Here is a 264489-nt window from a genome sequence, read left to right as displayed (position 1 = left end):
ATTAGTATCTGAACAGTAGGAAGAAAGAAGGTGAAAACAAAGGATAAATCCCCCCAAGTACAATGAGGCTGTGCTGCTGTGGGACAAAATACAAAAATAAATTCCACATTTCTGTTATGAGATTTCCAGAAGGAGCTTAAAGCTGAAACCTACATATTCAAAATGCTGAGTAAATCCCCAGTAGCATAAATGTCCCAAAACTGGTGCTAAATTAGTAGTCTAGCCTCTGAAAACCAATGTCAAGGAAATCTTGAAAATATTTTGAGACAAAATAACACACTAACTATAGGAGAACAGTAGTTTAAAAAAAAAAGTCTGAGGATTCCTCGTGGAGACCAGAAAGAAGAACGCTAGCATCTTCAAGGAAAGAATAAGAATTGGCGCTGCAACTTTTATACCCAGCAAAAGTATCTCTCAGGCAGCAAAGTAAAATAGCTATGTTCCTCCAAAAAGAGAAATGAAAAGAGTATGTTGTAGACCTTCTGAAATCATTAACTACGATAATAAAATGTTAAAAAAAAAAAAACTTAAAAAACAAGTTCTTCAATCAGAAAGTCAATGATAAAAAAAAAAAAAAAACAAATGTTGGAACACAGGAAAGAAGAAACAAAGGAAAAACAAGAAATACAGGTGATTATAATAGAATATCTTTTTCTCTGTGAACTTCATAAATATATTTTTTGAGACAGGGTCTCACTATGTGGCCCTGGCTGCCCTGGACTTTACCACGTAGACCAGGGTAGCTTCAGACTCACAGATTTCCACCTGCCTTGGCCTCCCCAGTTCTGGGATTAAAGGTATGCATGACCACACCTGACCATAAATTCATTTTTATTTAAAAAAATGAATCATCATCTGGTCCCAAAGCAAAATTTTTAATTGGGAATGTAATGGTTTGAAATAGAAGTGGCCGGGCGGTGGTGGCGCACGCCTTTAATCCCAGCACTCGGGAGGCAGAGGCAGGCGGATCTTTGTGAGTTCGAGGCCAGCCTGGGCTACCAAGTGAGTTCCAGGAAAGGCGCAAAGCTACACAGAGAAACCCTGTCTCGAAAAAACCAAAAAAAAAAAAAAAAAAAAAAAAAAAAAAGAAATAGAAGTGATGGTCTATATTACATTCAATTTGGATGATACTGATACCAGTAGACTATATTAAGTCACATACATAAACATAAAAATACACATAAACATGACACAGAAGAGAACCATTACTTTAAAACAACAATACAAGTACATAGTCAGGCCGGGCGATGGTGGTGCACACCTTTAATCCAGCACTCAGAAGGCAGAAGCAGGCAGATCTCTGTGAGTTCAAGGCCAGCCTGGTCTACAGAGCAAGATCCAGGACAGGCACCAAAACTACATGGAGAAACCCTGTCTCGAAAACAAACAAACAAACAAACAAACAAACAAACAAGACATAGTCAACATAAATAAATAAATAAATAAATAAATAAATAAATAAATAAATAAATAAATAAATAAATAAATAAATAAATTTAGGGGATTACAAAAATACACTTAGATAACTCACTAGAATCCAAGAAAGTAGAAGGGAAAAAATAAACCAAAGAGAACGGATAATAAAATAGCAGACTTAGGCATTGACATATTAATCACTACTTTATTGGCAAGTGTGATCTAAATATTCCAATCAATAGTGATTGGAAGAACACATAAATCTACAACCTAATAATTATGTGCTGTTTGTAAGAAACTGACTTCAAATTCAATGACCTGGGTAGGTAGGAAGGAAAAAGATTTTTTTTAAAAAAAGATATACTTAGAAAAATCAATGATAGAAAAAGAATGTCTGTATTAATTAGATGACAGAGGAGCCAAGGAGTATCATTTTACCCCTATCATGAGCATAATACTAAAAAGATCACCTCGGCAGAGAGAGGGGGCCATCCTAACACATCCTAGCATGTCCTACCACACAACAGAACTCAAGACCCTTCAAGCAAAAATTGACAGACATGAAAAGATACAAATAATTCCACAATTATAACTGAGGACTTCTCCAACCACCTCACCGAAGCTGAGAGAACCACTAGACAGAGTCATCAGAGGGGCTGGGAAGATGGCCCAGTGGGTTAGACATTTACTATGCGAGTATAAGGACCCAAGTTCAAATCTCAACATCCACATAAATGCCAGGTGGTCACAATTAGTATACCACTGTTGATATTCCCAGAACACCTTGTGGTTTCTGTTTCTTTCTACTTAACACAGACCACACTGGCTCATTCCTTATCCACATACTCCTCCAGGCTGTAAGCTGGTGAGGGCACACTCTGCCTGTCTTGCTCATTATTGGCACACCCAGCCACTTGCATAGCACTAGGCTAAAGTAGCTGCAGCACACATTTCTGATGGGTGACTAGATGATTTCTAGTGGCCCCTCTCCTGTTTGGTATCAGAGACAGCCCATCTCTTCTGACCCATAAAACCATGGGAAGGTAGTTACAGGTGACTTCTGTTCCACACAGCAGTGAACACCTCATCAGAGCTCAGGGCCAAGCCCAGGGCAGCATCTCTGAAGGCAGAAGGCAGGGCCACTGAGGAGAGACTTGTAAAATCAGGAAGAAGAGGCTGGAAAGATGCCTCAGTGGTTAAGAGCATATTTTGCTGTTTCAGCTCACAACTCCAGGGGATCTGATGCCTCTGATCTCTATTGGCACGTGCACAGACACACAACTTAAAATGGGCCTGGCAAGCTTCCCAATGGCGCAACAGTGGCACTCGTATCTTGGCAGTAACCAACAGCTCTCTGGTTGGACCTAAATTCCACTCAATACCTGGTACTAAAACCTTAGTCAAGAACCTTTGGCTAGAGAGGTCAGAGGCTCTGGAGGAGATGTCTCTTGAGGCTGGGTATCTCACAGCTCCAAATGGCACATCTATAACAAAACCTAAGGCTCAGGAAACTTCCTGGAAGAGGGGCCAGAAAGATGGTAAGAACCTGGGGATCAGGATGACTGTTTGGTGATAATGTCATTTAACAAGACAGGGATGCTGCACCCATGAATTCTCAACAATATGGCTGCCTGCACAAGACCCACAAAGACCACACCAGGTGACATGCCAACACAGATGGAGGAAAATTTAACAAGGTCGTTTCTAGATGAACAATGGTAGTGATGGAGAAAGAGGCAGCTTTCCCCCCAGGGATGGGACTCCTCCATTCTTAAGTGATCAGCCTTCAACACTTGCATAGATTTTATATATATACATACATACATATATGTATATATATGTATATAAATGTATACATACATCTGATAGAATAGATAGACAGATATATAGATAGATGATAGATAGACAGATAGATCCAGATATAAGAATATAAAAATGAAAATAAATATAGATGAGAGATCAATGCGAGACAGGGTGGTTAGGGTCGTGGCAGGAATTGGGGGGTAGAACCATGCAATTATAGTGAATTTACGTGTGAAATCAGCCTGCGCTTACATTTCCTTCCTTCTTAAGGCTGGATGACATTCCTCCTGGGCACACTGTGTTTTTCTTATCCATTCTTCCTTCAGTGGACAACAGACCTTCTCTACCTCGTGGGGATAATGCCCCAGTTACCGTGGTTCTCGGTATCAGATGTCTAAGAACCTCCTTTCCATCTCTTGGCTACAGGCCTAGAAGTGGGTCTCCTGGGTCCCATGGCAGATTCCATTTCCATTTTTTGAGCAGTCTCCATCCCACCTTCCATGGTGGCCATGCCATTTTACATCCACAGCAACTTGGTTCTTATATATTCATAAATTTTAATATGTCTGACAGTAATTGTCTGTATAGTATGGACATTTTCTTTAAGCCTTTCCTGGTTTTTGTAACTTTCCTTATAATGTCTATGTCACATAACAGCACATCGCTTTGACCTAGTCTGTCATATCCTTTCTTTCTCCTCCAAACCCAAGGACATCAAAGCATTGTGTTTTAAACTTTTAAGTATATCTAAAATACTTAGATACTTATCAGTAATTTGTTTCTGAATGTGCTGCTAAGAGGAAATTGTCTTCTTTCTAGGTAATTAGAAGTTTTCTCTGGTTTGGGAATGTCATTTCTGTCCTATGGAATTCTTACACGGAGCAGATGCTTTCGCTGCAGTTCCGTGGACTTCTGACTTCTGAGCTTGAGTGGGAATAACCACATAATCTTCTGCAATCCTTCAGCAAGCATATAATTGAATGCTTTGGAGTGGGCAAAGTCAGTCATGATCCCAATTACACCCAAGAAGGGATTTGAAATAAATGAGAACACAGAGGCTTCCTCAGAAGAGATTAAGATCGACTTGGGAGCTATAAAACAGGCAGATAATTACTTAATGGTAATAAGGAACACCACCAGCATCAACCCAGGCTGCACACATGCGCAGAAGTGCTGAGTCACCCACGGTGGGCAGAGGTAGCTTCCTGGGAAAGGAAATCCTGAGTGATGTTCAGAATGTAGGGAAGGGTACGGCTTGGCTAGGAAGTGTAAACGCTTGGGAAGGGAGAGCAGCGGAGGGAAGGAAAGGGGAAGCCAGAGGAGGGAAGGGAAGAAAAAGGATTGAGGGGTGGAGAGGGAGGGCTGGAGAGATGGGGAGAGAGCGAGAATCCCATAAAGCGATTGCTCCAATGAGCACATCAGATTGTCTGGATGAGAAGCGTGGCTGAGCATGAGGACTACAAGCCTTGCAGACAGAAGCTGCCCGGGTTCAAACACCTCTTGCCTTTATGAGCTTAGAAAACTTCCCTGACTTGTCTGTGCCTCAACCTCCATATTCAAACTACTGTGAGTCAGTGTATATAAGGCAGTCAGCATGGTGCCCACCCCCTCCTGAAAGTCCTCACTTTCAGCAATTGCATGATCTGGAGGCAGGATGCGGAAGGAGGCTCAGATCTCTGAGGGTGATTGCACATTCTCAACCATCACATCCTGATGTTTGCAATGCCCTCACGGAAAAGCATCCATCACACTCACTGTACCCAAGTCTTTCCGTGATGGGCATGAAAGCCCATAAGTGATCTGTGGTCGGTCAAGGATTCAGCCATTGTCGGACCCAACAGAACTCCATCTAGTACCAGTATAAGCCTCAGCTGACTGCCTCATGGACTCCATCTAGTACCTGTGTGGGCCTCAGCTGACTGCCTTATGGGCAGCAGACCATACATCCCCACTTTCTAGGACAGCCCAGTTTGTGTATCAGCTGTACCTGTATCCATGTCTAGAGTTAGAAGACAAATTTGACAGCCAGCATGATGGTGAGTTTTAATTGTCAACTTGGCACTCTCTAGAATCACCAGGGAAGATAGTTTTAGTGATGGGTTGTAGATCAGGTTGGCCTGTGGGGGACTGTCTTAAACTTTAATTGAGATAAGAAGACCTTCCCATTGAGGGCAGCGTCATCCCCTGGTTTGGGGCCCTGGCCTGAAAGAGTAAAGAAAAACTGAGAAGTAAGCATGTTACCTTCATTCTCTCTGTGGGTTTTTTTGTGGGGGTGGGGGGGTGTTGTTTGGTTGGCTTGGTTTTTTTTTTTTTTTTTTTTTTTTTGGTTTTTCGAGACAGGGTTTCTCTGTGTAGCTTTGCGCCTTTCCTGGAGCTCACTTGGTAGCCCAGGTTGGCCTCGAACTCACAGAGATCCGCCTGGCTCTGCCTCCCAAGTGCTGGGATTAAAGGCGTGCGCCACCACCGCCCGGCTTGGCTTGGTTTTTTTGAGGTAGGGTTTCACTATGTAGCTCTGGCTGTCCTACAACTCACTCTGTAGACCAGGCTCGCCTCTAACTCACAGAGATCCACCTGCTCTGTCTCTCCGAGTGTTGGGATTAAAGGCGTGCGCCACAGCACTTGGCTTTCTCTCTCAGCTCTTAAGTGCGAATGTGACTAGCTGGCATCGTCAAGCTTTGCCTCAACTTCTCTGCAGTGATGGACTGTAACTGGAATTCTGAGCAAAGATAACATTGCTGTCTCAGAGTCTGAGAGTTCTCTACACTGTGTCCATCACATGGGCCAGTCCCCACAGAGGGAAAAATGGTGATTCCTGTATAGACAGAAAGACCACAAAACAGCCTATTAAACCAACGTACTTGAAGTACAGGAAAAGACAGTAGCTGATAATCTATGAAGACCACAGACGAACCCCTCAGATTCAGGGGTTCCTGCTCAGAATCCTGGGCCTGCACACTCCAAATGTGCAAGGACAGCTTTGGGGGTGAGTTTCCCAGAGCATGAGCAGGCAGGCTCTGTCACGGCTGCTCAGAGCTGCTGGTACTCATCTCGGCCACCGTGCCCTCTGCTCTCTTCTTATCTGTGTTACCTGCTTTCGGATAGCTACAACTAACTTGCTCGACAGAAACAACTCAAGAGAGGAAATACTGATTTCGGCTCATGGTTCCAGAAGGTTCAGCCTATCGTCGTCGTCGTCACCGTGGGGAAGGCATGGTTAAGCAGATTGGTTCACAGAGGTGGGGGATGGGGGATGCCAACACCTAGCTACCTTCCTTTTCTTACTCTTTTGATTCTGTCCCATGGGAGGCGCCACTCACTTTCAGGGTAATCCTATTCCTTCTCAGTTACACCTGCTTATAAATGTCCCCACAGACGCATGTCACCAGTTTCCTAATTGACTCTAAATCCCATCAGGCTGACAACGAAGACTATCCGAAAGGCACTCTTCAAGGTCTAAAAAACACCTTGCGTTTATATTCTGTTTTAAAATGTCCAAGTAAAAATGTGTGGGTGACGAATAGTTGTGAGTTCAGTTTCAGTATATTCTTGGTGTTTTCTCGTGAATCCAGACCCACTCTTGTTAAGCAGAGGCGCAGGCAAGTATAAAATAAGGTACTTAAAACAGTGCAGAAGGAAACCTTTAGAAGAATGGAGTGTTTTTATTTACAATGTTTACATTTAATTACATGAAATTAGACCCGATAATCCACACTGATTGGTTTCCTCGTAATACGTTATCTACTATAATAATAGGATTTAGACTCTCTGTCCTAAAGCCAAGATCCCCTGCAGTGCTTTTCACTCAGGGGCAAGATGGAGAAGAAATAAGTCCTTCTTGGATAACATCCAAGGTAGTTTAATCCCTGAAATGCTAAAAGAAAATCACTACAGGGCAGGAAGGGCCCAGAGTGTGGCTGAAGTATGTCAACTGGAAAGAAGTAGACACAAGAGAAGCTTCAGACAGTGCCCAGATTGTGTCTGGAAATACTTAGCATGCTTTGCAAATTTAACTCATAGTGAAGTCAAAGAGAGTAACATCAAATGTTTCTAGAAATTCCCACTCTTAAGACAGGAAAGAAAGCCAAGGAAGAGAAGAAGGGGCTGGGGGTGGGGGTCGGGCGTCCACCAGAGAGCTGAGAGAAAGAAACTAAGTTGCCGAGCAGAATGAGGCGTTCAGGGAAAGTGTGGCTCAGGAGGGGGGACCAGGCAGCCACCCATCGGAAGCCAAGCCCTCTCAGCACCGGCACCCTGGGAAGCATGTCCTAAGACCTTCCCGGGCTCATGAGAAGATGAGAGTGGACCACGGCTGCCCAGGGCCTGCTTTTTCCCACTGACAAGCAGGGCTGGCTAGCAACGATGAAATAATAAACCAACGTGGATGAGCATTGCCTCTTCCACCCATGTTGCCTTATGCTAAACATATTTCAGCCACGTGCCACAACAAAACAAAAAAACAACCCTTGCTGGACTCTCATCCCTTACAGATGACACACCCATGCTGCTGAGCCCCAGGCAGACTTTACGCAGTCAGGAAATAGATGGGAAACAGACGAGAGACTATGTTCCCGTTTCCATGTACTTCGAATAGTCACAAAGCTTGGGCCAAATGGACATGTGCAGGTGTGATTTGGAAGGTTGAAAGGCGTGGAGGGAGGTAAAAAGCTGTTTCCATAGAACGCAGCGTCACAGAGGTGTTTGTGTATCGGCTCTGGGAGAAGCTGGTCACTTAGGACCATGCCAGCCTCTGTGGGTGTGGAGAGGGCCAGGGCATGGTTTCCCTGGCCAGCCTCACGGCAGAGGCTGGGAAGGAGGAGCTGGACACCAGCAGCGGATGTGGTACTGCCTGTTCCCGAGACACAAGCTCCCTGGTGTCAGAGGACCTGTTCGCTGTCCATCACGCTTCAGCGTCTATTCCTGCAAGCTCAGCTCAGCTGCATATTGAGCCTCCACTGCTGCTGAGTGCTCTGTTCTCAAGACCATCCAACTCTCTACCAAGATGGCCTGAAGGCTGCTGCTGCTACTGAATCTGCACCATGCTGCCTTGCCTGACTGGTGATCAAAACTTGCCAGGTTGGAGGATGGTGGAGACCCAACCACCACTATTGAATAGAACATTTAAAATTCAAAACAGGTAGCATCAGAATAGCTCACTAAACTGCTACCTAGATGAAGAAAGCACCTACTTTGTTTGTTTGTTTTGTTTTTCTGAGACAGGGTTTTTCTGTGTTATTTTAGAGCCTGTCCTGGATCTCGCTCTGTAGACCAGATTGGCCTCAAACTCACAAAGATCTGCCTGCCTCTGCCTCCTGAGTGCTAGGATTAAAGGCATGTACCACCAAAACTGAAAAGCACCTTTTAGCTAGAGTTTTCCTGCCTTGCCCACAGTCAGGACAAATCTTTGTCACCCACCAGTCCCACAGCCGCTCAGACCCAACCAAGAAACACAGAGACTTATATTGCATACAAACTGTATGGCCGTGGCAGGCTTCTTGCTAACTGTTCTTATAGCTTAAATTAATCCATTTCTATAAATCTATACCTTGCCACGTGGCTCGTGGCTTACCGGCATCTTCACATGTCCTGGCGGCGGCTGGCAGTGACTCCTTCTGCCTTCCTGTTCTTTCTTTTCTCCTCTCTGTTAGTCCCACCTATACTTCCTGCCTAACCACTGGCCAATCAGTATTTTATTTATTGACCAATCAGAACAACCCACAGCAGCACCTACTTCTTTTTGTTTTTTCTTGGTTTTTAGAGACAGGGTTTCTCTGTGTAGTTGTGGTGCCTATGCTAGATCTTGCTCTGTAGACCAGGCTGGCCTCGAACTCACAGAGATCTGCCTGGCTCTGCCTCCATTTTCTGGATCCAGCAATGATAGAATGGAGCCCAAGCCTTTCCTTCCTTCCTTCCTTCCTTCCTTCCTTCCTTCCTTCCTTCCTTCCTTCCTTCCTTCCTTCTGTTGAAATTAAGTTTTTTTTTAAATAATTTATTTATTTTTATTTTATTTGCACTGATGTTTTCCTGCACATATGTCTGTGTGAGGGTGTCAGATCTTGGAATTACAGACAGTTGTGAGCTGCCCTGTGGGTGCTAGGACTTGAACCCAGATCCTCTGGAAGAGCAGTTAGTGCTCTTAACTACGCTCTTAACCACTGAGCCATCTCTCCAGCCCCCAAAATAAATTTCTTTCACACAATCTCTTCTGATTATGGTTTCCCCTCCCCCTACTCCTCCCAGACCCTTCCCGCCTCCCTTCCCATCTGGATACAAACCTTTATGTCTCATTCGGAAAACAATCGGGCTTCTAAGGAATAATGAAATACAGTAAGATCAATAAAAAACAAACCAGTCGCAATATGACACAACAGCTAAACAAGAAAAAGAGCCGAAGAAAAAGCACAAGAAACACCTAGACTCAGAGACACACACTTTGCACACACAGGCATGCCGTAAAGACCCCCAAACCCAGAAGCCATAATTTATATGCAAAGTACCTGTAAGATTAAAAACAAAAACAAACAACTAACTTAACCTTATGAGGCAAAGATTTCCAAAGATGCTGTAGAGTTCATTTGTGTTGGCCATCATATTCATCATACGTGCACCAGCCCTGGGGTGTCAAGAAGGTGACTCTGGTGTCCTCCATCCCTTCTGGCTCTTACACTCTTTCTTCTTCCTCTTCCCCACAATCCCCTGCGTACTGACGGGGAGGTATTTGTAGAGACCTCCTGCATAGGCTGAGTGTTCCAAGGTCTCTCTCTCACTCCCTGCATATTGACTGGCTATACGAGTGCCCATCTGCTGCAAGAGGAAGCCTCTCTGATGATGACTGGGCAAGGCATGGATTTTATTCCATTTGGGGGGATGGAGAGTCAGGATTTCATGTCTCGCAGACTGGTCTTGAACTTGCAATATAGCCAAGGATGACCTCGAACTTCTGTTCCTCCTGTGTGAGCGTCTGGAATGCTGGGATACCAGGCATGTGTTACCATGCCCCATGTGCTCTTTATCTACGTACTTATCCAGTAGGTGCAGTGTAAACGAGGCTAATTAACAGACACATTCAAGGAAAACATGGCATACGATAAGAGAGAGTTACTAAGCAAATTACTTTCTTCTGCAGGAACCATGTCAAATTCAAGTTAAATTTTTTTTAATGCATTGACACCTCTGGGTGAGGATGTCTCTTTGCTTACAAGCCTGTCTGCACATGCCTGTGCAGGAGCAGACTGTGCTAGATGCATGCTGTTGGAGTTAACACAACATACTTGATGGGCTTGTCATGTCTGGAAGCAGGAGCTTCCTTTTCTGGTGCTCAAGGCACGTAGCTGCTTGTTTCCGTTCATTTCTTCCTTCCCAAAAGGCTTAGCGCATCAAGGAAACTGACAGCTCATTTTTCAAGAACTTGGACGTGTCAGAGTTGGCAAGAATGAGCCTGTCTCCTTCACGAAGGCTGTCTCCCTGGTCCTTGATTCAGCTCTATTTAACCGTACAGATAGTCATCATTTGACGCAGGTGTAAAGGACCAGACAGGATGCCCTAGGGAAGGACCGTGACAAAATTCCTGCTATCAGAAGCAGTAGTACGGAGATATATTACACAAATGCCTACAATACAAAGTACCGTGAAGTATCGCGAAGGATGCTTGAAGTGCTAAGTGGGCGTGTCTTGGACGAGGACACTCCGGCTGCTGCTGGAAGATACGGTGGCACACCTGTGCACATGCTGCAGACAGAGCACCTGCACCAAAGTGTCCTTTGGATGAGCAGGGCACTCAGCCTGAAGCTGGTTCTCAGCTGGAAAAATGGGCAGATCGATCCTATGTCAAAGAGTGAGGCTGAGGATTACATCAAACATTCAGTGTGAGTTTCCTCAGCGCAGTCCCCGGCAGGCAACATGGGCTTGGCAAACATCAATTTCTCTGACTTTGGCGATAGCTTTGCGTTGGCCCCCAAAGGTAGAGGATACAGAGACAGAGAATGGACGGACAGTGGGTGTAGATGCTTTGGGCAGGGAGAGCTCAAGAAGGCACACAGTTGGGAAAAACATTTTTCACAGGAAAGAGATAATAGTCAAAATTTATGGTAGGGAAGAAAAGAGAGGGGCAAGGAAGAAGGGTGTGCTGGGGCCACCCCAAAGGGATGTGGTGTCTGAAGGAGCAGAATGGGTCAGTAAGCCTGGGATCTGGAGCCATGTCTCTTGGGTCCAAACCATTTCCACCATAAAGTAATGGTGGTGTTGAGTCTACACTCAGATGCCTCATTATCAGAGAGGGCTGAGAGACAGAGAGAGAGAGAGAGAGAGAGAGAGAGAGAGAGAGAGAGAGAGAGAGAGAGAGAGAGAGAGAGAGAGAGAGAGCCGTGGCCATAGTCCCTCCCTGCAGGCTCAAAGGTTTTAGCTTTTATGAAGCAAGAACTGTGCCTGGCACACAGTGAACACCCAATAAACACTAACTGGCTCTATTCAGCCTGCCGAAGTATTCATCACGAAGGGCCATGGCCAGAGGGCGTGTCACGAATGTCCCAAACACAGGAAACTAAGCCTGCCTTCACAGGTTGAGCAAATGCTAGAGATTCAGAACGCTCCAAAAATCTGTGCACATTGACACAGCGTCCTCAGCGGAAAATTCCACAGCAGGGAACTTTGTTTATGCACAGAATTATTTTTAAATTTTGTAAAGTTATCTCTGACCAGCGTGTAAAGGTATATGATACTTACATGAATTTCATATTTGGTTTGGTTGCATCCCTAAAAATGTTTCATAATGGATATGCAAATATGCCAGAATCCAAACTATGCAAATTCTAGAACATTTTAGATGAAGATACCCAAACCACAATAAGGTAAATGGGTCTTCCAGGTCTGAGAAACAGACCAAATTATTCAGCTGAGTGTCCTAGTCTGTAATTTCTTAGCAAAAGATGAAGAGAGGTGGCCTGTACCCTTCGACTTCCTGTTCTTCAGCTGATGGTCAGAGGCTGTTTGAATCCCAGCCAACTTGCTAATGCACAGATCCCTCCAGGACCATTCCATCCATGAGCTTCTTCTTTGGGGCTTTCACAGTGGAGAACCACGTATTCTGATCTTGAGCGAGAGTGTCTGAGCTGTGCTCCTACTCCAACAACCAAAAGAAGTGTAGACGACAAAGAGGAACCAAGGCGGCCACACAAGTCTCTGACGATTGACAGAAACCTCAGCCATTTCCCTCTGAATGCTCAAGATGGTGATGGCACAAAAATCACATTCTGTGGCCCTTCAGAAGGTTTGGCATAACGGAACCAGGCTGGTATTTAATGACCATCCATGTATAATTCTAGAGAATGCAGATTTGATAAGGAGAAAACTTTACCTTAACAGAAAAGCCAATGCAAACAGGCCAGGAATGGAATGTATGCTACCATCCGAAAGTCTGGGCTATCACTGGAGATACGGAAACAGGGACTGGAGGACATTTGTCAACTATTTTGCAGGTGGGATTTCTGCACTGGGAGATGGTGGAATAGACAGAGGGTTTGCCCTCAACTAACACCCACCAAGGTTGCTTCTGTTCTTCCAATGGCCCAAACTCTTAAATATTTTCATTTTATTTCATAGAAACCCAGAGAGTTAAACAGTTCTGTTTCTAAGATTCTGCAAAGCGTCTTGGGAATCATACAGCTCAAACTCACTATTTTTTCCCCTTTTGTTTTTTGAGATAGAGACTGGGACACAGTTGCTAGTTGCTTTTAAGGTCACCTGGGTTAGCAAGAGGCAGTGCCGTAACACAAGCCCACGACCTGGAACTCCAGCACAAGCTCCTCTCATCTGTTCTCCCCCATCCTATCCACCCTACACATACACCATGTTGATGATACTCCTAAGCCACGGCTCTGATATGTTGGGAGCATGAAGGTCCTTACCCACATCTCTCTAGGGAACCCGGTGATGTTAAGCACACAGGACTGTCTTCTCAAAGGACGTAAAACCTATTCTTCCACACAGAAGAATTGGAAGTCATTAACAGCCTGGCGATCTGCGTTATCTGTTAGGCCACATCAAGCTCTCTCAACCAGGACCAGAGGTGGCTGGGAATCTAAATGACCCTTATATAATCTGTATGGCCACCAGGGGCTCCCTAAAGTCTAAATGACCCTTATATTATCTGGATAGCCAGAGTCTCCCCCAAGCTCCCACAACCAATACCAGAGGTGGCTCATAGCCCAAATGACCTTGACACTATCTATATGGTGGAGACCAGCCTGTCTCTAGAAGCCATCTTCTTGGAAGAAGTGACATGTACTTTCAGATGTGTTTTGATGTAATTGTGTCTCCTTGTGCACTGGTGATTGTATTACACCAGAATACTCCCACCCCACCCCCCCAAAAAAATTGTACTGTGTTTAAGTATGCTGGCAAAAAAATCGCCTGGCATCAGATTCCCGAAGTTTGATCCAGGCTAAGTCAGGCTGAACTGAGTTTCCATCCTCACCTCTTCACAGATCATTTCACTGTTGGCTGTGATGCCTGAAGGAACACCCCCCCCCCCCGCCGCCCCCCCCCCACACTGATTATGTCATTGCAGCATTTAAGCATGCGCAAAAGCTGCCTGTGTTCTTTGAACACATACTGGAGATTCTCTACAGTACTGAAGACTCGACCTTGGGGCCAGAGGAATGGCTCAGTAAGAGCACCGGCTGCTCTTGAAGAGGACTCGCTTTCATTCCCAGCACCCACACAGGAGCTCATAATCACCTGGAACCCCAGTTCTAGGGCATCTGATGCCCTCTTCTGGCCTCCTCAGGAACCTGGCACACCCATGCAGGCAAAACACTCATACACATAAAAATCAATAAATCGATTTTTTAAAAACATTAGGTCTTGATTTTTTTTCTCCCATTATAACCTCAGTACTAGCTATTTCTATATCCTACATATTCTCGTTTAAAGCTACAGGTATGCTAAACATGGCAGGTTTGATGAAAAAGAATTGCAATTCTCAGAGTATTCCTTGCTGCCTTCTTCCTTGGCAGGGTTTCCTGACCGGCTGGTGTTGAGCAGCGCGTGACAAACCTCAGAATTACAAGCTGGTTTTTGGGGAACTTCCTGCTACCTCTAGAGAAAGCCAGGGTTTTTCTAGGTGTGTGTAGTCAGCTTCGGAGATCGATCCCTGCCCTCTGTTGCCATGGCCCTGTGTGCTCCCCCCACCCCGCCCCCTGCTCAGGGGCTGGGCTCCCTGACCCGCTTCTAACAGCTTCCGGGGAAACAAGGAGGTGACCCTTCTAAGTCAGTTATAAAAAGACTGCAACTTTTGACTACAGGAATGCCCCTGGTCACTTGTGCTCTGGGAAGCATGCCACCATGTTATAAGACACTTCTGGAGAGAGGTTATGTGGCAAGAAAAATGACACCTCCGACAGACAGACAGACAGACGACAGTGGGGACCTGAGGTCTGCCCAAAGTGTGGAGATGACTGTAATGTCAGCCACCTTGACTTCAGCCTTATGGGACCTTGAGCCTAACGCACCATCCGTGCTTAGATTCCTATACGCCCAAAGGGGGAAACAGTGTTGGTTGTTGTGAGCTTGGGAGGGGTGATTATTACTCAGGGATAGATGAGCAGCACAGTGGGAGGACCCTGCATTTCAGTCCTCACGACAGTTCACGGTTCCACAAGTCCACTGTGTTGTTGTTTTGGCATGGGCAAGTTTTATCTGATCCTTCCTGAACTCTTTAGGGCTCTGTGGCAAGCTCGCGATTTTGATGGTGACTTCATGGTTCTGAATGGCCCTATCCACATCTAATGGCTAGTACTCAGTGGCTAGGAACACCACACCTCACTCCAGTCATCTGAGACAAAAACTCAGAGGAAAGCCCCACCAGAAGAATACAAAATATGTAAGAGGGGGACAAGATAGAAGAAAGGGAAACCTCAATCAAAGAAAATGTTAAATCTAAAAAAAAAAAAAAAGAAAGAAAGAAAAGAAAGACTTCAGACACAAAACATCCAGGAAATCTGGGACTCTATGAAAAGATCAGACCTATGAATACTTAGGAATAGAGGAAGGAGAAGAAATCCAGGTCAAAGGCACAGAAAATATTTTCAATAAAATCATAGAAAGGAAATTCTCTAACCTAAAAAAGGAGGCACTTTGTATATCAAAGTTCAAGAAGCAGACAGAACACCAAATAGACCGGGAAAGAAAGTGCCCCCCCCATCAAATAATAATCAAAATGGTAAATGTACAGAACAAATAAAGAATATTAAAAGCTTCAGGGGGAAAAGACCAAGCAACAATTACAGGCAGACCCACTAGAATAACACCTGACTTCTCAGTGGAGACGAAAACCAGAAGGGCCTGGATGGATAACTCTACAAACTCTAGAGACCACAGATGCCAGCCCAGTCCATTATACCCAGAAAAACTATCAGTCACATAGATGGAGAAAGAAAAATATCCCACAATAAAACCAAATTTAAGCAGTACCTATCTACAAATCCAGCTCTACAGAAAGCACTGAAAAACTTCAATCGAAATGCTTTATCATACCCAAGAAACACACAAGAAATAAATAACCCCAGACCAGCAAATTGAAAGGATAGAGGAAACCCACAACATAACAACAAAATAACAGGAATCAGCAAACACTGCTCATGGATGTCTCTCAACACCAGTGGTCTCAATTCCCCAATAAAAAGATGCAGACTAACAGAATGATGCAAAACCAGGTTCCATCCTGCAGCATCCAAGAAACACACCTCAACATCAAGGATAGACATCACCTCAGGGTAAGAAGATGGAATGAGATATGCTTTGTCTGAACATTTTTTTTCTTACAGATCTTTTGCTTATACATTTATTGTTTTTGATTTTGTTTTATGGGTTTTCTGTGTGTGCAAGTGTGTGTGTGTGTGTGTGCATCTGTAAGTGTTTTTATGTTTTTCTTTTGGCTTTTTCTTTTTGTTTTTGTTAGTTTGTTTTGTCCTGTTCTGGTTTGTTTTTATTTTATCTACTTTATTATTATTATTATTATTATTATTATTATTATTATTATTAGATGCTCATTTGTGTTCTACTGAGAGAGAAAGAAAGGATGTGGATTTAGGTGGGTGGAGAAGTGGGGGAGGATCTGGGGAAAGAGAAACCTTAATCAGAATATACTGTATGAAAAAAAATCTATTTACAATTTTTAAAAAGCCGTGAGCTAATACTGTATAACAAAACAGCATCACAGAGAATTGTTCTCCTTGTTTTCTGTAACTGTACAAGGTTTTGTCCCAAATTTCGTTTTCCAGAGGAGGAATCTGGTTCTCTTGAGTACGGCTTATGCAGGCTCACTCAGTCAGCAAATGACATAATCAGAACCATGCAATCTTCTCTCTCCAAGTCACATTCCTTGCATTTCATCACATTCCCTCCAGGCCCTCACAGCTGCTTTACATCTCATGTAGGGGAAGCACTGAATCTATCCCATGAGAACAGCACAGGAGAAACACAATCTCCGTGACTGTTCTCTGTCCCTTGCAAAATTGAAGAGGCCAGCTTAAAAATCTGTTCATGAGTTAGACCACAAGGCATTTTGAGTATATGGAAACTCACAAATACAAATACATCATGGTAATTAAAAATTAACCCTGAAGAGCAATCAGGAAGTCCCCTCAATGTAGGAGAAATGCTACTCACCCCTTTTGCTGGTATAAATTCGTTTGTGCGTTTGTGGTTATCTTAGGGTGTTTATTGCTGTGAAGAGACACCATGACCATGGCAACTCTTTATAAAGAAAACATTTAATTGGCGTGGCTCACTTACTGTTCAGAGGTCCAGTCCCTTACCATCAAGATGGGGATCATAGGGGCTGGAGAGATGGGTCAGAGGTTAAGAGCACTGACTGCTCTTTCAGAGGTCCTGAGTTCAATTCCCGGCACCCACATGGTGGTTCACAGCCATCTATAATGAGACCTGGTGCCCTCTTCTGGCGTGCAAAGTTACATGGTGGCAGAATGTTGTATACATAATAAATAAATTTTTAAAAAAAGATGGGGAGCATAGGGGAATGCAGGCAGACACGATATTGCAGCTGAGAGTGCTACACCTTACAGACAACAGGAAGTCAACTAACTGTCACAATGAGTGAAGCTTGAGAAAAGACCTCAAAGCCCGCCACCCCCACAGTGACACACCTACTCCGACAAGACCACACCTCCTCCAACAAGGCCACACCTACTCTGACAAGACCACACCTACTCTGACAAGACCACACCTACTCCGACAAGACCACACCTACTCTGACAAGACCACACCTCCTCCAACAAGGCCACACCTCCTCCAACAAGGCCACACCTACTCCGACAAGGCCACACCTCCTCGTAGTACCACTGCCTTTGGGGGGCCATTTTCTTTCAAACCACCAGAGTGGTCTATCTTGTCTTAATTTTCTTAGCAAACTTTCCTGTGTTGTCTTGAGACAGAGTAGGGTTGTGCAGCTCAGACTGGCTGTGCACAACTAATCCCCCTGCCTCAGTCTGCTAAGAGCTAGGACTGCAGGTGTGTAGCACCACACTTGGTCAGCTCTTCCTTACTTTACAGGTGGCCTTTGCAGTTACACATAGCTTTGGGCTTGCTGCTTCAGCCATATTCTGTAAGGTTTGGTACGTTATGCTGTTATTTTCTACAGCTAACTCTACACTTGTGGGTGTATAACACGTAAAGTGTGGGAGGAAAGGACGGAGCATAATGGAAGAAATATTTATACATTCTAAGAACTGTATTATTGCTTTATGCTTTTGCTCTTTATATCGATACTTATGATTCTTTATATTTTTCCTTGTGTGGTTATGTTTAACAACGTTGCTTATTTCCTCATATGGTTCAGCTTATGACCTTTCATTCCAGTTTGAAGGGACCCCCTCAACATTTCTCTGAGGTAGGTCTGCTGCTGAAAAAAAAAAATCAGTTTTAAATTTGTGTATCTGAGAAGCCAGCTGGACCATCAATTTTTTCTGACCTTCATCTTTTCTGTGTAGTTGGCTTTAGTGTCAACTTGCCACAGACTAGAGTCAGCCGGGTAGGGAGTCTCACCTGAAGACCTGTCCTGCCTGCCTTGGTTGGTATGGGAAGACCTACCTTGGTTGTGGGTGGTACCCTCTGCTAAGGGTGTGGTAGAAGGTCTTCTCTCTGACCCTCTTATCTTCTTGCTACTGCTGCTGCTGCCTCCACTTAGAGCACACGCAGCTCCTCCAAGCACGCAATGGGGACTGGAGACCAGTAGCTCTCCAGGAAGCTTCTGGGCTTCCAGCACCAGATTAGGAGAACTGAAATATGCCACCTGTAGATGAGCTGTTGTCATCCCCCCCGTCCCCCCCACCCCCAGTTAGAAACAGCTACTGTGGGATTACTCTTGTCCTGCAAGCCGCAGGAAAATGTAATGGAATTCAGCTACTATCACAAAAGCTATTACTTGGAAAGGTCAAGGACTTTTCCAAAGGTCAAGCCATGGCTTAAGAAGTCTTGGTGATATCTGAGCTTTTGTATATATATTAGCTGGTTCCTACAATGATTTTCTTGTGTGCTTCCAAGAACTCCTAACAGTGTATTTATCTAAAATACTTACCAAGCATCCAAGGCCAAACAATCTCCTGAACTAAGGTGATAAATATCCTTATGGAAACACCACCTGTCTCCTAGGTCAGGCGGATAGCTTTATTTCTTGTGCAATTTACATTTATATCAGGGAAATGAGGCCCAAGAACTTACTAGACACACCAGACCAAGAAGAATTGTAACACTTTCACCTAGACTCCATACAGTGATGGACATGTAACCCTGAGATGGCAGAGCCCCTATGGATCTGTCATTGACCCCCTGCTGTGTGCTTCAGGCCCAGAACTCTGGACCATACCTTGCTTGGTTGGATCCCCACTGTTGATACAGTCTACTCAACTGCCATCTACTTGTCCTCCTGTCCATCCCTCTGGACCTGCTGTCCATCCACCCACCCATCCCTTCCTCTGGTTCCAGTCTTGCCCTTGCAGCTCTGCATCTGGGCTCAATACCACAGCTTCCCTCACAATCTGACATGCAATGGCTCGTCTCACTCACAGCCACACAGCTTCTCCAGCTTCCGGTCCTCATCAGGACAGGTTCCATTTGTGTCCCTATCAGCTCACCCGTTTCTCAGGACTTCTGCAACCTCTTGAGCTCTTTTGTGGCCTCTCAACCCTTTCCAGTGTATGTGTGTGCGTGTGTGTGTGTGTGTGTGTATGTGTGTGCGTGTGTGTGCGTGTGTGTGTGTGTGTGTGTATGTGTGTGCGTGTGTGTGTGTGTGTGTGTGTGTGTGTGGTGTGTGTACACATTTATTAAATATATATCTATATATTTATTAAATATAAATATATTTATGTAGCATTTAAATATATATATTTACTCTGTGATTAGCAGTATGCCATCTGAGGGTAAATATTAATAATCAAGATTAAAATAAAAACGTGTTTACTTCCTCCACGGTTACTATGGGAAATGGAAATATCTGGCAAATTTCTACCATTAAAACTCCTCTATCTCGGGGCTGTCAAGAGAGCTCAACAGCTAAGAGCACTTGCTGTTCCAGGTACCCTCATGGTGGCTCACAACATCTGTAACTCCAGTCCCAGGGGATCTAACGCCCTCTGCTGGCCTTCTGAGGACATCAGGCATATATTTGGTGCACAGACTTAACATTCAGGCAAAAACATTCATGCTGCATCGGTGCAGAGGCCTATGGGATGCAAAAACTTACCACTTAGCACTTGATTTTGTCATTTGTCACAATTGTTTACACATACACCATATCCCATCTCTGTCTTTTCCTGTCTCCCTCCCAAATGTTTACTTCGGGATATACTGTCTAAAACACCGGCCAATCAGATTTAACAAGACATGCTGTTAGTTCTCTATCTTCAATTCTTACTTGAATCTCTCCAACTTTCTCAACAGTATCATCTGGAGAACTCTTTTGTAATTCCAGGTCTATTCTAGAATTCTTCTGGAACTTAGTTTTCATGTATTCTTAGCTTCCTTTAATGTAAAATGAATCTTTAGTATTTGTCTCTCATTACAATTAGAATTTTACATTTTGTTTTGTTTTTTGGAGAAGTGGGAAAGATGAAAATATGTAGCTACACTCAATGAATTTTTAACATTGTTGATTCAATACTAAAGTGTTTTAACTCAATATTATTAAGATTATTAAGTATTTTATACACTAAGATCTCAGATATAGAACACAAAGCAGAATCAAACAAAAAAAATGTTTAGAAGCTTGCTGTATGTCTGTAAGTCCAGAGCTTGCTGTATGTCTCTAAGTCCAGAGCTTGCTGTATGTCTCTAAGTCCAGAGCTTGCTGTATGTCTGTAAGTCCAGAGCTTGTTGTATGTCTGTAAGTCCAGAGCTTGCTGTATGTCTGTAAGAAGTCCAGAGCTTGCTGTATGTCTGTAAGTCCAGAGGTTTATTTTTGAAGAATTGGAGTTACAAAGGCCTCTGTTTAAGATGAGATTGATTGGTGTTTTCTCTGTTGCCTGGAGACCAGACTTATTGATCTAGGCTTCATTACTTTATAACTAATGTGGAAGGAAAGGAAACAAAGCAAACAGGAATGGGAAACTACACAAGCTGATGCAGATTTCAAGGTCATTTGCTCCCTCAAATGTTCAGAGGGAAATGCACCAGGCTAAGAAAAGTGGAAATGTCACCTTGCCTTATTAAAATATTCTAAAGAAGTCAAAATCAGGTTAAAGTATTGATCCATCTACTTGGTTTAATAAACGTCTAACGGATGAGTGAAATAACAACAAAACGTTAGAGAGTGAGACAAAGCTTGGTGCTCAAAACAAAAGCCCAGGCTTTGCATCAGACATCATCAGTGTGCTAATCTGCACCCTGCCCTAGAGGTCATGTGACTGTGGGAGGCAGTTTCTAGACACAAGTGACTTTCTCTTCAGGTTCTGATGCTCATGTGGGTAGAAAGGGCAGAGATAGCTGGGCGGTGGTGGTGCACGCCTTTAATCCCAGCACTTGGGAGGCAGAGCCAGGCGGATCTCTGTGAGTTCGAGGCCAGCCTTCCAGGAAAGGCGCAAAGCTACACAGAGAAACCCTGTCTCGAAAAACCAAAAAAAAAAAAAAAAAAGGGCAGAGATGGCAGAAGTCAACACCCCAGGAGTGAATCCCAACCAGTGAAGGACAGGAGCCGGAGGAGACCAGAGCCAGTGTTAGGGAGTTCCGTGTGTTCTATGGAAGTCTCACACAGTTCCTGGCACAAGCTAACAACTCAGTTGCTAATTTTTTTCCACTGGGCAAAGCCTCACCAGTGCTATGGTTCAGGCATTGAATCAATTTTTAAACTATGGAAAATGTATACAGAGGGTTTATGACAAGTGTAGAAAGGTTAACAGACCACATATCGAGGTAGATGATAGATATTCAATAGACTGGCAGGCAGGCAGACAGACAGATAGACAGATGATAGATGATAGATGGGTGATAGATGATGATAGATAGATGATAGATGGATAGGTAGATAATAGAGATAGATAGATAGATAGATAGATAGATAGATAGATAGATAGATAGATAGATAGATAGATAGATAGATAGAGATAGATAATATATCCATACATATGCCAGGGGACTCTCTGGATACTTACAGAGATACTCTTATCTGAGACAGAGAGACAGAGAGAGAGAGAGAATAGCTGAAGACTAAAATCAAGACGTGATGGGGTTGCAAAGCCTCAAAGGAAACAGAAGGCGTGGACAGTGCAGGTGCACTAAAACAGCCTTCTTAGGGTCCGTTGGGGGAACCATTAGGACAGAACTGTATTGAAATGGAAAACTAAGAACTTTACTACCTCTTGATCTTGACTTGCTCTGGCTAATAGCCAGCATCATGACTTTTCTTTTTTTAATTCCCCTTTTCTGCTTTCTTTCTCTTACACCGTACTGCATGTGTGTTTACACACCTTATCTACGTTTACTATTTTATATGGCATTAGCATAAGAATATTATCAGGTGAGTCCCCCATCAGCCCTTACTGGATGCCGTCAGTTGAGAACATGGTTGAGCAGAAGCCCCTGTCTCGTGATTTTATGGCTTCTGGACAGGCTTTGCAAGTCCAGACCTAAAGAATCCAAACAGCGCCGGGCGTTGGTGGCGCACGCCTTTAATCCCAGCACTCGGGAGGCAGAGCCAGGCGGATCTCTGTGAGTTCGAGGCCAGCCTGGGCTACCAAGTGAGCTCCAGGAAAGGCGCAAAGCTACACAGAGAAACCCTGTCTCGAAAAACCAAAAAAAAAAAAAAAAAAAAAAAAAAAAGAATCCAAACAGCAATCATGAGATTCTTCCCCCAGAACACTGACGTTTAATTAAATATGCTTGGGGAGGGGGATTCTGACTACTGTTTTAAATTAACATTCACTTACAAGATCAAGAAATTCTCCTGCCAGGCAGTGATGACATACACCTTTAATTCCATCACTCAGGAGGCAGAGGCAGGTGGATCTCTGTGAGTTCAAGGTCAGCCTGGTCTACAGAGCGAGTTCCAGGACAAGCTCCAAAGCTACACAGAGAAACCCTGTTAGGTACATGCACAGAGAGATGTGCCCAAGACTGCTCATCACCCCATCCCTTATAATTCAATAACATGGAAACAAAAGGTCAATTGCCCATTGACTAGATAATGGATTAATAAAATGATGAATAGTCACATAAGAAAATTTTATATAGCAATAAGAATGAACACACTATGTTTCATATGACTAAGATATGTCTTAAAACATAATGTTGGACAAAGAAGCTCAACGAAAAAACGTACATTGTATTATTTAATTTACATAGACACCATGAAGAGGCAACCTAGTTGACGAATATCAATCTGCAGTGTGGCATTAAGGGCGGGGATGGTGAAAGACCCAGGACAGTGCCTGGGAGGAGGTGCACGGGGCTGCTGGGGTATTTGACCAGATTTTCCTTTTTGAAAATCTGGGCAGTCGTTTGATGGGTAACCCAACAAGATGTAAAATTGTGTAGGATGCTGCATATTTTCAAAAAAGTTTAAAGAAGTAATGGGGCCAGTGAGGCGACTCAGTAGGTGAAGGAAGACTCGTTCCGCCAAGCCCGATGACCTCCGGAACTTACACGGTGGGAGAGGAGAACCAAGTCCTATAGACTGTCCTCTGATGCCCCCACACACCATGGTGCACACCTACCCAAGCACACACACATGTAAGTAAATATGTAAGTGTTAAAAATTAGGAAACACTATGCTAATCCTTATGCAGAGAGTGGGTACCATTTAGAAAATTCCTGACACTTCCAAGTTAAAAATCAACTTCAAAGAGTCGGACTTGGAGTGAAGAAGTTTCAGAGACAGTGTAGCGTATATGCTTCCTTTCATGTGTGGGCAAGGGTCATTTTATTAAATTGTTGGCATAAATAAGCTTAAGTGCACGTTGAAAATTCTAGGCATCGAGAAAGCATAACTTAGTTGGTAGATTTTTGTCTTAGTTGTACCTAAACTAATAGTGCATTTTTCAATAAATGCCTCCTTAGACGAGATGGATATAATGCGATTCAAGCTGTTGTTTATAAATCAAACATATCTAACCACAGGGTTTTGAAGGCGGATGCTGAGGAGTTAGAACAAGCATGCTGATATGTCAGAGCAGTGGCTGTATCAATGGGAAGTTGAGTCAGAGCTCACAGTAGACGTTTCAAAGCCCAGCAAGCCTTCACTTGTGTGGTGAGTAAGCAAGGGAGATGGATTTTAAAAGCCAAGCAAAGGGAGACAGAGTTTAGAGATGAGTTGAAGAGAGAGCTGCGCCCGCTCTCTTCAAGTTAGCCTATGGCCATCGTTCACCACAGTTCTACCTGTTTGGGCTAATTCCATGTGCTGGTTATGACCGTCGACCCAGCAGCTGGGAGTGTCCACCTCCCACGTTGTTTCTACATCATCAGTGTGCTTGTGTTCTCACGACTTCACACCATAAACCCGCAAGCCAAGGCGAGCCACATCCCTGTGTCCTCTACAGCACCAACAAATGCTAAAACTGTGATAGTCAACAAGGAGACAGCCCTCTACCGTGACCACCAAATTTAGTTACGCAGGGCTCTGCCTGCCTTTGCCAAAGACGCCAAGGAGCCTCAAGACCTCCTAAACTCAATTTGCCTTTGGAGAAACACTGAGCTGAGACCCGTCTTCCAGGATATACCCATGGCTGGGGTTCTGGTATCTTCCACAGGCTTCCAGTCTGCTTCAGATCCGTTCAACGCCCACAAGCACTTCTGGGCGTCCCCAGCAGGTGGCTCAGCTATGCTTAGTAACACATCCCTTCTGTGTGCCTCCTACCTGTGCATCCTCAGCCAAGGCCATCCTCTTTGGCCTCATCCTCCCATCAGATCCCTGGCATCTCAAGGAGTCTCCTGAGAAAGGAGCTTTGTCTCTTCCAGGGCTGTATCTGTTCAAGAACTACGCAGGCCAAACTGCTGACACACGAATGTCTCAGAACTGAAAGAAATGTCTCTTTCTGGCTTTAGTCTGCCTCCCCCACCCCCATCCCGCACCCCCCTCCCGCACCTCACCCATCCCCACCCCACTCCCACCCCCACCCACCCCCCACCAGCCCGCCCTGCCCCGCTGCCGCCGCCCATTTTTAGTCATCTACCCTATGGTGGCTTGAAATTGTCTTTCTCTTTTGACTCAAATGGGGCTCTGAAAAAAATGTCCCCCACTCCCCAGCTTTGGAAGTTTGTAAGCAAGACGGTCCTTGGTGTCACCAACTGTCTCCTAAACCACTTGTACAAATGTCCTTTAAGTACACAGCCGGATGGAACACTTGATTTTAAATCTACCATTTCAATTTGGATACTATATTATGTTTGGATAATGTTGTCAAGAATACACACGTCTATGTGTGTTTCAAGGTTAGGTTGGTTGCTGGTGCCAGGGTGGCCCAGCCTATGAATGCCTGGCTACTCTAGGAAATCAGGACTGGCCCTAGAGAGGAGTGGGTTCCATGGTCATTTTCCTGGTGAACTAAAAGCGTGCGAACACACCTATGGGCTCGCTCAGCCACTCTGGAAGTAACATTATCCAATTGGCTCAGGTTTTGTTACATCTTCCATGTCTAGGCTTTCCGAGTAAAAGCTGCTAGTTTTCTTCTTAAGCCAAGACATTATTATTTATCAGGCCAATATTATTAATTATTGCATCTGCCATTATGCCCGACCCTCCTGGGACCCTCCACAGTCCCACAGCCACAGGCCTCTATAGAGCTCAGCGGGCATGCCCAGACATGCTCTGAAATCGGGAGTGTACACTAAGCAAGGCACTGTCCTCAGCGAGGGAAAGGCAGGGTAGCAGACTTTTCCTTGGCTTTTGACAATCAGTTGTTCCCCTCAACTGTTACATTTAAAAAGGCATCGTTCTGTGTTGGAAATGCATTAAAAAGTCTAAGACAACTGCAAGAAAGACTGCATAAGACATGCAGCTTATCTAATGTTCGCAGGGTCGGCCTGTGAGAATGAAGGTTTTCACCTCATTTCGGAGACGCGCATTTTCCAGGTAAGGCGATGAATTCCTGCTCTGGGCACTCTCTCACGGTGGAGACTTGTAATGAATAAAACAATAGCATTTATGTGGTTTGGAAATCGCTCAGACGCGCACTTATTTACTTTGTGAGTTAAACACTGCCTCTGGATTGAGGCATGCGGTGGCTTCCATGAGAGCCAGGCTTGTGTCAAAAGGCTTTTGTGGGAGGGCGGATGCAAAGGGCCCTCCCTGTCCTCGGGTGGAACCCTGCTCGGCGTTCTGGGACAGCTGATCACCGCTTGCTTCCACGGGCAAGACTAGGACAGCAAATGACACAGATCAGCCCACCAAACCCATTAAGTCAAGAAATTAAATCAGAATTAGGTAAGGGAGAAAGGAAAGCTTATTTTAAACTGAATTTTCCAGCGGCTCGTGGTCAAGTCAGCTGACTCTCTGACCCCCTCTGCTGGGAACTGGTGGTATTGTGTGGTTTGAAAATAGATTTTTAAAACTGGCCTAGCAGAAATGTTATGTGTTATTTTGAGAATTCCAATATTTTTCCTTTCAATTTCAGCCATAGTTTTTATGTGATTATCTTGATTTCATAATCTCTTCTTAGCCTCTGGAAAAGTAATGAATTATTCATCTCCAACTTATAATTCTTGAGACTAATTACTGAAGAAAAAGCTAAGACTTTCAGAGAGATTCATGTAGGCAGATACTGATAAATCGCTTAGGGTTTCCCTTCCGTTTTGTTTTGTTTTGATAACCAGGCTTGCTCAGCTAAATAACATTCAGTGATTTGTTAATTTAGACAACATTCACCTGGGGAAATCAAAAGCATTTACATGGCCCTCACCCAACACACCACTTCCCTTCCCTTGTTCCCCCCTCGGCTTCCCACTTTCCCCTGTGCCCCCCGCCCGTCCATCCCCTCTGCCCCCCTGCCCATCCCTTCTCCTGTGCCCCCGTACATCCATCCTCTGTGCCCCCATGCCCATCCGTTCCCCTCTAGAGAGACACTCTACATTCCTTTCCAGCCAGTCAGCACCCCTCTCCCCCGAGTCTACAGCTGAGCATCTTAAATTGTCTTAGTGAGTGAGTTAAGCCTTGACACCAAGCCATAAACAGGTTGCCAACTGTAACCTTCTTGGGACATGGCAGATAATTCCACGAACATGCTGTACATTTCAAAGGCTGGGACGAACGCTTCCATCCATGATTTCATGTCAAACCGTCCCGTGTCATCAACAGCCCATGGCCTGCAATTGCCATACCAGACCTGTGAGTAGCAACTGACTCACTTCACAGCGGCCCCAGGCTCCCGGGGCCCCTGGCATTTCCTTGACTTTGTGCAGCATGCAGCCAGCCTCCTCTGCTTCATATGACCGAGAGGACACAAACAAGGCCGTCCATTCAATAGCCCAAACCTCAGTGTCACCGCAAACCAGCATGCCCGGCAGGGCGTCCACTCAGCAAGATTCCTCTTGGAAACCTCTCCCTGCCCTTGCCTTATATTCCAGCTTTGAACTTCTGCTACGGGGGGGGGGGGGGGGGGGGGGGAGGCAGGGCTTAGCTTCAAAACCCTCGCGAGATTAGTTTTTATGATACAGCTTTACACTAAGAGAGATTGTTTTCCTAGGAGGATTATGGGAACTAGTTTTTTCCTGTTCTCAAATCACAGTTGAAACGTGTGTGTGTGTGTACACATGTATGTGCATATGTGTGGAAACAGAACACAACCTAAAATGTCATCTACCTTTTTTTTTTAAGACAAGGTTTTTCACTGGCCTCAACTCACCAAGAAAGCTTGTGTGACTGGTGTGCTTGGCTAATGTCTTAGGGTTTCCATTGCTGAGAAGAGACACCAGGACCGCGGCAACTCTTACAAGGAAAACATTGAACTGATGGGTTCACTTACAGTTTCAGAGGTTCAGTCCATTATCGTCATGGCGGGAAACATGAGGACACGCAGGCAGACGTGGCGCGGGAAGAAGAGGAGCTGAAAGTCCTACATCTTGCAGGCAACAGGAAGTCGATTGAGACAATGGGCGGTATCCTGAGCATAGGGAACCCCAAAGCCCGTCCCCACAGTGACACACTTCCTCCAGCAAGGCCATACTGACTCCAACAAAGCCACACCTCCAAATAATGCTACTTCCTATGAGATTATGGGGGCCGATTACACTCAAACTACCGCAGCTAGTGAGCAGCCAAGATCCACCTGTCTCTGCCTCCCTGGCACTGGGATTCCACCTGGCTTGTTTTGTTTACGCGAGTTCCAGGGTTCCCCATGCTCCCCCGTGGCTAGTATTTCACTGCCTGGGCTATCTCCGAAGCCAGATTGTATTTGAAACCTTTATGCTTAGGATGCAGGCTGCCTGGCTCTGAGTCTTTAAAGAATTTCTGTACAACAGACAGTTGGATTCTGGAAAGGTGTGTGAATGCTGCTAGTATTTAAAGGAATAAATCGGTCAGTGCTGAGGTTCAACTTAAGAGAATTCAGGAACTTAAAAGCTTATAGCTGTTGCTTCCTCTAGTTAGAAATGTGCTTGTTTCTAGTGTCTTTGTGTGTCTCTCTCTGTGTGTGTGTGTGTGTGTGTGTGTGTGTGTGTGTGTGTGTGTGTGTGTGTTTAATTAGAAGACAAGATAAGACTCTGCGGTCTTCAAAAACTGGTTTTTTATTCTAATCCCAGGCCAGCCCCAGCCCCACTCCATCTCAGTACCCCCTAACATGACTCCCGCTCACACACGTCCTCTGAACACCTGCTCCGAAACTCCAGTTGGCTTGGTTGCAACTTTCACCATCCACACTGTAGTCTGAACATAAAGAAAGAAAAGTATGGACGCTTAGAGCGCCACACACTACTGTTTGAAAGTATCTAATTATGTCCAGGGGGGAAAGTGCCTGGCTTTTACCTCTTGACAGCTTTAGACTTTATCTCATGGAGAAATCCCTACCTGAGACCAAGCAAACATAAATAGACCAAGTGTTCAGCTTAAGCTTGGAGGGTGGATGGCAGGGAAGGGAGTTAAAAGACTCCATAAAGATAAAAGATCTTGAGAACCCCGCACAAACCGGGAGGCTACATAAGCATTACACTAAGAAATCCATGAGCTGGTTCTCAAAAAGACAATAAAATACTTTCACCTTTAATGATACATCATGGGTCTGGAAAGAAATCAAATGTCCATCAATAACACAGTAAATGGTGTTCTATTCACACCACTCAACACTACTAATAGAGGATGAAAAATCTACACCTCCATGTGCTAATATACACACTAAAGCCAAGGATGCCATTAAAAAGAAATGTGTGTGTGTGTGTGTGTGTGTGTGTGTGTGTGTGTGTGTGTGTGTGTGTAGCTTAGATTTATTAATATGTCAGGCACAAACAAAGTAACCTATAGTATTAGAAATGCAGGTAATGAGTGCTCTTGGGGAGAATGATGACTTTTAAGGTGGTATGTGATATTGGGTATTCTTGAGATGCAGACGGCAGTCTACATCCTCAATTGGTGCTTACATGGGTGTGTTGAATGTTTTAGTCTATCAAGTGATACATTTCTAAAATAATTTTAGTTACTTTTTATCTTATGTATATGAATGCTTTGTTAGCATGTATGTATGTACGTATGTACATAAACCAGGTGCATACCTGGTGCCCAAGGATACCTGAAGAGGAGGTCAGATCCCCTGGAGCTGTAGGAGTGGTTGTGAGCCACCGTGTGGGTGTTGGGAATCGAACCCTCATCCTGTGCAAAAGCAATCGCTCAGTCATCTCTTGAGCCCTGTGTTTCAGTTATATGTTTTTAAATGTATCTATTCCAGTCAATATTTTAAAAAATTAAATCAAGGACAGAAAACAGAATGCATTAATAAAGAGAAAAGTGTCAAAACGTTGGTAACACAATAGTTAATATTTGCTGATACTTATTGTGCACACAATCTTGTGCTATACACACTGCAACATATAACTTCACAGTAAACCCAAGGAGTCTACTTATTAACCCACCCTATGAGTGAGGGGTGCAACTGCGTGGCCAAAGGGTAGAAAAAGCCACTCAGCTCAAAGCTCATCTGGACCACAATTTTACCCTGTTTGGAATGACTCCAAATCTGAAAACACACCCCACTGTCTGTTCACTACAAGACACCCAGCTTGTTCTAGAGCAGAGTTGGAAAAACTGACATGCAATTGCCAGCTTTTAGTTTGTATTTTTGTAGAAACATTCTTTATTATTAATGCTTTATCAGCACAATCATTTGATAATCTAACATTGAAAACACAGCATCCAATCCCAGGGAAGAACGATCCCTTAAGTTATATCAAGTTAGACTCTCAAGCCCATTATACACTTTCTGTATTTTTCTCATTGTGTGAAGGACACTGAGAGCTTTGTTTATGGCCAATATGCTTTATCATGAATGTATGGCTCTAATATCCTAACCTAGCAAAGTAAAAGTAGCCCACGGGATCACTGAATGTAAACCTCCAAATTCTGAAGGAACAATTAAGTAAAGAGATTCCAGCCAAATTTAAAAATAATGACCAACATTTATTATTTTACAAATTTAGGTTTATTGCAGGAGTGAAGTTCAGCGTCAAAATCCAGTCAGTCAACCACGTATTTCCATCCGCTAATGGTTGCTAGAAAGGCGTAGGTCAATAGACGATTGAGAAATCTCAGCAACATGCAACGCTAAGCTCTTGGCCAAGCTCAGGTGGGTCGGATGGTGGCTGATCGAGACTAGTTTCATCTGGATAACTGGTTTCATCTGGAAGGCTCCACTCTGCATGTGTCTCAGCTTCTTTGGACCAGTGAGCTAAAGATGTTCTCATGTCGGTGGCAGGTGTGCCCGAGAGAAACACCTTGGGGTGTGGCTTCTGAACGGGCACACTAGCCTCACTGCCTCACTCGATGGTCCTTACTTGATTGGATCCAAAGTCAAGGAATGGAGACAGTAGTACTCTTCCCTCTCAGAGTACTGGGGGAAGCTGAAGGTCACACCAGGAGGGGAACTCTGTGAACCACAACGCAGGGTGGTAGGATGTCAGAGTAGATAGAGGTGTGCTGGAGCATGTGCTGGGTCAACATCTGAAAGAAAAATACGTTTCTGTTTACAGACTAATTTTAGAAAAGTGTTATTCTTTTCATCCTGGGGGTGAATCTTGATTTTCACCATTAATATACCCAATTTTAAGATGCGTGGGCATTATATTTGCATTTTTAAAAAGCACAAGCTATCACTTATTCAACACTGAAAATTCTAGCCAACTGGATAAGGAAAGATGAAGGACAGGGAGGTGTGTGTATAGTCCACATCCCTAATTGGAGTCTGGAGTTGGATGTTTTTAGAGTCTGGAAGTTTTAGGTTTCAGGAATGTTAATTTACTATATATTATGTGATAACAGAAACTTGAACCACATTCTGTATATCAACAATATTTCTACATTAAAATACATAAAGTCACACAAAGTGCAACTATTAGGATTATAAACAGCTTCATACCCATTCACATTTATTCACAGAGTCTGCAGAACCCACCGACTTTGCATTTACTAACTGATTTGCAGATGAGAAACTATGGCCTATGAGCAAGAAGGAGATGATACCTAACTGCAGTTACTAAAAAGTGACTATAAAGTACCAGGAAAATAGCTAAAAATTATATTGTATATAGTTATTGTATTTTTGTATATAGTTTTTCTTTTGTTAGTTTAACCTTTTGCTTTTTTTCTTTTTATTAAAATAGAAAAGGGGAAATGTGGTGGTAATCTAATTGTACTGAAATGTGATTTTGATTGTATGTTAATAAATAAAGTTGTCCGGGGGTCAGAGCTATTAGAGCCATAGCAAGAGTGTGGCGGTGGTGGCACACGCCTTTAATCCCATAGATCTCTGTGTGTTCAGGGATACAGCCAGCATTGGAGACATATGCCTTTAAGACCTAGGGGGCTGTACATTCAGACAGTGACGAGGCCGTCACATGTTTGGGTTTACAACCAATGAGAAGGCAGAACAATAATACTATAAAAAAGGCGTACAGACAGGAAGTAGCCCTCTTTCGCGAAGCTGGGACAGCAGGAGGAAGGGTAAGATTTTAGCTCTGAGCTCTGACCTCTCGGCTTTCTCTTTTACATTGTTTCTGTGTTTCTTATTTAATAAGACGGTTGGTTACATCAATATCTGGCACCCAACGTGTTGGCAAGAGTTTCTACCTAAAACCTGAGAAAAGATTCTAAAATGGAACTAAAAACAGCTTCCTAATTGTCTCTCTCAAATGAGCGGCAGCTGCCGGTTTGAGCTACTGGCGGGTTCCTAGCGTGCAAGCTCGGTCTGCAGTATGGCGGAAATGAGGCCTCTGCAAGTGGCACATTAAGCTGTGTGGTGGATTTAGCCTTTGCTAGTACAAAACAAAAAAAAAGAGGTTTCTAGGCTACATGCTGCCTTGATAGAAGCATAGACCCACTATTTCTGAGAATTGATGGCTCCCAAAACTGGCGTACCATGGCAATGTTGGGAAGCTGAAGTGAGCGGAGCCAGCAGCCACAGCGCCGTTTCAGGCTTAAAAGGCTGCAGTTTAAAGCAATAGGCTCAAGGTAATATAAAAAATAAGCCACGTAAAGATGGCTACCACACAGAGAATCTGGATTATGTTCTCTTTGATATTTGTAACTAAAGAAAAACATTTGATTACAAAAGCTATTGAGTTATGCCAAAATGTATATTTTAAAGGTACCTTGACTTCAAAATTTGGATTTAAGAATATGTTACTTTGGAAAAGAGGCTCTGCTTTTGTTTCTACAGAAAGCCAGAGGCTATGGATTTGTTCCAGATTAAGATACATCAGGTTTGACCAGCCAAGACCACCTGAAAGGTCTCTGATGACACCATGGCCCAGATGATCCAACATCCAGAATCGTTTCAAGGCAACTGGCTCAGATGATACAGCCTCATGGACTACTCCATGATCCTAAAATTTTCTTTGTGTCCCCATAAGATACAGCGCCCCCCGCCAGCAGGAAGTAGTAAGAGAAGCTACGCCCAAATTCCCAAATATACCAAGCTGGCTTTGGAGATGTGTAAAAGTTAAAACCTTCTTTTTTAAAAAAAGAAAAGGGGAAGTACTGTGGGATGGTCTGTATGTCAAATTGCTCTGATTGGTCAATAAATAAAACACTGATTGGCCAGTGGCCAGGCAGGAAGTAGGTGGGACAAGGAGAGAGGAGAATTCTGGGAAGCGGAAGGCTGAGGCAGAGAGACACTGCAGCCACCGCCATGACCAGCAGCATGTGAAGACGCCGGTAAGCCACCAGCCACGTGGCAAGGTATAGATTTATGGAAATGGATTAATTTAAGATAAAAGAACAGTTAACAAGAAGCCTGCCACGGCCATACAGTTTGTATGCAATATAAGTCTCTGTGTTTACTTGGTTGGGTCTGAGCGGCTGTGGGACTGGTGGGTGACAAAGATTTGTCCTGACTGTGGGCAAGGCAGGAAAACTCTAGCTACAGTCCACCAAGGCAGGAGGGGGCAGGCCACAATGCTGTCACAGTCAGGAAGCAGAGCGAAGACAGGAAGTGGGACCAGACTATAAAACCATAAAGCCCTCCCCCAGTGGCCCCACCTTCATGAGATAGGCTCCACCTCCTAAAGGTTTCAACAGTCTTTCTTTCAAAACAGGTAGGACCAAGCGTTCGAGCGTGAGAACCCACTCAGGACATTCACACTCAGACCACAACCATGTGTCTTGAAAATGTTGCTGATATGAGGAAGACTGAGAGGAAGGCTCCTCAAGCCAGCTGTGGTGGTCGTACACCTTTAATCCCAGCACTCTGGGGGCAGAGGCAGGAAGATCTCTGAGTTCAAGGGCAGCCTGGTCTATACAGAGAGTTCCAGGGAAGCCAAGACTATATAGACAGAGAAAATTTCCCTGTCTCGAGAAAATAAAAAATAAAAAATAAGAAAAGAAGGTGTCTACCTTATATGAGATTTGTTTTGTGACATAGTTCCTTCTTAAATAAATAAAAGTACATGCCCATGTCCAATTGTATTCAGAAATATAAGTTGGATAAACCAGTCACCATGAACTTACCCTGGGGCTTCAGTCCTTCCTCCATTGCCCAGCTTCACATACCAGATGTAACACTTACTACATACTCTCAGAGCGGCCTTTGCAAGATTTCTGTCTTGGTGACATGTCACAGTTTAGTTGCTCTAAGAACTCACTAATTCTGCTCACATCTTGATTTTCATCTTTGTTCCAAACACTAGAAAATTAGGAAAAATAAAAGCAAAATGTGCATTGACAAAGCCTTTAAGAATCTGAGAACCCACATTTTGTTGTGTTGTGCCTGTGTCTCGAGACCCCTCGAGCAAGACCACCACGGAGCCGATACCCGATACAAAACACACAGGGGTTTATTGATAACAAACAAGCCCTGGCTTGGTCCATGTCCAACACGCCGACCCAGCGGGTGGAGGAGGACGGCCCTGAGCTCTCAGGGTGAGGGGTTTTTAAAGGGAAAAACCGAAAGCAGGGTGATACAAGCCTTTGCGTCATATGATTGGTGAGGGTGTGTGACCTTTGAATTTACTGGTTGGGGGTTACAGTTAACATTTTTGAGCAGGCCTGGACAAGTCCCAGGCTCTGTTCTTGAGCTGCCATGGAAGCTCGCTAGCCTAGCACATACTGACTGTGGAGGTTGACTCAGTGGCCCAGGCTCTGTCCTTGACTCATACACATAGCTCTAAGTTGGTGAGGGGTCCCAGACAGTAAACAACTGGCTGAACCTTGAGCAGTCAGAGTACGTGCAGAAAGGGAGCTACTGCAAGAACTATGTCATAGTCCTCCCAGAAACTGCTTGCTTAAGTCTCAGGAAACTGAAATTGAGGCCTGATCTCTGAGAGAAGACTGAGCAGGCTGTTACGGCGTCTGCTTGGTCCTTTCAATTGCAATATATTTGTACACCGTGTGAAGATGTGTCATTGTGATTGGTTTAATAAAAAGCTGAACAGCCAATAGCAAGGCAGGAGAGGTTAGGCAAGACTTCCCCCGACAGAGAGAAGAACTCAAGGGATGAATTTGAGGTGGGCAGATTTCTCCAGTGAAATGCAGAGCAAGTCAGACACATGGTACTGAGGAGAGATAAAGAGCCATGTAGCAAAAGGTAGATTAATAGAAATGGGTTAAAGTTATAAGAGCTAGTTGGAAACAAGCCTAAGCTAAGGCCAAGCTTTCATAATTAAAATAAGTCTCTATGACATTATTGGGGGGCTGGCAGTCCAAAAAAAAAAGTCCAACAAGGAAGACCTACACATATCCCTCCCTGGGCATCTCTTGCTGCAAGCCAAGATCCGGGTAACAAGCTGAGAGGGTCTCTTTGGGTCCATGTTTGGCACTAATCCACTGCAGGGACGGCTCAGCCTTTCTCATGACATGAAGACGAAGGCACACGGTTTTGTCTATGATGCAAAGTATCCTCTTGGAACATAGGCTAGTTGTCTTGCTGGGGTCAAACCACACACCTGCTCCTGAGTATAGATCACGGTAACTGCTGACCTACTGTGTGGCTTGCAGTGACTCAAGCCCTGGGCTCTGCCCTCCCTTTACTGCTAAGGAAACTCATTTCCCCGCATCTTGTCCTGGTCCAATCTGTTTTGTACTATTTGCCAGGATTTACCTTTAGTGCACCTCCTGTAAAGATATTGGGAAAGATTTCATTCTTGACTCAAGATTGTCAAAATACTTTGAATTCTCTTTGTGGTCATTTGAATGAAATTGGCCCCCATAATCTCATAGGATGTGGCACTTTTAGGAGGCTGGGCTTTGTTGGAGTCGGTATGGCCTTGCTGAAGTAAGTGTGTCACTGTGGAGGTGGGCTTTGAAGTTTCCTGTGCTCAGGATAGTGCCCAGTGTCTCAGTTGACTTCCTGTTGCCTGCAAGATGTAGCACTCTCAGCTTCAGCACCAAGTCTGCCTGCAGGCTGCCATGCTCCCTGTCATGATGACGATGGACTGAACCCCTGAAGCTGTAATCGAGCCACTCCAATTAAATGTTTTATTTATGAGAGTTGCCGTGGTCACGGTGTCTCTTCATAGCAATAGAAACCCTAACTAAGACACCATCTTCAAAGTCAACAAGCCTCATTTATAAAGACAAAACCCGCTTTGCTTCTCAAACAGTTTGTGTGTTTGTGTCTCTCATATTCTTTTCATCACCAAGTCAAACAAAGAAATGAAAAGGAGGCGGTCTCACATTCAGGAGTCTTCACAAGCGCGGCATCCTTCTGAGCCTGTGCCCATTTAAAAACTGTTTAAACGCCTGTTTGTTTGAATCACATGGAAACAGAGAATCAATCGATCATCACTGGCTGGAAATAAACACAAGTTGGCTAGGAAGGAACAGAAAGCCTGCTGAGGGCTGAGAATAGACTGGCTTTCTCCCAGGGAGCTCTTTCTCAGCTCGCTGAAATCCCAAGCAGTTTTATGTTCCACGCAGATCTGAGAGGTGAGGGCGGGGAGAGCATCAGTGGAGAAAGACGTGTACAAAGATCGAAAGTTGCCACTGGGGACAAGGGAGGGAAAAGACGGGACTATAATGTCTATCATTCAGGGTTTACTGCACTCAGGTCGAAAATATCAGTCTTGGTGATAGTTACAATACATCGATTTACCGAGCTCCCCAAGATCTTCTTTTGAGCTTGAGCTGCCTTTTCAGCGTGGGCTCTACCTAACCTGACCCAGCTTATGGACTGAACTTGCTCACTCACCAGGCTTTTAAAGCAGTGGTTCTCAACCCCTGTGGGGTCGCATATCAGATATTTACATTACAATTCACAACAGTAGCAAAATTACAGTTATGAAGTAGCCACGAAATAATTTTATGGTTGGGGGTCACCACAACATGAAGAACTGTATTAAAGGGTCGCAGTGTTAGGAAGGTTGAGAACCCCTGCTTTAAAGCATATACCAGATGCTCTCTGTCCTTTGTTCAAATGTCTCAAAGCTGACCACACCTACTGGGCTCTCTGCTCCTCTTCACTGCTCTGAGATCTGACCCTGCCTCTCTCTAGCTACATGTTCTCATCACCTTGACCTTGAAGTGTCAGTCAACCTCAGGGCCTTTGCATCTGCTCTTTCCCCAGATAGCTGGATCCACCTCCTCCTCTCACTGGGGACTTGCTTTGCTTAGCATCCGGTCTAAAGGAGTGCTCCCCTCTCCAGCTCATCCCTACTTGCCTTACGTTTTTCTAGCATTGACCATGTGTGTTTGATTTGTGTGATAGCTCTTTCCCTCTAGAATCTATGAAAAGAGCAGCCATGTCAGTTTTACTGTGACCCCCAGCATGGACAGTGAGCACCCCATGACAGGCACACAGCAAACATTTGCTGAATGAATAAATCCAAGGATAACCTTGGTCAAGACATACATTTTCTTTTGTTTTTCTGTCAAATGTCAGAGCATCTTCATCTTCTTCTGGCATCCTAACACTTGGTAATATGTTTGCTTCCGGAGTTTCTGATCATTATATATATTTTAAAGTAGATGAAAAGTTTCTCAAGGAAGAAACCATCCATGCTAAGGGAATACATTATCACTTGTGCAGCAAGCTGGAGCTAACCAAAGCCCCTTTTCAATTCTTCTACATACATTCCCTTGACGATGTCATCTCAAATACTAGACACCAGTCTTCTGTGGGGAAGGAGATCAAATGTTTCCATTGTCCACATGACACTCTCTGACCTCCAGTTCTACAGTGATGAACCACAGCCACTGCTGAAGACTACAGCTTGAAGTGGGTGAAGACCAGCTAATTCTTTTGATGTTACAGAACTCACAGCCTGGCCAATTAAAACACATGAGGACCCACATGCTTCCTTTTATCTCCAGGTAACTGACCCAAAGAAGGTTGCACCAATGCTGGACCCACGGGCTGCTTGCTCAGCTGACCCAGACTGTGCACAAGGCCAACATCACCTCCATTTTGTCCTGCCTCGCTGAGTGTTGTTTTCATAGACAACACTCTGGATAGCTTTAAGTATTTACCCCCCACGGGTATTCAGTTGTATTCCCACCCCTATTTTACACATGGAAAAAGCCTAGGGATATGCAAGAATTAGAAACTTGACCAAGAATATTTCCTGTCTCTACGTCATCACTGTATTTTTAGGGTCAAGAGCACAGTAGCAACTCCAGCAGCTTCACAGCAGACAGTGGAAGCGTGGTGGTGTTAGGATCAGAGGGCAGAACCATCCTGTTCTTTCTTCACTCTGCCCTGTGGTCTCTTAGTTTCCCACTCAGAAAGCCAGAGGTGACCAAGGCGAGGCACAGGCCTGGTCTTCCTGAGGCTCCTTTCCCAACATACTACTTCTGTGTCCCCTTGGCACCTGGAAAATGTCTCTCACCTTGGGATCAGAACAGTAAAAGGAAACAAGACAGAGCTTAGGCATTCTCCTTCAAACTCTGGCTCTCTTACAACACACCACACTTAGGCTAAAGCTCCAGGAGCCTTGGCTTTCTGGCCTACGTGACAGGTCACCAACACAGAAAAGTATTCAGGTACCTCACACCTGGTATGTCAGAATTTGTCTGCGCTATAAAACACTAACAAAAGACACTGTTCTGTATGGGGGTCAGTCTACTTCCTGTAACCAACTCTAAGATGAGTTACCACTAGGAGACACTGAACTAGGAGACTGGAGAGGACCACACCAGCAAGGTGGCTTCTCCCTGCTGGGCAGAGCGTGGAACTGCCTTTGTTGTCTTGCTGGAGTGGCTGTATGAAGAGCATCCTCGGAGAGTGGCCAGGTGGTGCAGGGCTGGGCAGGAGACCTGCGCCCACGCTGCGGGTGGGGCGCACATCTCATCACTGGCTCCACAGCCACAGAAAGCTAATGGTCTTCCCCTGAATTTTCAAGTGATGTTATGGTCTGGGCTGATCGGCTCCAAGATGCCCTGTGTGCTCACTTTCCTGACACGTAAGCTGTGTTTCCTTTACCTACAGCTGGAAGACTGCTTCTGCACGTCTGTCAGGTAACGGCTTTTCACCTCTCCCTTCCCTGACCCTGCTGGAGGAAAGATGAGCTCTCTCAGAGACTCCAGTGAGGTCACCCCTGTATTTTTCCTTAACGTGACACAGAAGCATTTTATTCTCCTCCCTCCACACTGAGTGCTCTTCCTCAAGTCCTGCTTCAGATTACAAAAGTCTTCCACAGCAAATACAGGAGACTATTCCACAACATTTAAGCCAATAAAGGTCACATTCCCGGAGGCTGATCTTGATTAGTATGTCCTCATCATTAATTATACAAACCAAGGCATTTTGAGCATAAAATTGGATGCTAATAATACTTAAGACAGGCACCAAGCATGAACCAAGTTTGTGATCATTTGACCAATCTCTGTGTTCAGGAACTATTGAGACGTCTGTCTTAGGGTTTTGTTTGCAGGGGAGAGGGAGGCACCTTGGAAATGTCCTTATCATGAAAGTGTTCACCCTTATTCTGCACAAACAAGAGTGTCCTGGTCCCCAGAGCAAGCAGCCTCTGCCTCTGAGGAGATGGATACAGTTCGTTCTTTTTCTCTCTTCTATCCTATTTCTCACCCCCCCCACACACACACACCTTTCTCTAAGCCTTTTTCTGTGAGAAGCGACATGTCTGGAAGCTACATTTTGAAAGACCCTGTCCCAGGCTGGAGAGAGAGGGCCCTGTGGTTAATGACAGGTACTGCTCTCAGGAAGAACCAAGCTTAGTTCCCAGCACTTGCATTAGGCATCTCACAACTGCCCGTAAAGGCAGCTCCAGGAAGATCTGATGCTTCTGGCCTTGATGAGTCCCTGCATTCATGTGCGTGTACACACACTTGCACACACACACACACACACACACACACACACACACACACACACACACGCACTTAAAATGATAAAAAATAAATCTCGTTTTTTAAAAGGGCCTCTCCCCTGGCACCCATCTCATAGGCAGCCTCTAGGCAATCCTGCTTGTATTTTCTCTGTGATGTTTGAAATCATTTCTTTCTGCTGTTTTATATGTATGTGTTACCAATGTCCTTTTCTAAGCAATGGTTATGATCTGTTTCATAACAACAAAACAATGCCACTGCGGTTATTTAGCTGACATCCCCTCAGAAGAATGAAACCTTGCCTCTGCATGTCTGAGGCGAGTAGAGAGAGTACTGCTCCAGCTGCTGGAAGCAGTGTATTGTCACAGGTGAGCAAAAGCCACGCAGACACACGCCACTGCTGTCACAGGGGAACAGAAGCCACGCAGACACACACCGCGGTCACAGGTGAACAGAAGCCACACAGACACACACCGCTGTCACAGGTGAACAGAAGCCACGCAGACACACACCGCGGTCACAGGTGAACAGAAGCCACGCAGACACACACCGCTGTCACAGGTGAACAGAAGCCACGCAGACACACACACCGCTGTCACAGGTGAGCAGAAGCCACGCAGACACACACAACGCTGTCACAGGTGAACAGAAGCCACGCAGACACACGCACCGCTGTCACAGGTGAACAGAAGCCACGCAGACACACACACCGCTGTCACAGGTGAACAGAAGCCACGCAGACACACACACCGCTGTCACAGGTGAACAGAAGCCACGCAGACACACACAACGCTGTCACAGGTGAACAGAAGCCACGCAGACACACGCACCGCTGTCACAGGGGAACAGAAGCCACGCAGGCACACACACCGCTGTCACAGGTGAACAGAAGCCACGCAGACACACACCGCTGTCACAGGGGAACAGAAGCCACGCAGACACACACCGCTGTCACAGGGGAACAGAAGCCACGCAGACACACACCGCTGTCACAGGTGAGCAGAAGCCACGCAGACACACACACCGCTGTCACAGGTGAACAGAAGCCATGCAGACACATGCCACCGCTGTCACAGGGGAACAGAAGCCACACAGACACACACCGCTGTCACAGGGGAACAGAAGCCACGCAGACACACACCGCTGTCACAGGTGAACAGAAGCCACGCAGACACACACCGCGGTCACAGGTGAACAGAAGCCACGCAGACACACACCGCTGTCACAGGTGAGCAGAAGCCACGCAGACACACACCGCTGTCACAGGTGAGCAGAAGCCACGCAGACACACGCCACTGCTGTCACAGGGGAACAGAAGCCACGCAGGCACACACACCGCTGTCACAGGTGAACAGAAGCCACGCAGACACACACCGCTGTCACAGGGGAACAGAAGCCACGCAGACACACACCGCTGTCACAGGTGAGCAGAAGCCACGCAGACACACACACCGCTGTCACAGGTGAACAGAAGCCATGCAGACACATGCCACCGCTGTCACAGGGGAACAGAAGCCACACAGACACACACCGCTGTCACAGGGGAACAGAAGCCACACAGACACACACCGCTGTCACAGGTGAACAGAAGCCACGCAGACACACACCGCTGTCACAGGTGAACAGAAGCCAGGCAGACACACACCGCTGTCACAGGTGAACAGAAGCCAGGCAGACACACACCGCTGTCACAGGTGAGCAGAAGCCACGCAGACACACACCGCTGTCACAGGTGAACAGAAGCCACGCAGACACACACCGCTGTCACAGGTGAACAGAAGCCACGCAGACACACACCACTGTCACAGATGAGCAGAAGCCACGCAGACACAAGCCACTGTCACAGGGGAACAGAAGCCACGAAGACACAAGCCACTGTCACAGGTGAACAGAAGCCACGTAGACCCACACCGCTGTCACAGGTGAACAGAAGCCACACAGACACACACCGCTGTCACAGGTGAGCAGAAGCCACGCAGACACACGCCACCGCAGTCACAGGTGAGCAGAAGCCACGCAGACACATATTGCTGTCACAGGTGAACAGAAGCCACGCAGACACACACCACCGCTGTCACAGGGGAACAGAAGCCACGCAGACACAAGCCACTGTCACAGGGGAACAGAAGCCACGCAGACACACACCGCTGTCACAGGTGAACAGAAGCCACGCAGACACACACCGCTGTCACAGGTGAACAGAAGCCACGTAGGCACACACCGCTGTCACAAGTGAACAGAAGCCACGCAGACACACGCCACCAAGGGGCTTCGCCCAATAGTCGGCATGCTCAATGGGAAGTTCCACTGGAAGGAGATGGGTTTCGTGAGCCCATTTGAATATTGCATTTGCATATGCAAATGAAGACCAGATAAGGAAGGAGAGAGGAATGAATAAAGGAAAGGGTCTTATAAAGACAAAAGGCAAAGAAATGGCTTGTTGGCCTTCTTGGACATGCAAACAGAAATTAGGGTGCTTTCAACTTTAAAAATTGCCTTGATCACTTTGGGTATGAGGTACAAGAGATGATGATAGATATAGATAGATGATTGATAGATAAATAGATAGATGATGGATTGGTAGATAGATAAATAGATGATAACGTGTGCATACATATACAAAACAGAAAAGTACAAAACAAAACCTCTTCATCAAGACACTGTGCTCCAATTTTCTAAGCCATGACTTTCCTTTCTTGAACAAGAAACACTGGCAGTCTGGCTTGGTTCGCCTGCTCATTCAAAATAGAAGATCCTAAGATCCACCATTTTTAAAAGTCATCTGGGGTGCTCAGCGTGGTGACGCATGTCATGGTGGCGCACGCCTTTAATCCCAGCCCTCGGGAAGCAGAGGCAGGTGGATCTCTGTGAGTTCGAGGCCAGCCTGGTCTACAGAGTGAGTTCCAGGACAGGCTCCAAAGCTACACAGAGAAACTCTGTCTCGAAAAACCAAAAAAAAAAAAAAAAAGTCATCTGGGGCCACCAGTTCAGAGCTACAAAGGGTTCTCCAATTAGAAGCCAGCTCTTGGGAACAACTTGCCCCCTGCCTTCCACACCAAGGCCCCTGGTGGGCAACGGAAATTGAAAGCCAGCTCTGGCTGTCCTCACTCGCCCACCACAGTCACCCAGACGTATATTAGTGAGATGATTTCATCAGTTGTCTTAAATTACAACTTGCATCTATCATGGTAAAAATCTGCACTGCACGATTGGATTGGTCTAAACACCAGCCCAAATTAGACACAAGAGGTGGCTTTCCCTCCCTGTCTCCTGCCTGGCTGGTCCCGCAGCACAGAGTGTTCAGTGGACGGGAGCCATTGGGAGTCCTCTAGGGACCCCGAACACAGAACCTCTGTTTATAATTTCGGTGCCCAAACATTGCCTCGGAACACTCAATCCACAGTGAAACTCCATCAGTTAAATTAGTCGCCTCCAATATATCGTATTCGACCCCATACTCTCTGGCAAAGGTTGAGATGAAGGCAGACAAAAAAAAGACGGCAAACGTTTTTTCTCACGAATGGAGGTGTTATCCTCTTGTCAGAGGCACAGAGGGCTCAAGCAGCAGCAGCAAAACAAAAACCAGAATCTTCCTGAGAGCCGAAATCCAGCTCGGCTTCCCAGAGAGTAGGACGTGTGTTGGGCCTCCAGGCACTTGGACAGGGCAGCGACTGTGGATTAGCAGGTTCTCCAGGGTCCTCCTGGGATCAGGAATATTTGGCTGCCTTTTGCCCATTTACCTGAAGTCATGACTCAGGAAGCAGGCTTGGGTTCCTCACTTAACACGTTCTTTTTAAAGCGCTGGAACTGACTCACTAAGGGGCCTTTTGTAAAGTCGTGAGCGCTGGTTGGTACGAATGTTGCCCTCCTCGTCCCTGAAGTCCTCTCTCGGTGGGTAGGATTTCCTCCACATGAAATGCTCTCATTCAGTGACTTCGCACAAAGGACATACCGCGTGAAGTTCCCCATAAAATCTAATAAATTGAGGAGGGAGGTAAAATCCATCACTGAGTCTTTTCTTCCAGACAAGGTGAGAGGAAATGACTCCCTTTTCCTGCAGTGCATTAACCCTTGGCATGCCGGGCTCCTTTCACCTTGAAGTACCTAGGTGGGCAAGCATGTCCAGAAGGGCGCTAAGGGTTCCGTGTCCACTGCCTAATAAACTGTAATCATTAAAACTGATTTTATCTTCTCACCAAACACATCCTATCTCAAAACACAGCCCTGAACTTGGGTGGCTTGTCTCGTGACAAGCCCTCCTGTGCCAACAGCCGCCTGACCTGAGGTCGCCCCTTGTTGAAGGGGGTGGCATTCAGCCACTTTAACTGTAGTGTCCAGGCAGAAACAAAGGACAATGAGAGTCTGTAGGTAAACCTAAATTCCAGCTAATGGAAAATCCCAGACAGACAGACAGACAGACAATTCCAACGGCTTCACCATTCAGCCATTGTGAGACTTCCCCTTTAATGACGGACAGGCAAAGCACGAGAATGCTCCAGAACTGTATCAATTTTTTGTCTTTTCTGCAGTTATCAGCCAATACACTATACTGCTATCTGCCTCTCACTGCCCTGGGACAGCACAGGAAGCTGTGTGGCCACGGCTTGACAGGCCTCTCCACAAAGGCCAGCTCTGTGTATGAGGTAAGGCATATTAGAAATGACGTTTTATGACAGGTAGGCCCTAAAATGGGTTCTTCTCTAGAGCATGTCCTGGTGGGGCCTTCTTCCCATTAGGTCGTGTTGTATACCCTTCTGAAAGAGAGTAACTCAGATGCGGGCCCCTCCAAACTTCCGTAAGAAAAAGGAAATGTGTGAACACCTAGTTTGTCTCCTACATAGAATTCCTGTTGAGCCCAAGAGCAATATATGTATTGGCTCATTGGACATTGAGCTTTCCCGGAGGAGAAGGTACCCCAGCTCCAATGACAGTATCAGCTTCCCTCATGAGAACTCACTGAGCTGAAAAACAATACCTCTGTCCGAGGCCAACACCCTCCACCAAGCATATTATTATCTTAAAAACCTATCTGATAAAACACAACATTTGATCAAAATTCAGTTAAGGGTTGATAAGCAGGGACCTTCACAACTCGGTTTAGTTTTTCACATGTCCAAGTTTGACCCAAAGTTCTAAGACGTGAATGTCAGCTACCCGCTCGAACAAAAACAGATATCATTACTGATTTGGCCAAGCTTTTTCAGCTCCACAGACTTGGGAATTTGCTCACAGGATTATACAGAGCCTGAAAGATTATCTAGTCTGTGGGGCAACTGAGGCCAAGACAGGTCAAGTGTCAAAGGTCATAAGAAGGCTACTCTAAAGCTCATTCTCCTGCCTGGAGTCCCAGGCTTCTGCTGTTACACTGTGGTGTATTTACATCAGCACTCTCCTTGGGAGCCATGCCAGTGTGTAGCTACACTGGTTTCACAAATAGTCCAGCATTCAGCAGTTATCAAAACAAAACAACAACAACAACAACAAAAAAGCATCCAGGAAATAGCTCCTTCTAAAGAAATATCATCTTGTAAAAATTAATATTTTATAAATCAAATCACCCAATTTTCTGCCATATTAAACACCTTCCACTAGCAGATGGGACCCATTAAACATGGCACTACCCATGGGGTGGCTCCAAGGGGTGGCTACCAAAGCAGCCAATCAGGGGCATCCACAGGCGAGACAACAGAAGAACAGGGCAGAGGTGAGAGAAGCCGAGCCAGAGACCCACCCTGGGCTCAAGCTGACTGCCTGGACTCGGAGAGGCTGAAAGCGGCAAACACAGCGGCGGCCTGAGAACATCGGTGTTTTGAATGTCTTCAAATTACTAGAAACTTCTGAGTAAGATCCCCTCTCTTGCCCTGACCCTCGGGTGTTACATAACACTATTAAGTAACCTCTCTGTGACATTTCAATGGCCTTTTTGTAGTCTACGAAAACTTATTTTGATTTGTTTTCTAGGTGAATTAGGAAAACATCTAAACTAAAGGCGTATGATGATTAAGCATTAAAAGTCACATCTACTTGAAGACATCCCCCAAACCAACTCTTTTCCCCCCACTGAACGTCTGTAAGCTTAGGCGTGGGCACACACGCACACTCTAGACCGTCTTAGGAAAGATGTGGGGATCTAACCTACAGCCAAGCAAACCAAACGAGCAAAACTTGGGGAAGACAGTTGTGTCCATCCAGGGTAGACCATCAGGTAGAAGAGTCCACACAAGGGCACCGCCAAGTGTCTATGGTGTGAGGGTTCAAAGACACCCCCATTCCTCCAGCTGACCTTCTCCAAGCCCAGACCTGGCCTGGCGATTTCACCCGCACCTTCCCGCCTCATTCCTCCCTCCCACTGTGCGTCTGAATCCTCTCAAGCGCTGGTTCTAAAACACCAAGCCTAAGACTGAAGACGATCAGAGGCCGCAGGTGCAGCTGCGCATCCTGTTAGATGGGTGTATGGTCTTGGAGACTAACAGAGCAAGTGAGAGGTGAAGGGGTGAAGGGTCCCCCACTGGATAAGGAGGTGGGGGAAAGCTACTGCAGTGAGGCCACTTTGGCATGGCCTGTGCAAAGTAGAGTGCTGTGACAGTCTCGGAAGGTGACCATGGCCAGCAGAGACAAGGAATATCACACAGGAAGAGCAAGAAGGACATTGGTGGCACTGGAAAGAGCAACTGAGGAGGTTGGGAGGGATGTGGTCATGAGTTTCTGGCTAGCTGTGGGTTTTTTTTTTGGGGGGGGGGGTTGAGACAGGGTTTCTCTGCGTAGCTTTGCGCCTTTCCTGGAGCTCACTTGGTAGCCCAGGCTGGCCTCGAACTCACAGAGATCCGCCTGGCTCTGCCTCCCAAGTGCTGGGATTAAAGGCGTGAGCCACCACCGCCCGGCTTAGCTGTGGGTTTTTATAAGAAGGATTTTTACAACAGGGATTTTTTCCCCCCTGATACAAAGCCACCAATGTTCCAGAAAAGCAAGAGCTGGAAGAGACTATGAAAAACTACCTCATAAAGACTGACTCTTGGGGCTGGCGACATGGTTGGCTGAATAAGGGGCTTGCCAAGTAAGCGTGAAAGCTTGAGTTTAGATCTCAGCACCCACATGAAAAAAGGGCTGTGGTGGGATACATACCTGTAATATCAGGACTGGACAGAGAGAGAAGGAGTGTCCCTGTGGACGGCTGACCAACTAGGCTAGAAGAATTGGTGAGCTCCAGATTCAGTGAAAGACCCGGTCTTTAAAAAAGGGGGAGGGGGGGCGGCGGTAGTGGCCCACGCCTTTAATCCCAGCACTTGGGAGGCAGAGGCAGGCGGATCTCGGTGAGTTCGAGGCCAGCCTGGTCTACAGAGTTAGTTCCAGGACAGGCACCAAAACTGCACAGAGAAACGCTGTCTCAAAAACAAACAAACAAACAAACAAACAAACAAACAAACAAAACAAACAAACAAAAAACCCTCAGACCTCCGCATGCACACACAGGAATACCATACATATATATACAACTTTAAAAAGACCAAGTCTCCTACAGAGATAGAAATGGTCTATGTGAATGGCACAATTATATTTATATAGTTGTATGTGTGTAAATTGTATAGTTACCTAGCGAAGGTACAAACTACATGTTGTAGTAGAGGTAAACCAAGGAGAACGGCAGGAGAGCTCACTGGTCCCTGTCTGTCTTTTTCACGGGGGCGTTTCCCTCTTCTTTTATGCTTACCCTCCTCTCTATGTTCATCCTAACCTGGCAGATAGTGACAAAACCCATCAGCTTTGTTCCCGAGGAAGTCGGGTAGGTGAGGCAGCTCAGTGTGGAGGACCCATGGGCTTCTAGCAGCTAAACCTCAGCCTATGCCATGCTGATCCTCCCAGGCACCGACGGTTCCAGGAAGAACACAGCCCTCTGCTCAGCATGGAGGGCCTCGGAGGAGGGAGCGAGGGGCTGAGGCAGGGCAGGGTGAACAGCCCTTATCTCAGCATTGTGAAGTGGAGAACAGGTGGAGATTGATACCACACCTCTTATCTCAGGAAGCCCACAGGGAGGAGGGAGTAGCTGCCTCCGCTAGTCTGGGTTCCTGGAGTTCAGTGTTCTTGAATTAACTGGGTAGAAGGGAAAAGATAAAGTCGAGTTTTACAGCTAGTTATGCAATGTAACACTTATTAACTAGGCTCTGAATGACACGAATCTCACTCCAAAGCAGGCTGGGGAGGAGACATTGGTTTCCTTAATTCCCATATCAAGTGGATAATCTGCTGGCACACAGGAGAACCACACGCCTCTATTTAGGCTTTTATATAAGACTGAGCCAGGTGATTAGGTGGGCAGGACAGCCTGGTATGCCTCCTGATGCTCGAGGAGAGATACAAATGTTAAATCCCAGGGAGCAGGGAAGGGCTCTCTGAGAAGTCCCACATGAGATCTAGAATGTGCACACGGGTCATTTCAGGGGCAGTGGGCAGAGGTGTATCCTGAGGTCTCAAACAAAGGGAATAAAAATGTACTAACCTAAAGCCCTCTGCTAGCCTCCCAGAATGCTTCACTTTCCCATAGCTCCTCCCCCAAACAGCAGGATGTGATCAGAATCTACTCAATCGCACCCCACCCCGTCCTCTTCCCTCTTCAGCTCATTGAATTCATTTGTGTCAATATTTTACATCGGAGAGCAGAGAAAATACCAGCACCTACAAGCCAGCCAGCCAAAACAATAGCATAGCCATGAACAGAATCGGAGTCTTCTTGGACAACCCATATTCAAGGAAAACATTCTTTGTGCGCCAGTTGTCTAAATTGGCTCTTCATCCTCCACCCAAAATATATTAAATTTTGACCTTCCAAATGATTGTGGTTCTGTTGTACCAATGGGATTGTTTTTTATTAGCAAATTAGAAGTGGAGGTGGGGGTGGGGATGAACACAATCTCCATAATGAGAAGGCGGGGACCCAATGGCATGGCCTGTTGCAGCCTTGTCCTTAGATGTTGCTGATGTCTGCTTGAAAGGCCCAACCTTGACTGTTTTTATCAGTTGCCTATTTTTTTTAGACAGGGCTTTGGAGATTGTATACCATACCATCCAAATGGTGCTGGTGCTAACCATGCAATGGGGACCGGAGGAGAATGCCACCAACAGCTCTGGCCCTGTGTGTACAACAATTGTCCTCACAGCCCAAACCTCGACTCCGTGTGGCACAGTCTTGCACCGTGGTGAGGAACTTCTGTCGGTCACTTTCTCTCTCTGTTATGATTTGCTTTGCACAGATGAAATCAGTAGCTAAGAATCAGAGATTTCACTGTGGCCCCTGCTCTGTCACAAATAACCCAGAGGGGGATTAGGAAAGACACAATCCAGAGGGAGTGACACAGTAGGACCCCTAGTCTGTGGAAGAATTGGCAGGGTCAGCCCAGATGACAGTAACTTTCATTTAGGATGAGATCTATCCACTGAAATCTCTGGAGCTCAACTATCCAAACAGAGAGATACAGATCTCGAAATGATGGCTCAACTGATGTGATCTGCTGTGGCAGGTTCCAACCCGTCTGTTACACCACCCAAGGCCAAGTTAAACCCGGCACCGTGGGAACGATGCTATCTCCAGCCCTGGTTCTGACTAGATAAACAGAAATGGCTGCAGCAGCACCAGGGCTCGGGCCCACTGTCAGCCAGAGACGGTCCCTGAAAGGAGGGACGCTAGCCAGCTGCTTCTCAAACACCTTCCAAGCACTTGAAAAATGTCAGACGAGTGTGTGTGTGTGCGTGTGTGCGTGTGCGTGTGCGTGTGCGTGCGCGCCATGGGATTAAATTCCGGTGACTCAACAGGGTTCTGATTTGGTTTTTTGTTGTTTTTTTTTTTAAATAGTTAATCTAATTTATTTTCTTCAGATAAAACTGTTGAAGCTGGGTTGTTTTTATTTTGAGGACAACGAGAACTGATATAAAGCCGAGTACTAGTTAACTAGAGAACAGCTCGACAGTAGAAAATAGTTCCACACTTCTGCTTCACCAGACCCTTCCTTACTGACCGTCTCCCGATCACTGAGCAAAGTTCTTTTTGGAATTATGATGTCATCAGAATCATTCAGCTGTCAAAAATAGTTTTCCATCCAGCAAAGAGATAAATAATGTTGACGAACTTTGGTTTGTGAGCATTTGTGCTAATTAACCATGGATGGAAACCAAAGTTTCATGCATGAAAAAATGCCAGAGAACTGAATGTTTTCTTCAGGAATAGTTGTGTAAAAATAACCTGCCTTGGTTGAAATAAAATCAATGTTAAAAAACCCAACAGTGACTTCCAGTTCCTGGTCCAGGGATAGGAGGTCAGAAGTGACCGCTTCAGTCTACGGCCAGGTGAAGGACTAGACGGCTACATTTCTATATCCATTAGAATCAGTGCGTGATGCCAACTGCCTCCCCCAAACTGAAGAGACACACGGGGGTGCACAGAGGCTCACACGAGCTAAGCGGATCAACAGACACCTCATCTGGGGAAAGAGCTAACTCCGGAAAGCCTGATTTCTGAATGTTCAGTGTGGACTAGTCTGAGAGTTAAAAAATCCAGAGCGACTGTCAGTGAGTGAGAGAACCTCCTCTGTAGTTCTGAATTGCTGGAGTTCTGCCATGTCCTCAAAGTGAATATTGACAGAAAAGTCTCCTCTTGCTTAAGGGTAGGGTAATATACATCCAGCCTATTTGTACCCAACTCTGGCTCATTCTAGCCTTCCACTTGAGAGGAGGGAAAAAAAAAAATACTCAAATTGAGTTTCTTCAAGGCATCCTATCATACCCTAAGTGGTGGGGATGAGAGACTCACAACATTTTCGAAGTTCACAGTCCAGGGGAACAGGCTCACTAAAGTCAGACCTAACTGCTGAACAAGAAAACGTGTCTCCCACATCATACCACGTATCCTCAAGGCCTACCTGCAGTGGTTCCCCTGGCCCAGACTTCACATCTGGTAATGGAGAATGACTGCATGGTGCACTAAAAGATGGAGCGCCATTTGAAGAGTCAGGATAAGCTGGCTGGGACGTCCACAGAACTGGTGGACTCACCAGACTGAGGATTAAAACGACTCGGACTGAAATGGTCAGGGCTCTCATAGCTGCAAGAGCAGATGAGCCGTGTGAGCAGACAAAAGAGTTCTAACAAAGAATTCAGGAAATGCTCTGCATCAAAAACTACAACAGGAGTGGAAACTGCTTTTTTTTTCTGTGTAACTTCTTTTTTTAAATTTGTATCCGCATACTCTCATCGATACACTCATCGTATCTAGTGATAGATTTCATAAAGAGATTTTCATTAAGTATGTCTCGCATTTTGTCAGACTCACCCCCCCACACACATACCTCAGACAGGCTCATTTCTGCTTTTGTCTTTATAGAAACACACATATGACCATATATAATTGATTTTCACATCCATATAAAATCCAGGACCCATATATGAGAGAAGGTGTGGTATTTGTCTTTTCTGAGTTGAGCTTATGTTGCTTAATATGATCTCCACCTCCCTGAAAATGACATCATTTCATTCTTCATTAGGGAAAAAACAATCCAATTTGTATATATACCACATTTCTTTATCCATTCATGTGTGGATGGACAGCAGGTCTGGTTCCATAACTTTGCTCTTGTGACATCTGACAGAGCATGAATATCTGGCATGTATGAAGAACTCAAAAATCTAAATACTCCCCGCCCCCAAAAAAATCAATCCAATCAACAAATTGGCTAATGAAAATGACCAACAGTTCTTAAAAGATGACCAACAAACATGAAAAAAAAAAAAAACTTCAACATCCCTACCCATCAGAGAAATTCAAATTCAGTCTACACTGAGATTCTAGTTCACTCCAGTTAGAACTGCTAGTATGAAGAATGGACCCGTTAGCAGCTGAATACCATGGAGAGGAGATGCTGAGCTTAAGGATATCTCAACAGAAACTCACAAAACTGGAAAGCAAATGGAGAGAGAGAGAGAGAGAGAGAGAGAGAGAGAGAGAGAGAGAGAGAGAGAGAGAGAGAGAGAGAGAGAGAAGGGAGGGAGAAAGGGAGGGAGGGACCTGTCCAGTAGTGCTAGCATCTGTAGGACAACCCCAAAGGGGCATCACGTGCAGGATATTCCCACTAACACCAACAGAAGAAAACAGAGAAACGAGGAAAGAGAAATGTTTGAAGCAGTCACGATGAGACCATCTCAGAAATTAACATCAGACCCAAAGCATAGATTCAAGAAGCTCAAAGAGCACCAAGACGGAATGAAATAATAATATGAAAGGAAATTAAATCGGGAGAAAAGGGAGGGAAAACGCCCCATAAATGTGCTGTATTCAAGCTACAGAGTATCAAAGATGAAGGGGAGGCATCTGGGAGAAGCAAGAGGAAGAAAATGTCTTGCCTATTAAAGAGCAAAGGCAAGGGCCTGAGAGCGGGCAGGATGGCTCAGTGGGTAACAGAGCTTGCCTTCAAGCCCGAAGACCCGAGTTCGATTTCCAATATTCACATGGTGGAACTGATAGCCAAAAGTTGTCCCCTGTCACGCCCTGTCATACATACATTTCCCAAACACAGAATAGGTGAAAATGTGATTTTAAAATTATTACTTATGATATCTTAGCAACCTGAAGAAGTTATAAAGAGAGACAGGGATCCTGTGAACCTGGACTTCTTCCCTTGCATAATTTTTCTTCAAAATAAAAGAAGAAACTCAATATTTTGGGAGGGTGTGGCCAGTAGATCTGTATCATAAGAATTATTTTTAAAAATCCTTCAAAGAAGGGGGAAATGAAACATAAGAAACTCTAATCTACAAGAAGTAAAAACACAGAAAATGAAAAAGGAGAAGAAAAGGCAGAACTCTTATTTTTCTTATTTTTGTTGATCCAGCACATAAACATTTGTTCAGACTCCTAACAACAGTGCATTTGGTTGATTCTGCCTGTACACACACACACACACACACACACACACACACACACACACACACACACACACGGGCAAACAGTAGCAAACATGGCAGACACAATAAACACCAACAGCACCAGTTACATGTATCAGTTAAAGCCCAGATTGCTGGTGGGTAAAAGAAATCGGGGGAAATGTAAGTCACCAACAGGAAGTGCACTGGGAAGAGCGCATATAGATCAAAGGTCAGTGGACAAAGACAGGCTTTTGTCAGATCAAGCAGCAGAGAGGGTCAGGTTAACTTCAGACACGGGAGATTTCACGGTGAGGAAACGGTCTGGCATGGAGGGGACATTATGTCAGGATAGCGTGATTCTCCAAGAAGACCTGGCAGAGCCACACAAGGCAGAAGCAAAAACTGACAGAACTTCAAGGAAAGGAATGTGCTCAGGTCAGAAATGGACAGGTCCTCACCCACCAGGGAAGCAAGTCACAGGGACAGACATGGACTCAGCTGTGCTCTTAATCAACTACACATTTGTTATGTGCAGATGACTTAATCCAGTATCAGCAAAATACAAATATTCAAGCTCACCTGAAACATTCATATAGGCTACATATTGTGTGACAAAATAGAACTTAATGTTAGAAATGATAGAAATCTCATGCAAGATATTCTTTCTTTTCTTTTTTTTTTTCCTTTTTTTTTTTTTTTCCCCCAGAGCTGAGGACCAAACCCAGGGCCTTGTGCTTGCTAGGCAAGTGCTCTACCACTGAGCTAAATCCCCACAAGATATTATTTCAAAACAAAGTAAAATTAGATTAGAAATATAACAGAAAGCAGTTAGAATAACAAAAAAGTTGGAGGTTAAACAATGTACCTTTAAATAACATTCAGGTCAAAAAAAGATAAAAGGTTGTAAAATATCTTGAACTAAATAAAAATTAAAACATAACTTATCCAAGTGTGAGGGATTCAGCAAAAGTAATATTTAGAGAGAAGCTTACGGCATTTAATGCATATAATAGAAAAGAAGAAAAATCTAATGCCAATTAAGCTCTTCACCTTAGGAAACTAGAAAAAGAAAAAAAAAATTCCAAAGCAGAAAGAAGAAAACCAATAATAAAAATTACATCAAAGGTCAATGAAATTGAACATAGGACATTGATTTTTTTTTTTAATCAATGAAATAAAAAGCTGAAAAAGATTTAAAAAAGACATTAGGAAGAAAACATCAATTACTATCAGAAATAAAAGGGACATCACTATAGATCCCACTGGTGTCAAGATAAGAAATGAACACTATGAATGACTCTAAGCCCACATCAACCTGGATTAAATGGCCCATTTCCTTCAAGGCAAAAGCTCCTAGAACTCACACAAGATGACATGAATAATCTAAAGAGCTTATATCAGTTAGGAAATTAAACCTGTTTAAGATCCTTTCAAAACAGCATTAGGCACAGATGGTTTTGCTGGTGAATGCTACCAATCATTTAAGGAAGACATGGTATTCCCAACCATCTCTTTGGAAACCAGTAGCAGACAGATCCCTGTTTTGTTTCTGATATCAACATTTTGTGTTTTCAATAATTTTTTTTTTAGCCTGGAAAGAGGCTATTGATTTTACTGATACGTTTTAAAGAAATGACTTTGGGATTTATTGATTTTGTGTATTGGTTTCCTCTTTGCAAATTTCATGGGCCTGTGCAACCATTTTGATCACTCCCTTTCTTCTGTTCACTTGTTAATTTCCCTTTCTTTTTCTAGTTTCTTAAGGTGGAATCTGAGAAGGTCTGTGGTAAATCTTTATTCCTTTGTAATATATGCATTCTACTTTATTCTGTGGGACCACCATTGCCTTACTATCAAAACCACAGCTGAGCTCTACAGTGTTCTGCTCCATGGCCCTCTCCTGGTCAAATAATTATGGTTGTTTGTTGTAGAATATTATTTTAAGATGTGTTACATTTGTTTATGCTGTGGGACATTTGTTTAATGATGCAAAGATGTATTGCATTCTTTTATGTTGCATTTGTTTAATTCTGTGAAGCTGTGTTACTGTGCCTGTCTAAAATACCTGATTAGTCTAATAAAGAGCTGAATGGCCAATAGCTAGACAGAAGAAAGGATAGACAGGGCTGGCAGGCAGAGAGAATAAATAGGAAGAGAAGAAGAAGGAGGAGAAGCAAGAAAAGAAGAAGGTGAGGAGGACATCAGAGGCCAAGCACCCAGCTACACAGCAAGCCACGGAGTAAGAAGTAAAGAAAGTTGTACAGGATAGAGAAAGATAAAAGCCCAGAGGCAAAAGGTAGACAAGACAATTTAAGAAAAGCTGGCTAGAAATAAGCCAAACTAAGGCTGGGCATTCATAAGAAAGAGTAAGTCTTTGTGTATGTGATTGTTTGGGAGCTGGGTGGCGGGCCCCCAAAGAGCAAAGAACAAAGAATAAAAACAACCAACTACAAGTGACCTCACACCTTCACTGGTACCGAAAACCTGTTCCTGAACTGTAACTCAGGTAGCAAGGACGGGTGGGGGTGGGGGCACGCAGGTCATGCACAGGGTGCTTCCCACTCACCACTCCCACTCCCAGGGGACACAAGTCATTTCTCCACTGAAGCACTGGGACCCTTGGCCCGCATTCCTTTGTTACTCCTGGCCTTGCTCTGAGCGGTCAGTGTCGTGCCCATCCTCGCTGCAAAGATGTCCTGGCCGTGTACTCACCACTTCAGCTGGCCCTCACTGTGTGAGACGGCAGGAGCCAAGCAGCCCCAGCTTTATTACAGCCTACAGGGTCAAAGAGGTCATAGCCGGTTTGTCTAGGCTACCAAGTGACAGGTCAGTTCCTCACCAAATATCAGCTTTGAACTTTGAGTTTAGGATAAGTAAGGCATAAGAGAATGGAGGAGATGGACCTATCTTGGAGCTTGGCCACCAAGACAGCTTCTGGGGCATCTTACAACTGAGTTCCGGGGCTTACCTCCCCTAACACAAGTGTCTGTCAGAGTCAGTGGCCAGGCTCTGATGGGAATGAGCAGTGTCTAAGAAGAAGCCTCCATATCTGTCCTGTGGGGACAGCCCAGAAAAAGAATGTCACCTCCAGATGGCCTTTCCCCAGGCACACCTGTCCAAACTCTATCCTGTCTCTCCTCTAGGACTCCTCCAAATCCTGCTCCCCATGAAAAGCCTTCCTCTGCTCAGACTCTGTGGTATTTGGCCCTTCTCATGCTATTATAAATATTCAGCTTGCACTATACATGGGTAATTGTTCAATCTCTATTAAACAGTGAGAAGGTAGATTGGTTTTTCACTCACACCCGCATAGCAAGCAGTGCTGGACTCTGACCCTGGAGGAATTTCATATCTGTCACTCCAAGAGGTCTGGCACCACCACAAAATGCTGCTAAGGTTCAGAATCGTCTTTGTTTTTCCAAAATGTCAAGAAGAGATATTCTAATAGGTTCCAGTCAAGAAATTATTTGCTAGAATCCTATCCTTTTCAAAAAAAAAAAAGAAAAAAGAAAAAAGAAAGATTAGTCAAAAGCCTAGTATTTAAAGATTTCTTCATGTAAGTCACAGAAGTAAGCAGGAATATGTAATCTGATAAAACAGCATTTAAGTTATTAACAATTAGCTACGGTAGAACAGGATGCCTTTCTCTTTTCTGCCACCGAAATGGACAGGCTGTCCCTTCCGAGCGCGGTTACGTAACATGCCACTGAAATCCTACCTTGTCTCACCATCGAAATGGCCTGCTGAGCCCAGGGTTGAGAGTGTCCTATTTCACCACAAGAGCTGCCCAGTCATTTCCATCAGGCGTTCATCCCAGGTACTCATCCTCCAGCCCAGTGCTGCCGACAGGTGCAGCCAGTGAGCATGCCACGTGGTCGGAGCCAGATCCTGGAGATTAAAGTTAGAGAATGACACAGAGGCCCATGATGCCCAGGCAGAGGCCCATGATGCCCAGGCAGACCACTGTTGTCAGAACCCGTGGGTTGTCAAAACACTTCATCCTGCGCTCATGAGGCAGATTAACGCATGATGGTGACAACTTAGTCTTGTGATCCTCTAAACTAGTAAACTACGGGATGGAAAGTCTAAATCACAGATGAAAATGCCCGTGAGTGCTCCCTGTCTTCTTCACAAACAGAGCTATGGACACCTCACCTAAGTGACGCCAGTGACAGACAATTGGATGACAGGCTGGCCAGGGACCAGCTTCTTTGTCCTCGTCTCTCTCACCAGGGCACAAATGGAGAATTCTGATTCAGGAGACCCAGGGATTTGGTCCAATCTCCCATTTATACAAATATAGAAAGGAGATCTGAGCAGCATCCAGGCCCTGGGAGCCTGCAGAGTGGGTGCCCATGAAAAAGGGAGGGCATCCAGACTGCTGGGCAGAGGATGTGGAAAACAGTAGGAAGTCAAGAGTCCTGGGTCTCCCTCCCCCACAGTGCTCTGAGGCAAGGGAGCAGGCAATCTCCAAGTGTGGGCTCTAGACCAGAGCATCACTCCAGAACATGTTAGAAAAGGCCGAATTGTGGACCCCTCAGCAGATTTAGCGAATCACAGATTCAGGAGTAGAACATGGCCTGTTGTAACTCCTTCGGGTGTTTCTGGTGTATGTTCTCATCTGAGAACTCATTGCAGAGAAACCCCAGCTCATCGTGGACATTGCCTTGTTCCCTTTGCTCCTGGACAGGGACATCCCTGGTGCTCTGAATACCTCATTATGAATGTGCTGTCAAGGTCACACTCAGGAGAATCTGAGATTGACTTCCCTTTCTGTCCAACTCCTCAGTCCCAGCAGTCCAGAAATGGACAGTGCCACGTCATCTCCACCTGTGCTACCTCCCTTGGGGACCCCGGTGAGTGACACATTACCTTCATCAGCGTCACTGTCACCTTGATCACTGCCAGCATTTATATAAGAGCAGCTATATGCCAAGCAGTTCTGCTAGAACTTATAAACATGAACTCACCTAATCACAATACGCATATCATAAGGTTGCTATTCTTGCTTATATTCTGCCAATTTTACAGAGAAACTGTAGCAAAGAAAAAATGAGCCCACCCATCTACCATAGTCCCACTACTCCAAAAGGTGAGTACCAAGTTTTAAAGCCAAGTAGACTGATAAATCATATGCGAGAGACGCAGCCCGGGGAGGGCTTAACGCTGCCCGTTCCACTTCGTTCTGCCTTCCGCCTACAATGTGTGTCAAACCACCACCATTCTGCACAGCTTGCTTCTCCTGAAGGAAGCCAGCCTCAGCTCCCTGGACTCCAATTCCCTGCCCTCCAGCCTTCCTTTCATTTGGAAAATTGCTTCCAGTTTTTGCTAAGCCACATCTCAGTCTACAAGGGCCTTCTTCCCTGGGATTCCCTGCACAGGTTCAAGCGGGCGTTTCTTTGCTTCTGACCGCGGGACCTCTGTTACAGCGGTTGTTCCGCTGCGCTAGACTTGCGTGCCTTTCACTCCAGGAGCCCTCAGTTTTCAAGGGTGGAGTCTGCATTTCATCTCTGTCGCGGCCCCACTGTGCATCATAGGAAAGCATAGGGCGAGTGAGTGACACACAGTGAGTGAGTCCATCACGCCGAAAAAGGCAAACAACAAATTCAAGACAAGAGAAGGAACCGAAGCCCCGTTGCAGCGATGGTAGCCGGTGTGACTCAAACGCACCCTGGGTCCTACCCAAGGCTAATCGTGCAGCCAGCATATAAACAACGCTATGACACCATCAGGAACCTTCAAGCAAGGAGTCACGTGGTCCAAAAGCCTCCAGCTCAAACCAAAGATTCCCAGCACTCTTTGCGGCGGTGGCGTGCCTGCAGTTTGGTTTTGTTTGCTTGACAAGGCTAGGAATGAACTTGTGACTTCTCTCGGGCTAGGTAAGTGCTCTACCACAGAGCTACAGCCCCAGCCCATGATAGATGTTCCGGAAAGTCCTAACAGGATCCGCGCCTCAAGGCTTTTGGAGGGGCTTCTGTTGAAGCCTTAGCTCAGAGCTGCGGTGGGTGACGTGGAGGACCCCACCTCATGAATTACATTCACAAAGGCCACAGAGCCGGTGATGCAGAGGCTGGGGTGCTTGCTCGGTGGGGAAAGTGCTCCCTGCAGCCAGTAGGAGGCCCTCGGTTTGGATTCCCTGCACTCACACACAAGTCCAGCGGCCTAGGTATACCTGTGACCCTAGCCCTGCTGGAGCAGAGACGGGTGAACCTGGAGACTCGGTAGCCAGCCGGTCCGACCAAAGCGGTGAGTTTTAAGTTGAGTGAGAGACCCTGTCTCAAAAGTGATGTGGAGAAATGACTGAAGAAGACATCCGACCGTGACCTCTCCTCCATACGCACCCACGCAGGCACCGCCACCACCACCAGTGCTGCCCCACCACACAGGCACACACGCACAGGTGCATGTGCGCATGCACAGAATAGTGATGCAGGGAGTGAAAGTCAAAAACTGATCTAAAAAAAGAAAAACGTGAAAAGCAAACCTGAGCCTTCACCAGCAAACACCTCTGCCTTAACAATGTTGTTGCTGTAAAAACAAAAACAAAAAACTCTGCTTCTTAAACCCAAACTTTCCTTCTTCCTTGAATAAAAATCAAGCTCTCTAAAATACACATGAAGTTCTGCTGTAGCAGCCCGCGTGATTTAATAGTGTCTCTATCAGTGCCTGCCTAATTCAGTCTGTCCCCCACTGATTTTGATAGACCGCTGTCTCACTAGTACACAATAACACCACAATATTACTAAATCCAAATCAAAAAGGGTCCTCGCTAAAGACTGCGATCCTCTACTGGACCCCCATATGCAAGGCTAGAAATCAAAATGGAGTCGCTGCTGCTAAAAATCCCCTCACTAAACTCAAACCAAGCTGTTTGTGTGTCCTGATAAATGATTAGGATTAGCGGGAATATAGCCAAGCTTCCCATTTCAATCCTCAGGATGGCAAAGTTCCCTGGTTAATCCTTACACCAAAAACAGCCAGGAAGAATGTATTTTTATTGTTCTGTTTCCGCCTTACCAAGAATATAATTCTTGTTGCCATTGATATGGGCTCATCTTACAGGGCCAGGAACTGAACCTGGGTCCTCACACACATGCTCTGAAATGGTCGGCATGGTTTCTGTTCTTTTCCTCCTGTTTTTCTCCACCTTTCTCTGGCCAGACCATCCAGCCTCTTCCGGTCTGCCCATTACAACGCCCACCCTCTCTACGGAGTTAAGTTGTGGCCCAATTTTAGGATCAAATAAAGCCAATGAGAAGCATTCCACTAGATTGTTTCAATGTTGACCTTTCACAGTATATATTGCTATGCTGTGTATAATATTTATACATATGAGCACATGTAAATGCATATGTATGTGTATAGAGAGATAATACCTGTAATCACTACACATGGGAAAAGTCAAATGGCATTTAGACTAGAAATATGAAACCTAGTGGCATATTGTTTTATTGAAAGCCTTGTGTATTAAAAAAATCACACCTTTTTCAGATTTCTTTAGAACATCACAGCCGCTTCAAAATTATTTAGGAGGTGAAATTTGCTAGATTTTAGCTTCCAATCATTGTTGAGTTTGCCAAATGATAATAAGGAAAAACACTTCAAAGGGAATGATCTGGGACCTTTCGATGTATTCTGGGAAACACTCAGAATCTAATTACAGCCAGCCAGCACTTCATGACAGAGACGACTCTGAGCAATGTATCATGGGATGGTTCTCTTGTCACTGTGCAAACACTAGAGTAAGCACTTACAAACAAATGACTTAGATACCATGAGGCAATGTCAGCCCACGGGATCCCACACTGCATGTGGTCCTTCACGGCCCCTGCAGTACCACGGACCCAAGACTGAGTCCAAAAGGAGCAACCCCAAGTGCGAAGAAGCCATTGCTGTGTAAGTCCGACTCCGACCAACAGGAAACAAGTCTTCTGAGAAAGAAAGACAGAATAAAAACAAGGGAGTCTGTCGAGGGGCAGAAAGGGGCAGAGCCAGGGGACCTGAGGAACATGGCAGTGTGGGGAGAACAGGACAGAGCCAGGGGACCTGAGGTACAGGGACAGTGTTCCCAGCCACTCCCTGCTCGGATGACTTGCTGAAAGACTTGATGAAAGTTTAATTTGTTTTAAGGAATATTTACTCCTATTTAATTGGTTTAAATATTATTTGATTTATAACTTATAATAAGCTGTTGCTCCAACTAGCCCAGAAACAAGCTCCCAACCGTGTGCTCTTGTTAATGAATGGATAACACTCCTAATTGGCAGTTGATATTCTGGAGGGAACTAGTCACCAAGCTTTGACAAAAGCCAAAATGAACTGAAACAGAAGATGATCTTCTCTTTTAGCTCCCTCTTGAATAAAGAAGGAAGATTTTTTTAAAATTTCCTAATGTGTCTTAACTCCTCACTCCATATAAACTACTTGCTTTCCCAATACTTGGAAATCCAATGGCGTATGTATTTGTGGAGCTCGTGCTGGTTATGGAACTGGGACGGCAGAATGATAGTCATCAGTGAGCCAAGCGGAAGGGAAAACAGGAAAAATAAGTAGAACAGACCTGGAAACGCTGCTGAGGGATACAATGGAGCGCAGGCAAGTGAGCGGCTCTGCTGTTGCCCCGGCAGGGATAAAGGCTCTGGGAGTCCACACACACTTCTGTACGCTAGCTCTCTAGTCCTCATGGACCTGAGAACTTCACTTCCCAAATTATGGGTGTTCTGATGTGATGGCTAAGGTCTACCCTCAGCACACTTTCAGGGTGTCCTGAAGAAGTGACTTGTGTCCCTTTGAAATCTGAAATACTCAAAACAAAAGGGAAGACAACACTTTAACTTTTCTCATTATAGATTTACTCAGCCATTTGACACGAAAAGCTCTCTATGTGGTCTACCCATGTAGATTTTTCTGCTATTTTAACGTACTTGACTATTGTTAATTTTCTTGTTTAAATTTTTAAATAATCTCAAATTTTGCAAACTTTATTATTTAAAAAAATCTTGCAAAAAAAAAAAAATCACACAATAAAATTAACCAGACCCAAAGACTATGTAGCTCAGTGAACTTCTCTGCAGTTAGAAGAGCCATTTGGAACCAAAGCTGTCACGCTTCATAGTGGATATTTTTTGGTGTGTGGGGCGGTTGAAGACAGGGTTTCTCTGTGTAGCTTTGGCCCCTTTCCTGGAACTCACTCTGTAACCCAGGGTGGCCTCGAACTCACAGAGATTTGTCTGCCTCTGCCACCCGAGTGCTGGGATTAAAGGTGTGTAACACCACCGCCCGGTATGTGGATTTTATACTTTCTTTATCAAATATATTTTTATGTACTTACCCACCGCCAAAACAAAACAAAAACAAACAAAAGAACAAACAAACAAACAACCAAATCTATGTCAGGGTTAGCCACAGAGGAAGAGTTCACTTCCGTGCACTCTCATAACTCATGTCCATCAACTGCCTTTGGAGCTTTCTCATCTCCCACTGACTTTTGACTCCTCTGCAAAATGTACACAGTTCACAGACAAGAGCACAGCAAACAAACAAACCAAAAAAGCCAGGCAATTGCAATGGTTTGCCAAGCCACAAGTTAAGCAAGTGGTGACTGTCCCCTTCCAATGTGACATTCAACCGTGTTAAAGAGGCACAATTACTGACGTTTAGCTGCTCACACACTCATCTTTTTAAAGCCTTTTATTTTTTTTTTCAGAAAACATCATCCATTTAAGGTGCACAAATTAATGAGATTTAACAGATGTATTCATTCTTAAAACTGACCCAGCAACCAAGACAGACAATTTCCACCAACCTTCAAGGATAATTTATTGTTGTTGTTGTTATTATTATTATTTTCATTCTATTTTTCCCTCTACCTATAGCCCAAGGCAGAATGTATTGCTTTGATCATTCCTGAGATGTTCACTCCTGATAGTTCGTATATTTCTTAACTATCTAGTTGGGTCCATAAAGCATGTACCCTTTTGTGTCTCCTTTAACATGATTCTGGAACTCATCCTTGATATTTTCTATATTAGCAGCTTATTCTTTTGTATTGCTTAGTGGTACGCCATTGAATGGATATACCACATTTTCCTCTATTATCTGCTGAAAGACGTTCATGTCATTTTTTAGTTTTTAGTTATTTTAAATAAAATTGTTGTGAACATATGTGTATAAACTTTTATACTATTATATTTTCATTTCTCCTTGGGTACATTTTTCTTGGTTGTACTGTATGTTAGGTGTGTGTGAGATTTTTTTTTTTTAAAGAAATTTACAAAGTTATCATACTATTTTATTTGGCTACCAGCAGCATTGCGTTCCAAAATTGTTCCATATCCTTGCCGATACTTAATCAACATTTTAAGTCCTTTGACTTTTTATCCATCCTGGCAAGCATGTGTGGGCTCCTCTTCACATTTCCATGGTTGCCAGTGGTAGTGAACATATTTTCACATACTTGCTAGACACTAGTGCATCGTTTTAAAGTGTGTGTTGGGTTCTCGTATTTGCTTGGAACAGAACTGTTAGTTTTCTCAGACTTGGAAGTGTTCTCTGTCGATTCTGTGCATGAATTCTTTATAAGGTATATACTGTGGTGTTAAGGATATGTCCACAAACTGATGGACAATCAAAAATATGTCAATGTCATTTCAGAGAATAAGTCATATAAAGATTATAGTTACTATCACCCTCCCCTCTGCCTGCCCTCCCTCCCTCCCTCCTTCCCTCCTTCCCTCCCTCCCTCCCCCTTCCCTCCCTCCCTCCCCCTCACCCACGCTAAGAGAAGCCCAGAAGGCAGAGTCATGAGCCCTGGGAGGCAGGAGGCCTGTGGAGAGGCCCACGTATCTAGGAGCTGGAGTGGATTTTCCAGCAGCCACATAAGAGGGCTGTGAGTGAGGCTGTCTGTGGAGCTATGACCTGGCCTCAGCCAGCAGCTCAGCTTCAACCTCTGGACCTGGGTACCTAGAAACAGACAACAGATGTTGGTTGTTTAAGTTTCTTATTTTGAGGGTAACATCACAGGGGTCGACAGCACAATACTGCTGCGAGGCTCCGTCCTCTGACCTTTTATCTGTGAACTCTTCCCCTGTCTCAAGAGTATGATGTTCTCCGAGATGCCTTGGAATCGGTGACAGGAAGAGATGGCTCAGCGGTTAAGAGCACTGACCCAGGTTCAATTCCCAGGACCCACATGGCGGCTCACAGCTGTCTGTTCCAGGGGAGTTATCTCTTCCCTGAGAGCCTCACATCTCAGGGCAGCCGCTGCCCTTTCACCGAGACGCGCCCCCCCCCCCCCCCAAGAAGGTCATGCATCTACAGATAACTGAGGAAATACTGAGCTACTAAAAATGTTGTTCTTGTTGTCTGCTCCCTTCACAACACAAACTCAACTGGAGGGGATTACAGCAATACCCATGATTTTTTCCTTCCTTCTCTCCACCCCCGTCTCTGTACCAGGAACCAAATCCAGGGCTTCCCACACACTAGGCAAGTCACTGAGCTCTGTATCCAGCCCTCTTCCTACTGCAGGCTTTAAGGCAAGGTCTCCCTGAGTTGCCTAAATTGGCCTTGAATTGACTGTTGTCCAGAAAAGCCTTGCACTTGTGACCTCTCCTGCCTCAGTTTACAGGCCTGCTCCAGGCCTGACTCCACTGTTTACATGAAGTTCTGGACACGTGGGTCTGAGGGGACAGAATGTTAGGCTAGAAACCACCTGGACTCAGGCGACTCCACCTTTGCCTCCTGGGTGCCACGATGACCTGGGACCTTGCACATAAAGAGTCTCTAGAGACCACTACATTTTTTTTTTTAAAATCCAGACATTCCCCTTTGTTTTCATTTATCATGAATATGACAGAATCCTGAAGAAACTAAGACAGCCACTATTGAAGCAGCTCTCTGAGGGTTCACAAAGCAGATTTGTTTTTCATATAGCAACATAGTTCAATCCCCAACTCTCTCTCTCTCTCTCTCTCTCTCTCTCTCTCTCTCTCTCTCTCTCTCTCCCCCTCTCCCCTCTGCCCCCTCTCCCCTCTGGGCCCCCCCCCCCCCGTGTATGTGTGTGTGTGTGTTCACGTGTATGTGTTTTAAGTTATAACATGATGTCCTTTCAAAAAACAAACTGCAAACTCTGAGTTAATTTCTAATATATGTGCTATTGTTGTTATATTAATGACCCTTACCACACCCCAGGGGTGAGAGTCACCCTGCCCTTCAGCTTCCCTGTGGCACTCTCCTGACCAGAGCCTGCCATGGCTGTCCTGGCTGTGGCTCCTCACCAGCCATGCTCACTCTTCTTCTCCTTGGTTCTGAGCATGTCTGGGTAGACTGCGGCTCCGGGTTTGACCATCAGGAGAAAGAAGTGTTCAGTGCTCTGACCACGGTTCCTGTTCAGTTCCCCACAGAACCTGACCCACGCCAAACACACCTGCCTCTTAGTTCTTCCACTGGAAGAGCAGGAGGGGCTGGGTGAAGACCAGCGACCCAAGACCAGCGACCAGGGTCCCAGTCTGCCACTCGCCCAACTGGTGGCGGTGAGTAACTCGCCCAGGGCCCAGAGCGTCCCCCGTTTCTAAATGAGGAAGGCAGGCTGCACCCTGTTAATTCTGTGAGACCTAAAATTCCATCTGTGTATCCTATCCAGCCGTTGACCCTCAGACCGTTCTCCTTAGAATGCGCACAGCACGGTGGATGTGATTGCAGTTTCTCCTCTGGCTGTGCTTCCGGCTGCTCCCACTGCAAACGTCGTGGACACCATTTTCCTTGAAAGCTGGAGTGGCTGGGATGAGGATGCCCCGCCCCCTCCCCCACGTGCGTGCATAGACGGCAGAACATTTGCTCCACAGTCAGTGGTGCCGCTTCAGGAAGTGAGAAGGTGCAACCGGGCTGGCGGAAGTGCTGGGGGCAGGCTTGGGGGAGGTAACAGCCCTACCTACTTCGCGTTCACCGGCTCTGCATCCTGCTTGTGATGCAGGATGTGATTTCTCAGCTTCCTGCTCTAGCCACCCTGCCTGCCCGCTGCCACGCCTCCCTGTGGTGATGGATTCTTATCTGTCTGGAACACAATGCTGGTGTTTTAGAACAGCCACGGGAAGGTAACTAATACACGCACCTACTGCACGGCATGCCCTAGCCAAGCCATTTCTTTGTATTGTCCCACGTAATACCCACTGAAAGAATGCCAATCAGAACTCGTGGAGGTGAGGTACGGAGACCAATATGGGCTTAAGGTAGAAAAGACCAATTATTCGATGCTGATGTATTGATTTATTTAGTGATTTACCTAAAGCACGGCTTGTACCGGCCTTTTCTAAGCATGACTTCACTCGCCACCACCCGGAACGGAACGACCTGGAGAAACAGCTCTAACAATGGGCTGGCTTGTTGCCCTTAACAACCTGCTGACTGGCACACGCTTCTCTAGAACCTTGCTTGCTTGCCCACTGCACCTTATGGTTTTAGAGTATAAAGGCAGGATGCAAACTGAACCTGATCCCGAGGCCTTCCAGGAGGTGTCCTGGCTTCAGTCCACTGGTGGCATCTCTTCTCTTCCACGCTCACTCATGCGGGGCTGCAGATTCCAGAGAGACTCACGCAAGAGGCTGAGCTGGCAATCAGCCACGGTGTTCGCAGTGAGACTGTGAAACCACTTTTGAGGCTCTCCAGGCTCTCAAGGATGGTGCATAAAATGAGACGACTGAGCCAGTGTGATGAGGCGGCCACCGCTGCTCTGGGAAGTGGCTAGGCCCAGCCTATGCCGCTAACATTCTCAATACTGGACAGTGGATGCCAGCACCGCTACCCTGAAAACGCCATCAATTCACCACTATCTCCTGTGAGAAGTCCCTTGTGACCACAAGTCTACAGAGGGTGCCTGTCCCTTTATAAGAGAGACTAGGGAGTAAATGCCTGGATGTTATAGAGAAAGCATTCCTGGAATGGGGGAGCAAGAATCCACCCACAGACAAACCAGAAAGAAAGACTGATTTCCCCGATGACTATTCCACTGTTATGATGCCTGCTTTCCAAACCAGGGACTGAAAGGGAAAGACAGAGCTGGAGCAGGCCCTTCCCTCCTGGGCGTCAGGATCCTTTGGCAGAGAAGGAAATGTGCAGGTCTAACGGACCAAGAGTCTGCCCAAGGTTGGTGGCAGGGTGAACAGAGTGGGACTCACCCACAGGCGACAGAAACCCAACAACTGGCTTCTAGGGAACCACTGCATGCTGAGGGTCTCAGCAGAAACCTTCGTGCCCTTCTGTCGAATTCTGGGCTTTCATCGATTTCTAAAAGTCACTCTGATTATTCCAAACCCATATGTATAACCTGCTCCATCTCACTGGTGCGAAGTGTGTGCTCTCACTTGTCCTTAGTCATGCGATTCTGATGGAAAACACATGTCCTGGCCTCCACCCCTAACCAAACTCTTCACTGCACTGATCCTAACAATTTGCCTCAAAGAAGCAATGGAAGGAGCCAAGCTTCCTCCTGTAGCCAGAAACCTTCCCAATGCCGAGTTCTCCCAACACAGACAGCCAATTTACCACAGTGCCTGTACTGCCACCAGCAAAAAGCCTCCTGGCCAGTTAGGGTTGCTGTCTTTGTCTGAGGAGACGGACGACAAAAAATGTGACAAAAGAGGTCTCTGAGCACAGGGACTTTTTCTATCCCATCCAAAAAGTCTCCCCATTTGGTGAGAAAGATATGGCACATTGGATAGACACTAAAAGACTTTTCATAGAAAATTATCTATCCTGGATGATTAAGAATGGAGGCTAGGTTTCTGTTGTTGGTTGATGGGTGTGTTTACTGTGTGTGGTGGCGGCTGACTGGTTGGTTTGGTTTAGAATTTAGAATTAGTTGAATTTAGAATCTTGCATGTGCTGGACAAGTGCTTTACACAAACTGCATCCCCAGAAGGATGGTGTATTTTAAAATAAAGTATCTTATATACCTATATAAAGTTGTACTTATGGAACCAGTACCATGTTCAATGAATGACCACTAATTATAATTAATTAAATAAGAACAGTTTTAGATGTAGATACTTTGGTGGTTATTTCAACATTATTATTTGCTTGTAGGTATTTTAAATAATATGATAGCCTACAAAGGTAATATTTCTTATTTGTCATCTTGATTGGCTTATTTTTTGTTTTGTTTTGGTTTGGTTTGGTTTTGGTTTTTCAAGACAGGGTTTCTCTGTGTAGTTTTGGTGCCTGTCCTGGACTCACTCTGTAGACCAGGCTGGCCTCGAACTTAGATCTGCCTAGCTCTGCCTCTTGAGTGCTGGAATTAAAGGAGTCTGCCACCGCCACCCAGCTGATTGGCTTAATTTATTTGTCCATTTTTATTATACAATGAAGTAGCTGAGGCGGGTTATTTTACAACGTAAACAGGTGTGTTTCAGCTCATATTTCTGATCTAAGATCTAGGGCTGTACTTCGGGATGGTATTCTTTCTGACAGGGTTCTGAGGAAGCAGGGAGCATCACGTGTCAAGAGGAACCTGTGCACGTCTGTCTTCCGGGCTCTCGCCTTCTTAGAAAACTGCCTGGATTCACCCATGGAGCCTCTATTCTCTAATCACTTCCCAAATGACCCACCCTTAACCTCCACAGTCAGACCAATGTTTCACCCTCTTAAGCCCTCAGTGGGGACAGAGTATCAACCTAGGAACCCTGGGAGGGGGCAAGTATACCCAAACCATATTCAAGCCACAGTAGCCTCCATGTGTTGTAATGTTTTGTTTGTGCTCTAACAAATAAAGCTTGCCTGGAGACCAGAGCGCGGAGCTAGCCACTAGTTAACCATAGAGGCCAGGCAGTGGTAGCCCACACCTTTAATCCCAGCACTAGGGAGGAGGAAACAGGAAGTGATATGGTGGAGAGAGGACTATAAGTCGGGTGGAGACAGGAGCTCAGCCCCCTTTTCAGGAGTCGGAGAGGTAAGAAGTCTCTCTGATGGCTGGTTGCTCTGCTTCTCTGATCTTTCAGCCTTCACCCTGACATCTGACTCCGGGTTTTTATTATTAAGACCAGTTAGAATTCTCGTTCCATCCATGGGCTGAAGTTGGTCAGTTTAGAGACGAGCAGCTGCAGGCAGCCAACCGGGGAACTGAGGCCTGCTGGGAACCCATCTCTCTAAGACGCAAAGGAACTGAATTTACAAGTCTCAGCTGGACATCACATGATGTTGTTCATGCAAACACCAGAGGTGTGTAGATTACCTGTCCTCAGGCTCTACTCAGAGCCCTCACGTTCCCCTCCAGGGATTTTACACGGTTTTAAATAACAGCTATATGAGTTGGGTGAACAAGAAAATATTACCACTCGTGACTGAAACAAGCCACCGAGATGGAGGAGCACCCAACCAGAAGCCATCATGGCTACTCTTCCTCGGCTTTGTTTTTAAATGCCTCAGGATCCTTCCAGGAATATACCGCCACCTGCTCCATGCTCCTCCAAATTCTGTTCAGTCTTCAAAGCTCAACGAAGCCCTCCTCCAAGAGTCCCTCCCTGGCCACCCTGGTCCTTGAAACCTCTTCATCCGAAATAGAGGCAGCACTTGTAAGCTGTGAAGAGTGAGGCCTTTAATGGGAGACAAATCCACGTCTGGGTCAGAATGTGCTCTTTGCCTGGTTTTCGGCTCTGAGCGGTACTGATCCATGAGGTGAGATGACATGGTTAGCTCATTCCATTTATTGTCTACCTCAGAGATGGCCAGATTAGGTCTTGGGTACACCCATGGCCTAATACTGGTCATAATTAATCTCTTGGCGTTCAGGGAAGCCAGGAAGAGCTTCAGGCCACTGGAGTGGACCGATCTGCCAGGCTCCCCACATTGTCACGGGACTGCTTGGCTCCCGTGGAAGATGGATGATGAGCAGTCTCCAGCACTTGCCAGCTAAGTCTGGCATGCTAAGCACAGTGGAAAAGTGTCTACCACCAAATCAGCTGTGCCAGCAACCCGTCGAGAGGGAGCCTCTGCTCACCCCCATCTGAGACCGGAAGCCCAACACGGCACAGAGTAGCTCATGGTTGACCTGTGTATAGTAGTGGATGGGGGAATTACAGCAGGCCAAACAGGAGCATCTATCAGGTATAACTTTCTGTCTTTGCCTATTTTAAACATTTTGTTCACTTAAGGTTAATGCTACCTTTTAACAATAGCCAACTGACTTACATAAGATGAAATTAAAAAACAAAAAAACATATGAAGGCGTATGCCTCCCAAAATGGCAGAGTGGGAAGCTACACGTACCCATACTTCCCCCAAAGCAGCTACTGAGCTGGCACGAACTATCAGAACCTACAGTCTGGAGTACCTCAGGCTTGTCAGACATTTACAGCATCCAGGGACATGGCTGATTAGAGAAGGACTAGTGAATTCCAATGACCTTCAGCATGTGCACACCACCTACCACCTCCCATCCGCCAGGCCAGCAGAAGGAAGACGTCCATACTCTGCCCACCATCCCAGAATAGCTTGCTGCTGCTTCCAGTAAGAAGGAAACAGGACTTGAGCAATGTGGTGAATCAGCAAAACTTAACAAGAGACTCATGGAACACTACTCCACAACAGCAGAACAGATATTCTTTTCAAATGCACATGGAACATTCTCTGGGATGCCAAAATGCAATGCCAATAACAATCGCCAGTGGATTTGTGAATTACACCATACAATTGAATCACATCACTGAAGGAAGACAGGGATCCATGACCAAAGGAAATTAGATAATGTACCACTATGCAGAAATTAATTTATTACTGCTAAATACCCAATGAGAAAAAACAGAAATCACTAGAAAAATATAAAATATGTTGAGGTGATGAAAAAAAAGACATTAGAGACCAAAACTTAGGGGAATTGCTAAAACAGTGATTACAGGAAAATGAACAGCTGTCGATATTTGCTTTGCCAAAGAATTATCACAAACCAGTGACTTGTTTTTATATTTTAAGGAGTTGACAAAAAGAATAACAAACTAAACACAGAGATAAGAAGGAAGAGAAGAAAGATCAGAGCAGAGAGAAATAAAACAGAGACCAGAAAAGCATCAGAAACCCAGTCATTTGTTTTCGATATAATCAATAAAGTGAGTGAAACTTCAGCGTATGAAAACGGAAAAAGATGCTGAAACTGGACAGTGGACCATGACTACTGACCTTCCAGAGACTGCGACCGTTACGGGGGAGCACTGTGGGCAGCTGTCCACAGCCAAGTGATGGTCACGGTAACAACACACTCAACACACACTCAACAACTCAAGACACAGACGATCTCAGCAGTCACAAAGCTCTCCAAGGGAAGCTTCTGGCATAGTCATCGAGCAAGACTTTCTGGAAATGATCCCAAAAGATAACAAGTGCTGGTGAGGATGGGAACAAAGGGGAGTGTTCGGATACTGGCGGGGAGAAGGTCCATCGGTGCAGCTACTGCAGAAAACTGGAGCCTCCTCAAAAAAGAATTAAAAATGGAGCTACCATACGACCCACCCCACGCCCACTCAGGCACAGAGAGAAACAACTCACAGTCTCATTTATATGTGGAATGTAAGAAAACCAAACTCACAGAGGCTGAGAGTAGAATGTCGGTTACCAAGAGCTGGGGGTGGTAGATGGGGGAAGATGTTGGTCCAAGGGAATAACATTTCAGTTATACAGAAAGGATTCCTTCAAGAGCTCTACAATGACCACAGTTAGTGACAACATCCATGCAGGAAATGAAATCTGATGGTTCACCTAAGCCAGCTTAGATCCAGCTACAAATGAACAACAGAAAAAAAAAGATCCCTGCGAATGCCTGCTAGTCTAGCTACCCTGCCCCCCCAAACTAGACATTTAGAATAAAAAAAAATGACTAAGCTTGCCTGATGACCTGAAGCCATGGTGGTAAGGTCATGGGCTTGATCAACTTTAAAATCCACAGAATACAGAAGGTAGAAATAAACTCATGTAAGGTTTATGCTAAGGAGAGGACGAACGTAAGAGGCAGAGGGAAGGATAAGACCTAGGTTACTGTAAGATTGGCCCTCCCATCACTTAATCAAAGAGGAACGTGGAAAGGGGTCATGTTAGGGCTTAAAAGTTGTTCTCTGTATTCAATTAGCTTGCCTGCCCTCCTGGGCTGAAGCCTGAGTTCAAAAAAATTGCACAATAAACTACTTCCCTTTCACTCTGGAGTCTCCATGCTCTAATTATGAAGAAAGTATATTTGTTTCTCACATATAAAACACTTTTAAAAATCCCTGAGAGTGATAAGTATGTGAAGGTGATAAACATGTCAATTAGCTTGATTGAGACATTCCATGATGTACACACATCTTAAAACACTATACACTGTGCACGGTTATTTAATTTATATTTACCTGAAATTTTAAATTTATATTCGATTTTTAGTAAGGATATTTAAAAACTCTCCCAATAAAATTGACTCTGGGAAAGAATGAATTCTACCAAATATTTAAAGGAGAAATGATGCTGATCCAGCTCAATTCTTTCTAACAGAAAAGGGACAAACTCCAGACACATTCTTCAAGATTAATACTACTCAATACGAAACGTAGACAAAGATACTACAAGAAAACTGAAAAGAGAAACTATTCTTTTTTTTCTTGAATCTTTAAAAATGTTTATTATTATTATTATTATTATTATTATTATTATTATTATTATTAAGTTTTACAGGCAGATGGCAGCTTCCCATCCCTCAACTCCTCCCAGTGTATCCCACCAACCTTCCCCACCATCCACTCCTCTGTTTCTATTCAGAAAATGTCAGATGTCCCAGATTTATCATCTTAGCCGTATAGATTTAAAAACAAAGTCTTCGAGAGTATGGATGGCCTCCATTCAATAGCACACTACACAGAAATCCTGTGATTAAGAAGAGACTTCTGAGGAATGCAGGGGGGGGGTAATTGATGCAACATATTTTGTAGAGGATAAGGGTAGAAACACAAGATCATCCCATAAGACACAGACACAAAACCCCACACTCAACAAAAGTCAGTAGCTCTCTATATAAAATGCACTCAGTGAGCGGGGCATGGAGTGAACTGCCCCCACAAGATGAAACTCTCAGCTTGTAGGAAAAGGCAGCTAAGCCACCCTAATGGTGAAAGGCAGAGACTGCCCCCAAAGATCAGGGATAAGATAAGGATCCCAGCTCTCAACACGACCATTCTACCATTCTGCATTGTACCGGAAGCCCTGGCCAAAATTATTAGGCAAGAAAAGAGAAGTTAAAGGCATCCAAATTGGAAAGGAACAGACAAAATGACTTCTGTCTGTAGATGGTTTGTTTCTACACATGGAAACCATCAAAGCCTAAATCCAAAAAGAACTGCCAGGGTTTGCAAATGCAGTCCGGTCACTGGGCCCTAGTCAGCTCATTAAAGACGTTTCTAAACAGCAGCAATAAAAGAACGAGAAGGAGAAATAAAGGAAATAATTCCAGGAAGGTGGGCACCAAGTCTCACCCCCAGCTGAGGAGCTATTGGCATTGGATTGCTGCTGGGGGAGAGAGAGTTGTTGTTGGATGTGAGAAGAGCTGAGAATGATGTGAGTCCTGGGACACCAACCCCACTCCAGAGCAGGCCCATACCCAGAAGTAGTGGCCTAACAGACTGGACTCAGGAGGGGACAGAGAGAGGGAGTGGGGTGGGGGTAGGGGGACCTGAAAGGAAGAACTGGGGGAGAGGTGAATGTGACTAAAAAAAGTTACAAAAGGAAACAATTGCACCTACAGTAGCACCAGGCTACTTATGAATGAATCCCATCAACGATGTCAAAGCCTTATACATTGAAAACTACAAACACTGCTGAAGGAAAGGAGAAAACCTCAACTAGCAGAAAGATATCCCATGTTCATGGATTGAGATTTAGCTCCAGGAAGGAAATCTTAGCCAAACCGTCCTGTAGACTGGGTGTGACCCCTGGTGAAATTCCAACGACCTCCTTTTCAGAATGAAAGTGTGATGCTCACATTCATGCGGAATTGCTGGGACCCTGAAGATCCAAAGCAATGTTGTAAAAGGAACACAAAGCTGGAGTGTGCACACTTCCCAGTTCCAAAGAGAACGCTGATGTCACGATTTGGGGGACAGTGAGCACCAGCCCCAGAACAAGCTCACAAGGTCAGAGGAGAGAACTGACATCCGGAACCAAGCCAGGAGCCTTCAGCATCAACAGAGAAAGCAGCAACCTCCTCCACACATGGTGCTGAGACCGCTGAAGACCGCAAACAAAAGACGACATTGGATGCCGTACTGAGGGGTACTCCAGGTTCAAAATTTAATTCAAAATAGATCAAGAGCCTAGACATAGGAGCACTTACTGCTCCTACACAGGATCTGAGTTAGATTCCAGGGGACCCAAGGCAGTCCTCTGGTCTCCACCAGCATCAGAATGCACATGGTACGCACACATACACTCAGGCACACACATAGAAACACAACCTAAATAAATCCTTCTTAAAAGTTACTGAATACTGTGTGAATTTCATTGATAAAGAAAAACAAACCACTGGGTGGTGGTGGCACATGCCTTTAATCCCAGCACTCGGGAGGCAGAGGCAGGCGGATCTCTATGAGTTCAAGGCCAGCCTGGTCTACAGAGCGAGTTCCAGGACAGCCAAGGCTATACAGAGAAACCCTGTCTTGAAAACAACAACAACAAAAAAAATAAAAACTAAATAAGAGAAAGAAAGAAAGAGAGAGACAGACCAACCCCACAACACTTCTACACATTAGAGCTTTACCATTTTTGATAAATTTTGAAGTTATATTAAAATTGTCAGGAAAAGAAAGAGCTGCCTGCATCTTTAAATACAATTTCAATGGCTGTACACATTCAATCCTGCTAGCATTCAGCTATCATTCTGTAGCACATCACTTTCCAACAGTCTTTCTCTGCAGTAGTGGCTCTCAAGACTGAAGAGGACAGAATTACAATGTCTTCCTTCGGGGTGGCAGGGAGCCACTTCAAGCGTAACTGTAAAACATTATGTTCCGAAAAGAATTTCAGATTCCTCCCTAAGATGTGTGAAAAGATTCTTTGGAATCTTCTCATATGATAATTAGACGCTGTTTAATGTTTGTTCTCGCCAATCTCACGGAGGGGTCCCTCCCACCTTCTGCCACGGTTGCCCCAAACTCTCCAAATTTATTATTCCTGTGTTTACCATGAAGGGGAAAATGCCAGGAAGCTGACCATTGTCTGTACCTTAAAGTTAATTAAATATCATAACTTTTATGTTCAAAGCTTCTCTCTCCCAAGCGAAGCAGTTTGCTCAGGTCCTTCAAGGGCTCTGGTTCTTCTGAACTTTCCCTAGCCAGCAGTGTTCTGGAACCATAATCCTTTGAGGTTAGTGAGCGCCGTCCTTGAGCTAGTCCCACAAGAGGCCACCGCCATTTAGAGAGACACAGAGTTAAAGTGTGAGAATCTGTCTAGAGAATCTCCAGAGATTTTTCTGGCGTCGATCCTTTCTACCCATGCTCTTCTTGTGCTCGGAGCTGGGAGGACTTGAGCCACAGACTGCAGAGAGATAAACGGTGCGTGCTGCCCAGAGGAATGTTACTACGAGAAACCAGAATCCCCACTCGGCGCAGACAACGTAAGCAGGGTCCCTTTCTCTGAAGTGAAAATCCAAGAGAGACAGAACACTATTCCAGCATTTAAGGTCTAATTGCAGTGGAGCCTCTCAACACTTTCTACTCACAAAGAGAGATCAACCCGCTAGGTTTATTAGCTTTTTTCTAACTATGAAATAAATGGTGATTTCCAACTTCACCAAAATTGGAGATAGTAACCCTATCAGCACGCATCACTGTGAGAAAACCCAGGTAGGAATTTCTCCTACTAACACAGGAGAGGTTGGGGGTTGGGGTCTCTGCTGAGGCAGAGGAGAAAGGAGAAAAGTAGGGTCAGATTTAAATACAGCTACAAATTCCTATGAAGTGAATCTCTGTGTGAGGTTTTAAAAGTACACTTCATTAGGCACTCTATTTACAATTTTTTTTTTTGAAAAGTACACAAAATAAGCAATAGCTCACAGAACAAGAGAAGGGGCAAACAAGGAGAACTCACGGCCAAGCCTCAGGCTATTTTAACTCGGAACCAGAGAGGAAGGAGCCAGGATGTGCTGGCTGGCTCCATCTCTCAGTTTTTAACACTTCCCCCAAGGGGCTCCCACAAACCTCAGAAGCACACACCTAGTTAGAGCTAGCCACACCCACTTATTTTTGGAAGGCTCCGATGCCTCCGTGTCGCATGTTTCTGCCCATGTGGTCAGGGGATTTGCAGGAACTCACACTATATCACGGCTACGTGGCCCTGGGATCAGGCCCCAAGAGCTGTCACTGATACCCATGCAGTGTTACACCTGACATGGAGCTGTGTCTGGGGTTTTCACAATAAAATAGCTCCTCTCTGGGTCATTAATCTAAAGGGGGCTGATAATGGAAGAGAATGGGTAATAAGCCAATACCCTGTCAGCTGACCAGGGCAGAGGATGGGAAAGGATTTCCATGAAGCTGAGAACATGACTCTTCATAGTCTCCTAACTATGCCAGTCTCGGTTTTCCAAATGAAAGAAAACTTAGAGACTAGAGAATGTCAGAAGCAATTTAAAAAACTAATTTTGAAATCCTATCTTTTTTTTTTCTTCAACAAGTGTATTTTTATCACAGACCTGCCCCCACCTCAGACACCTTGAGCATGAAGCGCTGGACAGGAACACAAATGTAATACACACTGCACTTCCCATCCCTCTGCTCGGTGGGTGGGGAAACTGAAATTCCAAACGCCATCGTTGTTCCAATGCACAGATTGAGTCAATGAGCAGACCATGCTTGTCACCTTTGCGGCTCACCGTGGTCCCCAGTCAGTGTCAAATTCCAATCCAAAGTACATCTTGTCCTGGAAAAAAAAAAAAATTTCCATTAACCAGACATTCAAGGATGGAGGGAAGATGATCTTTGGGTTAAATAACAAATCAATTTTGTTGACGAAAATGCATCCACTAAAGACCGATTCTATTTCTAGTTTGTGCATGCCTAGGAGCCTCATGTGACTATAAAAGCTTGATCATTGTTTACCAGTGTATGACAAGATCAAGATACAAACGGTCTGCATTTTCTTAACTTTAAAGTATAATGTTATGAAATGTGGACAATATTGGTAGTGATTAAGATAAAATTAGTACTGTTTGGGTATGATAACCAGGAACTGAAAAGGACACAAACCACCTTCCATCGGCCCTGTTCGTTCCCTGCATGCGCTGGAGAAACCCCACAAACAAGAACCCCCTTGCAATTAAAGGTTTGTTGAGGGTCATAGATGACAAGAAAGTTTTCCATCTTGAGACTTGGGGGTCTAAATAGAGTTCCAATTGGAAATGAAAATCACGTGTGAGCCAAGTTGCATCTACACAAAGGACCATAGCCTCACTCACAGCTCAGACCCACAACCACAGAAGCAGTAGAACACGGCACATGCATGAATATGCATCACCTTTTGGGGTAGTAATGCCCACTGGTGAGCACGTAGGAGGCATGTGCATCATGGTGAGTGACACGGGCAATATGATCATAAAATCAGTGCACACATTCAGCGTAAGACTGTGCCAGGGCCTCACCAGCAGGGGCCCAGACTGGGAAAGGCCACTGAGCACAAATCCAGGTGACTAATGTCTACCTGTCTGATTTGACTTCAAGGAGAACATGGATCTGAGTCCAGCTTGCCTGGAGTTCTGGCAGGTATGTTCTCCACTGTGGAAGAGCAGCCACAGTGAACTTGTCCCGCTAGGTGAGCGCTCAGGCTAATCAGAAACCCACTGTTCCAGTCTGGCCTCACAGTCCTCATCATGAGGGGAAATGATCAACGCAAGAGAGAAACGAGTTGAAATCACTGACACTGATGCATGAAATCAATCTCTGGGGATGCCAGTTCGTTTCTTCTTAGCTATCTGCATTTTTAAATTTGCAAAAATAAAGTATTTGCACAAATACAACCAAGCCAGTAAGATGCAGAGTGACCCAGGGTCATTTACTAACCACAAAACGGCCTTCTAAATGTCAATCAAGCAAGCATGGCCTTCTCCATGTCTTTCTTGACTGGAGCCTGCCCTGGACAGTGGGACCATCTACCAGTGTGTAGAATGGCACAGATTTTCAAATATCTCCCAGAGGTTCAGCGCCATACTGCCTGGGTAAGGGCCTGTGAAGATTCACATTTGCTAGATGATGTCTTCCATCTCTAGAAGCTGCTCTACAAGTTTAATCAACATGGTCTGTTTTCTTTGGAGGTCATCATCCTGCAGAAAGGACAAAGGCCTATGGCTCCATTCCACACTCATCTACACATTGCTTCAGGCTTCTCTGTGTTCTTCTCTGCTCTCATACAGTTTTGCAGCTTCTTCCAGAAATGGGTGGTTACCCTTGACTCAACAATGTGCCTTACTGTGTGCTAGGGAAAGTTAGATTTAAAAGATGAATTTTGGGATTACCCTGTACATAGAGATACTTGAACATGGAAGCAAAGAACACCAGAACCCATGGGATACAAAGACAATAGTCTAAAAGGGAAGATTTCAGCCCCAACATTAAAAAATTGAGAGAGTTCAAATAAATAAATTAACGATGCACCTTAGGGGTCCAGAAAAACAAAAACAAGCCAAACTCAAAATCAGTAAACAAAAAGAAATAAGAACACGGAAGAAATTAGTAAAGTGGAAATAAGAAAAACAATACAAAGAGTCAGTGAAAGAGAGTTGGATCTTTGCATATATTGCATATATATATATTTAAACACACACAGAGACACTTAACGAAACTAACCAAAAGAAAGAAAAGACTCAAATTAATAAAATTAGCGGTGGAAAAAAGTCATTTCAATTGATAACAGTAAAATTCAGAAAATCACTGTAAAAACGAAAATCCATTACATTGGAAAATCTAGAAGAAATGGATAAATCTCTAGATGCATGCAGTCTACCAAAGTTAAGCTGAGATGAGGTAAATATTTAGGCAGATCTATAATAAATAGTGAGATTGATTTGGTAATGAAAATATTCTCCAGACCAAAAAATGCTCAGTCCCAGATGGATTCACTGGTGAATTCTACCAGACTTCCAAAAAAGAATACCAATGCTTCCCAAACTAGCTCATTAAAAAGGAAAGAAAGGAATACTACTAAATTCTTTCACAAAACCAGCATTATGCTTATATCAAAACCAAATAAGGATAAAACAAGGGAAAAAAATGGACCAGTGTCCCTTGATGAATGTAGACGCAAAAATTTCCAACAAAATATTGACCAACCAAATTTAAGAAAATTTCAAAAAAAATTCATCACAATCCAATGGGCTTCATTCCAGGGAGGCAAGGATAGCTCAACATAAAAGAAATCAATAAACATACACATAAATGTGCTTAAGGATAGAAATTACGTGGTCATCTCCACAGGAGCAGGACAATTTCCAACATCCTTTGAGGATAAAAATCCTGAAGGAACTCAGGACAGAAGAAACATCATTTATTAGAATAAAGTCAATATACTACACACCTATAGCTAGCATTATATTTAATGAAGGTAAAATGCAGTGTTTCCCCTGGACCTGGGACTCAGGCAAGGGTGCCCACTTTCTCCACTCTCACTCAGTACAGCCTTCAAAGACTCAGCTAGAGCAGGAAGACAAGAAAAACAAACACGTCAGAGGGTAAAATGGGAAAGGAAGACATCAAATCTTCCTCGTTTGTTAGTGTTAATTGTCTATTAAATAATCATTGTATAAGCAATTATTTAAAGGTCATGTAGCACATTTAATTTCCTATGTTTCTGAGTAGGAATGTGCAGAACTGCATGTCTGAACTTTAGGCATCATACACAGAGTACAAGGTGTGTAAGTGTACATGCCACATGGCCAGTCTGTGCTCTCTTTCATACAAAATGTCATGATCATCAATGAAACTCTGACATTTCTGCTATTTTTAACTCATAGCATTGACAGGGGAGACCTGCCAGTTGGACAGTCCTGCTGTGTGGAGCCCTCCCTGGTCTAGCTCGGTCTTCCTTGAAGAAATGAGCAGCTTCTTACTGTGCACAAGACGTACTGGGACTTCAGCAAACAGGTGTGTATGTGGTCTGCAGTACTCGGGACTGCAAAACGTCTAACAGTGTTGTAGCCCTGCTGACCTTTTTTATGCTTCAGAAATGGGTGAATTAATAAATAAGAGATTTCTGTGTGATGGTGCAAATTGGCACTGGCTCCTTTACACTAATGCAGTTATGGTCCCGTTGTAATATATAAGCCTTAGACGATGCAAAGCAGAGAGTATTTTAGCAAGTTAGTGTCCTCCAAACTCAACTGTCAATGATACTATCTGAGACAGTACAAAATACAAGGCTATTATGGGGAGAGTGAAGGGACCCCCCTCTGAAGTCCAGATGAAGCCTCTCACCAGCTGAAGAGCGAACACTTCTAGTACAATTCACATTTGCTGTGAATGTTACTGACATGGGGATTTTGTTTACTCATACAATATTTTTATCGTTTCTTTTGGGAATTTCATAGAACATGTTTTCATCTTATTCCCCCTCCACTCTGCCCTATAACTCTTCCCAGAGCCACCCCCACCTTCCAACCTTCTCTCTCTCTCTCTCTCTCTCTCTCTCTCTCTCTCTCTCTCTCTCTCTCTATTAAAATGACCAACTGAGATCAGGGGTGGTGGTGGTGGGGTCATCTACTAGACTAGGACTGACCTTCTGGGATCTACACCTTTAACACAAGCTGACTCTCTTTCCATCAGAAGTTATTACCATCAATAGCTCCTTCATCAGGAGAGAAGGCTCATGAGCCCCTCCACACTCCATGCTTGAATGTGGACTGGCTTGATCTTGTACAAGTCTTGTGTGAGGGCAACCACAGCTGCTGTTAATCCATGAGAACAGAAGTCCAGTCATGTCTAGGAGACATTATTTCACTCCAGTTCTCCCCAACCTGGGATTCTTAAAAATCATTCCTCCCCTCTTCCAAATGGTCCCTGAGCCTTGAGTGTGGCAGTGATTACAGAGGTTCCATTTGTGCCTGAGCATTCTAGTGACGCTTATTCTCTGCACTTTGACCAGTGTTGCTTTTCTGCATTAACCGCCATCCACTGTATGTATGTATGTATGTATGTATGTATGTATGTATGTATCCGAAAGATGTATTTTGGATAAGGTCTGAGAGCTGCACCAATCTATGGGTATAGAAATATGAATTTAGAAGGTAGTCTTATACTATGTCTGTAGCTGGAGTTTTCTCTAGTCCTGTCCAGCCCCACGGACCCCACAACCGCTTATAAAATAATCACTCAGAAGCTCATATTAATTAAACTGCTCAGCCATTAGCTCAGGCCTACCACTGTCTAGCTCTTACACTTAAACTCAGCCCATTTCTATTCATCTATACCTTGCCACATGGCTCATGGCTTACTGGTAACTTATATCTTGCTATTCATCAAGGCGGCTGGCAGCATCTCCTGACTCAGCCTTCTTCTACCCAGCATTCTCCTCTCTCTTTGTCCCGCCTACACTATCCTTCCTGCCTGGCTACTGGCCAATCAGCGTTTTTATTTATCAATCAATCATAGCAACATATATTTACAGCATACAGGACATCCCACATCATATGCCCATTTAACAGAACAACAGTGAACTCCCCAACCATGTGTTCTTGGCCTGGTGTCTTTCTTTATAACTGTTGCTGCCTTTTAAGCAATGGCCGTCCTAATCAGCAACTGTAACTCTGCTGCTACCAGCAGTAGTTCGGGCCCAAGGTGTGCAGCCTGGGGGGATTCTGTTCCCGCAAGCACCGACTCTTTCAACGCTAAGAAGGGAACTTATCTAAATCTCTGTCCCTCTAAAGAACTCAAGATTCAAAGGTTGAGGTGGAATTCTGCTCCTCAGAGAGGTTGAATAGCAAGTCGCTCACCTCCTCTCCCGGCTCGCATCTCCCCAAAAGCTGGGCGTCTTTCTCCTAGCCCTCACTTAAAAGCCCTTCTCCATCTGGCTCCTCCCTACCACTTCCTGTCAGCTAGTTGCTGACTCAGCCTCTTGACAGCAGGTGAATTTTATTTCATCAAACAAATGTTCCAGATCATAGACAAAAGTAACACACCTTAAAACAATATTCTACCACATTGGCCAAATTTACAGCTTTGAGAGTGAGTTTCTTTTTGTGGATTGGAGTTTAAATCCAATCAGAAAGCAATTGGTTACCCTATAATATTTATGCTAGTGTTGCACCCATGGGCACATCTTTCCACAGTCATACTGTAGTTCAAAGCATCCACAGCTGGGTTAAACTATTGATGATAATGTTTATGTTAAGAGTGTTAAAGTAACAAAATATCAGGCTTATGGCCTATGTGTATAGGACCTCAGGGACAGCTACACTAGTCTCCTAGATGATTTCTCCTAGAGAAATCTCACAATTAGGAATAATTCTGTTTATAGGAAATATGCTAAATTCCTGCATCTCTATGGCCTACAGTTCTAGTATATCAACTATAATTTCATCAGCTGTACCTCAGGACCCAACCTGTAACTACATTGAAATTCTTTAGCATCTCTTTGAAGACAGTAACTTAAATATCTATGTATAACTATTACTCTTGGCTTTCCTTACTTTCTTCCCAAGTGCCTCTTTCCCTTAGCCCTGATGTCTAAAATATATATGAAAATCTCTTTTAATAAACTCTAACTATACCTCATACTAAAAAAAACACTCAATACATTTAATTATAATTGTTTACTAGGCGGCATATGAAAGATTATATGTACATACATGAAAATACATATAAAATCAGTGAAGGAGACTAAGCTTGGCCTTTTTGTTGATAGACATATGACAGAGGATAGACAGGTAGATAGATAGATAGATCGATAGATATTCAAATCAGCTTCTTCTCACCCTATAAACCCTAAAGACAGAATTCTTGTCCAATAAGACATTGAGTGCTTCCATGTAGTACCCCTGTTTCTTTTCCCAGCTCTCTGCCTGGGACAGAAGATTCCATCTAACTGCCCCTTGTGATAGGTGTTTCCTTATTCTTTCTTTGATCGCAACATTCTTTGAAGATTCAAAGATCAGATCCACACTGATGCAAAAGTAAACACAAAGGTCTCTTAGGTAATTTATAAAATATTGTTCTAAAATCCAACAAAATCAGTGTGCTAAAAAGGAGTGCATAATTCCCTAAAATTAAGCATTCCCAAAATTCTTCAATAGTACCAGAATAAACTGTTCTCTGGCATTTTCTACACAGGCCTAACTAGTACAAACTACCACCATGGGTTAAAACAACCATTCATTTTAGAAAATATTGACTGAGCAATTATGCCAGGTACTGTTATACAACAGGGAACAGAACCAACAAAAATTCTTACATTTATGAAATTAACGTTGGTAATAAGATATCAGTGGGTCAGCTGTGTGCTCAGATTGGCCTTCACATCACCATGGGGAACCTGGAGACAGGTACATGCTGCTCAGACACGGAGGTGGAAGGGAGGGGAGCCTCCCGTATAGGAAGTGGTCCATGGCAATGCAACCGTAAGTTGAAAGTTCAGACAATCAGTTCAAAAATCCTGAAGGTGCTTTCTTCATGCAAATGCACTTGATGAGTCAACTTTTATTGGATAAGAAAAAATGATAATCTTGTAGAAATTGAGAGGAACCCAGAAAAATAGTAGATGCTGTATAATCCTAACAGATGGCTGCTTTTAAAATTGCTTATTTGCTTACTTCAAGAAGATGCTGTAATTTACTAACATTTAGAGCAAAATGGTTCTTTGTGGCTCCTGAAATGTTACTATAACCCTATGATTTAAACTCACATTGGCAGCTACAGGTTAATATTGGTCAAAGTATTAAAATTACACAAAATTGTATTTCACACAGCCAAGTAGTTAAGTGACGTCCAAATGCACTGGACTGATGACCAGTCTCAGCCCATGACTGATCTGCAGCCTGCCTGGCACAAAGCGTCCTTGGCTTGGTTTCCAGCCTCGCTGGTTCCCAAGGCGACTTTTAAATTCCTTTATTTCATGTAGCTAAAAGAGCAATAGAGATGGTGTTCTTCGGTGGGAGGGGAGGGTGTGAGTTTTCTTTTGACGAACCCAGAACATCACTTCCAAGGTTTTCTCCTTTTAATCAGGAGGTAAAGACAAGAACCCTCACGACACAGGCCAGTCACAGAGCTGACCACCATTTTTCCATCTTTCTTAGGACCATGCCTGAATGATGGCGATGCAATCTGTTAGCAGCAAGTTCCGGAAGTGAGACATTTGGCTTCTACAATGTGCCTAGTTTGCCTCCGTTGAGTTTTCTGCTTTACCAGGATCATGGAAACCTGCTACTTTCTGAGAAACTAAAAAGTTATATAATGGACGAACTGCACTGGAGACAAAGTGGTGGAGAGACTGAACAGAGAGCAGTTGTTCACTTCCACGGAACAGGGAACAGCATAGTCCAGCGCTGGTACACACTGACGCCCCGCCACGCCCCTTCCCTCGCTGCGCACACAGTCAGTCCATCTGCAGAGACGGCTTCACTAAAGTCTGCAATCAAAGGAAGCACCAACTGCGAGACTCTGCAGCCTCTGAGGTCCTGGTCAAGATGATTTCACTCGGCATATAGTTTCCCCTGAGATTTTTCTCCACAAGACAACAAGGGGAGCCATCAGAGACCACAGAGACACAGCTGAGCCTAAAGTCTTGGTAATAAATGTCTGTAAAACCCCAGCCTGCCAGCTAATAAGACGAGAACTAGCATATCTTTCAGAAGAAGGTTCTAGTAACCCAAAGAATCTAGCCTTTGGGGGAGTGGAAGATTGATCTTTAACACAGAGAGAGAAGGGGGGGAAGGAGGGAGAGAGGGAGGGAGGGAGGGAGGGAGAGAGAGCGCTAAAGTTAACTGAGTTTGACCACAGTTCCTCATAGATTCAGTTACAGCAATCAAATACTCCGTGATCAAAGCCCCTCTTGAAGAGGTTTCTTCTCACTGAGGACTGACCCAAAAGAAGCTGAAAGGAGTCCCCCTTCCATTATAAACCGGAGCAGGTAGGGCCACGGCACAGAGCTATGTGAGGTCTGTGTGTAGCAGCAGACGGAGGGTCTTTCTGAAGTCACAAGCGCATCATGACAGTGATATTCAAAAGGCAACACCACCCCGAAGCTTTGTCAACTGTGACAAAGTCACTGAAATGTTTAAAACTTGAACAGGAGGGAGAGGGCCGGTGGCACACCCACAGGGCCAGTGAGTCTTGCCATGTCCTCCAGCATGTTCCTGTGTCGGACGGCCAGTGACACTGGATGCCGTCCAGGAAAGCGACCTCTCCACTTCAGTTGAGGCAAGCATTCTCATAAAGAGGGAGCTCTCTAAAGTCAGCTCGAGAATCCTTAGTCATACAAACCATGTACTACAGTTAGCTGCTATACATAAAACATACTCCGGACAGCTAGCAATTCCTCAAAATGATGTCACCAAATCCTCAGACAGGACCAAACCTCGGACAGAGCCTCCTCATTTCATCGGGTGGAATAAGAGGCTCTTGGAATGTCAGCAGCTGTGACCAAAATAAGAAACTATTTCGTCTAAAATTAGTGAGCTTGTGCAGGAGGCTCTTGGTGCTGCTGAGAGGCAGGGGGCCCCGGCTGTTCGGCACGTCCACGGATAGGATACTAACTTTGTTCCTGCAGTGAGTCTGCCGTGACTGACTGACTCGGAGTTCTGCCTGGGTGTATATAGAAACATCACAACTGACATGGAGTTTCAGATGTCACAATTCGAACAGACGAAGGTATGAACAACGCTTCCCCTCCTTCCCTGGTGAACTAAACAGAAAACACAGTGGTGTGGACACCAGCACTGAAAATGGTGAATGGTGAAAGAGCAATTGTCCACTTCCCGCTGAACAAGGAACAGCATATATGTGTATATATATATATATATATATATATATATATATATATATATATATATGCATAGTGAGGCTAAAAATAGGTCCCACAAATACATGTGATCTATTAGATGATATCTAATAATAAAGAGAGAGACAGAGACGAGTACCTAACCTTGATACATGTATGTATAAAGCATATCGCAGTAGCAAGTGATCTACAAAACTATTTCACACCCTTCAATATGCTTCTTAGCCAGGGTAACTTGGCACCCCAGGACACTGAGCAAAGTCTGGGGACATTCTGAGTTTCCCTAGGCAAGGAGGTGAAACTTCTACCCACAGAGCATGGGATGAATCCACAACAAAGAATTACCTGTCCCTAAATGTTAACTAAGGATGGGAACTGTACCAGAACAAAGTTTAATGTGAGTCACACCCTTCATTCCAAAATGTCTAGCAGCCCTTTAATCAGAAAAGCAATGGGAACTGGAAGGTAATTAAATAACAAATGTTTTATTTAGCCGAACATACCCGAAGTTTTACGTTTCAACACTGCATCGATATTTTCAAATGGCTGGTAAGTTTCACACATTTTTGTTTGCCCGATGTGGACCTGGTATACACAGAGCAGATCATTTCAGATTTGCTACATTTCCAATACTAAACAGTCACACTTAGGTGGTAGCTACCATTCTGAAAAGTGGCATCCTAGAATTTTGTAATGTATATAGTTCATTTTGTTGATGAAGAGTTCTGTCTCCCATTTATAAGACATAAGAGGATGGATTGTGCCAGCCTTGAAATGGGGCTTTCCGCTTTAAAACAACGCCATGACAGGTACACTCCTGATGAAGCCTTCACACAGAGCTCAGAAAGAACAGCTGTCTGCCACAGGCTGATGACAGACGTCGACCTCCTGAGCTGACTGGTAAATGAAAGACGACAGACAGATCGAGACCAAAGAGCACTTTGGAAAGCTTAGGTCTCCGAACACTGACGTTCACTGACCACTACCTCTCAAATCTTTGAAACGCATTACAACTGGTGACCTAACAGAACAACTTTTGAGTTTCGAGTAAGTTCCGTCGAGTGCCGGGTCAATCCGCCAGCTGTGTCTGCTCGGCCTGCACCGTGCACAGACCATTGTATTTTGCAATAAAGGGGGATGAAAACAGCTCTTGTGAGTTGCTTACAATCTTCTTGGGAATAAATAAATGATAACATATGAAAGTGATTTTAGGACATTCACAAAGCAACGTTTTACTGAGTGTTTCTATAAACATGACTCCATCCTCCTCCGGGGCGTTTTTTAAGGAATATGGTTCACTTTGTTGATGTAGAAATAGCTGAATATCATGGAAATGTATTAAAATTTACTGGCCCCCTGTCAGCCAGCTAAGCCGGTTTCAAACAGTTGAGTGTGGTTTTATTTGGCACACACATGGGCAGTGAGTTTAGATGGTTTACTCTTTAAAATAAGTCCGCATGTGTTATCTTTTCAGAGGAGGAGAAATTTCATGGCTAGATTTCATGAAAATATCTATGCCACCACAAAAATGTCACAAAATAGAAAATGCACATTCTTGCTCACCTCTCCTCTGGAATTAGAGTCAGATGAGCACACAGCAGCTCTTCTGTGGGGCGGTGGGTGGGAGCGAGCACACACGGCTGGGAGGGCTGGGGACTCGAGCCGCAGGCTGGAGTCTGGACCCTCCTTTGTCCTCTGTGCGTCTGTGCCAAATATAACCCGGAAAAAGGGCAAACAACTCGCATTTGTATATATTTATCTGGTATTTTCGTAAACAAGACAAGCGTCTGAGCGTCATTCTGAGAACTCTCAACCGAGGACAGAAATAGTTGTGAATGTGGACACAACCCGAGTGCACTGATTTAGTTTGTGGAAACGTTACCTCAAGCACGCAGCTAGGCAAGGAGAGCTGGAAATGTCAGAGCTGTGCCCGAGGTGGCCAGTCAGGCCTGGTTCTGCTGGATCACATTTTAATTCAGTTTTTCTCACAAGCTGGTCTCTAAAAGAAAATTGTTTGCTGTAAGTAATCAAAATAAAGAGTTCTCACTGCATAAGACATGAGAGAACACATTGCCCCAGCCTTTACAAAGGTCTCTTTGTTTTGAAGTGACATCACGTAAGGTTCATCCCGGACGACAGCTTCAAATGTAGCACATGAAAAACATGGAGGCGAGCAGAGCGGAATGGTCCCAAGTTGATGGCTCTCCGGGGGGATTTGAAAATCTTTACAATTCAACAGTGAGAGACTAGTGTCCTGACTGAAAAGCGAACTTGAAAATATTGCTTCAAGCAAGATACGCAGCTGTCTGGTGAACACATGGAAATAGGCCCAGCATCACTAACCACCTGGGGAGATTACACTGCCTGCAGATGGGGCCATCCCTGGGCTGCTGGTCCTGGATTCTGTAAGAAAGCAGGCTGAGCAAGTCAGGCGGAGCAAGCCAGTAAACAGCAGCCCTCCGTGGCCTCTGCATCAGCTCCTGCCTCCAGATTCCAGACCTGTTTGAATTCCTGTCCTGGCTTCCTTCAGTGATTAACTAGGATCTGGAGATGTCAGCCAAATAAACCCTTTCCTCCCCAGCTTGCTTTTGGTCATGGTATTTCGTTGCAGCAACAGAAACCCTAAGACACAGTGTGGGGCCTGAACTTGTAAACTGGACACACCTGGGAAGACGGAACCTCAACTGAAGAATTGCCTCAATCAGCTTGGCCTGTGGACATGGCTGTGGGGGCATTTTCCTGATTGCTAATTGATGGAGGCGGGCCTAGCCCACTGTGGGCAACAACGTCCCTATGCAGGTGAGACTGGGCTGGACCAGAAAAATGAGCATGAGCCTGGGTGTAAGCTAGTAAGCGGCGCTCCTCCACCGTGTCTGCTTCAGGTCCTACCTACCAAGGTTCCTGCTTGGGTTCCTGCCCTGACTCCCCTCAGTGATGGAGTGTGACCTGGAACAGTCAGCCAAGCCAACCCTGTCCTCCCCCAAGTTACTTCTGGTCATGGTGTTTACCATAGCAGCAGAAAGCAGACTCGGGCGAGCACATGCAAGCCCGTTCCCTGTGTTCTGTCTGTTCTTGTTATGAGCCTGTCCTTACTTTCCAGAGAAACCAACAAGCCGGACAGGAAGCCTGGTTGGCCTGGTTGGCGTTCCTAAGTGCCAGCTCCCAGATCAGTACCATCTCTTCTTGATGTCACACAGACACTTCACACACGGGTTTCCCAATCCAGTCGCTGTCCTCTACCACGTCTGCTTTTCCTCTTCTAGTCCCTACGCTGATAGGGCCACCGCGGTCCTCTTGGTCACCCAGTCCCACAGCCTGCTAGATTTCTCCCCTATTCAGCAATGACATGAATGTTAGATCATGGTCCTAGTTAGGAATATTGAATTGGGGGCGGTGGTGGTGCACGCCTTTAATTCCAGCACTCAGGAGGCAGAGGCCGGCCAATCTCTGTGAGTTCGAGGCCAGCTGGTCTACCGAGCGAGTTCCAGGACAAGCACCAAAACTACACAGAGAAACTGTGTCTCGAAAAAACAAAAAAATAACAAAAAAACAAAAACCACTTTGGGCAGTGGTGGTGCACACCTTTAGATCTCTGTGAGCTCAAGGCCAGCATGGTCTACAGAGAGAGTTCCAGGATAGCCAGGACTATTTCACAGAGAAAACCATAAAGGATATTGAGTTGGGGGTCAGTAAGATGGCTCAGCAGGTAAAGGCACTTGCCAAGAAGCCTGATGACCTGATTTCCATTCGTAAGACCCATATGGTGGAAGAGGCCCGGCTCCCACAAGTTGTCCTCACACGTGTATACACATACACAGAAAACAAACGTTAACAAACAATTTTTTTTAACATCATCAACAACAAAAGAATGCTGAATTGGAAAAGCTGATGTTTTAATGCAGTTATCATCCCAATTCTAGTAGGATTTTCTAGATAATTTAGTGAGCTGTTTCTAATATGTTTGAAAGTATAAAAATGGATACATTTTGAACAAACTGTAGAGAATTGTCTTGCTCCTGTTTATTTATTTCACTACAAATTAGAATATGACATCTGACATGGATCCCCAAATCGATAGACTGAAATAGGAACACAGCTAGGTAGTTGGGCAAATCCTTTATGTCAGTATTTGCCTTGTCTCGGCGACAAGGCCAGTTATTATTTATTCCCTTTCAAATATAGCTGAGTTATTGCCTAGGTACTTGAAAATGTTCAAGAATGTATCAAGAAGCTGAACACGGTGGCACATACCTGCAATCCCAGCATTTTGGAGGCTGAGGCAGGAGGATCATGGGTTATAGGCCAGCTTTGACTACATAGTAAGACCTTATCTCAAAAAAAAAAAAAAATTAGAATGCTTGTCTTTTTGTCCAATCAGTGTTGTTTTTCATTCGTGAACTCCCTATTGGCCCAAACTCTAAAAGGTACACTATATACATTTTTATTTCATTCATGTTTTATTTAAACTCATTTTTTAAAATTAAGTAAACCTTTATGTCAAAATATACACTTGTCAGCAAACCCAGGCAGGCTTCGAAGTAGCATTGGATTTGTGTGCCTTACTCTTACGTTCACTGGTTCAGTTCAGTCAGTCAGTGTTTCTTGAATAAATGATTTTTAAGTTGTTAAACAACTGCACCCCGGAGAGAAGGTCCCAGAAGGGCAGGAACCAGGGTCATGCTACTGCTTTCTGCACCGTTTTCCACCAGCGATTCAGTGGGTCTGTTTACATCACCATTGCTATTTTGTGGATGGCGACGGTCTGGGAGGAATAAATATATGAACTTGCAGGCACAAGAATGAATGTTCCCACAGTCTGGCAGCTGAAGGGAGGGAAGAGGAGGAGGAGAAAGAAAGGGAGGAGGGGGAGAAGGGAAGGAGGGGGTGGAGGAGGAGGAGGGGGAGGAGGAGAAGCAGCAGCAGCAGCAGCGGCTGAGTTCCGGAAGGCGAATTTTCACACAGGCTAACATGAAAAGCATGAATCCACTCCATTCCCCATCCCTCCCCCACACACAGGACAGAGGCAGACTTTTGAGAACAGACTTCAGAAACAGCACAGAGTGGCCACCTCCAAACTCTAATTTGGGGCGACTTTTATACGTGGAGTATTCTCCACATACCTTGACAATTACAAAGTTATACCATTCCAAACTGAATAACAATCTTCAGGGCTCCATGGGCTCCGCTTCGCCTGGATTAAAATTGCCCCCATGTGGCCGCCCTCTCTGAATTTCCATGGAATGGGCTGGGCTGTGTCCTCTTCTTCTTGAGCAGAAATACAATCACGTGCCATTGGACAGCGAGTTCTATGAATCATGAGAAAATGAAATTTACAGAAGCGTGTAAGGACTCGACCAGGGGTAGAACCAGCCAGGCGCTTGGCAGCCGACCTTCCCATGACTATGAGGCTGGCATCGCTGTGGCTAAATGTAGGTGGGTAGTCAGAGCACTTGTTCTGTGTGCACACTCAAAAGAGTCTTCTAGAAGGTTCTCAAATACCAAGACATACCAAATAGGAATTGTCCCCACACGTAAGTTCTCCATGAGCACCTTTTCTGACTCCTGTGTCAGCACAGGGCATGATGGTTAGAAACAGTCCAGAAAGGTTCCCAGCAAAAGGAGCCAGACAGATACTCTTCACACAGCTTAAAACAAGTCTGCCTCCCCTCATCTCTGTCTCAGTCTCTCTCTCCCTTTATGTGAGTGTTTCACTCTATCAACACCAGGACATCTACAGAAGTAATGTCAACAAATTAAACCCCAGACTCGTTAGAAAACCAGTTCAAGCAATCGATCACTGGTAAGGTTTTTACAATATATCATGGTCATTATTCATGATGACAAGCCCCCAAATATGGCCTCTTCAAACACGTAGGTACCAGCCTACACACCTTACACGACTATACTACTTCCTATAAAGATGTCCACACACAAACAAATCCCCTTCTGGTCCATGGAGGATGCTAGAGGGAGGCATCCCTCAATTAGGCTTCAGTAAATTAAATGCAAATACACAACATGGTTTCGAAACGACTGCCACGGATTTTGGGGATCCGTTTGGCATACTAAACATACTAATTGACTAGCTTCAACTTGATTTTTAGAAATCAAAGCAAAGGCTGACTGACTGGTATGTTCATATCATAAAATGCCAACGGCACTGCATGCCACAGGTAATTAACGTTAGGATGGGAAGCAGAGCCAGGGAGCAAAATTTTCCACCTGACTTTCTCCCTTAATGAAGAAGCACACGTCCACGCCGCTTACATACAGTTCAGCATCCGCTGCCGTCTGCTTCCTCCTTGACTCAGCCATCCTTCCGTGGGCTGCCTGACCACAGCCTCCAGCAAGCTGCCTGACGTTTGGGGTCAACTAGACCAGGAGACCTGGTGGGAGGAGACGGTGTGCTCGACCAGGATCCTCAGCCCTGCAAGGGTCCCTCTAGTTGGTCATCTTAAGCTTTACCTGTTCCTGCCAACCCCGTTCCACCCTGGGAAAGAAGCCTTTCCCATAACTTTCGATCCAAAACCAAAAGGAAGTCCTTAGAGAATGAGTACTTATGGTGCCCATCAGAAACACCTTGGTTCAATATTAAACATACTTGCTCTTAAGATTCCTTCAGCCACTCGATGCCCAGGAATCTCACTCACTGCCTTTCCCTTGTAGGGCCCAGTAGGGCTTTCTCCCAGCTCTTTGTCTCCCTCCACTTTCTTGACTTTTTCTCCTCCTCTGCCCTTCCTTGACGGTCTTCCCAACTCCGACTCGGCTCCCGGCAGGTTCCGCCCCCAGTGAGTCCTCCGACGGCCTAGTGCAGTCAGATCAGCACGGCACTCAGAAGAACAATGTACATCTTCTGTCAACAAGCTTCACCTCTCTCGGGGAGCCGGTGACAGTTGGTTCGGGTCATGTCCCTCTTTTAAATGGGAGCCGTTTTTGTTCAACGCAGTTTGGGGCAGGATTTGCGAATATAGGGAAATGGTTCCGGATCCCTCTGCATGGTCATTACTTGTTTAGAATGTAAAGTTCAGATGTCCCAATACTTGAGGCAATTTATTAAGCCAAGGAGCTCTTCCTTTGGCTGTGGCTGTTCAGAACTGAGAGGACCACTGTACACACAGCCGTGGGATCCCAGCTGCTAATAAGCAGTTCTGACCTGTCTTCCTGCATGTTGAGCCAGGCTGGCACCGCTATCTGGGGCTATCTGAAATGCTAGGGAGCATGTCAGCTAGTCAGCAGTCACTCTAACGTGAGCGAGTTGTTGAGAAAAATAGCATTTTATGCCAACTTCCAAGCGAGTAGTTAGCAAGCAAATGAGTGTGAGCCCAATGGCTTCTCCTCCAGCTTGTTGGCTTTCTACCGAGGTTCTGAGCATTGACTTGTTTACAGATTTTGTGTTGACAAGCTGATTTTATACTTTGTAGCCATGTAGTAAATTCTGCCTCTAGAGGAGAGGAGAGGCTCTTCATTGCTTATCTTACAGATACTGGTATCTGAATCCCAAATATGAAGTGAATTTACAATGTATTTTTGAGGTGCATTGTTAGTCTGTTAGTTGGTTTGGGACAAGATCACTTTAAAAAAAAAAAAAAAAAGGAAGGAAGGAAGAAGTATTTTGCTAAAGAGGAAAATCATTCCCAGGCTCACTTCTTTCCCCCACATTTCCGTGCTTCTGACAAATGCCAGGAAGATTCTGGCAGGCTAAACCCAGGTTTCTGGCGAAGGGCGTCTCTTCCTCACCAAACTGCTCCGTCCTGGATTAGAGATGCCCAGGAGTCCACGACGATTGTGAGGATCCAGTCCATCAGCCTCTGAGTCACCAATCATCTGTATCCACCATCTGTGATTAGAGTATAATGGAAGATATTAGCTTATGAGAGGAGAAGCTATGACCCACCCACAATGGGATATACATTGTAGTAAATATAAGATGCGCTAGAGTTAAGTCAAAAACACAGGAATCCACTGTGACATTTCAGATAGAAAACAGATGCTAAAATTTTATTACTTGAACTGTTGGGTTTATGCCTACTAAATTAATTACCCAAAGTTATGTGTTTTTATTCCTAGGAAATCGGGCTTTTGAATAGAAAATATGTGTATACAACTTAATATTAATTAAAATTTTCTTTTTTTCTTAGTTACTTTAATTCAGAATTGTGATCTGTTTTCAATTTCCTTTAATGGCTGATATACTTCTATTTAATTAAATCAAATATGTTATTAGCGGGATATAAATACAAGCACTTTTTAAAAGCAAGCAACGTGCCAGTGTGGTGCGTGTAGCTAAATTTGAACCCCAAATACTTTGCAAACCAACTGGCTTACAGTTATTATGCTGTATTTTTCCATCACAGACAAAAGCAGTTTTGGACTATCTTATAAATTCGGAGTCCAGGGAATTCCAATGAGAGAATGTCACTGACCTCGAGTACAAATAGTCACTGGTGGATTTTATAGTATGATAATGTGAAAGTTGCAAAGGCCTCATTCTCAGACTCCATCGGGAAACCTGCTAAATCAACAAAAGGATGAGGTAGAGAGTGGACTAAGAAAGCAGAACTCTACAGCATGTCTCCTAAAACAGGAAGGGTGCTCCACAACTCCGGAGATTAAGAGGGAGCCTGTCCACTTGACGTTTGTCCAGCATGGCAGCATCTCCCATGAATTATTGTCCCCTGTACCATTTAAGGGACCAAACACAAAAGTCACCTTATAGCTCACTAGTTTTTGTCCAATTTAACATGGGTTTGTTGTTGTTTGTGTGGGGGGTTTCATTTTGTTTTTTGTTTTTTTTTTTGTTTTTTGTTTTTTTTACAATTGTATCATTTAAGTCAACTAAATTTTCCCAAAGCATGAAGCTGCATTTTTTTTTTAAAAAAAAATCAGAGTTCAGCTGGCTACTACGTCTACTGGAATGTGGACAAATGTTGACTCCTCAAAGGGGATCGGCCATGGGAGAGAAAGATTGCTCAAACCACGCTATGTGTGTTTACACCCACGGCCTTCCAAAATCTCCTGATATTTGTCAGAAACACAGTTTCAATTAGAGAGAACAGAAGGAAATCAGCTTCAGTTTGCTAACTGACCCGAGGCATCTAATTTATGTACTTGTTCATTTGTTAAAACACGCAAGTGGAGAGCTATTGGAAGCCATATGCCATTCGTTATGAAAAGCACATTCCTTTAGTCTCTGTAACAAAAACCATATGGATTTCTGCAAGTTAATTAAATCATAAATGTGCTGTAATAGTTGCGGAGGGGTGTGGGGGGGGGCTAAGGTCTACAGGAATTGGAAGAAACGTCAAGACTTCTTTTTTAACTCAGGTTTGCCTGCTGTACCTCAGTTTCCCGACGTTTAAAGTAAAGATAATAACGTGATTCCTAAATGTTATCAAAATGCCTTCCTACTTTGAGATAAAACATCATTACCAACTGTAATTCGGGTCAATATATAAATATTGAAAGAGTGAAAGCTCTTGCTTAATATTAACTGACGAGTTAATCAAAGCCATCTCTCTCTCTCCCATAGCTCTGTCCCACCTCTGCCAGAGTCAGCTTTCCAGAACACTAATCAGACTGTTTAACTGTTGCTAAATGGTATTTACAAAGGAGCACTCCCCAGCCTGCTCCAGCCTCCTCTCCAGCACAGAGATGTGCACACCAGGTCCCTGTGTATTCCCAAAGACTGCACTCTCCTGCCTATATGTCCTGGGCCACCCCCATCTTGCCGGCAGATGGCCAGGCCTTTCTCAGGACCCCCATAGCCCTCTGCTCTGAGCTCTAGTAGCACTCACTTGGTACCTTTTAATCACTTACACTGGGCAGTAACTCTATAAACCCCTCCCTCAAATACAGGCTCCTGAAGAGAAAGGTCTGTGGCCTATAAAGTAGTCAGTGATCAGTAAATACTATTTATGACCCATCTTTAAAAGTCAGGAGTAACAACTCACCCCCAGGGATCTCATTTTTAACTAGTTTCCACATCCCTGTCAACCAATCAAGCCTCTAGCTGTAATTATTTTTTTAGTAGCCAGAAAATGATCCCAAGAGACCTGTAATGTTTTTAACTATCAGAGAAACTTTTCCACTGTCCTAACCTTTTGATACAAAAAAAAAAAAAAAAAAAAAAAAAAAAGAAGAAGGAAAGAAAGAAAGAAACAACTTTAGAAAGTTTTCCATCAAGAACTCAAGCCAGTCCTCTGGTTAAACCTCAGCTAATCGAAAAATTGAATAAATGAAAGTCTTCGTTCTCAGAGTATCACAGTCTTATGGAGCCTTCCAGAATGGAGGCAGCCTGCCCAGAAGACAACCAGGCCTCCACCTTGACCCACCAGCTAGGGGGTGAATGCCACAACAATTATTACTAAAAACGCCTCATATCAAAATCCCACCTGGAGGTTTAGAACAGCACTCTGTTGACATACTTTGATTTTGTTGTTGTTTGATTGATTGATCAGTCGACTGGTTGATTGATACCTTATTGGAGACAGGAAAACCTCTCTCTGATTGCAGGGAGTTTAGATTTTGTGAAAAAAAAACGAAATGTCTAAGGCATCCTCTTTCCGTGATGAAGCCTTGTTCCCGTGAGCCAAGCTCAGCAGGAAAGCAGGACACTGGGGTCTGAGATGTGCCCTTGGGACTTAGAGAAACTCAGAGGAAGCCTGAAGGTCCAAGAGGACAGAGGATGACCACGGAGCCCGACTTAGAAATGCTTCCGAAGCACTCTTGGAGAAAGGGCTTTAGGAGCTCTGTTCAGGAGTAGGTAAGGCATCCATTTGCCAACTCGGTGAATATTCGGCAAGTTGCCGTATTCACTTCTAATCGCCATTTCTGACACCAGCCCTCTGCTGTTCAAGACCGAGGTTGTGACGAGAGAGGAGGAAGAGGGATGAGAGGGGACTGGGGTGGGACATGACAAAAGCACATACTGTGTACATGTGAAGATGATAAAAATGAAACCCATATTTTACAATTAGGAAGCATTTATTTTTTTAAAGACAATCATCTGCCTGAGGGTCAGCACACTTTGATTTGATCAGAACTCCAGGAAATGTCATAACAATCCAGCCTGTGAGAGGAGGGCTTGGTCGCAGGTGTCTCTGGATATCCACGTCTCTTCCGGAAGAGCACACGCCAACGGCCTGTTTCTCTTTCTGCATCTATAGATTCCTGAGCCACAGAATAAGAAAGGAAAAGGCTACGGAGAGAAGCAAGGTGGCATTTTAAAGACGCATATTGTGTGCATGGATATGCTGTGTGTGTGTGTGTGTGTGTGTGTGTGTGTGTGTGTGTGTGTGTGTGTGTGCATGAGTGACTGTGTATGGGAATGAACGTGTGCCTTGAGTGTACATGTGTGTCTGACACAGTGCTTCCATGAGCTGAATCATCTGCCTCCACATCACCATATGGAATGTTGAGATTACAGATTTCAGGCACCACATAATATTTTTACTCTTTAAGTCCCTTTTTATTTTATAGAAACACATCCACACTAGGACTCATAGGACTGGGACCCTTGCTCAAGCCCATCTCTTGGCTGGGTTAATGGTTTTTACCTTGGTTTTTCCATCCACCAGCTTCTTTCTTAGTAAACATGCTGAGTGTAAATAACACTATTAACTATGTGCACGCTTCTTCATGGCTAGCACCTAAACACAGTGACTTTCGGAGAATCAATATGACCAAGCCATGCATTCATCCATTCATTTAACAACTATATTTGAACAGGTACTATGTATCAGATGTCGGTCACTAGAATTTATTGCTGGACAAAACTCAATCCCCCTGCTTGTGGACTTTAAAGGCCAATAATGAGGACAAGAACTGATCATATAATCACACACAGAGAGAATTACAAATTGACATATTTAGAATTGTAGCATATTGCCATCATGGCCTGGAAAAGGCCATGTTTTCACTGTTCGATGTCCTCATTCATTCTCTCCTTTGCATGTCAGTTCCTTTTAAGCAATGACTGATTCTAGAAGGACGGTTTCCCAACACAGTGTGCCACTTGTCACTTTCAGCTTTCGATAACAAGTAGGCTTGAGATTTCCAGATGTCACTGAGTCTGCGCTGGGTGAGACAGGGGAAATGTTGACACACATTTAAAAGCAGAGAAGCAAGGCCAGGACTAAACAGCTTTCCCGGGAAGAACCTCCAGCCAGTTTACTGGCAACATTGTATGTCTAGGCCTGGAGCACACACGTTAAGCGAAACAAGCCAGAAACAAATATACATGAAATCCAGAACACAAGACTCACAGAGACGATGAGCCGAAGGGTGGCTGCCGGGACTGGGGAAGGGCGAGGAACGGAGAATTGGGAGGACAATGTGATGTGGTCAGACAGGAAAAATTCTCAGGCAAGAGGAATAATTTCAAGAGATCTGTTGTTGTCCAGGTTTGTCTCTTGGTTTGGGTTGTTGCTGGTTGTTTTGTTTTGCTTTGTTTGCAAACAGTGGCATCGGCTAAAGTTATCTGTGAAGAAGAGCCTCAGCTGAGAACAATGCCCTCATCAGGTGGCCTGTTGGCAAGTCAGGAGGGCATCATCTTGATCAATGATGATGTGGGAGGGCCCAGCACACTGTGGGCAGTGCCACCCCTGGGCAGGTGGTCCTGGGTTAGCATAAGGAAGCAGGCTGGGCGAGTCATGGTGAGCAAGTCAGGAAGCTGCTACATGGCCTCTGCTCCGAATTCCTGTATGACAGGGTATAACTGTGAGCTGAAATAAACCCTTTCTTCCTCTGGCTGCTTCCGGTTATGGTGTTTTATCACAACAATACGAAGTCACTAGAACCATGGTGACTATGATTAATAGCAATGTTTCGATTACTTGAGAGTGTAGGTTTTTTTCAATGTTCCACCACTAAAATATGTGTGAAGTAATATATATGCTAATTAGCTCAGTGTAGCCATTTCACAGCGTGTGTTTTAAAGCCTCATGTTCTACATCATAAATGCAACCTAAGTTTTTGCAAATAAAAATGTCCTTTATCTGTGGTGACAGTAGCAGCTGGCTTGTCACCTTTGCTCTGTGCCACAGGACACTTTTATAGCACTTTATAAATACTGACTTGTGTAATCATTGCATTAGCTCTCAAGAGAGGTGGTCATAGTGGTGCTATTCCCATTCTACAGATGAGAAAATTAAGGTGCAAAGGGAATACTCACAGGCAGCAAGAAGAGCCAGGATTCCAGCCCTGCAGTGCCCTGACAACCATCACTCAGGGCATCTGCTGGAACATGTCAAAAATTGCAAAGGTTTTGCTGTTGCTTGTCTCAATAACTCAATCTGTTCTCCCAGCGACATTATCCTTTTCCATATCTAAATAATAAATTCTACTTGATAAGTCCTGGCGGGAGTCCCAATCACAGCAAAACAAAATATTCGATTTTTTTTCAATGGGAAATGTGGTGTACTAAAAACACGAGGCTCAACTGTGTCAGATTTGAGAGAGATGTGTAGTTCCTTTATCATCACATGGGGAGACTGATTAGAGGTTTGATAAAAAGCTCTGCCCTGTAAGAAATGACTCTACTTACCACTGAAGTCAGTTAAACTCCGAAGGTGGAAACCCCAGTCTGAACTGGCTGGGTCCCGTGGGCTCTCAAGGCCACACCCTGTCATCTCCGGTCCTGCCTCCTTCCTGGCTTCAGTCAGGCCAGACTTCAAGAGCGGAAGAAGAGAACACTGACAAAGGAGACAAGTTTGGGCAGGCTGACATGGGGCGGGTGCCTTTTGCCATTTTCACGGTGGCAAGCTTTCCTTTTCTTGGGCTGAAGATTAAGCAACCATCATAAATAACCATCCTCGACTGATTTAGGAATTCATGCAGAAAGGTTATTTTTTTAAAGTAGTAATTCTTAAAATATCAGACGGCCGTACTGAAATAAAGAATCCCTACACAGGCTCGTACGTAGCTGAGTGGAAGAACCTTTGCCTAGCAGGTAAGAGACCTGAGGTTTGGTTTCTAGAAACGGCCCTCCTCTCCCCCCGCCACACAGCCTACATAAACAACTAATGAGTGACAAACGCAATACAGCTTATAGAGCAGTATGGTCCAGGAGAGGTAGCACACACCTTTAACCCCAGCACTTGGGAGTTAGAGGCAGAAGAATCTGAAGTTCAAAGTTATTGTCAGCCACGTAGCAAGTTCAAGACCAGCCTGGGCTATAGGAGCCCCTGTCTAAAAACACAGAGATCTCTGGGGCAACTGCTAACAGGTGTGCTAGAGAACAAGAATTTTACCACGAGACTGAAAATGGAGATGATGGACAACTGTGTGACTGTTACCGTACCTGGACTAGAAATCCTGGATGGAATTTTTTAGAATACTTTTTCCCTTACGAGATACAATCTTTGGGCCATGCAATACATGCATGCAGTCTTGTGAATAATCTTCATTTTGGAAATAAGAAAAACGGCTTAGCTCTAAAATGGCAAGTCTTAGCTTTAAAGAAAAGAGTATCCCTGAGCATGTGGGTTGACAGTCAGTCTGATTTGAATCTCCCAAACTTGGCATGAAAAATGTTAGCTGTAAGCAGGTGTGTCTCTCTCCAGAAGAACGGTCAAGTTGAACAAGAGCGATTGGCTGACACAAAGACAAGGCCAAAATTCCCAGCCCACCACATTATCATATTAAAACTAAGAGCATTTATGCAGGACACGTGACACTAAGGCCCCCTCACCATGCCCTTCATGTCAAACGTTACTCCCACAGATGAAATAATTTTAAATGCTCTGAGCTGATACTCCAGACAGTAGACATTCTTGTGTCTGACAAAGGCTATGATATTGTCCAAAGTGGCTTAGTTTGCAGAGAGAGTAGGGAGAGGCAGGGTATGGAGTTAGGGGATTTTTGTTTGTTTGTTTGTTTGGTTGGTTGGTGGGTGGGTGGGTGGGTGGGTTGGTTGGTTGGTTAGTGAGTGGGTTGGTTAGTTGGTTGGTTGGTTAGCGAGTGGGTTGGTTAGTTGGTTGGTTGGTTGGTGGGTTGTTTGGTTGGTTGGTGGGTGGGTGGGTGGATTGGTTGTTTGGTTGTTTGGTGGGTGGGTTGGTTGGTGGGTTGTTTGTTTGTTTGGTTGGTTGTTTGGTTGGTGGGTGGGTTGGTTGTTTGTTTGGTTGTTTGTTTGGTGGGTGGGTGGGTAGGTGGGTTGGTAGGTTGGTTGGTTGGTTGGTTGGTGAGTGGGTTGGTTAGTTGGTTGGTTGGTTGGTTGGTGGGTGGGTGGGTGGGTGGGTGGGTTGTTTGGTTGTTTGGTTGGTTGGTGGGTGGGTGGGTGGATTGGTTGTTTGGTTGTTTGTTTGTTTGGTGGGTAGGTTGGTTGGTTGGTTGATTGTTTGGTTGGTTGTTTGGTTGGTTGTTTGGTTGGTTGGTGGGTGGGTTGGTTGGTTGTTTGGTTGGTTGTTTGGTGGGTGGGTGAGTTGGTTGGTTGGTTGGTTGGTTGGTTTTTTGTTTGGTTGTTTGGTGGGTGGGTTGTTTGGTTGGTTGTTTGTTTGATTGGTTGTTTGGTTGGTTGGTGGGTGGGTTGGTTGGTTGTTTGGTTGGTTGGTTGGTGGGTGGATGGGTGGGTTGGTTGGTGGTTGGGTTGGGTTTTACAGTTAAGGTACTTGAGATGAGCGTGACAAAGGACTGAGTGACTCAGTTTGCTTGACGGCAGGTGAGCAGGAATCATAAAGAAAATAAGGGGATCAGGATCCATCCCTGGTGCATGGGCAGGCTTTTGGGAATCCGGTGCCTGCGGTGTGATGCCTTGGGCAGCCTTGGTGCAGTAGGGAGGATCTTGGACCTGCCTAGGCTCAGTGTGCCATACTCTGCTGACTCCTGGTGGAAGACCTTGATTTGGGGGATGTGGGGATGTGGGGTGGTTTGGGAGGGAGGGCTGGGGGGTGGGAGGAGGGAGAAGGTGGGATCTGTGGGTGGTATGTAGAGTGAGTAGAAATTTTCTTAAGAAAAAAAATGAAAAAACGAAAATAAGAGGATGTTGTTAACCCTGATTTTCCTTTCTTGGCAACTTCAATGAAGGTAACAGGTCTTGGAACATAAAAATCTTACAACCATTCAAGCTGAAACAGCCATACACATCACTGAAGACCCATGGCAGCCCATGTCTGTCTTTCAACACAAGACCTAGGAAGTGACACCAGGCAACCCAAAGGTGACAGCTGTAGTTTAGGCAAGCTGAGTGGTGTCCTGGGAATGTCTAATCAAACAATCACAGAGAAGTTTCAAAACAATAAGCCATAAAATCAAATGACTCAGACTAGGTAATAAATGAGAAGGCACGTCTGTGAAATGCCCGGCACTCTACAGTGTGCCTGATATATATTTTGTCCTCCTTCACTGGTGAAAGAAGCTGGGACTCAAAAGTTTTGTGTGGCATTCCCACAGGACTACAAATCCTCTTCTCTTTCCACCATCACCCATTTCCCAGAGATGAGAACAGAACCGCCGTACTAAAACAGAAGGCAGTAGACTGACATGGAAAACCAACTCTAAATGATGTTGAATGGAAATATCACACAAGTCACATGGGCCACAGCCATGCATGCTTTACAACACATATGGCAAAGCCTGTAAGGAAGCATGGAACATTCTCAAACATGGAGTTGTGTTAGAGCAGTAGGATGACAGCAGAGTCTAAACCTCCTATTTATGTTGTTGTGAACGTAGATACCTACACATCCCTAATATTTAAATGGTTAGGAAAAGGTATTCAACACCATCAGAGAAACATCTGGGAACATGGATAAGAGGAATTTTCATTATTGTCTAAGAAAAAAGGGGGGGAAGGGGGACCTCATGTTGACCGTGAGGAAAAAGAATTTTCTAGATCAATGACAACTGAGAACGTTCAGAGACACGTGCCGAGGAGCTTGTGCAAGCCAGGCTACTGTTAGGCAACGCGGGAGCAGCTGGAGGGAAGGGTAGCTGAGATATCTCAGTTTTGCAACTTGAAAATAACGTGTGGTACAAAGCATGTGTACGAGGGACTTCATTGTAACTGCTGTGTGGAGCGTGATTGGAGAGGGCAGGGCAGGCTGACTGGGAGCTCCTGGGGGTGGAGCCCCAGCTTCCCTGAGCACTGGAGCACAGCTCTATAAGGCAGGCCGCAGGAGAGCCTCAGGTAAATGCACTTGCTGTCCAGGTGTTCCTTGTTTAAAATAAAGACGGGCTAGCCTCGATCACAGCGAGCCCAGGAGGCTTTGTCCACATCACTCCGAGGTGAGCATGTGCACAGAGCTCCATAGGAAGAAAAGAGCACTGAGAGAGAGAACACTTGGGACATCTGAACAGGTCTTTCCCCTGATGGTGAAAATCCCAGGAAGGTTTGGATGTCTCCGGTGGGTGGGCACCCATGCCACACCCACTAAACAGAGAGAGGACAGTGAAATGATGTCCTGACTTGCCTGTCATTAGTCACCAGCTGACAAGCCAAGCGCCCAGTAGAAGGGCAAATATGGGTCTGCTGGGATGATGGACACGCTGTCAGAGGTAATACGGACATGCCTCCTTACGTACGTAATGGTTTGAAGCAACAGCTGGTTTGGGGCCACACAATATGTAGACTTGTGCATCGTTTTTGTGTGACTTCAACAGTGGACCCGGCACATATTTCAGGGAGACAGAATCTAGTTCTAATTATGGAAATGACCGAGCTGATCAAATTACCCACAGCATGTCTTGCATTACACCAAAGACACAATTCTAATAGGGAGCTTGGATTGGATGATTAAAAATCTGCCAGCCATCTCGGTAGGCCTTTGAAGAAATGGAAAGTGTGACCAATGGCAAAGGGACAGACAAGGGCAGTGGGAAGAGGCTTACCCTTAATACACTGCAGCTGCGGCTGCGGGCTCACCTTAATTACCACCGCTCGGCTTAAAAAATAACAATCATGAAGAAAAGGAGCTATAATTCTCTATAAACTTGGAACAAAAATACTGGCTTTTTTAAATTATTCTTTTTATAAGTAGATTTACTGCATACCAAAACTGTATCATTTTTGCTAGATTTTTGAATAAATATGTTCCTCAATTATAAAGGATTCGGGGCTGGCACAGTGGCACACGCCTATAATCCCAGTACTTGGGATGTGGGGGCAGGAGGATCTGGAGTTCAAGGCCATCCTGGAGTATGCCATCCTGACACTGATCATCTCATTGGCTGTGCGCTAGTCTCTAAAAATAACAACTAGAAACTTTGAACTTCACCTTTGCCTTGCTCCCGTGTGCAGGAAGAGGGGTGACTTCCTCCTGAGGGAAGGCGTGAGGAGGACAGTTAATAAAGCATCAGGAGGAGGGGACCCCAAACCTACTGGAGGCAGAAATTCTTGCCGCTTTTGCAAGGGAAGAGAATGAAATTTCTGAGGACTCCAGAGAGCAACAGAGAGTTCAGTAGCCCGATAGACATCGCAGACGTTCTTGTCGCTGCATGCTCCCGGTCATGGTAAGGACACCACACGTGATCGTGAGATTCCCCACACCACATCTACTTTGACTTTTCAGGTAGATTAAAGAGTCAGCCCACTTGCCCTGATGGGCAGTGCCCATTCCTTCTTGCCATCCTCTTATTTTGCCTCCTGCCTGTCACCCCTCTACACACATCAGCGTAGGTCAGTGAACACAACAACAAAGACAATAATTTATCCACGTAATGCTAGCACACCTTCACAGATGCCCACATCCCAATGGAAGATCTGTCATTAACCCAGATTCTCCACAAGAGGTTAACAGCCGGATGTCAGGTCAGAGGTCAGAGGTCAGAGGACAAGCTCGGGTTTCTCTGCCTTCCTCTGGCTGGCCAAATTATAACAAAGGGTAAAGAACAAACTTATGAGTTAAGTTTCTCTCTGCCTACAATTTACTAAACAACCTGAACTGACTTGCCTGAAAATGGCCTACTGGTTGACCTGCGGTCGCTTGTACGTTTCCTGCCTTTCTCTCTGATGACAGGCATTTCATTCATCCTCTGCCCTGTGCTCAAACACGTCCACAAGACCAGACCCATGACAGTGACGCTTCTTCGTGGAGAAATGACTAATGAAGCTATGCCTGAGCTTCCTCTTTGGAATAAAAAGTTACATTTTGAAAGGGGAAGAAGGATGAATTTCAGGCTTCACAAATACATAGAAGAAAGCTAAGTTCAGAAGAAAGGTCACTCATCTACAAATCCTGCCTCACCCAAGCCTTCGCACCCACACACCGCTGGTGTCTAGGAGTGGCCAGCATCCCATCACTTTCAACGGTATCACTGGTGATGATTTCTGAGTGTGTTCGTTTACTGTGGCTGCTGGAAGCTTGCGGGGATGCCGTGCCTACCCACGAGAAGTAAGCCCACACAGGGATGTGAGCCTGGACTTCCTGAGCCGCGACTTGAGACACTTCAAACGCGCTCACTACAGCTGAAAGCACCAACATGAAGAGTCTTCCCTTATGGACCTGCTTCACCCACAGAGACTCTGGAGGAGGCAGAAGAAAAACTTTACCTTGATGCCAACTAGTTGGTTGTCGGGTGCACCCACCTTCTTGGCTCTCTCTCCCATTCACCACCCACCAATACCCTCGTAAAAAAACAAGTTTGCTTCCATGCATTTCCATGCAGGCAAAACCTGGAACGGCTGTAAGAGAAACACACTTTCCCTTCCTGGGATCTCTCATCCCCGGAAGAGCTGGCACACGCCACAGTGACCGCACCATAGCCTTGGAGTCCGACACCTGGCTGTAAATCCCTCCCCCACCACTCACTGTGTCTGGGATACAGCAGGCAAGCATCTACCTTGATTATTCTGAGCTCTACCTTCCACAATGATAAAATGAGTCACCAGCCACTTGTCAAACTGATATGAGTATGAGACGGAACGATGTGGGCAAAGCATATTTCAGACTGCCATGTACATAACACAGACTTGGAAATTCTTGACTCCTAATTCATGCTCTGTACTTTTCTGTTTGTTTGTTCATTGCTTGTCCCTGTCCTGTTCACCACTGGATTTCTTGAAGTGACACAGTGTGTCTCTAATATTATCTAGTTGCTCAGAGTAGACACGTATCTTAGACGTTGTTTTTCCCTTTTCTCCAGAGTGGACCTGATCTCCAGTCTGATGACCACATGCTCTCAATCCCCCCTCCCTGTCTCTGCTATAATTACTCAACACCACATCTTTTTCTCCCTAAACTACCATTATAACCTTTTAACTCTGCTTATATATATCCATCTCTCTTGATTCCAACAGTCTTGCACATCCCCCATTGATGTGAGTTTTCTAAAACAGCAATGTGCCCTGATGCTCCCTAAATAGCGTCTTCAGGGACTGGACCATTACCTCCTGGACACCATCCAGATCCTTCAGCACAGCATTCAGGGCCTAGGACCACAGTCCCAGCGGTCCCTCCCTGCTCTCAAGCACTCCTTCCAGAACATTCCACCTTGAGAGCTGCCCTCCTGCCTGTGGGTCTTTGCCTGTAGCGCTCCCCGACACGATATTCCCCTTTCGTCTCTGGCTGACTCTCGCGTAATCTCTAAGACTCAGTCTCTAGAGGTCTTTCCTGAGAAATATCCCTCACAAGCCATGCACTACACGTACTTCCTGTTTGCCTGTCTCCTGTCTAGAGCTGGGTTTCTTGAGGAGAAGAAATGTGTGCCCCTTGCTCTCTTGCAAACCAGCAGCACAGGGCATCTGCGAGAGACCCTCTCTGGGCTGTGCCCTAGGCACGTGGTTAGAGGCGCATCGGCTCTCTGTCCCTGCTATTTTGTTATATGGGTGCCTCGGGGAAGCAGGGTCTGTCTAGCTGAGATCTCCCTTTGAAATGTCCACTTGGCCTGAATAATTGACCACCGGTAGGTACAAACACTCGTGGGGAACTGCCTTCTGAATGTATTCTCACGATAACCCTGGAACACAGATGCTATCTCAAGTTTGTGACTGCGCCGCCTCAAGCTGTGCCAGTGCCTCTGGACGGTGACTTGCCGGTGTACTCAGGAGGCGGGGTGGAGTGTGGTGAAGAGCTACCGGTGGAGGAAGAACTTGTGTCCAAATCCCTGTCTTCTCACCTGTGAGCTGTGCAGTCCTCGCGTCTTTGAGCTGGCAGTCATCCTTTTTGAACGGAGAGGAAAATACAGCTCATGGAATGATACGACGTCCAAATGAAAAGCACATGAGTCGGGAACTAGCAAGGTCCCAAGGGAACCCAAGACCATCCCAAAAGCTCAACAGCCGATTCCTTCCGCACACAGCTCTTACACTCTGAGGGCAGGGCAGCTCGGCGTGAGTTGAAGGCAGACATGATATCTGGAGTCACACCGGAAATCTAGGCTGCAGCACAGAGTTCCCTGATTCCAGCAATCAAGAACACAGAGGATTGCTGTCCGTGACATCACAGACCCTCACCTTCTAGAAAATGCAGACTTTGCCAGCCACCAACTGCTGAGGCTCTGTGTGAAATACGGAAGTATTTTCAACACCACAAAATGTGTGTGTGTGTGTGTGTGTGTGTGTGTGTGTGTGTGTTATTAGTGCACTAATAAAAACAAAGACCAAATGTCCCCTGTGACCTTAACAGGATTCTGAGGACCCACTCCCTTTTCCATCATTTATTTCAGTCATCTAACCATGGCCCTGGGTTCTCTTTGAGTGTGTGCTTCAGCTAACACATCGTTAATTCTGTGGAGTATCTTGCCTCCATTTGTTAAAACAAGGCCACCCACTCACAGGTATGAGAGGGATGAAGTTTTCCACTTATTATAATCTTGAAACTGTGGACATTTATAACAGACCATCATTAAATACTAGAAAGTAGAAATTGCATTTTATGCTCCATACTTGAGTTTTAAAAGTATATCATTCAAGCCAGAGTAGGTGGCTCAGGCCTATAATCCCAGAACTCAAAAGGATCAGACAGAAGGATTGCCGTAAATTTTAAGCCAGCCTGAACTAGGTATCGAGATCTGACCAGTCTAGGCTAAGAGTGAGGCCGTGCTTCGAAAATAATAAAAATAAATTTTCATTGTTCATTTAATGGGAGAAACTGAGACAGAGAAGGATTGAATCACTTCCTGGGGCCACATGTCTAAGTGGCAAAGCCAGAGATCTAAGTCTTCAGGAGACAGACCTCATCTGCCATTCTGACGGGCACCTGCTACCCAGAAGCCCTGGCTACTGGAAGCTACTGGCCTGTTTCAAAGGTCTTCCTATGATACACCAACTTCCACCCCGTTTTGCCCAATAGAGCGAGGAGATAAGTAAACCTGTGTGTAGATTCAGGCTAAAGCGAATATGCAAACTCACAAGGCAGAGTAAACGGATACCGGGCCCAGGAAGAAATGAAGGAGGAAAGTGAGGAAGCCGGCGATTGGGAACAGCTCTGTGACGAAGGAGCATTTGAGACAGACCACATGTTCCACTGTGGAGCCTCACTTCTGAGCTCTCAGGGTCACTCTGCTGTTCTCATTAGAATTTCTATTCTATTCATAGTATTGACCCAAGTCCCAGCACCTGTTAGGACTTTATCTTGCAGTCAAAGGAGATCTGGCCTGCCTCTCTGTCTTCATTTCTGCAAGACTGTTGCCTTTAAATATTTATCTTTTCATTATCTGCCTCTTACCCTTGACCTTGGTGGATTGCTACGGGAGCTTCCCCTCAGCACTCCCTGTTCACAGAGTCTGAGCCACAGAAACGGCCCAGATGAGGGCAAGAAAGGGGAGAAATGGTTCCCGGGTTTAACAGGACCCTTCATTCCTTCTGAGGACAATAGCATCTTTGGTCAGAATATACCTTTGGGGTTTCGATGTCAAGTCATATTTGTAAGGCGACATCTAAATGCATACATCAAGTCCAGATCTTTAGTAAAAGTGAACCCTATCGTTAGCTCTTTCGGAAACGTCCTTCAGAAACGCCTGCCTTAAATCCCAGTACTTAGGTGAGTATTTACGTTTGAGTGGGTTTAACACAATTCACTGTTACTAGCCTTGTGTTGGTGAGCTGTTCAGACGGGCTAATAATAACCTGGAAACATTTGGCATGAGTGTAGAAATAATAACACTTGTGCACAAAACTGTCACTCATCCAACTTTTAACTCACTGAACTCCCTGTCCCAAGAGGTCGTCCTGGCTTTATGAGGCTTTGAGTTACATCCTAAGACCTAAATGTATGCCTGTAATTCCATCACTCTAGCAGCGGAAACATGAGGATTTGGAGTTTAAGGCCATCCTTGCCTACACAGCAAGTTCAAGGCCAGCCTCAGTTACACAAGACCCTTTCTCAAAAAAAAAAAAAAAAAAAAAAAAAAGGGGAGAAACATCCAAAACTCAGACGCAAGCCAACGTCCTCTTGAGATCTGCATATCCTGGTGCTCAGTGTAAACACAGCCCTGTTCCACTCCATGTGAAAGGAACGGTGTGTGCTTACACATGGCCCAGTCAAGACGGTGCCCCGCTTGTCTTACAAATGAGTCTCTGTGCACCTCTCCCTCCAGCCCACCAGCCTCAAGGCGGCCAGAGCCGTTTTTCCATTGTGAGGGTCTCGTTGGCCCCTTTCCGGGTCAGAACCACCCCATGAGTCTGCAGCCTCCACTGAGGGTCAGGGTCTATCAGTGACATCATTGAGTGATTACTCGTTCCCATTCCTCCCCAGCCCCCGACCCACAAGCTTACTTAGCACTGTGTCCTTTACCCAGGCTACCCTTCGGGGGCTGCTTCTCTTTATCGCCCTCGAGGCAAATATTTCTATTCGCTTTGTACATCCCAATCAAACATCCTGGCTCTGTTACTCCTTCACAACACCCTCTTCATCTGGGATTCCTCCACTGTCCCTGTCTGCCCTGACGGTGACATTTCTGTACAGGACTGAGCTATCCGCTGGCATGGCCTCAGCTGCCCACCCCCTAGAGTCCCGGAGGCCATGATGATTTCCTTTCCATATGTGGTGGTCTGAATGAGAATGGTCCCCATAAGCTCATAGATTCAAATGCTTGGTCCCATGGAGTGGCACTATTGGAAAGGATGAGGAGGTGTGGCCTTGTTGGAGGAAGTGTGTCACTGAGGGTGGGCTTTGAGGTTTGAAAAGTCCATGCCAAGCCCAAAGTCAGTCAGACAGTCGGTCAGTCTGTCTGTCTCTCTTTCTTTCTCTCTCTCTCTCTCTCTCTCTCTCTCTCTCTCTCCTCTCTCTCTCCTTGAGAATAAGGATGTAGCTCTCAGCAATTTTCCCAGCACCATGTCTGCCTACATGCTACCATGCTCCCTGCCATGATAATAATGGACTAAACCTCTAAAACTGTAAGTAAGCTCCAGAATAATGCTTTCTTTTATAAGTGTTTCTGTGGTCATGGTGCCTTTTTACAGCAATAGAACACTGACAAAGTCACCATCCCTTAACTAAGTACTTCACACACAGGAAATTCTCTCTAAACACCTGTTGAACGAATGGATGAATGAAACCAGTCACATTCATCTTCTGCTGAAAAACCACAGACACCCCAACAGCTGCCTTTTCCCAGACGTACCCCCTCAACCACTACCCCATTCCCTCCTGCAGAGGAAAGCGATAGAGACTCTCTCTACACCCTTCTTATGGGAGTTCTCTAATGGGCGCCAAGAACTCAAGTAATCAAGTCTGATTAGCAGGAGACAAGTTGAATTCTGGAGACCTTCACAAGGGAATGGGGTCTGGAGAACTGACAAAAGAATAGTGCTCTTCTACTGTTTGAAAGAACAGTGCATCTGTGACCAACGTCAGGACCAAGGGCAGGTGAACTGGGGTCATAAATTCTAAGGATGTTACTAAGAAATAGCTGAGGGCGGGGGAGGCATGGCAGGTAAGGGTTACTTCAGTTTGCTTACTCAACTTCACTATAGCTCCAATCCCAGTCTCTTGTGACTGAAGCTACTCCCCAGGCCTGCCATGAAGAGGACACCCCTCCTGAGACAAGCTTTATGACTTGCTGTACTTAGGGAACATGGGTCAAAGGGCCTCTCTGAAGTTACCGATCCTTGGGTGGTTTCGGCTTGAAATGATCGACGTATCCAGTTGGCACATTCCGCCCTTAACTCCTTCACTGCCACAGCTGCTACCCATCCCCCAAACCTTGGTGTCCAGTCAGGAGCAACACTTGACCCAGGTTCAGCAAGAGACTCTGTCTAAAAACACAGGTGGAGAGCAATTGAGGAACAAGCCAATGTTGGTCTGTGGCCTCCACAAGCACGTACACACCCACAAACATGCAAACATACAAATCCACCCACCCCGCCCAGAATAGAACTTACTCTGGGGAAGGTTTTGATGAACTCACAAAGTGGATCCTCACAGTGCTTTCCTAATTTTCCAGGTGCGGAACATTGAGCCAGAAAGTAATAAATTTCTGACCGTGGGGCTCTTTGAGCTGGTGAGAGGTGCTTGCAAGTCCCAGCTCATACTGAGTATTCTGGAACAACTGCCAAACCTCCATCAACTCCTGGGAGAGGTTCTCAGGCCCGGAAGTCGGCGAGTCTCACACTGGACCTCGATGGGCCAGCATTTTTTTCAAACCGCTGACACCAAGACCACTTGAAAGTAGACATCTTTTCGTTTTTAGAGTGAAGACTCCAGGCAGGCCTCACAGCCATGCCTGTAATCCAAGCCCTTGGCAATCTGAGGCAGGAGGATTGCCGTGAGTTCAAGGCCAGTGTGGATCACACAGTGATTTTTCAGACAAGGTTGGGTGATAGTGTGAGATCCTGTCTAAACAGCAAAAACAAACAAGGTCCTGGAAATATATCAATTATTTAATTAAAAATAAGAACAAGGCTTCACATTTAAAAGCTAAGGCGGCTTTCAGTGCAGCTGGTCTGGTTAAGCAGGCCTGAATGCTACATTTCTTACTTACTGAACAACTTAACGTGTGATTATCTCCTAATGTGAGGAGTGGGGATTGAATCCTGAAACTTCAGTAGAGGCTGAGTGGAGAACTCTCCCCTAGGCATCTCAGCATTTCACAAGTCAGAAGGGTAGATGGGAAGAAGATGATCTCAGATAGTAGCCAAGTTCAACACACATCCGGCTCAGTCTCTCAGAAACCGTCCGAGCTCACTGAGCATGTCTGAGGCTCCTTAGGAAGACAAAACTGGACGGCATACCTCCCAGAGGGAATAATCCTTACAGAAGGGACACACGCTCCCCAGGGCCCCACACAGGACAGCATGCTAACTTCTACTTAAAACAGGTATCTAGGATTCCGCCTGCCAAGCCATCTCTATGCCAGGATGGCCCCTTGCATTTGCCAACGCAGAGAAACTGAGCAGAAACCACTGTGTCATTGGCAGTGAAACTTACCAGTTTCCTCGTCAGAGCTGAGAGTAAGCCAGGTCACCTTTCTAGCCCGTGTCCACTGCATCGTGAGAGTGCCCAGACTAAGACATGGATACAAATTCTCTTGGGGCAGTTTGAAAGAAAATGGTCCCCAAAGGGATGACACTAATGGGAGGTGTGGCCTTGTTGGAGTAGCTGTGGCCGTGTGGAGGAAGTGTGTCACTATGGGGGTGGGTTTTTAGGTCTCCTATGTTCAAGCTACTCCTAGTGAAAAAGACCACTTCCTGTTGCCTGGGAGTCAAGATGTAGAACTCTCAGCTCCTTCTCTAGCACCACATCTGCCAGCATGCTGCCTTGTTTCCTGCCATGATGATCATGGTCTAAACCTCTGAACTGTAAGCCAGCCCCAATTAAATTTTATAAGAGCTGCCGTGATCTTGGTGTCTCTTCACAGCAATAGAAACCCTAAGAAACTAAGACAGTTGTTAAGTTCATGTCTTCCAAACCCATAACAACACAAGACAATATTACAGATTAGAAATCTAATGAGATCATGACAAGATGCACCGAAAGCCACAGACACTTTTTCAAAATTAGACCACAGCATCACTCTATAAAGACACAAAACACCACTTCCTGGAAAGAGCTGATGAGCCCATTGTCACACCTAGAGTCCTACATGATGGGTGAGGAGATGCAAGCCACCTCTGGCAGACCCAGCTGCAGCCAACTGAAGTGAAAGAAAATGATGCCCTCCGTCATCAAGTGTCCTGATGCTCAAGCCGCCAGACACAGCAGCCACGTGGGGCATTTGATTATACTATACATCATCCACATCTGGGGAATAGAAAATGGCACAGCACTCCCAGGAAGGTTCCCAGGAGCGCCATCCCTTTTAGTGAGGGTGAGATTCCTATACTCCCCGACACCCCACCCCTCAGAGCTGAGCAAAGACCTTGCAGCATGGGCACAGCTCTGAGGATCGTGGCTAGTAACTCAGTACCTGGCAAGTATTGAATTATCAATAAAAAGGGCTACAACCCCACTGAGCTGACAGCAACAGCCAAGGGCTGTTCCCAGGCAGGGCTGAGACTGCAACCTCTTTCCAATTTCCTGGTGGCCTTCCACCACAGAGGAAGTCCCCGAAGTGTGGAGCTTTGAAAACTATTAGGATTGCTGATTGTTTCCAAGGAATTTGTTTGGCGGTGTTACACCTTCAAGGTTACCAATATCAACATACAAAGTCTGGTTTGCTTTAGAGTCCCCAGGTTTTTTTCCCCCCCATTTCCCTTCAGGAAAGGGGCCCAGGCATAGAAAGCAAATGCGATAAGGAAAATCCCTGAATGATTGCTTTCATTAAAATTGTGTTTGCTGCAAACGCAGACAACAAACTGCCCTATCTCGGGGCTCCAGCTGTAACGGATTGACAATAACCAGCACCCACAAATGTGTTTTAGCAAATAGGCTCCCACAGGATGTTTCAGGCTTTTCACAGAGGGCTGTGACTGTTAGAAAACAGCTGGGAAACGCCAAAGATGTATCCAAAAAATCAAAGCGAAGCCAGGGGAAACAAGACAACTCCCCCTGAGGCAGCAGCAGTAAAATACGCATTGATCTGCCACTAGAACAGTGCGTGAGGTGACCCCTGGAGCCGATCTTCCTCTCGCCTCTGAGCAGAGGTGAGTAAACTCTCCATCTTATAAAACCCAAGGACATCATCACTGCCCAGAGACATCAGGCACAGAGCACTTCAAGTTAGCTATGGACAGTAATGATGATCGTCACATGGAGGGGCCTTTTGAAAAGGGAGGCTCTGTGGTCAAAATAAGCATCAAAGACTCTTATTCAGTCAAAAGCAAAGCAAGAAAACTCATCACATTTCTTTAGTCAAGAGCCATCATCACAGGTCTGTTTCCAGCTGTGTTTGCCAAGAAAGGAAAGCGATTCCTGGGGACTGTCAGGCTGATCTCTGTGCTAGGAGCCATCAGAACTACGTGTTCAACAAAAAGGAACACTTTGGACCCCATGCCATGGAAACTACATTGTAAGAACATACTCTTCCATTAGCTCCCTAGCGAGCGCATTACGTCATCACAACCGGTGCATCTGGAGCCCTGCCTACAGGAACTGAGCTCTCGCAGGAATAGTGTTGGGGGGTGGGGGGGATCAACCACCTCTTGGCCCACCCGAGGTTGTCTATCACCTGCATTTCGTCAGCTATGAAAGCTTCAACATTTGATCAGGAAAACACGAACACCTTTTCCTTCGGAGGCCACCAGTGCTCACTGCCCTCGCCGAGCAGGCAGGACGTTCCAAGTTTTCTTACTACGAAATTCCTGCTCTCTTATTGTACGAAATTTGTAAAATACTGAAAGACTTTTAAAAGAAAATAATAAATCACTATGAATAATGACAGAACTTGGAGATAAACCTTGGCATATGTCCTTTCATGATTTTTCTCTCCTAATCTTTCAACATATTAAAAATATTCTCTTTGTGTATACATACACACAAGCAGCGGCATATTACCTGTGGTTAAACATGGTGGATTAAAATCACATGTTTATTTTCTTGGCCTCTCACTAAAAAAGCAAAAACTTAAAAAGAGAATTGAAGAGTGAGCAGCACCATTTCTTTTTTGGAAATGGAAATTAGATGAAGGCCTGGACACTGCATGGAACGAAAAAGGCTGAAAGCATCTCAGGCAGATGCCTTTGTCACGAAGGAAGCAGAGTCCCTCCAACATCCTTCCTAAGTCCCTGAGACGTTATCCAGTCATGGCAGTGAGACACAGAACTGAGTGCAAACTAGCTTCAAATCATTATCAGCAAGAGATAACCAGGCCCCAGGGTGCCTACTCTTCTTAACCCCGGAATAGAAAGGGGAGCAAGTAACCCAAAAGACTAGAATTATAGCCAGGCCAGTGGTGGTGCACGCCTTTAATCCCAGCACTCGGGAGGCAGAGCCAGGCAGATCTCTGTGAGTTCAAGGCCAGCCTGGGCTACAGAGTGAGTTCCAGGAAAGGCGCCAAAGCTACACAAAGAAACCCTGTCTCGGAAGAAAAAAAAAAAGATTAGAATTATAAAGCTGAGAAATGAAAACAAAGAACTAAGAGCCAGCAAACCCCACCACGACCATCCAAACTGCTGTCTGTAAGGTGTGGAATCATGGAATCCTTCCATGGATAAAGGACACCCAGATGCCTAAAGGTCAGAGTGACAAGTATCTGTGGGTAAACTAACAGGACTGCCAATCTCTTCCTGAGCATCCCACAATGATGTCCTCAGTTCCCGGGGGCTTTGTGGTGCTACTCTGAAATGAGAGTGGAGAGACAAAACTCCAACCCCAGGAGCCAGGCTTGCAACATAAAATCAAAGAGGCTTGGGCCGGGACACCTGCCATGTAAGCATGGGGATATCCGTTTGGATCCCCAGGACTGACCTAAAAAGCAGGAGGGCATGACCTCTAATGTCACCTTGGGCAACCTGGGGCCATTGCACATGCAAACACCCATATACATAGATGCACCACACACACATTTTTTTTAATTAGCCCTTAAGAGAACCCCATCCAATTTGGGAAACAAGGATGAATCGATAAAGTAAAACTAGAATAAAGATAAATATACTTAAGAGAAAATACTACAAACATTGAAATGAAAAATAAAATCCAGGACAGGAGGAAAGAGATGAAGGAAAATCAAAAACTCTAAAATGCTACGGAAGAAAATAAAACCAGTAAGAAAATTTGAATATATTAAAGATCTTCTAGAGAGGTGAACAGAGAGGCAAATGAAACCATGGAAAGGGGAGATGAATAGTATTAGAAGGTTAAGCCAAGAAATCTGGTATCTGACCGGGAAGGGCATGGGGGTGGGTGTCACAGATGAGTGTGTATGACACAGTGGTAGTGCACTCCTATATATGAAGATTATTCTAATGAGACTCTGTTTTTAGACCAGCTTTGGGCTCACAGCACTGACCAGAAAATGAAGATATCTATGCCATCCCCAACTGTGCTCCCATACACACTCTCCCAACAACCTCACCCTTCACCAGAGAGGTGCATTTGCTACACTCCATGAGCCCACGCTGACACTTTGTCATCCCAAACCTATAGTTATATTAGGGTTTGCTCTTTCCCTGTGCATTCTATATGGGTCTGAACAAGTGTTTAATACATATTTACTGTGAAAACATCACACAGAGTGAGTTCCCTGCAGAGAACATGCTGTCTGCCTTCTTGGACTGCTGGCTCCCAAATAATGACGTGGAGACTTCCTATTAAGTATGAAAGCTTGGCCTTAGCTTAGGCTTGTTCCCAACTAACTCTTAAAACTTAAATTAACCCATTTACTTTAATCTATATTCTACCATGTGGCTCATTACCTTTTCTTCATATTGTATGCTCCACTCCCTCATTGTTTGGCTGCTGAATTTCCCACCTCTAAGATCCCCCCACCCCCCACCCACTGCCCATCCACCACCCAAGATCCTCTCTTTCCCCAGAAGTCCCGCCCATCCTCTCCTGCCTAGCTATTGGCCATTCAGCTCTTTATTAAGCCAATCAGAAGGTGCCTTAGGCTGGTGAGGTAAAACAGAGACAGATCTTCACACATTTTGATCAAATATCCCACCACGTGATCCCTGTCATCACAGGTTTGCCTTTTGTCACAACCATTCGGCACGCAGCACGGACTTCTTCTACTTCTCAAAGGGCATCTAATATTCTGCCATTTCTCTTCACGTCTTGATGCCTTCACCAAAGCATCCCATGGTGTAGATGGATCGTCATTTATCTGTGCACGTCATGAGGGTCATTTAAAAATAAAACTGCTATTAACACGTGTGCAGGTTTCTGTGGCCATAGAAGTTTTCATCTTCTTTGAGCAAGTTGCAGACCGCAATTAGCAGATATTATGGTAAGAGTCTGTTTAGATTCTAAGAAGCTGCTAAATTGCCTTTCAGAGTTACTGTACTGTTCTCTATGCTCATCAGCAACGAGTAATAAATATCTGCCGTGGTCCTGCGTCCTTTCCAGTATTTGCAACTGTCAGTTTTCTGGAATGGACCATTCTTATAGATGTGTGGCAACATCCTACTGTTTAAAATCTCATCGCCCTGCTCCAAGTGATGTAAATCATCTTTTCACCTGTGTATCTGCCACCTGTATATGTATGTAATCTACATACAGTATATAGGCTACATACAGTATATAGTATACATTTCATTGGACTATTTTTTAAAGATGTATTTATTTATTTTATGCATATGAGTGCTCTATCTGCATGTGTGCCTGCACACCAGAAGAGAGCATCAGATCTCATTGTAGATGGTTGTGAGCCTCTATGTGGTTGCTGGGAATTGAACTCAGGACCTCTGGAAGGGCAGCCAGTGCTTTTAACTACTGAGTCATCTCTCCAGCCTCTGTTGGACTACTTTTGAGCTTTAAACATTCTATGTGATGTTTCCAGCCAGTGACTCATCTCCTCTCTTTCTTGACAGTATCTCTCACAGAAAAGGAGTATTTAGTTTTATTTACATGCAGCTTATGAATTCTTTCATCTAGGTTTGAGCCTTTGGTGTTGTAGCTAAAAAAAAAATTATTACTAAAACCCAAATTCATTCTAATTTTCTCCTATGTTATTTCCTGCGTGTCTTATGGTTTGGTATTTTCTATACATGGCTGCTGTCCACTGTAAAACTCACTCCCTGAAATCTGTGAGGTCTTTGTCTACAGTGGTGTTTTCATTTCTAAGTGGGTGTTAGTCACTGCACTACTTAGCAGGAAGGCTTTCCATTTCTAACACTGACTATGTATGATATTAGCTGCAGAAGTGTGAGGGGGTCGTGTGATGTGTGTGTGTGTATGTGTGTGTGTATGTGAGTGTATGTGTGTGTGTCTGTATACGTGTGTGTATGTGTCTGTATATGTGTGTGTTTGTGTGTGTGTGTGTGTATGTGTGTGTGTGTGTGGCTAATGAGCACCCATGTGCATGTGCACATGTGTGTACAGGCCAGAGATCAATGCTGCACTCCTTCCTCTATTATACTTGTTCTTATTTTGTGAGACAGGGTCTCTCACTGACCCTGGACTCACCAATCTGGCTAGATTGCTAGACAGCATAGTGCTTGTCTCCACCTCCCCAGTGCCAGGATTTACAGGTGCATGCCTCCTCCACACCTGGCTCATCACCTGGATGCTAGGGAGCCAAACTCAGATCCTCACTTCATGCAGCAAGCTCCCTACCCACTGAGCCATCTCTCCACTCAGATGTAGAATTTTTAATAAAGATTTTAAAACACATTTTTAAAGTTTTCTGTCTGTTCCAAGCTTTTGTCCTGAACAGGTGTTGACTTTGTTAAATGTCCTTCCTGTGCCTACTGACATAATCATGTGATGCTTTTCTTCTGGGAGATAAATTAGCTGGTGACTTTGACCAGAACAAACTCTGTATGTGATACAGCTGGGATATGAAGGGGCTCTCAGATAAGAGGCACAGAAACTGTCAAGGGGTGTTAATAGATTAAATATCTACTGAGGAAACAAAACTTTACGTTTTCAGAAGGAATACGAGAAAATACCCTTATGACTTTGGGATAAGGGTGGGTTTTTAATCAAGACACCCCAAAGTATTGCTAAGTAAGATGACATGAAAATGTAAAAGTTCTAAATATAAGACAGTAATAAATAAATAAATGAATGAATGAATGAATAAATAAATAAATAAATAAATAAATAAATAAATAAATAAATAAAAAGACAGGTACCAGACAGGGAGGAGACATTAGCAAAACATTAAACCAACAATTGATTTGTACCTACATAAGTAAAGTGTCCTTAGAAATTGGGGGGGGGGGGGTAAAATATGAATTTTAAAAAATAGAGAAAAATATATGAATGCGCAACTTCAAATGACCAAGGAATAGTAGTCAGCAGAGAAATCTTTCAGGGAGAAAAAAAAACTTAAGGAAAAAAATTAAATTCAGCAATCTGGAGGCTGGAGAGGTGACTCAGTGGTTAAGAGCCCCAGCTGTTCTTTGGGTGACTTGCACTGGATTCTCAGTCCTCAACAAGGCAGCCCCAACCATCTGTAACTACAGCTCCAGAGGACCCAATGCCCTCCTCTTCTGGCATCTGAGGGCACTGCATGTACATGGTGCACAGACATGCATGCAGACAAAACACCAATACAGGTAAAATAAAAGTAAATAGATTTAAAAAAAAAAAAAACAACAATGATTCTAAGTATTGACTAATCCCACCAGTGGAGGGATTATGTTCCTAGAGATGTCATTTACCTACAAAATTATTCTAAGTGTTGAAAATGTTAGGACGTTCTTTGAAAGAAGATAATTGTTCTTTATTATGAAAACGTCATCCCCACGTTGCCCTTACTTACTGCATTTGAATGGAGAGACATGTAGTCCATATTCTCATGCAGAATATAGATAGAAGAATTCAGGGACTTTCTCACTTAAGGAGCAGAACACAGATATGTCTCCACAATTTTTTCTCCATACAGCATAATTTTTTTTCAATAAAAATCACAAATGCCCCAAACAGAAGCCTTCACATCTCAGAATGCTCTGCATGAATGAGTGCCTGGCATGTAACATTAGATTTACCTGTCTCCACAGATCGGCTGCTAATAGGATGATGGGGGGACGGGGCCAGGAGGGGCGGGGGAGGGGAGGGGAGGGACCAGGGAGGGGCGGGGCCAGGGAGGGGTGGGGAGATGTCCAGGCAGCTTCTGCATGGGACCTTGCACCTGTGCACCTACTCAGAATATTTGACATTTAGCCTCATCCAGAATATTTCCCATTACTCGAATGTTGGTGCTGTTAATCATTAGTGCATTGCTCTTTGCCTGGGGCTGAGGACCGCATGCCCAAGGGACAATTCATTTCCCTTTCTGAATTCTATAGAATGCTCGTTTTGAATTCAGGTAATCCTGGGGAAAGTAGGTTTTTTTTTTCCTTTAGCAGAGGGGTCTAACCCTGCTCCACCTTTTCCTCCTCTGCCCAGGTCACCCAGGTGACCAGACTTTCCGTGTGGTGACTGTGTTCTAGCCACATCCCTGACTATGGCTGTCACCTTGTACCTTTCCGGTTCTAGCTGCCTTGCTGACTGTCTGTCCTTTTTCTGTCTTCCAGTCCCAAGTCAGATTTCTTTCCTTTCTTCCTATTTGTGTTCTCCATCATGTTTAGGGTCTCAGCCTAGAAGAGCCACAAATGGCACTCCCCACACTTCTACAGAGTTGGCATCAGACAGAGCTGGAGTCAGTCTAGAACTTAGGACCCTGTATGGGCTTGGACAAACGCTTTGATCTCTCCAAGCTTCGCCCCTTCGTCTCGTCCTTCCACAGCTCTTCCAATGGCTACTTTGGCTGATTTGGGGAGAAATGATGTATGCAAAGTGCCCAATGTTTAGCGAGTACTAAATAAATGTCATTTGTTATTGTTGTTTGACTTACATTATTTCTATCTGCTGGCAATCCCACCCCCTGACCTCCCCTCACCATCACCCTTTTTTAGAAGGGCAGGAGGGCTTTGACCCATAGCCCAAATGGCTTTTTCTCTTGTTCAAGGTGATGTGGGTACCGCCCAGGAAAGAAGAGAAGAACATGTCCCATCCACTCGACCCTATGAGTCACATTATTTTGTTAAAAGGCAATTACAGCTGGATGAGACTGGAGACGCATTTAATCAAGCACCCTTCCTGCCTACAATGAACATGTAGAGATGTTTGTCAAAACCTGAAGACTTGAGGTGCTGTAGCTACCCCAGGCTAGTTCTCCTTCCAGATACCGCCGCATGTCTCTTTCCGACCACAGCTGCTGTCTCCAGAGCCCAGATCCTTGCAGATGTACTTTCTGGCTAGCTGAGCTGCAAAGCCCTGTCCTTACTGGCATTGGCTCAGTTCTCTGCAGAATTCAGGGCCCTGGGGGGGGGTGAAACTTGGCTGCAGCTCACAGACATAAGTCCACCTCCTCTTCCAGAACAGAGAGGAAGACCAGGCCTGGGAGGGTCTGGGCCAAAGGAATTCAGAAAGCCTTTCTCTTGGGTCAGCCCTTTCCCTGAGCCAGGGAGCCTCCTCCCCCTGCCGGCTTGCCTCTGGCCTCCCGGAGGAACTTCATTTTCTCAGCATCTCAGGCCACATTGGCTCAGCCCCATGTTAGGATCCTACAGTGTTAATAATAAACCACCAAACCGTGATCATTGTGGAAGAAAAGATAAAAATAAATGCAGCTTGATGCTTTAATCAAGTATATATAGACCAAATCTTAGTTCTGATCAACATCTATCAATAATTATTGATGTAGAATATCATCATCTACTGGCATTACATGAAGACATTTTATTAATGAGAGCTGGGCGGTGGTGGTGCATGCCTTTAATCCCAACACTTAGAAGGCAGAGCCAGGAGGATCTCTGTGAGTTCAAGGCCAGCCTGGTCTACAGAGCAAGGTCCAGGACAGGCACCAAAAAAAAAAAAAGACATTCTATTAAAAATTGTATTGGTGTAGGGTGTCAGTATGTAAATATGATCAATCTGTGGGGAGGAAGGCAGTGGTAAAAAGAGATAGTAATAAAACATGTTATAAAACATGCTCGATCAAGAGTGTGTGCTTATGTGTGAAGATGTGTAAGAGTACAGGTGTTTGTGTGCTTGTGTTGGGTGTGTTGTGTGAGCTGCGTGTGTGTCTGTGTGTCTGTGCATGCACGTGCACAAGTGTGTGTTTAGCCAGAGCTATAATTACAGGGTTACTAAAGATCTGAGGTATATAGTTAAGATTTTCTCAGCACTTTTATTGTTAATACTTAGTGAGATTCGTCATTTTATTTGTTCCTTTTCAATGCCAAAAATGGAAGACAGCTGTTCGTGCACTAACGTTCCCTTTTAAAAGATAGTTCTTTCTGTTTATCAGGCATATTTTGCCCCTGGGGAAATGTATTTTTAAATTGCATCGTCAAATGAAGTGAGTAGGAAAGATCCCTCTCGTCATTACTTCTGAATAATAAGGAAGATTTTACATGGGGAAACACTACTGAGGGCTGACAGGAACTATCTGGGAGAGTTCGTAATTACTCAGTCCCCTCTCCTCTGGCGGGGAAGAATTCCTCGGAGTGCTCAGTCCCTAAATTCATCCTAAAGCTGAGAACAGTGGGGGGACGTTCAGTGGTGTCCACAGCGGACAAGAAAAGCATGAGACTGGTGGGTTCCATCAGATGCAGCCGCCACCAGACAGGGAGCCGCCTCCTTTAGTGAGACAGCCTTGTCAATCAAATCCAAACCCAGGACTTGTTACCACCCTGGAGTTACTCATCTTCCACAATCAACTCCCCGAATTTGCCTCCACCAGTCTGTCCAATATTTACCATCGAACAGACCAGAAGGTTAGAAGCTTACTTACATTTTAAACAAAGGCCATATTTATCGCTTGTTCTTTGTTCCAACTTGTCCGGTTTCTCCAACAGAGGTAATATTTATCTCTCCTCTGTGGATTTTTGAAGACATCATCCTTTTTATTCCAGGGGCAGCTAGTCATTTTGTTCTCCAATTCAAACAATGACCTAATAGGAAATCTACCAGGTTGCTTTGTAGAAGAGGTGTTTTCTTAATCCCATAAAATAGCCCCAACTCCTAATAGAGTTATATTGTTGTTACTGAGGTAAAACTTAGAGGCATAAAACAATTGAACCACCACAAATCAACACACCAAACATGTCTGTGGTGTGCAGTTCTGAGAAACTCTCTGCCCAGCTGTCAGCGTCTGTGGCTTCCAAGCCAAGTCAGATTCCTCTCAAGAGTCCCCCAGACAATGATGTGAGGAAGCAAAGGCACAGTACAGCCTGGTCATGGATCCAGTGAGTATTCCTTTGGCCAGCCTGTGGGGAGCAGTGGCTCCATCCTTCTGCGTGCAGTTCCATGGCCTCTGAGCCGGGTCCTGCATCAACTATTCCTCTCATCTCCATCATTCTCCACAAGCCTTGTGCAGAAGGCTGACTTCTGAACACTGTAACCCGCAACACTATCAAAATGTTAGAAGACGTTCAGATGGGATCAGGACAATGGAGACATGTTGGGAGGAATGCTGAATTTGTTGGATTCCCTAAGGAAATCGTGATGGCCAGGGAACTTTGAGTCCTCCTGCCTTAAATGACGCCTGCATTTGGAAAACTAAGGAAGATCTGGGACCAGTGAAGGAGAGCCAAAGAAGATGAACCCTGCATCGGCTAAGGAAGAAGGGACAGAGCAGAGACTGAGAGAGAGACCTGGGCAGTGACGTACTCAGAGAAGTTCAGCCGAGTCTGGGCTCTCTCCTTGACATCCAGTGGGGTCCTGGGCAGCCAGGTCACTGCACCCCCTTTGACTTCCTTTGTTCAGTTTTGCACAATTCTAATTCTCCTGCCTGCCCCACTGAGCAGGAATCCAGAGTCCAGAGAGATAATGTGTATGAGAATAGGTTACTGACCTGACCACCCAAGGGAGCCTGGAGGAGGATTGCCGCACCACATGAGAGAAGGTAGGAGGAAGGGTGTGTAAGGATGACTGAAGAAGAACACCCAACACATTCCCCAGGCACTGGGGGGTCGGGGGCTCACTCACTGGCAAGGCCAACCATCCTCACCTCCTAAGTCTGAAAGTAGATGCTGTCCAACCACTCGGTAGAACATTACCTTTCCAGGTGTCTACTAGTTATTTTCTCCTTGAAATGTATTTGTTGTGTGGAGTTAAATTGATCTTAATAATTTATTCACTCTCAATGATTTATGATAGTTTCCACAAACTGTGTTCTAAAATACTAAAATAGCTTACTCTTGGTGACTATAAAGACTGTCACTGAATGTTAAAAAAAACAAACAAACAACAACAACAAAAAAAAAAAACCCATGTCATGTCCATACAAGGAAATGACTTAGGACACATGAAAATAAGTGTCTGTGGACATCAGATCATGTTCCATGAGTTTACGCAGGAAACAATTCTTTAGTCCCTAAGGTCATGCTTGTGTGGAATCATCTTGAAAATAATTGCCTTTTAGACATGATGAACAGGGACAGCCATTGTCTCTGCTTCCTCCTGCCCAGTACACCTTCTTGATTTTTTTTTCTGATGACAATACTCCCTGGACCACCTCCCACACTTGGTTGGGGAAGAGCACTCTCCCTTTTCCTCCTATGAATTCTGAGGTAACTGCCAATCAGAATAATTACGGTTCTAGTCTCCAGGGGCCAAACCCAGGGTGGGCTCTATCTTGGCGCTCATTCTCCATACCTCACTGACTGACCTGGTAGTGTAAATACCACCCAGACCAGTTAATGGGAGTGATTTATAGATGTGCACTCGGAGCGGAGCCCTCTCGTCTTCCGGAGGATGCGGAGAGGACTGGTGGAATCTTGGAGCTCTCTGAGGTCAAACTCGCCTCTTCTCACACGTGGAAGGCTCTCAGAGGGGGGAAAATGAAATCAAACTCGAAGGAGGAGAAGACAGGCAATAAGGGGGAAGAGGAGAGAGGAAGAGGAAGAATTCTGTGGTGGGGTGACAGAGCAGGAGAGGAGAAAGATGAGGTTAGAGAGAGAGGCAGAAAGATGGATAGAAAGAAGAGAAGGGATAATAAGTGAGGAGAGAGGGTATCTGAGACAGTTAAAGAGAAAAAAGAGGGGAGGAAGGAAAGGCAGAGGTGATTGACATGGTACAGGATTGGCAATATGAAAGGTCTCAGTACTGTGTTGACGTGCTGGGTAAACTCTGAAAGAGTAGTGAGAAGACACATTTGGTCACAGAGAAAATAGATTCCTGTCTAGATGGGAAGATACAAAGACTCACAGAATAATTTTAGGATCATTAACTTGTAAAATTTTGAATTCTGCAAAATAGGAGGAGCATTACTATTTTCCACTTCATATGGTTTAAGTAAGATTCCTCTGTCAAAAACTACGTCCTTGTGGTGGTCAGCCACCCAAGTGTCTTAGACGTGGAAGGTGTCAATGAATATCTATTAAGTTAATGTATGGAGACTCTCAGGTTACTTCCCCAAGGCTACAGCTAAGGCCCCATCACAAAGCAGGAAGGGACATTTGTCTTGGCCAGCCTCCTTCTAGACACTTTTATCCCTTTGTGGTACCCCAACCCCAACATTCTTTCCCAGTTCCTGTACAATAAAACTTGCTTCAAAGAACAATTTAACATCCCTGCTGGAGTTGTAAAGTCCCTGAGAACTTAATGGTCTGCTCTCTCTGGACCCTTCTGAAGGTCATTTAAGAGGAGACCAAGGAGGTTAGGCTTGAAAACCAGGAAAAGGAATGTTTAGTTCTTGACAGAACATCTCTGTGTGCACCCTCACAAGAAACTCTGGAAGGGCGGTACGGGAGGGCAGGGTCCCAGGGACACCCGTGCAAATGGGGCACTCCATGCTCCTCCCGCAGGGAGCCTGGGTTGCCAGGCTCAGAATCCCTGAAGTCCTGACTGCGCAGCCCTGAGAAATCAGTCTGTTTATGCCAGATTCAATTTGCTTACGTTTTCCCTTTTTCTTCCAGAAAAATAAAGATGGTTTTGACCATATCGTACCCGCTGAAATCACAGAATGTTTCCGAAGCTCTTGATGGGCAACCTGAAAAGAACAAACATTACTATTCCAAAACTTCAGGGAGTTTCTCAGAACCTATAAACAACATAGCTCCTATTAATAAGCTAACACCCATGAATATGAAGTCAGGTAAAATGGTCATCGCTGATCGGTTTGGGATGTGCTATAGAATTATAGAATTACAGACTGCTTCAGCCTGGACATACCGGTAAGGACAAGCACACCTTTCTTTAAGGATTTCTGGGTATTTTCTATCTCTAGACTAATGATGTCACACAGTGTCAGTCCTGAGCACTACCCTGACAAAGTAGCAGCAGTCACGGCCAAGCGTTGCCGCAATCAAAGGTTCAGTAAGCGATTAGCAATGTCTACCACGGGTGAAGAAAGTGAAAAATGATTGCACGCCTTTTTCTTTTCTGTTTGCCATGTGGCTTTCCTTCCCCACTTCTGGACAGCGAAAGTGCACTTTCCTCTGCAAAGGCGTGGTCTCCAGGAAGCCAGCCCTGTTCTTTGCCCTCACAGTAGAGCATTTAATCCAACCATTCTCTTGACAGGTTTACAGATGGGGCCAATGAGGCATGAGTGGGGAAATGCCACCACAAAGAGTCAATTGTTTTTTGTTTTTGTTTTTGTTTTTTTACCTTGGAGTTTCAGTTTGGAGGACTTTGTAGTTTCTAGTAATTGTCTAGCCACCATGGAAGAGGGATCCACTGGAAAATGGAGACAGCAAGACGGAGTCAAAACTCAACTGATCCCGTGAACTCCCTCAGTCACACACACCTAGCGACTCAAAATCGGGTACAGAGCAGAGTTTGTGTTACTTACAAGTGGTTGGGTTAGGTAGTCTATACTTTAGCCTGCACAATGCCAACCCATCCCACCATTAATGATTTTCCTCCCCCAGCTGTGAGCTCTAATAATTTCCAAAAATCAGTTTATCCCAAGGAAGACAATAAATAAACCTGGAGGGTGATTTGCTGATAGAATTCTAGGGGTCTTTTCCACAATCCTGAGGCCCCAAATGCCGGAGAACTTGCAAGCATGCCCCACTAACACACTTGGAGCTTCAAGGTCTGTCCTTGCCTCCATCCCACCCTCTCTGCCCTCTGCCCTGAAACCCAGTATCATCAATGACCACATTCCAGAGACTCTGCCAATCACTGTCAGGCCTGGTCAAGAGCCTGAGTTTCCAGATGAAGATGATATGTAATCTCTGACATCAGTGGCTAGGTAAGTAGCTCAGAACACCAACGTTAATCTGCGGGTTAGCATTCCAGCCGTCCAGTGCCAAGTTTAAGAAGAAATGAGCATGGACCAGATGATAAACCAAGGGTCCATTTATGGAGCTAGAAATTGGCTCAAGAGGTGCCTTTTTCTTTCCAATACCTTGTTTGAGCATAAACAGTCCTTAGGAAGAAGGGAAGGAAACTTCTGCTCTGCCTTTCAAAGGAGGAAGGTTTTTTTTCCTGGGCAGATTATATGAGCTTGTCTCACCAACTAATATATTAGTGAATAATGATATTATTCACGAAGGTATCAATATCAGAACACTCCCCACAATCGCCCAGTGAAGCAACTCAAAAGACCTCTTCTTTATGGAATGCCAGGGGCAAGCCACATCAGAGCTGGGAGCCGCGATCGCTCTTAGCTTCTCTCATTGACTCTCCAATACACAGCTCCAAGCCAGATCCTTTTCCGATGACCAAACGTGCAATAACGGCTGGGTACACTCCTCTTGGGGCATCCGCCGTCATGAAAGCACCCCAGGCCATAAACTGACGTCACTGCTCCTATCCGGGTCTAGCTTCCTCTCAGTGACTGTGCAAGCCATGCTGTCCCCCGGAGTTTCCCACTCCAGTCGCCGTCATCCCCCACCCCTCATCCTTGGTTCCCATCCCCCACTTGTGTGTGTCATGCCACAGGTACTCCGACCCCGTATTGTGTCACCTCTCTTTAGTGTTGTTGTCCTAGCCGGTGTCCGGCCACCCCCAGGCTCCAGGTCAGTCTCTAGAGTAACACTGAAATGTCTGGTCATAAGTCCTCTATTGGAAACGCTTTATTTATTTAAGAAGTGGTTTTTTTTATTATGTATACAGAAGAGGGTGCCAGATCTCATTTCAGATGGTTGTGAGACACCATGTGGGTGCTGGGAATTGAACTCAGGACCTCTGGAAGAACAGTCAGTGCTCTTAAACGCTGAGCCATCTCTCCAGGCCCTGGAAATGCTTTAATAGTCCCCTCCATGTCCTGAGACCAGGAGTGCTCACTCTGCTTTCCTTACTTCACCTCTGTTTGTCCCTCCAGCTTCGCATACCGCTCTGGACTCATTTGCATTATGATGTTCCCAGAGCGTGGCAGCTCTCCAGATGAAAAACGGCCCCTGTTGCCTTGGGGTTGTTCTGTATTTTACATAAGATTTTTCGTCACTGTCATCTACCTGTCTCCTTTCCCAGTTCTATTACCCCAAACTACAATTCAGCAAAAACTTCCCAGAAAAAAAAAAAATGCCCTTTATGAGAAATCAACCAATGAAAAGGCTCAGGAACTCTGGGGTAAACAGAAAACCAGGCAAATCAAAACTTTCAGAGAGATTTGGGCCACCCTCTTGCCCACAGACATTGTCCCAAGTATACTAATATACATTAGATGTCCCATAGCTTCACCAAGGGAAAGGAAGGAATTGGTTTGCACCCCATCTTCCCCTCTCCCATAAAAACTGCCTTCTATCTGGAGGCTTGGAGCTTTGGAGAACCTGACACAAGCTAGCCATCCTGGGAGAATGTAAGTGGCAGCTTGGACTGATAAACAACACTGATCCTACCAAAAGGTTGATCGGTGAGTTCTGGATCCCAGTTCTCCAGGTTTCCCTATAACAGCAGCTTGCATTTTGCCAGTCTGAAAGCTCTGACAGGCCCGGAGAAGACAGTGCCTTGGGTTGGAAGATACCGTTAGTGTCCCCAATCTCAGACTCAACACAGAAAATGAACAAAGGCCACAGCAGCCGGCTTTTCCCTGGGGAAGGAGGACAGAGGCGCTACAGTACTGAAAAATCTGTAGCACAGCTAGTCTAGGGGACCAGGGTCTGTTCCTGTACGAAGCCACCCCATGGAGGCTGTGGTCGCTGCCAGCTCTATCCAACACACAGGAAGTAACACAAAAGTAAGGAAGTAGAAGGAATGGGCAGAGATATTCCAAACAAAGGAAGGAGATAAATCACCAGAGATTGCCCTCAATAAAATGGAATCATGTGGTTTATCTGAAAGAGAATTAAAAATAACTCTAAAAAAAAGGTTGTCATGGAGGTCAGGTAAACATACAAGAGCAAAGTGAGAATCTCAAGAAAGGGAGAGAAAATACTAAAAAGTACAAAAGAAATAGAAGAAGGCACAGCTGAATGGAAAAGTCACAAGATGCGGATGGGACACGCAGGAGACACAACCAGTGAATGGACCACGAGTCAATACTGTGAACGTAATTCACTGAGAAGAGAAAAAGAGAATGAAAAAGCCTGATGAGACCTAAGGGAGCATTGGTGGACTAACCAGGGGTATTTGAAGAAAAGAGACAAGAGAGGAAAACCCAAAAGTTTACTCAAAGAAACAACAGCTGAAAGCTCCCTGCTTCTAGGGAAGAAAGCAGACATTCAGATCTAAGAAGCCCAAATGACACCAAGTAATATGAACACAAAAGAAAGACACATCATAAATGGTTACAAGACTGGGGTGGTTTGCATAATGGCCCCCAGAGGCTCATATATTTGAATGCATAGGGAGCAGCACTATCTGCAAGGATTATGACGTGTGTCCTTGTTGGGGTAGGTGTGGCCTTGCTGGGGGAAGTGTGTCACTGGGGGTGGGCTCTGAGGTTTCAAAAGCCCAAGCCAGGACTGGCGACTCTCTCTTCCTGCTGCCTGCAGGTCCAGATGTAGAATCTCAGCTACTTCCCCAGCACCATGTCTGCCTGTCTGCTGCCATGCTTCCCACCATGATAATGGACTAAACCTCTGTAAGCTAGCCCCAATTAAATGTTTTCTAAGAGTTGTCATGGTCAGCAGGTTTTATTGCCTCTTCACAGCAATAAAACAGCAACTAAGACAAGGACTAAAGTTATTTAACTGAAGACAGGCTCAGGTTTAACCTGAAGTTTTTGCCTCAGGCTGATTCCCAACAACAGAATAGTCCACAACAATTTAAAAAAAACAAAACAAAACAAAACAAAAAAACAAAACTCAAACTGGAGACCTGGGGGGAAGAAGAAGAAGAATCAGGTTTCCAGAGATAACCTACCCTGCAAGTCAGTGAGGCAAAAGCAACAAAGCCCTATGAGAATACAAGAGCTCAAAAAACTAAGTTTCCCCACGCAACTGTGGTAACTACAGCTACTATGTCCATAAGAAGCTACATGGAGTATGTGTGCGTGTGTGTGTGTGTGTGTGTGTGTGTGTGTGTGTGTGTGTGTGTGTGTGTGTGTATACAATGTCCAGTCTCGATAGTTTTATTTATCACCTTATTTGATTCTCACTACTGCTCTGAAGTTATGAAGAACCAAGACAGGCTAGGGGGAGTGGTTTTTGGTTTAGTTTTTGGTTTCTTTGAGATAGGGTCTCTCTATGTAGCCCTGGCTGTCCTGAAGCTCCTTATGTAGACCAGGCTGGACTCCAACTGACAGAGATCCACCTGCCTCTGCCTCCCCAGGGCTGGGATTAACTATGTGCACCACCACACTCCTTGGAGTAGTTTGTTGATGTTTACATGGGAATTGCCTAGCCTGTCTGCTAAAATCCACGACCTTCCAATTGGGAACAATTCTCTTTACTAGTTCTAATTTCCCAGAAGCTACAGTCAGTGCATCTCAGTCCATGCCCCACAGAACCCACATAATAAAAGAGAGATGATTTTTTTCTTAGAATTATAAATAGGAAGAGGAATCAACTTTGTAAGAAAGCCCCATCCATCTTTTTTTAAAGGAAAACACCACACACCTTGAAGACCCACTTTAATGATCTATTGAGCATCTCTGCCGTGGAATCAAACACAACTCGAAAAGAAAACAGTGCTCAAAAGAACTACAGGACCCTTCATGCTTGTAGGGCAATCCTATTTATAGCAGGCCTGACACAGGTGGAAAGACTGCCATAGTCCTTCCAACAACAGCCAGAACCTTCTGAATACCAACACTTTCCTCAGAGCCCTTCCTGGATTGGGGTGGGGGGAGGATTTGGGGTTATGTGATTTCTCACCATTATCCTTTTATTTCCCTCTTTTCAAATATCAATTAACTCCTCTGAATCACAGCTATATTCTAGCCAGCAAGCAATCATCCATCCCTATCTATTCACTTTAAAGTGTTCAGACAATAAGGAATACAGCTAAACTCTGAAGGCATATAAAAATCTTATTTTTTATTCTCCATACATGCTGATATTTATAGTCTTATACTAGTTATGTTAAATGATCTTCTAAATATTCTTGAAATTGACCTTTTTCCAGAAATAAGCTGACCAAGAACCAAAATTGAAATATAACTTTAGCTGGGCTTGGTGGCACACACCTTTAATCCCAGCACTCTGGAGACAGAGGCATTTGGATCTCTGTGAGTTTGAGACCAGTCTGGTCTACAAAGTGAGTCTCAGGCCATCAGAGGCTACATAGTGAGACCTTGTCTCAAACAAACAAAAAAAAGACATATAATTTTAAATATTATGTTAATCCCACCAGTTGAGAATAATACCACTACCACAGTGTAAAGTCAAATTTGAAACAAGCATTAATTAAATACTGACCAGGTGGATAAGCTCTCTGGCCAGGTGCATCTCTGGGGTCTCAGAAAATGACTCCAAGTCACAGTTTGCAGGGGCTTAAAGTATTTCCCATTAGGTCCAGTCAGGGGCAAGCATACATCCTGATGTACCTCCTGCCTGTGAATCTCTCGCCCACATGTGATCAAGCACATGGGTGCAGATGGGTCAATCAAACTTGTTTAGGGGAGTGAAAACATGTGGCTTGTTATCGCCCATAAACAACGGCCTCCAGCATTTCAGGAACTCTGCCCTTGGGTAAGGGGCTTGCAGATCAGAGGCATTTTGTTTCATGGATCTCGAAGGCATAGTAATTAAAACTTAAAAGGTAACTTTGACTCTCAGAATTGATTATCTATGGACAGATGGTTCAGTGGTTAAGAGCACTCACTGGCTACTCTTCCAGAGGTCCTGTGTTCAATTCCCAGCAACTACATGGTGGCTCACAGCCATCTGTAATGAGATCTGGTGCCCTCTTCTGGCCTGCAGGGACACATGCAGTCAGAACACTGTATACATAATAAATAAATCTCTAGAAAAAAATTGCTATTAAACTTGATGATAAGGAATCTAGAGTTTTTTTCTCTCACACCTTGAGAAATTTTTATGCAAACATTTTAATCTACCCCAACCTGGTAGGCAGTTTTTCACACAAAGGGCTACTCCACTCTCAGATCAAAGTAGCTGACCTTCCTCCCTCCATTTTCTTTGCACTGATCTTTTAAGACTAAGTCAATCCTCGAAGAGCTGTGAAGTCCAACCCCAAACACTGTGGAAAAGACATAGGCACCCCCTGAGTTAGAATCACACTAAGTTCACTTCCAGTGTCTCTGTGTTCACTCTTGGGAATGTAAGGGCTACTGTTAACCCGGAAGGCCCCCTTGCCCAGAGACAGATAACTTCCTGGAATGCTGGGGGCTGTTGTTCGTGTAAGACAACAAGTCAGATGTTTTTACTTCAGTAAACAAGGCTGGTTGCCCCCACTGCACAGGATGTGCTTGATCACACATAGGCGGGAGGTAGTTGGGCAGGAACTACATTAGAATGTATGCTTGCCCCCCCCCCCCCCCCCCCCCCCCCCCCCCGCATTGGGGAAAGTTGGGAAACGCCATAGCCTTGTAGGTTTTGCTGTTAGGACCACCTAACTGACCTAATTCAGCACCATTCTCTGGGAATCCCAGCTATGGACCTGGCCAGAGTCCATTTTCCTGGCCAGTATTCAATAAAGCCTGCTTTAATTGGACAATCGTGGGGTTGATCTTTCTCCTCAAACTCTCAGGTAAAGTTTAGCCTTGTCCAGACATTTCCGCTGGAGTGGCAGCAGTCTCTTTCTTGGCCACCCTGAACTGATTTCTAACAAGAACACCAGGGTTCAGTTCCCATCACCTCCATGGCAGCTCCCAACTGTCTGTCACTCCAGTTCCAGAGGACCCAACAGCCTGTTCTCATCTACTCAGGCATGCAGAGGATACACAGACATTCACGGAGATAAAACATGCATACACATCAAAATAATTTCTTAAGTCTAAAATAAAAATTAGTAAAAAAACAAAACAACAATAACAAAACCCCTCCCAATTCCCCCCAAAGAAGTCTTCCTTTTATTTTTTTAAAAATAAATATGCAAGTAAAAAGGGTTAGGGTTTTTATTAGATACTTCCTTTGTGATTAGGTTTTTCTCAGCAATACTTCAGATGCCTAAGTTAGAAATAAGCTCAGGATCACAAAGAAACAGATCGCCATTCTAACCGACGTTAAGGCAGAACTTTAACTCTTTATCAAGAGGGAGCTGCTCACCACATGGGAAGAGCAATCAGCCAGGACCAGGCGGACCTCAAGTGTGTACTTGGACCTTCATTCTGTTGTGAGTAGTGAGTGTGTCTTTACCGGATTGGTTGGAGTCCAACTCCATGGCCTTTTGTGATTGGCTAATCTTAAAAGACTAAGCACACAGGAAGTGGGAAAGGGTTTCCTGTTCTGGGAGAAAGGGAGAGCAGCTCTGTATCAAGTGTCTGGAATGCAAAGGCACAGAAGCTTTACTGGGCAGGGAAGCATAAAATAGTTACATAAATGGTTTTTTTGAGAGAGGGAAGACTTGTAAAAGGATTTGCTTTCCTTGCCCTAAACACAGGTTTTAAAGTATTCTTGATAGAAAAGATTCAGATATCATGTTTCTTATGCCTAGAAAGTAACACATTGTGACAGACAGTAGCAAACAGTCAATGACTAAACACATCTCTGAGCGTTACCAGCCTCGCCCTCCTCACACATGACATGTCTCTGCACTTAATGAAGGACCAAAGGACACATTTATTACAGTGCCTGACATTGTCTCCGCTGTGGGAAGTCCCTCTGACTTCTGCTGCAAGTGACCCTTCACCTGTATTCCACAGCTGGTGTACACACAAGCATGAAAGCCTTTTCAGGAAGCCTAGATCTGCCTTGACCCATGGCTAGAAGTGTTCTGTACCACAGATTTTGGGGTGAGTGTCCCCTCCCCAAAAAAAGGTAGTACTCTCCAGTAAGGAAAACTTCCAGGGTCCAAGTCTCTCTTAAGATATTGCTAGTCACCTAGATTTAGATAAATGGATGGTACCAAAAAGTCTTCCAACAAATATAATCGAGTCTCCTTCTGGGAGCCCTTGATGGAGGAGGAAAGGATGCTTATACTCCATCCTCAAAGTGAGGTAATGCAAGGTTGCCAAAGAGTCAGCAGCGACCTCTCAGGTGACAATCCCTGGCTTCCTGGGAACTGAGATTTTGAGTTGTGGAATTTTCCATCCTTTTTTTTTTCCCCTTAGTTTTCATAGTCTTTGCCTTCAAGTGTCCACTCGATCCTCTCAGCCAATACAAATCATAAGGTTTTTAAAACTGGCATCGAGACATATGCATTATTTATCCATTCAGTTTCATCTTAAGGGAATAAAGAAGTACTTGTATTTTCTGATGAAATATAAATATAAATAAATTAAAATAAAATATAAACAAATTAAATATAAAGCTGACCCCACCCCACCCCCACCCTCATCCCCACCCCCAGGACTGGGCAGAAAATTCCATCCATGTTCAATGTAAATACAAGAGTTTGCCTGTCATTGTATGTGTGAATGGGGCTCTACTGGAATGTAGACCTGTGGAGTTTTTCTCCTACATCCCATAGTACTTCTGTGTAAATATGTAACAAATTCAATGTTTTTATTAAGTTTGTGAAGCCTTATGTACCGTAATAAAGCCAAGAACACCCTGTACTTTCCCTAGCCAGTATTGACTGAAAAGACACTTACTTGGTTGACATTTGTGGTACATCCTTGACTCCAAAAAAATACAGACTACAGAGTTTGGTTTGTTCTGACTGTAAATACATTGGAGCACAAACCTGAGTGCACGGTTATTGTACATGAAGTAATTACATCTGCCTCTAGGTTGTTATTGATCGAAGGCAAAGCAGGTGAAGGTCATCTGCCCCTCACCAGCAGGCTCCTCCGGAACTACACTAGCGGAAGGAGATTCGCAGAGCTCAGCACACCCTTCCTATCTGACAGAATCCAGTTGAGTCACAGAATTCCTATACGGAAAGAAGGAAGGAAATGCGGGCATGGATACTGAGGTGAGGGTCGGCTCTGCGCACTTACACAGAGTCATTCTGTGACCCTTGTCTTCCTGGAGACAGCCCACCACCCTGTCTGCCGCAGAGGATTGTGGGAGGGGCTTAGGAAATAGCGGGGGTGCGAGCATCGCCCACCTTCCACGCCCACCTCCACGCTCAATCCACTCTCTTCACCTGAAGAAGGAAGTCTTTAAATAGCAACAGCAACACGGAGCAAGAGGAGGAGGGTGTGAGAACCGTGTTCAGCTAACAAAAAAGGGCAGGCTCGGCTTTGTCAGCCAAACTCAGCTCTCACATCTGACCTCCTGAGCCAAGGCTCTCTCATCAGGAGGGCTCCTGGCTCCAAGTCAGAGGTAAACAAACTCTGAAGAGGTCTGTCTGCAGGCAAGTGGAGACAAGGCACGACGGAGAGCTAGGTGTGTGAGGAAGATGATGAAACGGACATACTTTCCCGATTAATTCATAACGAGGAAAATGCACGGACCCAAGCAAGGGTTTAACCCCTTTCTGGTTGCCAGGTCAAATACACGTGGATGCAAATGTGACAATCTCTCCCTCTGCTGACCCACTCTGTAGCGGAATACTTCTTTTATCCTAGTACTTGGATTTGTTTCAAGACTTGATAGACACACCGTGCCTTCGCATACAAAAAGCACACATGGAAGCATCTTAATTACTCTTTAAAATGTGTTGACTAAAAGTCAGGGGAGTTATAATCTGCAGCAACGCAGTCCCCAACTGCACCAAATCATATCATTGCGCTCACAGCTGGGGATCATTTCTGGGACCTGAGGGGAGATGGGTGGCCTTGTCACAGATGAAGCTGAAAAGGACTCTAAATTGCCTACAGAGCAGCAGGAATGCGCTTTCCCTGTATCACCCCTGCTGCAGATGCTGGCCCCATGTCCATGCACAGCCTTGCTGATCCCACTACCTTCCCCTGGTTTCAGAAAGCCCACTGTTCATTTCAACCTGAAATGGTTGGTCTGGAGAAACATGTTGGAGTAAAGGAAAGGACTGTGAGATTTTTGAGGAGTCTTTATGAACTTTGATGTAAGCACTTGCTAAAACAAATGTTTTAAGGACAATGGGAGGAAAGAGGAGAAAGCTGGGGTGGTTCGCTTCCTACTTTTTTCTCCAAATGAGTGCAAATGTCTTGAAGGGTCAGCACATCTTACGCTATATGCCAGAGTAATAATGATGGATGGCTTTTGCCCGTCACTAGAAAAGGGATGTAGGGAGGGGCAGAGAAAGGGCAGCCTAAGTCCTCAGCGAGCACAATGGGGCATGAAAGTTGCTAAATATGAAGAACTAGGGTGAACTCTAAAAGGCAACTGGTTTAAACTAGTTGTCTTAGATGTGTGTAGCTGAGGTCCAGAGGTGGGGGACAAAAACCCGAACACTAGAACTATTATGCAAAAAGTCACCACTAAGAACATTTTCTGTCTTTTTACGTGTACGTGTTTATGTGTACAGGCCTGTGCATGCCGCGGCACTCCAGAGGAATGTCAGAGACAGCCTGTGAGAGTCAGCTCGCCCCTTGTACCCTGTGCTTCCAGAGAGCGAGCTCAGGTCATCAGCTTGTTCGCATGCACCCTTCCCAGGGAGCCATCTCACTGCCCCCCCCCCCCCCCCGTCGTAAACATTTGAATAGGAAAAAGCAGAAATGCAAATAATGCTTAGTAGGCTTTGTTAGCTGTGTCTCCTGAAGCAAGTGACCTCAACTCCCTGCACCTCAACTCCAAGCCTGTGAACTTGAGATAACAAGAAGCTTGCTACGAAAATCAAACCGGTTAATACTTAGAAAGCACCTAGAACAGAGCCTGGAAACACGCGCTGAATAAAGATCCTCTGTGCTTCTGACTGCTGCTAAACGATCCACACAGGCCTTTGGCAAACCAGTGCCTCTCACCGATGAACTAACTGGCAGGCCACAGTGATGTCAGTGCTAGCACCCAATGGAGCCCTGGGACATAGCTTCCCTCATAGGCAGACAGAGGAGCCGGCTGGGGAAGAGTCCTGTCTCCATGGCAAAAGTCACTCATTTTCAAAAGCACTTAAGTCTCTATGTTCATGTCGTACTAACCCACTCCAAGAATGAGAAAGCCCAGCCTTCTGAGTCCCACTTTTGGTTTTTGGAAACCTTGAGTAAGTCTCTCACGTGCTCGTCGCCCTGTCTGGTGTGAACAGCAAAGTCACCAAGATTGCTGTAAAAGACAAACTGTGCTTGAGTTCACCTTTGCCTTGTGTATTTGACGGCATATCGCGCATTCCTTGAAAGCACACAGCTTTGCAATTCTGAACAATTTTCCTATCTTAAAATCACTAGGGGAAAAAAAAGGTCATTCCTGATTTCTTTCAAGAATTGACCATGGAAATAGAGCCATGTGGCCAGAATATTCATGGAAAAAAAAAAAAAAAAAACTGTGTTCAGAAGAAAGGGCCCTGAGCTTGGAGGTTTGAGTTCCAGCCTGGCTTTCGCACGGGCACTTCCCAGGGCTTGGTCTGGGCAAATCATTTCCACTTCCTGGCAGTCACAGTTCCCTTTCCGGTAAAATGCACATTTGAGGACCTCTTCCCTCGGAATCCATAATTCAAACTGCCATGCATTCGTTTGCATGAATCCATGACTCATTAAAACCTGGCAGGTTTCATAAGATTATTTAATAAGCAAAATGTCTCATAGGCATTCAAGAGATCTTGGATCCGGTTCCCCAAACACTGCAAACTGTGTTTGGGCAAAGACTTCAAACTGTTTCTTGTTTGAAGAAAAACTGTTTCTTGCTTCTACAACGGTGCGAGGCTATGAGTAGTGTTTACACTCATGACGGACACATGCTCCCTCACTCTTTTGGGGTGCTCAGCAGAGAAGAGGATCACCTCTTTCAAAAGGAAAGGAAAGCATGGGGACGAACACACTGCATTTGTGTAACACTTTCAGGATTTCATGGTGTTTTTATAACACGTTAGCGATGTCGCCCCCTCGTTTTTTTCACTTGGTCAATGTAATCAAAATAGGCCAGGCCCAGGGAGTCTTGTGTCCTATTTTATTATTGTTTCCATCTTACAAATAAAAAGAAATAAGATAACATGCTTTTACTTAGCGCTCATGTTCCTCAAATATGGATCTTCCATGCTCAGATGAAGCCTGACCGGACCTAGGGGTGGCCTTTGTACTGCAGTCCTGGGCACGGTGCCTGTCGTGGAAAGGCAGATCTGTCTCTCACGTGTTGAGAACAGAACGCTCTCCTGACAACCTCAAGCCTCTGTCTGTGGTTTTAAAGGACCTCTCTGGAAAAACCAAGTTTCTAGATAGGAACAAGTTTACTGGTAGCTAATCCACCCCTCCCTCCCAGGGCCTGAGGGTTTTTCATCATAAATGTTTCTCCCGTAACCCAGTGGCCACTTTGGGAAGGTTGTGGAGAACATGCTCGCCAGGGCTTTTTTTTTTTTTTTTTCTTCCATCCTAAGGTTTTAGTCATTACTTGGTTTATTTAAAAGGGAGGAGAGAGGAATTCATGTCCTAGGGAGAAAAATCCTGCAAGGTTCTAGACATTTTATATCCTTGAGGATCCTTAGGAGAGTTGTAGCCTTTTCATTAAGTGACTAAGGAGTCACCACGTTCAATTTGCACATGCAGGCTTCTGAAAACAAAGTGGCATTCTCTGTAACAACTTCTCAACCCCAGGCTGGGAACAAAGCCCCGTTTGTGCATAGCACGTTTTCCCTGGGCAGGGCTGGTGGCTCGGGAAGGGAAGGAAGAATCACAGAGATCACCATCACTCCTTCTCATTTGTCCTCCCTGCCGATCGCCAGAGAGAGCCACCCAGCAGTGTTGTGAAACATTAGCTGAGGATGTGCTACATTCGTTTATGCTGGGGAACATTGGTTTAATGACGCAAAGATGGGCTCCATTCTTTTGCTGCGTTTGTTGAACTCTGTGAAGCTGTGTTACTGTGCCTGCCTAAAACACCTGATGGTCTAATATAGAGCTGAGTGACCAATAGGAAGGCAGGAGAGAGGGAAAGGCGGGGCTGCTAGGAGAGAAAATAAATAGGAGAAATCTAGGCTTGAGGAAAGAAAAGAGGAAGGAGGAGAGGAGGATGCCAGGGGCCAGCCAGCCACAGAGTAAGAAAGAAAGAAAGACATATAGAATAAAGAAAGGTAAAAGCCCAGAGGCAAACTGTAGTTAAAGAGAAATGGGATAATTTAAGTTAGAGAAGCTGGCTAGAACAAGCCAAGCTAAGGCCAGGCATTCATAAGTAAGAACAAGTCTCCGTGTATTTATTTGGAAGCTGGGTGGTGGGCTCCCAGAGTCAAAAACAAAACAAAACTCTACACAGCGGTCCATATAGCTACATTGTCCCTTTTTGCCAGTTCTTTGAAATGAACACTGTCACTTCTTCTCTGGCTACTGAGATGAAATAAACACAGATCTGAATAGTGACTCATTTCCATTGAGAGTAGAAGATATCAGACATCACATTTGTCCCATGCATCATGACAAACTTTGGTCTACCAATTGGAGAACCAATCCGTTGTGCTGGATGATGTAAATCTAAGCAATCACAGCCCCAATTCCCAAAAGGGTAAGTCGAGGGAAGAGCTCTTGGGACGTGACTGTGGAGGACCAGGCACAGTGGAGTGATGGCAAGTCTTTCTTTGCATTACCATTTGGATCAGTCTTTTGTTTGTTTTCACCTAACAATTAAACACAGCAGAGGAGTAAGATTGAGGATGAAGTTTCCTTTGAAATGTCTCTACACTCCACCACAGAACTTAAAGCCATGGAGAAAGACCCTCCCTCTGCTTCCTCACACACTTCCGGTCCTCTTCCACCAGGGAGCTCCTCACATGACGCTCCCCACATGATGCTCTACCAGCCTGGCACCCCTTTCCCAGCATCCTTCTTACCTGTCAACTTCTATGACAACAGGACAGAAGACAGTATGATGAGAGGTTCTAAGCCCCCCTCTGTGCACCCACCAACTATCTGAAGGTTACGCAGCCCAACAGACAGGAACTAGAAAGAAGCTTCAAGAGAGATGCGAGAATGGCAGATCAGAGAGGGTGGGTTTTTTTTTTTTTTCTTTTTCCTTGTCTGATTTCTGCTCTCGTTGTTACAATATTATTTGTACAATAAAAGGTTGTCAGTAGATCACACACACTTTCCCTCCCCAGTCTTCAAACATGATTACTTATTCTACAAAATGAAACAGAGAACAACTTCTTGTAGAGCTCTCCAAACTGGCTGAAATGAATGTCATTTATCTCCTCAAATCTCCCTTCTTCGGTGAGAAATGGCGGACCAAAGTCATTTTGTATCTAGTTTTCTTTCTGATTATCCAGTAGACAAGAGAAGTTCCCAGGGCCGGGGGACAAGGGGGTTGCCATAAATGTGAGGAATCCTTCATGGGGGTAGTCCAGAAAATATTTGAGCATATATTCGCCTGTGGCAGCAAACACTGAAAGACGGGATGCTGGCTGGATGCAAGCAGCCAGATTGGAATCACTGAATCGCAGGTCTGCAGATTCGGCTCAGAATAGAACTGCACTGTTCCTGCTTCTTGACTGGTTATCCAGCCTTTCAGTCCGCCCCAAGACCCACACCAGCAAACAGCAGTGAACACGGGGTTCTGATAGTTACTATCCCGAAAGACATTGCCTTCACTCCAGACATTGCTTTTTAAGTTAAGTGGCTCCTACCACTTAACATAAGAACAGACTGTCGTCAGCCGGGCACACCTTTGATTTCAGCACTCCAGAGGCTGAGGCAGGAGGATCTTTGTGAATTAGACGCCAGCCTGGTCTACCTAGAGGGTTTCAGGACAGCCAAGACTGCATAGTGAGACCCCATCTCAAAACAAACAAGCAAAAAAACAAACAAAACAAAAAGGTCAGAGTGTCAGTGGCAATTAGAAACTACCTCTGTGGGATCAGATGAAAGAAAGTCATGATGAAAAGCCACCAAGAGAGAAGTAAGAAAAACAGTTACAGAAAACAGGAATAAGACTCTGTGGGATTTTCCCCACCAAGGCCAGCCAGCACTTCCAGACACATTAAGCTGCTCACACTGAGCTGGGTCCTCCCTCGAGAAGTTGTTCGAGGACTCTGAGTATGGATGGCCATAAGGCCCGGCAGGAGGAGCAGTGACTGCTACTGGAAACCCAAACTGGATAGAGAATTCAGTCTGCCTGGACAGCAGCGGGAGGCGCAGCCAACTGTGGACACAGGACCAGAGAGGAGCATGGGAGTCTGAAGCTGAGAGACATGCAAGACCCACCATTCCCTCACCAAGGGATGGGGGTGACGGGGAGCCACAGGCGAGCACAGCAGATCTTGGAACCTGATGTACCACCTCAATAACAGCAGACCCTCCACGATACAGATGGTGGAGACTGCCACAGAATTGTGTTAAGGGTCTGAAGGTGAAAGATTCTCACTAGACACCCATCCCACCCCCATGTCCACCATAACCAGGGACAAGCTACCCATCCCACCCCCATGTCCACCATAACCAGGGACAAGCTACGGAAACGGGATTGGAATCTTAGGATGTGTGTGGTGTCACTTCCTTCCTGCAGTATCCTGAGGCACCGGGAAAAGGTGATTATAGGTGGGTGGGCCCTTCGTATGACCTCAGGTAAAGAAAACCCAGCAGATCAACGGATCCCACAAAGCACCAGGAATATCAGCCTCAGGAATCAGACAGGGAAGGGGAGGATGTCTGGCAGAAAATGGATGTCCTGGTCTGCTCTCCATCGCTGTCAGAAACACCACAGGACACGACCAAAAACAACTTGGCAGGAGAAGGCTGACTTTGGTTTACACATCCAATCACAGACCATCATGGAGGGGAGTCAGGGCAGGAACTCATACAGTAGAGGCAGGAACCATGGAGGAAAGCAACCTGCTTCCCGGCTTGCTCATGGATTCATGTACAGCTCCCTTTCTTGTCCTCTGAGGACCCCCTGCCCAGGGGCTGCACCCCACACAGTGGATGGGGTTCTCGACATCAATCATTAATCAAGAAATGCCCCACAGATTTGCCTACAGGCCAATCAGGTGGACACTCTTCCTCAACGGAGGTTCCTTCTTTCAAGAGGACCCTAGCCTGGGTCAAGTTGACAGACAGAAACGAGCCAGCATAGGGGTCTTCCACCACAACATCCTTCTCTCTAGTAGGATTCACTGGCTTAACTTGAGTTACCGAGACTAGCAACACTACCCACCAGCTGTGGAGTATGGTGAGAGAGAGGGAGAGAGGAAGGAGGAAGAGGAAGAGAGAGGAGGGGGGGAGGAGGAAGGGGGGAGGAAGAGGAGGGAGGAAGGGAGGAGGAAGAGGAGGGAGGAAGGGAGAGAAGTGTTGACAGAAACCATGCAAGCATAAGAAACAGGAAAACTAAAGCCCCAGCCAGGAAGAAACACTGACTTAGGGGCACAATATCGTGTATTTATTATTTTGCTCATCTTATTACCTTACTTTGCGTGGGTTTTGTTTTGTGTTTTGTATTTACACTTTTATACTTTAATTCCACAGTTGTTGTGCTGTACCTTGAATCTCACTGGCTTTTACGTCAGTCTTCCCTTTCTCTGAACCCTGATACACTTATTTTCTCTACTTCTTCTCATAGCTCTCACACAGTTTCCTCTCATTCTTTCTCTGTGCCCTACGTCCCCCTCTCCCGCTCCCTCATGCTCACACGACTCAAACACTGATGCTCCTCCCTCTAAAACGTACTATAAGCTATACCAGGTGTGTGCCTGGTGCCCTCAGAGGCCAGGGTGGGGTGTGTGGTCCCCTGGAACTGCAGTTGTGGGCTATCATGTGGGTGCCAGTAATCAAACTCTGATTTGACACCCCAGGCAGGTGTGTAGTGTCACTGTCTCTGTGTCTTAGGGGGGCACAAGTGTCTTCTCCAGTGCTTAGCTCTGGGACTACTGTCAAAGAAAGCACTGTGTTTATTTCAGCTGGCTTCCATGACACGTGAGTCTAAGCAAAGGCAACTTACCAGGAGGATGCACATAAAATAAAACAGAAAAAGAGAGGAGAAAGAGAAAACAAACGAATAGCTGGAGGGCACACACACCCCAACAGATATGTAAACTACAACAAAGGAACCCAAACCCATCAGACAACTCTCCACTACAATCCCTACAAGCTGAAGAGATCTCAGAAAACAACAATAAAAGATAACTGGAAACCAGACGATCTCAGATCCTACTTTTTAAAGGATCAATGTCTGTATATCAAATAAGCAAATGAAGAATGGAAGGAAACTGGTTCAGAACCTATATGAGAAAATTGCCCAAAAGTAACCAAACAGAAATTCTAGAATTGAAAAAAAAAAAAATTAAGCCACCAGGAGAAAGCATCGTCAAAAAAAGATCCACTAGAAGAACAAATACAAATATAAAAGGTGGAGGCCAATCAGACAGTAACACCAATGGATAAAGAAAGAAAGAATGTAATGAGCATGGCGAACCCTCCAAAGAACTCTGAGATATGTTCAAGAGATCAAAGTTAAGAATCTATGGGGTAGGGACTGGAGAAGTGGCTCAGCAGTCAAGAGCACTGGCTGCTCTTCCAGAGGACCTGAGTTTGATTCCTAGCACCCACATGGTGTCTCATAACTCCAGTTTCAGGGGACACTCCATTCTGGCCTCTGAGAGCACCAGGCAAACACACGGTATGCAGACATACATACAGGTGAAACACTCATACACATAAAATAAAATTTAACTTTAAAAAGTTAATTTTTAAAAGAATCCCTGGGGTAGAAGGAGGAACTGAGTGAGATAAAGGATAAAGGCATAGAGAATTTAGTTAGTAAAATTATAGGCAAGAATTTCCCATCCCTAAATAAAAAGGGGGGGGCATCCAAATACAAGAGGCACATAGAATTCCAGGTAGACAGGCTCAGAGAAGACGCTCCAGCGTCCATCTCAGCCAAGGTGTCAACAGCACAAAGCCAAGAAACAAGGCTAAAAGCTTTGAAGGGAAAACAAAACTCACATACACTGGAAGAACTGAGAGGATGACATCAGATCTTCTCTTCGATAGTTCACTCATAAAAATTAGGAAAGAATATATGCCGTAAGATAAATAATTAGAAGAGAGCCCAATGGAACCAGTGATACCCAACAAGAGAATAGATCACTTAATTCTAACCAAGGAAGAAAAGAGAGCCAGCCTCAGGTCAGCCAACAGATCAACAACCAACAAAACAGAAAACAGCACATCCATCTCAGTAGTAATCCTAAATGCAAATGGGGTTAATGAACCAATTAAAATATGCAGGATGATAACTGACTAGTTTATAAAACATGATCCAGGGCCAGTGAGATGATTCAGTGTGTAAAAGTGATTGTTGCCAACCCTGACGACCTGAGTTCAATTCACAGAATCCACATTGTAGATGGGGTGAACTGATCCTGCAAGTTGTCCCATGTCACACACACACACACAGACACACCCAAAGAATGAAAAAGAAAATTTTAAATAAAACCCAATTACCTGCTATCTTCAAAAATCTCATATTACTATCAAAGACCCCCAAATGAAGAGTCAAAGGTTGGCAGCTGAGCTAAGCAGTGAGTAGAACCCATAAACAAACTGGTGTCCTGCCTCTCCTGCCTGATAAAGAAGACTTCAAGCTAAAACCGGTCAGAAGAGATAAAGAGGGTCACTTCATAATACAGAATCTAACTCATCAAAAGTTATAACCACTGTAAATATTTATTCATTGACTCTTGGGGTTGCCAGTTTTATGAAACAAATTTTAAAAGGCATAAAACACTTCATGGATCCTGACACAATAGTAGTAGTAGATGTCACTACTCACCTTCCTATTTAGCTAAGTCTTCCAAACTACAAATTAGTAAAAATGTTAGCGCTAAGTAATACTGCAGATCAATGGGCTTCCTAGACATCTAACAGACATTTCACTTAACATTCTTTTTAGCAGCACATGGAATCTTCTTCAAAATCGATCACATTATAGGCTGAAAAACAAGGCTTAGCAAATAGAGAAGTAAGTCTGGGTATCCTATCAGACCATAATATAATAAATGCATAAGTCAATACCAAGAGAAACTCAGAGACTACATAATTACCTGGAAACCGAACAATCCACTTTTGAATGAACAAGTGGGTCATTGAAGAAATCAGGGAGGAAATTTAAAAATTCCTAGAATCAAAGGAACTGGAGCGTAACCTAGCAGAGCCTCTGATAGACAGCCTTGGCAGTCCTGAGAGGAAAGTTCAAAGCTAAAAGGACTCATGTTAAAAAAAAAAAATCAGAGAGAGCTCAAAGAAATAACCTACTGATGTGCCTCAAGGTTCTACAGAATCCAGAACAAGCCAAACTCAAGAGCAGTAGACTGAAAAGAATAATAAGAGATTAGGGCATAAATTAATGAGATACAGATCCAGAACAATACACAAAGATAATCAACAAAGTGTCAGTTCCTAGAAAAGATTAGCAAGATCAACAAATGCCTGGCCAAGCTAACCAAAAGGGTCAGAAGACGCAAGTTAATTCAATTAAAGATGAAAGGGGGTTGTTAGAACGGATTCCAGCGATATCCTCAGTTGCTGAGAAGGCTTCCAATACTTATATTGGAAAAGTATATAAAAGCTGAAAACCTAGAAAGAAAATTGATCAGTTTCTGTGTATGACCTACCAAATCAAATTCAGAGAACATAAACAGTTTCATCAGATCCATAACAAGCAGTGAGATTGAAAGATTAAATTCATTAAAAATTTCCCCATAGAAAGAAAATGTCCAAGGTCAGATGACCTCGCTGCTGACCCAAACTCTGGTAGAAGATCTAATACCAATCATTCTCAAACTGTCCCCACAAAACCGAAATGAAAAACTAAACTTGTTCTGTGAAGCCAGTGGTCACACCAATACTGTCCAGGCGAATTCGGTCATCTTGACACAAACTAAAATCACCTGCAAGGAGGATACCTCAATGTTAAAAAATGCCTCCATAAGATCGGGCTGTAGGCAAGCAAGCCTGTAGAGCATTTTCTTAACTAGCGGTTAATGAGAGAGGGCCCAGCCCAATGTGTGTGAGGCGGGGGCGGGGAGGGGGTGGGGGAGACTGGGCTGGTGATCCTAAATTCTGTAAAAAAGATGAGCAAGCTGTAAGGAGCAAGCAGTAAGCAGCACCCCTCCATGGCCTTCGCGGCAGCTCCTACCTTCAGGCGCACGCCTGGTTTCAGTTTATGCCTTGGCATCCCACATCACATGTTCTGTGATGCAGAACATGGAAGCCAAATAAACCCCTCCCAGGTCTCCGCTCCCATTTGCTTTGGGTCACGGTGTTTCATCACAGGAAATGTAATCATCCTAGACGTCCATTGTTCTGGCTAGGTTTTTGTCAGCTTAGCACAAGCCAGAATTCTTCACTCCATGAGGGAAGGCAGAGGATAAAGAAAAATAAGACACAAGACTTTTCCAGCCCAGATTACTCCTGGGACCGAGGAGCGGGGCAGATTAGTCGGGACAGAGAGAAGACAGTGAGTGGGTTTGGCGGGTGTATGAGTTAGTTTTCTGTTGTTGGTGTGACAAAACACCATGACCAAAAGCAACTTATGGAAGAAAGAGTTTGTTTTTGGCTTACTATTTCCTAGAGATAAGATTCCATCATGGTGAGGAGGCGCGGCGGCAAATGGCAGGCATGGCGTCAGGAGCCGGAAGCTGAGAGCTCAGGTCCTCAACCACAGGCACAGAGCAGAGAGAGTGAACAGGAAGCTGGGCGAGGCTTTAAGCGCTCATCCTGTAAGGCCACGCCTCCTCAGCCTTCCCAGACAGTGCTACCACCAAGCATTCAAATACAAGAGCCTCCGATGGACATTCTCGTTTAAACCACCATGGGGTGTAACAGCTTGAGAGTCTCGGGGGACATCCTTGGGGAACACCCCACTAGTCTCTGAAGACACACCACAGCTCAAAAAGACAGTTCAACCCTACATTAATATAAAAGTAAATTTAATTCATTAATAAAGTTAAACCCTTCTGTCACTGAGACTGAGTAGCCCTGGGAGAGGTAGAGATTTACACTGAGCCTCTAGTCTCAACCTTTGGAAAGTGAAGGCAGTAATTATGACGTCACAGGACTCTGAGTACTAAGACACACCTATGAGACGCTCCTACAGTGTCTGACACAAGGCCGACACTCAAAAGTTCCCTCCCCTTGAACCAACACAGTAACCTCTGCCTCTTCTCCCGGTGCCATCCTGGCTCCCTCAGTCCGCCTCTGCGCCACAAACCAAGAGGTCTGGTCAAAACAAACCAGAGGTCCCCATCCCTCCTCTTTAAAGCGGTCCGTCACTTGTCCATCACTGTGACAAAACAGCTCAGATAAACAAGTCAAAGGAAGCACTATTTGGGCCCATAATTTCAAAACTTTCAATCCACTCTAGGCTGGCTTTTACTCATGTAGTGAGCCAAAACTCCACGGTAGGAGATGGTGGGTGGCTCACCTCAAGGTGGCCAGGAAACTGAAGGACAAAGGGCAGTCTCTCCCTGCCAAAGACAGGCCTGGCCCCGGTGACTTTTGAGGGAGGGACTAGCCCACTTTCTAATAGCCTGTTCATGAATGAACCATCAATGGATTAATCTGTTGGTGGAGTTAGTGCCTTCATGAGCCAGTCATTTTTAGTAACACTACCAGCCGGGAGTGTTACTTCAACATGGGAGTCTTTGAGGACATCCTTGATTAAAACCACAACATGCGCTAAGATATCCATCTTAACCATGGCCCATGTGACAGCATGCTCCTTCCCGTCTGCGCCCATTTCATGTTAGGGCCTTTTTCACTGCTGTGTCTTCTGTCTGGGGTGCTCTTCCCAAGCTCTCTAAAAGGTGGCTTTTCATCCTCTGTAACACCTCACAGGAGACGATCTTGTGGGAAGCCTTTGAGGATTCTTTCTTCATCTGTCCCAAGCATTCTTCTATCCTGTTACTCTATTGGTACTTTACCTACAGAACATTATTAGTGCAAATGCATGTAACACATATATATTTCCACGATTCCTCTGTCCCACCTCTACCATCTTGTCGGTTCCTTGACAAAGTGTTTGTCTTTTTCCCCACTACTTTACTGTTTGATATACAGTAGGTCTCCATAATAGTTGTTGAAGGGTAAATGAATATTCATGAAAGCATTACGGATCCTTAAATATCAAGTGTGCATTTCTTCCCCAGTAGGGATGAAAGAATTTGACTCAGACATAAGCCCATTGTGCTGACCGACTGTAACCCGGATGTTACAGTGAGGTAACCTAATTAACCTCCCTGACCCCTGTTGGCCTTTTCATTATGAAAGAACCAACAATTGCCACCCTCTTGCCAAAGATGGAGGTAGTAAAGAATAAGAAAAATGAAATCTGGCAAGTGTCTGGAATATTACAAATGAAAGGCCCTCATTTAACTATTCATCCCGTCATAAAGCTGACAGGCACCGGCTAACGCGGCACAATCGCATAATCAAAGCCCCTAAAGTCCTGTCAGACCTCTGGACTATGACAACAATCTGCCAGAATTTCCCCCAAGTACAATGACAATGTAAATCCGGGGATCGCAATTCAGGGTGGCAGTTCCTGAAGTAGGGTTAAAAACAAGGTCACACCCCAGACAGACTAGCAATTACGAAAAGAATGCGAAATGCAGAGAATGACCCACCCGATCTCCAGTCTTCCTTCCTCCCCCAGACACAGTCAGTTTTTCTTCCTGACATACAGGAACCCGCTCCTGGAGCGAAGCCTTCTAGGAGACTTGTTCTTGGGGAAAAAACAAAAAACAACTTTCTGAGGTTCCCTTCGACAAACTGAAGAACACAGCCTGATCTGGTGTTTCATTTCAAGCCCAGGGAACAAGCTGGCCTCTTCAGCGCAGAGACAGCGCTCAGCTCAGAACAACTCTGGTTATACACACCTTCGGTGAGGGCTCCGTTAGAACAGAGTTCTAGAGCCAGCTCACATCTGGCATAGGGATCAGGAATATGGATTTTTTTCACTTAGGCAGCCAAGGCTGTCTGAATTCTGTCACCTGAGAGTTGGGTAACCTCAGTGAGTTATTAGAAATTCTCAGGAACCTCCACCTTTAATTTGCAAAATGGAGATAAACCCTGCCTTTAGAACAAGTGGTTCTCAACCTTTCTAATGCTGGGACCCTTTAATACAGTTCCTCACGCTGTGGTGAACCCCAACCACAGAATTATGTTGCTGCTACATCATAACTGTAACTTTGCTACTTTTATGAATCATAATGTAAGTGTGTGATATGTAAACCCCAAAGGGGTTGTGACCCACAGGTTGAGAACCACTGCTTTAGAGGAGGTGGGTGGGGGAGGAAAAGAGCCACACTGTTCATGCAACACTAGCTGTGAATGGGAACCAACAGCTCATAACTGAGTGTCAACAGTGATTTACAAATCCCAGCTCTTCCTTTTTAATTCCTTTAGCATACGTGGAGTGGCCTTGAGCTTGATGCCGTCATTTTGGAGATGTAGCAACACACACGGGAGACTGACCTCTACCCTCACAACAGACAGATTTGTGTGTAGGCCATCACAGCAGAGGGGTGCCGTGAGGGGCAGAGTTCAGAGCACCCGGAGGCTCCTGGGAGGGGCAAGCGTGTGTCAGCAGGTGAGGAAGGTCTTGGGGGAGATACACTGTATACTAAAGATGCCATCTGAAGGCAGAAGAGGGCAGGACGAAGGGAATCTGATACAGAGGGACATTATTTACAGATAGGCAACAAGCATAAAGCAAGACATTCTCACGTTTCTGAAAATAGAGCCATCAGGGAACACCGTGTGCTTTTCATTTAAAAGGGTGGCGTGGTCGAATTCATATTTTACAATGGTTAATATGGTTGTAGTATGAGAACTAGGTTAGAAAAGACACCACTTTGAGTCCAGGAATTAAGGGTGGACATATTCTAGAGAAATTTAGGAAGAACAATAACAAGACTTAGCAACTAATAGGAGGTGAGCACGAGGAGGGAGGGAGGACGTGGAACAGCAGCAGGTTGAACAACCGCAGCCTCCGAGACAGGATGCGCAGAGGAGAGAGACTTTGAAGACTCAGTATGTCACGAGTCTGGGATGCCTCTAGGGCTATCTGGTGGAGCATCCAGCAGTAAGGTGATGAGGCAGGCCCTGACTTTTCTTTTCTCCATGGTCAACGTCATAGCTGCTTTCTATTCGTACCGAGCGTCCCTGGCATCCAGTCACCCAGGGCTTGTCTCCCTTGAACATGCTTATGTCTGATTCGAGGGGTTTGCTCTCACTGTTCTCATAGGAATCCTCCAAGTATAGATGGCCGAATTCTGATATCCACTTGGACATCACCTCCACAGAGGGGGTCTCTCTTCATAAGACACTCTGCAGTAGCTACTTGGTTATTACTGTGATAAAAGACCATGACCAAAAGCGACTATGAAAGAGAGAGTTTATTTGAACTTAACGTTCCAGAAGGACAAAGGTCCATTACATATCTAATACCAAGTGGTCATTCCTGACACCATATAGACACAAGTAGCATTATACAGACTAAGCAGGTTGTATTCATTAATTAATAATAATACGTGTGTGTGTGTGTGTGTGTGTGTGTGTGTGTGTGTGTGTGTGTGTGTAACAACAATTAAAGAAATAGAGGCCATGAACTTGAGAAAGGACAAGGGTACTGTATGGTTGGGGGGACTGGAAAGGGAAGGGAGAAAATTGAGTTACTTTATTTTAATTTTAAAAATTAAACATATATATGTTTAAAAAGAATCCATTCTGGGGGGGGTAGGGGTGGCAACAGACGGTGTCGTGGGATATTTTGGTCACATTCTGACACTCCCGACACTGCCAATAAAGTTTGCTTTGAATCAGAGGGTGGAGTTAGCTACTAGCTGACCAAAATTAACCATAGAGATTTTAAGGACAGATAGAGAGACACAGGAAGTGGGACAGATAGAGAGACACAGGAAGTGGGACAGATAGAGAGACACAGGAAGTAGTGGGTGGGGCTTAAAGAGAGTCTTGGCATTTTTGGATTGAGAAAGAGGGAGAAGGAGAGAGAGAGAGACAGACAGACAGACAGACAGACAGAGGAGGTCATTGGTTCCTTCTCCACCACTTCTCTGATCATTCAGGTTTTTACCCTGATATCTGACTCCTGAGTTTTTATTGATAAAGAATAATTAGGTAAATGCTTCAAGGTGGCAGGCATTGGGAGATCATATTCCCAACCACAAACATGAAGCAGAGAGAGTGGAAGTGGGGGGAGGGCTGTGAACTCTCAGAGCACCCCTCCCCACTGGCATCTTTCCCCAGCAAGGCTGTACCACCTCCCAAAATGGCATCTCACCAACTGGAGGCCAAATGTCTGAACCTAGGGGGGACATTTCATGTTCAAACCACCACAGTCACCATCCCCAGAGTCAAGAATGTTTTCCAAACTGTAGATTAGTACATTAATTCATTAGTACATTCAGAAGCCTAGTGGAGTCTAACTTGATATCAGTTTTATTGAAATACAGGAGAAAGTAACAACGTACATCATATCATATGGAAGGAAAACAAAATTTGTCAAAGAAAATCATTTTTATGTTTCCTAGGTGAGATTATAAAATGTATTTCTTACGGTATGTGATAGATGAAACAAAAGCATATATATATATATATATATATATATATATATATATATATATATTGTGTGTGTGTATATATATATTACTCAGATTATAATATGAGTTCTAATATGTTTGTTGACTCAGTAAATAACACATTTTCTAAAATATATGAGGTTTAATTTACTCCCAACTGTAGTTCTGTGAGGTGGGGATTATTATGTCTATTTTAAAGATAAGAAAGTTAATGCTATCCCTGTCAAGTGTCTGATCCAGGTAACAAAACTTCTAAGACTGGGTCAAAAGTAAAATCTCAGTCTTGCTGACTATAAACTCTATAAAAACTACAGCTGGGCTTCTTGAGAACGTGGGGGGGGGGGTGTGGCAAGCTCACATAGTGTGAGAAACAAGAAGCTTGGCCTTGGAGCACGGGTAATGGAGGAAGATTCTGGAACACTAAAGGAGCAAGCAGAATGAAGTCCCAGAAAGGAGGGAAGCGCCCGAGAAGGAAGAATGGGGAGCACTGCAGAAGGGTCCCGACTTCAAGGACAGTGAAGACTGAAATAAAGACTGGGCAAATCATGTCCATCAAGCAGGAAGTTGAGAACCAACCCAGTGACTGAAGGGGGGGGGGGAGGTAAATGAGACACAAGTGCGGACCATCTCTACTAGTGTTGGTAGTCTCTGGGAGGAAGCAAGTGTATCGCAGGCCATTTCTGCACATTCGCCTTAGCTAAAGGATGTTCTGGGCACATCTGCTTACTGATGTGTGCTGTGGGATGGTCTGTATGTCTGTATTGCTATGATTGGTCAATAAATAAAACACTGATTGGCCAGTGGCCAGGCAGGAAGTAGGTGGGACAAGGACAGAGGAGAATTCTGGGAAGCGGAAGGCTGAGGCAGAGAGACACTGCAGCCACCGCCATGACCAGCAGCATGTGAAGACGCTGGTAAGCCACCAGCCACGTGGCAAGGTATAGATTTATGGAAATGGATTAATTTAAGCTATAAGAACAGTTAGCAAGAAGCCTGCCACGGCCATACAGTTTGTATGCAATATAAGTCTCTGTGTTTACTTGGTTGGGTCTGAGCGGCTGTGGGATTGGCGGGTGACAAAGATTTGTCCTGACTGTGGGCAAGGCAGACAAACTCAAGCTACAAATGGCGCCCAACGTGTTGGCAAGAGTTTCCACCTAAAACCTGAGAAAAAAGATTCTAAAACGGAGCTAAAAACAGTTCCTAATTGTCTCTCTCAAATGAGCAGCAGCTGCCGGTTTGAGTTACTGGCGGGTTCCTGGCGTGTGCGCTTGATCTGCAGTATGGCGGCAATGAGGCCTCTGCAAGTGGCACATTAAGCTGCATGGTGGATTTAGCCTTTGCTAGTACAAAACAAAAAGAGGTTTCTGGGCTACACGCTGCTTTGATAAGAAGCATAGACCCACTATTTCTGAGAGTTGATGGCTCCCAGAGCTGACAGAAAACGTACCACCGCCATGTTGGGAAGCTGAAGTGGGTGGAGCCAGCAGCCACAGCACTGTTTCAGGCTTAAAAGGCTGCAGTTTAAAGCAATAGGCTCAAGGTAATATAAAAAATAAGCCACATAAAGATGGCTACCACAGAGAGAATCTGGATTATGTTCTCTTTGATATTCGTAACTGAAGAAAAACATTTGATTGCAAAAGCTGTTGAGTTATGCCAAAATGTATATTTTAAAGGTATCTTGACTTCAAAATTTAGCTATAAGGATATGTTGCTTTGGAAAAGAGGTTCTGCTTTTGTTTCTACAGAAAGCCAGAGCCTATGGATTTGTTCCAGATTAAGATACATCAGGTTTGACCAGCCAAGACCACCTGAAGGTCTCTGATGACACCGTGGTCCAGATATCCAGCATCCAGAATCGTTTCAAGGCAACTGGCTCAGACGATACAGCCTCATGGACTACTCCATGATCCTTAAATTTTCTTTGTGTCCCCATAAGATACAGCGCCCCCCTCCAGCAGGAAGTAGTTAAGAGAAGCTACGCCCAAATTCCCAAATATACCAAGCTGGCTTTGGAGATGTGTAAAAGTTAAAACCTTCCTTTTTAAAAAAAGAAAAGGGGAAGTGCTGTGGGACGGTCTATATGTCTGTATTGCTATGATTGGTCAATAAATAAAACACTGATTGGCCAGTGGCCAGGCAGGAAGTAGGTGGGACAAGGACAGAGGAGAATTCTGGGAAGCGGAAGGCTGAGGCAGAGAGACACTGCAGCCACCGCCATGACCAGCAGCATGTGAAGACGCTGGTAAGCCACCAGCCACGTGGCAAGGTATAGATTTATGGAAATGGATTAATTTAAGCTATAAGAACAGTTAGCAAGAAGCCTGCCACGGCCATACAGTTTGTATGCAATATAAGTCTCTGTGTTTACTTGGTTGGGTCTGAGCGGCTGTGGGATTGGCGGGTGACAAAGATTTGTCCTGACTGTGGGCAAGGCAGACAAACTCAAGCTACAGATGTGAGCGGAGAAGGTAACACAAACAGAAACGACAGGAAAGGAGCAGGCTTCCTGCAGATGTGGACGGTGAGGAAAGGCAGGTGAGAGATGGAGAGACCAGCCTTGGTGCACTCTCCGGTTAACCCAGGAGAAGGGAAAGATAATGGTGGCTCACAGCTATAACCCTAGCCCTCAGGAGCTGAGGCAGGAGGGTTGCCATGAGTTGGAGGTTAGCCTGAGCCACAGAGTAAAACCTTTCTCAGACAAACACACACCACCAAGGCTGTATTTACATTTGGGGATATACGCACCCTCAAACTTACGCATAGTCCTGAACTAGAAAACCAAAACTCCCCCCTTACAAATGAAGGAGTAGAAACGCAAAGTGCCAATAGAAGTGAACTCCAGTAAGGTGAGATTCAAGGAGGGGGGCTGCCTGGGAGAGGCGGGTCACCGAACAGCATGGAGGCTGGCGGCCATGAACTTCCAGTGACACCAACCAGCACATTTCCTGGAAACAGTGGAAAATCTGTCTGCTTTGGCTGTTGAACACATTGGACATTTCGTAACCAGAACCTGACGTCATCCTGCCTGTGAACATTTACAGATAAAGAACCAAATGCCCAGGAAAGGGCCAAAGAAAAATATTCTAAACAGCCATTCTGTGGAACTTACCAGATCTCCTGTGCATAACATCCAAAGCAAAGATGTACCCTATTTATGCCCCCTTTGAGCCTTCAATGGAAGTTCCTGGGTTGTCTGGATGAAGATGGCCCCCAGAGGCTCAAGCATTTGAACACGTGGTTCCCAGTCGGTGGTGCTATTGGGGAGAAGGAGAAGGCGTGGCCTTTCTGGAGGAAGTGCATCACTATGGGAGGGCTTTGGGAGTACACAGCCTCTCCCCTCTTCCAAATTTCCTTCTCTGGTTCGTGTTTGCCCAGAAGAAGAGGTCTGACTCCCTAGAGGTGGAATTATGTAGGTGGGAGCAGCCTGGCTAGGGTCTGAATTACCGAGGTGATTCATCTCTCCAGCCCCAAGGTGAAATATTTAAAATTTAAAATATTTAGCCTTGATTAGCAATTAACTAACAAGCATTTATATTAAAAACACACATTCTGGAATTGCTAATGGGAATGTAAATTAGCATAATTTCCTGGAAGGCAATTTGACAATAATCACTGAAACTTGTTTGAACCTGAAACTGACTCCCAGTATTTATCCTATAAATGCATTCTCATAAGTGAAATGTATCTTTGCTTATAATAGCCAAATATTGGAAACAAACTAAATGCCTTGGAGATAGGCTAAGACCATGTTATGCCTTGAGATCGGTAGACCTCCAAGATCTAGTGTAATTCGAAACAGAATAGCACATATAGCATGCCACCATCTACATAACCTATTTGTATATGTAGAGATGTGTATATATGATAGGCTTGTGAGCATATAACATATACTTAGAAGTATATACGAATGTAGGACAAGTAGTTGGGAAAGGAATTGGACGCCTGGAAAATAGAGAAGGAAGGAGGTTCACTAGTCTATGTCGACATACCGAATTTTTAACAGATGATAACAAGCTCAAAGTATCACTATCTAGCAGACCAAATAAGGATAAACCAGCCCCTATAAGCACAAACTCCCTCAGAAGTAAATGAAAGTTCAGGGAGACTGGGCAACATCTGCAGGCTTTCTCTAAGCAAATTCTAGCTAACCAATAGAGCTTAATATTCTTGCAATGGCAAAAACACCCAGTCAAGGGTCAGAGTGCCCCTGCTCCTTGGAGAACAGAACAAAACAGTTCCGGCAGCAGACATATGAACCTTAGAGCCTCCTTGCAAGCTACAATTGTGTGGCTGTGGCTGAGTTCCCATGGAAATTAAAAGGACGTGTTTGTTTTAGTTACTTGCAATACTAGCATCAGGAAAATGAAAACAAAGAGAAATGCCCCAAGGTTGTCCTGCATCAAACTTGGGGAGCATTTTTGTTTTCTGCCCCCAGTCAAGAAAAGAAAAAGCTAAAATGGCCCCTGAGGCAAAACTTCTGACCCACCGAAATCTAAGACTGGTCTTAGGCCCTTTGTACACTCTTTGTCTCCAAAGAGATCTGGCATGTTTCATAGAAGAAGGAATGAGTGTGATTCCCATGCAAACCTACAGTGATATGGACCGCAGTGACTCAGGCTGATGCGCGATCTGGAGCGCTGTCCTTGCTGCCAATGCAAGCTGCTTGAGAGACAGACGACGGGGAAGCAACTTCTTTTCTTAGATTTTCCTCCTCCAACACTTCCGAGCAGCCACACTAGGATGTGGATATTTACCCTGGCAGCCAGGCTCCCTGTCTCCATCACCAGGGACGCAGTTCCCTGGGCTACAAACATGCAGAGCCCTGCCTCATTATCAAAAAGGGAGTCCTGTTTGGTAAGAGAGAGGAGGACACACTTTAGAGCATGCGTACAAACTGTAATGTCAATCATTGCCAGAAGGACAAGAATAGAATGCCGCTGGGCTGGTAGACTCAGACCCAAATTCCTTATCAGGACCTCTGACTCTAGGTTTTATGTGAATGAGAGGGTTGTGGGCCCAGCACTAGCTTGAGTATCAAGAACTTTCCATTTCATTGTAACTGTAATAATTTTTCCTGTTGTGCTGTCTAGGACACCATTTCTCTCTGTTTCATCATATAAAAATTTAAGCCTGATTTACCAATGCTCGGGTTGTGACGAAATTTATTTTTCTGCACCCATTGCTCTATTAGCCATGATGTGGAAAACTCATAAAACAAGCATCTTTCAAAACTTATACACAAAAATGTATATAGAGAATGTAGAAAGTGCATAGTTGGCCAGGCTGTGGTGGCGCATGCCTTTAATCCCAGCACTTGGGGAAGCAGAGGCAGGCGGATCTCTGAGTTTGAGGCCAGCCTGGTCTACAGAGTAAGTTTTAGAACAGCCAGAGCTACACAGAGAAACCCTGCCTCAAAACAAACAAACAAACAAAGAGTATAGTTGTTGTTGGGGGGGGGGCAGGTGATTTGCCATTTAGCTCAGTGGTAGAGAACCGGTCTTGCATGCACAAAAGCCCTGTGCTCTGTCCCCAGCACTTCAGAAACTGGGCACGGTACTCCTCCCATAATCTGAATATTCAGAAGGCGGAAGCAGGGGGATCAGGAATGGGGTTCAAGACAATCCTCAACTACATGGTGACTTCAAGACCTGTGTGAGATATGTGAGACCCCGTGAAAGAAAGAGAGGAGGGAGGGAGGGATAGACACATGGGGGAGGGGGGAGACGCTTTATCTGTCACAAAATGATAGCTATAAACTTCTCTATTCAACTATACTCACAAATGTATAAGTAGAATTTTGTCTTAATTTGATTGTGTATTTCCTTCCTTTTCTATCATAAAAACTAAAATATAACCATCCCTGGACGCCTCTCAAAAAAGATGATTTTTTTTTTCTCCTTGCCTGGGCGTACAGCCAGTAAAGATTAAGCTGGGGAGGAACTGATAAAGCAGGAGGGTGGAGTTGGGAGTGGGGGGTGTTAACCCCTTGAATGCCATTCTCTTCCTCCCAGACCTGGGGGACTTGGGAATAGAATCTGTGTATCTGAAGATGTTCTGACACACACCCAGGTTGGGGGACTTCTAAGTTCAGTGATTCCTAAGGTCGTTGCTGACTCTGACGCTGCTGGTCCTTAAAGATGGCCTCTCTGAGTACTCAGGCAACTCTAGGTGAGTGCAAAGCTGCAATTATAGCCAGTTATAGGGGAGTGGTTTTTTTCTTCCTTTTTCTATAGCCTCCCTCTCCTAGGCCTCCTAAGAACCCCATATTAATATTCTATCAATGATCTCACTAAAAGAGAGGCCTGCCTGGTCCCTTGGTCAAGATGTGAAATGCTGATTCCTGTGGGGGTCCACAGAGGCTCCCTAGTGAGACCTTACTCAGAGTCAGAGAATCTGAGCTTGCTTTACCCAGCAAAGCTGCATAATTGGGATGCTTTGGCCATGGGTATGGTTACTAGGTGTTTTGAAGGGTCTACACTTGACTGTACATTGTCTTGAAATGGGGAGGTCTTTTGCCTCTCCCCTTGGCAGTGTATAAAAAGCTCATTAGAATAAATCTCAGGGCAGCTGGGTATTGACCCAGGGGCCTCTGGAATCTATCCTGTGTCTCTGTCTTTCTTATTGTCTCCTTCTGTCCTTCTACCTAATACCTCCTCATTCCTCTCTCCTCCCTGCCAAGAACACTTCCACAGGTTGGAGCTGGACTCGGACAGACTCCCAAGGCTCAAATACATTTTTTTTTAATTTAACAAAAATGTCAATCCTATTCAAATTCTGTAGCTTCTTTTTCTTCCTTAACCAACCTGATGATCTCAAGTGACCGGACATTGGTTCTGCAGTCACGGTGTCGGCCATGTCTCCAGGGAGAAGTCAGTGTTTGGGCACTTGGTTATTCTTTGTCAGCTGACTAGCTGACCCTGGAAAGGGGGAATTTTAGTTTCTTTACCTTTGACTCTTGGGTGTTAGAAGTCACCGTCTTTCCTGAGAGCGAGAATGCCAGAGATGAATGACAGCTGCAGAGGAACCAGACCCTGGAGACTGTGTTACCACAGGCAACGGAGACTGAAGCTGAACAATAGGTTCAAAACATAAGAAATATCAACTTCTTCCAAGGCAGGGAAATAGAATTCAAAAAGCACCATACCGTCTATATAAATATTGGATGGTACCTCGGAAAACTGGAGTGCTAGGTCTCATTCGATTGCATTTTAATTCTGTTTTCTAGACAAGGAAAAGAAATTAAATGCCTAATGAAGTTTTATTCAAATAGAAACAATAATAATATAGCTTGTAATGATGAATATTTGGCAAGAATTTAATAAATGCTTCACCAGTGGGTAGAAATCTCCATGAGACAAGACTGACGTTCCTTCAGTGACTCACTATGGCTGGGGAGAGGGGTTGAGATCCGCCGCTCTGCCCTCTTCCCAATGCTTTCCCAGGCTCCTCCACGTTTAGCTATTTGTCCATCCCAAACATCCTGATGGACAACCAGACACACTGTCCACATCCGAGGTACCCAGAGGTCGGCCAGAACCGCCAGGAGGATGAATTGTGCTGCCTCCCTCGGCAACACAAGCGACAGTGTGTTAGCCCTCGGCCAGGAAGTATCTAATTCAGAATTCAACAGGAGTATGGCCGATGATACACCCTGGAATCCATGAAGAAATCAATACTGAACACACACACACACACACACACACACACACACACACAGAGCGACCTGTCTTCCAGGTACTTCCGGTACCATCACGTGTTCTGGAGAGCTCAGCGCGGAGAAGGCTTCTGTCTTCAGAGCTGACAGGCAAACCTCCCGACTCAGGGATTGAAGTAAACATTACTCATCGTGATATGACCAAGTCAAATCTTTAAACAAGCGTGGGGCCCAATCCCACAGTCACCCTTCCACTGGTGTGAGCCACAGTGGCCGTGCCCAGGGTTGGGAGCCACAAAAGGAAATACAAGTGACTCAGCCTTTTCTAAGGTCAACTCCTGCCTCCTTTCTTGAGATCCTTCGAATCAGACGGCAGAAGCCGGTCAGGCCTTTCCTCCAGTTGCCCCGAGAGCTGGCCTCAGAGTCTGATGCCATCTATGCTCAGCTCCACTGTCTCTGGAGAGGGCAGAACTTGGTGAGAAGTGGAAATATCGGAATACGATAGAGCTGCCATGTTGAAAATAGCTGTTCCATGTTATTTAGACAACAGTGCTATGAGCTGCTAGGTTAATGTAGGAGCAATAACTAGATCCGAGACAAAATGAGTTAAGCCATCAAGCAAACAAAATCTAATCACAGGGAGATAGAGTCTATGTTAAGTGGCCTCTGTAGCAGGAGAGAAGAACATCTAATGTAAATTAATGTCTGGGAGTATTTGAAAAATCCATCGCACATGAATATCTCTGCCAGATAATATACTAATTATTATTTTAGTAAAATAAACATTGTCTCTCATATGCTCCATTAACATGGCCTCTCACTCTCTAAATCATCATCCTGTATCCAGATGCTGAAATCGGACTCTTCTCTGTGGGACACTGCTTTCTTTCCTTCAAAAAAGCATCCAACCTCCCCCAAGTTCCATCAGCACAAACGCCCCATGTCCACTCTCCTCATCCAGCGCTCCTGCTTCTACAGGTTCAACCAAGCGTTTTTATTTGTATAGAGCATGGATGAACTTTTTTCTTGTCATCATTCTCTAGGCAAACGCAATAGCTGCTGGCATGGGGTTCACCTTATATTAGGTATTATATAAGTAATGCAAAGATAATCTCAGGAAAATAGGAGGTGTTGTCAGGTATTTTGATCTTGGGTAAATATTACAAACTTTATCCAAAGGTTTTTGAGCACCTGTGGATTTTGGTATCCTTGGAGGATCTTGAAACTGCTCTCCCGAGGTCTGACAGTCTGGATACATATTAAATATCCCTGGACTGGAGAGAGATGGCTCAGCAGTTAAGAGCACTGACTGGTCTTCCAGAGGACCCGGGATCAGCTCCCAGCACCCATATGGCAGCTCACAACTGTCTGTAACTCTAAGATCTGACACCCTCACACAGACACACATATAGGCAAAACACCAATGCACTTAAAATAAAATAAAAAATAATAATTAAAAAAAACCACTTGTCCACCTCTTCGCAGCTCCCATTGCCCTGGCTTGAGCCAGAACCACCTCCCTCTAGACCACTACAACAGACAAACTTCATTCTCCCACCTTCCTTCCGGCCCTCTTCAAAGCCATTCTCCATCAGCCACCAAGATGGCCCTCACTGGGAAAGCTCGACTTTCCCATGACTCAGGATAAAACGTGGACTCCTGTACCAGGCCTGTCACAGCCAAGTTTATGCCTGGGTCTCCCACTCTGTCCCTTACCATGTCCTCTTCCTCGATACCCTTGGCCACTTTCTCACTCTGACCCCCTCAACAGACCCAGCTTCCCCCGACTTCCCCCACCACACACAGACTTCTGGTTGACTCTTTGAAGTGCTGGGTCCTGCCCTCACTTGGTTTTAATTCAGGGTCAGCACTCACAAAGGAGCATTTTTTCTTCACGACTTCTAAGGTAGCCCCAAGTTCTAAGTTCCATGGCACTTCACCCTGATTAGTTCCCCCATGGTAACCTTACATAAAAACCATGAGAAGCTTACCAGTCCTAGAGAGGGTCCAGGGCTGAGCAAACAGACCGAAGCGTTAATCCACACTAACTGTGCTTGGGTTGGTTGCAGGGTGCCCTGTAGCCAATTATCTAGTATTAACCAGTTAACTAGTTAAGCTGTAATCAGTCGGCTGGCTGTTCAAGCTGTAGCCAAATAAGTTGGTTTTTATGCCTCATTTCCACCTTTCTATAGATGAACTAACATTGTTTATTACAGTTCTGCCTCATGAATTACCCTTTATTTTCATTTGTAAAATAAGCACTAGTAAATTTAATTATCTGGAGAGACTGTCCTCTCTGGGCTTCCATACAATTAACAGACTCCTAACCAGAGCTCCAGTTTCCTGGGAGCATCGAGTAACCAGGCGGGGAGAGCTGCTGTGCTTTCTCTGCTGCAGTGAGGGATCGTGGGTCAGTCCAGCCCAGATTCTGAAATCGGATGGGTTTATTTTGTGAGACTTAAGAGTCTGTATGAACAAATCCAGACTGGGTTTGGAAGTCATGACAGGAATGGGATTGGAGCCTGAAGAGAAGGTCTCGATGCTCTGAGCTGGCCAGACGAGAAAAGACTGAATGAAGCTCCGTAGGTAGGTGTGGTGATATTTTATTTGTACTGAAATGTGATTTTAATTTTATGTTAATAAATAAAGTTGCCCTGGGGTCAGAGCTATTAGAGCCATAGCAAGAGCGTGATGGTTAGAAGAGCTAGGTAGATTTCTGTGTGTTCAGGGATACAGCCAGTATTGGAGACATACGCCTTTAAGACCTGGAGGGCGGTACTTACAGGCAGTGATGAGGCAGTCATGTGGTTGGGTTTACAACCAATGAGAAGGCAGAACAGAAAGATTATTTAAACAGAGACACAGGAAGTACCTCCCTCTCTCGGGGAAGCTAGGAGCACTGCAGGAGGTAAGATTTTATCTCTGAGCTCTGACCTCTCGGCTTTCTTTTACATTGGCTCTGTGTTTCTTATTTTAATAAGACGATTGGTTACATCTACAGGTAGGTAAGGTGGTCAACGCTTAGGGAGCCTTGCTGCTGGTTTCTGGGGAAGCTGCTTCTCCATCCTTGGAGGCCGCCATCTTGTTGAACCATGGGGCTGGCTCCCCTCTTCATGCAGGCACTGTGGGAGTGGGGGACAGCAGGGAGCCCTGGTGTGTCTTTCCACGAGGATCAAGGGCTCCACCTGATCACGTCCTTTGAACCTACCAGCTTTTGCCCTCTACTCCTCAGTCTGTAGACTTTCTCACTCAAGTGGAATGAGAGTGTGTGGTCTTTTCTTTCCAAAGTGCAGCTGCATTTAAAAAATGGAATCACTAGCAGAATCAAAGGAAGGGGTCTGAAAAGGCACCCAGCAAACAATGGTCAGTGCAGAATGTTAGGATTCTGCTCTCTCCTCCAGCTACATGACCGCACATGCGCAGCTCAGTAGTTAAGGAAGGGGGTCTTGGATCTTATTACGCAGCACGCAATCTGCGCGTGCTTGGTGTAGCTCCGGAAGCCCACCTGCGCATGTGCAGGGAAATCCTTAAAAAGCCAGTCACAGTCCCCCTGCACATGTCTTTCACAGGCCTGGTCACTCTCTTCTGTCCCATCCCACCCCCACCCCCACCCCAAATAAAGCTCTGATACTGGGTTTTGTCGTGCCTCGAGACCTTTCTCACATGGTGACAAGCACTGCATTTAAAACCAACACGGAAGTCCCAGGTGGGATTAGGAGAATGAACAGTGGGAGGCAGTGGTCTGATACCCCTATTCTCTATGCTTTATCATGGGATGGTGGGGTCAAGATCTACTATCTCCATATATGGAGAAACGAAGACATGTATTCTTTTGCAATTGAAAAATAAAGATTATAAGTCTGGGAGGGGGCAGTAATAGAGCTAGAAGGCTGACATTTAAGCAAATGTGTTGTGACTATCAAAAGTAGAATAAAAAAAACTTGAGTGCATTTTAGCATGGGCGAGGCAACTGTAAATCAGACTTGTAAATGTTCTTACTTGTCTTCTTGTATTTCTCTGTTATTTTAAAGCTAGAAATAAGTCCATAAGAATTGTAGTAAGTCACCGGGCAGTGGTGGCGCACACCTTTAATCCCAGCACTCGGGAGGCAGAGCCAGGTGGATCTCTGTGAGTTCGAGGCCAGCCTGGGCTACTAAGTGAGCTCCAGGAAAGGCGCAAAGCTACACAGAGAAACCCTGTCTCGAAAAACCAAAAAAAAAAAAAAAAAAAAAAGAATTGTAGTAAGTCATTAAGTAAGCAAAAACTTGAAATTTTTTCAAAATCAGTTTCCCTATGTTCTTCACTGTATCTATTCATTTTTGTACATCCTTTTTAAAAAGGCATTTTACTGCATTTTTCTCGTGTGTGTGTGTGTGTGTGTGTGTGTGTGTGTGTGTGTGTGTGTGTACACCGCAGTTCCAGTGTATCAGTCAGAGATCATCCTGCAGGAGTCAGTTCTCTCCTTCCTCCTGAGTCCTTCAAGACCTTACTTGGCTCATCCTCAGGCTTGGTGGTAAAGATCTTGACCCACTGGGCCACCCGGCCCACTTAGTAAATTCTTGTACAGAATCTAAGCATACCATTTCAAGACTTAGGGCAAACATAACAATATTATCATATTGATCAAGAATGTCCATTTGTAGCAGTTTTACATTTTTCTGAGTCCTGTACTTCTACATGGTTAAAAAATGACTAGAGAAGAGAGGTATGCTGGGAAACTGCAGCCGGCTCATCTGGATACGCTGGGGGCATGGGGGGCCTGCCCAGGATGTTCCTTACCTAATATGGGACAGTGACGAATGAGCAACGTGCTTAAGAAACCAGATCACTTTAGAGAGCCCACCAGGGAAGGCATCCAGTCAATGTGTGGTAAATAAAACAGATTCGTGAAATGATTAAAGTCACGGGCGTGTGACATCTTTAAAAGTTAAACTTGTGAAATTTAGCAATTCAAGATCCCTTCTGGAGCCATGTCTTCTGAAATGTAACTTTTTCAAGGACTGGAAGGCTACAAACAAACTCAGATTATCAGGATGGAAGGAAGTAGACTAAAGAACCTCTTCATAGTCACCAATCCGATTCCGGCTTATGACAGAATGGAACGGTTTGGGGCTTGTGGTATGACTGCATTTCTTTCCGTATTCTACCACTGAGCTCTGAATGAGCAAGGCCTGTCTCCTTCACACCTCTGAACTCAGGTGACTTTCTCCCCGTGTATTTTTAGCCTGCATAGGAAACAGTAAAGACAAGGAAGCTGAAATGTCACTGACCTTTTACCTGTAATGATGCCAGCAACACTGACATCTTGCCGACAGTGACGCAGAGCCAAGCTGGCAGCATTTTGGCCAGCGAACCACACAGCTTCTTTTTCCTGTGACCTGATAACCTCACCGGTGGTTTGACAATGCTCTGGAATGACTTTGGACATCATTTGCTCTTGAGACGGGTCGCAGCACGTATTCTCTTTAGAATTGACTCCTTCTGAAAGACACCGTGGGGAAGGCATCTCAGTGCCGCTTCCCTTGACTGAAGAACAGAGCCGTGAACTGGGATCCGGGAAGATTGTCTGCAGCCAAAGCAACCGGGCTGTCCACTGTGCATTGCCGCAGGCTTTTCCTGCGCTCTGCGCCGCGCCAGGACAGCTGTAGTAAAATCAGCATGTCCGGCCATGCAAAGTAAATGGATCAACATTTTGGTCACTAATATGAAACAGTGCCTTCTAGCTTGACCACTTTTCACACTCGGGATCTAATTCATAGGCAATGCTACGTAATATTTTCTTCCTTCACGGCTGCAAACCAACAGCAGATGACATCTTCCTCTCACTTAATTAGATAAATCAGAACTAATGTTTTCGTTCAGACCGGAGTCTGCCAGGGTGATATGTTTTAAATCATGGTGGAATGCAGAGGGGCAAAGCAAATAGGCACGTGCTGAACAGGGAACTGGGAGGTACAACTGTCCCCCACAGTGATTAATCCAGTCCAGTCTCTGAAGGTAAGAACGCATGTGAGGAGCACGCGGAACCATTTGTGAGGGCTCTGCCCCTCACCCTAAAGCCTCCCACTAGGTATCATCATTCGGTACCGACACACTGTACATCAAGCGTCAAGCATCATGAGTTTAGGTGAGGATGGGTGGCATTTAAATCAGAGCAAGTGGGAGGCAAGAGGGCCAATCGGAAGCAACGGCTGTGACAGCTGGCAGAAAGTCACCAAACAGATAAGAGTGAAGAGCTACGACAGGTGGAAGAAGACGAGGTGGAGGTGGCGTTTTCGCCACTAAAGGGCCACAGATGCTTCCAGCCATACCACGTGGTGCACACTGAGCTGACTAACAGGGAAGTGACTTGAGGTCTACAGACACCTGGAGTTTTGCATAGTTTATGGAGATCAGAGAACAAACTCGACCTGGTTCTTCAGCCCTTCTTTTATGAGTGGCTATTCATCATAATAAAACTCTTCTCCTATAATACAATTATTTCTCCTCCCCTGTCCTGTGCAGAGGCCTTTATATCTATAGACTCCAAGTTGAGCTGTGACCTTGCCCCCAAATTCGGCTCCTTAAAGAGCCAGGAGGTTGGCTGTCGGTTTGTTGTTTGTTCTTTCCATGTAGCAGCCCAGAGCTGGGTGCAATCACACAGGGGAAGTGGCCCTGTTGTCCTCAAGACGACACTTGTCTCTGCACTCGGAAGCAGCTCCGATGGTTGGCTGTTCCTCTGCCAGCGGGGAGGGGGGAAGTGGAGAAAACACACAGGGATTTTCACCTCCTTTCAAACCTCCCATTCACAGAGTACTGGCTGGCACTGAGTCACCCAGGACTCCCACTCACGAAGAAGACTGAGGGAATTAGTCAGGACACAGGCAACCAGATGCCCAACTTGGGAAGAGAAGGGAAGCAGTTTGTAAGAGAAAAGTGGTTTCTAGAGTAAATTATCAGTACCTGCCATGTCTGCCTCCAATACCCTTTGTTGTGAGCAGGTCGCTCAGCCCATCCTTAAGTAGGATCCTGATGTCTTCTAGTCTTCATATGACAGAAACGGCCAGAGTTTTAAGTCAAATTCCTAATTTCACTTACTGGTCTTTCTGCCTAGCTGGCCCTCTCTGTCCGCTGGGTATCACTCTGCTGATGAGATGGCCTCTCTGCCACAGACATTTGGTCCGTGTTTCGGGGGGGTTTCGGCGCACAGCTCTTTGGACCATTGTCTGAGTCATGCAACTGAACACCGCTGTGAAGTATAAGATGAGAGGGTTGCTCACTTCAGACAGCAAAGGATCAGAATGGGCCAGGGTCCTTCAAGGGCTCACCCAATGTATCACGCCAGCCTCCCCTTCCTAGAGCTGCCAGCATCCTTGAAGCACCGTTAGCTGGGGACCAAGCTTTTACCACATGGCCTTCAGGGGGCGTTTAGGATCCAAACCACCACACCGCTACCTTCAGTGGCAGCCATTTGAAACTGCTGAGAAGGCACATCTTCTGTGTGAGCTTCCGTTGTCTGGCTGAAGAGGGCCCTTCCAAAGAAGTCTTCGTCCTTCTGTTTACCTGCTACTGTTTAGATGCTAACAGATTTAACAACCGAGACTGCACAGCCCAGTATTTCAGCACCAAGTCATTAGACTGTAAAGCATGGGCAAGGTGAACCTCTCTAGTTGGAGCTGTAACCTCCTCATCTCCGCTTACTGGCTAATCTGACTTCCGTTTCCTCTTCTAACACACTGTTAGTTAGGAAGGACTCAATCACATATGCCTGTGTTCTGAGTCTTGACCCTTGAGCTAAAAATCAGTAACATATAGCCTATCTTCTAAATAAGGTCAGGTTTCTAAGATGCTACAGTATAGTAATTGTTACCAGTGTTCCTAAATATTGTATCCATGTCATGCTCTGTTTGTGCTATCCAATGAAACAAACTTAGATTTTTGTTATGGAGACACCCCACTTCTGGTACAAATTTCTGCATTTATTATGACACATGCTTAGCTCCTCTTATAAAGACCCCCCTAAAAAAATACAGTTCTTCATAGTAAGGAAGTTCATTTCTGTCTCCTCTAACAATTGAGCAAGGAGACTCTGCTACCAATCCATGACATCTATGTGCTCTTTCCAGCTGTTATTGTCATTTCCTAGCCAGTAGAAATGGTTTGATACAAGTAAGATCCAGAAGATTTGTGCTAAGGCTCCAATACCATCTGTATTCTGGTGACATGTATGCTCAAATACGCAATGTCTTTCTGTATCGCCTCATTTCATCATTTCTTTATTAATTTATTCTAGCAGCTGTCTTTACTAAATATGTGCCAGGCATTTAGTTAGCCAGTAAAAATACAAAGGTAAGACAGAATCACCTAGAATGTTTACACAAAAGTTTTTATTTGGATAATTTACTTAAAATTTTTGTCATTCTTTTCTGAACATAAAATTATGTCTAGAAATTAAATTCAAGAGAAAGCACACAAAAGAAAGCATACTTTCATTGATTTTGTATTGTTTACATCAATCAGCCTAAGTAAAAAATTATAACTTAATGTGAAATTCAGTGAATCATTTAAGATACAAAAATCTTGGCAATAAGGACACGTTTCAACCCATCCTACCTCCACGTGGACTCTTATCAATCAACTGCTATGTTGATACTAGCTTTCCATCATGAAAATGAAGCTACAATATGCAAAAGCCATTCTTCTCTGCTGGGTTCTCTCCAGTCCGGAATCCTACTTCCCACCAGTCTCCTTGTACCATCCCATATGTACATAGTCTACAAACAGCAGACTCTCATCTGTGTCATGTGAAGTGAGGATGGGGGACCAATGCCCAGGCCTTCTAAGATGCTGGGGAAGTCTGAGTATGGATGCAGCTATTGGCCACAGGTACATTTGGTTTGTAGCTCCACTTTAAGAACCTGTACTAAAGTTCTAGTAGGATTCGGTCATTCTTCCCACACTTCAGAGGGCAGGAAGAGAAACTTATGGATGTCAAGCACTGTACCAGCTGTGGTGGGGGTTTCAGACTGCACATGATATGTATTCTCTTTCCCTGGGAGAACTGTTTTCTTTTCCCCTAAAAACAAAAAAGAAAAAAAGAAAGAAATGGGGGCTGGCAACACAGTTCAATGGGCAAAGGTACTTGCTGCCAAGACTAAGGACCTGAGTTTGATCCTCAGAACCCACATGAGGGAAGGAGAGAACTGATTCCCTCAAACATTTGTCTGACCTCCACATACATACTATGGTACATTCCACCCTACACACACACACACACACACACTTTCACATATACATATACTCACACAGACACACATAGGCACACACACATACACTAAATGTAATCCATTTTTAAGGCCATTGTGATGAAGAAGATCTCAAGTGCTGGCTGGCATCATATGTCTGTATTTTCCCATCAGAGCCTGAGTTTTCTGAGCCACAGCTGAACTCTGCAGTGTTCTACTCCATGGCCCTCTCCTGGTCAAACAACTGTGGCTGTCTGTTGTAGAATATTATTTTAAGATGTGTTACATTTGTTTATGCTGTGGAACATTTGTTTAATGATGCAAGGATGTGTTGCGTTCTTTTATGTTGCGTTTGTTTAACTCTGTGAAGCTGTGTTACTTTGCCTGTCTAAAACACCTGATTGGTCTAATAAAGAGCTGAATGGCCAATAGCAAAACAGGAGAAAGGATGGGCGGGGCTGTCAGGCAGAGAGAATAAATGGAAGGAAAAAAGAGAACGAGATCCAGGAACAAGAAAAGAAGGGGCCAGGCACACAGCCAGACACGGAATAAGAAGGAAAGAAGAGATACACAGAAATTGAGAAAGGTAAAAGCCTGGAGGTAAAAGGTAGATGAGATAAGTTAAGAAAAGCTGACTAGAAATTAGCCAAGCTAAAGCCGGGCATTTATAAGAAAGAATAGACCTCCATATATGTGATTTATTTGGGAGCTGGGTGGAGGGCCCCCCAACAGCAAAGGGCCCTCAAAGAGCCAAAAGAGTAAAAAACAAAAACTACAGTTGTTCTCTCCCCGTTTGGGCCTGAAGAAGACAAAACCAGGTGGACACAAAATGATTTTATAACAAATCCATGTAGCTCTTCACCTGCAGGCAAGCTAGTACCGCCAGCCTGAAAAAGCCTGGAGCCATTGATTCCTGAACCCTTTTTCTGTCAGTAACCAGTCACAAGCTTGCTGGACAGTCTTAGAGGAAGCCCCTCACTTTCCTATACCTTAGTTTTGCCCTTTGTTATGTACAGACTAGATGAGCCCCACTCAAACCCTGCCAGTTCTAAACCTTTAAATCTGGGTGGATGAGTTTGATACCGTGAAATCATAGGTCGAAGACTCTGGATGTTTGCCATGAGCCTGATTTTCTTTCTCTAGCTGTGTATGCTAAAAACCAACCTAAAATCAGACTCTTAAACTATTGTAGCTTAGTGTATGTGTCAGGTAACCCATCTCTGATAGTCAGATGAGGGTCCAATCCTCAGACCCTTAAGGGAATTCACACTAGTATGTGTAAGCCTTCCAGGTGCAAAACAGGATCTAAAGCTTCATCCTCCCAATGCCAGAACTTCCTTCTCCTTCTGGAGGCTGGCAACATGTCCAAAATTCAACAAATATGCCTAAAATAAATCTAATCCTAAAACAAAAATAGTCTTCTTTTAGTTTCTTCTAGCTGAGAAAGAAAAATAAAAATTGTAAGTTTGTACTTTTTATACATATAAAATTTTGTGTAATTTGTTAAAATTACAAACATCAACAGTTCACATCATTTGTCCTAGTTGGGGTTACTACTGCTATGGTGAACACCATGACCAAAGGCAAGTTGGAGAGGAAAGGATTTATTTGGCTTACACTTCCATATCCTTCAATGAAGGAAGTCAGGACAGGAACTCAAGCAAGGCAGGAACCTGGAGGCAGGAATTGATGCAGAGGCCATGGAGGGGCGCTGCTTACTGGCTTGCTTCCATGGCTTGCTCAGCCTGCTTTCTTATAGAACCCAGGACCACCAGTCCAGGGATGGGACTGCCCACAATGGGCTGGGCCCTCCCCCATCAATCACTAATTTCCTACAGGCTTCCTACAGCCCAGTCATATGAGGCATTTCCTCAATTGAGGCTCCCTCCTCTCTGATGACTCTAGCTTGTTTAACGTTAGCACAAAACTAGACGGCACACCATGTCTCCAAATCTCAATTTATTTTAACACTATGTTAACACATGTCTTCACATTTTATCTATAAGATACAATTTCTTTGGTCTATAAGAGGTTTTGTGAATATGTACAGTCAAAGATCAAGAGGGATTTCCCAGTCTTTTTTACTCTGCTGAAACAGGAGGGATTACAAGGCAGTCACTCAACCTGACGTGCCATCCCTTATCAAGTGTCCTGTATGATATGAAGACTCGCCTCTACCATCTACAAGGAGCGAAGGAAAATAACTGGGCTGAAGTATCAGAACAAACTCTTGGCAAGCTTAGAAATACTTTTCATGTTGTCTCAACCTGGCTGATGATTGTTTTAGAACAAGTATCCCACTGTGGCTGGACACTTGATCTGCAGAATTCCTTAAAAGAAAGGAGGCAGGCGGCGCGAATGTATCATATGCTCCGCACAGATACAAAACGTTCTGGACATGGCCTAGCTCTCAAGGAGTTGTCGACTAGCTAGGTCACTTAAGTACTTCTAAAAATACGATGGGATAATAATGTTCCTGGCCTTGTTTTCATTAGACACCAGACCAATTAATAGACAAGAAATAGCCATCACCAAAGTTTGCTTGGAGAAAATTATGCAGTCTTTCTTGTGTGATTCTTATGCATGGAGTCTTCCATTCTGTCTCTGTCCCCAAATCAATCAGTGCTAAACTGCACACCAAGATTTTGGGTTAACATTGCGTGTAATAAGACCGTTTTCTAAATCAGGCATTTTGAGCCTTCAGATTTATTTCCTTTTTTCCCCCTGTAGTTGTAAATTTACTGTGCTCCTGCTAACCCTGTGTTCTCAAGTATCCCTGCGTCTCCCCACCCACCCACCCCCGCTCCATCCCCTACCCCAATCCCAGCATGTTGACCTTACTAAGTGCAAGAATATTCTCTTGGAAGCTGCTTCCGTCCAATAGCACTTTCTAGAATTCTATGTATCATTTGTTAAACATGCTTTTACATTCTACTGTGCCAAAGGCTAGTAGTTACAGATATAGCATTAAACAACACAGGCTTAGTCCTGCCTCCACAGAAATGACTGCCAAAACAGATTTGGACAGGAACCCAGGGGCACCAAATGGGAGAGCAATAGAGAATCCTGCTGAGGCCAAAGCAGAGGCTCCTGCAAAAGAGGACCCTCATCCCAGGAACAGGAACCAAAGCTCCCCTCAAGCTTGAGTTCTCAGCAAGTGCAGTCCCCACTGGGGTCCTGCACAGCACAGGCCTGCCCCCTCCTGTGCATGCCCGGGGGTAGGGGGTGTTCCTCATGCAGAGGGCAGCCTGGTGTATTCCTTGAATAGTATCAGTAGACCTGAGCCAAGTGCTGCCTTAAGCTTTTTATGCAGACCTGTGGGGTTTTTTTTGTTTTGTTTTTTCATTTAATCCGCGCAGCCTCTCTTTCAGTATCACACGTGATCATACAATATCATGCATGCAGTATCATACCTATGCTTTACATGAGAAAATTTAAGTATGGAGAAGGTAATTTTTCAAGGTCACATTGCTGTGATTTTTGGGACAGCGTTTGAATCTAGACAGCCTAGCTTAGCCTTAGCTCTGTGGCCCTGATCTCTGTGCCTCTGTACCCTGATGTACGAATCCTAAATGATCTTATAATAAAAACCCGGAGTCAAATATCAGGGTGAAAGCTAAAAGATCAGAGAAGCAGAGCAGCCACAGTCACCACCTCTTACCTCACCAACTCCTCAGCCTGAAAGAGACCGAGTTCCTGTCTCCTCCCGCCTTATACTCCTTTCTCTGCCCAGCCATATCACTTCCTGTCTCGACCTTCCTAGTACTGGAATTAAAGATATGTGATCCCAAGTGCTGGAATTAAAGGTGTGTGCCACCACTGCCTGGCTCTGTTTCTCTTTTAGACTGGATTAATCTTGTGTAGCCCAGTGTGGCCTCGAACTCACAGAGATCCAGAAGGCTCTCTGCCTCTGCCTCCCGAGTGCTAGAATTAAAGGTGTGTGCCATCACTGCCTGACCTTTATGGTTAACTCTGTGGCGGGCTCTGTCCTCTGATCTTCAGGCAAGCTTTATTTCTTAGATTACAAACAACATATCACCACAGTACCCCAGCATGTTGATGAGCACACCATACCCTGCTTCCTTCCAGGAGCACCCCCTACCCTGCTTTGATGTGGAGAGAAAGGGGAAGTGTTTCAATTCTTGCAGTTACTAAAGCCTGCCACAGGAAATTACAGCCTGCAATACCAAGACAGAGTGCACCCTGGCCTGGCTGCCCAGAACTCCAGCTCCAGGCAACCATCAGTAGTGCCGTCCAGCCTCCGGATGCAGAAGGCTCCATGTTGGAGTTCCCAACCACAGAGGCCAAGGGACCATGGAGGAAAGCTGTTTGGAGAGTGCTGCCCCATAATGGGGAGGATGAATGGCCAGATTCAGTGTGCTGAAGGCAAATCTTTCCACCGGGATCCACAAAGATCCACCAGTCCACGCTGCTGTTGAAAGGCAAATCCCTTTAAATCTAATAACCCCACTTAGCTTTACTTTGGACTCTGGACTCTAGGTTTCTCTAGGACTGCTGGGGGTAGAGTGGACAGACACTGGGGGAGATCAGTAGAGCCCCAGGGGCCTGTTCATCATACTCTTTCCATCAGCTTTCGCATGAAGGCTGGAGAACACTGGTCATGCTGAAAAGAAGCAGGCCATTTGAAAAAGTTGACTGTCATCTCTCTCCTGACTTCTCAAGGTGCTCATGTAGCATCTAATTTCCATTTGGTGGCACAGAACTTTAGCCTGAGTGTCTCAGTTTTCAGCCTTAGTTTTGGCTGTTTGGGTCCAGCACAGACACTTAATCTAGGGGGGAAGCATAGTTGTTTTGTTTTGTTCCCAGCTCCCAAATAAATATAAGAAGGCTTACTCTTGTTCCTAGCCAGCTTTTCTAACTTTAATTATCCTGTTTCTCTTTAACTACATTTTGCTTCTGGGCTTTTTACCCTTCTTTATTCTATATATCCTTCTTTCCTTCTTACTCCATGGCTGGCTGTGTAGCTGAGTGGCTGGCCCCTGGAGTCCTCCTCTCCTTCCTTACATGCTCCTCCCTCCTCCCTAGATTGCTCCTCTTATTGATTCTCTCTGCCTGCCAGTCCCGCCTACCCCTTCTCCTGCCTTGCTATTGGCCATTCAGCTCTTTATTAGACCAATCAGGTATTTGAAGCAGGTACAGTAACGCAGCTTCACAGAGTTAAACAAATGCAACATAAAAGAATGCAACACACTTTTACATCATTAAACAAATGTTCCACAGCATAAATGAATGTAACACATCTTAAACTGATATTCTACAACAGTGAAGGGAGGGGATCCTGTTGTGTTCATAGAATAGTGTCCTAGAAAAGTAAACTATAGTCCAAGAAAGGGAGGGTACTTTAGCCCTCAACTAAAAGGAAAATTGCTTCAGAATCAACAAGACAGCTTAGCTTGTAAAGGCACTTGCTACCAAGTCTGATGACTTGAATTCAACCTCTTGAACATACACGATAGAAGGAAAAAACATTCTCACAAGTTATCCTCATACAATAGCTAGATAAGCAAATTAAAAATATTTTAAATACAAAAGATATATTGCTTCAACAAATAGAAAGACAATGAAAACTATTGCTGTGCTTATGAACATATACTGAAGTTTTTATAATCCGTATTTCTTTTCTGCCTCTTTCACTCTGAAGACATGAGAAAAAAAATACCCATTGTACTAATTAAATCCTCCTGAAGATCTGGTTCATACTGGTTTCTATTCTTTGTGGGGAACAGACAGAGAACAGGGTATTAGAACTTCTAACAAAGCCGGGGGGGGGGGGGGGGGCGGGGGGATGTGTTATCAACAGAAGAAACAATTCAAGTGAGACCCTGCCAGAAGGAATTGTGCCTGAGTTTAAAAAGTAATGATGTGTGTGTGTGTGTATGTCTGTGTCTGTGTCTGTGTCTGTGTCTGTATGTGTGTGTCTGAGTCTGTGTGTGTCTGTGTGTTTGTCTGTGTCTGTGTCTGTGTGTGTCTTTGTGTATGTATGGGGGGACATGAATCATCCCTTTGGCCAAGGCAGATGGCAGCATTCACAGAGGAACCTCCCGACCTCCTGTCTGCTGAAGGAATCAGGTAGATAGAAACGCCTTCAAATAACCTAAGATGTGAGACATTGAAAGCATACCAGGCTGGAATTGTCACCAGATGATATTTTTAGGAGAGCTTATTTTTGCAAGCTAGAATTACAGAACAGAATGATGTAGTCAATTAAAAGTATTTAAGGATGAGTTCCTGGCACTGGGAGAGGATGGCAGGAGAGTCGTAACGGGTGACTAGGAACCAGAAGAGACTACCATTCCTGCAGAGCACTGGGTGCCACTTTAAAATGACATTTTCAAGTAAACTGACTTATCCCCCCAGAGCCAGTTCAAGTTGTCAACAAAAGGAAGTGACTTACAGAAGAATTAAGAACAAAGACCCAAAAGTATATCAAGGGAGAACATTACTTCACCGGAAAAGGTTGCTGTATTCATTATTCATTAGCAAGGCTCTGTATTCCTCAGTGAAGGTCCTAGCAGTGGGTGGGACTATAAGACCACGGTGCTGCACAATCCCCACACAAGGTTTTCATGACTATGAGGCACCACTATCTGGCTCCCGTCATACTGGGGCTTCATAATCCTATGTCCATGTAGGAGGCTCACGAGTTATCATTGGACAGATGGGAAAACTGAGATTTGGGAAGGCCAAATCCATTCATACGGACACACGGGTAAGAGTACAAAGCCCATGCTTTCCTTCCACACCACCTTTATACCACAGGTTTCAATAAAGTGAAATCTGAGAAAAAGATACCACAGAAATGACGTTCAGCTTCCTTGTCCTGCGCTGTCAAACCTGACTCTTAGGTTGCCTCGATTCTTAGTGCCTGTAGGTGTAACCGCATCTTCTATTGTACCTCCTACTTCTTGTAGCACAGTGGGGTCCCATCATCTACACAGAACCTTCTAGAAGACTCCATTACACATTGTCTATCTTGGTTCTAGTCCAGTGATTGCGTCACCTTCCAAAGCCTGACCTCTCGGTATGTATCTTTTCTCTGGACGTGACCTTCCTCATCCCCTGACACCTGGAAGAATCGCCATGGCCAGTCTCTCCCGTGCCATCGACCTTACTCTCCCCCATCCCATGATGCTGGACACCTAAGAGACGCTCACTACAACCGTAAAGAATCAGCCACTCTCTAGCCTGTTCTCCTCTATGATAAACATTATCATGATTAGGGCCTTATGAAAAGCTGTATCATCTACTGTGGGAAATGTATCCATTTCATAAAACATGATATTTCAGTTACCTGAGATTCAAATTTCTGACTTTATTTGAATCCGAGATTTTATCTCAATTTGTACTTTTACCACATTTCCCTTTTCTCATGCAGTAACAACTAATAGTATAGGTTAACATTTATGGAATGTTTATCATGTGCTAGGCATGCCAACTCATGTATATATATTATTTAATCTTCATAATCACTCTCCCCAGTGTCTGGCTGAGGAGACCAAGGCACAGAGAAGACAGACAACTTTCCCAAACCCACACAGCTAGGGGTGACATCACAATCCACAGAAACTCCGCTTTAAGTATGCCATGTGGTGTACTTACAGAAATGGTTGTAAAATGGTTTGTGCCCCCCCCACTCCCCCACCCTGGTGGCTAGTCAATTGTAAGCACTTTGCATGATTTTCTCATCCTAATCTTCTCCAAACATTTTTGAGGTTTATATTATTGTATTTCTGGCTCTAGCATCTATGAACCTAATCCTTAGAACATTACTTAAAGTGAGGCTGTCTGCCTCAGTTTCCCCTTCCCACAATGAAAGCGTAAGTAGTCATTGCAAGTATTACTCTAGTTTATGGGTGGAAAGTATGCGGACTAGCCCACAGTATACAGCAGGCTCTGTCATGGCAAACTATTATCACGTTTGACCTATCACCTCTGACCTTCCTTCCTCATCAAGGTCTCCATTCTAAGTTGCAGATGCTCACTCACTGGTGACTGCACAGAGGCATGATAATTTCTTCCTAATATTCAGGGTAAGGTTTTTTTTTTTTTTTGGTTTTTCGAGACAGGGTTTCTCTGTGTAGTTTTGCGCCTTTCCTGGAGCTCACTTGGTAGCCCAGGCTGGCCTCGAACTCACAGCGATCCGCCTGGCTCTGCCTCCCGAGTGCTGGGATTAAAGGCATGCGCCACCACCGCCCGGCTCAGGGTAAGCTTTAAAATAATTGTTTGGCCAAATAATGAAGAAATATGCAAAAATGAAAAGCTTAAACCTGTATAAACATACCTGCACCTAGCACCAGGCCTGACACATAATTTAAGGGGGACAAACACTTGGTGATTAATGTGTGAGTATGTGCATGCAGGAAAATGAAAGAACACAGCCAGGAAGAGAGTGGATAGATGGCTGGGAAGCAAGGCACCTGCCCGAGACGGGAAGGAGGGGTCCGAGGCACAGGCCGAAAAGCACATGGCGTTCCAAGTGTCATGTTTAACACTCCACCTCATTCACAGTCAACCTTGTCTATTGAAATGAAATTACTATTTCCAAAGCGCATACTATGAAATCACTTAAAAAGCAAATAGGGCCCACGTCCAAGGTAAGAGAATCTCATTGATTCTCATGTAAGGAAGGAAGTTTATAACCAGGTTTATATTTCATCCTTGGTTTCCCACGCTTTTCAAAGAGCTATGTTCTAGTTCCTACTCTAACATTTGGAAGGAAGTATGGCAATTGTGAAAATAGATGCTGCAAATATCTAACCTAAATATTTACATTCTGCTTTTTTAGTTAAACAATTGGCTTTGTTCTCTAACATTTAGGTCAAAATACTTAAATGTTTTAAAACATCAATAACAAGAGGATATGGGTGTTTTTTTTTTTTTTTTACACTCCATAGTCTAAACTTACAGCTTTTAGCAAAACTTTCACATGAAAAGAATTGGAGCTTTAAAGCATACTGCATACACACCCTGAAAGCAGGGGGGAGGGAGGCTGCTGGCCATACAAAAGCCCCGCTTCCACTCGCTTGGTTAACCCTGGCAAGCCGCTCTAGCCCTGACATCATGATGAGAGTATTCTCAACTCTCTCCCTTATGTAGACTTGACCTCAGGGGAGCCCAGGGCCTCGTGATGCATCCGCATCCTCTTCAGAGCATTCTTGTGCTTTGCAGTCACCTACACCCTGTCCTCAAGACACAGGAGTAAAACCCGGACACTGGGAGATGATACAACCTTTAGCTTGGGACACCTGGCTTACAGCGTGTGTCTTTCCCTAATGCAGGCCACTGTTCCTGTGAGGTCATCTTCTTCCCCTTCCATAAACTGAAGCTGTCACCTCGGAGAGCAGAGCCGGACTAAGCAGGAAGGACAGACTACCTGGGCAAACTGCAAGAGGACTTTGTGGAGGTTGGGTCAACCTGGCCCAAGAGGGGCTCTGAGATTTAGAAGTAAAGAACACAAAGCTGGAAGAACAATCAGGATTTGTAAGACTCAACCAGTAACATGTGCACAGCTGCTAACAAGTCAACAACATGAAACTGTGTGAGAACCGCGAGTGTGTCTTCCATTAGATCTCTTTGCTGGCTTCCTTACACTGCTCTGGCCCTGAGCTGCGTGTCGGAACCTTGGAGCAAGCCCTTGAGCTGAGCTCTCCCCTGAGTTTCCAGAACTGCTCTTGTCCATACCAGAAGCCAGCATGGGACAGGCAGGGAGCTGTGTGTGTGACCCGTTGTCCCCAACTGTCACCTTTCTTACACTGGAACTGAGCCTTGGTAATGAAGTCACCCAAAGGCCTTTGCTGCAGGACCTGAACGGAGGCCTTTGGATTCCCAGTCACCTCTATCAGACCTGACTGAAGCTCCCAGAACTGAGTCATGCACCGACCTTCCACACAGTGTCACATTACTGCTATCAGGTTCCACCTGTGCCAATACTTGGTTGATGACAACAGTCTACCCTTGAAAGCTGAGTGACAGGGGCAGCAGCTGACAGACAGCCTGCCAAGCCAATTATAGGAGAGACCGAGAAAACTAATACCCTACTAAAAGGTTAGGAAGGCAATGAGGCCAAGCGGGTATTCCAGTGAGCACCTTTGTCCAAAGATGTGTCTTGGGGTTGCCCAGGGTTGAGGGGGATGGATCAGTTTCAACAGTGGCAGAGGGTGTACGTTTGCCTTGTCACAGAAAGAGTGTAGGCCTGAAACACCAGGGATCGTCTGCACATGTCAAAGCTGGTGAAGGAGTGAAAACAGACCACATAGATCTAAGGCAGACTCAAGTTCTCTGTGGGAAAGCCAGCTTGGTCTGCCTTTGAGAAGGAAAGACACAACTCTGCTGTCTCAGAAGGCCCTCCTGCTACCGCCACACATCCCTGCCCTCCATAATCCCCATGGCTGACTATTCCGTTAACTCATTCTATATTCTTTCCGGGAACCAGTGTCTCCCAGGACAGCTTTTCCCCTCACTGCTTCAAGGGCACTGTCCCATCCCTGTAATCTCTCTTCAATGAGCAAGAGGGGAGCTCTGACCCACTGACCTCTGTTCAGTCAGCTCCCTTGTCCCAATCTTGCAAGTCTAAGAAGCCAAGGAGAGTGTCAAGGTAGATAAAGTAAACAACTACTGAAAGACCACAGGACCTGGGTTCTAGCTCACCGCTGCTGCTTGCTGTATGTGTGGTCTGGTGATGGTGGGTGTCTCCAGGACTTCTCTCCATCAACCTGCCTATGTCTCCAGCTTGATGTGCTCTAAATAATGAGTGTAGTGCTTGGCGCACAGTCTGTTTTCTTCTGTACCTGGAGCATCAATAATCAGTCTTTCCATTAGTCACACATATTCAAGATGTCACGTCATTTCTTAAGGACACTTTTGTTTCTAGACTGTGTGCATTCTGGTCGCTATGGCCCCAGAAGAAAACATGGTCAAGGTCACCAGGTTTCATTCTCAAATTGTTTGAAGTCAGGTCTTCTTAAGTGCCCACAAGGTGCTAGTTCTCTCCCTCTCCCTCTCCCTCTCCCTCTCCCTCTCCCTCTCCCTCTCCCTCTTTCTTATAGGAAAGTCTCTCACTTTATAGGAAAGAACATTTCTTCAATTTGAGTGGCTTCAATTTAGGAGTTGTCAGTGAAACTAGTTGTAGGGTAGACTTGGGGTAATTAGTTTGTGCTTGAATAATCTGATTTTATTGACATCTTCCTTTGACATTAACATGACTTTGAAACCTCTGCGGGGAGCCATATCTTCTCCCTGAGTGAGGAAAGAGTTTCCATCAGATGACATTCACAGTCTTTTCGTTACATCGTTACTGAATTTTTGTCTTCCACAAAACTTGTGGATCCTGACACACAGTAAGCAAGAAGGGGGCGGGGGGATCCTTTGCAAAGCAGAGACCAGCACAGGGAAAGAGGAGAGTTGTGTGAACCACCAAGATCGGTTCCTGCGATAAAGAGACAGGACAGCGGCCTGCTGGATGACTCACACATTCCGCGGGATCCAGTGGCTTTTCTCCTTGCCTCACGAGAGCCCAGCTGTGGAGAAATTCTACTGTGCCTTGCCCCCTTCAGCCCCCTCAAGCAACAGCCTAAGACCAAGTGGAGAAAGAGAACAGAACAAGAGCCCAGCCCCTCCCTCCTCCTCCATGGAGCCCTTTTCCAGGTACGGCTCCACACTCCATGGAGCAACTGGGCTGTAGTCCTCAGTCATTCATCAAAAATGTGCTGAGAACCTACCTCACTCGGCCCCCGGGGGACAGGCGAATTCTCATTGCCAAAGAATGTAAAGATCCCTCCTCCCTCTCACAAAGGAAAAACGATTAAAAAGTCAGTATGAACAGGTAAAGAGGTGAATGCATGCCTTAGCAAAGGTGTTTAGATTGAACAGATCCATATGCACATCCTGTCTTGACCCCCCTGGGTAAACCAGGACAGCTCCTCAGAATGTACTGAGTGTAGTGATTCAACAAGAAAGCAGTCTCTAGGCTCTTTGCTGGTTGTTGCTGGTTGTGTGTTTTATAAGGGTATCATGTCTGGACATAGCAAGGAACTCAATGATGCTCGGTAGCAGTCACCGCCACTAGAAATGAGCTCTCACCTCTACCTGGGGCTGAGGCTGACAGTGAGATCCTGGAGGCCCCTTCCTTCCCTTCCCCTCCCATCACACAGCTCAGAGCACCCGTCCTCGGGACATCTGTTCCAAGTGCATGGCAGAATTATTGATGGGCTGCAAGGGGCCTTGGGGGGCCTTATTTAGTCAGCTCTACCCACAAGAGGACCTCTTAACTCCCTCTTTCCCTCCTGACCCCCCTCTCCCTCTCCTACCTTCTCCCCGCTCTCTCTTCCTGTCCTTCTCTCTCATTTCTCAGGCTGACTTTCTTAGTGAACCACCACTTTTGAATTCCTTAAAACCAATGAGTCATGCACCAGTCCAAACTTGTGCACATTCCTGCCCCATACAGAACCCTTGCCTAATAAGTTTTTAGTTAATGATAAGACTTCAGGCCAAGAGTAGGACTAAACTCACACACACACACACACACACACACACACACACACATACACACACACACAGGAAGCTGTGCACAGAGGGCTTCCCAAGAAACACTCTTTACCCATGATCTCTGTACTTCATTTCACACACAACAGTGTGACACGCAGGAAGAACCTGGGTCCCTATCCAGAGCCCTGCTGGGGGAAATTGGATGAATCCTGGTACACACTAAGTGATGGGCATGGACACAGAGGCACGTGGGGCTAAGGTCAGGCTCATCGGTGTCAGGGAGGGAGGACACCCACAGGGCAGGACTCTGGGTAGGGAGCACCTACTTGTAAAGCTCCGAGGGAAGGAGTGTGAAGGGCCGTGGGGTAGTTAAGGGCAGGATTTCAGAGTGGACAGTGGCAGCGAGTGGAGACCCCAGAGATAACGGAGGAAGTGATGTCCTGGGAAGAGAAGGGAAGGAACGTGTAAACCCTTCCAGAACACCCTGCCACCCACCCAGGCAAAGGGGCCAGGGGCTGGACAAAGCAGACTGGGAGACGGGCTTCGTGCTGAGTGTTGGTTCGCCCGGCTTACTCACATTTATCTCAGGTGGGAAGGCCCCAAGCACAAAACAGACCCCGTCCAAGGCTGGCTGTGAGCTGCTGACCTCACATAGGCCACACGGGCAGCTAGGGGCAAAGCGGGACTTTTTTCACTATCAAGTACAAGAGCATCTAGAGAATACAGAACTACCTGGATGTTTTTTTTATTTTAAATATTTTTTCTAAATATTTTCACGGTCATGCCTTGCCAAATATTATTGTTACTTCTTAGTGACTAGAAAGTATCTGTTGTTGCTTTTTGTATGATGATTTCTAACACAGCTACTCATGTTGACAGCAGCTATTTCCATAAATACTTGGTGACTGAACTGGCCATGTTTCTGACTCAGGTCTTAAGACTCACATCCATACCGCTTTCCAGAAGCCCTGATTCACGAGTCACTCCTCCACACGGTCCTGCCGGCCCTCGGGTGACAGTTTCTACAGTAAACCAATGACCTCATCCCGAAAGCTGTTCAATATGGTGGGCACTAGGCTTCAACCTCACTAGTCATTACCACCCTGTGGTAAAAACAGATGCAAAAGCATTGAGAAAGCATCGCCTTGGGGAAAGAAGCCATTTCCTCAAGCCACGCAGTAAGTCCGGAGAGGAGGCTGCAGCCTGGCTCTACCTGACTCCAAACAAATTGCGCAGTCCTGCTCAATCAGGCAAGATAGGGCTGAGTGAGGATGAGGCAGAGTGCTTACTTAGCATACACTCGGGGATGGGTTCAGGCCCAACACGGAAACACACAGACACATACAATCTTGCTTAAGAACCAGGCAGAGGTTGGGGGGCGGGGTTGGGGTGGGGGGAGAACAGATTTTTACACATAACCCTCAACAGCCACCTCACAAGGTCAGAACCAGACTCTTCAGCCAGCCTAAACAGCTAAAGCCCTTTTCTCCATTCCCCAGGAATCAGGGCTAAATGAGGGTCAGATAGATGTCTTCGGGTTCCCAAGCACCCTCCCCGCAACCCTACCCCTGTGTACCAAGAGGTTTAAACACCTGAAGCCTGAGGTCACTGATAGCAGGGCTCATCCCACGGGGTGTACAGGGGCACCTGCCACTCAGAAAGCAGGACATGGCAGAGGCGCCGCCCTGATCACCCTCCAGCCCTGGCTCGACTCCATGGGAACCGCTGTGGCTAAGGAGCGATCCGCCAACTTCAACACCGGCCCGACTCCCACAGCACACTGGCTCCGTGTTTCTCAGGATGGGACCTGGCCGGGCCGCAGGAATAACACGAGCCCCACAGCAAGCAGCACCAGGAAGGCCAGTGTGTTCACAATGTTGTTTCTGGAAAGGTGAGCAAGTCTGTGCCGGGGAACACGAGGCCACACAGAGCTGAAAGATGCCTTTGTTGAAACGGAGCTGCTGTTGGACTTTTCCCCACGCCGCCGCTAGCATGGCGCCCACCGCTCGTGCACCCCGCCCCCCCATCTCATCGGAACTCCTGCAGCCCGAGGACCACAGCCCTGAGAAACCTCGGAGATGAAAACACCGCGGAGATAGAGTGACTCGGTCCCTCGTGAGCAAGACATGGATAAAACAGGACGGTGGATGTGAAGGGGCTAGCGGGGTCTGCGGCCATGCCCACATGGGACTGTGTGAGTTAGAGAGACGTCTCCGAGGCTGTTCAGGGGCTGCTGCACGATTAATTCAGACAAAGCCACAGCCATCGACAGACGCTCCTATCTAGAAGACACTTGGGAGGTAGATGCAAGGGGATTGCCAGTCAGAGGCGGGCCTGGGCTACACAGTGAGTTCAAGGATAGCCTGGATTAAGGTATGAAGACTCAATAAGATGAACTCTAAGAGGAAATGAACCTTTACTTTTCCTTCCTTAAACAAGATATGGGTTGGAATTCAAGTCAGCCAAATCTCCCAACCTAGAAAAGGTTTGTCAGACCTGAGGGTGAGCCAGGGTTCCAGAGTCACTCTCCAGTCCCTTTACTCTACTTCTTAACACTGATGACTCTTAATCTCTCCCTTCTTTCCCACCTTGAATCCTCCTGGAGAGGAATTAATGAATGAATGAACGAACGAACGAACGAACGAACGAACGAACGAACGAACGAACGAACGAACGAACGAACGAACGAACAGACTATGCAGGGTTTTCCATTGTTCTTCCTTGTTTTGAAGGCAGAGGGGCTGACCATCTTTCCCCTTGAAGACAGTCTTTCCACAGCGACCTTTGAACCCAGTGGCCCTGCACCTCCACAGTGACGCATCCTGGCTGTCCTGGGGACGTAAGCGTCCCCTCCTCCTCTAATCACGCTGCCCCGTTGATCCCTGGCCCTCTCCCCGTCTCTAGGCCCCTCTGCAGGTCACCTCTACACCGGTGGCCACGTAGCTGACTACTCTTAAGACTCTTGGTGACCTCTGTGTTAGTCAGCTCTCTGTCACTGTGACAGAATATAGCCGGGAGAATGAACTTAGAACAAGGAAAGGTTGGTTTGGCTCGGGCTTCAGAGCGTCAGTCCCACATTAACTGAACCTGGTGTGAGGGTCTCTGGCGAGGGCCTGCGGTGAGGCGGTACACCATGGTGAGACCGGGAAGCCAAGTCACCCGCCTACCCAGTGGCAGCAAGGTAGACAGGCAGGAGCCTGGCTCCCAATGCTTCAAGTTCACCCCCCACTAAGCAACCAACTGCTCCTTGCCAGGCCCCACCTCCTAACTGTGCCAGGGGCTGGGGACCAGTCCTTCAACACACAGGCCTCTAGACACCCTCCAGATCCAGACTAGAGCTCCAGTTCTAACAGTTTTCGTCGTGCAGTGGTTAAGAGTGCTTGCTGAGCTTCCAGAGAAGCCGCTCTCCGCTTGTGCGTCATGGTGACCTTTTCACGGGGGTCGCAAATCAGATGTCCTGCATATCAGATATTTACATTACAATTCATAACAGTAGCAAAATTACAGTTACGACACAGCAGTGAAATAATTTAAGGCTGGGGGTCACCACAACACGGGGAACTGTATTAAAGGGTCGCAGCCTTAGGAAGGTTGAGAACCAGTGATCCAGAGGAACCAGATTCAGTTCCTAGCTCCCACGTGACAGCTGACAAACATTCATAATTCCAGTTCCAGGGAGCTGACGTCCTCATCTGGCCTCTGGGGCACCAGGTACACACACTGTACACATACGTTCATGGAGGCAAAACACACATACACAGAAAAAGATTTTTAAGTATTTTTCATTGTTGACCTATACAATGATTCTTTTATTTTATTTTTTTTTCTTTTTGGTTTTTCAAGACAGGGTTTCTCTGTGTAACTGCCCTAGAAAAGATGCTTGTCTCAATGGGAAAATCTCCTCCGCTCAGCACTACTTCATGATGAATGCAATCCCACGCTCTTGAATGTTCTTCTGTCCCTCAAAGGCCTGCTGTTGACCCATCTTTAACACTCTAAATTATTTACATCAGAAGCTAAGAGGCACACCGCCAGACAGAAGTGATGACACTGTGTGTTGTTTTATGGTGTTTCATTTTTCTCATATGGCATCGTCTTAAACTCAGGCAAGTTTTAAAGATTTACAGCTGATAAACAGTCACGAACGAGGCAGGTATGGGGACGCAGGCTTGTGGTCCCAGTACTGTGGGAGCTGAGGCAGGAGGATCTCCAGTTTGAGGGCAGCATGGGCTACAGAGTGAGCGTCAGGTTGGCCTAGGCTATACACCGTGTGAGCCTCACAACCTGGATGTCCTCACTGGGACACACATGGTGGAAGGAGCCTGCCCACAAGTTGACCTTTGACCTCCAAATACTCACTGTGGCACAAACATGCACATACAGACACACGCATATGCACACAGGAACATACATCCATTCACTAAATAAGTAAATAAAAAGAAATTAAAACAATTTAAAAATAGTAACTAAGGAAAAAAGGAGAATTCAAAGCCAGCCTCAGCTAATCATGAGACTCTGTCTCTAAGCACAAACACATCAATAAACAGGCAAAGTGAGATCTGTATTTGAATAAAGAAAACCAGTCTGTCCATGTACTGACCACCTCACAGACACTGGACATACATTTTCTTGATTTTTGTTTGTTTGTTTTTTGAGACAGGGTTTCTCTATGTGTATTCCTGACTGTCCTGGAACTCACTGTGTAGACCAGGCTGACCACAAACTCACAGAGATCCTCCTGTCTCTGCCCCTCAAATGCTGGGATTAAAGGCGTGCACCACCACTTCCCTGTAGGACATACATTTTCTTAATTAGCCAGTCCAAATGCATAAGGCAAGTGTGACTGGTCCCATCTTACAGATACTTCACTTCGTCATTTGGATCCTTCCCACTAATCTCGTTGCCATGGCAATTTATAATAATCACCTATTATCATTTCCAATATTGTCACTGACATCAAATTTTACAGACATGCTTTGGTTTCTGTTGGATCATTAGCAAGTTTAGGACCTGATGTGAGCCATGGGGTAGGTTTGACCTACACCAGGCTGGCGTCGAACTCACAGAGATCCACCTGCCTCTGCCTCCCGAATGCTGGGATTACAGGCGTGTGTCACCGTGCCCAGTGGCTAGAACGATTCTTAACGTTTTCCTTTTGCTCTGATATCTGATTAGAGCTTTGGTCACTTTTATCTGTTTATTTATTTATCCGCACTGGTGTGAGGATGTCAGATCCCCTGAAACTGGATTCACAGGTAGTTGTGAGCTGCCATGTGGGTACTGGGAACTGAACCCAGGTCCTTTGTAAGAATAGTCAGTACTCGTAAATCTCTCCAGCCCCATAGCCACTTTTTTTAAACCACTGTATTTTTCGATAAATCATCCATAAGCATTACAGTCTGAGCCACCAACAACCCTGAGCCTAGAGCAGAGGTCTCCAAAGGAATATGCCATTGATCATAGCTTCTTAAACTGTGGGCTGCAACTCCACCTGAGGTCATATAACTGAATGCAGAGGTCACAACTGTAAAATGTTTCTGAAGGCACAGCCATGAAAATAAATTCACAATCAAATGTATCTCCGATATTTCTAGCAGCAGCAACCCATGATGCTGCAAACGGATTCACTGCAGCTTTGGTCCTGAAGACACAACACACATCTTTGCATGGTGCCTGCCACTGCACCATGCAAGGCCAGCCAACACTGCCCGAAACACCTCAGCTCAGAGTCGAGATGATTATACACTGTGGATCGCAGGATTGCAGACTCTTCCTGCACATACGGAATGTTCTGATCCCAGCAGAAACATGACGGGTTTATGAAAAACGAAGACTAATTTTGTGATTTGAAAATTTCATACATATGTATTATATTCTCATTACTCTCCCACCCCTCTTGTCTCTCTTCCATCTCTATCAACACTTCCCATCTCTACCAATCTCTTGCCCAGATTCCTGACTTTGGGTTTTGTTAATGTGACAGTTTTCGTTTGGCCAGGGCCGTCTGTGTGTACGGATCAGAACCATCAGAGCTGGACAGGGTCATCAGTGGGTACACGGCTGACCTGTGTCTGTCTGTGGTAAACGGTTCAGCAAGGACAGGGAAGGCCTCCTGAGTCCTCCTCCCTCCACTCCTGTTGATCAGGCATCGTCTGCAGACCCAGTGAGGGCGACCCCAGCTGCTGTGAGCTGGTGGCTGCAATCAATGGTTGTGTCTTGGATTTCGTCAAGGTGACACAGCCCCAGACATATCAGTGAAGAGGGAAGCTCAGTTGAGAAATTGCTTCTACCAGAATGCCATGTGGGCGAGTTTGTGGGGCATTTTCTTGATTAAACTGAGGTGGGCGGACCCCTATCCCTGGGGGCAGTGCCGCCCCTGGGCATGTGGTCCTGGGTTGTGTAAGAAAGCAGACTCCTGAGCAAGCATGAGAAGCCAGCCAGTAAGTGGTGTGCCTCCATAGCCTCTGCTTTGGTCCCTGCTTCTGGGATCCCGCCCCGAGTGCCCGCTTCGTCTTCCCTCAGTAACGGACCGCAACCCGCAAAAGTGAAATAAGCCTTTCCTCCCCCAGTTGCTTGCAATCATCGTTGTATCAGCAACAGAAACCAACCGAGACAGCGGCCTTTCTCCTTGTTTCCCGGCAGTGTTCCCTGAGTCTTACAGAGGATGACAGAAATGCTGATTTAGGCGGAGTACTCAGCCACCACCTTTCTCAGCAGGACTCTCTACAGTCCCCATTACCACGGCGTGGAAAGAGAAGCTTCTCTGATTCAGGGTGAGAGCGGTGTTTAGATATGAGTGACTGTTTAGAAGGCAGCTTGATGCTCTGATAATTTAGCTCAGTAGCAGTGTTCAGTTATGCCCTGGGCTTTATGACCTTCCCCACCAGGTTTTGTTTTTTGAAACCAGGTTCAAGTACCAGGAAGATACTTACTCCTTCCTGCAGGCTGGGCCTCCAATCCAAACAGAGAGCGTTTGGTCATCCCGTTACCATACTGCCGCCATTGCACATCTTACTTGTCAAGTTGGTACCGTAGATCTGGAATTAATAGCTGGCTGTCGCCACTGATGCCTCCCCTGAGCCCAGCAGCCTTGGGACTATGAGAGGACTTCCGCCAGGAAGGAGGAAGCCTCCACCACAGTTCAGCTTGGGGAAAACAAAGACTTTAATAATTTCTTATCATCACTCCTCGGCGTGCAAGTATCAAATCAGTATTCCTTTGGACTGGATTACAATGTTTGATTTCAAAACTTGCTGTCTGAGTTGCTGACTTAAGCTTCATTTTACAAAAACATTGAATGAATTTTGGCTTGGAATTATGTTAAAACGGCCAGTGGTCTCAAACATACTTCCCCATTTTGTACTATGTATTTATGTAAAGTAGCATTCTTTGCATTTGACAATTAAATCAAAATATCGATCAACTCTGAGAACATTGAAGATGCTCTATATCCTGCTGTATCAAACATTTACCCAAGACTTGATTCCTTTTGTAAGAATAAATATTAGTGTGCAAATTTGTTTTCAACTATAATATATTGTAAAATTATATGTATCCAAAATAAATGTTTTTAATAAATTTCTTTTTTTTTCTGTTTTCTTGCTTTTTGTTTTTTGTTTGTGTAGTTTTGGTTCCTGTCCTAGATCTCTCTCTCTATAGACCAGGCTGGCCTCAAACTCACAGAGATCCACCTGGCTCTGCCTCCCGAGTGCTGGGATTAAAGGTGTGCGCCACCACCACTGCCTGGCTCAATAAATTTCTTTATGATTTCTCCAAGATTAAATGCTTGATTGATATACCTATTTTATATGCCTACATACCTGAGGTCATGTAAAAATACCTCAAGCAAAGAAGGTGTAAACGGAAAAACATTGAACAAGCTCTGAATGATCCACAGCAGGTCAGCAGTTAGATTTCCACAGATCCTAATCTTGACTAATCTAAAACTCAAGTAATGAGAAAGAAGCAGAAGTGTAGTCATACGGACTACACACAGACATGACGATACAGAACGGCGCCTGCCCTGTCTGTCCTTCACCCACATATCCAACCTTCCCTGAAGACAGAGTGGGGGTTCCACCAGAAGCCCACTCATGACTTCCCTTTCCGTAGATCAGAGTGAACTTCATTCTACCTACATGGCAGCAGTTCTCAACCTGTGGGTCGTGACCCCTTGGAAGTTGAATGATTCTTTCACAGGATCTGCATATCAGATATTCTGCATGTCAGATGTTTACATTACGCTTCACAACAGTAGCAAAATTGGAGCTATGTAGTGGAAATGAAATAATCTTATGGGTGGGGATCACCACAACATGAGGAGCTGTATTAAAGGGCCGCAGGGTTAGGAAGGCTGAGAACCACTGTGCTAGAGGGTTCCATAAATGGCTAATTTCATATAATTCAGCACTTCAGAAAGTAGATTCTTCATAATTCTTCTAAGGAAGATGAAAAGGCGTATACCTCATATAAGTGGACCAGTTACATGGGTCACAAGACAAGAACTGTCAAACTGAGAAGTGACTCTCACCTTCTCTCTCTTAGGAATGCGATTCGATGACCTCTCATGGGCAAGTAGAAGCTGCCAGGGCTAGGCAAATGTCTTCATACACACAACTATGCTTAATATGTCTCTTTTAATAGTAGAACGGGAAACCAGCTACCTCTCGGAATAAATCTGTAATTTTGAAAATGGGTATGGTTGGTAGCCTCTGAGATGGTCTCCCTGGAAACATGCATTTTAGGTAATGTCCTCACCTTAAGTGTGAGCCACAGGTAGTGATCGGAACAGAGAGAACAGAGAATAAGTGCCAGACCATGAGTTCCATCCTTCTCACCCTCTCTCTTCATAGAGAGGCTGAGTAGATAATAAGTCCACGAAAACCAGGCACCTGACAGCAGACCTGTGAGTGAACATGGAAGCAGGTCCTCCCCCAGTGTTGCTGGAATCTTAAATCAGTCATAATAAAAATCCCAGTGCCAGATATTGGGGTAAATGCTGAAAGATTAGAGAGACAAAGGAACAAGTCACAGCCACTCTTACCTCATCAACTTCTCAGCCTGAAAAACCTAGTTCCTGTCTCCTCATGCCTTATATACCTTTCTCTGCCCAGCTATCACTTCCAGGGATTAAAGGCACATGTGCTTCCCAAGCAAAGGCATGAGATCAAAGGTATGTGCCACCACTGCCTGGCTCTGTTTCTCTTCTAGACTGAGCCAATCTCATGTAGTTTGGGGCGGCTTTGAACTCACAGAGATCCAGACAAAACTCTGCCTCCCGAGTGCTAGGATTAAAGGTGTGTGCCACCACTGCCTGGCCTCCATGTTTAATCTAGTGGCTTGTTCTGTTCTCTGATCTTCAGGCAAAGTTTATTAGGGTACACAATATATCACCACACCGCTAGTCTGGCTGGAGGCCTGGCATCACCCCAACTGCAACTTTAAGAGAGACTCTGAGTCAAAAGAGCGCAGCTGAGCCTCTCCTGGAATCCTGACCCACAGAAACTGCAGGCAATAAGCGTTTGCTCTTTCGAGACACTGGGGTGGGGGGTGATTTGTTACTCAGCAAGAGCTAGCTCATGCTGTAGAGAAATGTTTCCCCGTCACTGCGGTAACACTGGGAAATAATAAGAATATGTTTCTTATTTTAATTTTCTTTCTGTACACTTTAAAAAACTAGAAACAGCATTTCCTAATCTATTTAGATATTCCAAATGAAGACTATTCAAAGACTCGATACAGTAGCTAACAATATAAAACAAACGCTCTCCGAAGAATTTACAAGAGGGACGAAAAGGTGGGGAGTTGCTAATTAAACTACGAAAAGTCTGAGAAGAGTGCTTCGGAGCTAAAAGGGAAAGCCATCCCAATAGATACAGCTACAAAAGCACCCGGGTACCAAGGCTCAGGGAACACTGTGGAAGAAGTGGGGGAAGACTGTGAGAGCCGGTGGACCAGAGCATTTGCTGTGAGATTGTGTGTCCTAGGAATGTCAGAAGCTACACCCAGAAAGTCTCACCAACATGACTGCCGGAACATGAGCTGAACGAGGACAATAGTAGTAGGCATGTCAAAGTGGACAAGGGAAAGCCCACACGGCCTCAACCCTCCACAAAGAACTACAGGCAGCTAAGGATGCTGAGAGCGGGAGAAACAGTCTTCCCCAGGGGAGAGCACAGCAATTGGTTACCCACTACCAAGTGCTCAGCCCTGAAAACGTACGTGGGAGAGGGAGCAACAATATGCAGAGGGAGCAACAATATGCAGAGCGAGCAGGTTGCATTTAAGAATGTATACACATACATACACACAGGCAGGTAACAACAGCTAATGAAAAAGAGGCCATGAATTGGAAAGAGAGCAAGGAGGGGTAGCCAAGAGGGTCTGGAGGGAGGAACGAGAAGGGGGCATGATGTAATTAGAGTCCATTTTCAAAAAGAAAAGAAGCAATTCTAAAAGGAAGGAAAAAGAAAACTAGTGTCTTGTATTTAGTTAGTCTTGCCGAGAAACAGCCCTTCAGCAGGAACTGTATTTGCTTGTGAGGCATCTTATTTTGATTAAAACTAGGAATCTGAATAAACTGAACTTAGAACCAGTCCTTGGGAGTATCCTATGACAAAGCCTTAGATGAAGGTTTTCAGAAACGTGAAAACAGGGCTGGGAGATAGCTCAGTCTGTAAGTGCCTGCCTCGCACTACGAGGATCCCCAGAACCCAGGGAAAAGAAGTGGGGTATGGTGGTGTGCTTGCAGTCTAACCCTGGGGAGACACAGACACAGATCCTTGGGGCTCTCTGGCCAGCATATAGAGCCTACTTAAGGAGCTCCAGACCAGTGAGAGAGCCTGTCTCAAGACAAACAGGTGGATGGCGGCGACTGAGGAGTAATGCCTGAGGTTGCCCCTTGGCCTCCATACACATATGTACACACATGCACGCACATCCACACACGTGTGCCCTTGCACACACATGCACATACACAATACATAGACAAGAAAATGTGTAACAACATTTTCAAACACACTGCTTATTCTGTTTTTAATTTTAAAAATTTATGGGCACAAAATAAATCTATATATTTAAATATTATCTACTGACTCTCATCTTTGCATATTTCATCAGGGATATTGTAAACTAATCTGAGAAAAACATGTGGCTCATTGGTTTTTGTCAATTTGACCCAATCCTAGATGTATCTGGGAAGAAGAAATTTAGTTGAGAAAATGCCTCCATAAGCTTGGTATGCAGACACGTCTAGGGGGTAGTGTCTTGATTAGTGACTGACGTAGGAGAACCTAGCCCACAGTGGGTGGTCCCACTCCTAGGCAGGTGGCCCTGGGTTGTGTAAGAAAGTAGGCTAATCAAACTATGTGGAACAAGTCAGTAAGCAGCACACCTCCATGGTCTCTGCTTCAGTTCCTGCCTTGAGTTCCTGCCCTCACTTCCTTCCATGATGGACTATGACATGGAAGTGTAAGCCAAATAAGCCCTTCCTGGCCAAGTTGCTTTTGACTATGCTATTTCATTACATTCATAGAAACCTGTACATAAATAAATGATTAAATAATTATATATTTAAAGAGGACATGCTCAAGTTACTTTTCCCTGTTGGGTAGGTGCAAACTGAAAGAGTTTAGGCATCTCTGGCCTTGAAGGGAAGTCCCAGTACCTTCCCTTGGTTGGTACAGCCTTTTCTCCTAAGTCCTGTACTTTTAGCTACCTGAAATTTTCAGGACTCCTTGGGTGCCTTAGCAGTTTCCCATAATCCTTTCCCACACTCACCCCAGACCCTTATATTCATTGAAGAATTCCTGTTTTCCAACATTCAGTGTCCTTGTCAACCATTCAAAACACTTTCTTCTCCTCTTTTGGATGCTCTCAAGTACCCTTGGAATATTTCACAGCAGGACCTGCTTCTTTTCCAGCCTTATCAGTTAGGGGGTTTTCTGTTAGGAAAGAAAGGGGAAAAGGAGGAGGGAGGGAGAAAGGGAGGGAGAGAGAGAGGGAGAGGGAGAGGGAGAGGGAGAGGGAGAGGGAGAGGGAGAGGGAGAGGGAGAGGGAGAGGGAGAGGGAGAGGGAGAGGGAGAGGGAGAGGGAGAGAGAGAGAGAGAGAGAGAGAGAGAGAGAGAGAGAGAGAGAGAGACTTAGCCTATATTCCACCAACCATTCTGTGGAATAAATGTAACAATAGATGAATTGGGGTTTTTTTTCTCTATAGCTAAAAGTCCATATAGCAAGCTGAGAAGGGAATTCTCCATCATCTCTCCTGGCCAGCTAGCCATATACCTCACAACTAATATTTAGCCTAATAAATTTTTTCAAAAAACTATTTAATGGGGCTGGAGAGATGGCTCCCTGGTTAAAAGCACATGCTCTTACAGAGGACCTGGGTTCAATTCCAGTACCAATGTGGTGGTTCACAACCATCCATAACTCCCACGCAGGGGCTCTGATGCCTTCTTCTGATACCAGGTACATACTTGGTACACACACATACATGCAGGCTAAAATATACACATATATAAAATAAATCTTAAAAATTATTTATATGTATATATATATATAAATTTAAAAATAAAAATAAAAATTATTTATATATATATATAAATGCCAGTGGTGGTGGCGCATGCCTTTAATACCAGCACTCGGGAGACAGAGCCAGGTGGATCTCTGTGAGTTGGAGGCCAGCCTGGTCTACAGAGCGAGCTCCAGGACAGGCACCAAAACTACACAGAGAAACCCTGTCTTGAAAAATTGGTACTTAAGACACTTCTTACATATTGTACAAACAGCATTATCCAATACTGAGGGAGGGTATCAGATTTTTCTGGAGTTTATCTACCTCTGCCATCTAATGGCTCCATAATCACCTCAGTTTCTTTATCTGGTAAAATACAGGAAGCAGTAATGAATTATACTATGGAAGTGCAGAGGTGAATTTCAATAAATGTTAACTGTTACTGTGTTGCCCTTATGCAGAAACAGTTAAAGAAGTGCTAATGAATTCTAAGTCTAGATTAGCCCTGTACCTATAGTGAATGCAGGGGTGGGGCAGAACACATGGAGGTGTTGAAGGGCCACATTACTGGGCACACACTAAGGTCCCATCCACTTTTATCATCATGGGGCCCCACTGCTTACTACGTGCTCAGTTGTTTATTTTGGATTATGGAATCCACCATACATTCCCCCGTAATTCCCCATAACTCCCATATCTTCCTACCCTGTGCAGATTTGAATTCCCACTGTGGTTCAGACCATTCTTTCCAAAGCATTGTCCGGTTGACTATTGTCAGAAACAGGATATGGGGAAACAGTTAATGTGGCTGATGATGAAGGAAAAGAAAAAGGCATGAGAGGAAATGACAGTTCAATAGGGACCAAAATCCTATCAGTAATGTAATGGGAAGTGATTCATCAATACAGCATCTACCCACAGTACAAAATGTTCTAGTCCTTCAGAAAGTAAGGAATGTTTATTGAAAAAACAAACAAGTAAGAACCTTGGCAGATTCAAAGTAGAATAAGAACAGTTTTTAAAAGTGAAGACTCTACTGTCCAAACTCTTTCCATTGCAGGTAATCAGCACAATGGTAGCTAGCAAAGGAGGGACTTTAGGGGCCAGTGAGATGGCTCAGTGGGTAAGGGTGCTTGTTGCTCAAGCCTGAGGACCTGAGTTCAAATCTCAATCACCCACAAAGAGAGTTGAGCATGTGTAGATGTAACCAACCGTCTTATTAAATAAGAAACACAGAACCAATGCAAAGAAGAAAGCCAAGAGATCAGAGCTAAGAGCCTTATCGCCTGCTGCTAGCCTCTTAAGCCAAGAGACCTCTCCAAAAGAGAGCTACTTCCTGTGTGTTTGTCTTTATATAGTCTTTCTGTTCTGTCTTCTCATTGGTTGTAAACCCAAGCACATGACTGCCTTGTCACTGCCTGTCTGTAGAGACTTCCAGGTCTTCTATGGTTGGGATTGAGATTAAAGGCGTGTGTCTCCAATGCTGGCTGTATCCTTGAACACACAGAGATCTACCTAGCTCTTCTACCAAGTGCTGGGATTAAAGGCATGCACCACCACCGCCACGCTCTTGCTATGGCTCTAATAGCTCTGACCCCCAGCCAACTTTATTTATTAACATACAATTAAAATCACATTTCAGTGCAAATAAAATATCACCATATTTCCCCTTTTCTATTTTAATAAAAAGAAAAAAAAAGAAAAAGGTTATAACTAACAAAAGAAAAACTATACAAAAGTACAATAACTATATACAATATATACAAGTAATAAATACCTAAACAATGTCTAGTCCATTTGTATTTGACAAATTCAGAGAAAATAATTTCATTATCTATCCTATTTTGGTAAGTCCAAAATGTATCTAATTTATTTTTTATCCTAATTAATCTTCAATTATAACTAACTAACCTTTAACTATAACTAACTAATCTTCAACTCCCTCAAAGACCCAAGAAGGAAATAATATTAGCTAACAAAAATAAAAACAGGAAGTGCATGCAAGCAACTTCCAAAAAATTTGTGAGTTGACAGAAACAGCCAGCTGCCTGGACAGTCACCTGAGGTTTCTCCGCAGTGCTGGGGCATCATCTTTAGCCTATAGGCTTAGCGTATCTTACAGACTCATTTGTGAAGTAGGATGTACACAAGGTCAACAGTTCAACCTCACATTGGGTGAGAGCAGTCCACGTACCAGAAACACCTGAATTCCACTAGTGTCCTGTCATGATTCAGGATTTTAAATTCTGGAAATTGTTGATGGTTTTTTAATTCAGCTGTCCTTTCTTCTTGGCTGTGTCTTTATGGCTTCATCTCAGCATCCCGTTCTTCTCCACATCCCTCTTTTAAAAATGCCAGTCTTCTATTGAGAGGTGTGAGCTTAGTTACTCTTCAAGAATAACTGTTTCAGCTGCTGTTTCATTGCACATCAGAAGCCATCGGCCCACTGTCTGTTCAGCTGCCTTCGAAGAAAAGGGCACTGTACCTTTTCCAAATTGTGAAGGCCACTTCAGGGATGGTGCCATATTGTCCTGGCCTCAGAAGATGCCTTTTGATAAAGCCATAACCACACTTGTTTTGGCAAGAATCAGTAGTCCTTTGTTTCATGTCCTGTCTGTCCATTTTGTCCTGTTGATTTAAGGATACTTTGTTGTCCAGTGGCTAACTTTTGCCACAATGAAAGTTAACTCCATATGCAGTTTCTTCAATGCCCATATTTTCTCTGAAGTAGATTGGTACTGCCAGGAGCCGACATGTCTCAAAAAAGAAAATTTTTCTAAGTTATTAAAACATTTTAAATGCCATATTCTGTAGATCTCTGAAGGGTTTGAAGATGACCTGTCTAAAATATATCTGTTCAATTTTTAAAACATATCTAATATGACTACAAGTTTTATTGTAATGTCTAACTACTAACTTTCATTTTTTTATATCCTAATAGTTGGTAATAATAACTTTTTTTTTGTTTGTTTGTTTGTTTTTTTTTGTTTTTCGAGGCAGGGTTTCTCTGTGTAGCTTTGCACCTTTTCCTAGAACTCACTTGGTAGCCAGGCTGGCCTCGAACTCACAGAGATCCACCTGGCTCTGCCTCCCAAGTGCTGGGATTAAAGGCGTGCATTGCATTGTTAAATGAACCGTACAACAGGCGTGGCCACACATTCCTGTAACCCCAGCATTATGGGAGACAGAGACAGGAGGATCACTGGGGCTTGCTGGCAGCTGGTCTAGCTCTAGATTCAGTGATAGACCCTGTCTCAACAGTATAGAGTAGGGCACCCCCCATTCTCCTCTGACCTGCACACACACACACACACACACACACACACACACACACACACACACACACACACACACACACGAGGGATTTTACAGGCTCATATACATGCCCAATGAAAACATCTGTCTCAGGAACTTCAAAGCTGTCTTCAGTTCCATCTGCCACCTCCCCTCTCTGTGCACACACTTCTCTGACTCCTGAGTTTTATTGCTCCTACTGCAGCCAAGTCCTTTCCACAGACGACTAAGGACCAAAGTCTCCAGTAACTCCAGATAAACAGCATCTTAGCCCACTTACCAAACAGGAGGGATTTCTTTGTCTTAGGGATGCTGGCCAGAACAGAACCATCCCACCCCCACCTCCTCACCCCTGCTCCATGCACTGGGGAGAAGAGACTCAGAGCTCCGCTCTCCACCCCATGCCTCCTCCTGTCCTCACACCACTTCCTGCACTGGGAACAGCTACTATACAATTTCCTGGCACTGAGATTTTGTTTGACTTTTAGTCATAAGCATTTTGCCTGTTCCTAGAGCTTATGAGCAGTTTCCAATGTCAACCTTTTAATGAAGTCATTATTCAATAATCTACCTGTATGTCCTTTACAAGTATGTCATTTCTAGATGTTGCTACATATTGAAATACAATTATCCTCTTCTTCCTATGTCACTTTTTAATAAGTATTTCCTTAAGACAGTTCTCAGAAGCTGACCGAGTGAACTGGCAAGAATATGTGGCAATCAGCCACAGCATCTCTGCGTCTTCCTCAGCTTCAGGTTTCACAGTCTCTACCATGGCACCGGCTCATGGTGCCCTTTCCAGTCCTCCACTGCAGCCTGACTTCCTCACCTGGGGAGACACACCTGGCACTGCCAGGCAGAGCTCCTAGCATGCAACTGGTGCTGATTCAAATAAGGTCACGTTGCTAGAGAATGTCTCAAAATTCCAGCTTTAGATGTGTGGTGACTCATGGGGAAGCTGAGGCAGGACGACTATGAATTCACCACCAGCCTTTGTGAAAAACGAGTCACTGTCTCAACCCTCCTCCACCCAAAACACACACACACACACGCACACACGCACACGCACACGCACACACACACACACGCACACGCACACGCACACGCACACGCACACACACACACTACTGTCTTCATTATTCAACGTACAGAATTAAGAGGAGCAGCAAACACATCTCCACAGTCATTTCTGTGAAAACAGCTAACACTGGGCTACTCCACTGAGTGTCCCATTTCTGTCTTGGCACACAGGACTAAATAAACCGGAGGGACTTTTCTCTCAAAGAAGTAATCATGTGATTAGTGTTGGTCCTTTTGAAAAGTACTGTATTTTCAAAGATGAGCCAAGCCCGGAACTGCTTCCTTGATATGGGGCCCCATGGAGGGTTCGTTTGCTGTAGATGTCGGGACTCCATTCACAACCCTTCCACTTAGAATCCCCCACAAGGGGGCCAAGTATTTACACCCTTTTAAGTCTCCCCAGGTGATCCTAGCACAAAACCAGGATGCGGGCACCCAATAAACCAAACAGTAATGAGGTATTAACGCCAGCTATCTTGAGCCCCTGATGTAAATTGAAACAAACTTCACTGAGGGCCAGTTCTTCCTTCCCCCGCCTCACACTTCCTACCATCCCCTCCATGTCATCTCTGAGTTCCAGGCCACTTTCTCTGGGGCTGCCAGCTTGGCCAGGAAAGGGTGCAGACTCCCCGTCTCCTCAAAGTCACCGCTGGCTGTCTATTTCTGCATTCTGTCCCCCTCCCAAACCATACACTTATTGAGGACAAGTTTGAACATGGCCCCAGAGTTGGAAGGCACAGAGCCTGGTGCCTCCAAGACATTAGAAGGGCGTGTGCTGTGAGAAGCAGGAGGATGAAGCTGGCAAGGCCCCAGCCACTGCCACACACCCAGCGAGCTGGGTCTACATTAATGCATGTGCGTACACCACACCCCGTCTAGGGTAGGACGCAGTATCCCCAACTGGCAAGCAAGAATAGAACTTTCTCGTCAAGTGACCCGTGTTCAACCGAGGCAGCTTAGTCGGCAGATGACAAGAGGGGTGTGCTCCCAGTTTCCTCTGCTGCCAAGCTTTCTTGAACAGATGTAAGCATACTGCCAGTATGACATCTGTCACACTGCATCCCCAATGTGACAGTTACCTAGAGATAAGTTCTCTGTTGGAAATGACCACGCTGATGAGACCTGACCCAGATGGGAGCTCTTTCTCTCTCCATGTTGCTCAGAATCATAAGATCTTTGTGTTTCAAATGAGATTATGCCATTTAGGCTGGGCATGCAAGATTTCCCTCAAGGCCAAGGCTGAGTCGTCTTCTGGTAATGAGCAGTAACATCCTCCACGGAAAGAGACATTCTGAGTCACCTGAACCTGCACCACGGGTCCTCGGAGGGCTGGGAGTAGAGCTAGCACCTCCTATAACTGAGCTTGGGACTTGAAACTGATTCATCATCGCCTAGGCTGGTTCCAGAGCCGTCCTCCTGTCCCGTGCTGTGCTGGAACTGCCCTGGTATGCCCCTGCAGTGCCTCTAAGGCACATCTCTTCCCACAGAGGAAAGGAATCCTTTGGGCTTTTACTGCAGTCTGGGGGACTCGCGTCTTCGGTTCCCTGGGCTCTGAGAGCGAGTGATCAGTTAGACACAACCTTGGTCACACCAGAGAGAATCCACAACAATCCAGTGGTGGAGGAGCCACTGGCTCCCAACGGGAGACCCCATGGCCGGCACAGTCCTTTCACAGAAACGGGCCGGCCGAGGGGCAGCCAACACGCGGTAGGACAGTGGATCGGAGGGCCTGCCTGTCACGGCACAGGAAGCGGAGACTGAACTTTATTCCAGGATACAATAATTGATTGTCTAAAAAGAGCATGACTGAGGGTAGTGGTGAGGGTAGGGCAGAAAAGCATGTGGTTTTCCTGCTGAAAAGAACTCATCGGGTTTGAGGAAGTGGGAGGGAAGGATCAAAAGTCTCTCTTCACCAGCCCGCTCCTTCGGGAAAGCTGGCTGACCACCGTGAACTTTAAAACTTCTTACCTGAAAAATGGATCCACTAGGAGCCCTCATGAAAATTAACGAAATACACAGATAAACTAGCCGAAGCCAGCGGCCCCATAAACGTCACCTCCCTTCCCTCTTTAATCATTCATGAGTTTCTTTACCGCACTACATGCATACATGTCATTATACCTTGTTATCATCCCGTCCCTCACAGCTCCCTCCCATCCCCCCGATCCCGTCGCTGCCCCCTTTCTCCCTCCCCCCCCCCCCCCCCCCCGTCTGCTCTCACATCACATGTATCCCACTACAATCTCTTCCTCCTCTCTCACATTCCCCAAACATGTATTTGTCTCTCTGGATCCAGCTGACTTCACTTAACGCAGTGATCTCCGGTTCCCTTCACTTTGCTGCGAACGGCATGATTTCACTTCTATGACTGAAAATTTTCACCGTGTGCATGGACCACGTTTCCTTTGACGGACCCCTAGCTCGGCTGCATTTCTTGGAGTGCAGTTCTCGCACTATTGTTAGTGCAGTGAAAACACGGTATCTCTGTGGTACATTGGCTCAGCATCCTTCAGAGGGCTTCCCAAGAGGGCTTACGAGGGTCACCCGGCAGTTTTGGTGTTCAGGTTTTGAGGAACCTCCACACTGATTTCTATTCTGGCTGCACAAGTTTACATTCCCATCATCACTGAACAAGAGTTCTTTCTCATTTGGCCAGGGTGAGAAGGCATCTCAATCAGTTTTAATTCGCTTTTGTCCAATGGATGGGAATACTGAATTCTATATATTCAAAGGAATATATAGGAATATTGAATATTCTTTTTCAAGTTATTTACTGGCCACTTTAAGTTCTTATTCTATAAACTTATATAAAGTCCTACTTTGTTGGTTGGATTGTTTTATTTCGTGTTTAATTTTTGTGGCTCCTATAGTCTAGACTGCTACCTCCCTTTCTTGAGACGGCCGTGCTGTGGTCGTCCTTTGAGTCTCCTCATGGCAGAGCTCCCTGGGGACCCTCACTTGATGCTTGGTGGGAGGGGCTCTTACAGTGTTTGCTTGCGAATACGTTGTCTTCCTCCACTAGAAAGCAAGCTCGAAGAGGACTGGCCTTTTCCCGCCCTCTTCCTTCTGCTTGATTTCCAGAGCCTATGGGACAGGGCCTGGTCCATCGGGATAACAGGGAGAAAAACAATACCTGACGAATGACAGAAAGGAGCTTGCTCGTTTGCCTCCTCCATCATTAGCCTTTAAGAAATAGAGTGTCTTTTTCCTTGTTTTGTTTGTGAGACAAGGGTCTCACTATGTAGCCCAGGTTGGCCCTAAACTCACCATCTCCTTGCCTCAGCTGGGATTGTAGGCATGCACCACCACACCCAGGCTTTATTCATTTTTTTTTCATCCAAGATTTGTCCTTTGTAAAGACTATGGTTACATTTTTTTAAATTTAACTGTCTATGCATTATCTACCCAGGACAGGGTATACTATGACAGTAAGTAATATATTTAGTAACGGGCTTAAGATATCAAAATGAAAATACCACGTAGGAGATCATGGCTGTCACTGGAGAAGGAGGAGGGTGCAGGCCCTTGACAAGAAAGGAGCATGAGGCAGGGATCTGCAGATGTCCCGGGTTCTACTCATTTGGGGTTTTGTTTTCCTTTGAGGGAGGCATTTCTCTGCTTTTGTTTTCGTTTTTGTCTTTTTGTTCTGTTTTCCAGTTTTTTGGGTTTTTTTATCCTGAGAATTAAATCCCAAGCCTTGAAAGTATTAGAAGAAAAATATTCTACCAATTAGGTAAGCTCCCAGCCTACCTCCCTGGATCCTCCCGCCCCTTTATTTTGTTTTATATGAAGGGCAGATGATGTGAAAACCACAAAGGCTAACTGAATCAGAGCAGGTAAACTGAATGGAGGGGAACTCTGACATAAAAGGCAGAGCTTCCGCCCTCACGGCCTTCGGAGGGAAACAGTCTTCCAAGTTTACAGATGGGGAAATTGATGCTAAGCAACGTGTCCAAGGTCAAGTGGACAACAAACTGCTGAGGCCCGGGGAAGCCAGGGCAGGGGCTGTCAGCTACCAAACCCTTTCCTGCCTCGAGGGTCCGGCTTGATCTCCCGGCAGATCCTGTAACCATCAGCAGAACCCACAGTGTATCCTCCCCTGGGAGAATCTGCCATTGTCATTAGGGCAACTCTGTGCTCCAGAGGGTGGGGCCACTGCCTGTCCTTTAGCTGAACGCTGTCCTTGTGAGAACTAGTTCATGATTAGACCACGTCAGTCCCCTTCCCAGCTTATAAATAACCTGCTAACCTCAGTGGCTTCTCCTTCACATTTCAGGTGGTGGCTGTGGCTCCCTGCAGCTTCCTCACTCAGTATCCAGGCTCAAGGACAGGGGACACATGGGACTTGTGGTGCAGGGATAAGAAGGGGACCACTAACTTGCCATGGCCCTTAAAGAGCTGGCCCAGAACTTCCTAGCTTGCATCACTTCCTCTCGCTCCAAAGAGCCAAAGTGAGTCACATGACCAAGTCTGGCAACAGCAGGAAGCTAAGTGGTGCCCGTCCACATAGAGCACTATCTACCAACAGCATAGCCACAGGCCACGAGTGATGGTGGCCCTTACGTAGTCCACAGGTGCCACGTGACCTGCTCCTCCTCATCGGCAGGTTGGGTTTCTGCTCCATCCCAGGCAGACATGCTAATAATCACTAGCTTCTTGTCGTTGACATGCCATTCGTTTCAGAGGCGCAGGCTGCTGGAGAGAGTTGTAAATATCCCCCAAACTTCCCAGCAACTGCAGAGCTCTGCGGGAAGTGCAATAAATAGCAAACATCCCCACGACCCTTTCTAATGTCCTTGGTTCTCCACCCCCCCCCCAAAAAAAAACTACCAGGGCCATACCAAATTGATTTAAAAATATTCTCTTGGATTGTAATTAGATTATAAGAACCCTTCAAAAGAAACACATAGCAGCGGTCCCCAGCTTGGGTTCATTTTCCCATTGCGGGTGCTGGAGTTCTGAGTGGCAGGATGTTCACCTTGAAGTGGCCCTATGGGCTGTGATATTTTGAAAGTCTTCGCAGTCTCTGGGTGAATGAACGTCTTCAGTTACTGGGCCCCACAAACGGTGTGGCCAGTGTAGCTAGGAATAGATGACTCCTCCCTGGGACATTTCCCCGACACCTCCGGGGATGCCCAGCCCCTCTCCGCTGTGCCCTCGTTTGGCCCTGTGACTCCAGCCCTCCACACCTCCACACTGGGATTTATCTCTATCTTCTCCCCCTCTCTGGTCCACAGGTTCCTTGAAAGCAGAGGCAATGGCTAAGTGATCACTTTACTGCCCAGATTTGATGAGTAAATGATTATCTGATACCGGGCAGAACCTTCATAAAGTTTCCAGTCTTGTGACTTTTTTTTTTTTTTTTTATTTGCAGAAGAAAAACTCCTAAACCAGGCACATAATCTATAATCCCACAGTCTGGAGGTGGAGGCAGGAGGATCAAGAGGTCAAGGTCAGTCCCAGGTTGGAGATCCTGCTGGGGGTGGGAGGGATGGAAGACACAACAGCACACACTCAACCACCCCACAGTGTTCTTCTAGATCCCTGGAGCAGGGATCAGCCGGTGAAATGACCCAGGCAAAGTCCTCTTGACCTGCAGACCACTGGGGCTGTCCTCAGGAGGACATGGGTTGGAGCTGCAATCTCAGGCCACTTGAATCCGTCCCTAGGTTCACGGCTGTCCTCTCATGAAATATAGAAAATCATATGGAGTAGTCCCTTGATTTTAATTCTTGAAATTTCCATGCTCTGCCAAGAGCACAAGACAAGAGACAAATGCAAATTAGCATGCTCCAAAGGCAAAACTAGAAATTTACACAGCATACATTATTCAGATCCCACACAGGAATTAATGCCTCTATTTTCAACTAATCAAGTCGTTCTGATTCACAGCAAGTAGTAAATATAGAATAAATTTCAACAAACCATAAAAGGACCTGCAGCTCTCTATGTACTCTTATCTCTGAATGAAAATAAACCGGAGCGTGTGGCACTTGTACTGAAAAGAATGCTGGGCAGTTAACCAAAAAACAAATGGGGAGAAATTACTACAGCGTTAGCATTTCTTAGATGGCCATAGGCAGCATTGTGACATGGTAGCGCGCGAGCACACACACACACACACACACACACACACACACACACGCATGCACTCACAGACTTGGGGCCTCAGTTCAAAAGCCTGAGTTCAAATCCTGTTAGCTACTTGCTAATAGCATCAGTTTGAGGTACTTAGGAAAACCTCTCTGAAGCTGTTTCCTCCTACGTTAGACATAAATGGTGATATCTGCCACCTCACAGGCTTTTTGAAAGCGAGGAGAAGATACCTGTGAGCAGGAAAGCACCCAGAGCCCGGAAGCCTAGGTGGCAGCTTCCAAGGTGACAGTTCCACATCTTCCCAGTGGTTCCCAGAGAGCTCAGCATTTACTGTTCCCTCTCATATCCCGTTTTCCTCTCCCCCCCAGATTAGTCTCTAATTAATGATGCCATTAATCGCAACCCACAGTGACCAATAAAATAGCTTTGCAAAGAATTGCCCAGGACCTGTGGGTTTCTCTGCAGATGGAGAGACTGCGTACTTTAGAGATAAGTGGGTGAACATACACCAAGGAGGCTCTCTAGCCGCCATCACTGAGTAATCAAAAGAGGTCAAGTCAATGACAGAAGCCTTGCTCTGCCCTACTGGGAGAAAAAAATGGTGCCCGAAGAGGCTCCTTGTCCAATGAAGGTCTTGGACCCATCCTGAAAGAACTGTTCTCTGTGACACTGTCCTTCCCTGCTGCTCCTGATGTCCCTCACAAATAATATTTTGTATTTAAAAAAAACAACTCAGCAGTAAAGCTATAAAAAAATCTTCAAATACATATATCAAATATTCCCTGTGATTATTTTTTCGTGTAATTCAGGAAGTTAAAAAAACCTTAAAAGCAACAATTACCAGCAACTGCCTTGACCAAAATAACCAAATAGTTGCCCAGATCTTGACTTGGTGTGAAGTTGCGTACATAATCAATAGAATGTTAGTATTTTAGTAAGAGCAGAATTTGCTGCAAACCAAGTGTAAATGTTCTCAACGAGCATCCACTGAGTAACTGCTCTACACGGGCGTGAACACCACGGGCGTGGACACTGTGACAGCAGTGTCATAACCTGACACTAAACGCTCCAGTCAAGCATAGCTTTCCTCACCTCTGGAGAGTCCCAAGCCTGACGAACTGAGCCTGCCACTAGAATGGGAGAGGCAGGAAGATGTTCAGTCAAAAAGCCTCTGACATGGTTTCATCCCGGAAGCCCTAATCTTCTTAGCTGTTAAGATAAAACAAGCAGATCCTTTGTTTCAGGGCTTTGGGATGTCTGAATGAACTGTAAGACATGATTTAACACTGCATAGGCCGGGCAGTGGTGGCGCACGCCTTCAAACCCAGCACTCAGGAGGCAGGGGCGGGATCTCTGTGAGTTCAAGGCCAGCCTGGTCCACAGAGTTAGTTCCAGGACAGCCAGGCCTACACAGAGAAACCCTGTCTCCAAAAGCCAAAAACCAAAACTGAAACAAAAATACAAACAAAAAATTGCATAAATCAGTGAATACTTGTACACATAAAGTAAATACATCTAAAAACAAATTAAAAAGAAAAAAAGTACTCAAACTGGCATCCTTGACTCCCTGGAAATTTCCTCATTGCTACCTGGCATATTAATTTAGTAGGAAATTATTTCTTACAAAATGTACACATGGCTTTTGATCTCACGGAACCGCTTTCCTGGAGGTTTAAAGAGCTAATACGTGTTTGAAAAGAGGAACTGCCTAAAACACTTCTATGTGTGAGGAAGTAAAGTGGATGAGTCTTCTGGATGCAGATGCACATTCCAGTCCCTGGAAGCTAGGCACAGCCATTCACAAGTGTCACAAAGCACTCCAAATCACATAGGAAGGAATATCTGAATGGAGCTGATAACAGCCAGGCATGGGGAGGAAGCACAGCGACCCATTACAAGCAATTGAAAAGTTCCATAGAAAAAAAATGGCACAGCAGGAAATTCCTGACCAGTAGTGTCATCCCTTACACAAATGCGTTGGCAGATAAGTGCATTTTTATGATTCTGCTTCTGCCTGCCGCTTATGACCTCTTCCGACATGTCACCTGGTACATGGCTTATAACTGCACTCTAACTCCATTTAATGGTAGGATTCAATAGAATGTGGCTTCATCTTAATCACCTCAAAATAGTCCTGGTCTTTGCAAAGTAGACGAAGAGGTTAACAACTAAAATACTGGACGGAATTTGCTTCAGGTTAGTCCCCAGGGAGATCATTACGCTGAGGACTCTATAAGCCACACCCTCATTTGCTACCATGTAGGTAAGACATCAGGCATGGATGCTTAGAAATGTAAACTGAGGCTACAACTGCTGCACCAACTGTCAAGGAGATGCTGGGAGGGGAGAAAAGGTGAAGCAATGAATACGCTGTGTCCTGTGTATGTGAAAATACTGGCTGAAACTCTTACAACACTACTGGACAGTATTATGCCCATTCTGCTAATCAGGAAACTGAGTTTCTTAGAGATCCAAAGACAGTCCATGCCCTCATACTACCTAAGCAGAACTAGATTTAGTAACTGGCTCCACCACCTCCTGCTTACACAACCCTGAGCAAACCCCAGATCCCTGCAGGCCTCATTTCCCTCAGAGAAGATGAGAGTGACAGCCCTCCCTCGGCCCCTCCAGAGGTGACCGGAATATGTAACCAGCAAAACTAACCAAGAGCGGCAGCTGCTTTCGTTAACTCAACAAAGAGTTAAACCAATAAGGGAAAGTGATAGGATGAGTTTCCACACAGTTTCCTGGGACACTTTGTTTTCAAACGTTGGCTGATGCAATACTGAGTTGTGTTTTCCGAGCAAGGTCTGACTGGCTGGCTGTCAATGAATCACTTCCTTCATGCTCTCAGGAGAGATACAACTGGGCAGGCCAGGGTCCCACCCCGCTTTATCTTAACTAGCCATACACTGCAGGTAAGCACACAAGTGGAATTGTTCCAAATGTCACTTACAGGAGTCTAAGGTGCCTCCTCCACAGTAGAGATTGTGGCTTGCTGCCTGGCCCTGGACTCCCCTTGGCAGCTCAGCGTCCTAGACTGAGAGGCAGGACGCCTTTGGACATTTCCCACTTTTCTTGTCAAGTACACTTGGCTTTCCAATGAAATCTTAGGAGGAACTATAACATGAGCAGCGAGCAGTAAAACATCTTACCAGAGCACTTCGCAGGGTCAGATCTGTATTTATTATCAATTACCTAGTCATGTCTGAAGGAACACACAGAGTGCAAGATTGACGGTTGGTTATTCGGCGACAGCAACAGGACTCTTAACTTCAGCATGCAATTACGTCCTTTTTTGTCACCACCAGCTAGGAAACAACTGATGAACCAGCAACTGCGTGTGAGAACAACTCCCTCGCTTGCACGCGTGTCTTGTTTTGCTTCATGTTGTCTGAAACTAGTTGTTCTGTGTGTGCTCATGCGTGACAGCTTATGTCACTTCTCCATCAAACAGTTACCTCGAGACCATGTTAAAATGTACACCAGCAAGTTAACCCTACATCTTCATGTCACCATTATTCATTTATTACAACCGTGGAGACGTGCAGATAGAACGATGGCTTAGCTGAAGAACTAAGAAGAATTAGTGGGAAAACAACTACAAACAATGAAAACTGATCCAGTATGACACCTGACTGTCAGACTATGGAGAAATCAATAATCCTCAAGCATTTGAACAACAGAAAGACTTAATAGGGCGGGCCAGAGAGAGGGCTCAACAGAGCAAGTCTCCAATCCTGATGACCTAAGCTCCATACAGACTTGAGTTTGATTCCCAGGGCCTACATGGTGGAAGGACAGAATGTGCATGCGCACACGCGCGCGCGCGCGCGCACACACACACACACACACACACACAAATAGATAAAAGAAAAAATAAGATATAATAGAAGGAATCACTCTGCTCACAAAGACAGCAAGACAAACAGCAGTCCTCTTTACCAAGTCTAAAGAAAATAGAAATTGGTATCATGACTTTGTTTTTAAAAAAGCCAGCATCTCAAGACAATGATTTTTATTTTTAAGTTAACTTTAAAATATCGTGCACCAACCAAAAATTCTAAGAGGATTTCTTTCAGCTTGAACAGATTTCCTTTGTAAAATCACAGTAATGAGCAGTAAGAGCCAGGCTGAAAGACGTGAAAGGAAATAGAGGAGGTATGAGGAAGGACTGAGGATGCCGACTGAACTGCAAGGGGAGAAGGTCCAGAACCGAATCTGCCCTGGACACTAGCTGCTTGACTCAGGAAGCGAAACTAGACGCCTTTTTATCATTTTAGAACTTCGTTTTTAGGAGCTACAGAGATAGCTCAGCAGTTAAGAGCACTGGCTGTTCTTGCAGAAGATCCAGGTTCAGTTCCCAGCATAGCTTGAACGCCAGTTACAGGGATGGGATGGCCCTTTCTGGTCCCTACCGGTACTGAATACACATGGTGCACATATAAATATTCAGGCAGAGTGCCCATACACATAAAATAAAAATAAATTTGTCTTCTTTTAAAAAATTATTTCACACATGTACACAATTAAAATGATAAATGACTTTAATATGTAAATGTTAAACGAAATTTATAGTGTTTTTCAGCTCTACATAATTAAGGAAAACATGCCTGCTGCATTTCAAGATCTGGAATCCACTTGTAAATGTTAGGCTGACTCTCTTAACCTGGGACTAGTTATATCTCTGCCACAGTGATATATTTTGAAAGCTTCATAGAAATAAGGAGGTAGTCATAGCTTTCAAAAACTCTTAACATGGGGATGGAGATATGACTCAGTAGAAAGAGATTCTGCCACAATGGGTCCCAGTTCTCTGGTTAAGACAGGGCAGGTGCAGCAGCTACCTCTAACTCCAGCCCTTGGATGTCAGAGACAAAGGATCCCTGGGAAGGATCAGCCAGATTCAACAAGTGTCCTCGCCTTGATAAACAGCATGGAGGACAATTAGAGAAGACGCTGATTCCAGCTTTGGCCCCCACATGTACCCCTAAACGTGTAAGCAGGACACACACAGACACGCAAACACAAATGCTAAACATTAAGCCCTAACATTTGGTATAATCATTTTTTAAAGGGCAGGGGACGGAGCAGGAAGGAGCTACAGTTTGTATAACTACTCCCTAGGAAATATTAAAATACAATTACACTATTATCATTCCCTTCCTCTTCTTCCTACTGTTTAAATGAAACAGGAACTATAAAGTGTGATATAATGCCTGCCATACAGATATATCTAATATCTAATAGAGTTATCTTTTGGTAAGATATCTTTTGGTAAGTTATCTTTTGGAGGCCTAATGACATGGTATTTTAAAACTATGTCAATCTGGGCTTTTATAAAGGTTAACAAGAATTTAAAAAAAATTAATATAAAAAGGAACCAGAGCCAGGCATAGTGGCACACACCTTTAATCCCAGCACTTGGGAGGCAGAGACAGGTGGATCTCTGTGAGTTCAAGGACAGCCTGATCTAGAGTGATTTTCAGGACAGCCAGGGCTACACAGAGAATCCCTGTCTTGAAAAAAAACAAAAACAAAAACAAAAAACAGACAGACAGCAATGGTTTCTAACTGTTCTCTTCATTGCCCATTTTAATTATAGCAGCAAAAGGCTGAGTAGCTCACCATAGAGGACTGGAGTGGAATACAGTCTGGTACATTTGTGCAACAGAATACCATGTAGTTATTATTTAAAAATAAAATGGATCGGTGATGGAGAGATGTCTCAGTGGTTAAAATCATTTGCTGCTCTTGCAGTGGTCCTGGGTTCAATTCCCAGCACCCACATTGGATAGCTCAGAACCATATACAAATTTAAGACATAAGTGTGGAATGAATACCTATTTACTCCTGATGAAAACAGTGCACTCCAATCCTAACTTTTGGAGACTTTCAGGTTTTGAAAATCTTTGAAGTGTTGGTAAACAGACCTATAAAAACATGGCTCAGTAGTTAAGAGCATGGACTGCCTTCCAGAGGACCTGAGTTTAATTCCCAACACCTACATGACAGCTCAAAGTTGCCTGTAATTCCAGCCCCAGGGGATCTAACCAAGCATGCAATTGGTGTACAGACATAAATGCAGACAAAATATCCATATACATAAAATAAATAAATTAATTAATTAAATTACAAAATAGAAGCCATAAACTCTAGATTTAATGTGATAGTATGACCAAATATGTTGATGGGACTATGCTGTCTAGTTTTATGTCAACCTGACACAAGCTAGAGTCATCTCAGAGGAGGGAACCTCAACTAAAAAAAATGACTCCGTAAGATCGGGCCTCAGGCAAGCCTGTAGGGCATTTAATTAGTGATTCATGTGGGAGGGCCCAGCGCATGGTGGGTGGTGCCATCCCTAGTCTTGTGGTCCCAGGTTCTATAAGAAAGCAGGCTGGGCAGGCCATGAAGAGCAGGACAGTAAGCAGTACTCCTCCACGGCCTTTGCCTCAGCACCTGCTTCCAGGTTCTGCCCTGTTTGAGCTCCTGCCTGGCTTCTCTCAATGGACTGTGAAACGTAAGCCAAATAAAGCCTTTCCTCCTCCAAGCTGCTTGTTCGTGGTGTTTCATCATAGCAATATAAACCCTAATTAAGACAGGACCTTTGCCCCAAAGGATTACCATGGTTCTATTTACGAAGATACAGTCAGAGTGGTGGGATAACTAAGTTGGGAGAGTACTTGCCTAACGTGCATCAAGTCCAGGCATGCTGGTACACACCCATACTTTCACTCAGGGCTAGGGAAGTGGAGGCAAGAGAAGCCGGAGTTCAAGGGTGTCCTGGGCTGCATAGTGAGTTTAAGATCAGCTGGTATATAAGAGTCTCTGTCAAAAAAAAAAAAATAGAAGGAAGGAAGGAAGGAAGGAAGGGAGGGAGGGAGGGAGGGAGGGAGGGAGGGAGGGAGGGAGGAAGGAAGGAAGGAAAGAAGGAAGGAAAGAAGGAAAGGGAAGGGAAGGGGAAGGAGGGAAGGGAAAGGGAAGGAAGGAAGGAAGGAAGGAAGGAAGGAAGGAAGGAAGGAAGGAAGGAAGGAAGGAAGGAAGGAAGGAAGGAAGGAAGGAAAATCAAAGAAAGGGAAAGGCAGAAAAAAGAGACAAAGGAAAAATATAATCAGAACCTAACACATGGGGCATTCTTTACCTAACAAAAGCATAAATCTCAAGAGACTCAGAAACACAACTAAACACATGTGTGGATCATAGTCCAATTCCCAATCTTGGGAGGGTGGATATGCACTTCAGTGGTAGAATAAGTGCTTAGCATTGGCAAGGCCTAAGTTTAATCCTCCAGCTTTAAGATGTGTGTGTGTGTGTGTGTGTGTGTGTGTGTGTGTGTGTGTGTGTGTGTAACAATTAGAGAAATACAAATATAGATTCCATCCAAGACCATATTGTAGAATTATTTGGTTTGCAGGCATAATTATGGCTATTGCTCACAGAGGGTAAAGCATCACAATGCTTCTACTTTCATGGTTAAGAACAGCACAGAGCCCGTGTAGAGGAACATGACAAAAAGAAAAATTTGGTAACACCGTGTGAAGGGTACACAAATACCACTGTACTGTCTTTCTACTGTTTCTGTGAGTCTGAATTTTTTCCATATAAAAAGTTAAAGGAAAAATGTCTTTCATCCTCCTCTAATTCTAACAAGTAATATCTACCACCAAGTTTTCCATCTCCCTCTTGATTACCAAACACTGCCTGGCAACTCTGTTCATGGAATGCAGGTCTTGATTGATTTCTTCCTGAGTACTACGAGGCACAGACACTGTCTCAACCTGACCTGCTGCCTCCTTAGTCTTTGTCTAAAGTTTGAACTTAGTGACGTCATGGCTGACGTTCTGAGCCTCTGTAGAGAAGCAGTAACCTGAGAGAAACGAAGACTTGGCCCGGTCTGCTGAGCTTGAGAACTGTTATTAACAGTACCATGTTACTCTACATCAGTGAGTCTAAGCTGTGGGTCATGACCCTCACAGGGTGACCCTCACAGGGGCCACTTATCAGACATCCTGCATATCAGAGAGTTACATCAGGATTCATAACAGTACCAAAATGACAGTTATGAAGTAGCAATGAAATCATGTTATGGTTGGGGTCACCACGACCTAAGGAATCGTATTTAAGGGTCACAACATTAGGAAGGTTGAGAACCCCTGCTCTACAGCAAACTGAATAACCGGTTATATGGGAGGATGAAAAGGGGCGAAGACAAACCACCAGAAGAAATCTTGGGCTGCCTCTCACAAGCAAGGCTACATCCAAGCCTCGTCTCCAGTAGCTCAGCACCTTGGCCCGAGTGTGGAAATACAAAGAGCCCCGAAGGGAAGCAAGTGAGGACGCCTGCGCTGCCATCTGGGCACGCTTGGTCCAACCCCCACCTCTCCCCTTTCATCCTCTGATAGCGCCCGCCTGACACTGTTTTCCATGATGGAGCTGCAGAGCCCGTCACCGGCAGAGCCCCGGTCTCATTTGGAGTCAATCATTCCATTCCATCACATCAGCGACTAACCGACAGGAGGCACTGCAGATGGAGCCCACTGAGAACAGGCAGAGAATGCCGCCGCCTTGTCTGCCGTCTAGGAAGGGCGGCAGCTGGAAGAGCGGCAGAGGACCGGCATGGACTGTCCCGACACGTGTGCAGAACAAGCGAACAGAAATAGGTTTTCTTTGAGAACATAAAGAAGAAGTTCCTGTGCTTCCTGATAAAACAAAAGTCAAAGTTACCCACTGCAATCAGTGTTTGACCTTTTAATAAATGTTTCCATCCGGGTGTGATGGTGCACACCTGTAGTCCCAGCCCTTGGGGAGCCAGGCAGGAGGATCACCACAAGTCCAAAGGCAACCTGGGCTACCAATCAGACGATCTCAAGCAAATTAAAAGTAAATGCTTCCTCCTGTTGTGACCTGCCCCCTTGTTCCTTCTCAGTTTTCATAGGTTTCCCTTTCTCAAAGGTGTCCCTTTCTTTTCAGACATGTCTGTAAAAAAATAAACATAGGTGTCTGCTCCAAATGATACTTAACTGCACAAGTTTATGAAATAAGGATGTATTGTTTACAATAAGGTAGAGGAGACCCAACTCATGCCCTTACTGAAGCCATGATAACTGCAGACAATCAGATTAAGTAAAGGTATAGCTAAGATTACCAGCCGATGGCAACAATCCAGTCTGAAGATAATTTTCTAGAATGGATGGATCCAGGCCTGGCATTCTCCTGCCTGCCTTTAGAAAACTTCTCATTTGTTTTTTCCTATCTTTCCTATCTTTCCTATCAGTCCAGGACGACATTAGAAGAGAACGAAAGAAGAAAGAAAATTCGGCTTCCAATGGCAATAGAGAACAGAAAGCAATTTCTTTCAACACAGTGCTGAGGCAAGGGCTCAAGCCACTGAAACCAACTGGGAAGTGTATATGACCTAAGCAACATCAGGTCTACCTTGGGGTCACTTTAAATAATTTATTTACTTTTATTTTATGTGCATTGGTGTGAAGGTGTCAAGTCTCCTGGAACTGGAGTTACAGACAGTTATGAGCTGCCATGTGGGCGCTGGGAATTGAACCTGGGTCCTCTGGGATTGCTGACAGTGCTCTTAACCACTGAGCCATCTCTCCAGCCCCTTGGGGTCACTTTAGATCTATTCAATCCCCCCAACTGATGGATGCCTTACAATTATCCTGGTGTACAGTGGCTCCTACTTCCTGTCATCCCTCTCCTGACCACCACTGTCCATTGTCCTGGGTCTGGAAAATGAGAAGTTCAGATTTGCAGACATGTAAATTAGCTTAGTACTGATACTAGAACTTGATCTGGCTAAGAAAACTAGAATAGAATAGAACAGAACAGAATAGAGTAGGGTAAGGTAGGGTAGGATATTGTAGGGTAGTGTAGAGTAGAGTACAGTAGAGTAAAATAGGTAGGGTAGGGTAGAGTAGGGTAGGGTAGGGTAGAGTACAGTGGAGTAGAATAGGTAGGGTAGGGTAGAGTAGGGTAGGGTAGTGTAGTGTAGAGTACAGTAGAGTAGAATAGGTAGGGTAGGGTAGGGTAGTGTAGAGTACAGTGGAGTAGAATAGGTAGGGTAGAGTAGTGTATTGTAGAGTACAGTAGAGTAGAATAGGTAGGGTAGGGTAGAGTAGGGTAGGGTAGGGTAGTGTAGAGTAGGGTAGGGTAGGGTAGAGTACAGTGGAGTAGAATAGGTAGGGTAGGGTAGAGTAGGGTAGAGTGCAGCAGAGTAGAATAGGTAGGGTAGAGTAGGGTAGGGTAGAGTAGTGTATTGTAGAGTACAGTGGAGTAGAATAGGTAGGGTAGGGTAGAGTAGGGTAGGGTAGTGTAGGGTAGAGTACAGTAGAGTAGAATAGGTAGGGTAGGGTAGGGTAGGGTAGAGTAGGGTAGTGTAGAGTGCAGCAGAGTAGAATAGGTAGGGTAGGGTAGGGTAGGGTAGAGTAGGGTAGTGTAGAGTGCAGCAGAGTAGAATAGGTAGGGTAGGGTAGGGTAGGGTAGAGTGCAGCAGAGTAGAATAGGTAGGGTAGGGTAGGGTAGGGTAGAGTGCAGTAGAGTAGAATAGGTTGGGTAGGGTAGAGTAGGGTAGGGTAGGATAGTTCTCACTACCCAAACAGTTTTGGTCTTTCCGGCTTAAGAACCTAGAGAACTCTCCATTCTCTTGATTGAATTTTTTTTGTTTTTGTTCTTTAAAAAAAAAAAAAAAACAAACAGTTGAAGGCCTTTACAGCTGGGAATGGTACAACTCACTGGCCCAAGGCAGGAGAAATAATCCATAAATATAACACCTCTCTTTCATCACCCGGTTCTTCCTGTAGCATGCTGCTCCTCTGTGCCCTTCTTTCCATCCCACACCTTAAGTCGATGACGGCCAAAAACTGAAACAGGTGAGAAATATTTTCTGTCTCTTAGAGTCAGAACTATGAGGTAGTTCCTCTTCTCCACATATGTGTCATGGAGTGGCCACCAAGGTTTATTCTAAATTAATACGTAGTGATTGGCTTGTCTAAGAGCCCTGATGTCCATTGAGAAATGCCCAGTACTACATAGATACAGAGTGGGGAAGAGGAGACGTCCTGTGTGTGCCTGCAAGAAGCCTGCACCTCAATAGATGAAAACAGCCAACGCCAATGCCAAGTCGAACCAGAGATGGAAGCAGAGGGAAACGCACACACCCAAATCCCAGGAGGACATGATCTCACTAGCCCTCTGCCCTAGTTACTTGTCTGTTGCTGCGATAAAACACAATTGCCAAGCCATAAAGGAGAAAGGGTCCACTTGGGTTTATAGTCCCAAAAGGAGAAGAGTCTGTCATGATGGCAAGGCATGGTTGTAGGCAGGCATGGAGGCAAGAGCAGCAAATCAAGGGCTCATACCATATATATGTGTATATACATGTATGTGTGTGTGTGTATATATACATATACACACACATATATGTATATATAATGTTTACAAATACAAGATACAAATAAAGGTATATCTTCATGTACACCTTTATGCCAGAGAAAGGCATCAGATCCCACTATAGATGGTTGTGAGCCACCATGTGGTTGCTGGGAATTGAACTCAGGAGCTCTGGAAGAGCAGCCAGTGCTCTTAACCACTGAGACATCTTTCCAGCCCGTGCTCACATCCTTAACCACAAGCATCAAGTGTAGAGACTGACCTGGAAGTAGGGAGAGACTATTTTATCTTCGAGTCCACTCTTAGTCATGCACTTCCTCCAGCAAGGCTGCGCCACCTGAACCTCCCCAACCCGCATGACCACCTGTTCAAAGAGCCACACCTATGGAAGACATTTCTTATTGAGTCCTGCCCCCAACAGATTGTACTGCAAACAGAACATTTAAAAAGACAAGCATGTGTAGCAGAATCTTAAAGAGTCTTATTAATAAGATCAAACCTGAGGCCAGTTATTGGGGTGAACACTGGAAGGTCAGAGAGACAGAACAAGCCACAGCTAACCTCACCTGGCCAACTTCTCAGCTGGTCCTGTTTCCTCAGACTGGAAGCCTCTGTGTCCTCATATCAGAATGGCTCTCAGCTGAACTGCTGCTAGAAGCCTGAAAGCTTAACCAGGCCAAATGCTTAACCAGCCAAATGCTTCTAGTTTCTGGTCCTCACGCCTTATATACCTTTCTGCCTTCTACCATCACTCCCTGGGATTAAAGGCTCACTTTCTGGGATTAAAGGCGTGAGTAACCATGCCTGGCTGTATCCTTGAACACATGGATTTCTGCCTCTGGAATGCTAGGATTAAAGGCGTGTGCTACCACTGCCTATCCACTATGTTTAATATTTTTTTTTCTCTATGTTTAATATTGTGGCTGTTCTGTCTCTGACCCCAGATAAGTTTATTAGGGCGCACAATATTTCGGGGAACACAATACCACCTCAAGCATGGTCGGGCAGCAGTGGCACACGCCTTTAATCCTAGCCCTCAGGAGGCCGAGCCAGGCAGATCTCTGTGAGTTTGAGGCCAGCCTGGTCTACAGAGTGAGATCCAAGACAGGCACCAAAACTACACGGGGAAACCCTGTCTTGAAAAATCAAAAAAAAAAAAAAAAAAAAGACAAGTGTGCAAAATCAAGATTCTTTGGGATTGTGCAAAGAAATCTTCGACCTCAAAAAAGCATCTTAACTTGTAATCTTTGCAGAAGGCAAGGAGTTGCGCAGTGCAAACACGCGCTGTTTGGCACAAAGTGAACACAGGTCACTTCTACATGCTCTCTTTCTATCGGTAATGCTCCTGATTTGTCAGTAGCCCTCATGTTGACCTTGCTGAAAAACTGTACAAATGAACCTGCAGACTGACTGGAGCTGGGTAGAGCCCGGGCACCCAGGTCTGTGACAGTAGCAGCTATGGATACCTGACACGGTTATTCTTCTTCACTTCCTTTTGTTATCCAGAGGACCGAGCGTGCTCAGGGAAAATGATCTTTCATGTTGACCTTTTCCCTGAGATGGTGCAGAGGTAGAGACGAGTGTCATCGGGACCCAGCTATAAATAACGGCTTTCCCTGTGACCTGGCCGCTCTTCCCAAGTTAGAATTTGATTCCTGCCTCAGAGACTAAGCCTCAATCCCGGGGCCTCCTTTCCCACAATGCGGCACTCCAAAAAGCTGTAGGAGAGCAGGAAAGCAGCGAGCAGCGGGAGGTCAGGAGCTGGGTGCCAGCTTGCACACCGCTGCTTCCTGAATCTGAGCTGAGAGCCCATGGGGGAATGGAAAGAGAACACTGACAATAACAGCTGCCCATCACAAAGCAGGTGTAATAGAGGTGCGTGCCATGCGCTGTTGACTTACTCTGCAGCAGAAGAACTTGAAGGCAATGTTAATAACAGTAATTGATAATGGGCTCCTCCTTTAGAGATGGAGAAGCTAGAATTGGAGGGACGCGCGTCCAGCCCTGACCCTTTGTATTACTGTCACAGCGCCTGCCTACCCGAGTACTGGAGGTCAGCAGTTACTGGGTGGACTAGCAGCAACTCAACGGTACTGCCATTGCTTTCTTTCCTTTCTTGAGACAAGGACTCGCTGTTAGCCCACGCTGGTCTAGAACTCCAGCTCTTCCTGCCTCTGCTCCCTAGCTAGGACCGCAGGAATCTGCTGCTGCCAGGCCCGGCCCGGCGTCACTCCCTTAATGTAGTTGGTACTCTTTCCCCCTCGCCAGCTGCTAAGAAGCACAAATTAGCAACGCATACAGTGGCAATTCTAAACTAATGCCTGACGACATTTTGAGAACCAGATAACAAATCTAATAAAAAATGTCATGTTTTATCATTAAAATGGATTTTGGAGAATTGCTGGGAAATTAAGTACTAACTAAATACTACAGCATTTAGTACTGACTAAAATAGTCTCCCATGCTCTAAGGGGATAGAGAGATGACTCCATGGTTAAGAGCACTGACTGCTCTTCCAGAGGACACAGGTTCAATTCCCAGCACCCACATGGCAGCTCACAACTGTCTGTAACTCCAGGATCTGATATTCTCACACAGACATACATGCAGGCAAAACACCAATATATAAATATATATATAAATAATTTTTAAAAGTTCAGAAGAAAAAAATTAAGGGAAACTCTTTAACATGTTTCTGATAGAGTTCATTAATTAAAATGTGTGAAGCTATATAGGAATGGTAGCTAATGCCTGTAATTGCAGCACTTAAGACCAGCCTGGGCTACATAATGATATCCTGTCTTAAAATATATATGTATATGTGGGGTTGGAGAGATGGCTCAGCACTGACTGCTCTTCCAGAGGACCCAGGTTCGATTCCCAGCACGCACATGGGGGGGCTCACAACTGTCTGTGACTCCAGGTCCAGGGGACTCAACACCCTCACAGAGACATACATACAGCAAAATATGAATGTACATAAAATAAAAATAAATAAATTAAAAAAAAAGATGATCCTGCAGTTCAGCGAGGTCATCTAAATCCATATATATATATATATATATATATATATATATATATATATGGATGTATTTATGTATATGCCAGGTGGTGATGGCACCCAACTTTAACCCCAGCACTCTGGAGGCAGGAGGCAGAGGCAGTCAGATCTTTGAGTTTGAGACCAGCCTGGTCTACAAAGTAAGTTCCAGGATAGCCAGGGCTACACAGAGAAACCTTGTCTCAAAAAACCAAAAAAAAAAACCATCTGTGTGTGTGTGTGTATGTGTGTGTGTCAAATGCTATAGTTTTGAATTCACTTTTCAATATAAAGAAAACAACTACAGAAAAATTTTTAAGCCTTTGGTATGCTAAGATGCCAACCAAATTAAACACAGAGCAAGTCTATGGCACACATCTGAAGAGTTTCCTAAAAATACATAAAACTATGATTGTGTTCATCGTTTCCTTCCTAATTGCCGCGGACTGTCCCAGGTCTGAAAGGATCACTCTAAGCCACAAATCTATTTATAATAGTTTTCTTACTGTCTTCCTTCCTCCAGCACACTGTGACCTTCGCCACGTCACGACAAGTGACACAGTGTCACCAACATGTGTTTGTGAAGCCATAGGCATCTTGTGAGAGATTTCACGGTTTTTCAAAGCAATAAGGAGTGACAAGGACAATTCCATACGATAACACTGCCTGCCAAGAGAAAAATGTCACCCTTAACATAAAGCACCCAGAGGCATAATCAAGAGGTGAGAGAAGAATGGTTTTCGAGTCCGGTGGTGAGAAAGCTGGAGTTCAAGCTGGCAGCAGGAGGAGACAGTGTCTCTGGAGCATGCTCCAGGACAAGCAGTCCTCTCCCAAGCAAGCGTCCAGGTGACAGTCAGGAGCCTGTGCCCACAATGTGGAGCACAAGAGATGCCCAAGATGGCAGCATTCAGAAAGGGGAGCCAGTGAGCGCCTGTAAGAAGAAATGAGGCCGGGAACCTTCTGACTTTCCTGAAAGCATCGTTATGAACCCTCCAGGCACCTACTAAGAACATTAAAGGAATTTCAACTTCACAGTTCCTGAACACTCCCTGCCTACAAACACGGATCCATACAGTCCCCACAGCACTATAAATAAATCCCGCCTGAAGGTCTCCTTCCTGTTCACATGCTTCTCCATAAACCCTGCTCATATCTTTCCTCTTTTATCTAACTTTCATCTCTGTGATTCCTGTCTGTCAGGAACAAAAGGTCCAAATAAATGGGGCTCCAGACGCCTGCTCACTTAACTGCTCCCTGAAAATGGCTCCTTTCCCAGGAGAAAAAAAAAAAAGGAGGAAGTGTCCCCGCAGCCCGACATCAAGCCCATCTGCGGAATGACGCTCAGTGGATCCCCACTGCCGATGCAGCTCTAGCGTCTCATAATTCTGGGATGTATGGTTGCAGCAGAGAAAAGTCTTGGGAGAAGCCCTCCAAAGGTTCCTGTCATGTCACAGCCCCCTTCTCAGAGAGGTAGAGACCAACCTGGGCAGCTGTAAGGCCAGAGTCGGGGATTGACATCAGTCCTCCTCAGAGTCAACATTGACCAGTCATCGCCAATGGAACAGGCTCTTCTCCTGGGATTGTTTTTCACCTTCCAGAAAGTCCTCACTTTTCCTATCAGTAGCATCCACACGTCAGCCTCACCTTGGAGCCCAGCTCCCCTAGTTGGTAGCTGTGTGACCCCTCTGTGTCTGTTTTCTCACTTTCCAGAAGAGTATGGTCCATTGATCGCTACTGTGTGGATTAAACTGGTCCAAGCGCAGAAGGTGCTGAAGCAGCTGCTGGAGCCCAGTAGATTCCAAACGACTGTCAACCGTTGTCTGTCATCGGTACCATGGGCAGCATTACTGTTCTCTGTCGCCCACACAAGTGACCCCAACACTGCTGTCCTTTCCCCTCTTGTGGGTTTGGACACTACTGTCAGGGTTGTGCAAGGGAATGAACTGTGCATGCTAAAAAAATGACTGTGACACTGTAAAGAATCATAAACATATCCGCCATTTGAATCTGAGGATGCCCGTCATGCTTGAAACAGTCACAAACAACAGGACAAGGAGAAACCATGGCACCACATCACATCCCAAATTTCCCCCCATTTTTCTCTGTTCAGTGATTCAGAGATGTGGTGCAGGTGTTTGTGGAACTCTGAACAACACCCCAGATTATAGGGTGTTACCTGAAGAGAGGGTAACAGTATGTGTGTGGGGGGAGACAATCTAAACTAAATCCCATACTGAACCCCTTCCCTCAGAGAGAAGTCTTGAAGACTGGACAATCAGTTCTTCTCTTGGAGTTCCAGCACAATAAGCTATCCTGAAGAATATTCCAAACACCATGGAGAACTAAGAAGGGCATCACCATACGGGTTGACGCGTTCCTGTCCACTGACTATGGGAGTAGGCTGCAATCCATCAATGGCCAGTGGGAGACTGCCCTCCGCTATTCTCTTCCATCTAGTCTCTCTCCCTCTCCCATCCATCCCTCTCTCCTCTGGTACCCTGGCCACCAGGATGGATGTTCATTTATACAGAGTGTCTGTGTTACTCTCCTGCCACCAGAGAGAAAGATCCAGATGTCAATAGATGGAGGTGGTGAGGGAGGCGTTACTTGCAATAATCCAGTGTTGGGAGAAGTCACTTAGCTCTCAGTGGTTAATGTTGCTATGTACTTTTCCTGCCTTAAAAGGTTAAACAGAGTCAGTTCCCTTGCCAGCTTTGAGCTGCCCACAAAGTTTCTTCAATTGCCTTACTACCCTAGAAAAGTAACCCTAACCCCCACTAACTAGATTCGTTTTATTTTTTGCATTCAGTAGAGTTTGAATTAACCTTTGTAAGTATTGCTTGTCACCCTTCCTGACATCGTCCCCTCCCACCCTGACCATCCACATTAGAACTCTGTAATCCCGCGTAGGGTGTTCGGAGTCACCAACGTCCCTCGGGAGGTGACAGCACAGGCAGCTAGCTGCAGAACCCATTGACGGTGTTCACTGAGTCATCACAAGGCTCTGAACTGCAAGGTAGACAGAACCCAGCTCTGGAAATCCGGTCCCAGAAAGTCTACTCTTTGGACTCCTGTGACTTTTCCCATCCACCATTCCCCCTCATCTAGAATTCAGTCAGCCCCTCTTTCCCCAGGCCCAGGAATTCCTGTCCGCTTGTGATTTCCTCTGCCTTCTCCCATGCCCACCTGACCTCCCCACATCTCACTGGCTTCCAGCTCAAGCCGGTGCTTCCTCCCCCGTCATCCGCCCTCCCCACGTGGAAACGTTCCCACCTTGAAGCCTCTTCCTCAGCCCTCAGAAGGGCTTTGATCTCTGCTGTACAACACGGTTTTTAGGGTCATCCAGCGCTTTTAGATCTTTTAGGGTTTCACCGTCTTGAGATTGGTTAAAAGCTAGTCCAAAGAAAGCCAATATGCTTTCAACCTCTAGTATGAACTATCAAAACTCTACAGTTAAAGCCCTCTTCTGTACCATGTTTATTGTGTTAGAGGCTCTTGTTTACATACATGCTTCCCTGACCAGAATGAAAGGGCAGGTTTGTATCATGTGTTAATAAAGAAGTGACTCTTCACATATGGTGTTATAATGGTATGCACTGGGTACTAAAACTTATCAACTGACAGTGTGCAATGTGAAATTCAGTTGCCCAGTTAAGGCAGAGCCTTGTTAATGCAAATATCATCCATTTAAATAACAATCCCTCCATATTTACCACATCTGACATGATAGGTCCTACTACTTAGACCACTTTTGTATTTTGTTTATATTGTTTGAGACAGGGTCTCTTGTAGCCCAGACCAGCCTCAGACTTGCTATGTAGCGGAGGCTGGACTTGAACTCAGGATCCTTCTGCTCTCTCTGGAGTGCTGCAGGCAGATGTGCAGCATGTTTGGCTTTGTTTGTAAACTCTTTACTGACGATCCCCCCATCACTAAGCACATGTGCCATTAAACGCCCCCAAAGATGTGAAGCTAACCTGAACTCAGACATGTCCTCTCAACTGTGTGATGTTTTGTGAGTTCCGGGTCCAGTCTCAAGAGACTGTGCGGTCCCCTTCTTCACTCTCCCGGGTTCCAGCCATGGTGCAGAAATGCTCACGCATTTCCAGATTCCCGAGTGCTTGCAGAGGGATGAATGCGGCTCTGCCAGTGAGTCATTCTGGCCGCTCTGCTCGCCGCCAGATGCACCTGTATCTTATTCTGTTCCTGCTGCTATAACAAAATACCTGAGTCTGAGAACTGCATAGACAACGGAATGTACTTCTCACAGTTCTGTAAGCTGAGAAGGACAGGATCAAGGTAGCAACAGATTTGGTGTCTGTCAAGAGCTCCCCTAATCCCTAGACGACACCTTCTTGCAGCATCCTCACATAGCAGAATAGTCAAACATGGTCCCCAATGACTTATAAAGGCACTAATGCAGTTCAGAAAAGCAGAGGCCTCGTGACCTAACCATGTCCTAAAGGTCTCACCTCTTAGTCCATCATAGTGCGTGTTAAGTTTCAACACAGGAATTTGGAAGGAACAACAGCTGAGTCAGAAGAACAACTTGGGGGTTCTTTTTTCTCTCATTTTTTTTTTTTTCCAGACAGGGTCTCTATCCTAGGCTAACCTTGAGTTTCTGTCTGTATCTGCCAAGGTCTAAGCTGACAGACATGAGCTACCTGGACCCCATTTATATGATGCTAGGGCTCAAACCCAGGGTTCACGTGTGCTTAGCAAGCCCTGTACTGAGCTACACCCCAACCTGAGCTATCCTGAGAAGTAGAGCTTTCTTGCACCTCCAGCCCAGGCAAGCTCCCAAGCCACAGGAATGGCCCAGCAGATATCAACTGTCTACCCCAGGCAGAACCAACCCACAAAATCCAGCTAAGGCACTATAAACCGCTATGTATTGAATGCTGATTGTTACACAGTAACAGATAATATAAAAGAGATAATAAGTTATACCAGGGTGATACAAACTGAAAGAAAATGGAATAAAATAAACAAACGAATAAATAAATCATACTATGAAATAGGATAATTCTTGACACAAAATTCCTGTATCTTGTATAGGAAGGCAGGTGTAAACAAACATCTCAGCTACTCAAACACCGGCACATGGAAGATAACTGTATTAACCCAACAAGCACTAAGGTGGGCAGGCAAGTGGGTGGGCAGGCAATCAGGGTTAGGCCTCCTATGCCACAGGCACAATGCTAATCAAGAAGTATGTGGACAAGACAAACCAAAATGTAGTCTTGAAGAGGAGATGGGAATGCAAATCACTGTTGCCGACTCACCATGGTAATTGGAACTGTGCAAGTTTTAAACTGTAAACAAAACCTCAGACACAATCCCAAGGCCCTGATAGGCTGTGCAAAAACTGAAGGCTATGCAGATACAGCGAGACCCATCATTTCTACCACATCCTCATTAGTTCATAGGAATACACTCCACAACTTAAGGAACAATGGACCGATGGCGGAAAAATACTGTTACTGGCTCAATTATTTCTATCTCAAGACTTCTCTAGATTGCCTGGACAAGCTTTCCCATCTGGTACCTTCGGCCTGCTTGCTCTTTATGACATTCTGCTTTGACATAGCCCCCTGAAAGCGCTCTTAAAATCTCTGCTTACCAAATTCCCTGAAGAATATTCCCACATTTTAAGATCTTTGAAGTTCGACACATATTGTATAGCTTCCTGTCTTCTACTATCAATAAACATCTGCTGACTGAAGAACCCTCTAGAAGCCCTGCAGGAAGTTTTCCAGCTGTCCAGGGCTGATTAAAACTGTTTTCTCCTGCCTAGACTATGAACACCGACTGTGCATTTAACCTGAAATTTGAACATAACAAAAACACGTAGGATAGGTGCCATGCTTTGCTAGGGGTACACCCATCAGTGTGTCTGGGGTGGCACTTTGCACCTCTTTAGGTCCATGCTGAATATTCCTAACAGCATGGGCACTGTGTCTATTGACACACTCCTAAGGCCTCCACAGCCGCACACTGGGCCCGGAGTCTCTCCTGGGCATGAGGTCTTTCCTCCAGCACAGCAGTTCTGGTTCCTTCTGAAACCTGAGCCCAGTGAAGATGAGAGCTCTGGAAGCGTTAGCACCCTCATCAGAATTGTTTTCAGTTTTTTAGCTCGGCTGCGAACTGAAGGAACTGAAGCCTCTTCTGTTCAAAGTGCTTGAAGGTTTGACATTTAAATTGATCTTAAAATAGTTTTTGTATGAAAAACCAAGGAAGGGAGGACTGTGGTTAGTACCTTGGCCTGAACTTTTATATGAGTGGGACACAAACAGTGGCGGTGTTGAAGCTGGCTGCAGGGTTTGCTGGCTTTGATTAGGGCAGGAGCAGCCCAGGATCCAAATAAACCCACAATTCATCTGACTAATTCCAGCTTTCCCCGAACCCTCTACCCCACCCCCACCCAACCGGCATATGTGGACATGTTCCTAAAGTCATTTGACTCTCGGATGGCCGATTCTCCTCATACCCTGCCTGTTTCCACAAAGGAAGAGGGCTGGGGGGGGGGGTGCGGGGGGGGCGCATCTCAAAAGCCAGCAAATCCACCTGAGCAATCTTTCTATGAAGGGATGGAAGAATCTTTCACTCTGAAATATTTGGGGGAAGGAGGGCTTCTGAGACACAGGAGCATCAGAATGATGGCTCTGAAAATACTTCGTTTATACATATTCAAACACTCTAAGTTTTTGTTGTTGCTGTTAGGTTTTTTGAGACAGGGTTTCTCTGTGTGTCCCTGGCTGTCCTGGAACTCACTCTGTAGACCAGGCTGGCCTCGAACTCAGAGATTCTCCTACTCCACCTTCAGAGTGCTGAGATTAAAGGCGTGTACCACCATACCCAGCTTAATTTTTTTTCAAAATACCATTTAACCTAAACTTTAATTTTTAAAGCATACTGAAGTATCATCTAAATACACTCCGTTACAGGTACTGTTTCCATTCTTAAAGTTCCCTCTCCCTCCACCTGTGTCGATGAATCCTTTAATAATACTTAATAATAATAATCCCGTTATAATCAAGAGACTGCACTACTAGCCAGGCAATGAGAAACATCTACAGAGAGAGACTGCACACAACCGGTGTCTATGCAAATGCAAACAACTGCCCCTTGGAATGGACACCCTGGCTAGCAGATTTTGAGCAACGGCCTGAGCTATGTCAAAGCCCCGGACCCCAGGGACGCCATTCGACAAGTGCGGTGAGCACCCTGGCCCCACCAAGGAGCTGTGTTCAGACCAAACCCTCACCCCTCACGCCCCTTCTCTTAGAGCTCCCTCCAAAAATGAACACAATAGGCTCCCCTGCCCATGTCTGTCTGTCTGTCTGTCTGTGTGTCCATGTTTTCCTGTGTTGAATGTAGAAATTTCTAGGTGCAAATCTTAACCAAACATGCCAACATAAACAAGTAAAGAAAGCAGAGTGGCTGTAGAGGCGGATCAAGGCCCTGTAATGATTTCTAGTTCATCAAGTCTCGTGTTCGTGGCAATGACCGCAAGCACATGAACGCTGCTTCTTCCCAAAGCTAAAGAATGCAAAGAGAGAGTGGGGTTCAGTTACTTTAAGGTAAGGGTGGAGGAAGAAAGTACTGAGAGAATAGCATTCCCGATGCTCTGCTGATGCACCAAGGCCCTTAATCAGCAAATGCAGAGGTGAGACCATCTGTGCACTGCAGACACCTGAAGCCCCCTCCATCTGGGTAAGGCATCCCTGTGCAACTTAACAGGCTGTGCATTCACACAATCACCCCTGTGGTACCAGGGGGTCCGATGCAGAGAAGAGCCGGAAAAGACAGTAAGTCTTAAGGGTCTTTGGAAACAACACACCCCTTCCCGGTATCCTTGCTCCAAACCGACAATTGTGACAGGACCCAGAAAGCGACAAATTGGGTTGAATTTCCTGCTCAATCACTTACCAGAAGGTGAACCTTTGTTAGTGAGCCAATGTTTCAAAAGCTTTGGGATGATGTTAAGGTATTGCTTACTTTAGCAAAACAAGGTGGTGAGGTGAAGAACAGAACGGGGAGAACACATCCGCCTGTGTGTGGCTTGAGGAGGGAGGCAAAGCCTGGCCATTAATGCAGCACATGAGGGCATGTAGCACACAGAAAAGCCATCTGCACCTTCAGCTCGCAATGCACCCACTGTGGGGAAAGGCCTGAGGGGCCACATGGAAAAGACACCTATGTTCCCCGCAAACACAGGCCTTGGGGTCCAGACCCCAGCCTCCCTCTGAGACATGGGTGAAGAGCCCACACTCATATCCCGAAGCAATCCCACCCTTGCATGCTGCAGCCCGCCCTTGCTCTAGCACTGTGCTCCTGTTCTTACAGCATCACGTTTTTATTCTCTGCCGGATCATCCCAACGAACAAGCGTTCCTTCGCACAGAGCCCTCCTGACCAACACACGCCTCCAGCCACCACTCCGTTCTCTTCCCTTTAGAGAAAGGCTTGACTAACAGGCAGTCTCCAGGTGCTCCAGTCCAGCTCCCCCCATTCCTTCTGGAAGGCCACCTAAGCATCACCCACATTACTTCATGGAAATGGTTCTTGTTGAAGTCACCCAATGATGACCATGTTGCTACATCTTGGAGTCGGTCAGTCTTGGGCCACTTCCGGCTCCCCAGTCAGCAGACCCCAGCCCACTTGATCACGGCCTTTTTTTTTTTTAAATCATTCAGTTCCTGAAGCTGGAGAGATGGCCTAGCGGTCAAGAGCACTTAGGCTCTTGCAGAAGACCCAAATTCAGTCCCCAGAAGCACACTGGGCAGTTCACAGCTGCTCCACTGGCTCTGGTGCTCTCTTCTGGATTCCATGGGCACCAGAAGTGCACACACATAAGTGCACATACCCACACACAGACACACACCGACACATAAGTAAAAATAAATCTTTTTTAAAAATACAAAATATCTGTAGAAGCACTCAAAACCGCAGGGGAAATTAGGAGCACTGAGAAACAACAGAACTGTGGACACTGTTTTCTTCATATAACTCTACCTGGCCCAGCAAAAGACACAGGGACAGAGGGCTTAGATGCCTGCTAAGATGGAGTGTCACTTTCCACTTACAGTAATACATTTCAAATAAGGGCAAGAAAATGTTCACAGGCTACTGAGTCTATGTGAACATTCAGAGTTCTGAGATCCTGTCTCACAGGACTACAGCCCTGAAGAAGGGGTCTTAGCTACTTTGGGCCTGCTTCCAAGACTGCACAGTTAGGGCCTTTAAAACTCAATGGCCAGGACTGGAGAGATGGCTCAGTGGTTAAAAGCACTGGCTGTTCTTCCAAAGGACCCAGATTTATTGCCAGCGCCACATGGCAGCTCACAACTGACTGGAACTCCAGTTCCAGGGCACCTGACATTCTCATACAGACGTACATGCAGGCAAAACACCAATGCACATAAAATAAAAATAAATAAAAGCTCAGCCGGGCGGTGGTGATGCACACCTTTAATCCCAGCACTTGGGAGGCAGAGGCAGGCGGATCTCTGTGAGTTCGAGGCCAGCCTGGACTACAGAGTGAGTTCCAGGAAAGGCGCAAAGCTACACAGAGAAACCCTATCTCAAAAAAAAATAAAAGCTCAATAGCTCCACTGACATGTAGAACTCTTCATTTCTTCCTTCTCCCCAAATTTGCGAGCTTGTTTCTTATTATATCCTCCACGAGCTGATGCAGGAACGCATTTTGTTTCCTCCGTGGAAACACAGATGCTGCATGGCGATAGCTGTTAGACGTAAAATCACCTGGTGGTACTTGGAAGCAGAAGCAAAGATGCTGTTGCCAAGGTAACCACACATTTTTCCAATGTTAGGAAGAGCTGCCATGTTCCCTATGCTCGAGGGAATACATATTATAAAAAGATTGGCCTTAGTGCAGATGAATATTTACTACCTAAAAAGAATACCAGTTTCTTTATAGACCTGTGAAATGTATTTAGATTATTCATACGCCTGACAAAAACATCTATCTTTCCAGGGCATCAAGTCTCATCTTTCTTTGCCAACAGAATTGAATGCATCCAGTAATAACTAATATTTTGTGCTACCCATAATATATCAATACATCTCATTTTATACATTAGAAGACTTATTAAATATTCAATTAGCACTAACTATTTAAAGAAAGACCATTGTGAATTCTGTGTAGAAATGCATTTACAGGATGTATTCATCAGTTATGAAAAACTCTTCCATCACAGTAGAACTTGAGGAATACAGGCTAATCATCCGAGACCTCAAAGGCTGCCCTGGAGCTGACCGACCCTTAGGGCGGCCTGGGACTGCGAAGCAAGGAAGAAGCAGTCCCACAGCACAGGGCACAAAGCAGAAGGCAGGCCTCTCACCCATCACTTTGCCTCCCTCCTCCCTTCTTCCTCACCTGTGGATTGGGCTTCTCTGTTCCAGGCACGGTGACCGAGGCTGGCTGCTTCTGTAGGGTTGGTAGAAATTAAGCTCCGCCGCCCCGACGCAGGAAGGAGCGGGCAGTGCAGCCGGCCGCTCCTTCCTGCGTCTTTTCTTCAATTGCACTAAACTTGGTTTTTGGAGATGTGGGTGCCAGTGAAATGCTCACCAGTGAGAGGCAGAGATTTCCTCCTACTCTATATTGTTGTCCTCTGCGTGTGTGTGTGTGTGTGTGTGTGTGTGTGTGTGTGTGTGTGTGTGTGTGCATGTGTATGTGTGACGGGGGGGGGGGGTGGGGGGGGAGAGAGAAAGAGAAAGAGAGAGAAAGAGAGAGAGAGATTTGAGCTGAACCCCCTAAGAATGTTATGTCATTACAAAGATTCTCAAAATAAGTCCAGACAAATTATTGATATTTCCCATGTTAGGTCACACTACCATACACACATAGCTAAGTGATCAAAAGCTGTTTTAAAATTCCAGCACATGCATAGACACATTTATTTTTAACCAATAAAAGTGAGAGGTCTCGTTCTCTTCCTATAGCCTTTGAAGAACACAATATGTCGGTCTGTAAACCTCGATTTTCTAATTTGTAAAAGCGGAGAAAACTGTCATAGCCATCTCAAAAGATCATAGGACTTAAGTTGGTAATACATTTGAAAGGTGCTTTAGATAAAAGTTTGAAAGCTGGCTGTCGTGAGTGGCACATGAATGTCGTACAGGGGGCTGAAGCAAGATGATTTTGTGTTTCAGTCTAGCCTGGGCTATGTAATGAGACCCCCCTCACAGTAATTAATTGATTAATTAGGTTTTTTTTCAAGTTTGATCATTGGAACAAGTGTTACTAGAGGTAGAGTTATGTCATGTGGCCTGGTGAGGTGTTCTGTTTTGTCTGTTTGTATCACCCTCACACATGCTAGAGTCATCTGGAGGAAGCAGCTTCAGTTGAGAAAATGCCTCCATCACACTGCCCTGTGGGCAGTCTATGGGACACTTCCTTGATTAAGGATTGATGTGGGAGGGCCCAGCTCCCTGTGGGTGGTGCCACTCCTGGGCAGGTGGTCCTGTGTTATACAAAAAAGCAAGCTGAGGAAGCCAGGAAGCACTCCTGCGCGGCCTCTGCTTCAGTTCCTTCCGGCAGCCTCCCGCCCTGCCTTCCCTTGTTAGGGACCACAAGCTGTAACCGAAAGGAACCCTTTCCTGCTCACGTTGCTTTGGGGCAGGGTGTTGATCACAGCGAAGGAAAGCAAGCCAGAACACCAGGAGTAACTAAAACAGCAAGGTTCCTGCTACCCAATCCAGAATGGACAGGATTTGGGCAGGAAAGGGGAATGCCAATGAAAGGGATAAAAGCCGATCCGGAAAAGCTCTCCCGGTGTGCCTAAACATGAAAAACAAACAAACAAACAAACACACACACACACCTTGAACTACTAAACTCGCTCAGTGCCTTCCCACAGGTGACATTCCACTGACTGGGGGGGGGGGGGGAACGACACGACACTAAAATTAGTAGCTTTGCTGCATCTCCCAATTCCTTGGGGCCACCAAAACCAAGGAAGGGATCTAGGGAGGTCCCGTTGAAGAACCAAGACTTTCTGCTGGGCTGGGTAAGTCCAAACTTAAATGTGATTTTAATCTATTGCATGTCCAATGAGGAATCTAACTTCGATAATCCTGAAAAGAAACAGTAGATGAGAAACAAGAGAAGCCAGAACCCGCAAACCTCGTGAGGCTGCTCCTGACGTGACTCTGGGTCCGTAGACTGACCAGCACTAGCCGGGACCTTTTCTAAGTTCTCACTTTCCGCTACAGTTGCAAACCACCAGAAATCAAATGCGTACTTTAAAATCTAAGAGTATACAGGCACGGGAAGCGGCAATCGCGTCACAGAAATGCGACTTAGAGCTAAAAGGACCTATTCTGCTGCCTTTTTCCTACATTAAATGGCTTAATCAGACTCCAGCAGAAGTCCTAGGCTAGCAGCAATACCCTTGGGGGTTAACTAACACAATCAATACTCATGGTTGGATTCCATGACAAACTGTAACCAGCTCTTTCTCGGATCAGAGTGTTTGCGAAGACTCCCGAGACTGAGGGAAACTAGCAGCGCTGATGCTGAGCTACAGCACGTGCCCTCACAGCTACTGCACCCGAGGAAGTGTGCTGTCTCTCTCTACTCATCAAGTCCTGGGTGGAGGAGCACCAGGAAGCCGGTCTGCACGCCCTCACCACTCCCTGGACGCTGGGATGGATGGGGCTGCGTGAGCCAGGAGGAAAGCAACCTTCTGAGCAGAAGTCTCCAGCACCAAACTGATCGTCACAGGCTATTGCATAGGCTCCTGGCCGGGGCAGGGGGGTGGGGAGGTGGGGAGTGGGGTAACCAAAGGAAAGCCACAATTTTTCATTCCCTGCAAATGCAGCACAGTTCACACATAGACGATAGATAGTCCTTCTAGCCAGAGACGACAAGAGTCTCCTCTCCCACTGTAAACACTATGAATAACTTGTTTGGCAGTAGACCACCCATCCCCCAAACCTGCCCACCATGCAGTCAAGGTCAAGGTCAACCACTGCCATACTTCCCCTACCCTCTTACCACCCTCCAGCAGAGGCCCGAGGAGAATCCATTCCAAAGACCAATTTTGATTTCTTTTAACTTTCAATCACAATATGGTGTGTGGTTGTGATGGGACATCAGCATCTCTGATATGCCAAAGACAAATTCTGAATCCTTTTTTTTTTTTTTTTAAATTTATTTAAGCTAAGAGTCATACAGAGCAAAGAGCTGAATGTCTAGTTTTGTTCAGGCAGGCTCTCATTATGTAGCCACAGGATGGCTTTAAATTTGCCATCTCTCCACCTCCTCCGGAGGGTCTAGAGTCATCGGTACACCACACCACCCCAGCCAGATCTAGGCACGTTCTTTACTAAAGCACGTTCTTTTCAAACATCCTCAAAAATTAGTCCCATTCTTTGAGTTTGTGAAACCTAAGCACACAGCCAAGGAAAGGTAGCAGCAGGTATCAAGTCTGGACTGAGAGCCTTGCACATCTGGGTGTCTTTCTGTAGGAATCCCTCTAGTCACGATGAACAGGTGCCACTGAAGACTGCATTACCCAGTACTCCTCTTGGAAGTCACATATTAACATCATATCAAGGAACACACTAGGATATATTATCAACTAAGATGCTTAAAGATCAGTTAAAAACATTCCCATTTTATTCACCAGAAAACACAATTTCTTCAGACAAATCTGAATTATTTGAAAGCAAAGTAAAATTCCCTCTCTCTCTCTCTCTCTCTCTCTCTCTCTCATGGTCTCTCACAAACATTCCATACTCTCAAAATGTAAATAATCAGAAAAGGCATCCACCACCTTTGGTCCTGAAGCTACAAAGATCATGAAGGAAAATGATTTAATTTTCTTTAAAGGAGGGAAGTCCTTAGCCAAGACCTACACACGAAACTGACTCTTTGGAATCACAGTGACTACTTTCTCTTAGACACAAAAGCTAACTTTTCTAAGTGCAATTTACTGGACAGCAGAACCTAATCATCTAAGCCAGTTTGCCATACGAACTCTTATTTATTGTCAAAGATACGTGTGTGAGAATACACTTGTATATGTGCACATATTTTACATGGCTTCAATCAAGATCCTCTCGTTTGAAGTTAACTCGAAATACTATAAGTTACAGTAAATGGAGAATCAATATTTTGAAGTGACTAAGGATTACTAGTGCATTAATTAACTTTGGGCTTCTCCCAATTCTGCAAATGAATTGTAGCCTAATGGGTTGTCAGCACAAGCTCTGGGTAGTTGCTGATGGCCCATCTGGAATGACTTTCTTCTGGAACTGTTGTATAATGAGGTGTTCGCACAGGCAACCATGGTGCGCTGTGTGTGTGTGTGTGTCCTGGACGTCACCCTTTTTCAGTAGCAAGTTGAAACACCAGAACAGTTTGTCCAGGGATTGTGTCGGCAGGAATGTGCTCATCTTGGAAACCTCGGGACCAAAATATGCTCATCCCTAGGAAAGGCAGATCCTGCAGATAACAGGGATTGATTGGTGTTCTCACATGTCACGGAGCTGCCAGCTCTCGTATGCTTACCCTCTTTGCAGTATCAAACCCATCTTGTCACTGTTTGTGAGACCAAGGGCAATACAAAGGAAGGCGAAACAAGTCCTAACAAAATAGGCAACAGACCAAGCTTTGGGGAGGCAGTAACTGTCAGGATTCTGCCACTCCTCCGATTGCACGACCGCACATGCACAGTTCAGTAACCAACCAGGGGCCTTATGTCATCCATGCACAGCATGGTCACGCATGGTCACGCAATCTGCGCATGCCTGGCGTAGCTCGGTAAACCCACATGCGCATGTGCAGGGAAATCCTTAAAAAGCCCGGCACAGACTCCTCCCCTCCCTCTCTTCTGCCCCCACCCCCACCTCTCTGTCTTCCCCTCACACGCCTTTCACAGGCCTGGTCACTCTCTTCTGTCTTCCCCCACCTCCTCCTAATAAAGCATTGAAGACCAACAGTAACCTGGGGAGGAGGGGACAATTTTCACAATGGCATTGATGAGGCGCGTGAATCGACTGCAGAGTTTATTTCAGTTCACATGTCCTCTGGTAGGAATGAGTTTCTTTAATGGTTGAGAAAGTTCTATTACGAATGTCCATGACATGACATGAGTGGGCAAGAGCAGGCGAGAGGCCCAGCCAGCTTCTCCCTCCATTCCTACCACTAACCTGCAGTTCAACTTACAGTACGTGATCCGCCTCCCTAGCCCCAAATGCATCCATCCATAATTCAGAATCCTTCCCACTTCAGACTTTATCCCGCGACTCAGCGGTTTGGGTTTTTGTTTTGTCTTGGTTTTTTTGTTTAAATTTCATGTATTTGAGTGTTTTGCCTGCAAGGATGCATGTGTGCCACAAGCATGCCTGCAAAGATCAGAAGAGGGCATCCGATTCCCTGGAACTGGAGTTACAAATAGTGTGAGCCACCACATGGGTCCTGGGAACCCAACTGGGATGCTCGGTAAGAGCAGCTCTCAGCCGTGGCCATCCCTCCAGACCCGACTCAAAAGTTTTATGAGTGTGGGTGAGGGGAAGAGAACATCCAGTCTATTGAGGATTAAACAAAGCATGAGAATACACCCTATTTTCATCTATTTATGTTAGCGTGAGTTCATTGCTGTGTTTAAATGAATTAATTCTTTTCTTCCTCAGTCTTAATTTCTAATCCAGTAAACATCAACCAAACTCTTGAGGCCCTGAAAAACTCTGAAGAATGCCAGGGGTTCCTGAGGTCAGAAAGTTTGAGGATTGGTAGTATAACAGTCAAAAGGCCAAGTTCCAGAGCCAACTGCCAAGTCAAGTCTCCTCCGCCACTGTGTGACTGGACACCGCCCCTCAGTCATTCTGTGGTACTTAGCTCTAAGACTGTCAAAGAAGGAAATGATTGATACATGCACGGTATACATGCACGGTACTCAGAACTACAGACACATAGCTGCGCGGTGGTGGCGCAAGCCTTTAATCCCAGCACTAGGGAGGCAGAAGCAGGCAGATCTCTGTGAGTTCGAGGCCAGCCTGGGCTACCAAGTGAGTTCCAGGAAAGGCGCAAAGCTACACAGAGAAACCCTGTCTCGAAAAACCAAAAAAAAAAAAAGAACTACAGACACTACCCATCATTCTCTTCAGGGTCAGGCTCAGCCACCACCATTGTCTCCTTTTCCACCTCCCCCCATTGCCCGCCTTGGGTTTTTGTTCAGCTTCCTTGCCTTGGCCAAATCCAAGCTCTCTGCTGCTTCTGCCTCAGAGGGGGCCAAAGAAGCTGAGGTAAACACAGGCACCACTTTCCTACCACTGCCCTCCAGCAGCCCACGACGCCGTGAATTTGCCCTTCACAGCAGCTCCATCAGCAAATGACAACTAGAAAATCAAAGTGAGCCAGGCAAAGTTTTTAAAAAACATGCTATGTCAGATGAATCTGAATGTAGAGTAGAAAAGCTAGCCTTAGGAATAATCAATGGACCGGGAGGAAGTGGAGAGAAAACGCAAGCTTTTTCCATTCCTTAAAGGAAAAGGTGCTATTTACCCAAAGTGCCTTCCGGTGGGAACTGGTTTTGTGCTTTGTTTTGGTTTTTGCCTACGTCTATCTCCTTTATGAAATCTTTGACCTACCCAAGGGCCCTCTTGCCAATGGTAAACAACTCAAGCCATCAGAAGCTTTTTTGATGGACCAGATTCCTATGGCACGCACTTGACTAAGAGCCATCTGATCTTGGAAGAGGGGAAGGTCTGAGATTTTTAGGATGATTTATAATAATCAAATTCTATGATTACTCACAATCTCTTGAATTTATGACTTTTTAAATCAACATTTGAATTATTTCTTTAATTCTTGCTCCTATTTTACAATTTGGAAAGCTGGAGCTCAAAGAAACTAGCAAACCTACCCAAAGCCACAGAACCAAAAAGACAGGAATGAAACTGAAATACTCCTGAACTTGGAGCATTTAAAGAGACAGGAGCCTGGGTACACACAGCAGGAAGCAGAGTGCCCGGGTTGGGGTGTGGGTTGGAGTTACAACTAAACTAATTTTATCAGGGGGTTACCACATAAGCAAATGGGCCCTAGTGTGGAAATAACCTCCAGATTCCCCCGAGTCTCCCACGGCTTCTGGGCTGCTCCAACCACAGCTCAACCCATACAGCTCGAATCACAATTTTTAGTCCTTTTTTAAAGTGTATGTGTCTCTGTGTGTGAGTGTTGTGTGTCTGAGTGTGTTTGTGTGTGTATGAGAGTGTGAGTGAGTGTGTGAGAGAGTGGGGGAGGGGGGACGTGTACCTAGCCAGGTGGAGGTCCTCACACAACTTTCAGAAGTGGTTCTCTCCTCCACCATGGGAGTTCCAGGGATCCAACCCAAGTCCTCAGACTGGTGAGCAAACACCATCTTACTGGCCTTACTTTTCAATCTACTAATTTCTTTGTACAATGGGTATCTTGGAAATTAGAGGGATTTTTTTTTTAATTTAGATTTATTTATTTATTTATTTATTAGTTTTCTCAAGATGGGGTCTCGCCTATGTAGCTCTGGCTGTCCTAGAACTCACTAGTTAGACCATTTTGGCCTAGAACTCACAGAGATCCGCCTGCCTGTCTCCCGAGTGCTGGGATTACAGGCATGCGACAGTACACCCAGCTGAGATGTATTTATTTTTATTTTATGTGTATTGGTGTTTTGCCTACATGTACATCTTGGTGTGGGCATCAGCTCTCCTGGAACTGGGGTTACAGATGAATGTGAGCTATTGTGCGGGTGCTGGGAATTGAACCCGGGTCCTCTGGAAGGACAGCCAATGCTGCTCTTAACTGCTGAGCCAGTTCTCCAGCCCTGAAGTTTTAAAAAGGTACCCAGTGTGTTTTATATTTAGGCTGTTTCTGAGTAGGGTGTTTTGTAAGTTGAGAACCGTCTGCATTCATGCATGATGTCATTAAATATATGTCTGGTCTGTCTAAAACTCTCTGGCATTTGTCCTTTACCCACACTGCCCGGTATTTTCAGTTCTCAATATGTAAGTTTAAAAGGCATAGCCAAATCTAATGAATGTCAAACTTGTACAGCGACTCAAGTCCACTACAGTACTTCTGAACAGGAAAAAAAGAGAAAACTGATTCACAAAGGATTAATTAGGATGAATAATCACTTGAAAAGAATACAAAGAAGACTTCTCTGAAACCATTAGTCCCCCGGAATATGTTTCAATGCGCGTTAACTACAACACCACTCTTGAGAGGCAACTGTGGTCCTCTATGAGATGACAGACACTGAAACTAGGACCGTAGTATTCTAAAAGGTGCTGAAGCTGAGCATGCAAACGTGGGTTAGGAGTGGTGAGCTAGTTAAGCTAATAAACCCAGTTGGGTGGCCCACGTCTGTGTCCTGGCACTCAGGAGGTAAAATCAGGGTAATCAGGAATTCAAGGTCTTCTTCCACTGCAGAGCAAGTTCAAGGCCAGCCTGGACAATGAGACCCTCATTCAAAAAAATAAATAAGAACCAGTGAGAAGGCTCAGCAGATAAAGGTAGCTGCCACCAAGTTTCATGACCGGAGTTTAATCCCCACAACCAATGTGCTGGAAGGATGTAACTCCCACAAACTGCATTAACTAAAAGCCCAAATAATCCAGGTCCGTGGGAATACTTCATTTTCTCCATATTCTCCCCCAAAAGGCACACACATACACACACACACACACAAACAAAAACAAACAAACAAAAAAAAACCTATCATTTAAAATTAAAATAAATAGCTGGGCGGTGGTGGCGCACGCCTTTAATCCCAGCACGGGATTAAAGAGCCAGGCGGATCTTTGTGAGTTCGAGGCCAGCCTGGTCTACAGAGCGAGATCCAGGAAAGGCACAAAGCTACACAAAGAAACCCTGTCTCGAAAAACAAAACAAAACAAAAAAAAATTAAAATAAATAAGCTAATGAAATTAAATAGTTTTTTGCCGGTTTTGTAACTTATTAGCTCTGCCCAGTAGAACATGGGCAAGAGAAATACTTAAATGTGCTGAGCTCTTAAATGTGGCTAGTGCTAATCAAGAATTTAATTTTTTGTTTTAGTTTTAATTCATCCATAATCAAGTCTCTTTGAGCAATAGAAAAAAATCTGGCTTTACTGGTCTAAAGACCAATTTGTGAGTATAAGTCATAGTTGTTGCCCATAGGCTGTAGCTAAATCTCAAGCCATTGATTGAGAGCTCAAATGAAGTTAGGTAATTGGGTATAAATTTTTCTTCAGAAAAAGCAAATTTTTTTTTTCAGAGATTGCTTTTCTTATTTAACAAACATCAAAAACTATCAGGGGGTGGACTGAAGAGAGTGATTAGCTGTTAAGAGCACTTAAGGCACTTGCAGAAGACCTGGGTTCGGTTCTCAGCACCCACATGGTGGCTCACAACTGCCGGGAACTCCAGTTTCAGGGGATCTGATCCCTCTCCTGACTTCTGCTGTCACTGCACACACACACAAGGCACACACACATACACTCAGGCACACACAAATACACACAAAGATCTTTAAAAACCATCATGTAAAAGAAGAGCTGTCATCTGCAAAACACAACATAGGAAGTGAGATGTATACAGACTGGATATAGTTATCCCCAACATCAGCTGCTTACTGTGGGAAGGATGGATGGATGGGTGAAAGAGTGGACAGACAGACAGTTGGACGAACAACCAGAAAACAAGGACGTGTGAAGAAGGGGGAAGTTGGGGTGGTGAGAGTCATAATGAACCAAAACTAAGCAAGGACTTCATTCATGAGGACATTCCCCTTGTGGTTTCGGTTAGAAGTGAATCTACACCATACCCTAACAAGACCAAGCTGATGAACTGTGTCAGCTCATCCTTTCAACAAGTATTGTGGACCCTGTAACTCCTGTCACTTCAGGACAGACAACTGTGATAAGCTCCAGGACATCATGTGGAGCATGTATGCCTGCCCTTTGGGGTACTTAATCAGCCCCATAGACAGGTAACAAAAATTCTGAGGTAAAAACTTCTAAAGGTGCCACCACACAAAAGAAACTTCTAACCCAGCCCAGGCTAGTCAGGAAAAGAAACTTCTAGAAAAAAGAAAAGAAAAGGGAAGGAAATGCTATCTGCCTATTGAATCTATCTCATATGTATGTTCTCATGGAAATTTTCCTTGTGTTTGCCATTACATCACTGACCTTTTCAAGGGTGCTCACTTCTTGAGTACACATCAATCAATATAAATTTATTGAATGCCGAAAATCCAAGTGCCTCATTTTCCTGGGTTAGTCTCCCCATGTGCTAGAAGCTGAAGTTACAGGAAGACAAACACGTCCCTGGAGAAAAAGAAGTTCCCAGGTCAGAGACTTCAATAATTTTCCACATAAGGAAAACATAATACTGCTTTGTAACACATTTCTTCAGAAGTTCTTTTTTAAATTGTGATTTTTCTATCCGAATTAAATCTAGACATCTCTCCAAAATAAACTTCAGAAAGGCTAATAAAAGAGAAAAAAAAACGCACTAAAATGTAACTTTAAATATTTCAATGCGATTAAATCCATTAATAGGAAATTCTTTGTGCACTGTTTTATTTTATTTTTGTATTAGTGTTTTGCCTGTCTGTACGTCTTTGTTCCACATACAGGCCTGGTGCATGAGGAGGACAAAAGAAGACATTGGATTCCCTGGAACTAGAATTGCAAATATAGGTGTGGGCTGCCACATGGGTGCTGGAAATCAACCCTGAGTCCTCAGCAGCAACAGCCAGTGTGCTGTTAACAGCTACCCTCCGCTTTACCCTCCAGGAAATTCTTCTAGGCTAGCAACATCGCATAGATTTAATTGACAGTCTGGAGTCAAAATCAGGTTGCTTTATTTACAAGCTGTATGACCTTAGCAAGTTAGCTAACTTCTCTCTCTCTCTCTCTCTCTCTCTCTCTCTCTCTCTCTCTCTCTCTCTCTCTCTCTCTCTCTCTCTCTCTCTCTCTCTCTCTCTCTCTGTGTGTGTGTGTGTGGTTTTTCGAGACAGGGTTTCTCTGTGTAGCCCAGGCTGCCCTGGAACTCACACCGTAGACCAGGCTGAAATCCACCTGCCTCTGCCTCCGGTGTTGGGATTGAGGGTATGCACCACCATGCCCAGCTTCGTGTTTCTATTTGTAATAGGTAAATGAGTGATAAACAGTCCCTGCTTCACAGAGCTGATGAATTAAATATGCATACTATGGGGGATTTGAAAGCCTGGGGCTGTGTTGCACACCCGTGCCCCCAGCACTTGGAAGACTGAAGCAGGAGGATCAGGAGTCCAAGATCATCCAAGGCTACCTAGAAAGTTCAAGGACAGCATGAGCTATATAAGACCTTGGCTAGGGGGAAAAGAGAAACAATAAGGAATTTGAAATAGTGACCACCCTGATGACTATGTATTATCTAGTCTCATTAATTACAATGCTTCTAATTCCAGGAAATTCTAAAAACCAAACAAATAAAATGCATAGTTCAGAAGTTAGAACAAATGTGGGAAGAAGGCATCCCTCAGGTTCACGAACTTCCGTCATTCTGTCCTTTTGCTCCACTTGGGGGACAGAAGAGGGCCCCCGGGCACATCTGTGAAGAAATCTGAACTCAATAGCATATCACCTTGAAGACCTCTTCCCAGGAAAGTCAGCAGACAAGATACAAATTTCCTAATTCAGAGGCGTGTGTGTTGTCTTTGTATTTATTTCCCTGTTGCTGTTTTTTTTTTTTTCTTTTCTTCCCTTTCCAAGACTTTGGTGGAATGACTCAAAAGAAAAATGCTCACAATTACTAGAAAGAATCCAAAACGCCACGAGTGAAAACAGTCGCAGCATGGCCGCACGGCATGCTTCCTCCCGAGGGCCGAGATAAGGGCGGGGAGTCTAGTGATGTCTCCTCGACCAAGCAGCCTAGGAGTGCCGTGTACCCTTCGGTTTGCCGTTTCCAAATCCTCGCCATCTGGAAATCACCCCGCGAGGCTTCGGGGAGTTCCTCGTGGGTCTGGGGAATCTAAGGTGACGACTGCGAGCGCCCGCAGGCCCCTGCTCGCTCGGGGGACCGGGGGATGGGATGGGGAAGGGGGGGGGGGGACGACACGCTCTGCACCGCACAGCTGCCCACATCAGGACCACGAGTGCGAGCACACGGGGCGGCTGTCCTCGCTCCCGCCTCGGGACGTGCGTAGCTGCAGCGCCGCGCGCGCGCGTGCGGCTTTCCCTCCAAGCCCCCGGGATCAGCCCCGACGTCCGGGGATGCCTAGGTTTTCCCCGCGTCACCGGCTCCCCGGTGCTGCGGCGGCACCCCCGTCCCTCCCGTCCCTCCCGCCACGCGCCCGGGGAGGAAGGCGGAACCGAGCGGAGTGAGTCACCGTCACGTGGGCCCGGGGGGGGGGGGGGAGCGAAATCCGAGGCGGGCTGCGCAGAACGCATCCGCGCAGCGGCTGCCCGCGCGCGCTTCGCCGGCCTTGGCGCCCCGCAGCCTCAGTGGAAAATTTTCAGGAGGCGAACTGAGGCTGCGCGGCGCGGGCCACGCCCCTCCCCTCCCGCCCGGTTCCTCCTTTCCCCTCCCACCCCCCCACCCCCCCTGGGGAACAGCCCCTCCCCGCCCGCGCGCTGCGGCGCAAGCCCCGCCCTCCCCGGGGAACCGCTAGCGCCGACCCCGCCCCCCGCCCCCGGGCCCGGCCTTGACTTCCCCGTAGCTCCACGCGCTGGCCGCCGGCGCGGCTGCAAGGCGACCTCGTGTGTGAGCGAGCGCCTGGCATCCCGAGGGGGCGAGGAGCGGCGCCCTGGCGCCTCCACCGCCGCCACCCCCAGCTCCACGGTCGGTCGGGTCCCACACCTCCTGGATGGAGCGGGACGGAGGGAGGAGCGGTAGGGATGGGCGTCTTGCGGGCTCCGCGAGGGGAATCCATGGTCGCCTAAACAAAGCTCGTCCTGGACTTCACCCACCTGGGACGTAAATACTAAGTCGTCCTCCTCCCCCCCATCCAGAAACACGCCTCACAGAGTTTCTCCCCGAAGCAGCCGTTTTGAGGAGCTTGACCTCACCCACCCAGGGGTGACAAATGGGCTACCCCATCCATGACACCCGTGGGCTGTAAACGGGGTGTTGTGGTGTGCGTGGTTCGCCTCAAGAAAACAAATGAATCGGTTGACACGGGTGAGTGTTGCAGAATGCGGAGGCATCCGGTGAAGTGGCGTGGCATTAGCTCCAATTGTCCCCACACCATGTCCCCAAAGATGCAGGCTTCTACATGAGACAGCATTGTGCCAAAGATTTCTGCCAAAACAGAGTTTCTGTGAGTAAAGATCTCAGGACCAAGCCCATAAATCTCTCTCCCCAACCAGAATTGCAAGTATGTTAATTTTAATAAATCCTCATTTCGGTATCATAGCCTTGGGCAAAGAAAGATCGGGAAATTGAAGGCCAAGAAGGTTGTCTGTCCAATATATCGATAAACCCCTGTCCTTTCTCTGTGAACAAGAAGACTGCTCATACGTTAAAAAGGAAAAAAAAGTCACATTTTGGAAAGTTGTAATGATCTGAGATTTTGTTTTTCAAAACAACTGAATGTAGCAATGGTTACAATCAACAAAGCGTGCAACTGTATACGTGCACACACTCCTTGTTTTCTCGCTTACTTTTTCATTCTGAGTGTGAGCATTCCGTAAACCTGTGGACATGTGTGAGAACAGGTGTGATAGGCTTTCACTTTCCAACCCATTCATTGCTGATGAGCAGGTGTCAGGGAAGAGAACTAGGTCCATAAATCCTTCATCTTCTCTGCCTTTCTTTCCTACACCTGGCTAAATGGACCACGGCAGGGCCACTCGGAAACGCCAGTGATAAGCATTACAGAAAGCACCTAAATCAAGCCATCCCTCATCTTTAGGGAGGAGACAGAAAGGGCGCTGATGCTGGGTCCCTGGAGAGTTTCCCAGTCTCACTAACATTAAACATTTATACTAAAGTATCTGTAAATCTACCCGAATATTTCTTAAAAGGTCTTTTAAGGCTGTCTTTTAAGGGGCACCGGAATTTTATTCTTGTGGAGGAAAGCATGCATTGAACATGCTTACCGATACATGGTTTCGCTGCCTAATGCCCTTTTTATACATGATTGAGTTACTTGGTCCCGGTCAATGGAGCGTGAAACATCACAGCAGCTCTGCCAGGGAATGTTATCTCCCTTAATAAAATTGGCTCAGAATTGACACCTCTGTCCTCTCCAGTGGATGTCTGCCCTTTGACCCCCAAAACCATTCTAGTCAGCCTGTAGTCCTATTGGGAGGCACCCCAGGATATTAAAGAGGTCAGAATTCGGGCGGGGTGGGGGACATGAGTTGCAACTAGTTTTAGAGAATACTATCATGGCCAAAAGTCACCCTCAAAACTGCTCTTTCTGCAAACCTCCTACTATGTGCTGTAGTCTACGCCACTTTTCATTGCATAGAGCATCTGTTGCACTTGTGCCTGGTTGACGAACCCTCTGTGGTAGCCAGCACGGGTCTCCCTGCCGACATCCACGCTTAGCTGTAGTCTTCTGCGTTGAATCAGGACTTGTCTTTGTGGGTAAACACAATATGACAGAGGAAAGAAGTGTGTCTGAAGAGCAGGTCATAAAGGCAGCTTCTGCGTTGGTCTCTCCTCAGTCGTCTGCACTAGGATAAGCCAGGAGCCACGTCGTTGTCGTGGGGACTGATAGAGGAGCCTTCGAGAGGAACCAACTGGCCGTGCTGAGTTGCCACAGTGGGAGTGAAGGATGCTGAAAGGACTGTCGCAGTCCTTATGGAGACAGCAGGGAACTACAGCCCCACTAGAGACTGCAGCTTTGGAGTCGGCCTCAAGCAGAGCACCCAGCTGAACTTTTGAATTCCTGATTGGCAGAGACCTTGAGAACTAATAATTGATGGCTGTTTTCAGCCAGTAAGCAAGGATAATTTGTTACGCAGCGATCGAAACCTAACGGAGTATCCTCCAGCCTCAGAAACATGCCCCGATCAGCAAAATCCTCAATTCTGTTACTTTGGACTTAGCCATTTTACAGAAGTTAAAGTCCTCTTTTATTGAGCACCTTCTATACATGATCCCAAGAATAGCATGTACAAAGCGATGGGGGAGGAGGGCCAAGAAAAGGATTTTCTAACGGACCCAGAGGAGGAGATTAGTATTGAGAAAACATGGAATGTGACAATGTGGATAAAACTGGAAGCCATTTTAATACGTGAAATAAGCCAAGACTTACACTGTAGGATCTCATGTGAAATTTAAATTAGTTGAGTTTATAGAACTACCTGGTGGGATATCGTGGTTAAATCTGAAGATGGCAAGGTCAAGTGCTTACTGTACAAGCACTAGGACTTGAGTCTACAGCCATAGAACCCACATTTCCTTTCTCTCTCTCTCTCTCTCTCTCTCTCTCTCTCTCTTTTTCCCAAGACAAGGATTCTCCGTATACCCCTGGCTGTCCTAGAACCTGATCTGTACACAAGGCTGGCTTCGAACTCAGAGATCCACCTGCCTCTGCCTCTTGAGTGCTGGGATTAAAGGCGTGCGTGCCACCCCTGCCCCGGCTTGAACCCACATTTTTAAAAAAGATGAAGAGTATGGCAGCCCGCACCTGTAATCCCAGCCTTAGGAAGCAGGGACAGGAGGATCCCGGTGGCTTGTGGGCCAGTCATTCTAGCCAATCAGCGAGCACCAGATTCCCTAGGAAATCATGTGATCGGAAGATCAAGTGAAAAGTCATAGGGGAAGACACAGCACATTGACTTCTAGCCTTTACAGTGTAAGCATGGGTATACATACACCATACATCGACACACCACACACACACACACACACACACACACACACACACGGAGAATGAATAGGAAATTTCAGTTAGATAGAGTCAGTTTACAAGGGATATTGTACATCATGGTGACTATAACTAATAACTATATATTTTATTTTGAATATTCAAATGCAGATACTACTAAGCTTATTCGAGCCATTTCATATGTAAACACATTTCAAAATGTCTTTCATAAAATATATAATTTTATTGGACAATTTAAAAATAAAATAAGAAAATATGGAACTCATGGGAATAAAGGAAAGGGTGTGGTTTGGAGGAAGAGGGAGGGGAGGAAAAGTAATTTTATTATCTTTCTATAAAGCTAGTGTTTAAGTTTGAACTTTGAGTAACCCTGTCTTGGGACAAGGGAATCAGGCTGTCGTTTAAATAGATGAAACAAAGCTATTAGAAAGCAAGTCTTAGCAATTATTCTCATATCTGTGGCTCGCAGAAGAGTGGGTCTGAGAAAAAGAGAAAACAAGAGTGTCCATCACAACCATTACAACAGTCTGGTGTGTGTGACAGGTAAGGGGGAAAAATCAAATGTATAAATTCAGCAAATGTTTTGCTGTTGGCCACCTACGTATCACGTAGGATACTGGAGTGAACGATGCAGAAAGAGATGTGGGAGGGGGAAGATGCAGAGAGTCAAAGATCATTAGCAGATAAACAACAAAAACAAGCAGTATCCCACCCTGGTGGAAACATCTGTATCATCCCCGCCAACTCTCAAGACTTGAAGAACATCGTAGAAGAGGGGGCGGAAAGGATCTAAGAGCCAGAGAATGGAAGGGGCACTGTGCAACACTGTCTTTCGGACATGACATGGTCCTTCATTGCACATCTGCCTGAAACATGTACAAGACTAAGCCAACAAGATCAACCACCATTCCACCAAGCAGCACTAATGGAACTCAGTGGATTACAAGAAAAGAGAGAGGACATGAAGGAGGGAAGCTGGACATGGGAGTGCCTGAGAAAGTGGGAAGGGGTGTTGGGGTGGATATGACCAAGATACATTGTTCTCATGTATGAAATCATCTAATAAGTAAAAGATATATTTAAAAATAAGGAACAAGCCAGATGTAATGATGTATGCCTTTATCTCAGCACTTGGGAGGCAGAGGCAGGCAGATGTCTGAGTTCAAGGCCAGCCTGGTCAACAGAGTCAGTTCCAGGACAGCCAAGGCTATGCAGAAATTCTATCTCAAAAAAACAAACAAACAAAAAACCCAACAATAACAACAAAAAGCATCCCACACCACACATCATGTTTTCATTTCATGTAGAAACACAATAAAAATAAAACAGTATCAACCTAGGCTGAAGTGCTCAAGCAAATATTTTTGAGGCTATGTTATTTAAGGATATAAAATGGAGAGAGAGTGTTAGAGAGGAGACTGAGATGGCCAAGGGCACAGCCAAGGGTGTAATGTTAAATAAGAAATACAATTTTATTCTGATTGCAATTCGAGGTTTCTAGAGGCTTTATGTAAGGGAATAAATGATTTCTCGCTTTATGTAAGAAATTTGAGCTGGGCATGGTGGGGCAAGCGTTTTAATCCCAACACTAGAGAGTCAGAGGCAGTCAGATCTCTGAGTGTGAGGCTAGCCTGTTCTATAGAGAGATCCAGGACAGCCAGGGCTACACAGAGAGATCCTGTATGGAAAAACACCCCACCCACCCACCCACCAAAAAAAGAGAGAGAGAGAGAGATTCTACTTACGTTCAGAGAAGGTTTTCTGACTGCTGGGTAGGAAATGGACCGTGAGCACAGAGAATGGAAGTCCACATACAGGTTAGGATGGGAGTTAGGAGGACAATGGGCATGACCTGTTGATAGGCTGAGGGAAAAAGAGTTTAAGGTAAGTATGTGGCTTGCGGGTTGAGCCCCTTTATCGACCACTGCCATTCCTTCAAATTAGCTGGGATAGAAAAGGAACAGTTTTCATAGGGAACTCAAGAGTTCTGCTGTGGTGTGTAAGGGAGAAGATAGATGCCCTTGAGTCAGGTTAGATAATCAGTTTCTTCTGCTTCTAGAGAAACTCAGCATTCTTTGTTTCTGCGTTTATGATTCAGGAGATATGGTGATCAAATTAGATTAAGCCTTACTCTTACCTGGTTACACTCTAGTAAGGGCAACAGGTAAAAAAAACCACACACACACACATAAATGTAACATAATTGCAGGTGGCAATGGGTGCTTTAAAAAAAAAAGCATTTCATTCATACACATATTTGAAAAGAGCTTCCTTTTTTTATAAGTGACTGGGCTAGATAGGATTAAACCAAGGCTGCCCTGAAAAGATTAGAGCTTTTCCACTGGTACCAGACAAAAAACTAGTATACAGACAACCCTAAAAGGAGCATCCAAAAGCTCTTGCTAGAGTAAGACCACTCTCTAATGAAATCATCAAATCCAGAAGCGCTAATGAAAGATGTGGCATGTAAGTTGAGTCTCTAAGGAAAAACAAAACACTTAGATCTGTAGGAAAGGCGAGGAAACGGAGCATGAAGAACACTCTAAGAAGTAGGAGTGGTTTGTAATTGAAAACAGTAAGCAGTACGTTTTGGCAAAAGCACCGAGCATGAAAGGAATATATTGATTATCTATTGATAAGTAGTAAACTATGCCAGAATGTAGTGGTTTAAAACAATGGACAGTTGTCACTTGTTTCAGAGGCCCAAGAATCCAGGCTGGTCTTACCAGATTTCTGTGACAAAGGTTTCCCCTGGGGACAAAGTCATCTTAAGGATGGACTGAGCAGGAAGAAGCCTCCAAGCTCATTCTTGACTCTGGCAGGCTTCTGGGATTCCCTGGTTTTGCCAGAGATAACAGCTTTTGCCACACGGATCTTCCCACGGGTAATTCAAGAGATGGTGGCTGGTTTCCCTTGAAGGAAATGCAGAAGGAAGCAAAAGAGAGGAAGTGTGGCAAGAGAACAGGAAAGATGCAAGCCATGGACTTGTTTGAAAGATTATTTTATGTGCATGGTGTTCTCTCTATCTCTCTCTCTCTCTCTCTCTCTCTCTCTCTCTCTCTCTCTCTCTCTCTCTCTCTGTGTGTGTGTGTGTGTGTGTGTGTGTGTGTGTGTGTGTGTGTGTGTGTGTATGCACCATGTGCATGCCTGGTGCCCATGGATGTTGGAAGAAGGCATCAGATCTGAATGGTGGGATTGTGGATTGTTGTGAGCCATCATGAGGGTGCTGAAAATCAAGCCTAGGTCCTCGGCATGAACAAGAGCTCTTAAGTGCTGCGCTATCTCTCCGGCTCTCATGAAAGCCAATGTCTTTTTGTAACCAAGTTTCAGAAGTGAGGAGGTTGGAGAGATGGCTCAGCAGTGAAAATTATGTGCTGTTCTTACAGAACACTAGTTTTCTCAGCAGCCATGTCAGGAGCTCACAATAGACTCTAACTACCATTCTAGGGGATCCCATCCCTCTAGTTTCTGTGAGCACATGCACACTACACACACACACACACACACACACACACACACACACACACACACCACACTCAAATAAATAAGAAAATAAGTCCTTTTTATTTTATCAGGGTCAAACAATTCTACAGAAGGCAGCTATCAGCCCTTGCTTAAAAAAAAAAAAAAACTTCCAACAACCGTGCTGGATGGTGGTGGTGCACGCCTTTAATCCCAGGAGGCAGAGGCAAGCAGATCTCTGAGTTCAAGGCCAGTCTGGTCTACAGAGTGAGTTCCAGGACAGCCAGGGCCACACAGAGAAACCCTGTCTTGCGAAACCAAAACAAACGTAAAAACAAAACAAAACAAAAACCCCACAAAACTTTCAACAACCTTCTTTGACAATGAACTCGAGAAAAATCTGAGCTATTGTGTGGCTGCCTTTCCCCCATAGGCCAGGCTATCAGATTGCTCTCAGACTTCATTGGTTCCAGCAAGAAATGAATTTTTACATCACAAAACCCAGTGTGGGGGTGGAATACAGCAGTCCCAGCTCCAGTTGAAATTCCAACTCCAGGGGTTGAGGAGCGTGAATCCTGAGTTCCAGCTCAGCCCAGACACGTTTTCTGAAATGTTGGTTCAAAAACACTCCCCAAGTACATCTTACATCACAACTCAAAATGCATCGTATTTAGTCCAAATACAAGTATCACAGCAAAATGCTTATTATTGCTGCAGACGTGATAGTGATTTCCCCCATTCTATCCTACCCGTTAAAGAATGTAAGCTGAATTCACCCACTGAATTCATCAGCCTCAAGCACTTGGTCCCTTTCTGCAGTCTGAAAAATGCAGACCATCAGCTTTACAGCATTTGGGGATTCCGTTTCTTTGTGTCCCCAAAGAAGGACAGCAAAAAAACCCAAAACAAAACAAAACAAAAAAAAACAGTAGCAGTAGAGGTCTCAGTTGGAAAACACTCGTGTTAGGTATTTGGTTTTAAGGTTTATTTTTAGGTGTATTTATGTCTGTGCACCACATGTATGCTGCAGCCAGGGCCACAGAAGCCAGAAGAGGACTTTGGAGTCCCTGGAACTGGAGTTATAAATGGTAGTGTTTGAATGTGTAAATTGTTACACAAACCAGGCCACTTTGGAAAGAAGCGCCATTAATAATTAAAGTGGGAGTGTCTTGGCTCGAGTGGGGTCTTCCTGGACAATAACACAGTGTCACCAGGTTAGGCCTGGCTATCACAGTAGTGCCGTGTGAGTGAGGCGAACACAACCTGGGTCCTCTGGAAGAGCAGCAAGTGTTCTTAACCAGTCATGTATTTTTGATTGGCTGTTAGGAGGAATCAAACTGGTGATAGAAAAACCACTTTTTATTTTGTTTGGTTTGGTTCATGTACCGTTCAGGTTCTGACCATCCAGAAATTCAGATCCAGATTACAAGCCTCCAACACCACACACAACACACACACACACTCTTAATTTCACAGGTCTGGCTCTTCCCTAACTATCCTGTAATATGAACCACCAACAAGTCCAAGGACAATAGATCTAGTTGTACTGCAAATTGCAGCCATAACCACCGAACTGGAGAACTTCCTGAACACCTCTGGCAGGGCAAGAGACTTGCCTGGAATGAAAAAGTGGCTTAAGACCTTTTGATTTTTATCAGTTAAAACCTGATATGAAGGAATTTCCCAGGACCCCTCTGGAGCCCCCCCACCAGGATTTTTTTCCGACAAGAGTAGAGCCACCGGTGTTAGTAGGGAGTGTAGTTGGAAGGAAGGTAACCAAGACTTTCCAGCCCCGATTATATGTCAAATTCCTAACCTCTCCTCCGAGAGAGTTTGGTCTCCATGGGGAGACTGTCGACACAAGACCACAAACAAACGTGAACAATTTGAGGATTGTACAAGATAGCACAGGTTTACAAAGTCCTCCTGCACGACACGGTTTGGAAACGAGCACTGCGAAAAGAGGTCTGAGGAGGGAAGCATTGAGGCAGGCCGAAAAAGAAAAAGGCTTTCTTGGGTCTTAACCACTAAGCCTGGGGTGACAGCGGCACTTGAGAGGGACGTGGGGACGTGCAGCGTCGAAGTTAAGACTATTGTTTAAGTGTGACCGGCTGGACGAGAGGAGAAGGTTCAGGGTGAGGGACACAGGGTGTACAGGGGAAATCGGGTCCTGCCCCGTCCATCACGAACACGGGCACCGGCTGAAGGCACCCCAAGTCTTCCGTGCCACGGAAATAGGCAGCGTTACAGATTTCCTCAGGAAAACACTGAAGGCAAAAACTGCGCTCACACCCAGTCCTTTCCTCTGTGCCCAGCCCAATCTCTCCCACGTCCCCCAAAGGAAGAGAGCACTAGGTCAAACTCGTTTGTTTATTCCTTCATTCAACCAGCATGTCTCTCTCCTCGGGGGTCTTTGTTCGGCAGAAAAGGAAGGGCCCTCGCCTTTCCGGCAGCACCGAAGAATATTCTAGTCTGAGGGACCCCCTGAGCCGCCCGAACCACCCCCCCCACCCCCCACCCCACCCCCCGCCAGACCACAGCACCCCGACAGATCCGGGCTGGAGAGAAAGCTCCAGGCCTGCATTCCAACCAGGGCGCGCTGGGTGGAAGCCCGGGGAGGTGGCTAACAGCACACAGCTCCCAGCTTGGGGTGGGGTGGGGTGGGTGGCAAGAGAGAAAGTGTCAGCCACCCGGGGAACGGGACGCCCCTAGGCGGCCTCGGGAGAGCTGGGTCCCCCAGCCCCGATCCCCGATCCCCTTTTAAGTGGGGTCTGGCTTTCTGTTCCAAGGGAAACCTCCCCAGGAACGCTGTCGCACGTGCATACCCAAAAGTCTATCCCGAAACGGAACGAACGGGCGAGCCGCTCGCCCTGGTCCTCAGAGGCTAGTTCGGGGGGAGTGAAAGCAGATCTAGGTGGAAAGATCGAGAGCACAAGCCGACCCCCCCAGGGTAGCGAGGCAGCGCGGGGCTCAAGTTGTGCAGGAGAAAACCCTTCACGCACATCTTAAAGTCACGGGCTGGAAAAGGGTTTTTTTTTATTCTTTGCGGGGTGGGGTGGTGGTGGAGGGGAGGACACCCATGCCGGATGTGTCCCCCCAAAAACGCCGTGTTGGGTGCCTGGGATGGGAGGGAATCTTTAGGGGAGCAGGCTCCAGACGGCAAAGCAAACCGAGGGTGGGTGGGTGGGTTGGGTGGGTGGCGGCCACCCACGGGGCTGCAGCGGTGCAGCGGTGCAGCGGGAGCCGCGCGCGCGGGGAGGAGGGGTGCGAAGGGCCTCCCTCGTCTCTCTCCCACCCCCACCCCCCCAAACCCCGGAGTCCGGGGTGCGGGGCAGCCGGGCGGGAGGGCGGGAGAGGGACGCGGGCCGGAGGCGGAGCCCCAGGTGGTGGTGTTGATACACAAAGACGAGCGAGCGCCCGCCGGCCCGGCCCCGCCCACTGACGCGGCGGCCTCCGCCGCTATAACTCAGCGCTCGCGAGCCCCGCTCCACACCGCGCCACGCCGCCGCCGCCGCCCGCCCGCCCGCACCGTCTGCTCTCGGTCTCCGCCGGAGAGGATCGCGGCCGCCATTCCCCACTCTTAAAAGAAAATTTTAAAAACAAAACAAAAAAAGAAAACAAAGACAACAGAGATCCAAAGCTATCATCATCCTTTTCATTAAAACCAGCCCTCTCTGCCTGTTGGATTGCGGGGCGGGGGGGAAATCTTGAGCGCATCTGTCGCTGTTATTTCTTTTATTTTTATTTTTTCGTCTCGTGGTTTTTTTTTTTTTGTTTTTAAATACGATCGCGGTGTGACCGAGACCGCCAGCGGGGGTGACGCTGCCGTGAGGTGGGCCAGCTCGGAGGGAAGAGCACCGAGGTGAGGCGGGGGAGGGGCGGCGGTGGCGGTGGTGGTGGTGGCGGCGGGAGCCGGGGTGTGCGAGCGGGCGGGCGGGCAGCCGGCCGCAACCTTTCCCGTTAAGGGGAGGGCGAGCCGCGCGCGCGGTCGCTGGGCTGCAGCGAGCACCCCCTTCCAACCCCGGATCTTGGGGACTCGGCGAACGTGAAGCCCGGGCATGGGGTTGGATTGGGGAAAGGCGAGCCGCGAGGGCTTTGACAATCGCCCCTCGGTATTGCATCAGTTCCTCCCCGGGGCGGAGGAGGGGCCGGGGGCCGGGTCTCCGCGGCGGCTTGGAGGGCTCGGCGTGCGCCGGTCAACAAGCTCGGCCCGGGGATGCGGGGGGGACGGGGGACGGGCCGGGCTGGGCGCCGCGGCCGGCTGGAGGGGCGCCGCGGCGGGCGCATCTTTGTTCTCGCGGGCCCCGCCGTCGGTACTTTTCCGCCCCTCGCCGCGCCCCCGCCCCTCGCGCGCCTGGTACTTTTCCACTCGCCTGGCGGGGGATGAATCAGCCGCGCTGCGCCGCCCGGCGGCGTCACGTGGTCGGGGGCGGGCGCCGCAGTCCTGACGCGCCGCCTTCTACCTTCGCAGGCGAGGCCGCCTCGAGGGCCAGCCCGTGCGCCGCCAAGGACAAAAGGAAGCCAACCAGCCAGCCAGCCAGCCGCCGCCGCGCGTCCGCCGAGCACACTTTTTCCTCCCGGAGCCGCGATGAAGAAGACCGAGATGGGAAGGTTCAACATCTCCCCGGATGAGGACAGCAGCAGCTACAGCTCCAACAGTGACTTCAACTACTCCTACCCCACCAAGCAGGCTGCGCTGAAAAGGTGCGCTTTGCAATCCGTAAATATAAATAAATAAATAAGCAAGCAACCCGGCTTTGCACACATGGTCGCCTCGGGAGCTGGAGCAATGGCTCGTGGGTTGCAGGCAGACGCTCACACCCGGGGAACCGGGAGGCTAGCCTGGGGCCCCAGCTTCCTGCTCACATTAGCCCCAGGAGAGAGTAGCCTTCTAAATTACCCTGTTGTTAACTGTATGACCGACGGTATCTCGGGGAAGACCTAGCCGGGGTGATGACGCCTTATGCATTAACTAAAAGGTGTCATAGCAGAACTAAAGGGCTGTTTGACTTCTTGTGCATTAAAGCATGATTTTGCGGATCCCTCAGTCGGGGTTACAAGGGCCTTTTTTAATTTTTTTTTTTTTTTTTTTTTAATTTTTGCAGCCATTATGTGGACGTGGATCCTGAAAACCAGAACTTTTTACTTGAATCAAATTTGGGGAAGAAGAAGTATGAAACAGACTTTGTAAGTTGCAAATACTATTCTGTGCCTGGCTTTATGGAGTAAAAGAATAGTGTTACTTTTAGATTTCAAATCTAACTTGCCCGAAGCTGGTTTTCTCCTTTTAATTATTGTTATATGTTTGGTTATCCTTTTCCCTCTATGTAGCATCCAGGTACTACTTCCTTTGGAATGTCAGTATTTAATCTGAGCAATGCGATTGTGGGCAGTGGAATCCTTGGGCTTTCTTATGCCATGGCTAATACTGGAATTGCTCTTTTTATGTAAGTATGTGTAAGTAGCGAGTCTGCCATGCAGGGCAGTTAATACGATAAACATATTTTGGCTCCGGAAAACAGAATTTGCAGTTCACATAGTTGATCTAAGAAATCCGAAACTGTTTTACTACATACTGTACGACATCAAGAAAGCAAGTTAGAGAGAAAAGAAGGTAGCGCTTAAAACAGACAGGTGAGGGTCAGTAAAAGAACCGTGGAGTCTAGAGTAACTAACGTTTGGTTGAAAACAGAAGCCAACATTACAGTAAGTGAAGTTCCAAGTGGGTTTCTCAGGTGGACAGTCTCCCCCAAAACCTCTGGCCCTTACAAACATAAGGAAAAGAAAGTTCTGGATAAAGGTGTGGTGATATTTACCTAGCCCAGAACATATTGGTGTTAGGACAAGTGAGTCATAATTTTCTGGATGCTAAAAAGCAAATTGACTTTTTCTTTTTTTAAATGATGTTTTTCCAGATCTGTATGATGCCTAAATAAGAGCCTACTCATTTTTTAAAAAGTTAATGAGTTGATCCTCTGCTTTCCAGAATTCATGTTTAGAGGTTGGAAGATGGTTCTTACTCATTTTGGGGTAACTGGCCCTTAGGGAATGTGACTGAAGAGAAATGGGCTAAAAGTACCAGTCAGTGGTAGAGTGCCTGCCTAGCATACACGATTCCTGGGTGTGATTCCCAGCGCCATCAGACGTGAGAACAGATAGCCAGAAAAGTTATTTCCAAGGACAAAAGCATGTACAGGTCCAAGTGTGTAGATTTCACTGAGTGTAGTTTCAGACTGCCTGTGGATGTGTGGCTGACACAGTTTCTGTAGAAGCCCTACTGATGCCAAATTAATCACACACACACAAATGAGAAACACCCCCCCTTCATGACAGTTATGTTTTGGTTAGCTGATGGCTACCTTCTACTTAAGTTACTTTTTCCAGCATGATAAAAAGTTCATGAGCAGAAAGCACAGCTTTGTGAAATTCCACACTAATGTTAAGCCTGGCTTTGGGTACTGGAAACATCAGGGTGAGGATTTGGGGGGCATTTCTTGCCGAAATGAAGCCTCAGGAACTTTAGATACAGCACATCCTGAGATTTCAGTTTTTTGATGGGACTCTAAATGGCTGGAATCGAAAGTTAAGTGTCTGAAACCCTTCCTAGCTCTTGCCATGAAAACTGGAAAACAGCCTTTAAAATGCTACCAATGTGGTTATTGGTAACTTGTTTCATAACTGAAAGGAAAACTTAACCGTGTTACCCTTGAACTTTTGGAATTCATAGCTTACTATGTGTCTGATTAACCATTTTAATAAATGGCTAAATGATACCAAGATTGTGTGAGTTTTTATTCATTATATGAGTTTTTACTTACATCATATGTAAAGGTAAATTATATGTAAAGGTGTTAAAGCCACATTCTGAGATGGCTAGTTGACCTCTTAAGGAGAGTTAAATCTTGAGGTGGAAAGTGACCTCGAAGGGCATGGAATCCATTGTCGTCTCCGTGGAAGACATAGTACCTAATTTGTTTTAAATTTTTTTTTTTTTAAATCGACTTTTTTCCAAGAAGTCAAGTGCATAGTGTCACCTCGGGAACCGGGTGTCCTGACGGTCTGACCTTAGGATGGAAGTCACAGCCCGTACTTTGTGTGCTGATGGCTTTTTTTTTCTTCTGTTTTCTTTAGCCGGCACCTTACAGAGTGTACAGTTTGCCCATACAAGGTCAACATTCATGTGGCTATTTCATTTGCATATCTGCTGGGGTTTTTTTTTTTTTCCTTCTGTTTTAATCGCTGCCTTGTTTGCCTTCGTAGAAGGAAAGTGGAACTTGACTGAGAAACCTCTACCCTCGAGGAAAACAGTGCAGTTAGAGCCCATTAGTCCTTTAGCTTTCCAATCCAAGTGGAAGGAGGGTGGAGCTGATAACTCACTCTAGTGCTCAGGATTTTTCACTAGGGGTGTGTGTAGCGATTTGTGTCTCCACGGCTGTCACCTCCCTGATTGGTTAGTACATTTTTTTATAGTGTGACGACATGTTAGTTCCACCTGTCTCGTTTTTCTCTATCTGGTCCATGGGGTCTTGGCCTCTCCGGACCCACGTATTGAGTGGCATAAAAAGCCTTGTGGACCAGGTTTAAATGGCAAGTTTAGAATGAAACCATTGGAAACCCATGGCAGGCGTGTAGATAATTACGGTACCGGAGCCAGAATACAAGGTTCTCCTCCCCGAGACTGGGGGCTTCGCAGTCTCCTGTGGTTGGCACAGAACGGACGTTGCTTTCAATACTGTGAGGCTCACCTGAGGCCTGTGAGTTAGTGTCAGGCAAGAGTGAGGAGGAGGGGCACTGCCAGCGCTGCTCTAGACGGGAGGTGTTTTCAAATGGCTAGCCCTGCTTGTTATTAACTACGTGCCTTTTCCTTTTCTCAGAATTCTCTTGACATTTGTGTCGATATTTTCCTTGTACTCTGTTCATCTCCTCTTGAAGACTGCCAATGAAGGAGGTACAGTAGCATTCTTGATCTCCCCCCACTCCACCCCCTACCCTCCCACCCCCGTAATTTCTGCCTGTCCTGATCTGGGACGGGGCAGAGCTTCCAGAGCGTGTGATTCCTCTCTTCTTCGATGCAGGATCTTTATTATACGAACAGTTAGGCCACAAGGCGTTCGGACTGGCTGGGAAGCTGGCAGCCTCTGGGTCGATCACCATGCAGAACATTGGAGGTACGTCTGGAAAGGGCGCGTGGGGTAGGCTTCCTCTGGTAGCAGCACAAGGTGGTGACACGTGGCTCGAGTGTCACAGGCCGCGTTTTGCACTTGTAATGGTTTAATTTTGTTTTCCTCTAGCTATGTCCAGCTACCTCTTCATAGTGAAATATGAGTTACCTTTGGTGATCAAGGCGTTAATGAACATTGAAGATACGAATGGGTAGGTGCTCAGTAAGGTTACTCCATGGAAAAAATGGCAGATACCTTTTTCTTTTTGGTCAAAGTTGGATAACAGTTCATCAATAAATTTTCCAGAAGTATTCTTGTCAATACTTCTGGCGAGTAGTGCCCCACAAACTGATGAGGAGTTTTGTAGCAAGTTGCTCTTAACTTGGAACGGCAAATAGGCAGACCTGGCTGCGGAACCTTGATAGTGCTTGAATTCATCTCTGTTGATACTGAACGTTTATTATAGCTGCTGGATAAAGAGCTGGTTAAGACAGGTTTCGTTTTTTACCCCCCCCCCCAAAAAAAAAAACCCAGTCATGCTTAAAATAGTTAAGAAAACCAGCAGCTGTCCAGCTGTGCTGTAGAATGTTAAGTTTCCCAGCAGTGCTCATCCCAGGGAGGAGCAGGGCCGAATATAAACAGCCGAGGCTCATTTGTTCCCAGCTTGCACAGCGTTGCAGCCTCAGAGCCGAGAAGTGTGGATCTCCACTGTGCCCTTAGAGTCTTAGTTGAACACGCTGATCTTTCAGCACTGTCTTCCTGTGGGGTCCTTATAACTGCCGTGAGTGCAGTGGAACCCATGGAGAGTTAGAACTTGGAAGATGGAGCTTTTATACAAAGGAATGGCTTTAGTTTTGAGAGGGTCTCCCTGTTCCGTTCCAGCTGGTCTCGACCTCAAAGAGTTCCGCCCACCCCTGCCTCTGGGATGGAACATGGAAGTGCATGCCACTACCATACCCAGCCCGAATAGGCCTTGGTTACAAAGAGAAAAAAACAAAACAGTCCTAGGACTTAGGGAACATACCGTTTCAGAAATAACCTTTTGACTATTTTTTCTGGCATCAAGGTGGGTCAAGGTGTTACTGTATGATAACCTGAAATAAGTTCTGGTTGAGTCGGGGGGGTTGGTGCAGTCTAAATTTGGGGGAGGAGAGTGGTTGCCTGTGCATCTTAACCTAAGTGGAAGCTTAACTGAAATGCTTCACGGATAGACTTGCTCACAAATGTCTGAGGAGTCTTCCCTTTCCAGTGGTAGACATTACAAGCGAGGACGGGAACGTGGGTGTCCAGTGTTTCTCAGAGCACCGAGAGATAAGCCCACTGGCTGCACAGAGCAGCCTTGTTCCCTAACTAACGTTGGTATCAAGCTCTTCTAAGGCGCGTTTCGTGTTATGAATGAGCTGGCAGTCTGCCCAGAGCACAGAGCGCTGCAGAAGCCAGGGTTTCCATTCCCCACCTCTACCCTGACTGCTCACGAAGCATGGTTACAGAGTCAGCCCTGTCTCCAACAAGGGGTGCTCTTTTCTTCCCCCCAAACCGTCCTTTTCACGTGCGGTGTGTCGGATTTCCGAGTCAGACGCGGGGTTGATTTTTGGTTTTCCTCTTACTCAGATTGTGGTATCTGAATGGTGACTACCTGGTCCTGCTGGTGTCTCTGGTGCTCATCCTTCCATTGTCGCTGCTGAGGAATCTAGGTGAGCCAAACGCAAACGCATTCTGGGTTTTCTGTTTTGTTTTTGTTTTTTAAGACACGCTTTCTCTGTGTAGCTTTGGAGACTGTCCTGGAACTCCCTCTGTAGCCCAGGCTGACCTCGAACTTGGGGGTCCGCCTGCCTCTGCCTCCCAAGTGCTGGGATTAAAGGCGTGCGCCGCCACCGCCTGCCTGGCAAGCAAGGAGTTTCTAAAGGGTGTTGGAGGGACCCTCTCACTGGGGACTTAGCAGTTGGTCTACCAGAAATGACTGAAGGCTAGACGAAGGCTCTCAGCACCTACTTTGGGAATGGCAGTGGGGCAAGACCCTTTTAAAATGCAGCCGTGGAGCCCCCTGCTGGCCATAACACCCCGTTGGTGGCCCTAGTTAGCTAGCGTCTTGCGCTCTGTTCTCCAACCGTTTGATTAACCCAAAGCCTCTCTCTCCTTCCTCTCCAGGGTACTTGGGGTATACCAGTGGCCTCTCTTTGCTGTGTATGATGTTCTTTCTGATTGTGGTAGGTGATGGTTTTTCGGGTAGAAAAACACCCTTTTAAAGCTCTTGTCAAAACTACTCCGCTTAACAAACGCAAAATACATTTCAGGTGATTTGCAAGAAGTTTCAGATTCCTTGCCCGGTGGCGGCTATGATGGTCAATGAAACGGTGAACGGCACATCAGCACAGGCGGCCCTGGCTCTCCTGGCATCCAACGTGACATCTAACGCCACTGTCGCCGACTGCTGCAGGCCGCGGTATTTCATCTTCAACTCCCAGGTAACTAGTTGCAGTCCTGTGTCCTGGGAGGAAATTTTCAGGGAGGGAAGGATATAAGAAGAAACCGCCCATTTGGAATTTTACAATATCTCTTGAGATACATGGAGGCTCCGTAATAGATGCCTTTTAGGAAAAAGAAAAGAAGTAGACGGTAGTGTCGGGTTCTCCCCCTTAGACGAGGAATACAAGTGAAATAAGCCCATGACGTCAAAGTGGCGTGCGTCTCAGATGTCAGTTATTGGTCGCACCTGGTCAACAGAACCGAAGAACGGGAGTTACACTGAAGTGAACTGACTGTGGGCTTTGGTTTTGAACCCCTGAAGCCTAGCTGGGAACTGACAAGGGTGGGTCGTCTTTTTCAGACGGTGTACGCCGTGCCAATCCTGACCTTCTCTTTCGTCTGCCATCCTGCCGTGCTTCCCATCTACGAAGAGCTGAAAGGGTAAGTACTTGATCTGACTGCGTTGGTGGGGCACGTCCTGAGACGGTAGGTTGTCACGTGCTCACGCCATTGACCACCACGCTCTGCTCTCCCTCCCTTGTGCAGCCGCAGCCGGAGGAGGATGATGAATGTGTCCAAGATTTCTTTCTTCGCCATGTTCCTCATGTATCTGCTTGCTGCTCTCTTTGGATACCTGACATTTTACGGTAAGTGATGCCTCACTTAAGAAAAAGAGAGGTGAATGTGTTGGAATGAAACTGGTATTATTATCGTGTGTCTAGTTTTACTGTAAAGAGTTCCAGTCTGGCTTAATCGGTATCTCCTGGGGTCCAGATTCAGAAGCATGCGGGAGCCATTTGGTGGTCTTTCTGTGATGGCCTTGTCTCTGTTGCGCTCACACTGTCTCTGCTCCTACCTTTAGCTGTAACTAACACAACACAACACACACACACACACACACACACACACACACACACACACACAAGCCAGAGTGGGATTTAGGCGCTTAGCCCCTGTTCTTACTGGAGGTCATGTGGCTAAATCGCGGTATTTAGAAAATTTTTCCTCCAATGTTACTTTAATTGCATTAACCATAATTCCAGATTAATCTTATTAGCCGCTTAGTTTACAGTCATTTTGTGACTAGCTGATAATTTCAGTGCAGATTTCACTGTAAGGTAGCTTTGCTCCTCGATCCCCAGAGGAAACCACGCTGAGAGCTTTCCCTGGTCCCTGTCTCCCACAGGACAGGTCGAGTCGGAACTGCTTCATACCTACTCTTCAGTCGTGGGGACTGACATCCTTCTCCTTGTTGTGCGTCTGGCTGTGTTGATGGCTGTCACCCTCACTGTACCAGTGGTTATTTTCCCGGTAGGTAACCACCCGCTCCTGCAGCAGCTAGCATGGGTCCGGGCGTGGAGGTGTAAGGAAGGGAACTCACGGTAATGCCACACTGGGGATGGGTTGGCAGGGGTGAATAATAGACAGTGTGGATTCCAGGTGATCATGGGGCAGAAAATGGGAGGGAGTATCAGTTCTCTAGAAAAACTGTCATTGGTACATTGCCAAATACTTGTGAAGTCTTTGCATTAATTAAACTTGGTGGATTGTTAAATAATAAAAATGGTACCTTCCCTCCCCCCCCCCCCCCAGATCCGGAGTTCTGTGACACACTTACTGTGTGCCGCGAAAGAGTTCAGTTGGTGGCGTCACAGCGTCATCACTGTGTCTATCCTGGCCTTCACCAATTTGCTGGTCATCTTTGTCCCTACCATCAGGGACATCTTCGGTTTCATTGGTAAGTTTTCGATTCACGTGCCTGGAATATGAAGGCTTGAGAAACAGATCCGGGTTCTCAAAGGAGCAATATCTTGTTTTTTTTTCCAGGTGCGTCGGCAGCGGCCATGCTGATCTTCATCCTTCCGTCTGCCTTCTACATCAAGTTGGTGAAGAAAGAGTCGATGCGATCCGTGCAGAAGATTGGGGTGAGTGAGAAGGACTGTAAAGCCGACGGGTACTTTCAGTAATCTCTCTCCGGAAGTTAGAGTCTGGAAGTGCTTAGCGGAAGAGATGGGAAGCGGAGGTCCGAGTTAGCTGTGCAGCAGTTAACATAATCGCAGGAAGTTACTGAAGCGCAGTGTAAAGTATTGGCATAATTATTCGTGCCCCGGATGATGGGTGCCAGTGTGCACATCAGCTGTAGACTACAGGAAGGTGAGGTCTGTTTAGTGAGACCAGTCAGTCTCGTTCCTGAGTAGAGCTGTGGGTGCCTTCTCCGTCCGAATAGGTTCGCTATGGATGGGTTGGGTTGCATCTTGTTTCGAAGGGGAGACCACGCTAAGCACACCCCAGCATCCTAGCGGGGTACTTAGGGATGGAGGACTACCAACCCTGATGCCCGCTGCTCTTCTATTCTGGTCTGAAGAATGAGGTTGGGAGTAGATGGGGGTGAACTTTTCTTGGGGAGACAAACTATTGAGCACGGGCGGCACCTGCAAGCTAAGGTCTAATGTGGGGTGTCTGGACACCCTGTGAAGGTGTATTGCTGTGGTTGGTGTAATAAAAAGCTGAACAACCAATAGCTAGGCAAGAGGTATAGGCGGGATTTCCGGGGAGAGAAAGGAAGAGGAGAGGAAACAGGAGGTGCAAGATGGGAGAGAGGTAACACCATGGGGTAGAACATAAATTAATATAAATGGTTTAAGTTACAAGAGCTAGTCAGGAACAAGCCTAAGCTATGGGTCAAGCTTTCATAATTAATAAGTCTTTGCGTTATTTGGCAGCTGGCGGGACAGAAAAAGACTCATTACAGTCCAACTCCTTAAATCTATGAGTTAATTACAGGGACATGGGCAAGGAATTATAGCTGCACTGAAGAAAATGTCCGTCCGTGTTCCCTCCAACACTCAGATTTAGGCTTGATTCTGTGACTTAATATTTGCTTCAAAAAACCAAAACCGCACATCCAAAAAAAACCAGTCCAACTCGGTTTCAGCAGAAAAGCTTTTTGCTTGAGGAAAAAAATGAAAAATCACAGAAGTTCAAAAGGCTTCAACAATATAGGCCTCCTAGGCCACAAGTAACCATTTGATCACTTAGAGCCGTTAGGATTTAGTCAGGTAAAAACTGGGGGGGGACGTGATGGCACCTCCCGCGCTGACCGAGTTCTCTCCGCTTCTTGCAGGCCCTGCTGTTTCTCCTCAGTGGCATAGTGGTGATGATCGGAAGCATAGCCTTGATCGTCCTGGATTGGGTACACAACGCCTCCACAGGTGGCCACTAATGGCACCACTCAAACTCGATGGTCCATCTGCCGCCCGCCCGCGCTGAGTCAACACTCGGCTTGCTCAGAGATGGCACCCGACGCTTTCGGATCACTTCCTTTTGAAGTGCAGATTCCTCGCTGGTTCTTCTGGATGCAGAATAAGTGGAACTTTTCTTTTTGTTTCGGTTTTTTTTGTTGTTGTTGTTCTTTTGGGTTTTTTTTATTTTTTGTATTTTGTTTTTGTTTGTTTTTTTTTTAAAGAAACTTATCTGTGTGTTAGGGAATGGATCTTAACAGCAAAACCACGAGTCTTGGGTTAAGGGAAGTGATTATTTATTCCATTCCAGAGAATGGACGAACTTTTAACTTTTTATCAAGCCACATGCTTGGCTCTGTCATTGTTTAACTTGGATATTTTGTGATTTTACTTGAATGTGCCTAATGGAACCATTCGATGTGAAAAACACTTAATTTACAGCAAAGTATTGAAATAAGCATTGAGAAAAAACACTTATTTTTTGTACCAAAAAAAAAATACTTTAAAAGACCTCAGAAGCACTATTTTACTTTGAAGAAGTTGCATTTTTTGAACTTTATCCAGAACCAGTTGTCAATAAACTCCGTAAAAAACAATTTCATTGATATTTAAAAATGAATATTAGTATTATGAAATTATTTGCCTTTTTTGTAGGCATTATAAGCCAAATACTTTTTTACCCAAAATCATTTTCGGGAAAATGTTAAGAAAAGTTGTACCATGAATTAGCATAGTTTTGTTTTGTTCATTCAGATTTCATTTAAAGGATACTTGGTAACTAACTGCTGCACCAAATCAGGTGAACTCTGTTCATCACCCTCTGCCTCCAGGTAACTGGTTCATTAAAACTAAAATGTTTATGTCTTCAACCTACGAGGCTGGGAAACAGTGCAGATATTTCTGTTGGAAATGAAATAACTGATTTTGAGGTACCAAATAGTTAGTGCAATTGGGTAAAACAGGGTTTATTCAGTTGCGTCTGGGTCCAGAGTTGTATTGTCAGCTCTGGGTCGTGCTTTTGGGCCAGCCCTTTAAAACATGGCTTCCAGAAGTGGAGATGAGCATCCAATGGCAGAAGAGGCCAGAACTCTCCAATGGGAAGTGCAACTTCCCAGTGCTCCGTCTCCTGGAAGCGTGGTTTACTTGACAACACGTGCTCATCTGTGTTCCTGCTGTGACCACAGTAGAGGTCTGACCCACAGGCTGCGCCGCGGCCAGCACACTGCGAGTTCTCGGCAGAAAGACCACTGGGTTTCCCGTGCAGTAAGCCTCTTAAAAACTCGTGCTGGACTGTCATCTCATTCTTGTACAATGCAGAATTGTTTGTTTACATCGAACAAATGATTAGTTAAGAGGAACTAGTACAACCTGGTTGTGCTCGAGTTCCCGGTCCGACTGCATGCTTACCTTTCCATTTCAATTCCAGTTAAAAGTGAGAACATTACTTTCAAGCTTGGCTTTAAGAGCACATTTATTGTATGTTAACGGTGTATGGTGAATATATTATTAATGTGGTACTTTGCTCATCAGGCATAATGTCTAAGATCTAATATACATAATTCCATTAAGTGGTTAAGGGAAGCAAGTGGAATCATCAATTGGCCATCTGGCTCTTGAGATTATCTCTTGAACTGAGTATTTTTAGTTTGAGGCAAGGGCCAGAAATGTGGTGCACATGGTTTTTTGTTACACAGTCTTGTATTGTATATGTGGCTAACTTCCTAGCCAAGATATGTCTGCTCTTCAAGACCCTGGCAGACTGGAAGACGTCTGGGCGTGCTACATTGGGTAAGACCAATGGTCCGTTTTGTGAAACCTCTGGGGACCGTCTAGGAGCAGAGGCAGTGGGAAGACACTCTACCACGCTGCTTTCATTTCTCAAATCCAGAACCTCACCTGTAGTTCAAGAATTAGCATTTCCGCCTGAAGTCCTGGAAAGAGTTGCTGATAAGACCTGCCAGGGATGCTGAGAAACAAGCATCCGAGAGAAGGTGCCATGGCAACCAGGAAGAAGTGGAGGAGAAAATCCTGTTCACAGCCAATTCGTGTGGACTTTCCAAACCTTTTTGTGAGGGAGCACAAAATAAGGTTCAAAATGAATTTTTAGGCCAAATTCCAACGCTTGAGGCTGTTTGACCTGCCTTGAGGATCCTAAACTGAATTCCCGTTCACGAGCAGTCTTCAGTATTAAAACCACTGTCCTGACACCTCGTTTTTACATTGCAGTCTTCCATGGACATTTCAGTTATAACTGTACTGTTATTTATAGAGCAGCATTAATCCATTAAAGCTAACCTATTTTTCAATATTTATGATAAACTGTACATACATTGTCCATATGTATTTGTAAATAGATTGTATATACTGTTGGAACTGGGTCTTGGGTTCAAATGTATATATTCCCATAAGTTTCTTAACTGCATTTTGATGAATTTACACTATATATAAGTCTCCAGAGTACTTGTACAGAGAATACAATATTAAAAATTGACACTGTGTATAAATACTGAAATTGAAAATAACTTGTTTAAATTGCATTTGCAATAAGCTAATTGGACATCAGTTTAAGTTAAATCTCATTTAAATTTTAAATGAGGTCTAAATTTTCAAAATGCAGTAGCTACAACATGCTATCAACATCATCAAATGTGACCACGAGGGAAGATGGGAGAACCTTGGTTGTGTATATAATGTACATGTCCCCCTGTACTGTTAGAGGCCAACAGGCGGCCGTGGCTTGTTGGCAAAGAGTGCTACACCGGTTTCAATGAAACAATGTATGTTTGTTTTAACTGAACTAAAATAAATACATGCTTAATCCTAAGTGGCCTTCTTTTCTTTCGGGTAGTGGGATGAGGCCTATCAGGCGCCTAGTAAAACTGCCTGGCACTCATAACGTGCTTCCAGTTATGGAAGACAACTTGGGTCTTACAGAGCATCTCGGGGTTACAGGGCTCAGTTGGAGATTCAGGCTCCCCTGCTGGAGATAACCACCCTTTTCTAGCGTGGCAGAGTCTACATCAGTGCCGGTTGGTGTTAGGAAGCTACCCTGGTGCA

General features: G+C 45.4%; 1 protein-coding gene and 4 long non-coding RNA genes across 8 annotated transcripts; 2 read left to right on the top strand and 3 right to left on the bottom strand.

The window, feature by feature from the left end:
- Positions 1-30298: 30298 nt before the first annotated feature.
- Positions 30299-64476, bottom strand: LOC107400889 (uncharacterized). Its single transcript, XR_013046572.1, has 6 exons — positions 63599-64476; positions 63310-63496; positions 61095-63150; positions 56253-56422; positions 33857-34031; positions 30299-30853 (listed from the first exon to the last, which is right to left on the bottom strand). It is a non-coding gene; the product is annotated as an uncharacterized LOC107400889 (long non-coding RNA).
- Positions 64477-73586: 9110 nt separating this feature from the next.
- LOC107400888 (uncharacterized) lies at positions 73587-154965 on the bottom strand. The gene is made up of 6 exons (XR_013046571.1): positions 154574-154965; positions 93934-94022; positions 93248-93347; positions 90631-90816; positions 87074-87509; positions 73587-76453 (listed from the first exon to the last, which is right to left on the bottom strand). It is a non-coding gene; the product is annotated as an uncharacterized LOC107400888 (long non-coding RNA).
- Positions 154966-202603: 47638 nt separating this feature from the next.
- Positions 202604-240776, bottom strand: LOC121824454 (uncharacterized). Of its 3 annotated transcripts, none has more exons than XR_006066347.2 (3): positions 240066-240776; positions 238462-238599; positions 202604-203482 (listed from the first exon to the last, which is right to left on the bottom strand). It is a non-coding gene; the product is annotated as an uncharacterized LOC121824454 (long non-coding RNA). The 3 variants fall into 3 exon arrangements; XR_013046569.1 differs by lacking the exon at positions 202604-203482 and adding an exon at positions 228809-228910; XR_013046570.1 differs by lacking the exon at positions 202604-203482 and adding an exon at positions 229099-229764.
- A 190-nt stretch (positions 240777-240966) lies between these two features.
- On the top strand, positions 240967-244361 carry LOC143269813 (uncharacterized). The gene is made up of 2 exons (XR_013046568.1): positions 240967-241438; positions 242932-244361. It is a non-coding gene; the product is annotated as an uncharacterized LOC143269813 (long non-coding RNA).
- Positions 244362-250906: 6545 nt separating this feature from the next.
- On the top strand, positions 250907-264256 carry Slc38a2 (solute carrier family 38 member 2). 2 transcript variants are annotated; one of them, XM_006974335.4, is made up of 16 exons: positions 250907-251424; positions 252034-252266; positions 252668-252749; positions 252894-253009; positions 255437-255510; positions 255638-255730; positions 255854-255935; positions 257336-257418; positions 257873-257931; positions 258019-258189; positions 258552-258631; positions 258737-258837; positions 259377-259501; positions 259784-259928; positions 260018-260115; positions 261315-264256. In XM_006974335.4, the coding sequence occupies exons 2-16, from the start codon at positions 252151-252153 to the stop codon at positions 261411-261413; spliced, it is 1524 nt and encodes a 507-aa protein (XP_006974397.1). In that variant the 5' UTR covers positions 250907-251424; positions 252034-252150; the 3' UTR covers positions 261414-264256. The 2 variants fall into 2 exon arrangements, with proteins under 2 accessions (XP_006974397.1, XP_076412792.1); XM_076556677.1 differs by lacking the exon at positions 252894-253009.
- Positions 264257-264489: the final 233 nt, after the last annotated feature.

This window comes from Peromyscus maniculatus, chromosome 20 (assembly GCF_049852395.1).
Source record: "Peromyscus maniculatus bairdii isolate BWxNUB_F1_BW_parent chromosome 20, HU_Pman_BW_mat_3.1, whole genome shotgun sequence".
Classification (NCBI taxonomy): Eukaryota; Metazoa; Chordata; class Mammalia; order Rodentia; family Cricetidae; genus Peromyscus; species Peromyscus maniculatus.
This window is presented reverse-complemented; position numbering and strand designations above follow the sequence as displayed.

What these genes read in the sequence shown, in the direction of transcription:
- Slc38a2 (XM_006974335.4), top strand. Translation starts at nt 252,151, where the DNA reads ATGAAGAAGACCGAGATGGGAAGGTTCAACATCTCCCCGGATGAGGAC. An exon ending in ACTGGAATTGCTCTTTTTAT is followed by an intron (nt 253,010 to 255,436) that starts GTAAGTATGTGT and finishes TCCTTTTCTCAG; the next exon opens with AATTCTCTTGACATTTGTGT. An exon ending in GATCCGTGCAGAAGATTGGG is followed by an intron (nt 260,116 to 261,314) that starts GTGAGTGAGAAG and finishes CGCTTCTTGCAG; the next exon opens with GCCCTGCTGTTTCTCCTCAG.